This window comes from Elephas maximus, chromosome 18, assembly GCF_024166365.1.
Source record: "Elephas maximus indicus isolate mEleMax1 chromosome 18, mEleMax1 primary haplotype, whole genome shotgun sequence".
Lineage (NCBI taxonomy): Eukaryota > Metazoa > Chordata > Mammalia > Proboscidea > Elephantidae > Elephas > Elephas maximus.
Window position 1 is genome coordinate 16,980,946 of NC_064836.1, and position 288,358 is coordinate 17,269,303.

A 288,358-nucleotide genomic window follows, 5' to 3' on the forward strand; every position below is an offset into this window, starting at 1 on the left:
CAGACCCAGAGCTCTTTGGAAATAGAATCGTCTCTTTAATGTTTCAAGCACCAGGATCCAGACACTAAACAGCAGCTCACCAAAAGAGTTAGTAAATGTCACTCTTAACCAAATGATCAAGCAAAAAAACTGAGATTCTCCTTAATCAAACAACTGGCTTTCAAACAAATATTCCAAACAAAACTTAAAAACACATGAGAAAGAGAACAAAAAGAATAAGCGAAGGCTCATTTTCCGAGGGCACTTACCCTGTCAATGTCCATGGGACATGGAGTGAAAATGTGGGGTCCAGGAGATAGGATTTCTCTCTTTTTTTTTTTTTTTTTTTTGCTGACTTCTACTTTGCAGTCCAGGTCTCGTTGAAGTAAAATGGATTTGTGGTTTCAGAATCCCTGCAACTACACCATTAACTCTTGTTTCTTTCTTGTAGGAAGAAAACACCACAAAGTTTAGTAAAGCAAAAAGAAAGGTTTTGTTTGGCATATATTTAAAGAGGCAAAATAGTAAAGGGACAAGCACACTTCCAGAGCCATGTCTGTCTGAGTCTCTATTCCAAGTTCTTAAGGATGCATCTTAGTGGGCTGCATTCTGGGATCCCTTAAATGTTCCGCATTCGCTGGGTACACACTCACACAACCTAATCTGGTGTACCAACTTAACAGGTACCTGAGCCTTTTATGCCCTCAGCAGTCAATTCTTCCTGTTTCTTGGGGCTCTTCTAAGGCCTTACCTAGGAATCATCCTATTTTTACCAAATAACCTCAGATTTCTAATGCCTTCAACAGTCAATTTCTCCTGCTTCTTGGAACTCTTCTGAGGCCTTACTTAGGTACTTACCAAACCATCCAGGCACAATTCATGTCTTCCACAGAGCCATATTTTGGGTTCCAGGTGGACTGGCTTTCAGAACCCCTCCAAAGTCTCCAAGAGAAATTTCCTGGTGGCACCAGACATTGGGGGCCAGTCTGTTGTCTGATCTACCTCAAGAACTGAGCAGATGATGCCTGGCTGGCTTGCCAGAAATGTTACTGGGTGAAAACCCCAGGTTTTTACTTGGCATGACTCATATGAGCCAATAAACAAGAGACCGAGGTGGGAGAACAGGAAAGGCACTTTTATTTCATGGTACAAGGAAAAGGAGTCAGTCAGAGCTGCTATTGCCAAGACTGCTCCCCAGGGGTGAGCAGACAAGTTACTTTCAAGGAGGTTACAAGTAGAAAGCTCATACAAGTTATGTCAGCAACATTCTTAAACACACTACACGGGTACAGTGGGGTTTACATTATAACCTCCAAGCAAAAGCAGGATTCAAATGCAAAGCTGGGAGGAGGAAGCCAAAGAAAGGAAACAGGTTTTTAATACAACACTGTGGGGGCTCAAGCCAATCTCTTTTGAGATATAAAAGAGGGAAGCAAGAAGAGAGACATGGGAACCTCATACCACCAAGAAACAAGAGCCAAGGGAATAGTGCGTCATTTCGACCCAGGGCCCCTGTGCTGAGAAGCTCCTCGATCAGGGAAGATTGATAACAAGGACCTTCCTCCAAAGCCAACAGAGATAAAACCTTCCCCTGGAGGTGGTGCCCTGAATTTGGACTTCTAGCCTCCTAGACGGTGAGAGAATAAACTTCTGTTTGTTAAAGCCATCCACTTGTGGTATTTCTGTTATAATCACACTAGATGACTAAGACAGTAAATAATAGAGATGTTAAGAATTAGGTTGAAATGTTGGTTTCATTCTTTCTGAACCTAATTCCTTTTGCTGGCTAGAGACCTAGTCTCTTATATTAAATATACTAGTCTCTCTAATTGAAAAGTATCAAAGGGACAGAGGAGGTAGGAGCAGTGTTTTGACATTGTTGCTCCTTATTTTATTTAATTAACTTGGAAACAATATCCCGCAGGGAAACAGTCTCACTCTCTTAAAGTATCTTGAAGGCCTTTAGATACGAATCAAGGTAGACATCCCACTCGGGGTCCTTTGTTCTCTAAATTACTGTGCAGAAAAAAATACTAGTTTAGATAACTCAAAAGAAACCCAAAGTGGCCACTGATTTTCAAACTGTCCTTAGTAAGGTGATGCCAAACAGATAGGTATAAGCAGGCATGAGAGCCATAGCGCTCATCCATATACAGAGCAGATGTCCCAGAAGGGAATCCTGCATTGTCCCTAGGTATGGCATTTCCCATTTTCAAAGAAGGTTTGAGCTTGTTTAAAGTTTAGGACCCTCAGACTTCACAAAATCCTAATGGAAGTGCCACGGGGTTTGGACAGTGTATTGCTTAAACAAATTTGTGCCTTGTTGCATGAGATTTTGCTTGTAGCTGGTAGGTGATCTAAACCTTTGGCCTGTATCATGACCCTTCTTATCTTGTGGTGGGAGTCTTTAACTGTTCTGCAGCTGGCGACCACCTTAACGGCTTTTATTGGTTGTGCTCTTCATTTCTTTGTAGCTTATAGAGCCTGAGATTCCACAAACTCAAAAACTTTTAGGTCAATAATTTATCAGAGCCTCACACTACTGCCACTAGCAGAGGCAAACAAACTCTTGCAAGAAACAGATAAAAACAGATCTTTCAATAAATCTTGAAGAACTCAACGCAGTGGAGAGTGGAGTTTGATTTGAGACGTTATTTATCTGCTGGTGGCTTCCAAGGGGCCACAGAGTAGGGAGTCAATTGGTTCGCTGGTACCACGGCCCAGTTCCTTGGTTATTTGGGGGCAGCCACAGAAATTCACCTTTAAATCCCACAGTTCTGACACCACGAATGTTAAAGAGCACAACTTCAGTCTCTGTAAAAATAAAGACTTTTGTTGAAGGAACAGAAGTGATTCTAACTGGGAAAATGCAAAATCCACAGCATGAAACTAAGCACTCCACCTAAGCAAAGAATTTAAATACATGCATTTGAGGGATTAACAGCAAAATTCCCTGATTGGTTACATGTTACAAGGAACTAACAGCAAAATATTTGACTGGCTGTATGCAAAGCAGTTCCTAGGAAACCACAAAAGACTTTAAATAGATTGTTCTTTACATCTGATTGGTTGATATTTAACCTGATCAAGCAGTTGCAATTTTCAACATGAGTTTCCTGGAACAAACCTCATCATGTGATATCTGAGAACAGCCTACAGTGAGCAGCAAGCAACAAGATAGAGTTTGGCTTGCATTTTAGGCAGAAACCTTTCCTATGCCAAGCACCTAGATTTTGGCGCTCTTCCACAGTTTATTCTACAATGTTTCATGAACACCTTGATATTTTTAAAATTTATATTAGTTTTATTCTCCTATAATCCACATAAAGGCTACTTTTCTAGCCCAGATGTTTCTTGGTAAGGAACTCAAGAAATATCAAGAAAAATAATTGGAAGAACAATTTAATTTTTTTCTGAATTATTTTGACAAAGACCAAAGGGAATTCTCTTAGAATCTCATACACACCACAGTTGCCCCTGGTGTGACTTCCCACAACTCTTCCCCCAACCCAGGCATTGCTGACTTCTGTATTTCTATCCTCCCATCTCAGCTCCTGGTCCCTTCTACTAATTATTTTCTACTCATTCCATTGTAAAGCAATCAAACCAGTCTGAGTACAACTTACTCCTTCATGCCACCTATTGCCCTGTTCTCCAGGAAACAATCTGGAATAGTTTAAAATTTTCCTTAATGTTCAAGGGAGTAAAAGAGCCTGTGAATGCACAGTTGCTAATTTATCCAGCCAGGAACCCTTAAAATATATAAGCCCATGATGGCTTACTTGTAATTTCAAAATGCAAAAACCTTTCAAAACACTTCTCTCCTAACTCATTTGACAGCAAACAAACAAATAAACAAATAAAAACAAACCAACCCTGACACAGAGGAGGCAGGACCAAGATGGCGGAGTAGTCAGAAATTCTGATGAGCCCCCTTACAACAAAGACCCAAAAAAATAAGTGAAACTATTAATTTATGACAAGCTAGGAGCCCTGAACATCAAAGGTAAAGTTAGAAAATTGAGTGGCAGGGGCAGGGAGAAATGGTTCAGAAGCAGAGAGGAGTTGTCAGACCTGAATCGCCGGGAGCCCTCAGGCTGCAGCAGGCTGGTGGTAGCATCCAGGTGTAGTTTCCTCTGGAAGAAACAGCTGGCCAGTCAGCCTACTCACACCTTCAGAACCAGAGAAGAATGGTGCTCTCCGCAAAAGCCAAGCGCTTGTGTATATTTTACTGTGCCCCCAGCCCCTAAGCCGGCTTCAGTGACTGTTGATTCCCTTGGGCCTGAGATAGGTCCTGTTGCATGTCCTGAGCCATTCTCCCAGCCTTGGCAAAGGAATAAATTCACAATTGGGGAAAAGATAACCTGCAAGCTCCACAAAACTGGGGAGCTCAGGACAGAAGTGGTTCCTGTCCAGGCATAAATGATACATGGACTTTGAATACCTTTCCTCCCTGCATGTACTTGTGTGGGCCTATTCAAGAGAATAGGTCCTTGTTGGCAGACTGCAACTGTTTCAGCTGTGTGGTGGAGAGGCAGGTGTTTGATGTTTGACACCACTTTGCCTATTAAATAGGGTCCTCACCTACCCACATCAGGGGCATAAGGACTGGTGGCTCCACTCATGTCACCCAGCCACCTGTGGCAGGGGTCCAAGGATAACTGATACCTCCCAGTCCTTACAACCAAAAGCATTAGGTGCCTATGGTTCATCTGCAGAACCCACCCAACTGTGCACTCTAGGGAACAGGGAAGTGCTTTCCTCACAAACACTCAGGGGATGGTTGTCAGCTCCCTGCTTGTTCAGAGCGTGACTCCCTGCTGCAACCAGATATCTGAACCTACACCAATCACTCCCACCCCTCTAAGACTGTAGGACAGAACCTGTACCACACACTTGATGACCAGCTACCTGGACACCTGAGTTGAATCCATACAAGAAAAGTGAATGGACTGCTAAGCTCATATACCTGATAAAAGCTCTAGCCACCTGGTGGCAGGACGTTAGAGCTTCAAAGGTGAAAACAATCAAGCTAGCTCACTCAAGTAACCTATTTGGGCATATCAAAACAAAACAAAGCATGAAGCTAGGATACAGCAAGCAAACATAAAATAAATTAATACAATAACTTATAGATCACTTGGAGACAACAGTCAATACCAAATCACATAAAGAAGCAGACCATGATCACTTCAACAAGCTTTCAAAACAAAGAATCACGGGATCTTCTGGATGAAGGTGCCTTCCTGGAACTACTGGTTGCAGAATACAAAAGATTAATATACAGAACTCTTCAAGACATCAGGAAGCAGATCAGACAATATGCAGAACAAGCCAAGGAACACACAGATAAAGCAGTTGAAGAAACTAAAAAGGTTATTCAAGAACATAATGAAAAATTTAATAAGCTGCAAGAATCCGTAGAGAGACAGCAATCAGAAATTCAGGAGATTAAAAATAAAATTACAGAATTAGACAACTCAATGGAAAGTCAGAGGAGCAGAATTAAGCAAATGGAAGGCAGAATTGGTGACATTGAAGATAAAGCATTTGGCACCAATACGGTTGAAGAAAAATCAGTTAAAAGAATTTTAAAAAATGAGGAAACCCTAAGAATCATGCGGGACTGTATCAAGAGAAATAACCTACGAGTGATTGGAGTACCAGAACAGGGAGGTATAACAGAAAACACAGAGAGAATTGTTGAAGATTTGTTGGCAGAAAACTTCCCTGATATTGTGAGAAGATATCTATCCAAGATGCTCATCAAACACCACATAAGGTTCATATTAAAAGAATGTCACCACGACATATTATAATCAAACTTGCCAAAACCAAAGATAAAGAGAAAATTTTAAGAGCAGCTAGGGATAAACGAAAAGTCACCTACAAAGGAGAGTCAATGAGAATAAATTTGGACTACTCAGCAGAAACCGTGCAGGCAAGACAGCAATGGGATGACTTATACAAAGCATTGAAGAAAAAAAAATTGCCAGCCAAGTATCATATATCCAGCAAAACTGTCTCTCAAATATGAAGGTGAAGTTAGGACATTTCCAGATAAACAGAAGTTTAGGGAATTTGTAAAAACCAAACCAAAACTACAGGAAATACAAAAGGGAGTTCTCTGGTTAGAAAATCAATAATATCAGAGATCAACCCAAGACTAGAACACTGGACAGAGCAATCAGATGTCAACTCAAGGGAAATCACAAAAATAAATCATATAAAAAAATGCTCAAAACAGGGAAACAGCGATGTCATTAAATAAAAGATAAGATTAAAACAATAAAGAGGGACTAAGAAATGTAGTCATAGATCTTTCACATGGAGAGGAAGACAAGGTAATATGAAGAAATAAAAGTTAGGTTTAAACTTAGAAAAATAGGGGTAAATATTAAGGTAACCACAAAGGAGACTAACAATCCTACTCATCAAAATAAAATACAAGAAAAAAAATAGAGACTCAGCAGAAATAAAACCAACAACAATGAATAAGAGGGAAAGACAAGATGTAAAGATAAACTGCTCAGCCTGAAAAATTAAGAGCAAAAAAGAAACTGTCAACAACACACAAAACAAGACATCAAAAAATGACAGCACTAAACTCATACCTATCCATAATTATGCTGAATGTAAATGGACTAAACCCCCCCCAAGAAAATGCACTAATAAAGAGACACAGAGTGGCAGAATGGAAAAAAAATATGATCTGTTTCTATGTTGCGTACAAGAGACACACCTTAGACTTAGAGACACAAACTAAAACTCAAAGGATGGGAAAAAATATATCCAGCAAACAACAATCAAAAAAGAGCTGGAGTGGCAGTATTAATTTCTGACAAAACAAACTTTAAAGTTAAATCCACCACAAAAGTATGAGGAAGGACACTATATAATGATTAAAGGGACAATAAACCAGGAGAATATAACCATATTAAATATTTATGCACTGAATGACAGAGCTTCAAGATGTATCACTGAAAAGTGAAGTAGGCAGCTCCACAGTTACAGTAGGAGACTTCAACACGCCACTTTTGGTGAAGGACAAAACACCCAGAAAGAAGCTCAATAAAGACACGGGAGATCTAAATGCCACAGTCAACCAACTTGACCTCAGAGACACATGTAGGACACTCCACCCAACAGCAGCCAAGCATACTTTCTTTTCCAATGCACATGGAACATTCTCTAGAATAGACCACATTAGGTTATAAAACAAGCCTTAGCAGAATCCAAAACATCAAAATATTACAAAGCATCTTCTCTGACCATAAGGCCATAACAGTAGAAATCAATTACAGAAATAGCAGGGAAAAGAAATCAAACACTTGGAAACTGAACAAGACCCTGCTCAAAAACGTCTGGGTTATAGAAGACATCAAGGATGGAATAAAGAAATTCATAGAATCCAATGAGAATGAAAACACTTCCTATCAGAACCTTAGGGACACAGCTAAAGCAGTGCTCAGAGGTTAATTCATATCACAAATGCACACATGCAAAAAGAAGGGCCAAAATCAAATAATTCTCTACACAACTTGAACAAAGAAAGAGAGCAACAAAAAAAATGCACAGGCACCAGAAGAAAACAAATAATAAAAATTAGAGCAGAATTGAAAGAATTAGAGAAGACATAAACAATTGAAAGAGTTAACAAGCCCAAAAGCTGGTTCTTTGAAAAAATTAACAAAATTGATAAAACATCGGCCAGACTGACCAAAGAAACACAGGAAAGGAAACAAATAACCTGAATAAGAAATGAGAGGGGCCATATCACAACAGGCCCAACTGAAATTAAAAGATTCATATCAGATTACTATGAAAAATAGTACTCTAACAAATTTGAAAACCTAGAAGAAATGGATGAATTCCTAGAAACACACTACCTACCTAAACTAACACAAACAGAAGTATAACAAGTATATAGACCCATAACAAAAAAATAGATTGAAAAGGTAATCAAAAAACTCCCAGCAAAAGAAAGCCCTGGCCCGGATGGCTTCACTGCAAAGCTCTACCAAACTTTCAGAGAAGAGTTAACACCACTACTACTAAAGCTATTTCAAAGCATAGAAAAGGATGGAATACTCCCTAACTCATTCTATGAAGCCAGCATATCCCTGATACCAAAATCAGCTAAAGACAGCACAAAAAAAGAAAATTACACACCTATATCCCTCATGAACATAGATATAAAAATCCTCAACAAAATTCTAGCTGATAGAATTCAACAACATATCAAAAAAATAATCCACCATGACCAAGTGGGATGTACACCAGGTATGCAAGGATGGTTCAACATTAGAAAAACAATTAATGTAATCCACCATATAAATAAAGCAAAAGACAAGAACCACATGATTTTATCAATTGATGCAGAAAAGGCATTTCACAAAGTCCAACACCCATTCATGATAAAAACTCTCAGCAAAATAGGAATTGAAGGAAAATTCCTCAGCTTTTATATACAAAGCCAACAGCCAACATCATCCTAAAAGGAAAGAGCCTGAAAGCATTTCCCTTGAGAACGGGAACCAGACAAGGATGTCCTTTATCACTGCTCTTATTCAACATCGTACTGGCGGTCCTAGCCAGAGCAATTAGGCTAGACAAAGAAATAAAGGGCATCCAGATTGGCAAGGAAGAAGTAAAATTGTCTCTATTTGCAAATGACACGATCTTATATGCAAAACCCTAAGGAATCCTCAAGAAAACTACTGAAACTAATAGAGTTCAGCAGAGTATCAGGGTGTAAGATAAACATACGAAATCACTTGGATTCCTCTACATCAACAAAAAGGACATCGAAGAGGAAATCACCAACTCAATACCATTCACAATAGCCCCCAAGAAGATGAAATACTTAGGAATAAATTTAACCAGAGATGTAAAAAACCTATACAAAGAAAACTACAAGGTAGTACTGCAAGAAACCAAAAGGGACCTACGTAAGTGGAAAAACATACCTTGCTCATGGATAGGAAGACTTAACATTGTAAAAATGTCTATTCTACCAAAAGCCATCTATAGATACAATGCAATTCCAATCCAAATTCCAATGACATTTTTTAAAGTGATGGAGAAACAAATCACCAACTTCATATGGAAGGGAAAGAAGCCCCGGGTAAGTAAAGCATTACTGGAAAAGAAGAACAAAGTGTGACTCCTCACTCTACCTGATTTTAGAACCTATTATACTGCCACAGTAGTCAAAACAGCCTGGTACTGGTATGACAACAGGCACATAGGCCAGTGGCACAGAATTGAGAATCCAGATATGAATCCACATATGAGCGGCTGATATTTGACAAAGGCCCACTGTCAGTTATTTGGGGGAAAGATAGTCTTTTTAACAAGTGGTGCTGGCATAACTGGATATCCATCTGCAAAAAAAAAAGAAACAAGACCCATACCTCACACCGTGCACAAAAACTAACTCCAAATGGATCAAAGACCTAAACATAAAGTCTAAAACGATAAAGATCACGGAAGAAAAAATAAGGACAACATTAGAAGCCCTAACACATGGCATAAACAGAATACAAAACATTACTAAAAATGCTGAAAAGAAACCCAATAACTGAGAGCTCCTAAAAATCCAAGAGCTATGCTCATCTAAAGACTTCACCAAAAGAGTAAAAAGACCACCTACAGATTGGGAAAAAATTTTCAGCTACAACATCTTTGACCAGCGCCTGATCTCTAAAACCTACATGATTCTGCTAAAACTCAACCACAAAAAGACAAACAACCCAATTAAAAAATGGGCAAAGGGTATGAACAGGCACTTTACTAAAGAAGACATTCAGGCGACTAACAGATACATGAGGAAATGCCCACGATCATTAGCCATTACAGAAATGCAAATCAAAACTAAAACGAGATTCCATTTCACTCCAACAAGGCTGGCATCAATCCAAAAAACACAAAATAATAAATGTTGGAGAGGGTATGGAGAGACTAGAACAGTTATACACTGCTGGTTGGAATGTAAAATGATACAACCACTTTGGAAATCGGTTTAGTGCTTCCTTAAAAAGCTAGAAATAGAACTACCATATGATCCAGCAATCCCACTCCTTGGAATATATCCTAGAGAAATAAGAGCCTTTACATGAACAGATATATGCACACCCATGTTCAGCGCAGCACTGTTTACAGTAGCAAAAAGGTGAAGGTGCCCATCAACAGATGAATGGATAAATAAATTATGGTATATTCATACAATGGAATACTACGCAGCAATAAAGAACAATGATGAATCCATGAAACATTTCATAACATGGACGAATCTGAAAGGCATTATGTTGAGTGAAATTTGTCAGCTGTGAAAGGACAAATATTGTACAAGATCGCTATTACTAGAACTCGAAAAATAGTTTAAACAGAGAAGAAGATATTCTTTGATGGTTACGAGAGTGGGGAGGGAGGAAGAGGGGTTTTCATTAATTAAAAAAAAAAAAAAAACTGCTGTCGAGTCAATTCCCACTCATAGCGACCCTATAGGGCAGAGTAGAACTGCCCCATAGAGTTTCCAAGGAGCGCCTGGTGGATTTGAACTGCCAACCTCTTGGTTAGCAGCCATAGCACTTAACCACTATGCCACCAGGGTTTCCTTTTCACTAATTAGGTAGTAGATAAGAACTATTTTAGGTGAAGGGAAAGACACACAATACAAGGGCTCAGCACAGCTGGACTAAACCAAGAGCAAAGGAGTTTTTTGAATAAACTGAATGCTTCGAAGGCCAGCATAGCAGGGGCAGAGGTTTGGGGACTTTGGTTTCAGGGGACATCTAGGTCAATTGGCATAATAAAATCTATTAAGAAAACATTTCGCAGCCCACTTTGGAGAGTGGTGTCTGGGGTCTTAAATGCTAGCAAGCAGCCACCTAAGATGCATCAGTTGGCCTCAACCTACCTGTTACAAAGGAGAATGAAGAATACCGAAACACAAAATAATTATGAGCCCAAGAGACAGACAGGGCCGCATAAACCAAAAACTCCATCAGCCTGAGACCAGAAGAACTAGATGGTGCCTGGTTACAACTGATGACTGCCCTCACAGGGAACACAAGAAAGAACCCCTGAGGGAGCAGGAGAGCAGTGGGATGCAGACCTCAAATTCTCATAAAAAGACCAGGCTTAATGGTCTGACTGAGACTAGAAGGACCCCAGAAATCAAGGTCCCCCGACCTTCTATTAGGCCAAGACAGGAACCATTTCCAAAGCCAACTCTTCAGACAGGGGTTGGACTGGACTATGGATAGAAAATGATACTGGGGAAGAGTAAACTTCTTGCATCAAGTAGACACAGGGACTATGTGGGCAGCTCCTGTCTGGAGAGGAGATGAGAGGGCAGAGGGGGTCAGAAGCTGGCCTAATGGACAAAAAAATAGTGGAGGGAAGGAGTGTGCTGTCTCATTAGGGGTGAGCAACTAGGAGTATATGGCAAGGTGTATGTAAATTTTTGTATGAGAGACTGATGTGGTTTGTAAACTTTCACGTAAAGCACCACAAAAATTGAACAAAAAGAAACCTGTTGCTTTTAAGTCGATTCTGACTCATCATGACGCTATAGGACAGACTAGAACTGCCCCATAGGGTTTCCAAGGAGTGGCTGGTGGATTCGAACCGCTGACCTTTGGGCTAGCAGCTGAATGCTTAACCACTATGGCCCAGGGCTCATGACCTGAATAGATAAAGATATTAGTAATCTCTGTATATGGAGCCCTGGTGGTGCAACAGTTAAGTGCTCAACTGCCAACCAAAAGGTTGGCAGTTTGAACCCACCCAGCATCTTTGTGCAAGAAAAACCTGGCCATCTGCTCCCATAAAGATTACAGCCTAGAAAAACCTATGGACAGTTCTATTCTGTCATTTGGGGTTGCTAAGAGTCGAAAATCAACTCAACGGCACCCAACAATATATATTCTACTTACTGTGGTTATCTATATAATCATGGAGAAACATTAGTAAGACTACAGTATAAGCAACATAATATCTTTCTACATTCCTTATAACTCTGAATATCAGATAAACTATTGAGATGAAGAATTATTTGCAATAATTTCCTGCAATAAATTCTCAGTTTTATGTCTTTGTTTATGTAGTACTAAACTAAATTATCTTTCACTTTTTTAAATCAATTGTTCATTGTGCGAGCCTTATGTACATACCTCTATGTAAAGTACTGTAAAGAACAGGTGTTTCTGAAGAAGTAGAATATATGGTGTGTCAACAAAAATCATTCAAAATTTGGGATTAGGAGAAGAGATTACTGGAGTGATTTTTCAGTAGATTACTGAGCACTGTCTAGTAGATCCTCTGGGAATTATTGATTCCGTAGGGTGTGCAACTTTGATTGACTTTCTATTAAGCAGACTCCTTTAGAACTTTGTAGGAGTAGAAACTAATTGTATAAAACAGATAGGAATGCAAATGATTCTTACAGGAGGACAATAAAAATAAACTTCATCCATTAGAAATGCAATTAATTTCCATTAGATCAAAAAGCTAATTCCAAATGTTACAGTTTGTGGCTAAATGAATGATTCCTTTAATAAGAATCAACACGAAGCTGGTTCCTATGAGACAGAGGTTAAAGGTGTCCCAAATGTCCAACTTCTCCAAATTCCTTACCACTCCATCATCCGTAACACCAACTACTCCTCCCCTCAGTACTCTTCATCCCATCTTTGGGTTCAGTAAATCACTGCAATGTCTACAGAATTCATGAACTATATGAACTATACTTACAGTTAAGTGGTTTATTGGGGAGGCAACAGGTTACCAGAAAAGTCGGCAGTTCGGATCCACCAGCCACTCCTTGGAAACCTTGTGGGGCAGTTCTATTCTGCCCTATAAGGTTGAGATAAGTCAGAATCTCCTAGAAGGCAAGGAGTTTGGTTTGGTTTTGGTTTAACAGGTTACAGCTCGAGGTTAGGATCAACTTGGAAGTAAGAGGAATAACTCAGGTTTTGTCATTCAAGCTTCCAAACAAGACAGCTCTCATCTCCTTCTTGGCCATGCCCGAAGGCAGGCCTTCACTCCAGACTACTGCCAGCGGGCCTTGCTCATGCCTACTATGACTGGGCTCTACTATCTCTTGGCTACTTCTTGCCATCATGTGTCATTTCTTGCCATCTTCAGAGTTATAACTCCTTCTCTCTCTGTGTGTCTCTCTCTAAAAACCTCTATTGGGCAAGCTGCTTACATAGCAAGCTCCTTATTAATTTTGAGGTGTGCTCCTTCCCCAGCAAGACCATAAACTAAACAATCCCCTCAGTCACCCACTTTGCAGAGTAAGCAATGAATCCCTGCAAGATTTTTACATATCTTTCATAGTAAACTAATCAATTCCTTGCAAGATGGTGGCCCGGCCAATTATTTTGGCAGAATTATAAACCCAAGGTCAAAAGGCCATATATAAAGAGAAACCCACTGCACCCTAGTTGCTCTCTAGGATTACTAACTGGTTTTACATCTATTACCAAAGCCATTTAAGAATGCTGTTGACTGACAGGCTACATAAATCTCTGTTCTTCAAATTCTCCTTTGAACTGGCTGCTGTAGATTGAATTATGTCCCCCCAAAATGTGTGTATCAACTTGGTTAGGCTGTGCTTCCCAGTATTCTGTGGTTGTACTCCATTTTGTGATTGTAATTTTATGTTAAAGAAGTTTAGGGTGGGATTGTAACAGGTCACATTCCTCATCCAATTACAGGGAGTTTTCCTAAGGCGTGGCCTGCACCACCTTTTTATCTTAGAAGAGATAAAAGAAAAGGGAAGCAAGCAGAGATTGGGTACCTCACACCACTGAGAAAGCAGCACCAGGAGCAGAGTGCATCCTTTGGACCCGGGGTCCCTGAGCCTGAGAAGCTCCTCAACCAGGGCAAGATTGAGGACAAGGACCTTCCTCCAGAGCCGATAGAAAGAGAGAAATCCTTGCCCTGGAGCTGACACCCTGAATTTGGACTTTTAGCCCACTTTACTGTGAGGAAATAAATTTCTCTTTGTTAAAGCCATCCACTTGCGGTATTTCTGTTACAGCAACCCTAGATGACTAAGACACTGCTCCTAACATTTTAAATGTTCCTTCATTAATTAATGAGCTAAATAAAATCTTTGACACATTTTATATTTACATGAGTGTCATGTTTTTAACTTTTTGAAAATTATACTTTTGTACTCTAGGAATTCACGTATTAGTTAAATGAAGAAATGAAAAATATATAAGGCAGCATACAATATTTGATAAAGGATCACTATGTATTTTAAGGGATGTGATAGTTTCTGGTTGACTGTACTAATTTCGTTTATTCCTGCATTTCTTTTATTCATTTAGCAGACAACTCTGCCTTGCATTATGGGGTACAGAGGAAGGAAACACTAACACAAACGAGGCACAATCTCCTCCCTAGAGTTGAGTCTAATGTTCGAGAAAGACATAAATGAATTACAAGAAAGTAATGAGAAGGAGTGGACAATAGTATTTGAGACTTACTGTGTGCTTAGGTGCTTCGTATTTATTATTTTATTGAAATCTAAAATTGTGTAGGAATTGTTACCCCAAGTTTATAATTGAAGCACAGAGAATCAACCAATTGCCTTAAAAGTTATGAACAAGATTGGCACCTTCCCCTCCACCCCCAGTACTGGAGTTACAGAAGATGGACTGTAAACACTGGCAAACATTGACAGAGGTCAAGGTCATGGCAACACCATTTGGCCAAGTCTGTGTGGAAAGATAAGCCTGAAGTTCAAAGGGAACTGATCACCTGAATTTGCATTCCCAGCAACTGGGCAATTTCTGAAACTGAGTTTCCAAACTTAGCAGTTCTTTTTCCACTCCTTTGTGATTTTGCAAAGTCCCTCCCTGTACCAACTTCCTTCCAGCTGTTCTTAATTCCTGTAGTACTTTTTTTGTTTGTTTGTTTTTCATACACTCCAGGGAACGGAAACCAGTACAACCTCTTCTCTAGGTGGGAAGTGGCTGGTTTGGTCTTCAGCGGGGTCAGAAGATCTAGTTTGATTCAAACCAGGTGTCTGGGCTGGGTTAATTCCAGCCTGGGTCAAGTACTCGATCACCAGATGTTTTTTCGGTTTTTGTACTATCTTGTGGTTGTGTGGCTGGTTTCTGCCTCAGATGGTACGTATGCTTTTTCTTAAGCTTCATTTACTTTTACAAGGCACTTGATATCAGCTTGTGGGTTATGAAGCATTCTGTCTAGAGTTGTAATGAGATTATTTTTTTCCTTTATTGAAAAATCTCGAATTGCTCAGCCTAATGTTTTTTATTCGGTAGGGACTTAGTAAATATTTGATGATGATTCTGCCCTCTTAAGTGGGTGATTGCAGTTTAGCTTTCCCTTTTGTTCTGGGAGCAAAAAAAAAAAAGTTCCAATTTCAAAATCCTGAGAGGTCTCAGCTGTTATAAACTCCAGGACTGCTATTTGGGATGGGGATTGTTTCTTTAGGAGTGGATAACTTGTAGTTTAATTTGAGCGAAATTCTGTTATCTTTTTAGAAACAAAACTGGGGGCTTGGGGGAAAGGAGGTCCACGTATGTACCTGGAGTGAAAGAGCACAAGAAGGAATCAGAATCAATAATCCAGCAAAAAGAACCCTTGGATGGGGGAATCTAACAGGCTTCCTCACAGCACATGACATGCCAAGTCAATCTGTTTTCTTTTTCCTTCCAGCGAAGAACTGTTCAGAGCCTCCCTCAGTGGACAATAGCATTTTTGTTATGCAGGAGGTGGAAGGACAGGCTCTGGGAACTTACTTTTGTCTCCAGGGCTATCATCTGGTAGGAAAGAAAACCCTTTCTTGTAATGCCTTTCAGGATTGGGACACTCCCACTCCCACATGCCACTGTAAGTTTGATCTTCCTGCTTCTTTGCTCACCTTGTCATCCACTATATTCTATCACATCCTACCTCCAGTAGCTATGTTAACACTTTATAAGAAAAAATTACTTAGTTTCTAGGAATCCGTTTTTAAAGCACCTTAGTCATGGAACTTCTCTGAGAAGGTACATGGTCAGCTCTTGATCAGAGCTAACTGAATTGAATTAATAGAATCAATTATCCATACAGGAAGGAAAAGTTTTTTCCATAAATTAAAACTTTTTGTTGTTGTTGTAATTTAAGCTTATTTCAATTTGGTTGAATCTCATACAGTTTTAGAAATTTTTTATACTATGAGAAATTTCCACAATACAAAGTAGACATTGGAAGGGATATTATCTCTTAGAAGGGATATTATCAGCTCTTGAAAAAAAAAATTTTTTTTTTCTTTTCTTGATCACTATTAGTTTAATTGAATTAATGGCATCGATCATCCCTATGGGAAAGAAAGATTTTTTCCATATATTAAAACTTTTTTTTGCTATACTTCAAGGTTATTTCAATTTTGTTGAATCTCATACAACTTTAAAAGTTTTTAGATTACAGAAAATTTCAAACTTAGAAATGTAGACAGAAAAAATTTTTTTTTTTTTTTTAGACAAAAGGGCAACATTAATTCACATGTACTCATCACCCAGCTTCAACAATTATCAACACCTGACTAATCTTGTTTCATCTATACTCTCACTTATTATTTTGGAATAAATAAATCATTTTATTTCACCCATCATTTTTTTTTTTTATAAGTTTTCACCTGGGAAAAATTTATGTTCTCAATTTACGAACGTGATAACCAAGAACCAAGTGACTTGCTTAAGGTTGCAAAGCTCGTTTGTGGTATCCTCTGTAGAGGTGAAGAATAAGTAGTCTGTATTCTCTTTATCACGACTCTCTTTAAGAACAACTGGATTAGTTATCCTTTATACCTTCTTTTCTACAATAAAGCACGTGAATAGTTTTATTTTTTGTTCATCTAATCAAATTGAGATCTCTCTGAATGCTCTCCTGCTCTTCTACGTATCATGGGTAAAATAAAACAATCAACGCTTGAGCAAGGCTTCACATAACAGGATAATGAATATGCCATTGGTAATTTCCAGTTATATGCTTGATTACTTTCAGTAGATTCAATTGCCAATTCATGTGATGGTTGTGCATGACTAAGACCTTTTCTGCCGAACTTACGCCAACCCAGACTTTTCTCATCCTGCATTGATATGGTTTGGTACCATGACCTGTCCCTAATAAAACTGCGCTGCCTTTGGTCTCATTTCCTGTGCTCTTACTGAAGCCTGAGGAGGCCTGGCCTTTGCGGTAGCAGGCTTCAGCCTAGCATTTTCACATCACTGCCTGTTTTCTTCTTCAGTGGGCCACTGTCCTGACCCTGTGCTGTTTAATGGTGAATTCAACTCCTCGGGGCCTGTGAATGTGAACGACAAAGTCACATTTCAATGTGTTGACCACTACATCCTCAAGGGCAGCAGTTGGAGCCAGTGTCAAGAGAACCATACCTGGGTGCCTCCCTTTCCCATCTGCCAAAGTGGTAAGTGCTAGAGAAACCCTGGTGAACGCCACAGGTACTGATTGATAGTGACTTTCTAGGCATTGGCTACATCCCTGCAATTCTGTCTTAGTTTCTTAGTGCTTCTATAACAAAAAGACTGCAAGCAGGTGGCTTTAAGAAACAGAAATTTATTTTCTCACAGTTCCGGAAGCTAGAAGTCTGAATGTAGGCACCAGTCCTAGGGGAAGGCTTTCTCTGTCTGCTCTGAGGGAAAATGCTTGTCTAGCTTTTCTAGCATTCTTCTTGCCATTCCGTGTGGTGTCTATTTTTCCCCCATTCATACTTGCATGCTTCTGTGCCCAATCTGTTCTTATCATACTTCAAGGTGATTGGCTTAAGACACACCCTACACTGGTGCGGGCTCAGTAACACAACAAAAACCCTATTATCCAACGGAATTATATCTACAAGAACAGGGGTTAAGATTTACGACACATATTTTGGGGGGTACACAATTCAATCCATAACAGATGCTTTCCTCTTTTTTGCATCTGGGAAAGACTTAGGATCTGCAGGCAACCACAAAACAAGAGCTCAGAGGAAACAAATCTCAGCTCGGATGATACATTTCAGTGTATCCATTCTAACCAACACAAACCACACCTGTTTCTTTTCTCAGGTAGTATTCCTGTCCTACTAGGTCCAATGCAGGGTAGTTGGGCCATTAGATTTTTTTTTTTTTTTTTATTTCAAGATAATGATTTCAAGTTTTTATTTGAAAATACCCAAAAGAGGAAAGAACCCATAACTCATTCATTAAAAAAATACATAAAAGAGGTGGAAGTCCCTTTTCTACAATTCACATCTCTCAGTCATCAGTGTGATGTGTTTATTTAGTGATTTTTTTATTTATGCAGACATTTTTAATAAACACATGTGTATACCTACACACACACCCCTTCAAATATGAGACTTTATATATTTTTTAATGATTTTTTTAATATAACAATATAAATGGGCCTCTTTTCCAGACCAATGTATGTAGCTCTGTCTCCTGTTTTTAAATGACTGCATATGGGTATGCCATAAGTTATTCCACATTTCTCATATTGATGGCCATTTACTTTATTTCCATACTTTTGCAATTACATATAATGTTGAAGTGAATGTTATCATATAGGTATCTTTTTATCTATGCTATTGTTTTTATAGAATAGATTCTGAGAAGAATCATTGGGTCATAGAGTATATTAGTATTTACAAAATATACTTAAGAGATCCAAGAAATCCCACTAAAAATTTAATACATAGTTGGAGTCTTAGGCTGGTTCTCTAGAGTAGAAAATAGTGGAGCATATATAGAGAGAGAGAGAAAGAGAGATTTATCTCAAGGAAACCATGCACATAATTGTGGAGGCTGGCAAGTTCGAACTCAGTGAGTCAGTTGTCAGGCTGGAGGCTTCTCCCGATTCACGTGGTTGCAAGGGCTGACAACCTAAAATCGGCAGGTGAAGAAGAAGGTTGCTGGATCATATCCCAAGATCAGAGGATGACTAGTTGGATGCAGGACCCAGTGAGAGCTTTGTCAGAACATCCATATATATTGGATGCATTCCACACTCCCAAGAAAGCTGATTGGCTTTCAGCTGTTTGGCTGCTCATATCAGATCATGAAATGGAATATGATTACGTAATATCTGCCAAACCATTGAGAATCATGGCCTAGCCAAGTTGACACATAACCTTAACCTTCACGGTTGGATACGAAATAAATTTTTACTTTATATTAATAATTATTACCTGAATATTGAAATGTAAAAATAATCTCATTCATGAGAACTATGTGAACATTTACTGAAGGACATATAACAAGACTTGAATAAAAGAAAAGCTTTGCCAGGATTCTGAATGAACAGGCTTAGTGTTACAAATATATCAATGCAATCCTCATCAGAATCTGAAATTTAAAAAATAAGTGAAAAAATTAATTTTAAATCTTATTTGGAAGGATAAATTGTGAACATAGCAATTTTTTTTTTTTTTTTGCCAAATGATAAGTAACGTATATAGTTGGCTGGACCAAAAGTGAGGAAACCATAAAGCTACTATAAGCAAATTAGCACTAAAATGGCAAATTATAAGTTCTATTTTTTTTATATATAATTAACATATCATTAAAGCAGCAAAGTTGCTGTTGTTAGGCTTGAGTCAATTTACAAGCACAGAAAAGTGGAACAGTTCATTTTAAATTGGTAAAAAAAAGTCTGTAGTCAATAATCATGAGATAATTAGTTATCTATTAGGAAGAAAATGAAGTTAGAGCTCTAGCTCACACCATATGAAAAAATAAATTCCAAATGGATTTAAATATATAAATTTACAAAGCAGAATTATTAAATTAAGAAAATATAATATAAGAGAATATGTTTATTATTTTGAGGCAGAGAAGGCATTCCTAAGCAGTAACATAAAACTCAGAAGTTAAAAGGAAAAAATGGACAGGTTTAACTATATTATAAAATCAAAACTTCTGTATAGTAAAAGACATCATAAAAATTAAAAGATAATAACAGACTTGGAAAAAACAGTTGCAACATATTTGGCCAATAAAGAGTTAATGCTTCTAATATACAAAGACCCCCTAGAAATCACTAAGGGAAAGACAACCCAATAGAAAAATGGCAAAGTTGTGAGGATAGACAATTCCAAAACTATGTCCCCAAGTAGCCTTCATATTCTCAAAATTTATGAGAGGATGTTGAAGTTCATTAGTAACTATATAAATGGAAATTAAAATTAGATACAATTTTTTTAATTAATCAGGTGACCAAAAAATAAAAAGATTGATATCTAATGTCATTCAGGATATGAGCAAATAGCTATGTACGTTGGTGAGAGTATAAATGCTGTTACTCTTTGGATGTATTTTTTTGGCAGTAGCTATTAAAATATCAAAGGGACAGACAGTTTAAAAGCACAAACTACATATGCTCTTATACGAGAGAATTAAGGGTTACTTAAAATATATGTACATGATACATGCAGTTAAATGACAATCATATACAGTAAAACCCGTGAAAGCTGGAACCTGTAAGGTGTAAACCTTTCAGAAAAGGAAAACTAAAATATTTTCCACTAGAAAAGTGGTTAAGACTGCAACCTGTCAAAGGGAGAAAACTTGAGAGACCCGGAGAATCAAGGCAGGCCCGTCAAGTTCCGGCTCTTGCTTGTACGCCATTAGCTTGGCACAGATTTAAAGCATTTGTTCATTTCTTCCAGGACATTTCTGTTTTACTCTCATTTAGTAGTTTGTATTTATTCTAGCTCCCAACACAGGATCCCTGTCTTTTTGTGGTACTTCATCACTCAAATCTAGGAAGCTTCTTAAACAAAAACCAAACCTGTTGGTGTCTATTCACTTCAGGTCCCTGAAAAATTCAGGTTCTTTTCTGTTTAGACCCAAAATGTACATTTTCCACTTCGGCTCAAAATTGCCCTGTTAAAGTCGCCAGAATCTGTCTGATCCGGTATTCCTTAATCAACTCATAGAAATTCTTTTTCCTTTCCTCTATTCACCTTTTGAACTCAGTTTTTGACCTTTAAAAAATTATTTATTAACAGCTGAAGTAACACATGAGGAGTCCTGGTGGTGCAATGGTCAGCTGCTAACCAAAAGGTAGCGGATTCCAACCCACCAGTGGGTGCTGGAGAGAAGACCCGGCAATCTGCTCCCATAAAGATTACAGCCCAGAAAACCTTAGGGAGCAGTTCGACTTTGTCCTTTAGGGTTGCTATAAGTCTGAATAGACTGAAGGGCACGCAACAACAATGACAAAGTATAATAAGTCCCCGGCTTATGAACTTCTGACTTACAGACAACTCTTGCTTGCCCTTAAATGTTATGTAAATTTACCCTCATTTTGAAATGTTTGAACCAACCCCTACTCACAACAAATTCTTCATCACGATCACTTTCACTTGCTGCATGTGCAGATTTTAAATCACTGAAAAGCTTCGAGCCTTTTCTTGCGCTAAACTAAAGCTAAATAAGAACCTTAGGCACCTGTTCTGACTTACCTACACATTTGACTTAAAGACACAGAAATTGATCTCATTCATAACCTTTCGACTGCCTGTAATACATCTTTGTTGTAGAAAAATACAGAGAATAAGAAAACAATTACCCAACAACCTACTACCCAGGGAGAAGAAGGATGAGTGCTTTGACATACACTTTCCAAGCTTTTTTTGTTGTTGTTGTGGTTCATGTATGTGACTGTTTTAAAAAAAGAATATTACATTATTCATGGTCATTTATGATTTGCTCTTTTTGTTCAGCTAATTATTTTGAAGACCTTTATGTTACAATAAATGGTAACCATTCTTAATATAACCTTTCATCTCGATCGACATGTTTATACTCATATAGTCTCACAGCTGAAAGGTGCCTTAGAGATATTATTTAACCTGCTCATTTTATAGGCTAGGAAGAGAGATGAGAGGGATGAAATGGCTTCTTCAGTGCCACATAGTTAGTGGAAGAGCCAGAATCAAAACTCACAACTCCTAGTACCTTGCCCAACTCTCCATAACTCTGCATGGACTCATCCCCTTTCCTCCCAGCTCTGTTCTCCTTTTTATCTGAATGCTCCTGTTACATGATTCCGTTCCACAGGAGTGTCAACCTCTCTTCTGAGCTCACTTCCTTTATCTCTTGTCTCTGGGAATTACTTCTTCAGCCTCTACTTTTAATCTTTTTTTTTTTTCTTTTCTTTTCTGGTGCACTAGCAATTAGCATCTCTACAATTTAAACTTCCTTTCCTTGAGCTCCAGCCAGTCAGAAAGTACTCCCAAATTCCTAATGACTCAGAGGATGAACTAGGTGGGGAAGGGGTCTTTCGTGTAGACAAATATGATTTAGACCAGAAGGAAATGACTAGAGAACATGTCCCCGTGTTCCTTATGTGCCGGCAGAGACAGTTGCACTTAGGGGCACCGCTAATTGAGTTTAATTGGCCTTCACAACTTGGTCACTTCTGTACTTTTTTCTCTCAGAAGACTGTGGCCCTCCTGAGAATCCAACTCATGGCTATTTTGAAGGACATGATTTCAACTCAGGATCTAATATTACTTTCTACTGTGAAAAGAAGTAAGTGTATGAAGCCATTCAAATATGCTATCTTGCCGATTGGCTAGGAGCATTGTTTTTGAGAATAACCCAGTCTTTTTCAACCTAGCTTCTGGATTTCCTGCTGCTTGAGAATTCTGGGCTCACTCGGAGTTTGAAAGGTGTTATAGCCCACTACTAGCTCTCCCCAGGCATTAGGAGGCGTACCAATCCTCCTTTTTATCCTAATCTGTGTATTGGTTTTGTTTCCTTAGTTAAGACAAGATAAAGTAAGAAAAATGCATATTTTTCTTAAGAACCACAGACCAAAACACTTACAGAAAAACAGAACACACGGAAGTGCAGAAATAGAAAGATTGAGAGTGTGCATTTTTAAAGCATCCTGATTAAAGCCTTAATTTAGACTGTGTGGTCACCCAGCGGGAGTCCCTGGGTGGTACAAATGGTTAAGCCATCAGCTACTAACTTAAAAGTTGTCATTTCGAAACCAGCCAGAGGCCCTGCTGATCTGCTTCCAAAAGGTCACAGCCTTGAAAACGCTATTGAGCGCAGTTTTACTCTGCAACACATGGGGCTGCCATGAGTCAGAATTGACTTGATGGCCACTGGTTTGGTTTGGCCACCCAGCATACAGATAATCTAGCCTTTTCTTTCCTTTGACTTGATCTTATGACCTCAGAGGCATGTGGCGGCCTCATTCATCTGACAATCTCATTATACACGTCCAGCGGACTTTGCAGTCAATTTTCATTTTTCTGATTAAAAGCTACTGCTCCCTTTTAGCCTGTTCACTGAGATTCATTTGAGGAATAGCTCTAACTTTCTACTTCTTTTTAGAGCATAGGTGACAGATACTTTCTGAGGTTCTTGAATAATCAAGTGCCTCTTCTCTCACCGTTCCCACCCAAAAACACACACACACAGGTTCAGAATTTCCCAACTTTCTGTATTCTATGGGTTGATCATCACTTGGCTTCCCTACCCCTACCCCTGGAGAGTGGTTTTACTTTATAACTATCTTGTAATACTGAGATAACTTAAGCATGCATTAAGGTGGAGCATGTTTCTATCACAGTATGAAGTACAACTACATAAAACCAGGCTCAGTTGCCCAGTTCAGAAGGCGGGAAGGCTAAGCATAGTTGCACCCTAATTTCTGTTCAGGTACCACTTGGTGGGCACCCAGCACCAGCAGTGCGTCAACGGGGAGTGGAGCAGTGCCCTTCCAGTCTGCGAGCCAGCTCCTAAGACTGAGTTTGAGAAGGCCCTTGTAAGTAGAGGCGTCATGACTGTCTTGTTGCCTGCTGTCCCTCTGGGCCCGCCATCAATCTGGCACATTCTCAATAAATATCTCCTGTGTTTGGAATTATGTTTTTGAATGGGTTGGTTGGCCTTAATTTGACTGCAGAATGGAGCTAATGGACTACTACATTAATATACATTTTTATATAAGGAAGTTTCCATTTACCATCATCATCACAAATGCTTTGTAAGTCCTTATTGGTATTTTGGGTGCCTGTATAGAGAGAGAAAGGTGCATAAACTCAATGCCTAATACTTGGAAATACTCCTATAAAGAGTCTCTAAAATCCTTCTAGACTCCAAAAACACTGAGCAGATCAATGTTCACTGAGGCTTTTTTTTTTTTGGTTTATATTGTATACTGGGGTAGTATTAAATGCATCTATATTTAAGTCAGAAAATTCAAATGATTCACGGTATTGAAAACCCAAATCTCTACTTAAGCCCTTTTTCTGAGCCCACATTTCAGGTACCTAACTGCTATATACTCAAAGTATGTAACTGAGTATACAGCTGGGTCTCAGTTCTTAAACTGTAATTTTTCAAAATTTTCTTTCTTCAGCTTGCCTTCCAGGAAAATAAGAATCTTTGTCAAGCCACAGAGAGCTTTATGCAAAGATTAAAGGAAAGTGGCCTCATACTGGAGGAACTGAAATACTCTCTGGAAATGAAAAAAGCTGAGTTGGTAGCAAAAACGTTGCTTTAACATCGTAGCTGAACAGACGGGGTCATAGAAATATACCTGTGAATAAAGTTTCTTCTTGTTTCTGAAATTGGTGTCAGATTTCTCTCTCATCGTGTTGAAACAGAAACTCACATTAACCGAACGCAGTTGTATAATGCTCTCTGTGTGTGTTGATGTTGTTGTTGCACTCAGAATGGAGAAAGGCCAAGCGTTGTAGTTGTCTACTTGACTAGAACCAGATACACATTAATGAAGAGTGAAGGGTTTTATTTCCTGTCTGTAGGCAGAACAGAAAAGCTTGGATCTCAGCTCACAGTGTTCCTCTTATTTTAATATAAGACACCAATTATCAGGCAAAAATTAACTTCAAATTAACCAAAAATTATGAGGCAACAATTGATTTCTCATTTTGCGAAAATGCCATACAAGTTATATCCTTTAAATGACCCATTGAGACAGAAGAAGAGTTAGGAAACAAACTTTCTCCCGGGCGTCCCTTATATCCTGGGTATGAAACATGGTTTCCAAATCTTCTGCAGTAATATGACTGCCTTTTGAGTAAAAAACCTAGCCCTGCAATAGTAAACATGAGGTTGTACAGCACGTCTGAGTGTATTTCTTCTCCTCCTTCTTTTTTAGAGGGCCGAAGAAATAAGAATCCCAAGGCTTTCTGTTAATATGTCTGACTGAGCTGACATAGCAAGCTTCTTCCATTTCTCACCTCGACCTCACTTGAAACATGTAGGAATTCTGGATAAAATATAACCAAAATACATAGACAGCTTGAAAGAACAGGAAATCTCTGGGTGAACTACAAAGGAGAATAAGAAATTGACTGTGTTCTCAAGCAGCCCACAGTCTATTAGTAGACTTGAGACATATGTACATAGGACATTGTTTCAGGGTGGTTAAATGAAATACACACTCTTCCTCTGAAGAAGTGTGCTACAGGAGTTCAGATAAGAGTTCAGATAAGAGGGGGACCATTTCTTTGTGGGAGGAGGAGCCAGGAAAATCTTTAAGGAAGAGGTCATAGTTATTTGAGCCTTTAAAAGTGATTAGAATTTAGAGATAAGGGTTAGGGAGGAAGACATTCCTGGTAGAGAGAATGTCTGAGAAATGGAGTAAGAGGGTCATAAACTCTTTAACCAAGTAAATAAACCCTTAGGATTAATTTAATTGGAGTAAAGTGATTTTGACTTGATATTCTTCATTATATTATTGTCCATATTGTCTATAGGAGCTCTGGTGACACAGTGATTAAGTGCATGGCTGCTAACCTAAAGGTCAGTGGTTCAAATCCACCAGCTACTCCATGGGAGAAAGATGTGGCAGTCTGCTTCTATAAAGATTACAGCCTTGGAACCCCTCTGGGGGCAGCTCTACTCTGTCCTATAAGGTGGCTATAGGGTCGTTGTTGTCGGGTGAAAACCCCAGGTTTTGCTCGCTGTGACTTGTTACAGCCACTAAACAAGAGGCCAAGGTAGAAGATAGGAAAGATGCCTCTATTTCTTTGTACAAGGAAAGGAGCAATCGGAGGCTATTGCCTCCAGTACTGCTCACAGGCAGCTTGGGGAGATGGGCTTTATAGACAGCAGACAAGGAAATGTAAATTCATCATGAATATTCAGTATTGACCTTCACGCAGGTGCTCAGGGCTTGGGAATGACTACATATTTTCTCTGGACAAGGGTTCGATCCTCCAGGATGGAGGAAGAGGTTGATTTTCTTTCATTAGGATGTTAGGTCTCTACCCAGAGGAGGTTTGAGGCCATCTGTGGCCCATTCTGTGATTATCTTGTCAAAGATAATTTCAGAAGAAAGTGCATTTTATTCTGCTCTGTGTAGAAGGATAAGCCAGAGCAGATGTCTCTTAGAAAGGCTGGGCTCTGGGGCTGCCTGTCTCATCACCATGAGTTGGAATCAACTTGACGGCAGTGAGTTTGGTTTGGTTATACCAGCAAGACCTTATGAGCATTTGAAATGTTCAATCTTAGGAAATTTTAAAATAAATTATGGCATATCAGATATAATGTAGCCTTAAAAAAAAATTTTTTTATGGTGATAATTATGAAGAAACAGAAAAATATTAAAGATACAATCTTAAGTGAAAATAGAACACAGAATAACAAATACTTATAATTGCGTTTATGTAACACACTCTTGTAGAACAAAAATGATTTGCTCAGATGAAAACAGTTGTCTCAGGACGGTGAAATTATATATTTATTTTTTTTAATTTCTTTAATGTTTTCAAATGAATTTTAAATTAAAAAACAGCACTGAAATCCTGAGGAGATTTTATGAAAAGATAGAGATAGGATAACTGGGCATGTTTAGGGAATGGCACATTGCCTGCATTGGCTGGATGAAACATGGTAAGTGGAGGGAGAGAAGGCTGGAAAGATGAGTTAAAGCCAGTTTATGGAGAGTTTTGAATGGTATGTTAAAAGAATTTTAACTTTATTTAGTAGGCAGTGAGTTGACATGGAAGATTTTCAAGCAAGGGAGTGATAAGGACAGCTTATAAAGGAAGGTTTCTCCTATAACTGTTATGTAGTATAGGTTGGAATGTCCCTCGGTGGCGCAAATGGTTTGTCCTCCACTGCTAACCTAAAAGTTGGTGTTCGAACCCACCCAGTGGCTCCTGGAAGAAAGGTATGGTTAACTGCTTCTATAAAGATTATAGCCAAGAAAGCCCTATGGTGCAGTTCTACTCTGTAACATATGGGGTCACCATGACTCAGAATTGACTCCACGGTAATGAGTTTGGTTTGGTTAGTATAGGTTACAGTTTGGAAAGAATCAAGACAGAGAAACCAATGAAAGGGCTACTGCAGTACTCCACCCAAAAGACTGATTGGATGGCAGTGGAAATAGAAAAGAAGCAGCAGACATTGCAAAATTAAAATCAAAACAACTTGTCAACTGATTGAACACTGGAAGGTGAGAGAGTGGAGTAGTTCAAACATGAGTCTGAAATTCTATTCCTGAGAGGCTGGATTCATGTTGGGGTCAGAAGGTGAAGCTTCCAGGCAGGAAATGATATGAATTTGATGTGCTGAATGTGAGGTACTTGCAAGATGTCCAACGGACAAAATATATATATATGTCTTGAGTTTAGGACAGAATCAGAGCTAAAGACATAGTTACGGGAGTAGTCCTCTTGTTGTTGTGTTCTAGGAAGTTGATTCTAACTCATAGTCACCCTATATGACAAAACAGAACTGCCCCATAGTGTTTCCTAGGCTGTAATCTTTATGGGAGCAGATTACCAAAGTCTTTTCTCTCTCAGAGCAGCTGGTGGGTTCGAACAACCAACCTTTCAATTGGCAGCCAAGAGCTTACCAGTAAAGTCCTTGAATCTTCTTATATGGTGTAGTTAGTTCCATGAGAGTGAAAAAAAAAAATAATAAGATAATTAAAGATGGGAAGAGAAAAAATTTAACAAGGAGAATGAATGTGGGATGCATCTCTATCCTTGGAGATGAGAAAGATGAAGAAGAGGTAAAAACAACTAAGAAAGAACTATTAGTAAGATAGGTGAATCAGGAAAGTTTAGGGTAATGAAAGCCAAAGGAGAAAAAAGTTTTAGAAAGCAAATGATCAGCAGTGTCAAATGTGGCAGAGAAATAACAAAAGATGAATTAAAGAAATTTTATATTTGGAGATAAGGTCATGCCTCAGAGAGGTGTGTCAGAAGAGGGGTGGATAAAAGATTGCAGGATAACAAGGGCGAGTGACTCATGAGAAAGTGTATGCAGGAAATGTAGTCTATGTTTTTGAAAAGTTTGGCATCTTCAACTCTTCAGACAGGTATTGGACTGGACTATGAGCTAGAAAATGATACTGGTGAAGAGTGAGCTTCTTGAATCAAGTAGATGCATGAGACTATGTGCGCAGCTCCTGTCTGGAGAGGAGGTGAGAGGGCAGAGGGTATCAGAAGCTGGCCGAATGGACGTGAAAATAGAGAGTGGAAGGAAGGAGTGTGCTCTCTCATTAGAGGGAGAATAACTAGGAGTATATAGCAAGGTGTATATGAGTTTTTGTATGAGAGACTGATGTGGTTTCTAAACTTTCACTTAAAGCACAATAAAAAAAAGTTTGGCTTGTTACTGAAGGAGAAAAAAGGAACTCCAGGTTTTGGCAAGACTGCGGGAATATTTCAGGATAGGAAACACATTGAAAATGAGGTAGGAAAAGAAGAAAGAAATCTCCTCTGAGTCAGAAGTGAATATGGAAAGAATATTTGAGATGCATAGAAACTAATATAGAATGAGTTTTAGTAAAGTCAGAGGAAAGATCATCTACTGAGATTAAGACAGTTTGGTGACCTGAGAGAAAAGTTTGGAACAGTCACTGTGGAAGGCAAAGAAAAGGATACCAGTAGACTGGAAATTGTATTTTGAAGACTCGACTTTAAAGATGGTATTTCCTCCTGTTTAGCTCTCAAAACAGGAGTGCTTCCATATGCCCGTTGTAGTCAAATCAGTCTCTCACCTTTATGACCTGCCTCAAGTTCTATCTGCCTTTAATAATTTCTAATTCTCATTCAAAGCCCAGTCCAAATCACACATCTTCTGTCAAAACTTCCTTGACTATTTTGACCCTCTGTGGTTCAACTCTGTCCTTTCTAAAGTCTTTATGGGATTTGTAGTGTTTACTACAGAAAAAGTCAAGTAGTTCAGAAGAATTGCTTTTTAATAGCAATCTCCTAAGGATTAATAGCTTAATTGGAAAGTGTCAGGGATTGAAGTCTTTCCTAGATCTATGTGACAATAAATGTGGCCAGCCCTTCATTACGTTTTTCTGAGCGGTATTCATCAGTAGATCAACGTCTGGAGGTCGTTTGTTGCCTGCATATAGTAGCAGTGGTGGCGGCAGTCATAGTTAGTTGCCATCAAGTTGGATCCAACTTATAGTGACTCCATAGACAACAAAAGGAAATATTTCCCAGACATATGCCATCTTCAGAAACCCTAGTGGCATAGTGGTTAAGAGCTAACCAAAAGGTTGGCAGTTTGAGTCCACCAGGCACATCTTGGGAACTCTATGGGGCAGTTTTACTCTGTCCTACAGGGTCGCTATGAGTCGGAATTGGCTCGATGGCAATGGGGGATGCCATCTTCACAATTGGTATGCTGGAGTCCATTTTTGTAACCACTGTGTATTTTAAGTGCCTTCCAACCTAGGAGGCTCATTTTCCAGCCCTATACCAAATGATATTCTGCTGTGACCCATAAGTTTTTCAATGGCTAATTTGTGGAAGTAGATCTTCAGGTCTTTCTTCTGAGTCTGTCTGGAAGCTCCGCTGAAACATGTTCATCATGGGTGACCCTGTTAGTATTTGAAATACCAGTGCCATAGCTTCCACCATGATAGCAACACCCAAGCCACCACAGTAGGATAAACTGACAGATGAGTGGTGGGTGGTGGCAGTTAAAACAAACAAACAAACAACCCTTTGTCAATGAGTCAATGCCGATTCATAGTGAGCCTACAGGGCAGAGTAGAGCTTCCCCATTAGGGTTTCCAAGGAGCAGCTGGTGGATTCAAATTGCCGACCTTTTGGTTAGCAGTTGAGCTCTTAACCACTACAGCACCAAGGCTTCATGGTGATAGTAGTTAATATTTACTGAACTCTAAGTATGTTCCAGGCAGCTCAGCACATAGCAGGAACTCAATAGATGTTTCTTAAATTCCTTGTGTTTTGTACTTTTTTGGGGTAGGATAGAGACCAACATGGGGCAAGATCATCAGTACCTGAGCTCCAGGAAAGTCTTTTGGAACTAGCATCATAGAAAATGGTTCAGTTGTTGAACACTTCAAGTATCCAAAAGTTCCAGGCTAGCTGGATTACATTTTGTATAATCTTCTTGTGTTTATGAAAAGATAAAAAGAATCCTGGCATCAAATTGAAATTGCCTTTCCATTTAGGGGAAATAGTTGGCATAGGAGAAAATAAACTATTGCAACATGTTATGAAGAATGAGGAAAAGCAAAGAGGAAAGAAGAGATTAGGTAACCACTGCTGTTTTACGTCTGCAGTTAATCATTCACTAGGCCAATGGAGTATCACTGCTTATCCATTTCAATTCGGCCGTCCCTGACCAGCCAACCACAGGGCTGGAATTCCGGTACTTTTTGTGGGGCAATTTCAGGGTTTTCTGGTAAACTCTGTTCTGGGGAGGGACTAGTATTAGCAATCAAGGCACTTTTCTTCCTTGAGAAGAAACCCAAGGCACCTTGATAGAGTCTTCTATTTCTTCCTCATCAACTTGCAGGTCAGTGGATTACCCCAACACTTGGGGTATCTCTGGGGAAAGGCTGGGGTTTGGCCATTTAAGGAATGCAGGACTCAAAGAATAAGATAGAGACGAAAACTTCAGGGAGTTTTCAGCAGAAATCTTTTCAGGAGTACCTGGTTAAATCGTGGAAAGAATATGGGTGACGTGACTTGAAAAGTACTTTTTATCCCTTCTGAGCCTCAATTTTTCTTTTTAAATGGGGGAGTAATAATGGGTACTAATAAAATAAACTGAAGCAGAACTGAATATTTCAGTGCTCAGACACATAGAGGGGTTAAGACTGCTAAGTGCTTTTGTTACTGTAGGTGAAAGACCTGTGTTTTGGTTTGTTGATCCTTTACGGTCTCCCCACATAGGGCAGTTGAGGCAGGAAGTAAGTCAGACTTCCCAAAGGAGTTCACTGAGGAACAAGATGCAGCAGAACTGTTCTCAATGTCTACATTCTGCAAAACTGCTGCATTTTTTTTTTTTTTGAGATTTTATTAACCCCTTCACATCTCCTCCACCTTTAACAGCAAAGACCTTTAGATTTGATCATAAGGAGAACATTGGACAACTCTACCTGGTCTCTGAAGCTGGAAGCCTTGGTCATCTTCACCTCCTTTTTCTCTTCCACTTTCCAAATTTGGCACTGTTGATGATATTTCCTTCTTTAAACTCCCTTTTCCCGTGGTTGGGCGGGACATCGGTTCTTACTCTTTACTCCTCTACTTTGCTGACTCCTATTCTGCCCCTAAATATGGTAGTGCAAGGAAAATGAAAAGTATGGTATCCAGATAAGGCATAGGCAGCAAAGGCTTATATTAAGCTTAGAAATACATCTTTATGTAATATGAGCACAGAAGGAAAGGAGCTGTTAGAGAGATAGAAAGGGATTCTAATAAGGATTGCAGGCAAGTGTGCAGGGAAGTTCCTTCTGAAGTCTGTAAGTGATACAATTGACAGCGAGGTGTGAGGTAGGAGACATTCCACCTGAGGCTGGAGAAAAATGCAATCCTTTCCAAAGATATATGTGTATGAATTTTAGAAAGGGAGTTTAGACAAGAAAAATACGTTAGCCTAAATAAAAAGTAATCTGTGACGAGAAGTTCCAGGGTGGTGCAAATGGTTAACACACTCAGCTGCTAACCAAAAGGTAGGTGGTTGGAGTCTACTCAGAGGTGCATGGAAGAAAGGTCTGGCAATCAATTTCCAGAAAATCATCCATTGAAACCCCTATGGAGCACAGTTCTACTCTGACACTCATGGGGTCACCATGAGTCAGAATTGACTCTACGGCAACCGGTTGGAAAATCTCTAATGGAGGGAAGGATTTTGGAGTTGAGGATTTTCCCAGGGTCTTTCAGATTGTACTGCATTGGCAAGTGCTGACTATGTTTTCACAAGAGACCCACCCCGTTGGCATAGTTCTTGAGTTGGTTTAATTTCTATAGGAATTTAAAAGGTGATAATGCCATTGAAATATGTCATAGTCTTTCAGTGGGCAGTGACAGAGTTCCAGAGCTTGTAGAGAATAGAATTGTCGTCTGTCTTATTATCTAGCGCTGCTATAACAGAAACACCACAAATGGACAGCTTTTAGAAACAGAAATTCATTCTCTCACAGTTTAAAAAACAGGAGGCTAAAAAACCCAGAACCCTTTAGGAGGCTAGAAGTCTGAATTTAGGGCACCAGCTCCAGAGTAAGACTTTCTCTGTCTGTTGGCTCTGGGGAAAGGTCCTTGTCATCAATCTTCCCCTGGACTAGGAGCTTCTCGGTGCAGAGACCCCAGGTCCAATGGACAAGCTCTCCTCCTGGCTCTTCTCGCTTGGTGGTAATGAGGCTCCTCTCCTTTTTTCTTGCTTCTGTCTTTTATATCTCAAAAGACATTGACTAAAGATACAACCTAATCCTGTAGTTTGAGTTCTGCCTCATTAACATAACTGCTTCTAATCCTGCCTCATTAACATCATAGAGGTTAGGATTTACAACACATAGAAAAATTACATCATATCACAAAATGAAGGACAATTACACAATACTGGGAATCATGGCCTACCCAAGTTGACACATATTTTAGGAGGGGGCACAATTCAATACTTTGGCCCCCCCAAATTCATGTCCTTGCCACATGTAAAACTCTTTCACTCCGTCATATCATCCCCAAAGCCTTAAATCAACTCCAAGTGCAAATTTCATCTTGGGGCAAAACTCTTCATGTGTAAAATCTAGCATACATGTTATTTTCTTGCAAAGTACAATGGTGAGACAGGTACAAGGTAGACGTTTCCATTACAAAAGGGAGAAATTGGAGGGAAAGGAGGCATAACAGGCACCAAGCAAGTCCAAAACCCAGCAGAACACATTACATTAACTCTCAAGATTTGAAAATAACCCCCTGTACTCTGAGACCATTTAGTCAATGGCCCTGTCCTCCAGACTCTGAGTGTTGGCCACACTCTCTGGATTCTGGGTGGATGGCCCTCGGCCCTGGGCTTCAGCTTGCCTTCCAGGCCCAATGAGATGGCTACTCTGATCCCCTGGATTTGGGTGGATCCATTTTCCTAATCTGTCTGAGTGGCTATCCTACCCCCTCAGTACCAGCAGGTCCCATTCTTCTGCCCCTTGGGCGTGGCAGCCCCACCCCCTAAGCTTTGGGCAGTGGATTCAGCCCCATCCTCTGGCTGTCCTGAATGGTAGCCCCACACTCCAGAACTAAGCTGGTCAAGATCTGACTCTGAAACTTAAGAGGCCGTGGTTCCACTTTTTGAGATTCCAGAGGTCATGGCCTCACCCTTTGAGACTGAGGCAGCTCTGCTTCCTGTGCTCCTTGTCTCTTCAGCTTCTGTCTCCTGGTTCCTTGGCCCCTCAGCCTGAAGTTGCTTAGCTCTCACTCCATGGGTTGGCAAGCCTAGCTCCACTGATAAGTGCCTGGAGGCACCCCATTCCACCAGCAAGCCTCCTGCCTAAAGGCACTCAGCTCTCTCACTCCATGGGTTGGCGCCTGTGCAGCCTTGCACTGGTCTCCTGGTTCTGCTGCTGCCATTTCCCTGCTGCTGCCTCTCACCGTCTGCGCCATCTCTAGTGTTATAGCTCTCCTCACTTCATTCCGAACCCTCACCAAAATTGTCTTTAATGTCCATAATTCCAACAGCAGTCTCTTCAAGGCAACCTAGGCTTTTACTATTAGGTACATTAAAGCTCTTCTAGCCTGTACCCATTACTCAATTTCAAAACTGCTTCCACATTGTAGCTATCTGTTATAGCAGCACCCTACTCTTGGCACCAAATGTTATCGTTTAAGAGATGAGGAAACTGAGATCTAAGTAACTGATGTAAATACGTCAAGATTACAGAATTAGACTGTGGTGTTGCTAGGACTCAAACTGTGGTCTCCTCAGCCCTCAAGTCCTAGTCTCTATCCCCATAGTCTGTTGTCTGCTAAGTTTTAAGCAGTTCTGCTGAGGGACCACAAGGAGTAGATATGGTGAACTACAAATGCTACAACTGGCCCATTGAGCTGTCATGTATTTTGACAGGTCATGAGGGAAGTAGAAGGATTGCTGTATTATCTCTCTTCAAAATTTACAAAGCAACTTCACAGACATTATTTTAAGTAGTTATCAGTGAGACAGTATCCTCACTCTGAAGATGAAACCAAATTGAGGTCCATTCATTTCACACTTGTTGGATAACATTTACATGCCAAGGACACCACCAGGTTAGGGATAGAAAGTTGAATAAACACACCTTCCTTGCCTTCAGAACCAGTTTTTGTGAAGTTGACTCTGACTCATGGCGACCTCATGTGTATCAAGGGGAAAACTATGCCTCAGAGGGTCTTCAATGTTTATGGACTTTTGGAAGTTGATCACCAAGCTTCTGAGGCACCTCTGGGTAAATTTGAACTATTAAAGTTGATTAGTAGCCAAGCAATTAACCATTTGGGTCACCCAAGCCCACAGTTTATTTTAGGAGGCAAAAGTAAATAATTACAATATGATGTGGAGTTACAATCTAGGTATCAGCAAAGTACTAAGGGATCATAGAAGACATGACATTTCTTGATAGAATCAGGCAATTTTTCACCAAGGAGGTGACATTTGATCTGGATAGTGAGCCAAGGGGGAGGTTAGGGGTGTAAGCATTCATGCACAGAGGACATTATATACAAATGCTTACAGGTGTTAAAAGAATCCAGGGTGTGTTTTGGGAAAGGTAAGCATCTCTGTGAGGTTGAAGCACAGTGTTCTAAGTGAGGAGAGTCAGGGAGACAGCTGGGGAAAGTGTATGGAGACCTACAGGAACTGAGGAGCCTGGGGAGTTTTTGAGCTGAGAGACATGGTGTAAATTGATTTTCAGGAATATAATGGCATCAGCATGGAACCTGGCTTACAAATGTTTGGGGGCTTTTGCAGTAGTCTAGGGTGGAGTGAAGGGGGGATTATGAGAACCTAAACCTGGACTATGGAACTGGGATATAAGAGATAGTGGGAGATTCTAGTGTTGCTGCTAATTGACAGGATGTGGTGATTCTGACTGTGGAAGAGGGTTGGGGAGAGAGGAGATGAGGATGTCTCAAGAATCTAGTCTGGGAGCCTGGGTGGACACTGATGCTATTAGCCAAGACAGAAAGCACAGAGGTAAAGTACTGTTGGAAAGAAGGCAGTGGGTTTAGTTTGGGATATGCTGGATTTGAAGTGCCTAGAAGATATGAATGCACCAGTTGAAATAATGAACTGAATTGAGAATTATGACTCAAATTGTAAAAAAAAAAAAAAAAAATGCTTACGTAAGAAATCTAAAAGAATCAAAAGTTTTTTTTCAGGATTGCAGATAGAAGAATTAATAATCTGTTTTTGAATTTTCAAAGAAATACTACCACAAATACTTCTAATTTTCAGAAAACAGAGATGTTAATTTAGGTATTATTTCAGGCAAACAAATAACTCAGCAAGATAATCAGTGAACACTGCAGACTTTTGCATGGCTAAAGGTTACTTTCAAGTGGCAGAGCTACAATGTCTAAAGTCCAGAAACTACTGTTTTGTTAGTGTGTTAGGTTGGATTCTCTAGAGAAGCAAAACCAGTGATGTGTATACACACACACACACACACACGTATATACATAAAGAGAGAGATAGATAAAGATTTATATCAAGGAAATGGCTCACATGGTGGTAGAGGCTGGCAAGTCCAAGTCTGTGGGTCAGGTGGCAGGCTGGAGACTTCTGACTCATGTAGCTGCAGGGGCTGATGATCCCAAGATCAGCAGGTCAGACCGCAGGCTGCTGGCTTATGGGTTGTAAACCAGCTGTGGAGGCTGACAAATCCAAGATCAGTAGGTAAGACATCAGGCTGCTGAATCAAGTCCTAAGAACTGGAAGTCAGATGATGACAAGGTGAATGCAGGATTCAGGACAGAGCGAAAGCCAGCAAGTTTTGCTAGAAAGTCCATGTATATTGGATGTAGACCACATCCCAAAGGAAACTCCCTTTCTTTTTTTTTTTTTTTTTTTATAATAACTTTTATTAAGCTTCAAGTGAACGTTTACAAATCCAATCAGTCTGTCACATATAAGTTTACATACATCTCACTCCCTACTCCCACTTACTCTCCCCGTCTTGAGTCAGCCCTTTCAGTCTCTCCTTTCTTGACAATTTTGCCGGCTTCCCTCTCTCTCTATCCTCCCATCCCCCCTCCAGACAAGAGTTGCCAACACAATCTCAAGTGTACACCTGATATAATTAGCTCACTCTTCATCAGCGTCTCTCTCCCACCCGCTGACCAGTCCCTTTCATGTCTGATGAGTTGTCTTCAGGGATGGTTCCTGTCCTGTGTCAACAGAAGGTCTGGAGAGCATGACCGCCGGGATTCCTCCAGTCTCAGTCAGACCATTAAGTTTGGTCTTCATATGAGAATTTGGGGTCTGCATCCCACTGCTCTCCTGCTCCCTCAGGGGTCCTCTGCTGAGCTCCCTGTCAGGGCAGTCATCGATTGTGGCCGGGCACCAACTAGTTCTTCTGGTCTCAGGATGATGTAGGTCTCTGGTTCATGTAGCCCTTTCTGTCTCTTGGGCTCTTAGTTGTCATGTGGGCTTGGTGTTCTTCATTTTCCTTTGCTCCAGGTGGGTTGAGACCAATTGCTGCATCTTAGATGGCTGCTTGTTAGCATTTAAGACCCCAGACGCCACATTTCAAAGTGGGATGCAGAATGATTTCATAATAGAATTATTTTGCCAATTGACTTAGAAGTCCCCGCAAACCATGTTCCCCAGACCCCCGCGCTTGCTCCGCTGAGCTTTGAAGCATTCATTTTATCCCGGAAACTTCTTTGCTTTTGGTCCAGTCCAATTGAGCTGACCTTCCATGTATTGAGTGTTGTCTTTCCCTTCACCTAAAGCAGTTCTTATCTACTGATTAATCAATAAAAAAACCCTCTCCCACCCTCCCTCCCTCCCCCCCTCGTAACCACAAAAGTATGTGTTCTTCTCAGGTTTACTATTTCTCAAGATCTTATAATAGTGGTCTTATACAGTATTTGTCCTTTTGCCTCTGACTCAGTTCGCTCAGCATAATGCCTTCCAGGTTCCTCCATGTTATGAAATGTTTCAGAGATTCGTCACTGTTCTTTATCGATGCGTAGTATTCCATTGTGTGAATATACCACAATTTATTTACCCATTCATCCGTTGATGGACACCTTGGTTGCTTCCAACTTTTTGCTATTGTAAACAGAGCTGCAATAAACATGGGTGTGCATATATCTGTTTGTATGAAGGCTCTTGTATCTCTAGGGTATATTCCGAGGAGTGGGATTTCTGGGTTGTATGGTAGTTCTATTTCTAACTGTTTAAGATAACGCCAGATAGATTTCCAAAGTGGTTGTACCATTTTACATTCCCACCAGCAGTGTATGAGAGTTCCAATCTCTCCGCAGCCTCTCCAACATTTATTATTTTGTGTTTTTTGGATTAATGCCAGCCTTGCTGGTGTGAGATGGAATCTCATCGTAGTTTTAATTTGCATTTCTCTAATGGCTAATGATCGAGAGCATTTTCTCATGTATCTGTTGGCTGCCTGAATATCTTCTTTAGAGAAATGTGTGTTCATATCCTTTGCCCACTTCTTGATTGGGTTGTTTGTCTTTTTGTGGTTGAGTTTTGACAGAATCATGTAGATTTTAGAGATCAGGCGCTGGTCGGAGATGTCATAGCTGAAAATTCTTTCCCAATCTGTAGGTGGTCTTTTTACTCTTTTGGTGAAGTCTTTAGATGAGCATAGGTGTTTGATTTTTAGGAGCTCCCAGTTATCGGGTTTCTCTTCATCATTTTTGGTAATGTTTTGTATTCTGTTTATACCATGTATTAGGGCTCCTAGGGTTGTCCCAGTTTTTTCTTCCATGATCTTTATCGTTTTAGTCTTTATGTTTAGGTCTTTGATCCACTTGGAGTTAGTTTTTGTGCATGGTGTGAGGTATGGGTCCTGTTTCATTTTTTTGCAAATGGATATCCAGTTATGCCAGCACCATTTGTTAAAAAGGCTGTCTTTTCCCCAGTTAATTGACACTGGTCCTTTGTCAAATATCAGCTGCTCATACGTGGATGGATCTATGTCTGGGTTCTCAATTCTGTTCCATTGGTCTATGTGTCTGTTGTTGTACCAATACCAGGCTGTTTTGACTACTGTGGCTGTATAATAGGTTCTGAAGTCAGGTAAGGTGAGGCCTCCCACTTTCTTCTTCTTTTTCAGTAGTGCTTTGCTTATCCGGGGCTTCTTTCCCTTCCATATGAAATTGGTGATTTGTTTCTCTATCCCCTTAAAATATGACATTGGAATTTGGATCGGAAGTGCGTTAAATGTATAGATGGCTTTTGGTAGAATAGACATTTTTACTATGTTAAGTCTTCCTATCCATGAGCAAGGTATGTTTTTCCACTTAAGTATGTCCTTTTGAATTTCTTGTAGTAGAGCTTTGTAGTTTTCTTTGTATAGGTCTTTTACATCCTTGGTAAGATTTATTCCTAAGTATCTTATCTTCTTGGGGGCTACCGTGAATGGTATTGATTTGGTTATTTCCTCTTCAGTGTTCTTTTTGTTGATGTAGAGGAATCCAAGTGATTTTTGTATGTTTATTTTATAACCTGAGACTCTGCCAAACTCTTCTATTAGTTTCAGTAGTTTTCTGGAGGATTCCTTAGGGTTTTCTGTGTATATAATCATGTCATCTGCAAATAGTGATAACTTTACTTCTTCCTTGCCAATCCGGATACCTTTTATTTCTTTGTCTAGCCTGATTGCCCTGGCTAAGACTTCCAACACGATGTTGAATAAGAGCGGTGATAAAGGGCATCCTTGTCTGGTTCCCGTTCTCAAGGGAAATGCTTTCAGGTTCTCTCCATTTAGAGTGATATTGGCTGTTGGCTTTGCATAGATGCCCTTTATTATGTTGAGGAATTTTCCTTCAATTCCTATTTTGGTAAGAGTTTTTATCATAAATGGGTGTTGGACTTTGTCAAATGCCTTTTCTGCATCAATTGATAAGATCATGTGGTTTTTGTCTTTTGTTTTATTTATGTGATGGATTACATTAATGGTTTTTCTGATATTAAACCAGCCTTGCATACCTGGTATAAATCCCACTTGATCAGGGTGAATTATTTTTTTGATGTGTTGTTGGATTCTATTGGCTAGAATTTTGTTGAGGATTTTTGCATCAATGTTCATGAGGGATATAGGTCTATAATTTTCTTTTTTTGTAATGTCTTTACCTGGTTTTGGTATCAGGGAGATGGTGGCTTCATAGAATGAGTTGGGTAGTATTCCGTCATTTTCTATGCTTTGGAATACCTTTAGTAGTAGTGGTGTTAACTCTTCTCTGAAAATTTGGTAGAACTCTGCAGTGAAGCCATCCGGGCCAGGACTTTTTTTTGTTGGGAGTTTTTTGATTACCGTTTCAATCTCTTTTTTTGTTATGGGTCTATTTAGTTGTTCTGCTTCTGAATGTGTTAGTTTAGGTAGGTAGTGTTTTTCAAGGAATTCATCCATTTCTTCTAGGTTTTCAAATTTGTTAGAGTACAATTTTTCATAATAATCTGAAATGATTCTTTTAATTTCATTTGGTTCTGTTGTGATGTGGTCCTTCTCATTTCTTATTCGGGTTATTTGTTTCCTTTCCTGTATTTCTTTAGTCAGTCTAGCCAATGGTTTATCAATTTTGTTAATTTTTTCAAAGAACCAGCTTTTGGCTTTGTTAATTCTTTCAATTGTTTTTCTGTTCTCTAATTCATTTAGTTCAGCTCTAATTTTTATTATTTGTTTTCTTCTGGTGCCTGATGGATTCTTTTGTTGCTCACTTTCTATTTGTTCAAGTTGTAGGGACAGTTCTCTGATTTTGGCTCTTTCTTCTTTTTGTATGTGTGCATTTATTGATATAAATTGACCTCTGAGCACTGCTTTTGCTGTGTCCCAGAGGTTTTGATAGGAAGTATTTTCATTCTCGTTGCTTTCTATGAATTTCCTTATTCCCTCCTTGATGTCTTCTATAACCCAGTCTTTTTTCAGGAGGGTATTGTTCATTTTCCAAGTATTTGATTTCTTTTCCCTCGTTCTTCTGTTATTGATCTCTAGTTTTATTGCCTTGTGGTCTGAGAAGATGCTTTGTAATATTTCGATGTTTTGGACTCTGCAAAGGTTTGTTTTATGACCTAATATGTGGTCTATTCTAGAGAATGTTCCATGTGCGCTAGAAAAAAAAGTATATTTTGCAGCAGTTGGGTGGAGAGTTCTGTATAAGTCAATGAGGTCAAGTTGGTTGATTGTTGTAATTAGATCTTCCGTGTCTCTGTTGAGCTTCTTACTGGATGTCCTGTCCTTCTCCGAAAGGGGTGTGTTGAAGTCTCCTACTATAATTGTGGAGGTATCTATCTCGCTTTTCAGTTCTGTTAAAATTTGACTTATATATCTTGCAGCCCTGTCATTGGGTGCGTAAATATTTAATATGGTTATGTCTTCCTGATCAATTGTCCCTTTTATCATTATATAGTGTCCTTCTTTATCCTTTGTGGTGGATTTAAGTCTAAAGTCTATTTTGTCAGAAATTAATATTGCTACTCCTCTTCTTTTTTGCTTATTGTTTGCTTGATATACTTTTTTCCATCCTTTGAGTTTTAGTTTGTTTGTGTCTCTAAGTCTAAGGTGTGTCTCTTGTAGGCAGCATATAGATGGATCGTGTTTCTTTATCCAGTCTGTGACTCTCTGTCTCTTTATTGGTGCATTTAGTCCATTTACATTCAGGGTTATTATAGATAAATAAGTTTTTAGTGCTGTCATTTTGATGCCTTTTTATGTGTGTTGTTGACAATTTCATTTTTCCACATACTTTTTTGTGCTGAGGCGTTTTTCTTAGTAAATTGTGAGATCCTCACTTTCATAGTGTTTGACTTTATGTTAGTTGAGTCGTTACGTTTTTCTTGGTTTTTGTCTTGAGTTATAGAGTTGTTATACCTTTTTGTGGTTACCTCATTATATACCCCTATTTTTCTAAGTAAAAACCTAACTTGTATTGTTCTATATCGCCTTGTATCACTCTCCATATGGCAGTTCAATGCCTCCTGTATTTAGTCCCTCTTTTTGATTATTGTGATCTTTTACCTATTGACTTCCATGATTCCCTGTTATGTGTATTTTTTTTTTAATTAATCTTAATTTGTTTGTTTTTGTGATTTCCCTATTTGAGTTGATATCAGGACGTTCTGTTTTGTGACCTTGTGTTGTGCTGATATCTGGTATTATTGGTTCTCTGACCAAACAATATCCTTTAGTATTTCTTGTAGCTTTGGTTTGGTTTTTGCAAATTCTCTAAACTTGTGTTTGTCTGTAAATATCTTAATTTCACCTTCATATTTCAGAGAGAGTTTTGCTGGATATATGATCCTTGGTTGGCAGTTCTTCTCCTTCAGTGTTCTGTATATGTCGTCCCATTCCCTTCTTGCCTGCATGGTTTCTGCTGAGTAGTCAGAACATATTCTTATTGATTCTCCCTTGAAGGAAACCTTTCTTTTCTCCCTGGCTGCTTTTAAAATTTTCTGTTTATCTTTGGTTTTGGTGAGTTTGATGATAATATGTCTTGGTGTTTTTCTTTTTGGATCAATCTTAAATGGGGTTCGATGAGCATCTTGGATAGATATCCTTTCGTCTTTCATGATGTCAGGGAAGTTTTCTGTCAGAAGTTCTTCAACTATTTTCTCTGTGTTTTCTGTCCCCGCTCCCTGTTCTGGGACTCCAATCACCCGCAGGTTATCCTTCTTGATAGAGTCCCACATAATTCTTAGGGTTTCTTCATTTTTTTTAATTCTTTTATCTGATTTTTTTTCAGCTATGTTGGTGTTGATTCCCTGGTCCTCCAGATGTCCCAGTCTGCATTCTAATTGCTCGAGTCTGCTCCTCTGACTTCCTAGTGTGTTGTCTAATTCTGTTATTTTATTGTTAATCTTTTGGATTTCTACATGTTGTCTCTCTATGGATTCTTGCAACTTATTAATTTTTCCAGTATGTTCTTGAATAATCTTTTTGAGTTCTTCAACAGTTTTATCAGTGTGTTCCTTGGCTTTTTCTGCAGATATCCTAATTTCATTTGTGATATCATTAAGCATTCTGTAAATTAGTTTTTTATATTCTGTATCTGATAATTCCAAAATTGTATCTTCATTTGGGAAAGATTTTGATTCTTTTGTTTGGGGAGTTGGAGAAGCTGTCACGGTCTGCTTCTTTAAGTGGTTTGATATGGATTGTTGTCTCCGAGCCATCACTGGGAAACTAGTTTTTCCAGAAAATCCGCTAAAAAAAAACTGCAGTCAGATCCCTATCAGAGTTCTCCCTCTGGCTCAGGCTATTCAGATGTTAATGAAGCCGCCTGGGGAGGGTGGGGGAGGGAACAGAGAGATAGGAGAGTGGCACCTCAGAATATAGCCAGAGTTGCTTGTCTTGCTTGGAATGACTATTATATCTGAGATTCCCGCGGGCGCGTCGCCTATGTGTGCTGTCTGTGTGGAGATTGCCCCCGGGGGGTCTGGCCCGCTGGAGTCACGGTCAGATCCTCCGCTTCCAGCCCCACGCCCAGCGTCAAGGCTCCCCTACTGGGACGGTGCACTCTCGACTCCAAAATCAGTTGCTGCCTCCCGGGGACTTCTCGTCCCTCTAGCCGCGTGGCCGTGCCGCCCCCGTGAACCCGGTGGGCCCCCTCCCGGGGTTAGTTCAGATGGGTGGAGTAGCTCCCCGTGCTTGTGCCGCGACCGAGTGTCCCAGCTGGAACGCTGTTCTCCCCGCTCCAATACCAGTCGCTGCCTCCCGGGGACTTCTCCTACCGGCTGCGTCCCACGCCGCCCGCGCGACCCGGATGGTCACCTTCCCGGGGTTAGTTCAGGGGGTGGAGCAACTCTCCGTGTTTATGGCGTACCTGCGTGCAGTCCAAATCCCTGTGGGACGGTTCCCCGGCTCGGATGCTGCTCTTTCTGCTCCAAGATCAGTCACTGCCTCCCGGGGACTTCTCCTAACGGCTGCGTCCCACGCCGCCCGTGGAACCGGCTAGTCCCCCTCCCGGGGTTAGTTCAGGGGGGTGGAGCAGGTCTCTGTGCTTGTGCCGTACCTGACTGGTATGCTGGCTCCAGGCTCTGGAAACAATCGCTGCTTCCCCGTATTAGTTCGTTCTCCGTCTCTAAATCTGTGTTTGTTGTTCAGGGTTCGTAGAATGTTATGTATGTGATCGATTCACTTGTTTTTCCGTGTCTTTGTTGTAAGAGGGATCCGAGGTAGCGTCTGCCTAGTCCGCCATCTTGGCTCCGCCCCCCGGAAACTCCCTTTCAATTGATTAACTGCTCATAGCAGATCTCATTATGGAGGTGATTACATCATATTAGATCTCATCATGGAGGTGTTTACATTGTTACATAGCTGCCAAACTGCATCATAAAGGCCAAACCACTGAGAATCATGGCCCAGACAAGTTGACACACACCTTAACCATCACAGTCCATTCCTTGTCAACTTGGCGTCTGTACACATCTCCTTAAACCATACATAATATCTAAATTAAAAAAGGCAATTATAAAGTCATATTTGTGCCTAACATGATACAACTAACACGTGTACAACATACAATGCACTAGCACTGTTTGCATCTTATATTTTATAAGTGAAGAAACCAAAATATTTGATGCACACATACTAAGAAGAACACTCATCGCAATTACAGTCCTCATTTCCGCAATAGGTCACGCGGTTGTAGCTGGTATTTAGAACTTTTTTTCTCTTCCACCACCCATTCTGAATTCTTTTTCCCTCAGCAAACACTACAGCTGATGATGGTTCTTTGCCTCATGGGGTGACCCAAACCTTTGTTCCTGAAGGGTCTGGCCGTTAATAGTCATGTCCGAATTCTGTTGCTGTAGTTTTCAGTTGGAGCCCTGGTGGCACAGTGGTGAAGAACTTGGCTGCTAACCAAAAGGTCAGCAGTTTGAATCCACCAGCCACTCCTTAGAAACCCTGTGAGGACAGTTCTACCCTATCCTACAGGGTCTTTATGAGTCAGAATCGATTCGGCTACAATGTGTTTGGTTTTTGGTTTTTCAGTTTTCCATTGACTTTAATTACACAGCATGGTAGTACTACTAAGAGACGCCCTAAGAGATCTCCTGCATTCCAGGCATATTCTTCTGTAACTTCATTGTGTAATATCAATCCTATTTCCTCTTGGTGTTCAGGATCAATCACATCAGCCAATGTGGTAACTCCCTTCTTTGCTGTTGATCCAGAGGTATAAGGAACCCAAAGTGGCCGGCTGGCATTTGTAACTTTCAGTTCAATGGAATCAGTGATGTGTCTTCAAGGTGTGAGCATTCCTCCCTTTAGAACTAAGACCTCTAGACCTGCAGAGCATAGGGTCACAGGGACAGGAAGCAAAAATTTTACAAGTGGGTCACCAGGGGCAATAGTGAATGGCGCCATTTCCATTTCCACCCCTAATTCCTGGATCTATGAATCCTGGCTATGGGAGAAACAGCACCATGTATTGTATGCTGGTTTAGAGCATATACAGCCTCCTGGAGAAACTGCCCCAATCCTGCAAGGTATTTCTACCTAGCTGGCACTGTAACCGTGTCTTTAGGAGGCCATTCCTTGTTCTATCAAGCCAGCTGCTTCAGGATGATGGGGGAACATGGTGAGACCAGTGAATTCCATGAGTATGAGCCCATTGCCACAATTCATTTGCTGTGAAATGAGTCCCTTTATCTGAGGCTATGCTGCGTGGGATACCATGATGGTGGATAAGGCATTATGTAAGTCAACGGATTATAGTTTTGGCAGAAGCATTGCGTGGAGGGAAGACAAATCAATATCCAGAGTGTCTATGCCAGTAAGAACATAACAGTGCCATTTTCATGATGGAAGTTGTCCAATGTAATTAACCTGCCATCAGGTTGCTGGCTGATTACCTCGAGAAATGTGCCATATTGGAGACTCAGTGTTGGTCTGCGCTGCTGTCAGACTGGGCAGTCAGCAATGGCTGTAGACAAGTTAACGTTGGTGAGCAGAAGTCCATGTTGCTGAACCCATGCATAACCTACATCCATGCCACCATGGCTACTTTGTTAATGAGCCCATTGGGCCATGACAGAAGTGGTTGAGGAAAGAGGGTGACTGGTTTCCACAGGATTTTTCTCTCCCAAGATCATCCTTTTGTGATCATTCACATGAGACACAAATATCTTCACTTCTTTGACCCTTTCAGGGAGGCCTATCCGCATAGCTCTTCCCCATAAATCCTTGTCTCCAATTTTCCAATCATGTTCCTTCTATGTCCCTGACTATCCATCCAAACCATTGGCCACAGCTGATGAATCAGTATACCATCCCACATCTGACCATTTCTCCTTCCAAGCAAGTGAGCAACCGGGTGCAGTGCTGGAAGTTCTGCCTATTGGGAGGATTTCTTCTTACCACTGTCCTTCAGGAAAGTCCCAGAAAGGGCTGTAGTGATGCTGCTGTCCACTTTTGAGTGGTGCCTGCATATCACACAGAACTATCTGTAAACCAGGCATGAATTTTCTCTTCCTCAGTCAACTAATCATAAGAAACTTCCTATGAGGCCATAGGTTCAGACTTGGAAATGAAAGGTGATGTAACAGGAGTGGCCCATGGCCACTTCCTTATGCATCTTGTTTGTATCTTCAGGTCCTGCTCAAGTCTGATCTAGTATATATGAATTCCATTTAATGATAAAGTGCTGCTGTGCACACCTGGCTTCACGGCTCTGTGAGTCAGAAGCACTTAGTTCATGATGGGTAGCTCAAGCTGCACTGGTGGCCCATGCTTAAGTGTTCAGCTTCCACTAAGGTCCAGTAACAAGCCAATAGTCTTTCTCAAAAGGAGAGTGGTTATCTGCAGAGGATGGCAGGGCTTTGATCCTAAATCCTAAGGGTCTGCTCTGTGATTCACCAATAGAGACCTGTCAAAGGCTCCAAACAGTATGTCTATATGTCACTGACACTTCAGTACCATTGGATCAGCCAAATCATATGGCCCAAGTGGCAGAGCTGCTTGCATGACAGCCTGCATCTGTTGCAGAGCCTTATCTTGCTCTGGGCTCCATTCAAAACTAGCAGCTTTTCGAGTCACTTGATAAATAGTCCGAAGTAGCACACTCAAGTGAGGAATATGTTGCCTCCAAAATCCAAAGAGGCCCACCAGGTGTCATTCCTCTTTTTTAGTTGTGGGAGAGGCCAGATGCCATAACTTATCCTTCACTTTAGAAGGAATAGGTCAACAGGGCCCACATCACTATACCCCTAGAAATTTTACTGAGGTGGAAGGTGCCTAAATTTTTGTCGGGTTAATTTTCCACCCTATAGCATGCAAATGTTTACCAATAAGTCCATTGTCATTGACACTTCTTCCTTACTACATCCAATCAGTATAATGTCATCAATGTAATGGACCAGTGTGATGTCTTGTGGAAAGGAAAGGTCATTTAGTCCCTGTAGACTAAATTATGACAGAGTGCTGGCATGTTAATATACCTCTGAGGTAGGACAGTGAAAATGTATTGTTGGCCTTGCCAGCTGAAGGCAAACTGCTTCTGGTGTTCCTTGAAACAGCTGTATACCAGTTACCAGGAGATGTATTAATTTGCTCAAGCAATGAAACCACATCTGGAACAGCATTTGCAATTGGAGTCACCACCTGGTTTAGTTTTAATCTGCTGTCATTCCCCAAGACCCATCTGTATTTTGTACAGGCCAATTAGGCGAGTTGAATGGGAATGTGGTGAAATCACCACCTTTGTATCCTTCAGTTCCTTAATGGTGACAGTAATCTCAGCACTCCCTCTAGGACTGTGTTATTGCTTTTGATTTACTATTTTCCTAAGTAAGGGCAGCTCTAATGGCTTCCACTTGGCTTTTCCTACCGTAATAGTCCTTATTCCACTTGTCAGAAATCCAGTGTGAGAGTTTTGCCAGTTTCTGAGTACGTCTATTCCACTTACGCATTCTAGAGCTGGGGAAACCACTACAGGATGAGTTCTGGGACCCACTGTGACATGACCCTGAGCTAAGACTCCATTAATAATGACCTCCATATGCCATCAGTCTGACTGGTGGGCCACAGTGACATTTGTGTGTTCTGGAATTAGTGTCAGTTCATAGCCAGTATCCAGTAATCCCTGAAAAGTCTAATGAGCAGTCACTCTCATAAAAGGCCATAAATCCCTTTGGGGAAGGCTGGGAGAAAGATTAGCAGTATAATTTTTTGGCAGTGTAATAGGATCTTTCCTAAAGGAGACTCAGCCTCCCCTTCATTCAAGGGTTTGTGGGTCTATAAACAGGCTCAAGTCTGGGAATTGATTGAGGGACCCTGACTCTCTTCTGGTGATTTGAATTAGACTGCCCTTCGCTTGACCTAGAATTCTTCCACTTGTACAGATCAAGCAAATATTTAGTAGATTTCTCATCTATTTCTTAGGCACGCCATACGAGTCAGGCTATTCTGATTATTGCTTTGACTCTGCTGTCCGTTATGGTAACCATGCCCACCTTGTCTTTGTCATTTGAGTGCCGCCACTTGGCCCCACCACCACGGGGTCCAATCAACCCCACTGTAGTTAGGTGTCTTAATTTGGTTAGAGCAGCTCCCACAGTCGAATCTGACTTACATAAAATCACAGCAGGCTTCGAGGAGGCTGAGGCTCTGTTTACAAATTTGTTCATCACCACTGTGGTGAAAGATGTGTTCTCTGGGCACTCCACGGGTGGGTCTGTGGGTCCAACCTGATAAATCCACTCTAACATGCCAATTCCCCTAAGCCTTTGGATAGCTTCTTCTACAGTATACCAAGGCAGGCCTGGTACTTCAACTTAATTTAGTGCTGGCACTGCATAATTCATGCTTCAGTGACCCAACCAAATAAACTATCAGATCCTTTCCTAAACTCTCGAGTGGAAACACTGAATAATGAATCTGTGCTTAGTGGGCTGATATCAATAAACTCAGACTAATCCTTCTTTATATTCCTTGCACCATTATTCCACACCCTTAATAGCCATTCCAACACATATTCCCCAGGTTTCTGTTTGTACATATTAGAAAAGTCAAACAGTTCTTTTCCAGTGTAGCATATCTTCTCCTGAGTCACCCTTCATACTTGACCTTTTTGGGCTCCCTGAGACTTAAGTCTAATTATAGGTCTAGAAGCAAAAATGAGTGTAAGGATGTGTTTTGAGATCATTCCCCAATGTCTAGTAAGGCATCTGCCTTAGGGGATGCCTCAGGCAATGATTCAGTGTCTTCCCCAGGGGATGACTCAGATGCCACCTCAAGCAATATCTCAGACAAAGGCTTTTCAGACACACTGGGTTAATCTCATTGGGTGGGATTGGAGAGGCTAGTGTAGTTTTGTTTTGTTTTTGGCAGGAGTGATTCAACAAAATATAGGGGCTCAGTGTCCCTTGCTTCCTGATTATCTGTCCATATGTCCCCATCCCAATTTTCAAGATCCCATTTTTTCCCAAACAATGCCCTCATTTTAACTTTAGATACCATTCTATGTCGGGAATTCCACTGGTGTTGTAATTTAGCTACTCTTGCGATAAGAGTCTGGGTTTGGTTTTCGGCAACATCAGCACTGTTACTACATGAAATAAGGCTTTCTTTCAGGGCATAAGTGGAAACTCTGAGGTCATTTATCTGATTCTTGAGCTTTGACTCTGAAGCCCTGAGCTCATCTTTATTTCACCACTAGCAAAAGTAGGTCCAACCAGCTTCCTTACACTTCTCATTCTGACAAAATTGTAGAAAAATATCAAACATGCATTCACCCAGAGCCTCACCTCTCACCAATACCTGATCTATTGGTGGTGATATTTTGCACATATCTATTGTCACCTCATGCCATGGATTAGCAGTGCCCTCTTTACTGCTGAAAGTGGAGTCATCAACTTCTTTAAGACTAACCAGACTTGAGAAGCAATTTAGAAAGCTCATCCTTACAACTTTCTTTCTCTTCAACCACTCTCTAGAACCACTCTTGGTACCAAATGTCTTAGGCTGGATTCTCCTGAGAAGCAAAACCAGTGAAGTGTATATATATATATATATTAGAGAGAGAGAGAGAGATTTATATCAAGGAAATGGCTCATGTGGTCATAGAGACTGGCAAGTCCAAGTCTGTGGGTCAAGTATCAGGCTGGAGACTTCTCCTGACTCATATAGTCGTAGGGGCTGACAAACTCAAGATCAGCAGGTCATATGGTAGGCTGCTGGCTGCTGGCTCACAAACTGTGGGGGCTGACAAATTCAAGATTGCCAAGTAAGACAGCAGTCTGCTAGCTCAAGTCCCAAGAACTGGAGGTAAGATGATGAAGATCTGAATGCAGGACTCAGAGCAGAGCAAATGCCAATGAGGTTTGCCAGAAAGTCCATATATATTGGATATAGGTCACACCCCCAAGGAAATTCCATTTTGACTGAGTGGCTGCTCAAAACGGATCTCATCATGGAGATGATTACATCATTACCTAGCTGCTAAACTACTTCATAACTGTCAAACCACTAAGGATCATGGCCCAGCCAAGTTGACACATAACTTTAACCATCGCTGTTAGAAACAACATTTGTAGTGTCAGTTTTATCTGCTTTTTGCAGCTGCAGAAAAGAGAAAACACTTTCTTCTTCATATTTGGCTTAGATTTCTTTCACTGGCTTTTAGAAAAGTTTACAGTTTTAAGGCGAAATACTGGAATTCCACTAGGTAGCAAGGAGAGAATGAAAGATCTGAATGGTATAAAACTTACATGTGGGAAGGAATAGGGTAGAATAAGATTTAACAATTGAATTTATGGAGCACGCAGAGTTTTGCATCTACACGAGATAACTGGGCCTAGAGGTGTGCAAGTGATTCATGCATGATGGTTAAAGAAGGGTGAATGAAGAAGAAGGCTGAGGTTGGTCCCCATGGGTGCCAGTGCATCTCTCTGCTCCAAGTGTTGCCCTGGATCTCGCTACCAAGAGCCACAGTGGAGAACAGAACCAAGGGCTTCTGGCCCAGGCCCAGTGGGTTTTCCTATGAACTGGGGCTTATTGATTAAAGTCACCTCGTGATTCAACAATGCCCCTGGGTGGTGCATATGGTTTTGCCTTCAACTACTAACTGAAAGGTTTGGAGGTTCTAACATCCAGCAGCGCCATGGTAGAAAGCCCTGGTGATCTGTTTCTATGATGATTACAGCCAAGAAAACCCTATGGAGTAATTCTACTCTGTAACATGACGGGTTGCTATGAGTCAGAATAGGCTGGACAGCAATGGGTTTGGGTTTGTTTTTAGTGATTCAGCAATCCGTAATTATAATTTTAAATCATTATTACAGTGATGATGTTCTGACTTCTATAAGTTCTGCTCCTGGCAGAGTCACATTCCAACTCCCATTTGATCATTCCTTTCCCCAAAGTTTCTTTTGAATGTTTGCTATGTGCCATTCATGCACCATGACAAGTCTCTCAACAGTTCTGAGAGTCATGTACAATGATTATTATTATTTTATAAAAGAGGAAATTGAGGCTTAGACGGGCAGAGTAACTTGCCTGTGGGCACATTGTTCCCAAGTTGGGGAATCAGGATTGAGACCCACACTGTCTAATTCCAGAGCCCTTGCCTGGGGTCCTGGCCACACACCATCCTCCACTGTCCCCAGTGCTGTGGCTGTGGCCTCGGTATAAGGCTGAGGTACAGGGAGGGTATAAAGTCCTCACCACAGAGTATGGTATGAGTGTGTGGCTGCCTTTTCTCTATTGTCATAACCTGTGGGGGGGGGACTAGTTTTTTCGTTTATTCCTTCCCTCCTTTGCTGACTGATTGATGAGATAATGGTTTCAGGTTAAGGATGAGGAAAAGTCTAGAATTAAATCTCTGGGGTCAGGTCCCATTAAAACACAGATGTGTGTGCCTTGCTTTAAAACAAATTAAAATCGTGACAGAACAAACAATATATGGACACGAAACAGTAATATTTTTCCTTAAGACACATTTTATCTCTAGGTACTTTTCAATTTAAATACAACAAACTTTAATTGATCACTTCATCTGCGTGAGGCACAGTACTGGGTACTATGCTGAGAAAGAATAACAATCCACCCTCTTAATTCAAGGAGCTATGGTCTAGTGGTGAAGACAGACTTTGGATGTTAGTTATGAACAAAGTCAGAATTACTTATAAACATTTAATTGTAATTGGAATACGGACTCTGGCTGGGAGGATAGGAGAGGACATTGGAGATGGGACTGGCAGAATGAATAGGAATTAAAGAGGAAAGGGAGAGAAGGCAGATGATGTGGGCAGAGGTAAGGAGGTAGGAAAGTTTGGAACTTTCAGGGATCCAGGTTGTTCAGGGCAGCCAGAGTACGGGGCACAGGCCAAACTACAGAAAAGATATTCATCAAAGGCCAGTTTTTGAAGAATCAGTTCACAGAAATCAATTAGATAAATTTATCCAATGATCAATTTATCAAATCTTAAAACATTGTTTTAAGAAATATTCATTTTAATGTATTCAGTGATTATAAATATATTTTTTGAATATGGCTAGTGCATATATATTTTTAGCAGCATTTTAAATATTTTTGTTCCATTTCTTGAAGGATTTAATCCTCTTATGGCTAACTTCATGAATAAATTCATAACCATTTCCTGAGTATGCTCAATGTATATGTTTTTCTTATGACTATGATAAGAATTGCAATAATTCATACAGGGAATTTTCCCTTTATATTATTATTCTTTTAATTTTTTATAGTCAAATTCTCTTCTGTCAAATTACTGGCATTTTTAAATCTCTTTCCTCAGTTTCACTAAATGACAAATCCACTAAACGTAAGTACTTTTACTGACTTACCAAAAGTTAAGAAACTTATTCCTGTAGTTTTTATAGTTGTAACAGTGTTTATTGGGTGGGACAAAGTTTTTAAATTTCACGAATGATTCACTGGGCTAGTTTTCATTATGTGCATTGATGCCTTACCCATAGCTGTTTGCAGCTTCATTAGATTGTTAAGGCAAGAAGAGGAGAGACTAGAAGTAGAGAGGGGCACTAGGATAAGAGAGAAGGAAATGGAGGAGAAAATGGAAAATGTAAAGGCCCATGATTCTGGTCCTGTCTCCCCACAACCTCTGCTGTGGTTGTTGTTAGGTGCCATTGAGTTGGTTCCGACCCTATGTACACCAGAACGAAACACTTCCTGGTCCTGCGCCATCCTCACAATCATTTTTATACTTAAACCCATTGTCGCAGCTACCGTGTCAATCCATCTTCATTGAGGGTCTTCCTTTTTTTCACTGACTGAAAACCCTAGTGGTATTGTGGTTAAGTGCTACAGCTGCTAGCCAAAAGGTCGGCAGTTTGAATTCACCAGGTGCTCCTTGGAATCTCTGTGGGGCATTTCTACTCTGTCCTATAGGGTTGCTATGAGTGGGATCGACTTGACAGCAACAGTTTTTTTTTTTTTTTCCCTACTTTACCAAGCATGATGTCCTTCTCCAGGGAGTGATCCCTCTTGACAACATGTCCAAAGTATGTGAGATGTAGTCTCTCACCATCCTTGCTTCTAAGGAGCATTCTGGTTGTACTTCCTCCAAGACAAATTTGTTGGTTCTTTTCGCAGTCCATGGTATAGTCAATATTCTTCACCAACACCACACTTCAAAGGCATCGATTCTTCCTCGGTCTTCCTTATTCATCTTCTGGCTTTCACATGCTTATGAGGTAATCGAAAACACCATAGCTTTGGTCAGGTGCACTTTAGTCTTCAAGGTGACATCTTTGCTTCTCAACACTTTAAAGAGGTCTTTTGTAGCAGATTTGCCCAATGCAATGCATCTTTTGATTTCTTGACTGCTGTTTCCATGAGTGTTGACTGTGGATCCAAGTAAAATGAAATCCTTGACAACCTCAATCTTTTTTCCTGTTCATCATGATGTTGTTTATTGGTCCAGTTGTGAGGATTCTGGTTCTCTTTATGTTAAGATGCAATCCATACCGAAGCCTATGGTTTTTGATCTTTATCAGTAAGTGCTTCAAGTCCTTTTCACTTTCAGCAAGCAAGATTGTGTCCTCTGCATAACGCAGGTTGTTAACGAGTCTTCCTCTAATCCTGATGCCCCGTTCTTCTTCATGTAGTCAAGCTTCTCTGATTATTTGCTCAGCATACAGATTGAACAGGTATGGTGAAAGGATGCAACCCCGACACACACTTTTCCTGACCTCAAATGATGCAGTATCCCCTTGTTCTGCTCAAACGACTGCCTCTTGGTCTATCTACAGGTTCCTCATAGCACAATTAAGTGTTCTGGAATTCCCATTCTTTGCAATGTTATCCATAATTTGTTATGATCCACACAGTCAAATGCCTTTGCATAGTCAATAAAACATAGGTAAACATCTTTCTGGTATTCTCTGCTTTCAGCCAGGATCCATCTGACATTAGCAATGATATCCCTGATTCCATGTCCTCTTCTGTATCTGGCCTGAATTTCTGGCAGTTCCTTGTCGACATACTGTTGCAGCCACTTTTGAATGATCTTCAGCAAAATTTTACTTGTGTGTGATATTGATATTGTTCTATAATTTCTGCAATCGCTGAGAGCCCCTTTCTTGGGAATAGGCATAAATATAGATGTCTTCCAGTCAATTGGCTGTCTTTCAAATTTCTTGGCATAAATAAGTGAGTACTTTCAGCGCTGTATCCATTTGTTAAAACATGTCAATTGGTATTCTGTCAATTCCTGGAGCTTTGTTTTCTGCCAGTGCCTTCAGTGCAGCTCAGACTTCTTCTTTTAGTACCATTGGTTCCTGCTCATATGGTACCTCCTGAAATGGTGGAATGTTGACCAATCCTGTTTGGTATAGTGACTCTGTGTATTCCTTCCATCTTCTTTTGAGGCTTCCTGAGTCATTTAACATTTTCCCCGTGGAATCCTTCACTATTGCAACTCGAGGCTTCAATTTTTCCCTCAGTTCTTCTATCTTGAGAAATGCAGAAAGTGTTCTTCACTTTCGGTTTTCCATCTCCAGGTCTTTGCACATGTCATTATAATACTTTGTCTTCTCCAGCTGCCCTTTGAAATCTTCTGTTCAACTCTTTTATTTCATCATTTCTTCCTTTCACTTTAGCTACTCTGTGTTCAAGAGCAAGTTTCAGAGCCTCTTCTGACATCCATTTTGGTCTTTTCTTTCTTTCCTATCTTTTCAATGATCTCTTGCTTTTGTCATATATGATGTCTTTGATGTTCCACAACTTATCTCTTCTTCCGTCATTAGTGTTCATCACATTAAATCTATTCTTGAGATGGTCTCTAAAATTTAGGTGGAATATACTCAAGGTCATACTTTGGCTCTCTCCAACATGTTGTAATTTTCTTCCATTTCAACTTGAACTTGTGTATGAACAATTGATGATTGGTTCTGTAGCCAGCCCCTGACCTTGTTCTGACTGATGATATTGAGCTTTTCCATTGTCTCTTTCCACAGATGTAGTCGATTTGATTCTTGTGTATTCCATCTGGTGAGGTCCTTGTGTATAGCCGCTGTCTATATTGGTGAAAAAAAGGTATTTGCAATAAAGAAGTTGTTGGTCTTACAAAATTCTATCATGGGATTTCCAATTTTCCTAGATTCATACTTCGTACATTCCATATTCTGATTATTAATGGATGTTTGCAGCTGTTTCTTCTCATTTTGAGTCATGCCACATCAGCAAATGAAGGTCCTGAAAACTTGACTCCATCCACGTCATTAAGGTCAACTCTACTTTGAGGAGGCAGCTGTTCCCCAGTCATATTCTGAGTGCCTTCCAACCTGAGGGGTTCATCTTTCAGCACTATATCTAACTATGTTCCGCTGCTATTCATAAGGTTATAACTGGCTGGGTTCTTCTTGCTAGTCTGTCTCTTAGTCTGGAAACTCAGCTGAACCCTGTCAGCCTTGGGTGACCCTGCTGGTATTTGAATACCGTGGCATTGCTTCCAGCATCACGACAACACAAAACCCCCCACAGTACAACACACTGACAGACACATGGGGGCCACAACCTCTAGACAACCTCAATTCTTCCAGTACAAATTCTGTAAACACATTTTTAGTGAATTATTAATTTGGTGAATTATTCAATAGGTGAATTTATTTTTTGGCAGAATTGTCCTAGAGGCCATGCATAGTTTACCTTATAGGATGTATGTGGGGTGAAGGTACTCACACTGACAGTAGGTGTGAGTGTGGGAGTGGCTTCATCAGAACTGAGTTTTAGAAAGATAAGAAGCTTATATGAGTCTTTACTCAATGAAGAATTTGGGTCCCGTCATATGGTGTGAAGGGCCACTATAAACATACCCCCTTCCCCATAACGTGGGAAAGAAACAGCTTTGGGGGAAATACTGAGGAAACTGCCTTTACCTAATGGATATGGGTTTAGTATGAATTATGGAAAATGGGTAGTGTAGGGCCCATATGGATCCAACAGAGGTATCAAAATAAAAGATGACATTCAGTATTTCAAAGGAAGCTAACTTCATATAGTCCCTGGAGGACAAGGAGTATTTCTAATGTAAGCTTATCATATATTGTTTTTGCCAGTGAGAGTAGAGAGTGGTGATGAAGAGTAAAAATTAGTGATTTTGCTTTAAATAGTCTGATTAAAAAATGTACATCATTTGTCTTATATATTATACATTTCTAAAACTATTTTTTCAAAACGGCAAATTGCTTAATTCCTTGTTAACAGTTGCCATGAAGAACTCCCCATCACATACTACATATAGAATCCAACTCCTTTCCTCTCTCATCATTTTCTTTTTTTAATTATTTTTTGTCTGTCTTATTTATTTATTTATTTTATCGTGTTCTAGGTAAAATTTACAGGGCAAATTAGTTCCTCATTAAACAGTTAATGCACAAATTGTTTTGTGACACTGGTTGCCAAAACGGTCATATGTCCACACTCTTCTCTTCTCCGCCCTGGGTTCCCTGTTTCGATTTATCCAGTTCCCCTGCCCCTTCCTGTCTTCTCTTCTGTGTTTGCTGAATGCTTCTGCAGCAGCCAACACTCACTGTCTTGTGTTGTAACATTTGTGCACATATCTTTTCTTCCACTCTAGGTTATAATTTCCCATGCCACTTATCCTAGTTCTTTATGACAAATAGAAATTCAATGACTATTTACTAAACTGAGTTATCTCAGCAGAAAAATATCGAAGATGCATCAGGTCGTGCATCCCCCAAGAGCTCCAAATTGGACCCTTCATAGAAAGAGGAAAATGGCAACCTGGCCCTTCTCTAGGCTGTGGGAAGAATGTGAAGCAACTCTGGTCCAAATTATCTTGGTCGCAGCTCTCTTGGCTTCTGTTCTTGGTGAGTAGTGAGCAACTAGTTCAGACTGGCAACAATCAATTGAGATCATTCACACATTCACTTTTAAGACTAATAAGTAAGAGATGACCAAGCGTCTAGCGGAAACCCTGGGGGCATAGTGGTTAAGAGCTGCAGCAATTTCAATCTACCAAGCACTCCTTGGAAACCCTATTGGGCAGTTCTAGTCTATCATATAGGGTTCCTGTGAGTCGGAAACAACTCAACAGTAAAACATTTTGTTTTTTTTTCAAGTGTCCAGCAAAAATCCAGCTTCAGCAACAATGGGTTTATTTGACAAGTTGTAAATTCTGGAATTTGCTTTACACACAAAAGAGGCAGCTCCCCAGATATTTCCTTCTAGAATTTCTTCTCCAGGGATTTCCAAAGTAATCTGACTCTCATCTATGACTTGAAACAAATCTGTACTATCTATCAGTCTGACTGCAAACAATCACTGCTGTGTTCATCCTGAATGGGAAAGTGAGGTGTATACTTCTACTGGGGCTACTAAAAGGTAAATCAGTTTTATATTTAATTCTTGCAAGGGAAGTAAAATGAAGATTTTCATATTTCAAGGGCTCAATGCTTCCTTCTCCATATTATTCAAAATTCAGAAGCTATAAATTAAAAATGTCATTCTTACCTGTCTCCCAGGAGCCCAGATTCCCCTCCCTGAGGCAACTGATGTTATGTAGTTTGTTATTATTAATGAAACAATATTTTTCTGTTCAGGCAAAATTGTAGGGCTCCCTGGCATTGTGTGGATACATCTGAGTCAGCAGATGTATGTACGGAGTCTGATAGACTGATGAAATCCATGTCTGTCATCACTCTTAGATAAATTATCTCATATATAGTAGTGATGAAAAGTTACTGCCTATTATTATTATCATCTATAATTGTCTTTATCACTTGTCAGCAAACACATATTACTTATCGCTCACTGGCTCATTGAACAGTGGGGACAACAGGGGTTATGGCAGAGGCAGCATTGTCCCCATTCTAAAAATCGTACTACAGAAATATTGAGATACTGTGTCTGAAGTTATAACTTTTGGTGCTCCTTGTCATTTTGGTGTCCAGGTGATTGTGGTCCCCCACCCAATTTACTATTTGCTTCTCCAATGTATGAGGTGAAGGAGGAAAACTTCAGTACTGGAACTATTCTGAAATACACCTGCCGCCCTGGCTATAGTAAAGCCATTTCCAGTCAGACTGTTACCTGTGATGATGGAGGCTCATGGAGCTACAAAACCTTCTGTACCAGTAAGTACCAACTTTTTTTTTTTCTTCTCATTTGTGCTTTTTCCTTCTTTGGAAAGTTGTCTCAGGAACTAAATGGCTTCCTGATGCAAGTGAGAGTCTTTGATCACCAAGAAACTATTCAGTTTGTCGTTTACTATTTTCAGTGCACATATGTGTGCCACTCTTTGAAAAACAAAACAAACCAAAACAGAAAAATTAGGAGTTAATAACATTGAAATATACATCTATTGTTTACAAAATCATTCACCAAACACTTTTTTCAAGAGTTGAATCACAAATTCAATTTTATGATACTGAAAACCAGATTCACTTTACAAAAAGTTATAAAGCTCTGTGGCTAGAAAGTGGTAAGGTATCTTCCAAAGGAACCTCACCCAACATGCTTGCTGTGTTTGGAAGATGCTACGATTCATCTTCAGTTGGGAATGCATTCTGAGATGTTTTCCAATAGTAAGGGTATACAATCTATATCTTCTCTTTTTTGTCCCATTCGTGGCAAATTAAGGACGTCACATTTTTGAGTGGTCTGAATTTGAAGTATAGGCGGTGGACAGAGAATGAACAAAGCTTCCTGGTCGAAGTGTTAAACCCTGGACTATAGCACCATGGTTGTTGATGTTGTTAGCTTCTGTAGAATCAATTCCAACCCCAACTGTGCAGAGTAAAACTGCTCCATGGCATTTTCAAGTTCGTGACCTTTTGGATGCAGATTTCCAGGCCCATCTTCCAAGGTGGCTTTGGGTACATTCGAACTGCCAACCTTTGGCTAGTAGTCAAGTGTTTAACAGTTTGTACTACCCAGGGTCTCTCACTGAGCAATTAGATTGGGACACATTTTTTCTCTATTGGTAAAACGCACCTGAAAAAAAATGAGATCAAATTTTACATTCATTCTTCCTTCAAAATAAAATTTTGAGTAAGGTCCGAACATGTAGAAATAAGTTTGAATCTGAACCCCTGGGCCTCTTCTGGAAGCAGGGGTCGAAGCTCATCAGCTAAACCTCTTATTTAATGTCATATCTGTGAGTGCTTGAAATCACTAATCATCAAGTTAATTTCCCCCCCCAGAGAAACGGTGCAGAAACCCAGGAGATTTACCTAATGGGCATGTGGAAGTTAAGACGGATTTCTATTTTGGATCACAGATAGAATTCAGCTGTTTAGAAGGGTGAGTATGAGACAGTCTAGAAACAATATTTTTATTTTAAATTAATTTTTTAAAATAGCTATTTTTTTTTATTGTAGTCAGATATTTCAAAAAATTAACAGGCATATATACAGAATTTTCTCTTCCATCCTGTTGCCCGTCCACCCCATTCTTTCCTGTCCTCAGACAGGGATCTACTTTTATTGTTGTGTGTGTGTGTGTATTTTTAGTGCTTTCTTATACAAATGATAGGTAAGAAATTAGTATTTATTTTTATTTTCCCCCTTTCTAATAGTAAATGTTGTTTTGCATCTTCCTTATTTTTTATTTATCAATATATACCTGAGATCTTTCCATGTTTGTGCATAGAGAGATTCCTTATTAATTTTCTTGTATAACTCCATAGAATTTTATTATGTAGGTGTGTTGTAAGGAGGCCTGGTGGTGCAGCAGCTAAGCACTTGGCTACTAACCAAGATGTCAGTGGTTTGAACCTACCAACGGAGAAAGATGTGGCAATTTACTTCTATAAAGATTATAACCTTGGAAACCCTATTTTATAGTGCAGTTCTACTCTGTCCTGCAGGGTCATAGCAACCCTACAGGACAGAGTAGACTCAATGGCAATGGATTTAGAAGTGCCGTGGTTTAGCAATCCCTTTGATGGGTTGTTGGGTTTTTTAAATTGTGTCATTTTGTACAGTACATTATTTTTCTTCTGACTTGGCTATTGGCATACTTTTCTTCTCAAGCAGAAATTGTTTGTTCTTAAGTTGTCAAATTTATCAATCCTTCTTTTTTATATGGCATCTAGATTTTAGGTCTTAATTAAAAGATCTTTCCCGACACAAGGGTTTAAAATAACTGCCTATATTTCTTGTACTACTTTTATGGTTTCATATTTTTTAATGTTTAAAGCATTGATCCATTTGAAGTCAATATAATGTACATATAAGGTACAGATCCTAGTTTTTATTTTTCCATATGACTTTCCTGCTATCCCAACATCATTTATTAAAAAGCTCTTCTTCAATCCACTGATTTGAGAGTGCTTTTTAATACTGTTTTTTTTTTTTTATTTTTAATACTGTATTAAATTTTCATATGTATCTGGGTCTATTTCCAGACTTTCTGTTCAATGCTGTTGTTCTGTCTGTATATTCCTGTATGAGTTTCACAGTCATTTTGTTATTGTGGCTTTGTAATACAGTTTAATAGACAATATGAATAGTTCTACCTTGTTATACTTTTTCAGAGTTTTCCTGGCTATATTGTTTATTTTTCTGTATTTATAATTTAAAGTAGGGTAGATTTTAAGATTAGTGTTGGTTTCATTTTTAACTTAACTTAGGAAAATGTGTATATATATACATATATTTAAATAATTTAAATAATTTTTATTGTGCTTAAGTGAAAGTTTACAAATCCAGTCAGTCTGTCACATTTAAAACTTATATACACCTTATTACATACTCCCGTTTACTCTCCCCCTAATGAGTCAGCCCGCTCCCTCCTTCCAGTCTCTCCATTTGTGACCGTTTTGCCAGTTTCTAACCCTCTCTACCCTCCCATCTCCCCCCAGACAGGAGATGCCAACACAGTCTCAAGTGTCCACCTGATACAAGTAGCTCACTCTTCATCAGCATCTCTCTCCAAACCGTTGTCCAGTCCCTTCCATGTCTGATGAGTAGTCTTCGGGAATGGTTCCTGTCCTGGGCCAACAGAAGGTTTGGGGACCGTGACCGCCGGGATTCCTCTAGTCTCAGTCAGACCATTAAGCCTGGTCTTTTTATGGCAATTTGGGGTCTGCATCCCACTGTTCTGCTCCCTCAGGGGTTCTCTGTTGTGTTCTTTGTCAGGGCAGTCATCTGTTGTGGCCAGGCACCATCTAGTTCTTCTGGTCTCAGGATGATGTAAATCTATAGTTCATGTGGCCCTTTCTGTCTCTTGGGCTCATAGTTATCGTGTGACCCTGGTGTTCTTCATTCTCCTTTGATCCAGGTGGGTTGAGACCAATTGATGCATCTTAGATGGCCGCTTGTTAGCATTTAAGACCCCAGAGGCCACATTTCAAGGTGGGATGCAGAATGTTTTCTTGATAGAATTTATTTTGCCAATTGACTTAGAAGTCCGCTTAAGCCATAGTTCCCAAACCCCCGCCCTTGCTCCGCTGACCTTTCAAGCATTCAGTTTATCCTGGAAACTTCTTTGCTTTTGGTCCAGTCCAGTTGAGCTGACCTTCCGTGTATTGAGTATTGTCCTTCCCTTCACCTAAAGTAGATCTTATCTACTAGTTAATCAGTAAATAACCATCTCCCACCCTCCCTCCCTCCCCCCTCTCGAAACCACAAAAGAATGTGCTCTCAGTTTGTACTATTTCTCAAGATCTTATAATAGTGGTCTTATACAATATTTGTCCTTTTGCTTCTGATTAATTTCACTCAGCATAATGCCTTCCAGGTTCCTCCATGTTATGAAATGTTTCACAGATTCGTCACTGTCCTTTATCGATGCGTAGTATTCCATTGTGTGAATATACCATAATTTTTTTAACCATTCATCCATTGATGGACACCTTGGTTGCTTCCAGCTTTTTGCTATTGTAAACAGAGCTGCAATAAACATGGGTGTGCATGTATCTGTTCCTGTAAAGGCTCTTATTTCTCTAGGGTATATTCCGAGGAGTGGGATTTCTGGGTTGTATGGTAGTTCTATTTCTAACTGTTTAAGAAAACGCCACATAGATTTCCAAAGTGTTTGTACCATTTTACATTCCCACCAGCAGTGTGTAAGAGTTCCAATCTCTCCGCAGCCTCTCCAACATTGATTATTTTGTGTTTTTTCGATTAATGCCAGACTTGTTGCAATGAGATGGAATCTAATCGTGGTTTTAATTTGCATTTCTCTAATGGCTAATGATCGAGAGCATTTTCTCATGTATCTGTTAGCTGCCTGAATATCTTCTTTAGTGAAGTGCGTGTTCATATCCTTTGCCCACTTTTTAATTGGGTCATTTGTCTTTTTGTGGTTGAGTTTTAACAGAATCATACGGATTTTAGAGATCAGGCGCTGGTCGGGGATGTCATAGCTGAAATTTTTTTCCCAATCTGTAGGTGGTCTTTTTACTCTTTTGGTGAAGTCTTTAGATGAGCATAAGTGTTTGATTTTTAGGAGCTCCCAGTTATCTGGTTTCTCTTCATCATTTTTAGCAATGTTTTGTATTCTGTTTATACCTTGTATTAGGGCTCCTAATGTTGTCCCTATTTTTTCTTCCATGATCTTTATCGTTTTAGTCTTTATGTTTAGGTCTTTGATCCACTTGGAGTTAGTTTTTGTGCATGGTGTGAGGTATGGGTCCTGTTTCACTTTTTTGCAAATGGATATCCAGCTATGCCAGCACTATTTGTTAAAAAGACTATCTTTTCCCCAATTAACTGACACTGGGCCTTTGTCAAATATCAGCTGCTCATATGTGGATGGATTTATATCTGGGTTTTCAATTCTGTTCCATTGGTCTATGTGTCTGTTGTTGTACCAATACCAGGCTGTTTTGACTACTGTGGCTGTATAATATATTCTAAAATCAGGTAGAGTGAGGCCTCCCACTTTCTTCTTCTTTTTCAGTAATGCTTTACTTATCCAGGGCTTCTTTCCCTTCCATATGAAGTTGGTGATTTGTTTCTCCATCACTTTAAAAAATGTCATTGGAATTTGGATCAGAAGTGCATTGTATGTATAGACGGCTTTTGGTAGAATAGACATTTTTACTATGTTAAGTCTTCCTATCCATGAGCAAGGTATGTTTTTCCACTTATGTAGGTCCTTTTTAGTTTCTTGCACTAGTACTTTGTAGTTTTCTTTGTATAGGTCTTTTACATCTTTGGTAAGATTTATTCCTAAGTATTTTATCTTCTTGGGGGCTACTGTGAATGGTATTGATTTGGTGATTTCCTCTTCAATGTTCTTTTTGTTGGTGTAGAGGAATCCAAGTGATTTTTGTATGTTCACCTTGTAACCTGAGACTCTGCCAAACTCTTCTATTAGTTTCAGTAGTTTTCTGGAGGATTCCTTAGGGTTTTCTGTGTATAAGATCATGTCATCTGCAAATAGAGATAATTTTACTTCTTCCTTGCCAATCTGGATTCCCTTTATTTCTTTGTCTAGCCTAATTGCTCTGGCTAAGACCTCTACCACAATGCTGAATAAGAGCGGTGATAAAGGGCATCCTTGTCTGGTTCCCGTTCTCAAGGGAAATGCTTTCAGGTTCTCTCCATTTAGAATGATGTTGGCTGTTGGCTTTGTATATAAAAGCTGAGGAATTTTCCTTCAATTCCTATTTTGCTGAGAGTTTTTATCATGAATGGGTGTTGGACTTTGTGAAATGCCTTTTCTGCATCTTTTGATAAGTTCATGTGGTTTTTGTCTTTTGTTTTATTTATATGGTGGATTACATTAATGGTTTTTCTAATATTAAACCAACCTTGCATAAGTGGTATAAATCCCACTTGGTCATGGTGGATTATTTTTTTGATATGTTGTTGAATTCTATCAGCTAGAATTTTGTTGAGGATTTTTGCATCTATGTTCAAGAGGGATATAGGTCTGTAATTTTCTTTTTTTGTGGTTTTTGGTTTTGGTATCAGGGAGATGGTGGCTTCATAGAATGAGTTAGGTAGTATTCCATCATTTTCTATGCTTTGCAATACCTTTAGTAGTAGTGGTGTTAACTCTTCTCTGAAAGTTTGGTAGAACTCTGCGGTGAAGCCATCCAGGCCAGGGCTTTTGTTTGTTGGGAGTTTTTTGATTACCGTTTCAATGTCTTTTTTTTGTTATGGGTCTATTTAGTTGTTCTACTTCTGATTGTGTTAGTTTAGGTACGTAGTGTTTTTCTAGGAATTCATCCATTTCTTCTAGGTTTGCAAATTTGTTAGAGTACCGTTTTTCATAATAATCTGATATGATTCTTTTAATTTCAGTTGGGTCTGTTGTGATATGGCCCATCTCGTTTCTTATTCGGGTTATTTGTTTCCTTTCCTGTATATCTTTAGTCAGTCTAGCCAATGGTTTGTCAATTTTGTTAATTTTTTCAAAGAACCAGCTTTTGGCTTTGTTAATTCTTTCAATTGTTTTTCCGTTTTCTAATTCATTTCGTTCAGCTCTAATTTTTATTATTTGTTTTCTTCTGGTGCCTGATGGGTTCTTTTATTGCTCGCTTTCTATTTGTTCAAGTTCTAGGGACAGTTCTCTGATTTTGGCTGTTTCTTCTTTATGTATGTGTGCATTTATCGATATAAATTGACCTCTGAGCACTGCTTTTGCTGTGTCCCAGAGGTTTTGATAGGAAGTGTTTTCATTCTCGTTGCCTTCTATGAATTTCTTTATTCCCTCCTTAATGTCTTCTATAACCCAGTCTTTTTTGAGCAGGGTATTGTTCAGTTTCCAAGTATTTGATTTCTTTTCCCTGATTTTTCTGTTATTGATTTCCACTTTTATGGCCTTGTGGTCTGAGGAGATGCTTTGTAATATTTCGATGTTTTGGATTCTGCAAAGGTTTGTTTGACCTAATATGTAATCTATTGTAGAGAATGTACCATGTGCACTAGAAAAAAAAGTATAGTTTGCAGCTGTTGGGTGGAGTGTTCTGTATAAGTCTATGAGGTTAAGTTGGTTGATTATAGCAATTTGGTCTTCTGTGTCTCTATTGAGCTTCTTACCAGAAGTCCTATCCTTCTCCGAAAGTGGTGTGTTGAAGTCTTCTACTATAATTATGGAGGTGTCTATCTCACTTTTCAGTTCTGTTAAAGTTTGTTTTATGTATCTTGCAGCCCTGTCATCGGGTGCATAAATATTTAATATGGTTATAGCTTCCTGGTCAATTGTCCCTTTAATCATTATGTAGTGTCCTTCTTTATCCTTTGTGGTAAATTTAACTTGAAAGTCTATTTTGTCAGAAATTAATATTGCTACTCCTGCTCTTTTTTGATTGTTGTTTGCTTGATATATTTTTTCCCATCCTTTGAGTTTTAGTTTGTTTGTGTCTCTAAGTCTAAGGTGTGTCTCTTGTAGGCAGCATATAGATGGATCGTGTTTCTTTACCCAGTCTGAGACTCTCTGTCTCTTTATTGGTGCATTTAGTCCATTTACATTCAGCGTAATTATAGATAAGTATGTGTTAAGTGCTCTCATTTTGATGCCTTTTTGTGTGTGTTGTTGACAATTTCATTTTTCCACTTACTTTTTTGTGCTGAGACGTTTTTCTTTGTAAATTGTGTGTTCCTCATTTTCATAGTAGTTGAATTTATGTTTACTGAGTTGTTATGTTTCTCTTGGTTTTTATTTTGAGTTATGGAATTGTTAGACCTCTTTGTGGTTACCTTAATATTTACCCCTATTTTTCTAAGTAAAAACCTAACTTGTATCGTCGTATATTGCCTTGTTTTCCTCTCCATATGGCAGTTCTATGCCTCCTGTATTTAGTCCCTCTTTTTGATTATTGTGATCTTTTACATAATGACTTCAATGATTCCCTGTTTTGAGCATTTTTTTCTTTTTAAAATTAATCTTAATTTGTTTTTGTGATTTCCCTGTTTGAGTTGATATCAGGATGTTCTGTTCTGTGACCTTGTGTTGTGCTGGTATCTGATATTATTGGTTTTCTGACCAAACAATTTCCTTTATTATTTCTTATAGCTTTGGTTTGGTTTTTGCAAATTCTCTAAGCTTGTGTTTATCTGTAAATGTTTTAATTTCACCTTCATATTTGAGAGAGTTTTGCTGGATATATGATCCTTGGCTGGCAGTTTTTCTCCTTCAGTGCTCTATATATGTCATCCCATTGCCTTCTTGCCTACATGGTTTCTGCTGAGTAGTCTGAACTTATTCTTATTGATTCTCCTTTGTAGGAGACCTTTCTTTTATCCCTGGCTGCTTTTAAAATTTTCTCTTTATCTTTGGTTTTGGCAAGTTTGATGATAATATGTCTCAGTGATTTTCTTTTTGGATCAGTCTTATATGGGGTTCGATGAGCATCTTGGATAGATATCCTTTCGTCTTTCATGGTGTCAGGGAAGTGTTCTGCCAACAGATCTTCAACTATTCTCTCTGTATTTTCTGTTATCCCTCCCTGTTCTGGAACTCCAATCACCCGCAAGTTATTTTTCTTGATAGAGTCCCACAGGATTCTTAGGGTTTCTTCATTTTTTTAAATTCTTTTATCTGATTTTTCTTCAACTATATTGGTGTCAATTGCCTTATCCTCCCCCTCCCCCACTCTGCATTCCAATTGCTCGATTCTGCTCCTCTGACTTCCTACTGAGTTGTCTAATTCTGTAATTTTACTGTCAATCTTTTGGATTTCTGAATGCTGTCTCTCTACAGATTCTTGCAGCTTATTAATTTTTCCACTATGTTCTTGAATAATCTTTTTGATGTCTTCAACTGCTTTATCAGTGTGTTCCTTGGCTTTTTCTGTAGATTGCCTTATTTCATTTCTGAGGTCATCCCTGATGTCTTGAAGCATTCTGTAAATTAGTTTTTTATATTCTGCATCTGGCAATTCCAGGATCGTATCTTCATTTGGGAAAAATTTTGATTCTTTAATTTGGGGAGTTGTAGAAGCAATCATGGTCTGCTTCTTTATGTGGTTTGATATCGACTGCTGTCTCTGAGCCATCTATAAGATATTGTAATGATTTATTTTAAATTTGCTCACTGAGTCTTATCTTGTTTTGTTTTCTTTCAATATACGTAGATGGGCTACTTGATTGTGCTGTCTTGATGGTTGTAGCCTTTGAATCACTTATGTTCTATTACCAGCTTGTTTAGGCTGTTACCAGATATATAAGCCTGAGAGTCCATTCACTATTCTTGAGTAGAATCTGATTTTGGATCACCAAGTGTGTGGTGTAGACTGTCAGCTATTCACTTAGAGGAGTAGTGGTGATAGTTGTGTGCACCAGATTCTAGTAGCAGCAGAGGGTCACACTCCGGGGGGGCAGGATGCTGACAGGCTTCCCCCAAGTGCCAGTGAGGTAGGTGTGTCTCTATTCCTAAAGCACTTTGGTGAGTGGGCTCTGCAGCTTTACCTTAGGCACCCAATACAAGTACCTCTATAGATTGGTAGGTGTCACTATCCTCAGATCCCTATGGCAGAAGCCTAGGTAGTTTGGGTGGAGCTTCAGCCCTCATTTCCCTGTTGTGGGTCAGTGAGGGCTCTGTTTAATAGGTAGAGATATCAGACCTGGAGAACTTGTCTTTCCAGTAATCCACTAAAACAATTACAGTCAGATCACTATCAGAATTGCCTTTGCATTATAATAGCCACCTTGTTCCCTGTAGGGATGAAAGGCCAAGACTGTGGATCTCATATGCTTGGCTGGAGCTGGTTCTGTATTTTTATTCCAATTTCAGGAAGTCAGGGAAGGATTTTTGTTCCCTGGGTTTTTGTTTGTAGATGCTTCTCTCAGGCCAGGAGAATGGGTTAGGAAAAGACAAAACCAAACCAAAACAAAACAAAACAAAAAAACCACAGAGCACTTCACTCTCTGGCCCAGGAAATCCCAAAGTTAATGAAGGCACATGGGAAGGGAGGGGAGGGATCAGATAGATAGGAGAGAGTAACACCCAGGAATATAGACAAAGTCACTTATCTTGCTTGCTGATGACTGTTTTATCAGAGATTCCTGAGGGTCTTGTAGCCTGTGTGAGCTGGCTAGATCAAGATTACCCCTGAGGGTCAGGCCTGCGCCCTGTGCTTGTGCTGTCTCAGAAGCCATGGTCAGTTCCTCCGCTCCCAATCCAAAGCCCAGCGCCAAGGTTCCCCGGCTGGGACGCTGCACTCCAGGCTCCAAAACCAGTCACTGCCTCCTGGTGACTTCTCCTCCTATCAGCCGTGTTGCTGTGTTGCCTGCATGCCCTGGCTGGGCTTTCCCTGAGGTCACTTCAGGGGGCTAGGGCTGCTTGCCATGTTTGTGCCATCTCAGGAAGTCATGCTCAGCTGCCCTGCACCCAGTCCAAAGCCTGGCACCAAGGTTTTCTGACTGGGACGCTGGCTCCAGTCTCCGAAAACAGTCACTGCTTCCCCGTGGTTGCTCATTATTTCATTAGCTGCGTCAGTGTGCAGCCTGCTTGTGCTGGCTGAGTCTCTATGGAGGTTACGCCAGGGGGCTAGGGGTTAGGGATGTGTCCCATGCCTGCCCCACCTCAGCAAGCCGCAATCAGCCCCGCCACTCGGCGCCAGGGAACCTCGAGGGCTCAAGGCTGTGGTGCTGGATGCTGGCTCCAGAGGCAGTTGCTGCTTCAGGATGCAGCTTTTCACTCACCTGTCACTCAGGTCAACTCTTTAGGTCTGTGTTTGATGGTCAGGGTTCATAGATTGTCGTGTATGTGATCGATTCACTTGTTTCTCCAAGTCTTTGTTGCAAGAGGGATCTGAGGTAGCTTCCACCTAGTCAGCCATCTTGTCCCTGCCTCAGATGTGTATATTTTATGGTGTTGAACCTCCCTAGTCCAAAATATGTTAGTTTTTCCATTAATTTTTCTTGTTTCTTTTAAGAATGTTTAAATGTTTTGTTCACATAGATTTTGCATTTTTAAAGTGTTTAAACCTATGTATTTTATATTTGCTATTTTAAATTTTTTCCATTACATATTTTTTAACTGGTTGGGATCTCTCTCTATATATTTCTAAGAATATGGAAAAAATTGATTTCTGCATATTAACCTGATATCTCAGCTAATTTCCTGAATATTTTTTTTTTTATTATTTATGATAGTCCTTCCATTGAATTCTTCTGGGATTACAAGCTTGCAATGATATCATCTGAAAATAGTGATGCTTTTACCTTCTATTTTCTAATATTTATATTTCTAGTTTTTTTTCTCCCATGTGTCTGTCAGCTTGTTGTACTGTGGGGGTTTGCATGCTGCTGTGATGCTGGAAGCTATGCCCCTGGTATTCAGATACCAGCAGGGTCACCCACAGTGTATAGGGTTTAGCTGAGCTTCCAGACTAAGACAGACTAGGAAGAAGGGTCCAGCAGTCTACTTCTGAAAAGAATTAGCCAGTAAAAACTTTAAGAATAGCAGTGGAACATTGTCTGATAATATTGCTGGAAGATGAGCCCCCAGGTTGGAAGGCACTCAAAATAAAACTGGGAAAGAGCTGCCTCCTCAAAAATGGAGTCCACCTTAATGACACGGATGTAGTCAAGCTTTTGGGACCTTCATTTACTGATGTGGTATGACTCAAAATGAGAAGATACAGCTGCAAACATCCATTAATAATCAGAATGTGGAATGTACAAAGTATAAATCTAGGAAAATTGGAAAACATCAAAAATGAAAAGGAACACATAAACATCGATATCCCAGGCATTAGTGAGCTCAAATGTACCGGTATATGAATCAGACAATCGTATGGCTTACTATGCTGGGAATGACAACTTGAAGAGGAATGACGTTGCATTCATTGTCAGAAAAAACATTTCAATATCTATCCTGAAGTATAATGCTGTCAGTGATAGGATAATATTCATATGCCTACAAGGAAGACCAGTTAATATGACTGTTATTCAGATTTATGCACCAACCACTAAGGGCAAAGATAAAGAGATTAAAGATTTTTACCAACTTCTACAGTCAGAAATTGAACATGCAATCAGGATGCATTGATAATTACTGGAGATTGGAATGCATAAGTTGGAAACAAAGAAGAAGGATCAGTAATTGGAAAATATAGCCTTGGTGATAGAAATGATGTTAGAGACCATATGATAGAATTTTGCAAGACCAACGACTTCTGCATCAGAAATACCTTTTTTCAACAACATAAACGGTGACTACAGGGACCTCTCCAGATGGAATACACTATAATCAAATTGACTACATCTGTGGAAAGAGATGATGGAAAAGCTCACTATCATCAGTCAGAGCAAGGTCAGGGGCCAGCTGCAGAGCAGACCATCAATTGCTCATACGCAAGTTCAAGTTGAAACTGAAGAAAATCAGAACAAGTACACAAGAGCCAAAGTACAACCTTTGGAATATCCCACCTGAATTTAGAGACCATCTCAAGAATAGATTTGATGCATTGAGCACTAATAACTGAAGACCAGACTAGTTGTGGAATGACATCTAGGACATCATACACGAAGAAAGCAAAGTGGTGAAAAAAAAAAAAATTTTTTTTTTCAATGACTGAAGACCAGACTAGTTGTGGGAAGACATCTAGGACATCATACATGAAGAAAGCAAAAGGTCATTAAAAAGACAGGAAAGGAAGGAAAGAGCAAAATGGATGTCAGAAGAGACTCTGAAACCTGCTCTTGAACACAGAGTAGCTAAAGCAAAAGGAAAAAATGATGAACTAAAAGAACTGAACGGAAGATTTCAAATGGCAACTCAAGAAGACAAAGTAATATTATGATGACATGTGCAAAGACCTGGAGATAGAAAACCAAAAGGGAAGATCACATCCTGCATTTCTCAAGCTGAAAAAAACTGAAGAAAAAAAATTCAAGCCTCAAGTTGGAGTATTGAAGGATTATACAGGGAAAATATTAGATGACACAGGAAGCATCAAAAGAAGATGGAAGGAATACACAGAGTCATTATACCAAAAAGAATTGGTTGAGATTCAGTCATTTCAAGAGGTAGCATATGATCAGGAACTGATGGTACTGAAGGAAGAAGTCCAAGCTGCACTAAGGCACTGGTGAAAAACAAAGCTCCAGGAATTGACAGAATATCAATTGAGATGTTTCAACAAACGGATGCAGCACTGGAAGTGACCACTCACGTATTCCAAGAAATTTGGAAGGCAGCTACTTGGACAAAAGACTGGAAAAGAGCCATGTTTATGCCTATTTCCAGGAAAGGTGATCCAACCAAATATGGAAATTACCAAGCAATAGCATGAATATCACATGCAAGTAAAATTTTGCTGAAGATCATTCAAGATCAGCTGCAACAGTATATCGACAGGGAAGTGCCAGAAATTCAGGCTGGATGCAGAAGAGAAAGTGGAACCAAGAATATCGTTACTGATGTCAGATGGATATTGGCTGAAAGCAGAGAATACAAGAAAGATGTTTACCTGTATTTTATTGACTATGCAAAGGCATTTGACTGTGTAGATCATAACAAATTATGGGTAGCACTTCAAAGAACGGGAATTCCAAAACACTTAATAGTGCTCATGAGGAACCTGTACATAGATCAAGAGGCAGTTTTTAGGAAAGAACAAAGGGATGCTGCTTGGTTTAAAGTCAGAAAAGGTGGGCGACAGGGTTGTATCCTTTCACCATGCCTATTCAATCTGTATGCTGAGCAAATAATCAGAGAAACTGGACTCTATGAAGAAGAACGGGCATCAGGATTGGTGGAAGGCTCATTAACAACCTGTGTTATGCAGATGACACAACGTTGCTTGCTGAAAGTGAAGAGGATTTGAAGCACTTACTAATGAAAATCAAAGACCACAGCCTTCACCATGTGGATTGCATCTCAGCATAAAGAAAACCAGAATCCTCACAACTGGACCAATAAGGAGCATCATGATAAATGAGAAATGATTGAAATTTTCAAGGATCTCATTTTTCTTGGATCCACAATCAACACCCATGGATGCAGCAGTCAAGAAATCAAAAGGCACGCTGCATTGGGCAAATAATGCTGCAAAAGACCTTTTTAAAGTGTTGAAAAGCAAAGATGTCACCTTGAAGACTAAGGTGCGCCTGACCCAAGCTGTGGTATTTTCAAAAGCATCATATGCATGTGAAAGCTGGACAGTGAATAAGGAAGACCAAAGAAGAATTGACGCCTTTGAAGTGTGGTGTTGGTGAAGCATATTGAATATACCATGGACTGCCAAAAGAAACAACAAATCTGTCTTGAAGGAAGTACAACCAGAATGCTCCTTAGAAGCAAGGATGTGAGGCTATGTCTTACATACTTCAGACATATTTTCAGGAGAGATCAGTCCCTGGAGAAGGGCATCATGCTTGGTAAAGTACAGGTCAATGAAAAAGAGGAAGACCTTCAATATGATGGATTGACACAGTGGCTGCAACAATGGGCTCAAGCATAGCAATGATTGCGGGCATGGTGTAGGACTGTTTCGTTCTGTTGTACATAGGGTCGCTATGGGCTGGAACCAACTTGATGACACCTAACAACAACAATGACAGTTTCTTTTTCTCGTCTATATACGTTAGCTAATTTGTATCACAGAAGCCCTGGTGGCCCAGTGGTTAAAAGCACTCAGCTGCTAATGGGAAGGTTGGTGGTTCAAACACATCAGTCTCTCTTGCAGGAGAAAGATGTGGCAATCTGCTTCTATAAAGATTTACAGCCTTGGAAACTCTATGGGGACAGTTCTACTCTGTCCTATAGAGTCGCTATGAGTCTGAATTTACTGAATGGCAGTGTGTTTGTGGTTTAATTGTATCACTCGGGATCCACTCAGAGAAACAGGGTCACTCAGGTATATATATAAGAAGGGTTTTATTATAGGGACCTGGCTTGATGTGGGAGCTGGGATGGGAGCTGTGTAGAGGAGGCTGTTCCTTCCGTGCCTGGTGCTGTGGCCTGGTGAGCAGGGCAGGTAGTCAGGAAGGGAAGACGAACATGAAGTGTGTGATGCAAGGATAAACTGGAACTTGCAAGGACAAGTATAGGCTGGGATTTGCATTGTTCTTTCACTGTCTCTAAGCCTTCAGCTTGGAAGATGGGGATGTCCCGTAGGAGAAGTTGTTGTTCATCACAGTGCTAATGCATCTGGATCAGAGGTTGGAGTAGGTGAAGGAGGAGATCCACCAGGAGCTGGGGTTGCTGTGGGCCTGGCTACTGCCCTATGCCAACAAGGTGATAGAGCAGAGAAGCAACAATGTGCGTGAGCTGCAATCCGTATCTCTGCTCTTCCAAGCACATGAAGAATATGAATATTCATTCACTTTCATCTTCTCTTGTGGGTCACACTAAATTGGCATTATGCATGGAAGAGAATTCTGAAAAACATTGTTTCAGTTTAGCTAAATTGGCGCAATACAAGTCCACCACCTTATAAAATTCTGTATTCTTATGCACTTGTTTTAACCATACTTAGCTTAAGTTCCAAATAAAGGCAATGTTGAACTTATGTTCTCATCTTACGCAATGAAACTATTCTTCATACAACTGAAAACATGCTAACTCTCTTCCCAAAAGAGGATCCTCTTTGAGCTGAGTCATAACTCCCCTGTGATATCTGGTAACTGAAATACTGAGATAAAGATGAACTGTTATTAACACTTTTATGTTAGGATGGTAGAGGGATGAATAAGGTAAAAAGAAAAAAAAAAAAAAAACTACCGAATCTATTCATGTCAAAATAAGAAATAAGAATTCATAACTATTACGGTTCTTGATTCCACAACTGGTCATGTGTTTATAGCTAATATTTATAACTACCCACTTCTATTATTAATGCTTATTATTAATGCTTATTTGCTTTGCCCTTGGCAAGCACTTCATCACATTGTGGTTCCTTGCCTGATGGGGACAACCAAGCCTTCATTCCTGAAGGGTCAGAGCCATTAGCAGTCCTGCCTCTATTGGGTAGTTGTAGTTTTCCACTGGTTTTATTTATAGGGCATGGGAATACAAAGAGGTGCCCCATAGAATCTCCTGCATTCCAGGCATATTCATCCTTACCCCTATTGTTTAGTAGAAAGCCAATTTCCCCTTTATAATTAGGATTAACCACCCCAGGCATTAGGGTAACTCCCCTTCTTTGCCTGTTGATTGACTTGCATGAGGGTCCAAAGTTGACAGGTAGTTGGAGCCTCAACTTTAAGTGTAATTTAGGGTGCTTGTTGTGTGCCATCGAGTCAGTTCTGACTCATAGTGACCCTGTATGACAGAGTAGAAGTGTCCCATAGGGTTGCCAGATAAAATCCAGCATGTTCAGTTAAATTTAAATTTCATATAAATGACAAATAATTTTAGTATAAATATGCCCCATGCAATATTTGGGACACACTTGTGCCTCTGTATTTTTATTTGCTAATTCTGGCAACCCTAGTTTAATGCAACTATTGCTCTGTCCTATGGTGGAAGAATTTCTCCACCGGGAACTAAAACTTCTAGACCAACAAAGAATTTTATTTGTATTATTTCTACGTTTTAGAATTTATCAATGAATGTTCATGTCAATTTTCATGAATATTCCATGGGCACTTGAAATGAAGATATATTCTTTATTATCCGTGTATAGAGTTTGATATATGTACATCATACCAACTGTATTGATTAACTCTTTTGAACCTTTAATTATACTTCTGTTCTATGTCTTAAGGTTAAAGATAGAACTTTAATTAAATTAATAATTTCATAATTATTTAAAGTATAAAATAAAGTAACGATAAATAATTAGGCATGTGTCTTGACTATTTTTCTTCTGTCCCATGTATTTTTATTTTTTTAAAATTGCTGTTATATTATTTGGTACATGGAGATTCATAGCTCTTCATTGCAAATCAAAACCTTTAACATTATGAAGTGCCCTTCTTTTTGTATTTAACAACCTCGATTCTGAAGTCCAATTTATGGGATATTAAAATCATCACCCCTGCTTTTCTTTTTACTTGCGTTTAATTGATATAACTTTGTCCTTCCTTTTATTTTTAATCTGTCTGAAATACTTTTAGGTTTGTCTCCTGTAAACAAGATAGAGTTGAGCTGTCTTCCAATTAAAACATCTTTTCCTTTCGATGGGATACTTAAACCCAATCACATTTATTGATATGAGTGATATTTATAGGCTTGGTTTGTCCCATATTTTCTATTTGCTAATATCTATAGCTATGTCTTCTTAAATATAAAAAACATATAATTTTTAAAATAGCAAATATAACCATATATATTTAGCATATTTAGGAAGGTTTGAATTATTTTATTTTGTTTTATTTTTTTTTTTTTTCATTTATACCTTCTATTTCTCTTACTGTGCCTTTGGCACAGTATTCTTTAGATCTTAGCATTTTATTTTATCCTCTTCTTTCTTTTTCTCAAATGGTTTTGTCTTTTTCTGTTTATTTCCCAATTTCTGCCTTCTCTGCCAAGAATTCAGGGAAGAGAAGGTAGAAATTGGGAAACACATATGCTTATATTCTTCCTTTGTTTTAGTTATGTATATACATATTCTTCCCTTATTGCATCATGACTTTTGTTTAAAGTTTTGAAAATGGGTTTTTTTCAAACTTTTGTGAAAATACTATGTTGAAATATAAGTTGCAATTTTTATATGTGAAACTAATGGATTAAAGAATTAAGGAATAAAAGAATAAATGAAAATTTAATTCACTTGCAGGAAAGCTTTGCTGCTCTTTTAAAATAACATCTTTACTGGTCACCGTGATAATAGTTTTTCACTGCTCACACTTGGATGAGTTGTGTTGTCCTGTACTAATCATTAGCATGAGGTTTGTGGGGTAGATTAGTGAAGGGCAGGTAACCTTTCCAGTTTAGAAACTTTCTTTTGTTAGTATCTATAAGGTCTATTGTTTTTCTGACATTTTCTGAGGTTATCCAATACATTCTGGGGCACTTTGCACAGCTACTATCTTCACTCACCTGTCCTCGTGACTAAGCTTTCCTTTTAGGGTGGGTGCTCTCCTGGGGTGGTGGTTCCTGTGGTCTGCCCTGGTAGGCCCCCTCTTTCCTTCCCATTGCACCATTTCATTTCTCATGTGGGGTTTCCTGCCCAGTTCTGCAGGCCATAGTTTTTTTTAATAGAACTTTTCCCATAATTTTGAATGCTTGCTTGCTTTTTATTTCTTTCTGTCTCCTGTTTACACAGAAAATGGGTGGTTTTGTGGCAAATTATGTTATCATTGTTGTTCTTGCTGCTGTTTTTGGTGTTCTCCTTGCTGTATTGCATGACTCCTCAAGACCGAAAGTGAGAAGATTCAGAACTAAGAATAACCAGAAACAATACTTTTCTTTCTTTTTTTTTGGAGGCCCCACTGGGATTTGAACAGAAACAATACTTTTAATTTAGTCTCAGCTATGTTAGAAAAATTACATTTTTAAGAAAATTTAAAAAACAAAGAAATGCTTACTTCTACCTGCATTTTATCTTGTTAAGAGATGGATTTTCTTTAAGTTGTGAGAATTCAATAAATTGCAGAGGCTCTTAGACCACTGGAGGCAACAATTGCCTTAAAGTTCCTGTCGCATTGTAGGCTTATTCTTTGATGATGCTATATTTGAAATCGTGTTAGCAATTATTTTGTTTTTATCATAAGGGAAACCCTAGTGGCGTACAGGTTAAGAGCTACTATGTCTGCTAACCAAAAGATCAGCAGTTCGAATCTACCAGGTGCTCCCTGGAAACTCTATGGGGCAGTTCTACTCTGTCCTATAGGGTCGCTATGAGTCGGAATCGACTTGACGGCAGTGGGTTTGGCTTTTTTTTTTTTGGTTATCATAAGACCTTTAGGACAGTAAGATTAGAAAAACTTTCAGGACTAGCCAAGAGTGAGAAAAATGAGATGGTGAGCAGGGAGTTAATGGTTTATGGGAGTAAGCCAAGCATTTAGAAGTCAGAAGGGGGCTTTCATCCACAGCTCACGATAGTTTAGGGCCAATAATCTAGCTGGTACTCTCATCCAAAGAAAACTGCAGCACACACTCAAGTGAGCCTTTCACTCCACACTGTACTGCTTGAGCTCTGCATGAATTCCATGTCTGGCACCTAGTAGAGGCCCAATAATGTCTTAATAATAAAAGAACAAATGAACAAACACGCTCATTTCATGGCAGTGATGAAATTTAACTGGAAAACATTATTTCTTCATTTTTAATATTGAGTAAAAATTCTGTTTGTAAAGACTCCTTTATTCAATTTAATTTAGCATAGGAAGGACTCCATTAAAATATTTGATCCTATTCTTTTCAGATATATCTTACTAGGCTCAACTACTAGTTTCTGTGACATCCAAGATAAAGGAGTTGATTGGAGTGATCCTCTCCCACTCTGTGTAAGTAAGTATTTTTTTTTTTTCTGACTTGATCGTAAGCCATGTTATGTAATAAAACTGTGTGTCTTTGCTCCTTTGTACCTTCCAGTGGAATTTGAACCCATCATTCATTTTAGATTAATAATTATGCTTTTCCTGATGATTTCTTCCTCTTCTGTCATCTCAGTTGCCAACTGTATGCCTCCTCCATCCATCAGCAATGGGAAGCACAATGGTGGTGAAGAAGACGTGTACACATATGGCTCTTCTGTAACCTACAGCTGCGACCCCCACTTCTCACTCTTAGGCAAAGCCTCCATTTCCTGCATGGTGGAGAATAAAACAATAGGAGTCTGGAGCCCGAGCCCTCCTACCTGTAAAAGTAAGTCATAGAAAGAAATTCTGTTTTGGACCATTTGTTCTTTTTTGTTTAAAAGGAAAAAGGAAGGCAAATTTCTTGGGGAGATGGGACAACTCCAAGGCAAAATAATTACTGCAATAATGCAGTCATTTATTTGGGTAATTGAGCCTTATTTCATGTTGTGTCTGTATATAGTAGCGAAAAGCACCCATAGCTCACTGACTTTGTGAAGTAAGAGTTTATTTCTCACTTATACTAAGACTTATACTAAGTCGGCTACATTTCAGATAGGCTCTCCAGGGCAGCTCTTGTCTGTAAGTCAGCACCCTAGGTGGTTTGATCACGCGTCACCTCCATATCAAAACATGCTTTCATAGATATAACACCAAGAACAGGAGCAGGTGAAAAAAAAAAATTGGACTTCATCAAAATTAAAAACTTTTGTGCATCAAAGGAATTTATTAACAGGGTGAAGAGACAACCACAGATTAGGAGAAAATTTGGGGGAACCATGTATCTGATAAGGATTTAGTATCCAGAATATATAAAGAACTTCTACAACTTAACAACAAAAAGACAAACCACCCAGTCAAAAAATGGGCATAGGAAGTGGACAGGCATTTCACTAAAGAGAATATACAAATGGCCAATAAGCACATGAAAAAATGCACCATCTCATTAGTCATCGTCAGTACCCATTGCTGTCGAGTCAATTTGTACTCATGGCGACCCCATGCATGTCAGAGTAAAACTGTGCTCATAGGGTTTTCAGTGGCTGATTTTTCAGTAGAACGAGGCCTTTCTTCAAGGTGCTTCTGGGTGGACTCAAAGTTCTAACCCTTCACTTAGCACCCGAGTGTGTTAATCATTTGCACCATTTAATCAGTGTTGTGGTCAGTTGTCATTGAGTCAATTCTGACTTGTGGTGACCCAAAGTATGTGACAGTAGAACTGTGCTCCATAGAGTTTTCAAGGCTGTGACTTTCAGAAGCAGATAGCCAGACCTGACGTCCAACTGTGTGGGTTCCAACTGCCAGTCTTTTGGTTAGCCACCCAGGGACTCCACCATTAGCCACTTGGGATAGGCAAATCAGAACTACAATGAGATACTACTTCACCCGCACTATAGCCATTATTTTTTTTTATAATGGCTATGATTTAAAAAAAAAAAAAAAAAAATTCCTGCAAAACTGCAACAAAAACAAAAACCCAGAAAATAACAGGTGTTGGCGAAATTGACCCTCATCCATTGCTGGTGGGAATGCAAAATGGTACAGATGCTGTAGATAAAAGATAGCAGCTCCTTAAAAAATTAAATATAAAACTGCCATATAACCCAGCAATCCCAGTCCTAGGTATATACCCAAAAGTAAGGAAAGCAGGAATGCAAATAGAAACTTGCACACCAATGTTCATTGTAGCAATTTTCACAATAGACAAAGTGTGGAAACAACTTAAATGCCCCTCAACAGATGAGTGGATAAACAAAATGTGATCCATACATATAATGGAATATTACTTAGCTGTAGAGAGAAACGAAGTCATGATACGTGCTACAACATAGGTGAATCCTAAAAACATTGCGCTGAGTGAAATAAGTTAGTCACAAAAGGACAAATATTATATGTCCCACCTACATGAAATAGGCAAATGTATAGAAATTAAACTTTTTTAATGGTCACCAGGAGTGAGAGGAAGGAGCCCTAATGGCACAGTGATTAAGCACATAGCTGTTAACCTAAAGGTCAATGGTTCGAACCCACCAGCTGTGCCACAGGAGAAAGATGGGTCGGTCTGCTTCTGTAAACATTACAGACTTGGAAACCCTGTGGGGCAGTTCTGTCCTATAGGCTCACTATGAGTTGGAAAATGACTGAAAGGCAAAGGTAATGGAAGGGGTGGAGGGAACAAGGGAAGTCTTTGCTTTGGGGGCACTGAGTTTCTGTTATGGTAATGGAATAATCTGGAAGCAGATGGTGCTGATTGTTGGACAGCATGATGAACATAATCCATGTCACCGAATTATACATGCAAAAAAGTTGAATTGGCAAATGTTTTATTATATACATTTTTACCCCCCCCCCCAAAAGTGCTTTGATAAACTCTTCAGTAGAGAAAGTGTGTCCTGGCTATAGAGGCATTTGGTCTCCAAGTGGCCACCTATCGCTTTCCATTGCACCCTTTTGGCCAGAACTAGCAATGCGACCCTATCTACTTACCCTAACGGACTGGGGAGTATAGTATTTTGTCTATCCCAGCAGTGAAACTGGAAATATTGGTTGGCATTTTAATGTCAACCACATATGACTACAGGGCAAACTGAACAGAGGTCAGCAGTACAAGCAAGCAGTGAGGGAGCCAGAAGATACTATGTTGCTTCTGGTTTGCTGATCTGAGGCACCACCCTTTGCTACTAAGTGCGTACACAGTATCACTTACTGTTCTGACTCACCACAGGACTGCACCTCTGTTGGTAAGAGAACAGGATGCTCCGAAGAGTTCAAAATGCCTGGAGCCTATACCGTAAAAGGTGGAGGTGTCAGGAGCTGAGGCTGGAAATGTTGGTGAGGGCCAGGTTATGAAGGGCCTCACACTTTACTCTTGGGGGTTCAGAACAAAGGAGAAGGGGAGCCATTACAAAGCTTTAAGCAGGGGAATAAATGTGTTGCATTTTAAAAAGAAAACCCTGGATTCAGTGAGACGAGCTTAAGCCCAAGAGACTGAAAGGCACCTGTTACAACCATCCAGAGAAGACAGTGAAGGTGGTTTCAACTGCAGCTGAGGTAGTGGGCCTGGAGAGGAGTTGAAAGATTGTAGAGGTATTGATGGTCCCTGCGTGGTGCAAATGGTTTGTACTTGACTACTAACTGAAAAAATGGCTGTTTGAATCCATCCAGTGGTGCTGTGAAAGAAAGGCCTGGCAATCTATTTCTGTAAAGATTACAGCCAAAGAAACCCTATGGAACTGTTCTACTCTGTAACACCTGGGGTTGCCATAAGTCAGAAGCACCTAATTTTCCAAAGTAGAATGCCAGGCCTTTCTTCCTAGTCTGTCTTAGTTTGAGAGCTCCACTGAAATCTGTCCACCATGAGTGACCCTGCCGATATTTGAAATATTGGTGGTGTAGCTTCTAGCCTCATAGCAATATGCAAGTCACCACTGTACGACAAACTGATAGACACGTGGTGGAGATATATACATATCTACATATACATATTTGCTTTAAAATGGTTTCCATGTGTCTGCTTGGTAAATACCTGTATCAGGCCTTTGTGTTATACTTAGAACTGGATAAGCAGTACCATTCATATCCTTATTTTCATTTCTTTTTTTTATAACCCACTTGTCTTTTCTTATGATTTGTTAGAAATCACCTGTTTTCCGCCAGAGGTTCCAAATGGAACAATCATCTCCGGATTTGGACCCACCTACACTTACAAAGACTCTATTGTGTATAACTGCAAAGATGGTTTTATCCTCAGAGGCAACAGCGTAGTACATTGTGGAGATGATAACGACTGGCACCCTTCTCCCCCTGTTTGTGAGCTCAGTGAGTATGGACCGTGAGGTGTTCCAGTGCTTGGCAGATCATCTAAAGGTGCCAAGAAACATTAGTGGGGAGTGCATTTGTGTGCCTAGGCCCACTTTGAATCACAGTAGCCTTTAAAGTTAGATCAACAATTTTCTCCATTTTCTCTTGTTGGAGGGAAGAATGATTGCAGTACACTGTGCAAGGCCATGCATCACAAGAGCTGACAAATACATTTGTGCAAGTTGTGCACACCCCAACTCTAAGGGGCAGCATTCAGATCCTTCCTGGCTCTGGATTGTGAAATAACTACACCAAATGGTGGTGGCGGCCAGCTGGCAGTAGCAGTTCCTACCACCCCTCATACTTCCATACCCTCCAACGGTCTCCACAGCCCCCCCCCCAACAAGGTTCCTGACTGTTACTGTAAGGGTTCTGCCCAGGGGAGATTTGAAACAAGCCTCAGAGACTAGCAACTCCCTGCCTATGCCAAAGAGCTGAATTTTAGTTGAATCAGACTGTAGAGCAATTTATGCCTCAAGAAGTTGTCAAAAACAATAGAGCAATTAACTGCCAATTAGTTGTGGCTAACAGCTGTTCCATTAAAAATGTTTGAAGAGAAAATGTAATGAACACCCGCTTGGCAGTTGTTTGTATTCTATTTCCATGTCATGTGAACTAGGAACATCAGGACAGAGAAAAGAGGAGAAGACCCAAGGTCCAGTTTCAAAAGATGCTTGGAACTTGGTTTGTTCTTGCCAAGCCCTTAAATGATAAAGTTCCTGGTGTCCTTAGAGTGGGGGAAACAACTCTTGTCTATTTTCCCTAACCAGACCATGTGGCAGTGGCTTCAGTGACCCCCTCTGGTACTGTGCGCATTTGGGCTCTTGTCCATGTGTATTTTCTGTTGTGGCTGATTTTCACCAGTCACTGCAGCTAGTTCTTGGCTCAATGCACATGTGACACCCTTTGATACGACAGACTTATGGGTCACTGCGGCAGCCCTAGTAACAGTGTCCTTTACTCTCGTTCTTCCTTTATGAGCAGACAGTTGTATCAACTTACCAGATATCCCGCATGCTTCCTGGGAAACACGTTACAACTACAGGCCAAGAAAAGACAATATGTATAGTATTGGCACTGTGTTGAGGTACCACTGCAATGCTGGCTACAGACCCATTTCGAATGAGCCTACGACTGTGATGTGTCAGGAAGATTTGACGTGGACCCCATACAAAGGGTGTGAGAGTGAGTTTTTGTTTTTTAAATCTCTTTTTGTATATTAAATGTCCAGTAGATGCTAGGATTGTCTAATTGAATATAATTTTAATCCTCAAGATAAATTTAGAATTATATTAATTCAATAGAATGTTGTTAGGTGCCATAGAGTTGGCCCCAGCTCATGGTGACCCCGCAAAAGTCCCCGCAAAAAATGGATTGGGCATTGTTCTGTGCTGATCCATAAGGTTTCCATTGGCTGATTTTTGGAAGTAGATTTCCAAGTCTTTCTTCCTAGTCTATCTTTGTCTGGAAGTTCTGCAAAAACCTGTTCTGCATCATAGCATCACACAAGCCACCACTGACAAGTGAGTGGTGGCTGTGAATAGAAGAGTGAACTTTTACAGCCAGAAGGGATTGTAAAGGTCTTGGAGGAGCTGAAAAACTGCTACTTTGCTCAGAGTATCATCTCAATTGGAAACCCGGGTGGTGTAGTAGTTAAGTGGTAAGGCTGCTAACCAAAGGGTCAGCAGTTCGAATCCACCAGGGGCTCCTTGGAAACTCTATGGGGCTGTTCTACTCTGTCCTATAGGGTCGCTATGAGTTGGAATCGACTCGACAGCACTAGGTTTGGTTTGGTGTTATCATCCCAGTGTGAAATACCTACCTCTCCTTCACCAAGAGGCACTCAAGTGCTAAACACACTCTTCCCCACTTTCCTCGGATTTCAACAGCCCTATTTATTGACGTTCAGGATCAGCTACCCCTGGGAGGATAGTGACTTCTCTTGTCTTCTGGACAAGAAGCCCAAAGGAGCCCCAAAGTGAACAGGCATTAGTTGCAACTTATAAATCAACTGGACTCTATCCTGGTGAAAGTGTTCCCCTCTTCGAGAAGCAGGACCCCTAAACCCACAGCTTCCAGAGTTTTGGGGATGAGAAGCACAAATTTCCCAAATGGGACACTCAGAGTCATGATAAGTGGAGCCACTCATGCTTCCATCCCTTGGTTTCAGGATCCATGCATTTATTTTATTGAGGACCCAGTACCACATAGAAAATGATATTTGATTCAAAGTGAATGCTACTCTGGAAGGTAGTCTTCCATCATTGTAAAATATTGCTTCTTGGGGGCATTTCAATTTGACTTTAATAGGCCACTCCAAAGTCCTATAAGGGTGGCAGGTTCTGGGTGATGCAGTGTGTGATACAAGTGGTGGATCCCATGGCCGAGATCCCAATACCACACCTCTTGCTATCACACAAGTAGTAATTAGAGGTCTTTTATTGAACACAATGTTATGTGGGATCACTGTCAATCGGTCAAACAGTTCATAAGCCTTTAGATAGCAGTGCTGGCTGAGGTCCTTCAGGCAGGAAAGACAAGCCCATACTTGCAACGTGTGTCCATTTCTGTCAGAATAAATTGCTGGCCCTTCCAGGGTAGAAGAGTACAACATAGTCAACTTGCTACCAAGTGGATTTTTGGTTGCGTTTTTTTTTTGATGGATCGTATCATATCAGGCACTCAGTATCGCTGCTGGCAGGTTGTACATTCAGTGGCAGCAAGAGCCAGTCAGTCTTGTTAATTGAGAAGCCATGCTGTTGGGCACACGCTTATCCTCCAAACATGCCACAATGTCCTCTTGGCTCCTCTTCTTGTGCCAGCCCAGATAAGGCCAGCGACAGAGGGTGGCTGGTTTCAACAGACCAAGACTTTTTTTTCTCACTGGGTTGTTTAATGCTTCTTCAGTTTTGCAATATGCTCCGGCGGGTGGTAACATGCGAAATATAAAGCTTTCCATTTCCTGCCTCTCTCGTATGGCCACTCACCTGCTAATACCACAAATGTCCTTGTGCTCAATCTTCCAGTCTTTCTCCTTACAGAACCTTACCAGACAAACCTTCATTTCAGATCATGAATCCTAGTTTATTCCATCCTTGGGCCTCTTGTTCCAAAGCTCTGCCTATCAGTAGGATTCTCTCTTACTATTGTTTCTCTAGGTCACCCCCGTTTGGGAACTGCTGTCCGTTTTTGCTTGCTTACACACACCAAAGCTCAGGCTTTTTCTTGTTCTATTAGCTGGTTATAGTGGATAATCTATATAACCAGAAGTGTGAGCTAAGTACTAGTGAATAAGCATAAGGGGATTATGGAATTACGTTATTTTGCAACTTTCTTCGTATCAGAGTGATGTGGATTATTAAGGGAGAACTTGAAGTTAGGCCCCAGTATAACGTATGTTCATAAATTTATTCACTAGTATAAGGTTCTAGTGCAACAGTGGCTGGGCTCCCTGTTTGTGCAGCTTGCTCACACCATCTGGCCCTGCTCATGCTCAATCCCAGATGAACCACTTCCATCTTTTAATGGATTGTTCTTGAGTTTCCCAGGTCTTATAACTTAGTGGATCTGATATAACCCAGCTCATGATGGGTGATTCTGACTACATGGTCTCTTGATTTCCCAAGCTCAGGTGTTTTGTCTATATTCATGACCAAGTGACATGCCAGGAGTTATATCAAAAACATAATTTTCAGCTGTGGCACAAGTCCTTGCCTCAAAAATCTCAAGGGTATGTGATGTGATTGTCCCATTGACATATGTGTCTTTTCCTACTCCAGATGCACCTCCAATACTCTGCAAGAATGATTTTACTGCAGAGCGGACCTACCTCAGAGGCCTTTCCTACTTGTCTTAGTCATCTAGTGCTGCTGTAACAGAAATACCACAAGCGGATGGCTTTAACGATCAGAGATTGTTTAGGAGGCCAGAAATCCAAAATCAGGGTGGTGGCTCTAGGGAAGGCTTTCTGTCTCTGTTGGCTCTGGCAGAAGTTCCCTGTCTTCAGTCTTCCCCTGGTCCAGGAGCTTCTCAGTGCACGGACCCCTGCTCCAAAGGATGTGCTCTCCTCTGGCACTTGTTTCTTGGTGGTACAAGGTCCCTTTCCTCTCTGCTCAATTCTCTCTTTTATATCTCAAAAGAGATTAACTCAAGATACAACCTAATCCAGCATATTGAGTCCTGCCTCATTAACATAACTGCCTCTAATCCTGCCTTATTAACATCATAGAGGTTAGGATTACAACACACAGGAAAATCACATCAGATCACAAAATGGTAGACAACCACACAATGCTGGGAATCATGGCCTAGTCAAATTGACACACATTTTTCATGGTCTTAATTCAAACTGTAACACTAATACAGGCTCCACTCAAACCTGGCAGTGTTTTGTGCCACATAGCTTATAGGATGGTGCAGTACTCTCAAGTTAGGATCATGTAGCCTCTAGAAACCGAAGAGGCCTACTAGGAATTGTGAGTCTTCGCTCCTGAAGAGATACGCAAATTGAAATAATTTTTCTTTACTTTGAAAGAGATATGCTAGGATGCCCTGAACCCTGGAGCTCTCAAAATTTTTGACTGATGTGGCAAATCCCTGAATTTTCTCTCCTGTACCCTGGAGCATCATCATGCTAGCTCTTTCTTATTCATTCAGTAGAATTAACATGATGTCATTGGTACAGTGGATCAAAGTGATGTTCTGTGGGATATCCAGGTGGATATCTTCAGACTCTATCGAAATACAGCAGCAGAAATATATCCCAGGGCAAAACTGTAAATGTATCCTCTGGACCCTTCCATGTGAATGCAAACTCTTTCTGATACTCTTTTTTGATAGGGATAGAAAAGAAGGCCTTTGCTAAATCAGTGGCCTTGTTTATCTAAGGCTATATTAATCTTCTTTAGCAAAGATACCACGTCTGGTGCAGTGGCTGCAATAGGGTATAAAATGAGTATTCAACAGTCTACTGTCATTCTCCAGAATCCATCTCTTTATTTTAACGTACAGATTGGTGAATTAAACACAGATATGAAGGGGATCACCATGTCCGCATCTTGCCTTAGGCTTTAAAAGCAGCACTAAATTACCCCTCGCTCTCGATATATGATATTATTTTTGACTTACTTTCTTTGCTTGAGGAAGTGGGAGAGAGGCAGTATCAATGGCTTCTACTTAGTCTTCTCTGATGTGATAGCTCTTACCTTACAGGCCAAGGAACCAATATGGATGTTGTGCCAACTACCTATTAGATCTATTTCAATTACTTTTTCAGGAATCATGCAAATGACCACCAAACGTTCTAATGACTGAGCCATGATGTCTCCTGGTACCATTCTCAACTCAGACTCTACGTCTAATAGTCCTTAGATAATTTGCACCTTTCACCAGTGCATAGTTACCCACAAACATGGACAAAGATCCTCTTGAAGACTGAGGAACTCATTGCTATGCCTTCTTGCCAAGATGTGCTAGCATCTCTACTCCTGGGAACTGGCCTCTTCTACAGTTAATGATCTCTAGGTCTGGAAACTGGCCCAGGTTCAAACTCTGATTATGAATTTTTTGGAGCCAAGTGCTGTTAGTCTCCTGATCTTCCAACCTTAACTTCTTTTGGTTATGTAAATTGAGGAGCATCTTTGTTGGCTACTCATCCATTTTCGTCCTTATTTTCTATCAGCATCTTTTCATCTCCTAGGCACCCCTAGCTACCTGTCTGGCCTTGCCACTCATTATGATGATTCCATTCAGGAAGCATCTGAAGCATCTGAGCACCCCCTGCCTGCTATTACTATCAGTGAACCTAGTTCTTTATTGGCCTTTCCTATTATCAGCTTTGGCCTTTGATGCTGGTCCTCCTCTTGTGAGAGAATTCCTAAATGTCCTGCCCCCCAGACCTTCCCAGGGAACATAATCATCTGGTGGATTTTCCCCCTGACATAGCATATCCATTTCAGCATGATCACTTCCTTGATCACTTAATCCCTTCTTTATCCTTCTGCCGTGGCAATTCCAGCATTTCTGTCTCACCTACTGTGGGCCATCACTTTTTCCACGTTTTTAGGTGCTATCCTTGTACTGTACTTCTAACTAGTCCATCACTGTATGCCTCATCTGTCATTCCCAATGTTCAATTTAATTTCCATTTCTCATGCAGTGCTGGTGAACTCTGATAGTGCACTCTTTCAGAGAGGGCTTTCAGCCATGTCATGTTTTAGTAATTTTCAACATGCAAGTCATCATGTTATTTTTCTAAGACCTTCTTTCTGTAATTTTTCCAAATGCATTAGGTATATTCTTGGTGGGGATGGATGACCAGTTTTGACTGTGGGTGGGGTGGGGACTCAGAGATTGTGGATTTTCTGCCTTTGCAGTTCCTCACAGATGCACATCTCTCCATTCCGCCTGAACCCGCCTCTAGTACAACGGGACTTGGGGACTGAATCCGGCCTTCACACAAAAGTGACCCCTAAATAGTTTAAAGTTTAGTGAGCTTATCAAGAACATGGCAGAACTCCCTCACCCTCTTGGCTTTGAATTCAATTCGAGCATTCCTATAGTTCATTGGCCTCAGGGTTAGGAGACAGCAGGACAAGTACTTGGATTTACCAAGTAATCCTACGGGCAGAGACGAAAGGACAGAATGAAGCCTCTTACAGACCACATAGAGTCTAAGATGTCTTGTTTTATCAATTCTGGAAGCTCAAGCTCTCTCACTTTTCTCTCTCACCATCAAGGTTGCCATTTTCCTCCTAGCATTGCCCATGGACGTTATAAACGAATTTATTTTTATGGCAAAACTGAGTTTATGTATGAATGTGATACAGGATACACTCTGGTTGGACAGGCTAAATTCTCCTGCAGTTCTTCAGCCTTGTCACCTCCAGCTCCGCAGTGTAAAGGTAATTCCAGCTCCCTTTTCAGCTCAAGGCAAAGTGGGTGGAAATATCATGAGGACATTGTAAGCGAAGCTTCTTTCCAGCCTGAGGCAACACATATGCATTTTATTTTATTTTTAGCAATTAATATATGCACGTGGTGTCCAATGCAAAAAGTACAAAGAACTTACCGAAAAGGCAATCTTCCCCACTTTTTTTTCCCAGTCACACAATTGGTACCTTTAGAGGCAGTCTCTATGCCCAGTTTCTTGTATATATTTCCAAAAATATAGTAGTAGCAGTTGCATTTTATCTGAGAGTAGCTCAAGGCCTGAGCAAGATTTTTATGGAAAGTTGCTTAGAATAAATGTGGGCTCTTGTGGGCTAATCCCAGCCGTCATGAAGTGACAGGTAACTCCATCAGAGCCTCATGCAGGATACCACCTGCCCATTACATAGGTGGCGTGATGGGGGACTCTTGGTTTGCCAACCAGTTGTAGCGACAAGAGGAGTCAAAATTGGGTCTGATCTTTACATGCCTACAGCTATCTTATCTCTTTTCTAACAATAGTAACAGGAAATATTTGAAACCATTGTTTCATAGAAGGATAATGAGGCAAGAAGAGGAAAATTTTCATACCTAGTATCTTGCAGAAATCAAGACTGTGAGGGATAGTTGTTTTGAGAGTTGAGAATGTTATCATATTATTAAAACAAATTATGACCTTGGTAAGGTCCTCAACGTCTCTGCACGTGTCAGTTTTCTCCTGGGTAAAATGGATTAATAGCCATTTAATAGGACTGTTGTGAGACTTAGGAGACAATCACATAAAGTGCTCAGCCCAAAGTCTGAGATGTAGTCAACGCTCAAAAAAAAATGTTGACTAATATTATTGTTTTATCAAAATGAAAAAGTTAGTGCCCCTAAATATGGGTTATAGTTATTATCCTAGCCTATTATCATGTCTTTTTTCTTGGAATTACAGATTGCTTAAAATTGTCATGTAAGATTGCTTAAAATTGTCATGTCCTTTTTCTTGGAATTGCAGATTGCTTAAAATTGTGCTTCCATTACAGCTCTGTGTTTGAAACCACATATACAAAATGGAAAGCTGTTAGTGCATAAGGAAGAGTATACTGAAGGTGAAAATGTTATTGTGCAGTGCAGTCCAGGCTATAGGTTGGTCCGTTGGAAAGAAGCCGTTGCCGTCGATGGGCTGGTAGGCTCTCAAAATATCACTTGCTCAGAGAACAGATCCTGGTATCCAGAAGTGCCCAAGTGTGAGTGGGTAAGTGGCACAACTCAAGGAAGCTCCTGTCCTATCACACCCTAAAAGTCGTGGCTGCCTCTGAAGCACTGTCCCAGCCATCACTGGCGATATCTCTTTGTCAGGAGTCATTACTGAGTTCGTAAAGGTAGCTCAAAGGAGCCTACCTTCTCTTTCCACCTTGAAGTATCTAAAGAGTTAGGAGGGACAAGTTTTCCTGCTGTCACCTTAGAAAAGGAAAAACTGAGCCTCTTGTGGAGGGGCATCTCACAGACCCAGGAGTCCTGACTCTTTACTTTTCCTAGACCATATAATATCCTGTTGTTCTGTTTCTGGATGGTCAGCAGAAAGAGTATGGAGCCCTTCTGGGCTGATGCCTGTCCCTCTGGGAATGAGTATGGTGGGGCTCCAAGTGTTTTCTGGTTTTCCTTGCTCACCTTCCAGTTCTGAGTTTGGTCCTGGGCGATCCTGTAGTTGTCTCTTGTCAGTGATACACCACTCCTCACGATCAGAGATGAGCCACTCAACCATGTCCACCACTCTATCTCTTTTAGGAAGTCCCTGAAGGTTGTGAGCGAGTACTAGCAGGCAGGAACCTCATGCAGTGTCTCCCAAGCCCACAGGATGTGAAAATGGCTCTGGAGTTATATAAACTGTCATTGGAGATTGAACAACTGGAACGAGAGGGACAAAGAACCCACTCTGGAGCATCAAAGTAATTCTTCCTAAAAAAGGGAGGATAAGATGCCTTGCTGCCTTCAATTCTATACAGATAACTTCAGCAACTCTGCTGTCCCTTTGACATCATCATTTACAGTAATACTTATCTGGGTAGGAGAATTGGCCAATGTTCAGTGCTTTTAAGATTGTGAAATTATTGTTAGTCTGCCCTCTTGTGACTCATGTATTTGCTTTTCTGAATGCAAAGTGTAAATGCTTTCAATTAAAAATTTGCATATCAAAAACTATTTTGTTTTCATGGTCATTTGGGACTCCACGAAATGAGGGTCCTAAACAAACCCACTACTTAGAGTTAATACTCCTATTTTACTGTGTAGGTCTAGGAAATATGTACTTGAATTCTTAACAGTGTATTTTCCTGTAATGCCTTTACTTCACAGCTCACATGTCCAAATCATCCAGGTCCTTCAGGACCCTGAGTCGATGTCCACACACCCACAAAGTCTCGTCCATTCTCCCCACTTTGAATGGAGTTGCATTCTCCTCTGAACCCCATGCACATTGACTCTTCCTTGCCAAAGCCACATCCCAAGTTTTGCCTCACACAAAGGGCATTTATGTTTGTGCCTGTGTTCCTCCTTCCAACCTCAGAAAATGAACTCCGAAAGACTGACGAATGTTACCAAAGAAAAAATTGCACTACACAATGTTAAAAAGGCAAGGATGACTTTATTCAAAAGCATTGTGGCAAAGAGCTATAGTGTGGGAAGGTGAGAGGCAGGGACCATTGGAGGCAAGATGATTGTAATAGGGAGGAGGGAGATTATTATAATAGAGAGAGAGTAGAACAAATTCTGAGCTCTAATGAATTCTGAATCCAATTCAAACTGTTACTGTTCTGAAACAAAGAACTGCAAGGTTTTTTGTTTTAATAATATTGTATTTGTTTTCGGTGAAGGATTACACAGCTGTTTAGGTTCCCATTCAACAATTTCTACCCAAATGTTCTCATTGACATCAGTTAAATTGTTTACAGTGTGTGAACATTCTCATTATTTCCATTCTTGTTGCTCCATTTGCAAGGTTTTTAAAGGCTGAGGTGGGCTAGTGGAAAAATATTGAAGAAAGAAATTAAGGGGGGGTTGACATTGAGACAGGCAAGTGATATACTGCGTTCGCAATTAGAACCATTTGCCTTAGAATGCTTTCATTTTTCTGATAAGGTGCCTCGTTTCTGGGAGCCTCAGGAGGAAGAGGGAGACAGAAAGAAAAGGCTGTCTAAAGTGTATTCAAGCAGAGGAGCTCATTAAGCCCTTCTCGGTCAGTTCTTGCCAGTAAGCTGTTTTCCAGAACTAAAAAGGGTGGCAGGATTTCTCTAACCATCACTGTTCCCAGGCTCATAGGTGTAGGGTAAAATTTAACTTTCTCAATGTGAAACCCACCTATCAGCCACCTGAGTCTTCCCAAGTCTTCCATTCTATCTTGTGACCATTATTCCTAATACTACCTGAAAATGATGAGTGATGATCCCATACCCAAGAGGAAACCCAATATAAATCACCTTTTTATCTCTGATTCTCTTTGGAAGCTTTTATTCCTTTCAGTTATAACTTCCTCCAATTCCTGCCTCCTCTGAAATCTCTTTACACTCACACCTCAGCTCCTCTGGCTGTCTCATCTCTCTACTGTACATAGAACTCTGACAAATATGGTCTCTTTTGTTTAATTTCCCCAAACATACTCTGAGAAGGTACAGTGTACAGCACGGTTTCACTGAACATTAGGTGTGACAGAGAGACCTGAACTGTAAACTGTTAACGTGGAAATCTGTCTATCCCTGATCTTAAAAGCTATTTGCCTGCTCCTACTACCAGGAGTTTCTTTTATTGTCATCCTCCCTTCCCTGTGTACCTAGTGCAAAGGTTTGAACAGGGGAACTCTTTATTTATGTATATATGATTTATGGAGGTAAAATTCACATAACATAAAATCAACCAGTTTAAAGGGAACAATTCAGTGGCGTTTAGTGTATTCACTAGGTTGTATGACAACTACCTGTATGTAGTTCCAAAATCAGCCATCAACTCAAAACAAAATCCCGTATCCATTAAGCAGTTTCTCCCATCCCCTCTTGCCCCAACCCGTTTCAGCCATCAATCTGCATTCTGTCTCTGTATCTTTTCTGGATATTTCATATAAATGGAATCGTAGGGTATGTGTCCTCTTGTGTCTGGTTGCTTTCATTTAGCATAGCACTTGGAGGTTCATCCACATGGTAACATGTACAGTAATTAGTTCCTTTCATGGTTGAAGAAGGTTTCAAAATATGCATGCCCACCGTTTGTTTATGCATTCATCCACTGATGGACATTTGAGCTGTTTCTAGCTTTTGGCTATTATGAATAATGCTACCATGAAAATGCACAGACTTGTGCTTCCTTGGTACCTGTTTTCAGTTATTTTTGGAACATACCTAGGAGTGGGATTGCTTCTGGCATGGAGGTAACCTTCTCACTAATGCACAAGCCGTATTGATTTTCTTCCATCCCGTTTTCACACATCAATGTTCTTTTATTCTGTTTCTTTTTTCTTTTTTTAATTGTACTTTATTTAGTTGAAAGTTTACAGAACAAATAAGTTTCTCTTTAAATAACTAATACACATATTGTTTTGTGACATTGGTTGCCATCACCATGACATGTCAACACTCTCCTCTTCTTGACCTTGGTTTCAATGTTACCAGCTTTCCCGTCCCCTCCTGTCTTCTCGTTCTTGCCCCTGAGCTGGGATGCCTATTTAGTCTCGTTTTGTTTTACGGACCTGTCTAATCTTTGGCTGAAGAGTGAACCTCAGGAATGACTTCACTGCTGCATTAAAAGGGTCTTCAGGGCCATATTCTCAGGGTTTCTCCATTCCCTGTCTTTTTTTTTTTTTACAAATTAGAATTTTATTCTACATTTTTCTCCAGCTCTCTATGGGATCCTCTATTGTCATCACTGTCAGAGCAGTTGGTGATGGTAGCTGGGCACCATCGAGTTGTGCTGGACTCAATATGGCGGAGGCTTTGGTAGTCGTGGTTCATTAGTCCTTTGGACTAATCTTTCCCCGGCATCTTTGATTTTCTTCATTCTCCTTTGCTCCAGACTGAGTTGGACCAGTGGAGTATCTTAGATGGCCTCTCACAAGCTTTTAAGACCCCAGACACTAATCACCAACGTAGGATGTAGAACAATTTCTTTGTAAATTGTGTTATGCCAATTGAGCTAGATGCCCCCAGAGACCATGGTCCCCAGCCCTCATTCCAGTAATTTGGCCCCTCAGGGAGTTTGGATGTGTCTATGGAGCTTCCATGACCTTGTCTTTGTCAAGCTGTACTGACTACCTCAGTACTGTGTACTGTCTTACCATTCATTAAAGTTTCCATTAAACTATTGTCTAGTTAGTGTTTTTCTGTTTCCAACCTTCCCCTCCCTAGTAACCATCGAACATTGTTTCTTTCTGTGTGTAAACCTTTTCATGAGTTTTTATAGTAGTGGTCTCATACAGTATTTGTCCTTCTGTGATTGACTTATTTCACTCAGCATAATGTCTTCCAGGTTCATCCATGTTCTGAGATGTTTTGCAGATTCATCGTTCTTTATCACTGTGTAGTATTTCTTTGTGTATATGTACCATAGTTTATCCATTCATCTGTTGATGGGCACTCAGGTAGTTTCCATCTTTTTGCTATTGTGAATAATGTTAAAATGAACATGGGTGTGCATATGTTTATTCCTGTGATGGCTCTTATTTCTTTAGGATAAAGAATGAGATTGCTGGATCATACAGTATTTCTATTTCCAGCTTTTTAAAGAAGCGCCATATCGTTTTCCAAAATGGTTATACTATTTTATATTCCCACCGGCACTGCATAAGAGTTTCAATCTCGCAGCAGCCTTTCCAACATTTGTTATTTTCTGCTTTTTGGTTTGTACCAGTAACGTCAGGGTGAGATTGTATTTCATTGTAGTTTTGATTTGCATTTCTCTAAGGGCTAGTGATTGAGAGTATTTCCTCATATGTTTGTTATTGTTGAATGTCTTCCGTGTGAAATGTCTGTTCATATCTTTTGTCCGTCTTTTAACTGAATTATTTGTCTTTTTGTTGTAGAGGTGTTGGATTTTCCTGTAGATTTTAGAGATTAGACCTTTGTTGGATTTGTCATAGATAAAATTTTTTTCCCAGTCTGTAGGTTCTCTTTTTAGTCTTTTGATGGGCATAAATGTTTAATTTTCAGAAGATCCAGTTACCTAGCTTATCTTCTGGAGTTTGTGTATTGTTAGTGATTGTTTGTATCCTGTTAAGGCCATGTATTAGAGTCTCTAGCTTTGACCCTATTTTTTCTTCTATGATCTTTATTGCTTTTAGTTTTATGTTTAGGTATTTGATCCATTTTGAATTAGTTTTTGTGTGTGGTGTGAGGTGTGGGTTTTGTTTCACTTTTTGGAGGTGGACATCTAGTTTTGCCAGCACCATTTGTTAAAAGGATTGTCTTGAACACTTGAGACTGTGTTGGCATCTCCTGTCTGGAGGGGAGATGGGAGAGTAGAGAGGGTTAGAAACTGGCAAAACGGTCACAAAAGGAGAGACTGGAAGGAGGGAGCGGGCTGACTCATTAGGGGGAGAGTAAATGGGAGTATGTAGTAAGGTGTATATAAGTTTATATGTGACAGACTGACTTGATTTGTAAACTTTCACTTAAAGCACAATAAAAATTATTAAAAAAAAAAAAGCTAAACAGGTTTAATAAAAACTAATGTTCACATGCCAAAAAAAAAAAGATTGTCTTTTCCCTATTTGATGGACTTTGGGCCTTTGTTGAAGATCAGGTGACCATAGGTGGATGGATTTACATCTGGCTTCTCAATTGTTCCGTTGGTCAGTGTATCTGTCATTGCACCAGTACCAGCCTGTTTTGACTACCATGGCAGTATAGTAGGTTCTGAGGTCATGTAGTGGGAGTCCTCCTATTTTATTTTTCTTCTTCAATAGTGCTTTACTTATCCGGAGCATTTTTCTTTTCTTCATAAAGTTAATGATTAGTTTCCATCTCTTTAAAGAATGCTCTTGGTATTTGGATAGGGATTGCTTTGTATTTGTAGATTATTTTGGGTAGAACTGACGTTTTCACAAAGTTGAGTCTACCTATCCATGAGTATGGTATGTTTTTCCATTTATGTAGGCTTCTTGCAGTAATGTTTTATAGTTTTCTTTGTGTAGGCCTTTTACATCCCTGGTTAGATTTATTCCTAAGTATTTTATTTTTTTAGGGGCTATTGTAAATGGTATTGTTTTCCTGATTTTCTTCTCATCGTTCTTTTTATTGGTGTATAGGAATCCAACTGATTTTTGTATGTTTATCTTGCATCCTTCTAGTCTGCTGAATCTTTCTATTAGGGAGCTTGCAAAAAGGGATAGTTTTACTTCTTCCTTACCAATTAGGTTACCCTTTGTTTCTTTTTCTTGCCTTCTTGCTCTAGCTAGGACTGCTAGCACAATGTTAAATAGGAGTGGTGATAAAGGGCACCCTTGTCTTGTTCCTGTTCTCGGGGGGAATGTTTTCAGTCTCTAACCATTAAGATTGATGTTGGCTGTTTGTTTCGTATAGATGGCCTTTATTTTGTGGAGAAATTTCCCTTCCATAACTACTTTAGAAACCCTGGTGGTGTAGTGGTTAAGTGCTACAGCTGCGAACCAAAGGGTCAGCAGTTAGAATCTGCCAGGTGCTCCTGGGTTTTTTCTGGGTTAACCACTTTATTGAAGGTTTTTATGAGGAATGGCTGTTGGACTTTATAGAATGCCTTCTCTGCATCAATTGAGATGATCATATGATTCTTTTCTTTCATTTATGTGGTGGATTATGTTGATCGATTTTCTAATGATGAACCATCCTAGCATATCTGGTATGAATCTCACTGGGTTGTGGTATATCATTTTTTTATATGACACTGAATTCTATTGGCTAGAATTTTGTTGAGAATTTTTGCATCTATATTCATGAGAGATATTGGTCTATAATTCTCCTTTTTTGTGGTGTCTTTGCCTGGTTTTGGTATCAGGGTTATGTTAGCTTCATAAAATGAATTTGGAAGTATCCCTTCCTTTTCTATGTTCTGAAATATTTTGAGTAGTACTGGTGCAAACTCTTCTCTGAAATTTTGGTAGAATTCTCCAGTGAAGCCATCTAGACCTGGGCTTTTTTTTTTTTTTTTAACTTTTATTGAGCTTCAAGTGAACATTTACAAATCAAGTCAGACTGTCACATATAAGTTTATATACACCTTACTCCGTACTCCCACTTGCTCTCCCCCTAATGAGTCAGCCCTTCCAGTCTCTCCTTTTGTGACAATTTTACCAGCTTCCAACTCTCTCTATCCTCCCATCCGCCCTCCAGACAGGAGATGCCAACACAGTCTCAAGTGTCCACCTGATATAATTAGCTCACTCTTCATCAGCATCTCTCTCCTACCCACTGTCCAGTCCCTTTCATGTCTGATGAGTTGTCTTCGGGAATGGTTCCTGTCCTGGGCCAACAGAAGGTTTGGGGACCATGACGGCCGGGATTCTTCTAGTCTCAGTCAGACCATTAAGTATGGTCTTTTTGTGAGAATTTGGGATCTGCATCCCACTGATCTCCTGCTCCCTCAGGGGTTCTCTGTTGTGCTCCCTGTCAGGGCAGTCATCGGTTGTGGCCTGGCACCAACTAGTTCTTCTGGTCTCAGGATGATGTAGGTCTCTGGTTCATGTGGCCCTTTCTGTCTCTTGGGCTCTTAGTTATCGTGTGACCTTGGTGTTCTTCATTCTCCTTTGATCCAGGTGGGTTGAGACCAATTGATGCATCTTAGTTGGCCGCTTGTTAGCATTTAAGATGCCAGACACCACATTTCAAAGTGGGATGCAGAATGTTTTCATAATAGAATTATTTTGCCAATTGACTTAGAAGTCCCCTTAAACCATGGTCCCCAAACCCCCACCATTGCTCAGCTGACCTTTGAAACATTCAGTTTATCCCGGAAACTTCTTTGCTTTTGGTCCAGTTCAGTTGAGCTGACCTTCCATGTATTGAGTATTGTCCTTCCCTTCACCTAAAGCAGTTCTTATCAGCTAATTACTCAGTAAAAAACCCTCTCCCACCCTCCCTCCCTCCCTGCCTCGTAACCACAAAAGTATGTGTTCTTCTCAGTTTATGCTATTTCTCAAGATCTTATAATAGTGGTCTTATACAATATTTGTCCTTTTGCATCTGACTAATTTCACTCAGCATAATGCCTTCCAGGTTCCTCCATGTTATGAAATGTTTCACAGATTCATCACTGTTCTTTATCGATGTGTAGAATTCCATTGTGTGAATATACCACAATTTATTTAACCATTCATCCGTTGCTGGGCACCTTGGTTGCTTCCAGCTTTTTGCTATTGTAAACAGAGCTGCAATAAACATGGGTATGCATATATCTGTTTGTGTGAAGGCTCTTATTTCTCTAGGGTATATTCCGAGGAGTGGGATTTCTGGGTTGTACGGTAGTTCTATTTCTAACTGTTTAAGATAACGCCAGATAGATTTCCAAAGTGGTTGTACCATTTTACATTCCCACCAGCAGTGTATAAGAGTTCCAATCTCTTCGCAGCCTCTCCAACATTTATCATTTTGTGTTTTTTGGATTAATGCCAGCCTTGTTGGAGTGAGATGGGATCTTCTCGTAGTTTTAATTTGCATTTCTCTAATGGCTAATGATCGAGAGCATTTTCTCATGTATCTGTTAGCTGCCTGAATATCTTCTTTAGTGAAGCGTGTGTTCATATCCTTTGCCCAGTTCTTGACTGGGTTGTTTGTCTTTTTGTGGTTGAGTTTTGACAGAATCATATAGATTTTAGAGATCAGGCGCTGGTCGGAGATGTCATAGCTGAAAATTCTTTCCCAGTCTGTAGGTGGTCTTTTTACTCTTTTGGTGAAGTCTTTAGATGAGCATAGGTGTTTGATTTTTAGGAGCTCCCAGTTATCGGGTTTCTCTTCGTCATTTTTGGTAATGTTTTGTATTCTGTTTATGCCTTGTATTAGGGCTCCTAAGGTTTTCCCTATTTTTTCTTCCATGATCTTTATCATTTTAGTCTTTATGTTTATAGGCCTGGGCTTTTTTTGAGGGAGTTATTTTTTTACCTTTTCAATCTCTTCTCTTGTCATGTGTCTGTTCAGATTTTTAACCTCAGTTTGTGTTAGTTTAGGGAGGTACTGCGTTTCTAGAAATTTGTCCGTTTCCTCTAGGTTTTCAAATTTGTCCGAGTATAGTTTTTCATAGTACTCTGTTACGATCCTTTTTATTTCACTTGAGCCTGTTTTAAAGTCCCCCATTTCATTTCCTATTTGTGCTATATCTGTTCTCTCGTTTTTCTTTTGTCAATTTGACCAATGGTTTGTTGATTTTGTTAATTCTTTCAAAGAACCAACTTTTTGTTTTGTTGATTCTTTCTATTGTTTTTCTATTCTCTATTTCACTTATTTCTGCTCCGACATTTATTATTTCCTTTCTTCTGGTGGCTGTGGGCTTCTTTTGCTGTCCTCTTTCTACTTGTTTGAGTTGTATAGCTAATGTTTTCATTCTGTCCCTTTCTTCTTTTTTTAAATGTGTGCATCTATTGCTATAAAATGGCCTCTGAGCACTGCCTTTGCTGTGTACCAGAGGTTTTGGTATGATATGTTTTCATTCTTATTTGATTCTAGGAATTTTTTTGATTCCAGGAATTTTTTGATTCCATCTTTGATTTCTTTTATTACCCAGTGGTTTTTAAGCAAGGTGTTACTCAGTTTCCATGTATTTGATTTTATTTCCTTGCTCTTCCCGTTCTTAATTTCTACTTTTATGGCACTGCAACCGAAAAAGATGCTTTGTATCATCTCAATGTTTGGGGTTTTGTTGAGTGTTTCCTTGTGGCCTAAGATGTGGTCCATTCTGGAGAACTTTTTATGTGCATTGGAAAAGAAGTGCACTTTGTTGCTGTTGGGTAGAGTGTTCTAGATATGTGCATGAGGTCAAGTTGGTTGATTGTGGCCTTTAGATCTTCTGTATCTTTGTTGAGTTTCTTTCTAGATGTTCTGCCCTTTACTGGTAGCGGTGTGTTGAAGTCTCCTACTATTATTTTGGAACTATCAATTTCTCTTTTTAGTGTTGTTGGAGTTTGTTTTCTGTATTTTGGAGCCCTGTCATTGAATGATTCGATATTTATTATGGTTATGTCCTCATGGTGGATTGTACCTTTAATCATTATATAATGTCCTTCTATGTCTTTTATGGTAGATTGTGTTTTAAAGTCTATTTTATTTGTGATTAGTATTGCCACTTCTTCTCTTTTTGGTTGCTTTATGCTTGATAAGTATTTTCCCATCCTTTGATTTTTAGAATATTTATGTCTTTGTTTCTAAGGTGTGTCTCTTGTAGACAGCATATTGATAGTTCCTGCTTTTTAATCCATTCCGCCACTCTTTTCCTCTTTATGGGTGCATTTAAGCCATTTCTGTTCAGCGTGATTATTGATAGATGTGAGTTTATTGCTGTCATTCAGTAGTGCTTTTTTGGTGGTGCTGATGTTTTCTTTGGTCCTCTTACTGTTCTGTGCTGAATGCCTTTTGTTTCTGGATTTTTTTTTTTAATTCTTTCATTTTTGTAGATTTGTGTTTACTAAGACTTTATGTTTTTCTTCTTTAGCTTGATGAGTAAGTTTGTTAACTTTCTTTGAGGTTACTTTGAAATTTACCTTCATTTTCCTCAGTTTGAACCAGTCTTTTATTACTTGATATCACCTTGACTTCCTCTCCATTTGAAAGTTCTATACCTACACTATTTAACCCCTCTTTTATTGTTCTGATGTTGTTGTCATTTACAAATTGAACTCTTTGGTTCCCTTTTGTAAATCTTTTAGTTTTGTCTTATCCTTGAAAGTTCATTACCTGGGCTGGTATCTGGCTGATGCAGTCTTGCATCCTAGGTTCCAGTTGTTGTCTGATGTTGTTGGTTTTCTAACTGAAGGACTCCCTTTGATAATTCTTGTAAGTTTGGTTTGGCTTTTGCATTCTTTCAAAGTTTTATATATGTCATCCCACTTCCTTCTTGGCTACATGGTAATCAGCACTTAGTCATATTGTTTCTCCTTTGTGTGTGACTTTTCTTTTTTCTCAAGCCGATCTTGAGATCCTTTCTTTATCTTTGGAGTGATGAGTGTAATTATGACATGTCTTGGTGATTTTCTTTCGGGTTCTATACTATATGGAGTCTGTTGAGCTTCTTGGATGGTCAGCTTTTCATCTTTCATGATATTATGACGGTTTTCTGTCAGCAAATCTTTAATGATCCTCTCTGTGTTTTCTGTATTCTCCCCCTGTTCTGGAACTGTGATCACATGCAAAGTTTTGGTTTCAATTATATCCGACATCATTCTCAGGGTTTCTTAATTTTTCTTCATTCTTTTCTCTGATTTTTCCTCAAACAAAGTGGTACCCAAGGATTGGTCTTCAATTTCATTGATCCTGTCTTCCGTTGTTTAAATTTGCTCCTAAAACTTTTTATTGCACTGTCCATTTCTGAAATCTTGTTGTTTACCTTTTGGGTTTCTAGTTGCTGTTTCTGTATGATTTCTAGTTGTTTGTCTATTTTGATATTTTGTTACTTTATTATTTTCCTGAATTCTTCCATTCTTTTGTACTTCCCATGATTTCATCTGTATTTTCCGTGATTTTATCTATTTTTTCTTATTTTTGTTTGTGTTTTCCTTCATGTCTTGGAGATTCATGAATATTAGAGTTCTAAATTCACTATTAGGTAGTTCCATTGCCTTTCTCCTACTGGAATGTCGTCTGGTGTTTTATTTTGATCACTTTCTGAGCCATCCTTTCCTGTTTTTTCATATGTTTTGATATTGTCTGCTTTCTTCAGGACATTCAGGAATTATTTTATTTGTTTTCTCATTGTAGATTTGTTTCATCCTGCTTCTTTGTTTTATTTGGTTATGTTGGGGCAGGTGGGCTGGGTGTACTTTATTGCTTGTTTGCCTGTGGGCACTGTACTTCTAACCACGTTGTCCACTTGGTCAGGGCCAGTCGCTCAGCTGTAGTGCAGTAGAGCGGGTCCAGTGGGAGGGAGGGGTAGGGATGAGTCATTTGTGGCATGTTCTGAGGCTGAAGAAGCAGGGCCAGGGGACTTTACAGGGTAGGGTCCAGTTATCCGTGCCTGTGTGGTTTGGGGGTGCAGTGCTTGGTGCACGGTGCAGATAGGCAGGAGGGAAGGCAGAAAATGTGATTTGTGGAGCTAAGTGGATGAGAGAAAGAAAAGAAAACAGAGAGCAAAACAGAAACAAAAAAGCAGAAAAAAGGTGGAAAAAAGAATAAAAAGTAAATAAAATGGTGGTGCAGTAGGATTTGGTGGGTGGGGGCAGGGAGACCCAGTGAAGCTGTGTACCAGTGGCTCTGTAGCCAAGTGGTGCAGTTCAGCCTGTTGAGAAGGGGTGTGGGTGGTGCATTGGGCTAGGTGGGTAGCAGAAAGGAAAGGAAAGATGGGAAAAACAGACAAGAAAGAACAAACAAAAAAACCCAAAAAACAACAAAAATAAATATGGTGCTGGGGAGCCGGTCTTTGAGGGTAGAGAGGAATTGGAGTGGTGGTTAGCTGATGTCTCTCTTACTGGGCAGTGCAGCACAGCCTGTCAGAAAGGGGTGGAGGTAGTGCAGGGCCTAGATGGGAAGGAGAAGGAAAAGGGAGAAGGGGAAAGATAAAGATAAGTAAAAAATATGGCTCTGAGGGAGCCAGCCTGTGGGGTGGGGCAGACTCAAACAGGCCATGTTCCAGAGGTTCTCTAGCCAAGTGGTACAGTGCAGCCCAATGAGAAGGGGGGTGGCACATGGGGTTAGATGAGTGGGAGAAAAGAAAGGAAGGAAAGGAGAGAGAGAGAGGAAAAAAAAAAAGAAAAAAATGACACTAAGAGAGCCTGCCGGTGGGGTGGCATGGACCCGGTAAGGCTGTGTGCCGGTGGCTCTCTAAGCAGTGTGACACAGCCTATCAAGAAGGGGTGGGGATGGCACATGGGGCTAGCTGAGTGGGCAAAAGGAAAGAGAGAGAAGAAATAAACAAAAAAAGCCCCCTCCCCCAAAAACTTAAAAAAATGGTGCCAAAGGAGCAAGTCAGTTGTGGTGTGGTGGACCCGGGTGGCAGTGAGCTGCAGCCTCTCCATGACCATGGGCTGTTTGAAAGCAGTGGAGACCGTGTAGAGGGAAGAAGGTTGGTGGGCATGGGAAAGCGTGTAACCTTGGTTACTGGGTGCTCTGTCTCCTGCTGGGAGCTCTGTGAAGTTGCCTTCCCATACTCCCTGTCCACCGTTCTTGGTGACTGAGGTCCAAGATGGCAAATCTGTGCCATGTAGCTAGTAAAGAACCTGTGCTCTGTAGCTCTCTTTAATCACTGTCCTCTGTCAATTTCTTATACCACTGGTGTTTGATCAAGTTCTTTATCCCTTCATTTGACCCCTAGGGTTCCAGGATTGATGTTTGTATCTGTTTTACTTAGTTTTTCTGGTCTTTGCTGTAGAGGGATGGCACGGTGCTTCTGTCTATAGTGCCATGTTGGTTCTACACCTGTATTATTTTGTTTATCTCATCTACTCACCTGACTAATTTACTGTCAATGGCAATGATCAAATGAACAACCAATTTTAATTTTTGGGTTAAAAGAACTATTTATCCTCTACAAAAATTTCTCAATTTTTACTGATAGGCTAATGGGGATGTTGTGGCTGTTCATAAATCCTTTTTACTTGAGGGTGAAAATACAGTGATATCGATGTTCCCAAAACAAAGAAGTGAACATAACACACACACACACACACACATACAAACCAGACATATTTCTTCTTAGATGATTTTGATGATGCCAGAAGCTGTTGTAAGGCCTTTAGGTCAACACCATAAATCTGAATTAATATTGTGAGTGATAAACCAAAAGCTATCAATTGATATAGCACCCCAGATAGTGTAATGCTGGATAAAGCATTCCATTTATTTACGCTCACTGTCTATTCACCCATTCAATATACTTTTTGAGTTTCTATGAGTTACAGGCAGTGGGCTAGGTATTGTGGACACAAAGGTTCAAGTTGGGAACATAGACAATAAACAAATAAATAGGGTTGTCTTAGTCATCTAGTGCTGCTGTAACAGAAATACCACAAGTGGATGGCTTTAGCAAACAGATGTTTATTCCCTTACAGTCTAGTAGGTTAGAAGTTCAAATTCAGGGCCTCAGCTCCAGAGGAAGGCTTTCTTTCTCTGTCAGCTCTGGAGGAAGGTCCTTGTCATCAATCTTCCTCTGAACTAGGAGCTTCTCTGCGCAGGCTCTTTGGGTCCAAAGGATGAGCTCTGCTCCTAGAGCTGCTTTCTTGGTGGTATGAGGTCCCCTTGTCTCTCTGCTCCTTTCTCTCTTTTATATTTCAAAAGAGATTGGCTCAAGACACAATCCAACCTTGTAGATTGAGTCCTGCCTCATTTACATGACTGCTGCCTATCCCACCTCATTAACATCATAGAAGTAGGATTTACTACACATAGGAAAATCTCATCAGATGATAAAATGGTGGACAATCACACAATAATGCGAATCATGGTCTAGCCAAATTGATACACATATTTTTGGGGGACACAAGTCAATCTATGACAAGGATAATTGAAATTATGGTAAGGAGCTATTAGGGGAAAATCAAGGTAATATATTTGAAGTGAACTGGTGTATGTAGTCTTGGGAATTCTTTAGCTAAGGTAGTCAACTTTGAGAACTGAAGGAAAAGACAACTGTTGGAAGAATATTCTAGGCACATGGAACAGAAACTAAAGAGGACTTTCTAAAGCCATTTTAATTCCTTGGACTAATTAAGCTTAAGAGCAAAGCTATGTTATGCACCTGAGTTGGCTCATCAATGAGAGATCAGAAAAGGGAGTGTTGTTTCCTCTGTGGGAATAAGGTGAAGAAAGTATAGGTGGGACACTGACCAAGGCAGTCAGTCCGTCTATCCTCCTCTTTGGTTTCCCATTTCTCTGGAGCTAAGCCTTGGTCATGCACTCCCTGGGCACCACCACCATAATGTTTTCTAGATGCTGCTGCTTTTTTTGTTACAGGAATAGGCACCATTCAATAGTTTGGATAGTTCCATGAAAGAAGAGAAGGTGATGCTCCACCGGAAGGATGCGGTCATTTTATACAGCAGAACAAGTATACAAGGGCTTGCTGGAATTGTGGTTTGGACTGAATCTTTTATATCTCTGGGATCCTTGGAATGGCAAAGAATACAAGTTGTTAACACATATTTGTTGTCCATTTCTTCTATAATAAAATAATTTTTAGCTGAGCACATGGTGTCATGGATTGAACTGTGTCCCCTCAAAATACCTGTCAACTTGACTAGGTCATGATTCCCTTGTATGATTGTCTACCATCTTCTGGTGTGATTTCCCTATGTGTTGTGAATCCTATCACTATGATTTAATAAGATGGATTAGTGGCAGTTATACTGATGGGTAGTGTCTTAAGCCAATTTCTTTGAGATATAAAAGAAAGAAGCAAGCAAAGAGACAGGGGAACCTCATACCACCAAGAAACCAGCAGGAGGAGCAGAGCACATCCTTTGGATCTGAGGTTCCTGCACTGAGATGCCCCCAGACCAAAGGAAGACTGATGGCAAGGACCTTCCTCCAGAGCTGACAGAGAGAGAAAGCCTTCCCCTGAAGCTGGCACCCTGGATTCGGACTTCTAGCTTACTAGACTGTGAGAGAATAAAATTCTCTTTGTTAAAGCCATCCAGCTATGGTATTTCTGTTGCAACAGCACTAGATGACTAAGACACGTGACTACCCAGAATAATGACTACATTTTCTAGCCTCTCTTGCAGCTTGATGAGGCCACATAGTAGATTTCTAGCCAGTAAATTCAAGCAGGAAGGATGTGTGCAGTTTGTAGTCATCCCCTTAGAGGGAGGAGACATGTTTCCCTTTCCTCATTTTCCCAACTCTACTAGCTGTAATGAAAAGGTGATGAAACACTTTAGGCTCTTTAGATCAAGGAAAAATCTTAAGAGATGTTGTAGTAACAAGATGGGAGTCTGATCCCCAAACACCTTGCAAAGAAAAGCCACCACACTTGCTCATACTTTAACATAAAAGAGTGGTATGTTTCTATCTAACTTAAGCTATAACGCTATTAACCACAGCTTAATCTATAGCCTAATACACCTTGTCAGAATAGATTCAAAGGAAGAAAATGAGAAATGCCTGAATGAAGTTTTTGAGAAATCTTAGCCACTCACCTACAAGCAATGTTTGTAGAGTTTACATAAGGCTTTAGAAAGTTATAAATGCCACCAGTCTTTATAGAAGTTGTAGATATTCTACTTTAGAAGAGTGTGAAAAATCTCCATTATGGGCCAGAATTAAACTCGAGGAGCATATGGTCAAGGTTTGATTCAGCTCTGCTTCTGAAGCTCCGAAGAAAAGAAGATATTGGGGTCGGGTGGACAGACCTTAGTACAGCACCCCTTCCCCCCATGAAGCTGTTTCCCCATTATTCTTTAAAGAGATCTAAGAAGGAAAATGTAAGGCCTTGAATAAGGGCTATGCTTATAATCAGTAAATGTGCAGTAAGAAGTTGGATGGAGTGAACTCAGCAAACATAGAAGACATATGGCCTTAGCAACACCAAATAAATGGTTAAGGCTGAGGAAGTTCTGCTAAAAAAACGGTCTTTGAACTTCAAAAAAAATTATTCCCATGCACCCTCCCCACCCCATATGCACATACCGCATCCACTTATGACTAGGGAATAAGAAAAGTAAAACAATCACATTTACTTGGGAGTTTATTTTCCTCTTCCAATAACAACAACAAAAATACGGTGGTGAAGGCAGTGAAGTTACTTTTGGGCTGGCTTCTGGAGGGCATTTAAAGCTCGGGGCAGGTCTCATTTTTATATCCTATTATTTTCTTCAGGAATGCCAAATCATCCAAAATTCCTCTGTAGGAAAATCTTTAACACTTCCTTGGAAAATCTTTCTGCAAAGGCCAAAATGTGAAATTCCTAACAACTTGGTTATCACATAAGATGCCTGGGTCTCTTGAAAGCACCAGTGCTATAGGGTGAGATGAGGAAGAAATTGCTAAAATGGAAGAATGATAACTAGGATGAGGAGTGTACCAGACACAGTTTTCCCTACTTCACTCTTTTGTTGTTGTTTAAATAGATCTGTTTTGGGAAGATGGTGTTTTTCTTGCCAATCCACAAGAAAAATCAGACTGCGATGTCTTGAGAACCCTTCAAACCAAAAAGTAAACTTTCCTTCTGACCCCTTATCACCTTTTCTGCCCACGGAATATGCTCTAGGAAATATAGGGCTTTAAGTCATTCAAATAAACTTGGTCCAGAAGTGAGGGTGGGGAAGAGTTTTAGGAGAGCGTGGATAGTAAAGAGGCAATAAGGGGATTCATTTTTCTCTTTGAGAATAGAATGCACCTCTCCAGGAGGAGAAGAGATGAGTAGAGCCTCAGGGAACTTTCAGCCGTGTGTATAGGAACACTGAAAAAGAGTCTCAAGCCTGTCAGTTTGCTGAAAGTCATGTCTAGGTACACATTAACTTCTGGAGCGGAAACTTTCTATGCAATCACAGAGACGATCTTTATTATTAAAGTAAACGTTATAAAATACAATTGTAAATAAATTCCAAGTGCAATATTTTCACAGTATCTTATAGAAGTAAAAATAAAAAGGTGACATGAAAATTAAGTTGCATAAGAGTTCACTGATGCACTTCTTCAGACTAAGGTGGCATAGACCGTTGTTACTGGGGCAGATATCTCTTCTTCATGGAATTACTGGTTAATAGAATTAGCTGTTTTAACTAAATGACTATGAAAAGATTTAAACCATTTGAATATAGTAACAATAACAGTCATAACAATAACAACAACATGGAAATATAACTCCATATTCAACATCTCCCTTGTTGGAATAATTTTGTATTTTGCAATCAAAGCTCAAACAACTTTATATAAGAAATATGGGATTATTTATGTTAAATTATATATTGCAGTAGTTGAGGGTGTTTGTTCTTTGTATCCTAATTTCATGGAGCCCAGAAAGTGATAAATGGAAGGTCTGGAGAGGCGATTCCTCAAGGAAAGGAGAAGCTCAGGGAGGAGGCTACTAGTAATTTCCCCGGAAATCAGGTCTGGAATTGGAGAGGATAAAGTAAAAAAGAAAACAGGCAGAGATTGAGAAACTAATATCTATGCTTGTGGGTATATTCCTTAGAATTTAGCATCCTTTATGGTAAGCAACATAGGTGGTCATTTACTAGATGTAATCTGAAAGACACTGCTGCCAGACATACTTTATTCAAATATTTTCCCCCTCCATTCTGCCTTAATGCCTACAATTCCTTTCGTTTAACGTGGCCACTTTAGGTTAAGTCCTGGTCCTCTGTATGGAATTCAGGTATCTCTGGGTAATTTAATATTAAGCTAATATTAGTTGTTAGCACCTTAGTGTGAATGAGTTGATCAGATTACTGATTAGATGAACGAGGGAATAGAGCATAAAACAAAACATAATGATGGGGGGCAGGATGGATAAAATAATCAGATTCCTGAATACAAGCCTAGATGGGCAGCCCTGGGGAGAAAAAGGGACCCAAGCTAAGCACCATAAGAACACTGGATACTTGTCTTCTCCCCAAATGATGTAAATGAGTTGCAAGGACTCCTGGGATGCCTAACAAGGAATGGGCCCTATCCTCAACCCTTCTCCTAAGAAGGTCAATAATCTCCTGGAAATATTTCCCTTCCCCTTTAAAAAACAAAAAGGTATTTCTAAAGTGAAATCAATATTTTAATAAAATTAAATTACTGGTCTTCCAAAGCGACCCTAAGAAGTGTAATTCATGCTAATCTAGTAAATAGTGGACATACATTATATACACAAGACTCTTCCATTACAATAACCCACAGCTACACAAAAGTATTATTTGCAGCCACATTACAACATTAAATTATTCCCAAATACAAATCACTTTAAGGCAAACAGTGCAGACATATTTAGTTCCCCCTTATAAAACTCAATTTAACACTGTGTTGACACACTGAAACATGTACTTTACAGTGAATAATAAGGAAATACATAGATACACTATTACTAGCAGCACAGAATCAGTTTTCTTACAGGGTATTTTAATAACTAAGTACAAGCAAAATAAAAAATTTAGTAAAATTAAATTATTGGCCTGCCAAAGTGACCCTAAGAAGTTTAATTCATGCTAATCTAGTAAATAGTGGACACACAAAATATACACAAGACTCTTCCATTACAATAACCCACAGCTCCACAAAAGTATTATTTTTAACCGCATTACAACATTAAGTTATTCTCAAATACAAATCACTTTAGAGGAAACAGTGCAGACCTCAATGTCATTCTAGAAGCATGGTGGAAATCCTCTCTACTAGGCAGATCCATACATCTCTAGAGATGTTCTTTGGAAGTAGTTTAAGAGAGTCAGAGCTGTGAGAGTCACCTATCTGCTGTCTCTTGGGCCTATAGAAGCAATTTGTATCACACGTATGGACTTTGGCAAGCTACCTGGCCCGAATAGATTGAACGCTGCATCCTGTAGAGTCATAGAGAATTATCGTATATGAATATGAGTACTATTCTTAGTTCAAACAAACCGGAGGCTAGGGTTGAGATTTTCACTCCATGAGTGGATATGGCAGATGATGTTTCATATTGAAACTGAAATAAAAGAAGTAGCTATTTGAGTCTTCAAGCCCTGGAGTATAATTATACATGGAAGATAGAAATGGTCCCATATTTATAAGCACTGGGGTTTGGGGATTTATAACACTTCATTAACATAGAGTAATAAATAGTCCACCCCACTTAGAATATAACCAAAAATATGATATTAGAATATAAACTGTGGTTACTAGGATAAACAGACAACTAAATTGCCTTTGAATATGCTATGGTGCCGCAAGGCATGTCCAGCAGAGGGGGGAGGGGCTGGGAAGGGTCTTTTGTGGTGTAGCTCTACTTGTCGAGAAGGGGTGTGGGTGGTGCCTGGGGCCAGGTGGTGGAGGGGAGAGAAAGGAAAGGAAAGAGGGGAAAGAGGGAGAAGAAACCAACCAGCAAACAAATAACCAAAACAATAATAATAATGAAACAACAACAAAATATGTATGGTGAGAGGAGCCAGCCATTACGGGTGAGGCAGAATTGGGGTGGCAGGGAGTCGACCTCTCTTTGCCAGGTGGCAGGGCACAGCTTGCCAGGAAGGGGCGGAGGCAGCACAGGGCCCAGGCAGGAGGGAGAAAAAAAAAGGGAGAAGGGGAAAGATAAAGAAAAATTAAAAAATCTGGCACTGAGGGAGCTGACCTGTGGGCGGACACAGACCCAGGGAGGCTGCATGCCTGAGGCTCTCCAGCCAGTGGCACAGCACAGCCCGCCAAGAAGGGGGGGGGCGCATGGGGCTAGGTTAGTGGGAGAAAGAGAGAAGAAACAACAAGAAAAAAGGAAAACAAACAAAAAATAAATAAAATAGCACTGAGGGAGCCAGTCAGTGATGGCGGGACAGACCTCGGGAGACCACACGCAGTGACTCTCTAGCCGAGAGGTGCACCACAGCCCCTTGAGAAGGGGTGGGGTTGATGCACAGGGCTGGGTGGGTGGGAGAAAGGAAAGGGAAGAAAGGAGAAAGAGTGAAGAATCAAAAAAAAAAAAAAAGAACAAAGCAAACAAACCAAAAAAATCACAGCCTGTCAAGAAGGGGTGGGGATGGCACACAGGCTGGCTGGGTAGGAGAAAGGAAAGGAAGGAAGGGAGAGTGAGAGAAGCAACAAAAAAGTAAAAAAAAAATCAGCAAACAAACCAAAAAAAAAAAAAAATGGCACTGAAGGGGCTGGCTGTTGAGGGCAGGGCAGACCCAGGTGGCAGTGAGCTGTTGTCTCTCTGGCCAAGTGGCCATGGCCCATTGGAAAGCAGCAGAGGCCTCTTACAGGGAAGAAGTGTGAGGGGTGTGTGAAAGCTTGTATCCCTTCTTACCAGGTGCTCTGTCTCCTGTTGGGAGCTCTTTGAAGTTGTCTTCCTGTACTCCCTGTCCTAGGTCCTTGGTGGCTGAGGTCCAAGATGGTGAATCCAGGTGGCAGTGAGCTGGCAGGGGGCCTCCACTCTGTAGCTGTCCTCAACCTCTGTTTTCTCTCAGTTCCTTATTCCATTCGGTGCTAGATCGAGCTCTTTATTCCTTTTTTTGCTGCTTAGGGTTTCAGGATTGATGTTTGTATTTTTTTTTTTTAGGGTTTCAGGATTGATGTTTGTATCTGTTTTACTTAGTTTTTTGGGTCTTGTTGCAGAGGGACGGCGTGGTACTTCTGTCTATAGCACCATGTTGGCTCTGCCTCACATCTCCAATTAAAAAAAAAAATAATTAAAAATTTTTTTTATTAAACTTTAGATGAAGGTTTACAGAACAAACCAGTTTCTCATCAAACGGTGCACACATTGTTGTATGACATTGGTTAACAACCCACAACATGTTGACAGTCTCCCTTCTCAACCTTGGGTTCCCTATTACCAGTTTCCCTATTCTCTCCTACTTTCTAGTCTCTGTCCCAGGTTTGGTGCATTCCTTTAGTCTTGTTTTGTTCCACGGACCTGTTCAATCTTTGGCTGAAGGGTGAACCTCAGGAGTGGCCTCGTTACTGAGCCAAAAGGGTGTGTAGGGGCCATACTCTCAGGTTTCTCCAGTCTTTGTCAGGTCGGCAAGCCTGGCCTTTCTTTTTGAGTTAAAACTTTGTTCTACATTTTTCTCCCGTTCTGTCTGGGACCCTCTATTGTGATCTCTGTTAGAGCAGTCAGTGGTGGTAGCTGGGCACCATCTAGTTGTACTGGACTTTGTCTGGTGGAGGCCGTGGTAGATGTGGTCCATTAATCCTTTGGACTAACTTTTCCTTATGTCTTTAGTTTTCTTCATTCTTCCTTGCTCCCAAAGAGGTGATACCAGTGGAGTATCCTAGATGGTCGCTCACAAGCTTTTAAGAGCCCAGACACTACTCACCAAAGTAGAATGTAGAACGTATTCTATATAAACTCCGTTATACCAATTCAGCTAGATGTTCCCTGAGACCACGGGCCCCCATAGCCCTCGGCCTAGCAGTTTGGTCCCTCAGGGAGTTTGAATGTGTCTATGAAGCTACCATGGCCTTGCCTTGCACAGGTTGTGCTGGCTTCCCCAGTATTGCGTACTGTCTTACCCTTTGCCAAAGTTACTGCTTATCTATTGTCCATTAAGTGTTTTTACATCCCCACCTCTCCCCGCCTCTCCCCTCCCTCATAACCATCAAATATTGTTTCTTTTTGTATGTAAACTTTTTCATGAGTTTTTACAGTAGTGGTCTCGTACAATACTTGTCCTTTTGTGATTGACTTATTTCACTCAGCATAATGTCCTCCGGATGCATCCATTTTATGACATACTTCACAGATTCATTGTTATTCTTTAGCTTTGCATAATGCTGTATTGTGTGTTTGTACCACAGTTTGTTTATCCATTCATCTGTTGATGGGCATCTAGGTTGTTTCCATCTTTTTGCTACTGTGAACAACGCTGTAAAGAACATGGGTGTACATATATCTATTTGTGTGACAACGCTTATTTCTCTAGGATATATTCCTAGAAGTGGATTGCTGCATCAAAAGGTATTTCTATTTCTAGCTTTCTAAGGAAGTGCCATATCATTTTCCAAAAAAAGTTGTATCATTTTGCATTCCCACCAGCAGTGCTTAAGAGTTTCAATCTCCCCGCATCCTCTCCAGCAACTGTTATTTTCTGCTTATTGATTCGTGCCAGTAATGCCAGGGTGAGATAGTATCTTATTTTGGTTTTGATTGTCAGGTTAAAGCGAACAGCATGTTCTTATTCATTCACGTATTTTGTTCATGAAATAGATGTTGATGTGATCCTTCCATGGTGACTTGGGATCAGGGTATCATCCCTCAAGATTGTCTCTGGTGGCCTTATGTTCCTGCTTTTCTTTTCCTATTTTAAGGTAATAAATTCCTATTTTTTTCTTCACTTTTTTTTTCTTTTTGCCATTACCACACACACTAGAATTTCTGAACAGAAAATATCAGAGAACTTTGTAGTCCCAAATTCTTTAAACAGATGTGGAGACTGATGCTTGAGTTATGGAGTTTCATGGATAAGACACAGGGCTAATTCTTGATATTTGATCTCCTGACGGAGCAGGCAGTCTGGGGTCTTTTCCAGCATGGTAGAGGGTTCCCAGGCACACTCTCCAAAGTGACAGACTCAGGGTCCTGCACAAGAAAACTCTGTAGTCGTATTCCATTAAATGGAAATTAGTTTGGCACAGGGAAAGAGCTTGGAATCTGAATCAGGCTTGGATTCAAAATCTGACTTGGCTACAGATGAGATGAAATGTTTTGGGAAGTACACTTAGTCTTGCTGAATCAGTTTCCTCATTTGTAAAATGTGGCTATGATATCCATGTTATAGTTTTATGTTAAGGACTTAAATGTAACAATTTATGTAAAATTTGGAAACATGACTAATAACATCAAGCATTTTTTTTTCAATAGAGATAGATAGATAGCTACCATTGAGTCAACTCTGGCTTATAGTAACCTTAAGTGTAACAAAACCAAATGTTTCACAGTCTTGTGTCATTCTCATTATCACTGGCATTATGGAGTCCATCATTGCAACTTTTGTGCCAGTCAGTCTTACCAAGGGCCTCCTCAGCTTCACTGGCCTGCTGCTTCACCAAACACAAAGTCTTCCTCCAGCAACTGATCCCTCCTGATGAGGTGTCCAAAGCAAGCAAAATGGGCAACATTCTGTTGTGATTCATAAAGTTTTCATTGGTTAATTTTCAGTAGATTGCCAAACCTTTCTTCCTAGTTTGTTTAACTCTGGAAGCTCCACCAAAACCTATCCACCATGGTGGCCATGTTGAAATTTGAAATATTGGTGGCATAGCTTCCAGCATCACAGCAACAAGCAAGGCACCACAGTACGGCAAAGTGGCAGACTGGTGGAGGTGTTCAAAAATAGTCTTCGTTTAGTTATTTAAAATTACATCTTTTATCTGACATACTCACCCTTTTTGTTCCTATTTGTAACATCAAGAAACTAAAAATGGGGAGTTTATTTGCTTTTCTTTCTCTTTAGGAAGTTTGACATTTAATTGTGTAGTCATCAATATTAAACAAGAGTCCACTCATTTATATCTGGTGAATGTTCCTCTTTATTTTTGAGAGCTAGACACTTTGTTGAATGGTTATCACACTTACTCCAGAGAAGTTGGGTGGAGAAGGTCATTTTTGGACATTTTCTGGTGCTTCCCATCCTCTAAGGATGGATATTTATGTATCTTCAAGCAACCAACATTCACAGCTGGTCCAAAGCACAAAACATAAAGTCCAGGTTGGTAACTTTACCTGTCCCTTTGTGGAGACTAAAAGAAGTAATCTAGGTGAGGAACTCAGATGGCTATTAAGGGAAATCAAGCCTTGGGGTTAACAAATACAGCTTTCTACAACTTATCTTGTAGTGCTTTTCTCAGAGATCTGACTCTGGGCTAAAAGGCCCTTCACTGTGATCAGCACAGCTGAGAAATTCTGGAAGTTATGGTCTTTCTCCATTTATAAAGCTTCATTCTTTACCTTTTGATTTTCCGTGCATGCCTTATCTCTACTGTAAACACCACTCTGAGAAATTCCCTTTACTCTCCAACTAACGTAGCCCCAGAGTTGATTCCTTTGATGTCATAGATGCGTCAAGAAAACTACCAGTCTCTCACTTACATATTGTAGGAATAATTGTAGTTTGTATTTTGAGTCTTTGTACAATTTTAGGCTTGTATGTTTTCTCTATCCCAGTTAGGCTGTGGTGTGTTTAGAAAGAAAAACTATCTTTATAAATCTTCTTATTCTACTACCGTATTGGCAATTCACACAAGTACTGAAACTCAAGAGGTCCCCAAATTTGCACTCAACAGCTAACCTAGAGATAGGGGTTCAAACTCAACTCACTGCCCCACAGAAGAATGGCCTGGCCATCTGTTTATGTTAGACTACAGCCAAGAAAACCCTATGAAGCAGGTCTACTCTGTAATACATGGGGTTGACTTGACTCAAAGACAACTAAAAAACAAACTGAAACCCAACACTTCTGGAAATGCTGTAGAACATGCCTCAGTATCTCACCCTGAGCCCCAAAGAAACTGCCACACAGACTGCATTAAGAGAAGCTGAACTATTATCCTTTGTACCATTTTTGTTTATTCAGAGAGAAGTGATATGCAGGAATACCCCAGAGATTTTGGAGGTTCTGTTCCACAATAAAGCGAGCATAGCCATAAAGCAAGTCACATTAATGTTTTTGGTTTCCTAGTGCATACAAAAGTTATGTTTATACTATATGAATTCTGTTAAGTGTACAATAGCATTATGTCTAAAACAACAATGTGTGTACCTTAATTAAAAAAAAATTATTGCTAAAAAATTCGTACCATCATCTGAGACTTCAGCGAGTTGTAATCTTTTTGTTGGTGTAGGGTCTTGCCTCAATGTTGATGGCTGCTGACCAAGCAGGGTGGTAGTTGGATGAACGTTAAGGTGGCTGTGGCTAGACCAGTGGAGTATCTTCAATGACCACTCACAAGCTTTTAAGACCTCAGATGCTACTCACCAAAGTAGAATGTAGAACATTTTCTTTATAAATTTTGTTATGCCAAATGAGCTAGATGTTCCCCGAGATCATGGTCCCCACAGCCCTTAAGCCAGAATTGGTCCTTCAGGGAGTTTGGATGTATCCATGGAGCTTTCATGACTTTGCCTTGGACAAGCTGTGCTGGCTTCCCCAGTATTGTGTACTGTCTTACCCTTCACCATAGTTACCACTTATCTATTGTCTGTTTAGGCTTTTTCCATTCCCATGCCTCCCCTCCCTTGTAACCATGAAAGATTGTTTCATTTTATGTGTAAATTTTTCATGAGTTTTTATAGTAGTGGTCTCATACAATATTTGTCCTTTTGTGTTCTTATTTCATTCAGCATAATGCCTTCCAGATTCATCTTCTGAGATGCTTCAAAGATTCATCATTGTACTTTTTTTGTTGCTTAGTATTCCACTGAGTTTATGTACCACAGTTTATTTATTGATTCATCTGTTGATGGGCATCTACTTTGTTTCCATCTTTTTGCTATTGTGAACAATGCTGCAGTGAACATGGGTGTACATATGTCTATTTGTGTGACAGATCTTATTTCACTAGAATATATTCCTAGGAGTGGGATTGCTAGATCATATGGTAGTTCTATTTCTAGCTTTTAAGGAAGTGCCATATAGTTTTACAAAATGGTTGTGCCATTTTGCATTCCCACCAGCAGTGTATAAGAGTTCAAATCTTCCCTCAGTCTCTCTAACATTTGATATTTTATGTTTTTTAATTCATATCAGTAATGTCAGGGTGGGATGGTATCTCATTGTGGTTTTGATTTCAAGCCTCTGATGGCAAGCTATCTCAACCATTTCCTCACGTGTCTGTTAGCCACCTGAATGTCTTCTTTGGTGAAGTGTCTGTTCATATCCTTTGTCCATTTTTTTAATTGGATTATTTGTTTTTCTTTCTTTTGTAGAGGTGTTGGATTTTCCTGTAGATTTTAGAAATTAGACCTTTGTTGGATATGTCATAGATAAAACTTTTTTCTCAGTCTGTAGGTTCTCTTTTTACTCTTTTGGTGAAATCTTTAGATAGGCATAAATGTTTAATTTTTAGAAGATCCCAGTTATCTAGCTTATCTTCTGGACTTTGTGTATTGTTAGTTATGGTTTGTATTCTGTTAATACCCTGTTTTAGGGTCCCTAGAGCTGACCCTAAGGCTGACCCTAACTTTTCTTCTATGATCTTTATACCTTTTGGTTTTATATTTAGGTATTTGATCCATTTTCAACTAGTTTTTGTGTATTGTGTGAGGTATGGGTCATGTTCCATTTTTTGCAGATGGACATCCAGTTTTGCCAGCACCATTTGTTAGAAAGACTGTCTTTTCCCCATTTGATGGGCTTTGGGTCTTTGGTGAAGATCAGTTGACCGTAAGTTGATGGATTTACATCTGGGTTCTCAATTCTGTTCCAAGATTCAACGTATTTATCATTGTACCAGTACCAGGCTGTTTTGACTACCATAGCTGTATAGTAGGATCTGAGGTCAGGTTGTGTGAGTCCTCCTACTTTATTCTTCTTCTTCAATAGTGCTTTACTTATCCAGGGCCTCTTTCCTTTCCATATAAAGTTAATGATTAGTTTTTCTACCTCTTTAAATAATGCTGTTGGTAGTTGGATCAGGATTGCATTGAATTTGCAGATTGTTTTGGGTAGAATTGACATTCTCACAGTCCTGAGTCTACCTATCCATGTGCATGGAATGTTTTTCCACCTACGTAAGTTTCTTTTGTTTATCCCAGTAGTGTTTTGTAGTTTTCTTTGTATAGGTCTTTTACATCCCTGGTTAGATTTATTCCCAAGCATTTTATTTTTTTAGGGCCTATAGTGTTTCCTAGGCTGTAATCTTTATGCGAGCAGATTACCAAAGTCTTTTCTCTCTCAGAGCAGCTGGTGGGTTCGAACAACCAACCTTTCAATTGGCAGCCAAGAGCTTACCAGTAAAGACTCCTTGAATCTTCTTATACGGTGTAGTTAGTTCCATGAGAGTAGGTAAGATAATTAAAGATGGGAAGAGAAAAAATTTAACAAGGAGAATGAATGTGGGATGCATCTCTATCCTTGGAGATGAGAAAGATGAAGAAGAGGTAAAAACAACTAAGAAAGAACTATTAGTAAGATAGGTGAATCAGGAAAGTTTAGGACAATGAAAGCCAAAGGAGAAAAAAGTTTTAGAAAGCAAATGATCAGCAGTGTCAAATGTGGCAGAGAAATAACAAAAGATGAATTAAAGAAATTTTATATTTGGAGATAAGGTCATGCCTCAGAGAGGTAAGTCAGAAGGGAGGTGAATATAAGATTGCAGGACAACAAGGGTGAGTGACTCACGAGAAAGTGTATGCAGGAAATATAATCTATGCTTTTGAAAAGTTGGGCATCTTCAACTCTTCAGACAGGTATTGGACTGGACTATGAGCTAGAAAATGATACTGGTGAAGAGTGAGCTTCTTGAATCAAGTAGATGCATGAGACTATGTGCGCAGGTCCTGTCTGGAGAGGAGGTGAGAGGGCAGAGGGGGTCAGGAGCTGGCCGAAAGGACTTGAAAACAGAGAGTGGAAGGAAGGAGTGTGCTGTCTCATTAGAGGGAGAATAACTAGGAGTACATAGCAAGGTGTATATAAGTTTTTGTATGAGAGACTGAGTTGGTTTGTAAACTTTCACTTAAAGCACAATAAAAAAAGTTTGGCATGCTACTGAAGGAGAAAAAAGGAACTCCAGGTTTTGGCAAGACTGCGGGAATATTTCAGGATAGGAAACACATTGAAAATGAGGTAGGAAAAGAAGAAAGAAATCTCCTCTGAGCCAGAGTGAATAAGGAGAGAAAATCTGAGATGCATAGAAACTAATACAGAATGAGTTTTAGTAAAGTAAGGCACAAGATCATCTACTGAGATTCAGACAGTTTGGTGACCTGAGAGAAAAGTTTGGAACAGTCACTGTGGAAGGGAAAGAAAAGGACTCCAGTAGACTGGAAATGGTATTTTGAAGACCCATTTTAAAAGATGTTTCCTCCAGTTTAGCTCTCAAAACCAGAATGCTTCCCTACGCCCACTGTAGTCAAATCTGTCTCTCACCTCAAGTTCTATTTGCCTGTACTAATTTCTACTTCTCATTCAAAGCCCAGTCCAAATCACACATCTTCTGTCAAAACTTCCTTGTCTTTTTCAACCCTCTGTGGTTCAACTTTTTCCTTTCTAAAATCTTTATGGGTTTTGAGGTGTTTACTACAGAAAGAGTCAAGATGTCCAGAAGAATTACTTTATAATAGTAATCTCCTAAGGATTAATAGTTTAATTGTAAAATGTCAGGGATTGAAGTCTTTCCTTGTTGTCATCTAGTCGGCTCTAAATGCATTTTATACAACAAAAGCAAATATTTCCTAGTCCTATGTCATCTTCATAATTGTTGGTATGCTGGTGTCCATTGCTGCAGCTACTGTGCATTTTAAGTCCCTTCAAACCTAGGGGCTTATGTTCCAACACTATATCAAATGATAATCTCTGACCCATAATGTATTTTTTTTTGGCTATTTTTTGGAAGTAGATCTTCAGGCCTTTCTTCCTAGTCTGTCTTAGTCTGGAAGCTCTGCTGAAACATGTCCATCATGAATGACCCTGCTAGATTTTGAAATATTGGTGGCATAGCTTCCACCATGATAGCAAGACTCAAGCCACCAGAGTACGATAAACTGACATACCAATGGTGGGCGGTGGTAGTTAAAAAAACAAAACAAAACATTCTCATTGAGTTGATTCTGACTCATAGCGACCCTATACGACAAAGTAGAACTTCCCTTTGAGGGTTTCTGAGGAGCAGCTGGTGTATTCAAACCATCCACCTTTGGGTTAGCAGCTGAGCTCCTTACCACTGCACCACCAGGACTCCCTGGTGGTAGTAGTCAGTATTTATTGAGCACTGAAAAAAAAAAAAAAAAAAAAAAGTATGTTCCAGGCATCTCAGCACATTGCAAGACCTCAATAGATACTTGTTAAATTCCCTGTGTTCTGTACTATCTTGGGATAGGAGAGAGACCAACACAGTTCCTGAGCTCCAGGAAAGCCTGCTGGATCTAGCATCAAAAAATGGTTCACTTGTTGAACACTTCAAGTATCTAAGGGTTCTAGGCTAGCTGTATTACGTTTAGTATAACCTTTTTTTGTGTTTGTGAACAGACAAAAAAAAAAAAATTCTGGCATCAAATTGAAATTACCTTTCCATTTAGGGGAAATGGTTGGCAGAGGAGAAAATAAACTATTGCAACATGTTATCAGATGTTATCAGGAATGAAGTCTAGTGAAGGGGAAAGAAGAGATTAGGTAAACACTGCTGTTTTATGTCTGCAGTTAATCATTCATTGGGCCAATAGAGTATCTTTGCTTATCCATTTCAACTCAGCCATCCCTGACCAGCCAACCACAGGGCTGGAATTCTAGGACTTTGGGAGGGGCAATTTCAGGGTTTTCTGGTAAACTCTGTTCTGGGGAGGGACTAGTATTAGCAATCAAGGCACTTTTCTTCCTTGAGAAACTACCCAAGGCACCTTGAGAGAGTCTTCTACTTCTTCCTCATCAACCTGCAGGTCAGTGGATTACTCCAACACTTGGGGTATGTTTGGGGAAAGGCTGGGGTTTGGCCATTTAAGGAATGTAGGACTCAAAGAATAAGACAGAGACAAAAACTCGGGAGAGTTTTCAGCAGAAATATTTTCAGAGCACCTCATTATGTAGTGGAAAGAATATGGGTCGTGTGGCTTGAAGAAAACTTTTAATCACTTCTGAGCCTCAATTTTTCATTTTAAAGGAGGGAGTAATAGTGAATACTAATAAAATAAACTGAGGAACTGAATACGTCAGTGCTCAGACACATAGAAGGGTAAGGCAACTAAGTGCTTTTGTTACTGTATGTGAAAGATGTGTGTTTTGGTTTGTTGATCCTTCGACCTCTCCCCACATAGGGGAGTTGAGGCAGGAAGTAAGTCAGACTTCCCAAAATAATTCACTGAGAAACAGGATGCAGGAGAACTCATTTTCAGTGTGTACATTCTGCAAAATTGCTATATATTTGGGGGGAGGTTTTATTAACCCCTTCACATCTCCTCTACCTTTGACAGCAAAGACCTTTAGATTTGATCATAAGGAGAACATCGGACAACTCCACCTGATCTCCGGAGCTGGAAGCCATAGTCATCTTCACTTCTTTTTTCTCTCCCACTTTCCAAATTTGGCAATGTTGATGACCTTTTCTTCTTGAAACTCTCACCTCCCTTGGTTGGGCAGGACACTGGCCCTCATTCTTCAACTCTCCTTTGCTGAGTCCTGTTCTGCCCCTAAATATGGTAAATAATAATTTAAAAAATATGGTAGTGAAAGGAAAATGAAAAATACAGTATTCAGATGAGGCAGAGGTATCAAAAGTTTGTATTAAGCTTAGAGATAGATCTTTATGTAATATGAGCACAGAAGGAAAGGAGCTGATAGAGAGATATAAAGGGATTCTCTTTTTTAATTGTGCTTTAGGTGAAAGTTTACAGTTCAAGCTAATTTCTTGTACAAAAATTTATACACATACTGGTGTGTGACACTAGTAGCAATCCCTAAATGTGACAGCACACTCGCTGTTTCCACCCCAGGTTCCCCGTGTCCATCCAACCAGCTCCTGTCCATTTCCACCTTCCTTCTCATCCTATCTCCAGACAGTAGCCATTCATTTGGTCTCATTTATGAGCTTGAACTAAGGAGCACACTCTTCATGAGTATTATTTTATGTTTTATAGCCCATAATCTTTTATAATCTTTGTCTGAAGAGTGGGCTTTGGGAATGGTTTTAGTTCTGGGTTAACAGAGTGTCCAGGGGCTATGGCTTCAGGGGTTTCTCCAGTCTCAGTCAGACCATCGAAAACTCTGTGGAGCACAGTTCTACTCTGACACATATGGGGTAACCATGAGTCAGAATAGACTCTCTAGCAACTGGTTGGAAAATCTCTAACAGAAGGGGGTATTTTGGAGCTGAGGATTTTCCCAGTGTCTTTTTTTCTCAGATTGTACTGTATTGGCAAGTGGTGACTGTTTTTCACAAGATACCCACTCTGTAGGCATAGTTCTTGAGTTGATTTCATTTTTATAGGAATTTAAAAGGTAATGTCATTGACGGAGCCATGGTGGCGCAGCAGTTAAGATCTTGGCTGTTAACCAAAAGGTTAGCTGTTCAAATCCACCAGCTGCTCCTTGGAAACCTAAGAGGGCAGTTCTACTCTATACTATAGGGTTTCTATGAATCGGAAATCTACATGACAGCAGCGTGTTTTATTATTATTATTATTAATGTCATTGAAATATGAGGGCATTTGCTGGTGTAGTCATAAGTTTTCAGTGAACAGTCATAGAATTTCAGAGTTTGTAGAGAATAGAAACTTCGTGTGTCTTATTATCTAGTGATGGTTATAACAGAAATACCACAAGTGGATGGCTTTAAGTTAAGAAACAGAAATTTATTCTCTCACAGTTTAGGAGGATAGAAGTCCGGATTCAGGGCACCAGCTCCAGGGGAAGGCTTTCTCTCTCTGTTGGCTCTGGGGGAAGGTCCTTGTCATCAATCTTCTCTTGGTCCAGGAGCTTCTTAGAGCAGGGATCCTGGGTCCAATGGACGCACTCTGCTCCTGGCTTCTCTTGCTTGGTGGTAATGAGCACCTCTCTCCTTTTCTGGCTTCTCTCTTTTATTTCAAAAGACATTGACTCAAGATACAGCCTAATCCTGTAGAATGAGTTCTGCCTCATTAACTAACTGCCTCTAACCCTGTCTCATTAATATCATGGTGGTAGGATTTACAACACATAGGAAAATTACATCATATCACAAAATGGAGGATAATGACACAATACTGGGAATCATTGCCTACCCAAGTTAACACGCATTTTTTTTTTGGGGGGGGACACAATTCAATTCATAACATTCCACTCTTTGGTCCCTCCAAATTCATGTCCTTGCCACACGTAAAACACTTTCACCCCTTTACATCATCCTAAAAGTCTTAACTCCAAGAGTAAATTCCATTCTGGGGCAAAACTGTGAAATCTAGCATACTTGTTATCTTCTTGCAAAGTCCAATGGTGAAACAGGCACAAGGTAGACATTTCCACTACAAACAGGGGAAGTTGGAGGGAAAAGAGAGATAACAGGCACCAAACAAGTCCAAAACCCAGCAGAACACATTACATTAACTCTCAAGGTTTGAAAATAATCCTCTGTTCTCTGAGACCATTTAAGCTATGTCTCTGTCCTCCAGACTCTGGGTGTTGGCCACACTCTCCAGATTCTGGGTAGAGGCCCTTTGATGTTCGGTTTCAGCTCTGCCTTCCAGGCCCAATAGGACAGCAACTCTGCTCCCTTGGACTTGGGCCACCCATTCTCCTAGTCTGTCCGAGGGGTGATTCTACCCCCTCAGCCCTAGCAGTCTCTGTTCTTCTGTCCCTTGGGCATGGTAGCCCTGCCCCCTCAGCTTTGCACAGTGGATCCAGTCCCACTCCCCTGGTGCCCCTGAGTGGCAGCCCCACACTCTGGAACTGAGTTGGTGATGATCTCTTTGAAACTTAAGAAGCTGTGGCCCTACACTTTGAGACCCAGCTGGTGGTGGTTCCACCATTTGAGACCCCAGAGGTCATGGCCCCACCCTTTGAGACTGAGGCAGCTCTGTTTCCTGTGTTCCTTGTCTCTTCAGCTTCTGTTTCCTGGTCCCTTGGCCTCTCAGCTTGAAGGTGCTCATCTCACTCCCTCCATGGGCTGCCAGGCCTAGCTCTGCTGATAAGTGCCTGGAGACATCCCATTCTGCCAGCATGCCTCCTGCCCAAAGATACTCAGCTCTCTTGCTCCATGGGTTGGCTCCTGTGGGTTGGCTCCTGTGGGATGGCTCCTGTGCTCTCTCCCTTGTCTCCTGGTTTTGCTGCCATTTCCCTGCTGCTGCTTCTAGCAGTCTGTGCTGTATCCAGTGTTAAAGCTCTCTCACTTCCTTCTGAACCCTTATGAAAATTGTCTTTGATGTCCATAATTCCAGCAACAGTCTCTTCAAGGCAATACAGGCTTTTACTATTAGGTACATTAAAACTCTTCCAGCCTGTACCCATTACTCAATTCTAAAACCGCTTCTACGTTGCAGGTATCTGTTATAGCAGCACCTTACTCTTGGTACCAAATGTTATCATTTAAGAGATGAGGAAACTGAGATCTAAGTAACTGATGCAAATTCTTCAAGATTACAGAATTAGACTGTGGTGTTGCTAGGACTCAAACTGTGGTCTCCTTAGCCCTCAAGTCCTAGTCTCCATCCCCATAGTCTGTTGTCTGCTGAATTCTAAGCAGGTTCTGCTGAGGGACCACAAGGAGTAGATATGGTGAACTACAAATGCTACAACTGGCCCATTGAGCTGTCATGTATTTTGACAGCTCATGAGGGAAGTAGAAGGTTTGCTGTATTATCTCTCTTCAAAATTTACAAAGCACTTCACAGACATTATTTCAATCAGTTCTTGGTGAGGCAGTTAGCATCCTCACTCTGAAGATGAAACCAAATTGAGGTTCATTCAGTTCACTTATTGGATAACTTTTGCATGCCAGTGACACCACGAGGTTAGGGATAGAAGGTTGAATAAACACACTTCCCTTGTCTTCAGAACCAGCTGCTATGGAGTCAACTCTGACTCGTGGTGACCTCATGTGTATCAAAGGGAGAACTGTGGTCCATAGTGTTTTCAATGGCTGTGGTCTTTTAGAAGTTGATCATGAAGACTTTCTTCTGAGGCACCTCTGGGTAAATTTGAACTGCTAAGCTTTTGATTAGCAACCAAACACTTAACCTTTTGGACCACCCAAGCACACAATCTATTTTGGAAGGCAAAAGTAGTTACAATACAGTGTGTATCATTAAAGTACTAAGTGATCATAGAAGACACTGACATTTCTTGATGGAATCAAGCAATTTTTCACCAAGGAGGTGACATTTGATCTGGATAGTGAGCCAAGGGGGAGGCTGGGGATATAAGCATTCATGCACAGAGGACATTACACACAAATGCTCGCAGGTGTTAAAAGAATCCAGGATGTGTTTTGGGAAAGGTAAGCACCTCCATAAGGGGATTGGCATAGTGTTCTAAGTGAGGAAAGGCAGGGGGATGGCTGGGGAAGGTGTATGTAGACCTGTGGGAACTGAGGACCCATGGAAGCTTTTGAGTTGAGTGGCATGGTGTAAACTGGTTTTTAGGGATAGAATGGCATCAGCATGAAAGCTGGCTTACAAATGTTTGAGGGCTTTTGCAGTAGTCTAGGGTGGAATGAATGGGGGATTATAAGAACCTAAGCCTGGACTATGGAAGTGGGCTGTAAGAGATGGTAGAAGATTCAAGTGCTGCTGCTATGGTAAATTGACAGGACGTGGTGACTCTGACTGTGGGGAGGGGGAGGAGATGAGGTGAGGATGTCTCAACCATCTAGTCTGGGAGACTGGATGGACACTGATGCCATGAGCCAAGATAGAAAGTACAGAGGAGAAGTATTGTTGGAAGGAGGCTAGTTAGTTTAGTTTGGGATGTATTGAATTCGAGGGGCCTAGGAGATACGAATACAGCAGTTGGAATACTGATCTAAATTGAGAATTATAACTTAAATTTTTAAAGAATTGCTTAAGTAAGAAGTTTAAAGGAGTCAAAAGTTTTACTTTTCTTCCAGGATTGCAGATGAAGAGGAAAGTGTCAATAATCTATTTTTGAATTTTCAAAGAAATACTACTACAAACACTTGTAATATTTAGAAAACCAGAGAAGTTAAGTATTATTTCAGGAAAACAAATAATTCAGTAAGATAATCGGTCAGAATTGCAGACTTTTGCATGGCTAAAGTTTACTTTCAAGTGGCAGAGCAACAATTTCTAAAGTCTAGAAAGTGACTGCTTTGTTAGTGTGTTAGTTTAGGCTCTCTAGGAAGCAAAATAAGTGATGTGTGTATGTGTACATAAAGAGAGATTTATATCAAGTGAATAGCTTGCACGGTTGTAGAGGTTGGTAAGTCCAAGTTTGTCGGTCAAGTGTCAGGCTGGAGACTTCTGACTCATGTAGCTGCAGGAGCTGATGAATCCAAGATCAGCAGGTCAGAGAGCAGGCTGCTGGCTCATGGGTTGTGGAGGCTGACAAATCCAAGATCAGCAGGTAAGACTTCTGGGTGCTGGCTGAAGTCCCAAGAACCAGAAGTCAGATGTTGACAAGATGAATGCAGAATTCAAAGCAGAGCAAAAGCCAGCAAGGTTTGACAGAAAGTCCATATATATTGGATGCAGGGTACATTCCAAAGGAAACTCCCTTTCAGTTGATTGACTGTTCATAGCAGATCTCATCATGGAGGTGATTACATTAAATCAGGTCTCATCATGGAGGTGATTACAGTATATCAGATTTCATCATGGAGGTGTTTATATTATTACATAGCTGCCAAAAAAAAAAAAAAATCATAAATTCCAAGCCAATGAGAATCATGGCCCAGCCAAGTTGACACACATCCTTGACCATCACAGTCCACCCCTAGTCAACTTGGGACCTGTACACAGTTCCTTAAACCCTACGTAATCTCTAAATAAATACAATTATAAAGTCATACTTATGCTTAACAAGATACAACTAACACATGTGCAGCATAAAACACACTAGCACTGTTTGCATCTCAAATTTATATGTGAAAAAAACAAAAATATTTGATGCACACACACAAGGAAGAAATACTCATAACATTTACAGTCCTCATTTCTGCAGCTGATCGTGTAGTCATAGACGGTATTTAGAACTACCTTCTTCCACCCCCCATTGTGTATTCTTTTTATCCTCACCAAGCCCCACAGCTGGTCATGGTTCTTTGCCTCATGGGGTAACCCAAACCTTCATTCCTGAAGGGTCTGGGCCATTAATAGTAATGTCAGAATCGGATTGCCGTGGTTTTCCATTGAAGCTTGTGGCACAATAGTTAAGAGCTTGGTTTCTGTCATGGACTGAATTGTGTCCCCTCAAAACTTGTGTCAACTTGGTTAGGGCATGATTCCCAGTATCACGTGGTTGTCCTCCATTTTGTGGTTGATGTAATTTTCCTGTGTGTTGTAAATCTTAATCTTTGCTTCTGGTTAATCAGGCAAGGTTAGATTATGTTAAAGAGCAAAAGCCAGCAAGGTTTGACAGAAAGTCCATACATATTTTTTCTTTATTTTTGTCTGCTTTTTCTGTCATCACTTGGATAGCCATGGGATGTAACACCCTTATGCTGGTCACATTCCTGATCCAACGTAAATGGAGTTTCCCTGGGGTGTGGCCTCAAGAGATAAAAGGAAAGGGAAGTGAGCAGAGAGTTGGGGACATCATATCACCAAGAAACAAGAGCCAGGAGAAGAGCATGTCCTTTGGACTTGAAGTCCCTGTTCTGAGAAACTCCTATTCCGGGGGAAGATTGATGACAAGGACCTCCCTCCAGAACCAACAGAGAAAGAAAGCCTTCCCTTGGAGATGATGCCCTGAATTTGGGCTTCTAGCCTACTAGACTGTGAAAGAATAAACTTCTGTTTGTTGAAGGCATCAACTTATGATATTTCTGTTATAACAGCACTAGATAACTAAGACTGCTTCTAACCAAGGCTTAGGATGGTCCTCTTTTAGTCTTTCATGATATTAGGGAAGTTTTCTGTCAGCAATTCTTCAGTGATCCTCTCTGTGTTTTCCATTTTCTCCCTCAATTCTGAAACTCCAATCACTCAAAAATTTTTGCTTTTGATTGTATACAAATTGTTCTTAGAATTTCTTCATTTTTCTTTGTTCTTTTCTTTGATTTTTCCTCAAAGTGGTAGCCAAGGGTTTGTCTTCAATTTCACTGATCCTGTCTTCCTTTATTTTAAACTTGCTCCAGTCCACTGTCCATTTCTGAAATCTTATTTTTTATCATTTGGATTTCTAATTTTTGTTTTTGTGTGATTTCTAGTTGTGTGTTTATTTTGTTCCTGTATTATTTTCCTGAATTCTTCCATTATTTTGTCTGTCTTTTCTGTGATTTTGTCTATTTTTTCCTTATTTTTGTCTGCTTTTTCTGTCATCACTTGGATAGTCATGAATATTAGAGTTTTGAATTCCCTATCAAGTAGTTCCAGTGTCTTTTCTTCCACTAGAAAGTCATCTGGTGTTTTATTTTGTACCCCTACTGGAACCATCCTGTCCTGTTTTTAATATGTTTTAATATTGTCTCCTGTGTTAGGGACATTCAGTAATTATTTTCTTCATTTATTGGTTGTAGATTTGTTTGTTTCATCCTGCTTTTTTTTGTTTTATTTTGTTATGTCTGGGCAGGCAGGCTGAGCATTGTTTGTTGTTTGCATGTCTGTGGGCACGATACTTCTCACCTCCTTGTCCAATGGGCAGGGCCAATTGCTCAGCTATGGTGCAGCAGGACAGGTCCAGCAGAGGGAGAGGGGTGGGGATGGGTCATTTGTGACACATACTGGGGCCGACAGAGCAGGGCTGGGGGTAGTGCAGGGCAGGGTCCGGTAGTCCACGCCTTTGCCACTCGGGGATGTGGTACTCAGCACGCATTGAAGATAAGCAGGAGAGAATGGGAGGATGTTATGTTTGGAGCTAAGTGGGTGTGAGGAACAGAGAAAGGAGAGAGAGAGAAACGGAAGCCACACAAAAAAAAAAAAGCAAAAATTGCTGTGGGAGCCTGCCATTGGAGTGGCACAGACCCATGGAAGCTGTGTGCCAGTGACTTTCTAGCCAGACTGTGTTGCACAGCCCATCAAGAAGCAGTAGAGTTGGCACACATGGCTACATAGGCAAGAAAAGGAAAGGAAGGAAGGGAGAGATGGATAAAAAACTGGAAAAAAAAGAAAGAGAGAAAGGTGCATGCAGCCAGGTGGTCTGGAGAAAGGAAAGGAAAGAAGGTAGAGGGAGACAAGAAACTGAGAAAGAAAGAAAAGAAGGAAGGAAAGAAGGAAGCAAGGAAGCAAGGAAGGAAGGAGGAAAAAAAATTGCACCAAGGGAACCCACTGAAAGTGCCTCCCCAGCTGGGCAGTAGTGTACAGCCCGTCAAGAAGGAGCAGAAAAGGCACACGACTCCAGGTATTTGGGAGAAAGGAAAGGAAGGAAGGAAAGAATAGAGAGACAAGAAACCAAGAAATGAAAAAAAATTAAAAAAAAAAACAAACAAAAACAAAACTCCCTGAGGGAGCCCACTGGTGTGGTGGTGTGGATTGGAGAAGGGCTCCCCAGCTAAGTGGTGCTATACAGCCCATCTCGAAGGAGTGCAAATGGCACACAGAACCAGGTATTTGGGAGAAAAGAAGTGAGGGAAGGTAGAGATAGACAAGAAACCAAGAAAAGAAAAAAAAATGCCCCCAGGGAGCCCACTGGTGTGGTAATGCAGACTGGAGAAGTGGCTCCCCAGTCTAGCAGCACTGCACAGCCTGTCAAGAAGGAGCAGAGATGGCACTCGGTGCCAGGTGTTCAGGAGAATGGAAAGAAAGGAAGGTAGAGAGAGAAAAGAAACCAAGAAAAGAAAAAAAGAAAGAAAAAGAATTGAAAAAAAAAAATGCCATAAAAGAGCACACTAATGTGGTGGTGCGGACCCAGGAAGGGACTCCCAGGCCAAGCAGAACGGCACAGCCCACCTAGAAGGGGTGGAGATGGCACACACTGCCAGGTTTTCAGGAGAAAAGAAAGAAAGGAAGGTAGAGAGAGAGAAGAAATCGAGAAAAGAGAAAACAGGAAAAAAAAGCCGTGAGGGAGCCCACCAACTTGTCGCTGCTCAGCCCATCAAGAGGAGCAGAGGTGGCAGATGGTGCCAGCTGTTTGTGAGAAAGGAAAGGAAGGAGGTGAGAGAGAGAGAGAGAGAAGAAACCAAAAGAAGCCCAAAAAAGCAATAGTAACAAAAAAAATGGCACTGAAGGAGCCAGCTGGTGGGGGTGGGGTGGGCCTGAGCAGCAAGGAGCTGGCGTCTCCCTGGCAGAGGGATTGTGGCCTCCCAGAAAGCAGTGAGGGCAGGGGTGGGAAAGTTGTATCTTTGTCTACCCGGTGCTCTGTCTCCTGCTGGGAGCTCCATGAAGCTGCCTTCCGGTAGTCCTGTCCACCATTCTTGGTGACTAAGGGGTCCAATATGACAAATCCATACCATGTTAGCTGATAGGGCACCTCCAGTCTGTAGCTCTCCCCGTTCTCTGTTCTCTGTCAATTTCTTAATCCATTTGGTGCTTGGACTAGTTCTTTATCCCTTTATTTGATGCTTAGGGTTCCAGGATTGATGTTTGTATCCGTTTTACTTAGTCTTTTGGGTCTTTGCTGTGGAGGGACAGTGTGGTGCTTCTGTCTATAGCGCCATGCTTACTCCATCTCACAAAATGTATTTCTTAAATAATAAGACTAGAAAGTCAAAATTACTCTTCAGTCCATATGGTGAGGTCCTTGATAATGGGAAGAAGGGGATATAGATTTTTTTTTTAATAATATATTTATTTTTGTTGTTGCTGAGAATATACACAGCAGGAGATACACCAACTCAACAATTTCTACATACAATTCAGTAACATTGATTACATTCTTTGAGTTGTGCAACCATTGTCACCCAACTTTTCTCAGTGTTCCCCCCCCATTAACATAAACTCACTGCCCAAGTGGCAGTTTTACACCAAGGTATGGAGAAGAATTCCATATTAAAAATTAGTTAAGTATAATTAAAAAAAAATTTTTTTTTGTCAATAATTCAGCATGATTTTGTAGAATTACAATGAATTATTCTATTACTATACATATTTAAACAAATTGCTTTAGTCTGTTTGGATATAGGCTCTTATTACTTGAAAAGCAAAATATTACAAATCCTTGAGAAGCCAATTAGCAAAAAAAAAAACTTTAATTTTTCATTAATTTATTATATTTAAGTGGATTCTCCTAAATACTTAAAAATTTATTCTTCTTTTGGCTAATTATTTTTCTGTTGGATTAATGATTGATTTAGCAAAATTTTGTCATCAGAGAAAAATCACATTATTACAAATAATGAGTGAATTTACTAGAATAAAATTATATAGCATTGTATAAACTGAAAAGGAGCCCTGGTGACACAGTGGTAAAGCACTTGACTGATAACCAAATGATCAGCAGTTTGAACCCACCAGCTGTTCCTTGGTTGAAAGATGTGACAGTCTTCTGTAAAAATTACAGCCTTGGGAAATCCTATGGGGCAGTTCTACTCTGTCCTATAGGGCTGCTATGAGTCAGAATCAACTCAACGATAATGGATTTGGAAATGTACTGCAATTCAGGCAACACTTGTCTCTAACCAATAAGCACTGAAAGGAATTGTGAGTACCTGTTGAGCCCATTAGGTCAACCTGTATATGACATGTTTGGCATGTTCAATTTATGCTGGTTATAAACGCTGATGTGTGGAATAAGGTATTATATTAGTATATAAATGGAAATGTACAAATAAAAATTAGTATTTCTTATTCTTATGTCAATACAATTTTACGATTTCTTCTTTAAGGAAAAAAATTTCTAAGAATTAAAAAAAAATCTATCTATATACACTTATAACCTATATCCACCACTCATCTGTCAGTTTGTCATACTGCGGTGTCTTGCATGTTGCTGTGATGCTGGAAGCTATCACTGGCATTTCAAATGCCAGCAGGGTCATTCATGGTGGACAGTTTCAGCAGAGCTTCCCAACTAAGCCAGACTAGGAAGAAAGACCTGGCAGTCTACTTATAAATAAAATTGGCCAGTGAAATCTTTATGAATAGCAGTGGAACCCTGTCAGATATAGTGCCAAAAGATGAGCCCCCCAGGTGGGAAGACACTCAAAATACGACCGGGAAAGAGCTGCCTCCTCCAAGTAGAGTCAACCTTAATGACATAGATGGAGTCAAGCTTTCAGGACCTTCATTTTCTGATATGACATGACTCAAAATGAGAAGAAACAGCTGTAAACATCCCTTAATAATCAGAATGTGGAATGTATGAAGTATGAATCTAGGAAAATTGAAGTCATCAAAAATGAAAAGGAACACATAAAGATCAATATCTTAGGCATTAGTGAGTTGAAATAGACTGGTATGGCCCATTTGAATCAGACAATCATATGGTCTACTATGCCAGGAATGACAAATTGAAGAAAAATAATGTGTTCATTGTCAAAAGGAACATTCCAAGATCTATTTATCTTGAGAAAGCAAAGGAAAATGTTATAATGAAATATGCAAACACCTGGAATTAGAAAGCCAAGAGGGAAGAACGTGCTCAGCATATCTCAGGCTGAAAGAACTGAAGTAAAATTCAAGCCATGAATTGCAATTTTGAAGGATTCTATGGGCAAAATAGTGAATAATGAAGGAAGCATCAAAAGTAGATGGAAGTAATACGCAGAATCACTGTGCCAAAAAGAATTGGCCAATGTTCAAACATTTCAGGAGGTAACATATGATCAAGAGCCGATGGTATTGAAGAAAGAAATCCAAGCTGCACTGGAGCCATTGTCAAAAAACAAGGCTCCAGGAACTGATGGAATGCCAGTTGACATGTTTCAGCAAAGGGATGCAGCACAGGAGGTGCTCACTAGTCTATGCCATGAAATTTGGAAGACAGCTACTTGGCCAACCAACTCAAAGAGATTCATATTTGTGCCCATTTCAAAGAATGGTGATCCAACAGAATACAGAAATTATTGGACAATATCATTAATATCACTGGCATGGCTTGAATTATGTCCCCCCAAAAATGTGTGTATCAGCTTGGTTAGGCCATGATTCCCAGTATTGTGTGGTTGTCCTCCATTTTGTGATTGTAATTTATATTAAGAGGATTAGGGTGGGATTATAACACCACCCTTACTCAGTTCACCTGATCTAATGTGGAGGGAGTTCCTTGGGGTGTGGCCTGCACCACTTCTATCTCTCAAGGGATAAAAAGAAAAGGAAACAAGCAGAGAGTGGGGGACCTCATACCACCAAGAAAGCAGCACCAGGAGCAAAACATGTCCTTTGGACACAGAGTCCTAGCTCCTGAGAAACTCCTTAACCAGGGGAAGATTAAGGACAAGGACCTTCCTCCAGAGCCAACACAGAGAGAAAGCCTTCCCCTGGAGCTGATGCCCTGAATTTGGACTTGTAACCTGTGACCGTGAGAAAGTAAATAACTTCCTCTTTGTTAAAGCCATCCACTTATGGTAATTCTGTTACAGCAGCACTAGATGACTAAGACAATCACAAACAAGAAAAATTTTGCTGAAGATCATTCAAAAGTGGTTACAGCAGTATATTGACAGAGAACTGCCAAAGATTCAACCGGATTCAGAAGAAGATATGGAATGAGGGATATCATTGTTGATATCAGATGGATCTTGGCTGAAAGCAGAGAATACCAGAAAGATGTTTACCTGTGTTTTATTGACTATGCAAAGGCATTCGACTGTATAGATCGTAACAAATTATGGATAACATTGCAAAGGATGGGAATTCCAGAACACTTAATTGTGCTCATGAGGATCTTGTACATAGACCAAGGGCAGTCGTTTGAACAGAGCAAGGGCTACTGCATGGCTTAAAATCAAGAAAGCTGTGTGTCAGGAGTGTATTGTTTCACCATTCTTATTCAATCTGTATGCTGAGCAAATACACTAAGAAGCTGGACTACATGATGACAAACATGGCATCAGGATTGGTAGAATACTTATTAATAACCTGTGATATGCAGATAACACAACCTTACATGCTACAGTTGAAGAGGACTTGAAGCACTTAATGATGAAGATCAAAGACTACAGCCTTCAGCATGGATTACATTTCAACATAAAGAAAACCATGTTCTGTTGTACATAGGGCCACTATGAGTCAGAACTGACTCAATAGCACCTAACAGCAACAACAGAATGATCCTTTGTAAGTCACTTCATGAACTTTTAATATCACGAGGTGATTTCTGAATTGTTTTTCTAAGTTTGGTGTGAAAATATTTTACTTTGAAAGTTTTGGCATCAAAATGAGGGATGTTCTAAGAGAAAGATTAAAAAAAAAAAAGATTAAGGTTAGGTAAAATCTATCCTATATCCTGGAGTGATTTTGTTCTGTTGGAAACTGAAATGGCTACAACAGTATTTTCCTAAAGTCCTACCCAACCCAACATTCTCATTGTCCTCCCTGAGCACTGGTACCTTGACCTTCCAGGTCTCCTCTTCCTTTCAGAGGCGGTGAAGGTAGACCATGTCTAACAGGTCACAGAGACCTGCCAATCCTTTCTGGTTTCTTTGTATTTATCCCTTGTTCTTCCATTTCCTCAAAATACCCCCTTACCCTGCAGTATAAGATCTGCCCAAATCTGTCTCAGCCTGCTTTCTGAGTTTGCCCCTTTATTCAAAACCAACTTACAACTGCTTCGAAACCTTTGCTCAAACCATCACTCCAACATAAAGTGCCTCCCCACATCTCATTTACCTAAGCAATTTTTATCCAAACTTCAAAATATACTTCCAGTCTCCTCTAGGAGGTGTTATCTTAACCCTTTCTTCTTTGGTTCTCTCTTTTTTTATTGCCTTCTCACTGTCTTCACTTGTCTTGGGACACTTTATCACACACTACCAGATATTGTGGTTTTGCTATTCATGTGTTTGTGTCTTTATCTTCCTTACAGTATTGCAAGAATTCACCTTAGTGTCTGCTAATTAGCCTTACAGGGATCAACTTGCATACATATTTGTGGTGTTAATTCATAAAAAGCATTTCCTAATTATATGTTTGATCTGAGGCTTAGAAAGTTCTATGTTTGAACTCTAGACTTATCTATAAAAAATAGGTGAACATTTATTTTGAAACTACAATGTCAAGAGCAATATGCTGGATGCTGGAGACACAGAGACGCTCGAGAGATGTTACTTGCTGTCAAGATGAAGAGAATTGGATATACGCGTAGTGCAAGTCAGCTGTGAAATGATTGCTAGAAAATGTAGACTGAAGTCATAGAGAATACGGACTATTGAGCAAGGCAGAGCCCAGTTCTAAGTCTGCCTCTATCACTCAGTAGCTGTCTCACCTTGAGCAAGACACATAACCTCTCCAAGGTTCTGTTTTCTTTTATAAACTTTGGGGAAGATGCTAATATGTTTCTCTTATGGTTGTTGTGATAAGACTGGATGAGATTATGTATACAAATTGCCTAATGTTGCAATAAGAGCTCTACAACTAGTTGGATGTAATGTATAATCTGCTCCTAATAAGTGCTGTGGAATCGACTCGACGACACTGGGTTTAATAAGTGCTGCAAAAGCTCACAGAAATAAGTAACAGCTGTGCTAGGCACTAGAAGCCCTATGGAAAAGTGGTACTTGAGCAGCAAGCAGAGAGAGAGAATAGCATTCTAGGTAGGAGGGACAATATGAGCACTGGTATAACCATGAGACTGTGCATGGCATATTTGGGGACCAAAGCTACAAGGGTTAACTTGCTAATACAAGAAGACTCATAAGAGAATAGTGAAGTTCAAGAGAGAAAAACCATTAGAGGGTCTTCTAAACACGGTTTGATAGCTGTTTTAATGTTTTTATTTCTAGTGAATAAAAATCCTGATGCTATCATTACTTGGTTTTAACACTAAGAGGAAATTGTACATTAGCATAGTTCTTCATCTGACATTCTTTTTTTTTTTTTAATTTTATTAACTTTTATTGAGCTTCAAGTGAACGTTTACAAATCAAGTCAGACTGTCACATATAAGTTTATATACACCTTACTCCGTACTCCCACTTGCTCTCCCCCTAATGAGTCAGCCCTTCCAGTCTCTCCTTTCGTGACAATTTTGCCAGCTTCCAACTCTCTCTATCCTCCCATCCCCCCTCCAGACAGGAGATGCTAACACAGTCTCAAGTGTCCACCTGATATAATTAGCTCCCTCTTCATCAGCATCTCTCTCCTACCCACTGTCCAGTCCCTTTCATGTCTGATGAGTTGTCTTCGGGAATGGTTCCTGTCCTGTGCCAACAGAAGGTTTGGGGACCATGACCACCGGGATTCCTCTAGTCTCAGTCAGACCATTAAGTATGGTCTTTTTGTGAGAATTTGGGCTCTGCATCCCACTGATCTCCTGCTCCCTCAGGGGTTCTCTGTTGTGCTCCCTGTCAGGGCAGTCATCGATTGTGGCCGGGCACCAACTAGTTCTTCTGGTCTCAGGATGATGTAGGTCTCTGGTTCATGTGGCCCTTTCTGTCTCTTGGGCTCTTAGTTATCGTGTGACCTTGGTGTTCTTCATTCTCCTTTGATCCAGGTGGGTTGAGACCAATTGTTCATCTGACATTCTTGAAGCTGTATTTTATTTCATTTCTCATGCAGTTCTTGCAAACCCTGTATGGTGCTAGTAGCATCAAATCTCATCTAACTGCAGCTGGAGGAGACAGAATAATCACCATCAGCCCAAAGCTGATTCCTATGAGGTGGAGGTAGAACATACCTTCACTCTCCAATCTTTTAACCAATTCAGACACCAGCTGTGATTGTTAACATTCTGTGTTAACTTGGTCAGAGCTTGATTCTCAGTGTTATGTAATTGTCCTCCATTTTGGGATCTGATGTAAGGGGAGTTTCCTTGGTGGTGTGGCCAGTTGTTGTTGTTATGTGCCTTCGAATTGGTTCTGACTCAAAGTGACCCTATGTACAACAGAACAAAACACTGGTCCTGCAACATCCTCATAATCCTTGTTATTCTTGAGCCTATTGCTGTAGGCACTGTGTCAAACCATCTCGTTAAGGGTCTTCTTCTTTTTCGCTGACCTTCTACCAAGCACGATGTCTTTCTTCAGAGACTGGTCCCTCCTGATAATATGTCCAAAGTCTGGCAAAGCTTGGTCGGTCTGGATTCTACATCTGACTCATCATCCTCTGATCTTTGGTTCTTGATGCTGGAGCCAGCAACCTTCTGCGAGACCTGCCAATTTTGGGTTCTTCAGCTCATGCAACCACATGAGTCAGGAAAAGCCTCCAGCCTGTTGGCTGACCCCTGGATTTCGGACTTGCCAGTCTCCACAATTGCATGAACCTTCACTGGTTTTGCTCCTCTAGAGAATTCAGCCTAAGACGTTTGGTACCAAGAGTGGTTCTAGACGAACAAAATCTTAAGGATGAGTTTTCTGAATTGGTTCTCAAGTCTGGCCAGGCCTAAATACACTGATAATTCTAATTCTAGTAGGGAAGGGGGCTGTGCTAATCCATGGTGTAAGGTGGGAGTAGAAATACGTAAAATATCACCACCATTGGATCAAATATTTTTGAGACACAAGGCTCTGGCTAATTGTGTATTTGAAGCCCTTCAGCATTTTTGTCAAACTGATAAGTATAGGGAGGTTGGTTTGTTGGTCCTGCTTTCACTAGATGAAGTGTTGAAAGAAGGAGATGAGCTCAGGTCTTTGGCGTCACAGCTCAAGTGCCGCACAAAAGACCTCAAAGCTGTCACTTATGCTCTGAAAGAAAGCTTATTTCTTGTACTAAGAGAGCTAATATTGCTAAAAACAAAACCCCAAGTCTTATCATAAGAGTGGCGGAATTGTGACACCAATGAGTTCCCAACCTTGAATGATGTCTGAAGTTACAGTGAGGCCATTGATTGAGATGGGGACATATGGGCACTGAGCCTCTAAATTCCATTGGATAACTCTTGCCGACAGAACCAGGCCTCTTACTCCCATCTGAAGAATTTATTCCATTTTTGTCTGCTAAGCCGCCCTCTCCAGTAAAACCATTATTCCTTCTACCCCCATCTGATGAGATTAACCCAACTGTGTCTGAACTGCGTTTGTCTGAGATACAGCCTGTGGCAACAACTGGGGCATTACCTGGGGCATCGCCTGAGGCAGGTGCCTTACAAGACATTGCTGAATGTCCCCAGGACACACCCCCACTACCCGTTTTTCTTTTAAGTCCTAGCAAACCCCAAGAGGTAAAGTACAAAGTGTGACCCAGGGGAAGGTACACTATACTCCATAAGAACTGCTTGATTTTTCTAATACATACAAACAGAAACCTGGGGAATATGTGTGGGAATTGCTACTAGTGGTGTGGGAAAATGGTGCGAGGAACATAATGCTGGATTAGTCTGAGTATATTGATATGGGAACTCTAAGCACAGATTCTTCATTCAGTGTTTCAGCTCGAGAGGTTAATAAAGGATCTAATAGCTTATCGGGTTGGTTCATTGAAGCTGGAATTAAGCGGTGGCCTATACTAAATCAAGATGAAATGCTAGGCATGCCTTGGTATACTTTACAAGAAGGTCCCCAAAGGATTAGGGAAACAGGCATGTTAGAGTGGATTTATCAGGTTAAACCCACAGACCCACTCATGGAGTGCCCAGAGAACACACCTTTCACCACAACATTGAGGAACAAATTTGTGAAGGGAACCCCAGCTTCCTTGAAGACTGCTGTGATTGCTATTTTATGTAAGTAAGATTTGACAGTGAGAACTGTCCTAACTGAATTAAGACACCTGACTGCAATGGGGCTGATTGAACCTTGTGGTATTAGGGGCTAAGTGGCAGCACTTCACTGCTAAAGACAAAGTGGGCGTGGTTATCATAACGGACAGCAGAGTTAAAGCAGTAATCAAAACAGTCTGGCTCTGGCTACTAAGTCATGCTGTCCCTAGGAGTGAAATAGTTGGGAAATCTACTAAATATTTACTTCAACTGTACAAACAGAAGAGTTGCCCAATGGGCTCAAGAACAAATGGCCGTGGTGGTAATGATGGAGGTTATGCACGGGCTTAGCAGTATGGACTTCCACTCACCAAGGCCGGCTTGGCTACAGCCACTGCTGGGTGCCCAATCTGGGAGCAGCAGAGACCAACACGGAGTTCCCTATATGGCATCATTGCTCAGGGCAATCAGTCAGCAACCTGGTGGCAGACTGATTATATTGGACAGCTTCCATCATGAAAAGTGAAGTGTTCTTACTGGGATAGACAAGTACTCTGGATACATATTTCCTTCCCTGCATGCAATGCTTCTGCCAAAACTACCATTCATGGACTTACAGGATGCCTTATCTACCATCGGGGTGTTCCATACAGCATCAACTTGGATCAAGGGACTCACTTCACAGCAAATGAAGTGTGGCAATGGGCCCAGGCTTATGGAATTCACTGTTCTTACCATATTCCCCATCATCCTGAGGCAGCTGGCTTGATAGAACAATGGAATGGCCTTCTAAAGACATAATTACAGTGCCAGCCAAGTGGCAATATCTTGCAGGGTTGGGGCAGTCTTCTCCAGGAGGCTGTATATACTCTAAACCAGTATTCAATATATGGTGCTTTTTCTCCCATAGCCAGGACTCATGGGTCCAGGAATCAAAGGTTGGAAATGGGAGTGGCGGTACCCACTGTTACCCCTAGTGACTCACTCATAAAATTTTTGGCTCCTCTTCCTGTGAACCTATGCTCTATGGGTCTAGAGGTCTTAGTTCCAAAGGGAGGAATGCTTCCACCTGGATACACATCACTGATTCCACTGAAGTGGAAGTTAAGAATGCCACTTGACCACTCTGGGTTCCTCATGCCTCCAGATCAACAGGCCAAGAAGGGAGTTACCATATTGGTTTGTGTGATTGATCCTGATTATCAATGGAAAATCAAATTGCTATTACATAATGGAGGTAAAGAAGAGTATGTCTGGAATACGGGAGATCCCTTAGGGTGTCTCCTAGTACTACTATGCCCTGTGATTAAAGTCAATGGAAAACTACAGCAACCCAATTCTGACATGGTTACTTATAGCCCAGAAACTTCAGGAATGAAAGTTTGGGTCACCCTGCTCAGTGAAGAACCATGACCAGCCGAGATGGTTGCTGAAGGCAAAGAGAATATGGAATGGGTGGTAGAAGAAGGTAGCTCTAAATACTAGCTATGACCACGTGACCAGTTGCAGAAACCAGGATTGTAAATGTTGTGAGTATATCTTCCTTGTTTTGTTATATATGTATACATGTGTGTATGTATCAAATATTTTTGTTTTCTTCCCTCTATTCCATTAAAAAAAAAAATGCCATTACTCACTATAAAATATAAGATGTAAATGGGGCTAGTACATTTTCAGTTGTGCGCATGTTAGTTGTATTATTTTAGGCCAAATGTGGCTTTATAATTGTCTTTATTTAGAGATTATGTATAGTTTAAGGAGATGTGTACAGGTGCCAAGTTGACGAGTGGTAGACTGTGATGTTAATGTTATGTGTCACCTTGGCTAGGCCATAATTCTCAGCATTATGTAATTATCCCCCATTTTGTGATCTCATGTAAGGGGAGTTTTCTTGGGGATGTGTCCTGCATCCAATATATATGGACGTTCTGGCAAAACTCACTCACTCTGGGCCCTGAATCTGACTTCTAGATCTTGGGATATGAGCCAGCCTGCCGCCTGACCTTCAGATTTTGGACTTCGCCAGCTCCTGCAATCTCGTGAGCCAGAAACCTTCTGTCTGACCTGCCAATTTTGGGTTCTTCAGCTCCTGCAACCATGTGAGTCAGGAAAAGTCTCCAGCCTGACACCTGACCCACAGATTTGGGACTTTCCAGCCTCTGCAACTACCTGAGCCATTGGCTTAAAATAAATCTCTCTATGTATATTTATATATACACCCTTCACTGATTTAGCTCTTCTAGAGAACCCAGCCTAAGACAGCAGCTTACCCCCGCTACAGTACTCTACTTCTCTGCTGGGTGCAATAATGCTTTGCAGTGGCCACACAGAACTCACAGGTCATACTCACAGTTATGGGGTTTATTACCAAAATAAAAGTTTACAACTTGGGATCAGGATCAACTTGGAAGTAACAGGAACAACTCAGGAGACAGGATAGAGTTTGTCAATCAGGACAGCTTACAGCCAAGACAGCCTTCAGCCCTTACTGCCTTCTGGCCCTTCCATTTTGGTCTACTTTCCTGCTCAGGCAGGTGTTGCAACTCTTTAGTTCCACCAGTAAGTGTCTGGAGGTACCCTACTCTGCCAGGAACCCTCCTGCCCAAAGGTTTTCAGCAATTTTGCTCCATGGGTCAGGAAGCCCACCGCACTGCCTCACTCAGTGGGCTGGGAAGCCTACCACAGCCAGCTCGTGCCAGTCTCCTGGTTCCCACCACTCGTGCTATCTTGTACTGTCTCTTGTCGTCTTGTGCCGTCTGTCTTCAGTGTTCAGCTGTCTCTGTCTCCTGGGTCTAGGAGGCTCTTAGCACAAGGACCGTGGGTTCAAATGATGTACTCTGCTCAAGGTTCTTCTTCCTGAAGCTAGTGAGGTCCTCCTCAACCTCTGGGGGATTGGGTCTTTTAAGCCTAGCAGAATGGCAAAACTGACCAATCCCTTTGGTTGGCCACAGGTACCTTATTTGCACAATCGCTGTCCAATTCCTGCAAGGGTGTGATTGCTAAGGTTGTGGGTCAACTTGGCTGGTCATTATTCTCAGGGGTTTGGCAGTTATGATGTAATTTGGCAGTAGTATAATGATGTGATCGCCTCCATGATAAGATTTTATATAATGTGATCACCTCCATGATGGGATCTGCTCTGAGTAGCCAATCAGTTGAAAGGGAGCTTCCTTTGGTGTGTGGCTTGCTTCCAATATAGGAAGACTTTCTGGCAAGGCTTGTGGGCTTTTGGTCACTCTGGATCCTGCACCAGGTTCCTGTTCATCTGACCTCCAGTTCTTGGGACTTGAGCTAGGAGCTTAACTACCATCTTGCCTGCCAATCTTGGGATTCGTCAGTCTTCAAAGCCTGTGAACCAGAGCCCAACTATCTGGCTTGCCAATCTTGGGTTTGCCAGCCCCTGAAGCTATGTGAATCAGGAGATGCCTCCAATCTGACCCATGGACTTGTGACGTTCCAGCCTCTGCAATTGTGTGAACCATTTCCTTAATATAAATCTCTTTCTATATATTTATATGTTTTACTGATTTTGCTGCTCTAGAGAACCCAGCCTAAGACAAAGGGTTTTACATACCTGATTTGCATAGTTCCAGTCAATCATTTTGTGAGAGTTACAAGACTGTGGCTAAAAAGCCCATATAAAAGAAATTCTCTGCACTGCAAACTCTAAGAGTGTTTGCTTTCAGAGAGAACTCTGAACCTGTCATGTTTATTATTTCAACATGCAAGTCAGCATTTTTATTGTCCCTAACATCTCCTTTCTAAACCATTTCAAAATGTATTAAGTATATTCTTGGTGGGTATTGGATGGTCAGTATTTGTCAGAGGGATGGGACTCAGAGACTGCAGATTTATTTGTCTTTGCAGTTTCTCAGTTGCACATCTCTGCTTTTAGCCTGAAATAGGTTGAGTGTGCCTCTAGTACAATGTGACTTTGAGGCTTAATCCAGCTTTCATGCCAAATGGTCCTTAAACAGTTTAAAGTATAGTGAACCTACCACAAAAATGGGAGAAATTCCTTGACCTCAGAGCTTTGAATTCATCTCAATACTGTCTACAGTTCCTACACCTGAGGACTGCAAGACAAAGTGCTTGTGTTTAGCCAAGCATTTCCTCGGGCAGAGACAAAATGACTGAAGCCTTCTACAAACCACCCAGAGTCTGGATGTCTTATTTTATAAATTCTACAAGATCACTTTCACTTTTCTCTCTCACTATCAAGGTTGAGATTATTTTCCTGCTAGCAGTACCCATGGATGTCATAAAGAAATTAATTCAATTTTCAAATCTGAGATTATATATGAATGTGATGTAGGATACACCCTGGTTGGCAGGCTAAAATCTCCTGCAGTTCTTCAGTCTGGTCATCTCTAGCTCCTCAGCATAAAGGTAACTCCAGCTTCCTTTTCAGCTCATGGCAAAGTAGGTGGAAATATCATGACAGGATTTACAGCAAAGCTTCTCTCTTGCCTGAGACAACGCATAAACATCTGATTTGATTTGATTTATTTCAAGTAATTAGTACATCCTGGTGGTACTCAGTGCAAAAACAGTATAAAGGACTTACAGGAAAATTATCTCTCTCATTTCCCTCATTTCCACAATTCCGCCCCCTTGAGAAAGCTCCCACCCCATTTCCAGAAATATTCTAGAGGAGTCACATTTTATCTGAGGCTTGTGTGGACCTATAGCAAAATTTTCATGGAAACTTGCTTTGGTATGAACGTAGACTCTCATTGGCTAATTCCAAACATCATAAAGAGACAGGTGTCCCATCAAAGCCTCATGCAGGACACCACCTGCCCATGTGTCTTGGTTATCTAGTACTGCTATAACAGAAATACCACAAAAACCAAAAAACCAACACCGTTGCTGTCAAGTTGATTCTGACTCATAGTGACCCTGTAGAACAGAGTTGAACTGTCCTATAGGGTTTCCAAGGAGCAGCTGGTGGATTTGAGCTGCTGAACTTTTGGCTGGCAGCAGACCACTTATCCACTGTGCCATGACAAGTGGATGGCTTTAACAAAGAGGAAATTATTCTGTCACAGTCTAAGAGGCTAGAAGTCCGAATTCAGGGTGTCAGCTCTAGGGGAAGGGTTTCTTCCTCTGTTCCATCTGGGAGAAGGTCCTTGTCATCAAACTTCCCCAGTTATGAAGCTTCTCAGTGCAGGGACCCCAGGTCCAAAGGATGTGCTGTTCTCCTGGCTCTCGTTTCTTAGTGGTATGAGGTCCCCTATGTCTCCCTGCTCAATTCTCTTTTATATTTCAGTAGAGATTGCCTTAAGACACAACCTAATCTTGTAGACTGAGTCCTGCCTCATTAACAAAACTGCCACTAATCCCATCTCATTAACATCATAGAGGTTGGATTTACAATACTTAGCAAAATCACATCAGCTGACAAAATGGTGGACAATCACACAATACTGGGAATCATGGACTAGCCAAGTTGACACACAATTTTGGGGGACACAATTCAATCCATAACATCACGATATAGGTGGTGTGGTGGGGACTCCTTGTTTGTCAACTGGTTGTGGTGAAAGAATGAGTCAAGACTGGATTTGATGTTTACAGGCTGTCTTAGTTATCTAGTGTTGCTATAACAGAAATACCATAAGTTGGTGGCTTTAACAAACAGATATTTACTTTGTCACAATTTAGGAGGCTAGAAGTCTGAATTCAGGGTATGGGCTCTAGGGGAAGGCTTTTTATCTCTGTTGGCTCTGATAAAAAGTCTTTGTCTCCTTGAGCTTCTGCTCCTGGGCGATCTTCATGTGGCTTCGTATCTCTCTTCCGCCATCTCTGCTTCTCTTGCTTACTTGTTTAAACTCTTTTATATTTCAAAAGAGATTGATTTAAGACACTCCCTACACTAATTCTGTCTCATTAACATAAAAAAGACAACCCATATTGACATAACAAAGGCAACCCACTCCCAAATGAGAGTATAACCACAGACATAGAGTTTAGGATTTACAAGACATATTTTGGAGGGACACAATTCAATTTATAACACTTGCATACAGCTGTCTTATCTCTTTGCTAACAACAACTCCAGGGATTACTTGCCACCATTGTCTCTATTAAACACAGGAGGATAATGAGGCAAGAAGAAGAAAAATTTCATACCTACTATCTTGTAGAGATCAAGACTGAGGGGTAATTATTTTGAAAGCTGAGAATCTGAGGTCACATACCTTTTTTTTTTTTTTAAATATCCTGTCATGTTATTTAAAAACTTTATGATCTTGAGTAAGTTCTAAGCCTCTGTGTATTCCAATTTTCTTGTAGGTGATATGGGACTAATTACAGTAGTCACTTCATAGGGCTGTTGTGAAATTTAAATGAAATAATCACATAAAGTGCTTACCGAAGTCTGAAACATAGTGTTCAATGAAAAGTTTAACTAACATTATTGTTATTATCAAAATGAAAAAAAAGATAGAACAATTAGCAGTACTTAAATGTAGTTCATTCTTATCATCACACACTGTTATAGGATTACAGATTGCTTAAAATTGTGTTTCCATTATAGCTCTGTGTCTAAAACCAGAAATAGCCAATATGAAGCTCTCTGTAGATAAGCTTCAGTATGTTCAGCCTGAAAATGTTACCATCCAGTGCGATCCTGGCTATGGTGTGGTAGATTCTCAAAAAAATTGTTGCTTAGAGAACAGAACCTGGTACCAAGACGTACCCAAGTGTGAGTGGGTAAGTGGCACAATTCAAGGAAGTTCATGTCCTAAAATGGTGGTCACCTCTGAAGCACTGTCCCAGCCATCACTGGTGAGATCTCTCGTCAGGAGTCATTACTGAGTTCTTAAACGTCGCTCAAAGGGACCTTCTCTTTCCACCTCAAAGCATCTAAAGAGTTAGGAGGGAAAAGTTTTCCTGCTGTCACCTTAGAACAGGAAAAATTGAGCCCCTTAGGGAAGGCCATCTCATAGACCCAGGAGCCCTGACTCTTTATTTTCCTGGACTATATAATGTACTGTTGTTCCATTTCTAGATGGTCAGCAGAAAGAGCATGGAGGTCTTCTGGGGAGCTGTCTCAGAACTGATGCCTCTCCCTCTGGGAATGAGTATGGTGGGGCTCAAAGTCTTTTCTGGTTCTCCCTGCTTGCCCCCCAGTTCTGGGGTTGGTCTTGATTCTGTAGTCATCCCTTATCAGTGATACAACCTCCTTCATGATCAGACATGAGCCCCTCAACCATGCCCATCACTCTATCTCTTTTAGGAAATCCCTAAAGGTTGTGAACAAGTGCTAGTGGGCAGACACCTCATGCAGTGTCTCCCAAATCTGAAGGATGTGAAAATGGCCCTGGACCTGTATAAACTGTCATTGGAGATTAAACAACTGGAACAAGAGAGAGATAAGGGAAAGAAACCTACTCTGGAGCATCAGTGTAATCTTTTCTAAAAGAGGTTAAGGTACTTTCTGCCTTCAATTCTATAGAGATAATTTCAGTTTAGCAACTCTACTGTCCCTTTGGCACCACCACTTATGGTAACATGTATCTGGGTAGGAGAATTAGCTAACATTTGGTGCTTTTGAGATTGTGAAATCATTGATCATCTGCCCCCTTGTGGCTCAAGTATTTGCTTTTCTGAATGCAAAGTGTAAATTTTTTCAATTAAAAATTCTCGTATCAAGAAATTTTGTCTTCATGGTCATTGGGGCTCCATGAAATGAGGGTCCTAAACAAACCCATTACTTATAGTGAATATTTTTATGTTACTGTGTTGTAGTTAGGTGCCGTTGAGTCAGTTCCAACTCATAGTGACCTTATGTACAACAGAACAAAACACTGCCTGGTCCTGTGCCATGCCCACAATCATTGTAATGCTTGAGTGCATTGCTGCAACCACTGTGTCAATCCATCTCATTGATGGTCTTCCTCCCTATACTTCACCAAGCATGATGTCCTCCTCCAGGGACTGATCTCTCTCGACAACATGTCCAAGGTATGTAAGATGTAATTTCACCATCCTCGCTTATAAGGAGCATTCTGGTTGCACTTCCTCCAAGACAGATTTGTTCATTTGGCAGCCCGTGGTATGGTCAATATTCTTTGCCAACACCACAATTCAAAGGCATCAATTCTTCTGTCTTCCTTATTCATTGTTCAGATTTCCCATGCATATAATGCTACTGAAAATACCATGGCTTGGGTCAGGCGCACCTTAGCCTTCAAGGTGACATCTTTGCCTTTCAACACTTTAAAGAAGTCTTTTACAGCAGGTTTGCCCAATGCAATGTGTCTTTTGATTTCTTGACTGCTGCTTCCATGAGTGTTGATTATGGATCCAAGTAAAATGAAATCTTTGACAACTTCAATCTTTTCTCCGTTTATCATGTTGTTGCTTATTGGTCCAGTCATGAGGATTTTTGTTTTCTTATGTTGAGGTGTAATCCATACTAAAGGCTATGGTCTTTGATCTTCATCAGTAAGTGTTTTAAGTTTTCTTCACTTTCAGCAAGCAAGGTTGTGTCATCTGCATAACGCAGGTTGTTAATGAGTCTTCCTCCAATCTTGATGCCCTGTCCTTCGTATAGTGCAGCTTTTTGGATTATTTGCTCAGCATACAGATTGAATAAGTATGGTGAAAGAATACAACCCTGATGTATACCTTTCCTGACTTTAAACCATGCAGTATCCCCTTGTTCTGTCTGAACAACTGCATCTTGATCTATATACAGGTTCCTCACGAGCACAATTAAGTGTTCTGGAATTCCCATTCTTCGAAATGCTATCCATAATTTGTTACGATCCACACAGTCGAATGCCTTTACATAGTCAATAAAGCACATGTAAACATCTTTCTGGTATTCTCTGCTTTCAGCCAAGATCCATCTGACATCAGCATCAATATCCCTGGCTCCACATCCTTTTCTGAATCTGGCCTGAATTTCTGGCAGTTCCCTGTTGATATACCGCTGCAGCCGCTTTTGGATGATCTTCAGCAAAATTTTACTTGCATGTGATATTAATAATATTGCTCTATAATTTCCACATTCAGTTGGATCACCTTTCTTGGGAATAGGCATAAATATGATCTCTTCCAGTCGATTGGCCAGGTAGCTATCTTCCAAATTTCTTGGCATAAATGAGTGAGCACTTCCAGCACTGCATCCATTTGTTGAAACATCTCCATTGATATTCCAAGAATTTCCGGAGCCTTGTTTTTTTGCCAATGCCTTCAGTGCAGCTTGGACTTCTTCCTTCAGTACCATCGGTTCCTGATCATATGCCACCTCTTGAAATGGTTGAACATTGACCAATTCCTTTTGGTATAATGACTGCATATTCCTTCTATCTTCTTTTGATGCTTCCTGCATCGTTTAATATTTTCCTTAGAATCTTTCACTATTGCAGTTCTTTCAGCTTGAGAAATGCTAAGCATGCTCTTCTCTTTTGGTTTTCTATCTCCAGCTCTTTGCACATATTATTATAATACCTTACTTTGTCTTCTCGAGCTGCCCTTTGAAAACTTCTGTTCAGTTCTTTTACTTCGTCATTTCTTCCTTTTGCTTTAGCTACTCTGTGTTCAAGAGCAAGTTTCGGAGTCTCTTCTGATATCCATTTTGGTCTTTTCTTTCTTTCCTGTCTTTTTAATGACCTCTTGCTTTCTTCATGTATGATGTTCTTGATGTCATTCCACAACTTGCCTGGTCTTCTGTCATTAGTGTTCAGCGTGTCAAATCTATTCTTGAGATGGCCTCTAAATTCAGAAGGGGTATACTCAAGGTCATACTTTGGCTCTCATGGACTTGTTCTAGTTTTCTTCAGTTTCAACTTGAACTTGCAAATGAGTAATTGATGTTCTGATCTGCGATTGGCCCCTGGCCTTGTTCTGACTGATGAAGTTGAGCTTTTCTATCATCTCTTTCCCCAGATGTAGTCAATTTGATTACTGTGTATTCCATCTGGTGAGGTTCAGGCGTATAGTCACTGTTTATGGTGTTGAAAAGAGATATTTGCAATATAAAAGTCATTGGTCTTCCAAAATTCTATCCTGTGACCTCCGGCTTCTTTTCTATCACCAATGCCATATTTTCCAACTACGCATCCTTCTTCGTTTCCAACCTTTGCATTCCAATCACCAGTAATTATCAATGCATCCTGACTGCATGTTTGATCAATTTCGGGCTGCAGAAGTTGTTAAAAGTCTTCAATTTCTTCATATTTGGCCTTAGTGGTTGGTGCGTAAATTTGAATAATAGTTGTATTAACTGGTCTTCCTTGTAAGCATATGGATATTATCCTATCACTGACACCATTATACTTCAGGATAGATCTTGAAATGTTCTTTTTGATGACGAATGCAACACCATTCCTCTTCAAGTTGTCATTACCAGCATACTGTGTTACTATATAGGTCTTGGAAATATGTACTTGAATTCTTACCAGTGTCTTTTCCTGGAATGCCTTCACTTCACAGCTCACATGTCCAAATCATCCAGGTCCTTCAGGACCCTGAGTCGATGTCCACATTCCCACAAAGTCTCGTCCATTCTCCCCACTTTGAATGGAGTTGCGTTCTCCTCTGAGCTCCATGCACATTGACGCTTCCTTGCCAAAGCCGCATTCCAAGTTTTGCCTCACACAAAGGGCATTTATGTTTGTGCCTGACTTCCTCTTTCCAGCTTCAGAAAATGAAGACTGTATTGATATTGACAAGACATTGACAGTGTCTGCTGCACTTCAACATGCAATGAATGCTCTCCAGTCTGTGGACTTGCTTCCTGCTCTCTCATTATTTCTTGGATACGTGTTTTTTTCTTTCTTGATTTATTTCCTCATTTTACTGAAGCACATCCATCAGGAGCTGCCTATGAGATAAAGCATCAGAGAAAAATGTTGAGCTTTTGCAAATATGCAACTGTCTTTTTCCTTACCCTTGAATGATACTTTGGCTGGGTATTGAAAGTTGGGTTAAAAATAATTTTCTCTTAGAACTTCTAAAGAATTTCTCCCTCATATTATAGTTCCTCATATTGCTGTTGAGAAGTCAGATGCCATTTTAACTCCTGACTATATAGGTTATTTTCTTTGTATCTATTTTTCTAGAAGTAAACTCATATATATGTGTGTGTGTATATATATATATATACATATGTATTTTTTTTTTTCTGAGAAATTTTCTTGGTATTGTTTCTTCAATAATTTTCTTTTCTCTCTTTTTCTCTTTTATCTTTATGGAAATCATACTAGTCTGACATTGAACCTCCTTGTTAATCCTCTAGGTTATTTGGTTTGTTTGTTTTGTCTTTCTCTTCTCTTTCCCATACCTTCATCTGTTCCAGTCTTCCCTTACATCTTCTGGATTATTTCTTTGACTATGTATTCTAATGATTTTGTTACTTAAAAAAGTATTTCTTTTATTTTTAAAAAGTATTCTGTCTTTAAAAAAAAAAGTCTATTCATATGTCTCAGAAAATATTAATAACTGTTTATTTAGAAGCTCTTTTCTATTCTTTGTAAACTTCTACTGATGATAATTCTAGGTCTATATGTTTATTTTCAACAGTGAGGTCCACATAAATGGATTAAGTTTTGTGTACAGGGGGAGATTGGGTAGTGAGCTATTTTTTTCTTATTGGGAGTTACAGTGGAGAGTGCTACTTTTTCTCAGTATTATTTTAAGTTATAGAACCACCCTCACCCCTTTAAATATCAGCAGGGCACATGGCTGCTCAGCTAGAGCCTCCCTAGGAGTAACCTCCCAATGTGTGCAACCTCCTGGTCACTTTCTTAAGAAGGAAGTCTCTTGCTCTCCACTTCCTCTTTCCCCCTGCCTGGGGCTGAAATGCTGACAGGGTGCCAGTGAGCCAGCTTCTGCCATGCTGATAAGGACAACACCCTGGGGGGTATTGGGGCAACAAAGAAGGAGGGGCCTGACCCCTCAATGACCTAGTTGGGCAGAACTGCCAACCATCCACTTTTGCTTCTTGGCTGTAACATAAGAGTAAGTAATAAATTTCTTCCTCGTTTGAGGTACTGTGGTTTTGGCTGTCTTCATTACATTACTACAGCTTAGCCTAACAATACAAAACCTGTTGCCAAGGAGTTGATTCCAAATCATAGCAACCCTATGGGACAGAGTAGAACTACCTCATAGGATTTCCAAGGAGTGGCTGGTGAATTTGAACTGCCCACCTTTTGATTAGCAGCCAGGCTTTTAAAGATCTCCAAGTATCAGTGTTTTGTTTGTTGCCCAGTTTCTCCAGAGTCTAGCTTCTTCCCTGCTAATTTGTTAACTTGAATTTCTACCCTGCAAGATGAGATCACTGCTGCTATATTCTTATTGAACTTTGCTTCTCCCTCCACTCCTCAGCCTCTATCTATCACATTACTTTTCAATTGAAAGCATTGACATTCTCTCCTGAAATGATTGTTTCCGTCATTAGAAAGTACAACAGTTGTATTATCCTCCTTCTTTTAAGTGGAATGTTTTCTCTTCTGCTGTGACTAGTTTGTTTTTGTATTTCCCACAGATCTATGCGCACACCGTGTGCTAAAGAATTGTGTCATTAGTAAAGAGTGTATAAGTGATATGAGATGTTAACTTGATGCTAAAGTGATGCTAAAGTGTAATATAGCCAGGATAAAATCAATTTCAAATTTTCTGCTGGCAAATAATGTTTTTTGGTTACAGAGAAACAAACTACAAGTATACAATTCACCCAATTTCTGGGTTTAATGAGAGAGCTTGGCAAGGGAGATGGTGAATCAGAGACTCAGATGCAAAAGTATAAATGAATGGAGACTATGGGCTGAGCTGCCATTTTGTGAAGAGGGAAGCTGAAGTTCAGAAAAGGAATGTGATTGCCCTAAAATTCCTATGATCCAGCAATACTCCTGTGAAAATCTCCTAGCACAGTGCTCTTATCATTTTGAGCAAATTAGCAGCTTTCTGATGTTGATATTTTTAGTTTTCAAAATATTTTAATTATTACTCCTGGTGAATATTTACACATAATGGATGATAATATAAGTCAAACGATTCTCCCTAAAGAGTTTTCTTAAAACACTTTTTATGTCTAACTCAGTACCCAGTAGTAGCTCAATAACTACAGTTTTAGAATATATCAATTTATAGTATATAGGTATAACAAACAGATGCAGTGCTGGAGATGCTCACTCTTCTATGCCAAGAAATATGGAAGACAGCTTCCTGGCCAACTGACTGGAAGAGATCTATATTTATGCCTATTCCCAAGAAAGGTGATCCAACCAATTGTGGGAATTATAGAACAATATCATTCATATCACACGCAAGCAAAATTTTGCTGAAGATCATTCAAAAACGGCTGCAGCAGTATATTGACAGGGAACTGCCAGAAATTCAGGCTGGTTTCAGAAGAGGAGGTGGAGCCAGGGATATCATTGCTGATGTCAGATGGATCCTGGCTGAAAGCAGAGAATACCAGAAGGATGTTTACCTGTGTGTTATTTACTATGCAAAGGCATTCGACTGTGTGGATCGTAACAAGTTATGGATAACATTGCAAAGAATAGGAATTCCAGAACACTTAATTGTGCTCCTGAGGGACATTTACATAGATCAAGAGGCAGTTGTTCGGACAGAAAAAGGGGATACTGATTGGTTTAAAGTCAGGAAAGGTGCGCGTCAGGGTTGTATTCTTTCACCATACCTATTCAATCTGTAGGTTGAGCAAATAATCCGGGAAGCTGGACTATATGAAAAAAAAACAGGGCATCAGGATTGGAGGAAGGTTACGCAGATGACACAACCTTGATTACTCAAAGTGAAGAGATCTTGAAGCACTTACTAATGAAGCTCAAAGACCACAGCCTTCAGTATGGATTGCACCTCAACATAAAGAAAACAAAAATCCTCACAACTGGACCAATAAGCAACATCATGATAAACGGAGAAAAGATTGAAGTTGTCAAAGATTTCATTTTACTTGGATCCACAATCAACAGCCATGGAAGCAGCAGTCAAGAAATCAAAAGACGCATTGCATTGGGTAAATCTGCTGCAAAAGACCTCTTTAAAGTGTTGAAGAGCAAAGATGTCACCTTGAAGACTAAGATGCGCCTGACCCAAGCCATGGTATTTTCAATCGCATCATATGCATGTGAAAGCTGGACAAAGAATAAGGAAGACCAAAGAAGAATCGACGCCTTTGAATTGTGGTGTTGGCGAAGAATGTTGAATATACCACGGACTGCCAAAAGAACAAACAACTCTGTCTTAGAAGAAGTACAACCTCAGAATGCTCCTTAGAGGCAAGGACGACGATACTGCATCTTACATACTTTGGACATGTTGTCGGGAGGGATCAGTCCCTGGAGAAGAACATCATGCTTGGCAGAGTACAGGGTCAGCGGAAAAGAGAAAGACCCTCAACAAGGTGGACTGACACAGTGGCTGCAACAATGAGCTGAGCATAACGATTGTTAGGATGGTTCAGGACCAGGCAATGTTTAGTTCTGTTGTGCATAGGGTCCTTATAAGTTGGAACCGACTTGATGGCACCTAACAACAACAACGACAGGCATAACTTAAAACCAAAACCCAAACACATTGTTATAGAGTCAATTTTGACTCTTAGTGACCCCATATGACAGAGCAGAACTTCCCCATAAGGTTTCCAAGGAGCAGCTGGTGGATTCGAACTGCTGACCTTTTGGTTAGCAATCAAGCTCTTAACCACTGCGCCTTCAGGGCTCCATGCATAACTTGGACTTGCTAAAATAAAAATGGAAAATCAAAATCATGGAAAAGGTAATTATGATTGAGTTTATTTTCAGTCAAATAAGATGGGAAGTATAAGGGATCAAATATATTGTTTGATAAAAATAAGCATATCAGTTCTACGGGAGAAGCTTTTTTTTTTTTCTTCACTGTTACGAAAATAGAAAAGGAATTTATTGCATGGATTATTCTACAAGAACAGTGAATGGATAATGCCTCTAACCTCAATTGAAGAGTTCTTCAAAAAGCCAAATATAGCATCCTTCTATAAAAACTGAGGTGATACAGTGAAACATAAGTTAGTGTTGATGTTTTTGCAAGAAGTTAAGCTACTAAGATTCAGGTACATAAGCACTGAACATCTAATTTTATATCAAAGATGGATCTTAGAATACATACCTTTCTAGGTACAGTATATAAGAGTGAGGTGGCTCCCGTCAGCTGAGTACAAGTCCCTGGAGAAGATCACAGGTGTAAGCCCTTAGCTGCAGCAGCAGCATGGAGGGGTTGGGGTGGTGGTGGGGTGTGGGTGCACTCCTGGGTAAAAGATCAACAGAGTTAATTTACTCCCAAATGGTTAGTTCAGTGTCCTGCACAGGAAATTGTTATTGCCCAATAAATGGAAATTGTTTTGATATAAAGGAAAAGTTTGGGTTTTAGAATGGGTCTGGGGTTCAGAATTTGGCTTAACTACAAATTAGTAAAGAGATTTAGGGCAGTTTACTTAATCTATCTGAAGCCATTTCCTCATCTGTGAAATGGAGAAGAGCCATGTGGTACGGTTTTTTGAGGATTAATTAACTAGTTAAAAACAGGTTACTATAGTTTTCTGGTAAGTCATTTAAATGACTTGTTTTTATTGTGGTTCCTCTTTCTAAAGGAAGCAGCCACTTAGTGGGTTTATTTGTTTTCCTTTCTCTGTAGGGAGTTGAAATTTCATTGTGCTTTTATCAATATTACAAAGAAATTCATCCAGTTATATTTGGTAATTCTTCCTGCTTATTTTTGAGAGCTCAGCATTTTGGCTGTTGTTGGTCTGCTGTTAGCTGGGTGGTGAAGATCAGTTTGGGACATTTTCCAGAACTTAGTCTGTGTTTTGGACAAGTATCTTTGTACCTTTTAGAAACAGATAATTGTAACTGGTGGGCAAGATAGAGAACCCAGGTTGGGGGTTTCACTTGTCCCATTTAAGGAAACTAAATTCAGGAAATTTTCTGAATGAATAAGTCCCAGATAGTAAGATAAACTTGGTCTTGTCTTGGGGCTAACTATCCATTAAGGATAACAAATGTGCCTCTCTACAACTTGTCTTTCAGTGCTCAGAGACAAAATGCTGAGCTTCACTCTGATCCAACACCATTCAGATATTCTGAGAGTCATAATAAATCTTCCCTTCTTTTTCATTCATCACCATCAACCCTTTAGCTTTCACTGCACGCTTTTTCAGTGCTGTAAACACAGGACTAGAATAGTTTCCCAACTAGAATAGCTCCTCACAGTAAATCATTTGGTGTCTTATCCACGTATCTGTCGGTTTGGCGAACTGTGGTGGCTTACATGTTGCTGTGATGCTGGAAACTATGCCACCAGTATTTCAAATACCAGCAGGGTCCCCCATGGTGGACAGATGTCAGCAGACCTTCCAGACTAAGACAGGTTCGAAGAAAGGCCTGATGATCTACTTCTGAAAATTAGCCAATGCAAACTTTATGGATCGCAACAGAATAGTGTCCACTATGCTGCTGGAAGATAAGCCTCCTTGGTTGGAAGGCACTACACAGTAGCCACAACAATGGACTAGGTTACACCAATGATCAGGAAGATGGAGCAGGACTGAGCAATGCTTTACTCTGTTGTACATGGGGCCACCATGAGTCAGAGCCAACTTGACGGCAACTAATAAAAGCATACATCAGAAAACCCAGGAATTAGGGGAAAAAAATTCCCACTTCAGTATTATAAGAATAATTCTTGTTTGCCCTGGATTCTTGAGTGTTTTCACACTTAGAAACTTGTATTACTCTATTCTGGTTAGGCGGTAGGCAGTCTAGAAAATATATTTAACTTAAAAAAAAAAAAAAATCCATTCCTTTGTAAGCAATTCATACCCTGGCTGCTGGCACCACCCCCTGGAGAAGTACTGCTTCTCATTCAGGGCTTTTTCTTTTGCCATGCTTCTAATCCACGCAGAGCCTACCATGGGCAATGTTCTAAGTGTATCATGAACTACAGTGCCTTTTGCCTATTGCTCTTGTTTACTCAGAGAAAAATTATGCATATGTCCAGAAAGGAACTCATCACATGTCCCATTCGAACAGTGAGAAAGTCTTACCTTAACAATTGTAAAGATACAGAAGACTCAAACACTCTCCTACCAAGTTTCAGACTCTTCTCCCCAATAGGGAGGCCTTATCAGCTTGCCCCTGTCAGAGAAGTGTCCAGCATTTGGTATTCCAGACACCTCCTGCCCCTCCTCTTTAGTGACACAGAACTGGGAACTTGCCAAGGCTTAGCTCCTTGGCTCAGGCACCACCTCAGCTGTTTCTTAGAAGACTTTGTTCATCTTAATTCCAGGTATTTGAGAATGCCGAGCCCCAGGGCTGAATCTCTGAGACTCTATGCCATGACCCAAATGTTGCAGAGCAGTTTCCCAGCACTGTACCTTGTTGGGGCCTTGATCCTACTGCAGTGCCCTTTGGCCCTGTGTGGTGAGTACAGTGGTTATGAGGAAAATGGGACAGTTTCTCCAAGGTATGGAGAAAAATTCGCATTGAAGAATTAGTCAAAGGTAGTCAAATGGTGGTAGTTCAGAACAATTCTGAGAGAATACAGTCAACTTTGTTATGAATGAAAATAAAGCATTTAAAAATATTAAAGAAATTATTCTAATTCTTTCAAATACAAAAATCCTTGCTAGGCTGTTTTAGCAAGGAATAGCCTTTAATTTTCAAATCTAGTTATTATATTTAAATTGTAAAACACAGTTATTTTCTGATTAGGTTAATTATAACATCTACAATCTTAGTCACTGATTAATTAGAAAAAAATTCATCTATAAATCAAAAAATATCATCTAAGATCACAAACACTGAGTAAATTTTCTAGAGTAACAAGAAGGCACTTTGTAAACTGTAAACTTATGTAAAGCAAGACATTGTTATTGAAATTGTGAGGAAACTTTTACAAATCAATGAGAAATGAGTTTGAGCTATTGCTGTGGAAATTAGAATAATTTATGTTATTTAAATGGAAATGTGCTTTTATCGAAGTGATATTTTCCTCTTTCATTAGGCAACATTGTTTCTTGTCTGAGAGAATAATTTTTATAATATATTTTATTAAAAGTATTTATAAGCATATCCCCTGAGATAGCTATTAAGGTATCAAAAAGCAGGATTTGGGACAGCTTAGGGGAAACATCCTAAACCTAAAAAAATAGGATGTTCCCCCTTGAAAGCTAGCAGATTAATAAAAAGTATGGACGTCACACTTCATTCATCACTGAGAGTGGGGACCGGGGAAACTGTGGGCATATTCAGGAAGCATTTTTATTTGGAAGATGATTCTTCACAACAAAAGGATGACAATTGTTGAGGGATTGTTATTGTTAGTTGCCTAGCTGCTGTGGAGTCAATTCTGATTCATGGCGACCATATGTGTACACGGTAGAACTGCTCCATGGGGTTTTTAAGGCAGTGACCTTTCAGAAGTAGATCACCAGGCCTGTCTTCCAAGATGCTTCTGGATAGGTCTGAACTGCCAACCTTTCAGCTAATAGCCGAGTGCTTAATTGTTTGCTGCACCCAGGGATGTTGTTGAGTGCCTTCAAGTTGATTTTCGACTCACAGCGACCCCATGTGACAAAGGAGAACTGCCCCGTAGGATTTTCTAGGGTGTAATCTTTATGGGATCAGATCGCTTGGTTTCTTCCCCAGCGGAGCAGTTGGTGAGCTCCAACTGCCGGCCTTTCACTTAGCATTTGAGAACTTAACTGTTGCACCACCAGGGTTCCTTTTATAACGTCTATAAAATGCTTAATATAGTGTCTAGCAAGTGGTCACAAACTCAATAAATCATTCTTTATGATCTATTGCTAATAAGTGTCATAGGCAACCCAAGGTAGAGATAATCACCGTTTGCTAGAGTAGCATGTAGAAGACTGTAGGCAGCACTCTACAATGGGAGATGGTAGGACCAAAGGTATAGAAGTGAGAATGCACAGGCCTTAGGTTTGCCTAAGAGCAGTGCTAACTCACACAGAGGAGCAGTTGTTGATGAGGGTGAAGCCTCCATGGGAAAGGCCAGAAGAGGTTTGTCTTAATGCTCATGGGTTGATAAATGTTTTAAATAGTTTGCTTTTAGCAAATGGGTAGTTTAGACACAACTCTTAACTTAGATTCAGTCTTAAAAGGAAATCATCTTTTAGTGCTTTATCTGATATGCCCAATGCTCTAAATTTATTAAGCTGCACGAAAATTTCTCACAAAAAAATTTTTGGAACCTGAGACAATTCCTTTTCTAACCCAACCTTTCATATTTCTTATTTTAAACTATAATTCATTGTTTGGCCTCATTCTGATGAGCTTCTTTCCAAAATATCGTAAAATGCACAAAACATGTTCTTTGTAGTGGGTGTAGTGGTTGGGAGAGGTGGGGATTACATAGAGATTCCGGATTCACTCAGTCTTCACAAATTTTCAAAGATAAGCAACTCTTCTTTAAAACACTTATTGGAATACAACACACACAGAGAACAGTGTACACAACGAACATGTACAGCTCAATGATTTATCAAAAAACAAACACTTGTGAAAACCTCACTCCGGTTTATTACTAGCCCCCAGAAGTCCCATGGGGCACCTCCCATTTATTACTCCACCCCTCTTCAAAGGTAACCATTATTCTGATTTTCATGGTAATTATTTCCTCCATTTTACTGATAGTTGTACTATAGCTTAGTTTCACATTTTTAAAAACTTTTAAAGTGGAATCATACATTCATGGTGTCTGTCTACTTTTGCTAAACATTTTGTTTGTGAGATTCATCTATAGTGTCGTGAGTAGTATTACGTTCATTTTTATGACTGCACAGTATTCCAGGAGATGAATGTACCACAATTTACTAACCTGTTCCACTGCTGATGGATATTTAGGTTGTTTAATGTTTAGATCAATTACAAATAATTCTGCGATAAATATTTTTGATCTTTTTTCTTGGTGCACACTTTCATATATCTCTGCTGATAAAATACTCATGAATGTAATTGCCAGGCTCTGGGATATTATTATTTTCACCTTTAGGAAATAATATCACAATGGTTTTTTAAGTGAATATATCAGTTTTCATTCTTACCAGAAGTACCTTAGAGCTCCAATGAGTAACAATCTTGCCAACGTTGGTAATGTCATGGGCTTTAATTTTAGACACTCTTTTTTTTTTTCATGGATATGTAGTAGTTACTCATTGTAGTTTTTAATTTCAATTCTTGATGATTGATGAGGTTGAAATGAGCCTTTGTGGCGCAGTGGTTAAATGATCAACTGTTAACTGAAAGGTCTACAGTTTGAAACCACCAGCTGCCCAATGGGAGAAAGATATGGCAGTTGGCTTTCTTAAGGATTTATAGCCTTGGAAACCCTATGGGGCAGTTCTACTCTGTCCTATAAGGTCACTATGAGTCAGAAATTGACTCAATGGCAATTGGTGGTGGAGGTGGTGCGAAGAGGCTGAAGGAGCCTGAGCAGCTCAAGCAGTTTACCATGGGCTGCTAACCTAAAGGTTTGTGGTTCAAACCCACCCAGCAGCCCCTCGGAAGAAAGCCCTGGTGAATTGTGTCCATAAAAATTAACCAATACCAAGCCTGTTGCCAATGAGTTCATTCTGACTCATAGCAACCCTATAAGATAGAGTAGAACTGCCTCATAGGGTTTCCAAGGCTGCAATCTTTATGGAACCAGACTGCCACATCTTTCTTCTGTGGAGCGGCTGGTGGGTTTGAACCACTGACTTTGGTTAGAAGCTGAAGGCTTAACCACTGTGCAACCAGGACTCCTTCAATAAGGATTACTATCAAGAAAACCCTATGGAACAGTTCTACTCTGTAACATACCGGGTCACCGTGAGTCACAATCAACTTAACAGCAACAGGCTTGATTTTTTAGTTTAACAAGGTTGAGCATCTACTCATATGTTTGTTGCCCGTTAGTGTAGCTGCTTTAGATAAGTGTCTGGTCAAGTCCTTTGGCCATTTTTCTATTAGTTTCTCTGCTTTTTAAAAACTAATTTGTAAGCATTCTTTTCATTTTGCCTCATGATTATAGGATAAAATTCTGTTTCAGAGTGACTCCTTGTGGCTACATTATGCATTTGCACCAAAAAGTCCATGAACAGTGTAAAAGTTCAGTGGTCATGTCAAGAAAATGAAACATACCTCACTAGTGTAATAATGTAATGACCTAGTTCTGTAAAACAGTGTCATGGGTTGAATTGTGTCCCCCCAAAATATGTGTCAACTTGGCTAGGCCAGGATTCCCAGTAGTGTGTGATTGTCCACCATTTTGTCATCTGATGAGATTTTCCTATGTGTTATAAATCCTACCTCTATGATGTTAATAAGGCAGGATTAGAGGCAATTATATTAATGAGGCAGGACTCAATTTACAAGGTTAGGCTTTGTCTTAAGTCAATCTCTTTTGAGATATAAAAGAGAGAAGTGAGTAGAGAGGCATGGAAACCTCATACTACCAAGAAACAAGAGCCAGAAGAACAACACATCCTTTGGACCCAGGGTCCTGCACTAAGAATCTCCTCAACCAGGGAAGATTGATGATAAGGACATTCTCCCAGACCCAACAGAGAGAGAAAGCCTTTTCCTGGAGCTAGGGCCCTGAATTTGGACTTCTAGCCTCTTAGACTGTGAGAGAATAAATTTCTCTTTGTTAAAGTCATTCACTTGTGGGTTTTCTATTATAGTAGCACTAGACGACTAAGACAAATGGGAAGGGCCCCTCACTCTGTACTGTTAATTAAATGAAACTGGCTCACTCTTTTTCACTCTTCTCTCACCATTCAAGGTTGCAAAATACCTCCAAGCATTGCTCATGGATCCTATAAATATGTGAACACAATTCTATTCTTTCCTACTGAGGTGGAATATAAATGTGATGAAGGATATGTTCTGGTTGGAAAGGCTAAAATCACCTGCACATTTTCAAGTTGGTCGTCTCCAGCTCCTCAATGTAAAGGTAACTCCAGCTTCACTGATAGCCCTTCCAAGAAGGTAGAACACCTATGAAAGTTCTGACAGTACAGTCTTCCCCCAACAGAGGGAGTGCTTAGAAATTTGTATTTTAAGTGTATTTATTAATTTGTGTCATTAATATATGCACATGGGACAACATTTACGAAGTGTGAACAATCACACAGTTTATCACCCTTTAAGTAATCACTGTTACCAATGCATGTCTTTTCAGGGTATTTAAAGGGCCACTTTTTGTTTTATTTTTTAAAAAGTTTAAATTTAATTATAACATACAACAGAGCTGTGTACAAATCTTAGGTGTCAATGAGTTATCACAAAATGAACCAACCCATGTAACTACCATTGAAGTCAAGAAGCATTACTACTACCAGCATCCTAGAAGCATTCTACATGTCCCCTCCCAGTTACACCCTGACTCTACTTCCCGGAGGGGTCATTATTCTGAATTCTAAAACCGTAGAATAGCTTTGCCTATTTTTGGACTTTGTGTAAAGGAAATCATGTATGTACTATTTTGTGCCTGGCTTGTTTACTCAATGTCATGTTTTTGAAAAACATCTATCTTCTTGCAAGTAGTGATAGTTTATTCTTTTTTATTGTGGTACGACTCAAAATGAGAAGAAACAGCTGTAAACATTCATTAATAATCAGAGCATGGAATATACAAAGTATGAAACTGGGAAAATTGGAAATCATCAAAAATAAAATGGAACACATAAAGATCGATACCCTAGGCATTAGTGAGCTGAAATGGGCCGGCATTGGCCATTTTGAATCAGATAATCATATGGTCTACTATGCCGGGAATTACAAATTAAAGAGAAATGGCATCTCATTTATTGTCAAAAAGAACATTTCAAGATCTATCCTGAAGTACAATGCTGTAAGTGATAGGATAATATCAATATGCCTACAAGGAGATCAGTTAATACGACCATTATTCAAAATTTACGCACCAACCACTAATGCCAAAAAAAAAAAAAATGATGAGGAAATTGAAGATTTTTACCAATTTCTGCAGTGTGAAATTGATCAAACATGGAATCAGGATGCATTGATAATTACTGGTGACTGGAATGCAAAAGTTGGAAACAAAGAAGGATCTGTGGTTGGTGATAGGAATGACACCAAGAGACCATATGATAGAATTTTGCAAGACCAACGACTTATTCATTGCAAATACCTTTTTTCAACAACATAAATGGCGACTATACACGTGGATCTCACCAGATGGAAAACACAGGAATCAAATCAACTACATCTGCAGAAAGAGATGATGGAAAAGCTCAATATCATCAGTCAGAACAAGGCCAGCAGCTGACTGTGGAACAGACCATCAATTGCTCATATGCAAGTTTAAATTGAAGCTGAAAAGAATTAAAACAAGTCCATCAGAACCAAAATACAACCTTGAGTATATCCCACCTAAATTTAGAGACCATCTAAAGAATAGATTTGACTAATTGAACACTAATAACCAAAGACCGGACAAGTTGTGGGATGACATCAAAGACATCATACTCAAGGAAGCAAAAGATGGTTAAAAAGACAGAAGAGAGAGAAAAGACCAAATAGATGTCAGAAGAGACTCTGAAACTTGCTCTTGAATGTAGAGTAACTAAAGTGAGTGGAAGAAATAACGAGGTAAAAGAGCCAAACAGAAGATTTCAAAGTGTGGCTAAAGAAGACAAAGTAAATTATTATGAAATGTGCAAAGACCTGGAGTTAGAAAATCAAAAGGGAAGAACCCACTCAGCATTTCTCAATCTGAAAGAACTGAAAAAAAAATTCAATTCTAGAATTGCAATACTGAGGGATTCTATGGACAAAATATTGAATGAGGCAGGAAGCATCAGAAGAAGATGGAAGAAATGCACAGTCACTGTATCAAAAAGAATTGGTTTAAGTTCAACCATTTTAGGAGGTAGCATATGATCAAGAACCAATGGTATTGAAGGAAGAAGTCAAAGCTGCACTGAAGGCATTGGCAAAAAAAAAAAAAAAAAAGGCTCCAGGAATTGATGGAACACCAACTGAGATATTTCCACAAATGGATGGAGGTACTCATCAATGCCAAGAAATTTAGAAGACAGCTACTTGGCCAACCAATTGAAAGAGATCCATATTTATGCTCATTCCAAAGAATGGTGATCCAAAAGAATGCAGAAATTATAGAATAATATCATTAATATCAGACACAAAATTTCATTGAAGATAATTAAAGACATTTGCAGCAGTGCCTCCACAGGGAACTGCCAAAGTTCAAGCCAGATTCAGAAGAGATCATGGAATGAGAGGTATCATTGCTGATGTCAGATGGATCCTGGCTGAAAGCAGAGAATACCAGAAAGATGTTTACCTGTGTTTTATTGACTATGCAAATGCATTCAACTGTGTGGAGCATAAATCATGGACAACATTGTTAAGAATGGGAATTCTAGAACACTTAATTGTGCTCATGTGGAACCTGTACATAGACCAAGAGTTAGTCATTTGAACAGAACAAAGGAAGACTGAGTGGTTTAAAGTCAGGAAAGATATGTGTCGTGGTGGTATCTTTTCACAACAAAGGAATACTGGGTGGTTTAAACAAAAAAGAACAGAACAGACCAAAGGAATACTGGGTGGTTTAAAATCAGGAAAGATGTGTGTCGTGGTGATATATTTTCACCATACTTATTCAGTCTGCAGGCCTAGCAGGTAATCCGAGAAGCTGGACTGTATGAGGAAGAATGTGGGATCAGGATTGGTGGAAGACTCATTAACAACCTGAGATATGCAGATGACACAACCTTGCTTGCTGAAAATGAAGAGATCTTGAAGCACTGATGAAGATCAAAGACCACAGCCTTCAGTATGGATTACGGCTCAACATAAAGAAAACAAAAGTCTTCATAACTGGACCAATAAGCAGCATCATGATAAACAGAAAAGATTGAAGTTGTCAAGGATTTAATTTTACTTGGATCCACAATCAACAGCCATGGAAGCAGCAGTCGAGAAATGCCGTGTTCTACTGGGCAAATCTGTTGCAAAGGACCTCTTTAAAGTGTTGAAAAGCAAAGATGTCACCTTGAGGACTAAGGTGTGCCTGATCTAAGCCATGATATTTTCAGTCACCTCATATGTATGTGAAAGCTGGACAATGAATAAGGGAGACCAAAGAAGAATTGATGCCGAATTATTGCATTAGTGAAGAATATCGAATATACCACGTACTGCCAGAAGAACAAACAAGTGTATTGGAAGAAGTACAGTCATAGTGCTCCTTGGAAGTGAGGATGGGGAAGCTTTGTCTCACGTACTTTGGACATATTATCAGGAGGGACCAGTCCTTGGAGAAGGACATCATGGTTGGTAAGGTAGAAGGTCAGTAAAAAAGAAGACCCTCAATGAGATGAATTGACACAACGGGCTCAAATATAGCAACCACTGTGAGGATGGTACAGGACTGGGCAGTGCTTCATTTTGTCGTACATAGAGTCGCTATGAGTTGGAACTGACATGACTGCCCATAACAACAACGATGTTCCATTGAATGAATATACCTTGTTTATGTATCCATTTTAATACTGTATAAACATTGTATAGGTAAAGTTTGGGTTTTTTGTGTTGCAGACTATTAGGAATAATGCTGGGACACATCTCTTGATACAAATATGCATGTGTTTCTGTTGAGAATAAATTTAGGAGTGGAGTTGCTGTTGCATAGGGTTTATACATATTCACCTTTAGTGGATAATGACAAATTTTATTCAAAAGTAGTTGTAACAATTTACCAGTAATGTGTGAGTGTCCTAGTTTTGACAAGCAGAAGTTCTTCAATTTATCAATCTTTTCCTTGATGGTTGGAGCTTTTTTGTCCTATTTAAGCTATATTTGCCTACAACGAGGTCACACAAATATTCTCCTATGTTACTTTCCAGAAGTTTTATTTTTTTATCTTTAATGTTGATATCTTCAGTCCGCCTAGAATCACTATTTGTTTATGGTATAAAGTACGGATCAAATTTTGTTTTCCTCCCAGTGGATATCTGTTTAACCCTGCACCATTTATGAATTAGAACATAGTTTCCTCACTGCTGTGCAGTGCTACCTTTGTAATAAATCAAGTGTATGTGTATATGTGGTTCTGATTCTGGACCTAGAGATAACAACTGTTAATTTGACAGTATCAATGGAGACTTAGCAAGATCTTAGTGAATACCTGCTTAAGTTTGAATGTGTAAATTCTAAACATCCTTGAAGTATCTGATATCTTCACTACAGCCTCATACAGGTTGATCTGGTAAGAGATTTCTGGTTGACCACCACGCTGGGGTGACAAATATGAGGTCAGGTTTGAGTCTGCCTTTCGATTCCACATGGCATTTTTATCACTCTGCTAACAGCAACTTGAGGAGATAATTTCCCACTATTATCTCTATTTAACACAGGATATTAAGAGGAGAATAAAAATGATATGCTTAGGGCCGTGTAAAGAACAAGGTTTTGAGTTATAGTAGTTTTGAAAACTCAGATTCTGAGATCACAATACTTAGGCTTATAACATAATCATACAACCTAAAAGCTATGTGACCTTGGGAAAATTATATAAACCCTCTGTAGCTTGTTTTCCTTTCTAGCCTAATGAAGAAAGTAATATTTGTTTGCAATAGTATTTACCTTGACATGTAGTATGTGTATAAAAACATTATTATTATTAATTTTATTATTATCATAAAATAAACAGAGGCAAAGAGCAACTCTCAATTTGAGTATAATTTGTTATCAGTGTTTCTCACCTTTCAATAGTCTGTACTATTATACAATCTTTTCCTGAGAATCAAGGATGATCAAAATTGTATTTCCATTACAGCTCTGTGTTTGAAACCGGAGATAGAAAATGGGAAGCTGTATGTGGATAAGGATCAGTATGTTGAGACTGAAAATGTCATCATTAAGTGTGATCCCGGCTATGGTGTAGTTGGTCTCCAGAGTATCACTTGCTCAGAGAACAGAACCTGGTACCCACGGGTGCCCAAGTGTGAGTGGGTAAGTAGCTGTCTTAGTCATCTACTGCTGCTATAACAGAAATACCACAAGTGGATGGCTTTAACAAACAGAAATTTATTCTTTCACAGTCTAGGAGGCTAGAAGTCCGAATTCATGGCACCAGTTCTAGGGGAAGTCTTTCTCTCTCTGTAGGTTCTGGGGGAAGGTCCTTGTCATTAATCTTCCCCTGGCCTAAGAACTTCTCAGTGTAGGTACTCCAGGTCCAAAGGACACGCTATGCTCCTGATGCTTCTTTCTTGGTGGTATGAGGTTCCTCTGCTTTCTGCTCCATTCTCTCTTTTATATCTCAAAAGAAATTGACTCAAGATAAACCTAATTCTGTAGATTGAGCCCTGCCTCATTAACATAACTGCCTCTAACCCGGTACCATTAACATCATAGTGGTTAGGATTTACAACACTTAGGATAATCACATCAGATCACAAAATGCTGGACAACATAATACTGGGAATCATGGCCTAGGCGAGATAACACATATTTCAGGGGGAAACAATTCAACTCACAACAGTGGCACACATTTCAGGGTGTCCCATCACACCCTAAAAATGGCAACCTCCTTCAAAGCACCATCGCAGCCAATGTCAATGAATCAGACTTTTGTCAGGATTCATTTCTGAGTTGTTTGAATCACCTATGGGAATTAGCAGTTTTAACCTTGAAGTACTGTGGTGAGTTCGTTGAGGCATGTTCTAATTCTCTCATTTTATAGCAAGAAGGACCAAGATCCTTAGATAGGAGGGCCTCATCAATCCAAGTGACTTGGCCACCAGGCCTATATTTTTAACAATAAATGCTATGCTTTTGCTCCGTTTTGGATGGGTCCTCAGAACTCTCCTTCCAGTTGTCCCTGAAGAGCCCTCTGGGTGTCCTCTGCAGCGTGTCCTTTCCCTGCTTCAGCAGCTATTCATTGTTACCTGTCTTAGTTACTTAGAGCTACCGTAGCAAAAAATACCACAAGTGGTTGCTTTAAAGGACAGAAATTTATTTTCTCATAGTTCTGGAGGCTAAAAGTGCAAATCGGGGTCTTGGCCATGTTGATTCTCTCTGTGGGCCTCTCTCCTAGTTTCTGGTGTCTGCAGCAATACTTGGTGTTCCTTTGCTTGTAGACAGGTCCTCACATGGCATCTATCTTCGCCCTGTGTGTGTCTCTGTGTCTATTCTGCTCTATTTATAAGATATTACTCAGAAGTAATTAGGTTTAGTACTCACCCTGCTCTGGTATGATGTCATTAACCTAACAAAAGAAAACTCCTATTTCCAAATAGGGTCATATTTACAGGTGCAGGGGTTAGGATTTCCACCTTTATTTTGGGGGGACACAATCTAATCCATAACTCTGCCCTAAGGTGAACACTTTGCTGAGACAGAATATCTTTTGGAGGGTATAATACTCCAATTTGCTGTCAATGGTGAGGAATCCTGAAAGAATCTTACACTGTCAGTTTAAAAAGAAGCTTTTTAAAAAGAAGCTTTTGTCTATCTCTTTTAGGAAGCCCCTGAAGGCTGCAAACAAGTGCTATCAGGCAGATGCCTCATGCAGTGTCTCCCAAGGCCGCAGGATGTGAAAATGGCCCTGGAAGTATATAAACTGTCGTTGGAGATTGAACAACTGGCACGAAGAGTTGGACTTGAAGAGGAACACTAGTTAGAAATCAGCACATCTACTCCATCCCTCTTCCCCTAAAGAAAATAGAGAAATTAGGTCCTCTTCCTATATAGTAACGCTAAGAAGCCAGACCCAAACTCTACTGTTTCTTAAATATTATCATTCACTAGAAAAATATTCCTGTGTTGGAAGAATTAGTTAATATTCTTAGTGCCACTGATGATGTGGAACTATTTATTGATTTATGTCCTCACAGCTCATCTTACGCTTCTGCTTTCCTGGATTTGGTGGGCTGTCTAAAATAAATGATCACCTGTCGAAAATCAAATTTTCCTTGTTTTCACTTAGATTTCTGTGTAATGAAAACTTAGGGCCCTTTACAAATCACTTCCTAATGTTTCTTTGAAAATATAGACTTACACCCACGTTGCTACCTTTGTCTGAATTGTCTTTATGCTACATCATCACTTCCTACTCACCTTTCAGTGCTCAGGTCAAACATCACATCTTCCTCCAAGTCTCTCTTCTCTCCCTATTTGACCAGTATTTATCTGGAGTCATTTATCATCTTCCACATTTAAGATATATTTGGTTTTGTCCAACATCCCGTCCATCCCGTAATGACAAGCTATAAGTTCTTCAAAACCTGATCTATGTATAACCCAAGTATCAACCTCTCGGGCATATACAATCTTCTAATTTAATGTCATCGCTCTTTTCCTTAATACTGTATTTAAATTAAAATGGCTTCAATGTCCCTCTTAGATCAGATTCCACAGAAGCAGACCCTGAGAAGAGGATTCGTATGCAAGTAATTATTACAGAAGTGGTCCCAGAAGAAACAAGAAAGGAAGTAGGGTGAGCAGGGCAGGGAAGAGAAGGAACCTAGCAGACTTTCAGACAAAGTTCTGTGGAGAGTTGCTGTGTTCTTAGCTGCTGTCCAGTCAGCCCCCAACTCCTGATGATGGAATTAATGTTTATATCAACACTATTTGCAGTAATCTCAAATTAAAAACTACCAAACTGCTCATGAGCAGCACAGGATATAAATTAATTGTGGCATTTATCACATCATGAAATATACCACAACAATGGAATGAATGGATAGTATATACTGCTTCATTTCTTTTATGTAAAGTACAAAAGCAGGCAAAATTAATCCATGACATTAGAAGTCCAAATAGCAATCCCCCTTGGAAAGGGAACATAAGGAGGGGCCTCAAGGTGCTGGTAATGCTCTGTTTCTTGATCTGAGTGATGTTACGTGGGTGTGTTCAGTTTGCAAAAATTCAGCTAGCTTTACTCTTAAGATATTGTACTTTTTTTATTAGTGGTTGCCAGGAGTGGGAGGGGGAAGAAAGAGAGGGAATCATTCTCTGGGAAGTAGTGAGTTTATGTCTATGGTGATGGGGAAATTGGCATTGATTAAGGGCAATGGTTACACAACTTGAGTAATGTAACTATCACTAAGAAGTACACCAGAAAAAGGGCAAAAAGGCAAATGTTGTGTTATACATAATTTTACAGCAACAACAACAAAAAAGGAGAGGGGTGCAGCTGTTGATACCACTTAGGTACAACCAAACACCACATGGGATTAGTTTTCTTGGTTTGATGGCTTAGGGTCATGGATTCATGGGGCCATCCAGTCAATTGGCCTATTGTTGATTTTAGAGTTTCTGTTCTACCTCCTAGTTTGGTGAGTAGTGCCTGGTATCTTAAAACTTGTGAGCGACATCCAAGATACAATTGGTCTTTATTCGCCTGGAACAACAGAGAAGGCAGGAGATCCAGGAATCAGAGAAATAACTGTACTGCAGATCTAATTGCCTCCATGAACGACTGCCTCTTTTACCATGAGACCAGAAGAACTGAATGGTGCCTGAATACCATTGCTACATGTTTCAGTAAAGGACTCAGTATCTGGATCCTGATCAAAAGGGGGAAAAATGTGGAACAGAATGTCCTATTTCAATGGAATGCAGAGTTACTGGGCCCACTGAGATTGGAGGAATCCCTGAGTCTATTGCTCTGAGATAATATTTAAACCTTAAACAGAAATTATTCCCTGAAGTCATCTTTAAACCACACAACAGTTCAAGCTCAATTAGTAAAAAATGTTTACATTGAGCATTGTGTTCTTTTAAGGAATTATCTACATGAGATCAAATTGGCAACAGTAACTCTAAAGCATAGATGAAAAATTTAGGGGACAGTGGGTTTAAGTTAATGCGGGTGTAATAATTTAGGTAGAGAAGGTGATAATGATGATATAACATGAAGAATGTAAACAATGTCACTGAATTGTACATGTAGAAATTACTGAATGGGTGCATGTTTTGCTATATATGTATTTTCATCAAAAAAATTTAAAACATATTGCAATATTTTATATGTACATAATACTTCAACAAAAATTACATGGAAAAAAATTAGAAAGAGAGTGGCTCTCCTATAGCCTAGTTATCTGAGGTATAACACCAGTTTTCCCATTTACTTAGAATACCTTTACCTTATGCATTCAGACAGGAGAATTATCATTGCGTCAGGACAGAATTCATATTTTCAATGTTTATATTGGCTGTCACTTTTTCCCCTTTACAACTGCATCTGCTATTCCCTAAGGTTGCTATGCCAGGAGTTACAAGGGACATTGCGACAAATCCCAGTATCCAGAGGTTTTATCTATGCTGTTTTGGCTCCCTCTGTTGGTTCACTGGTTTTTCACCAATACAGTGGACAACAGTCAGGGTATTAGATTTTGATGTTGCTGTTCTTTATATTATTCCACTGGACCAGATCCTCGGGAATTAAGGGTATGGTTTTTATGCTTCCTTGGTAAGTTTTGCCTCCTATTGTACAACACAAGGCTTTAGTTTGTACATCACAAACACTAATGGTAAGAAGATCACCTTGGCTTCACAATATCATGTTTCTCCTCTTTATTGGCCCAACTTTTTCCTCACAGAGACTTAGACATAGTGGGTGTGGGTCTTTGCATCAACTCACTGTTATCAATTATCTTCCCAACTATAGTATTGAAAGTATTGACAAATGTTAACAGGAAGCTTAGATTGATGGGAAGATCTGATGCTTGAGTAAATAATATCATTTGCTTGTCTAAAAGATACAGAAATACAGAAGGAAGTCGTCAAGATCTGGATACAGGGCAGAGAAATCCATCACAATTTCCAGGTTAGGTAGAGGTTAAGTTTCCAGACTTCAAAATCTTTACAGCAGATGCACAGCTAAGATGATTTCATCTGAACGAGTGAGAGCCTCATCAGAACTTCTGGAAGTTCAAATGTTCCCTTCTAAGCACTGCTCTGTAAGGTTGGAGCAGGTCTACACACTGGCTGTTTCTGCTATGTGGTAGGCCCACTCATCTTGGCCAGTTTATTTATCAATACACAAAATGACTACAGGTATAATGATAATGACTCACCTTCCTTTGGCTAACTCCAACTTGTGGCAACCTTTTTTCCTTCAAGGCTTTATGTATGTCATTCCATTGCCTTCTTGCCTGCATGGTTTCTGCTGAATAGTCAGACCTCAGTCTTATTGACTCTCCTTTGTAGGTGACTTTTCATTTATCCCTAGCCACTCTCAAGGGTCTATTTTTGGTTTTGGCAAGTTTGATTATAACATGTCTTGGTGACTTTCTTTTGGAGTCTACCCTGTGTAGGTTTCGTTGAGCTTCTTGGATAGATACCGCCACATCTTTCACGATCTCAGGGAAGTTTTCCACCAGCAAATCTACAACAATTCTCTCTGTGTTTTCTGTTATTCCCCGCCCCTGTTCTGGTACTCCAATCACTTGTAGGTTTTCCTTCTTGATAGTGTCCCACATGATTCTTAGGGTTTTTTCATTTTTTTTTAATTCTTTTATCTGATTTTTCCTCAAATAAATTGTCGTCAAGGGATTTACCTTCAATCTCACTAATTCCAACTTTCATTGCCTCAGTTCTTCTCCTATGACCTTCTATTGAGTTATCTAATTCTGAAATTTTGTTGTTAATCTTTTGAATTTCTAATTGTTGTCTCTCTATGGTTCCTAGCAGCCTGTTAAATTTGCCATTCAGTTGTATTGTTTTCCTAAATTCTCCTGTTGCTTAGTCTGTGTGTTCCTTGGCTTGGTCTGGGTTCTGCTTGATCTCCTTCCTGATCTCTTGAAGAGCTCTGTATAGTAATCTTTTGAAATCTAACTGTAGTAATTCCAAGATCTTATCTTCCTCTGGAAGGTTTCCTGGTTCTTTGTTTTGGTCACTTGCTGGAGTCTTCTTGACCTGCTTCTCTATGCGATTTGATGTTGACTGTTGTCTCTGAGCCATCAATAAGTTATTATATTTATTTATTGTATGTGTTTGTTTATTCCATCCTAGCTTTTTGTTTTGTTTTGATATGCCCAAGTAGGCTGGGCATGTGAGCTACTTTGGTTGTTCGTGTCTTTGAAGCTGTCACGTCCTGCTGCCGGGTGGTAAGAACTGCTACTAGGTGTATGAGCCCAGGATTCTGTTCACTTTTCTTATGCAGATTCAGCTCAAGTGTCCAGGTTGTTGGTCACCAAGCATTGGTACAGACTCTCACCTAGAGTCCTAGATGGGAAGGGCTGTACAGGGGTGTTTGGAGAAGGCACAGGTATCTGGCTGCAGTAGGGGGCTATGTGCTAAACATGACAGGGGACTGACAGCTATTCCTGAGTGGAAGGCGTGTTCTCGTTCCCTAGAGCATGTAGATGGGTGGGTTTTGCAGCTGGACTTTGGGCACTCAATGCTGTTGGCTGTAGGACAACAGGGAGACACCACTTATCCTTGGACCCCTGTCGTGGGTGGCTAGATGGAATGGCTGATACTGCCAGTCCTCAGGCCCCTGGTGTGAGTGGGTGAGGACTTTGCTTAACGGCCAGGGTAGTGTCAAATGTCACTAATCTGCAACTCCTCTTGGATGAGTTGTCGTTCTATGCTAATGAAGGCCTATGCTGTTGAATCGGTCTACACAGGTCTAGACGGGGTGAAGGGCACTAAAAGTCCATGGACCCCTTAAGCTAGTACCTAGGCAAAGGGGCAGTGCCTGCCCTGAGTTCCTGGCTTAGGGGGCATAGCAATTTTTTTAAGCCAGAGGCTGGTTTAGGCATAAATAGTCCTGAGTTCCTGGCTTGGGAGCTTGGCAAGTTTTTTAAGACTGGTTTGGCACAGATAGGCCTTAGTTCTGGCTTAGAGAGTGTGGCATATGTTGAATACTGCTGGAATGGTGTCAGAGTGGAGCGGGGTTGAGGGTGGGTGAGGGGAAAGAGGCACTTTTCCACAGTGAAAGTCCCAGAGGGGGAGGGGTTATTTTGGCCACATGTGGTAGGTTATATTCTTGCACTTAACTTTTGCAGGTCCAGCACCACTTCCTCCCAGCTCCGGAGGCTTGTGCAGACTCTCTGTCACCTGGTCTCTCCTGACGTGGTGAAACACCTCCCGAATGCTACTGCTCACCTCAGTTTACATGTGCTGGCCGACCCAGCCCACAGGGTGCCGGCTACCTCACAAATGGCACTTCTTCACTACCTCTGAACTGTCTCTCCTTCCCCCTGCCACTCAGTCCGACTCCTCAACTTTGCCTTTGATGATCAGGGCTCCTAGGTTGCCGTATGTAAGCAATACACTTGTTTTTTTTCAGGTATTTTTTTGTAAGAGGGACCACAGAAAGTGTCTGACTATTCCACCATCTCAGCCTCACCTCCTGAACTCAATAGTTTTTAATTATTTGCAGATTCTTTTAGGTTTTCAATTTAGACACATTATCTTGGCATGGTACTGTCCTCCCCAACACTCTGTCTTTGGTTTTCTTCATTCTCCCTTGCTCCAGATGGGGTGAGACCAGTGGAGTATCTTAGATGGTCGTTCACAAGCTTTTAAGACCTCAAATGCTACTCACCAAAGCAGGATGTAGAATATTTTCTTTATAAACCATGTTATGCCATTTGAGCTATATGTCCCCCAAGACCATGGTCCTCAGCCTAGTGATTACAGCCAGGTAATTTGGTCACTCAGGGAGTTTGGATGTGTCTATGAAATGTCCATGACATTGCCTCGGCCAAGTTGTGTTGAATTCTCAAGTGTTGTGTATTGTCTTACCCTTCACCAAAGTTACCACTTATTTATTGTCTATTTAGTGTTTTTCCCTCTCCACCCCTCCCCTCCCTTGCAACCACCAAAGATTGTTTCTTTCTGTGTGCAAACCTTTTCATGAGTTTTTATAATAGTGGTCTGTTACGGTAATCCTCCTTTCGTGATTGACTTATTTCACTCAGCATAATACCCTCTAGATTCATTCACCTTGTGGGATGTTTTGCAGATTCATCATTGCTCTTTATAGCTGTGTAGTATTCCACTGTGTGTATGTACCATAGTTTGTTTATCCCTTCATCCGATGATGGGTAGTTAGGTTGTTTCCATCTTTTTGCTATTGTGAATAATACTGCATGCAGTGAACATGGGTGTGCGTGTGTCTGTTCGTGTGACAGCTCTTATTTCTTTAGTATATTCTTAGGAGTGGGATAGCTGGGTTGTATGCTATTTCTATTGCTAGCATTTTAAGTACATACCATGTCATTTTTAAAAATGCTTGTAATATTTTGTATTTCTACTGGCAGTGCATAAGAGTTTCAGGCTCCCTGCAGCCTCTTCAACATTTGTTTTGTTATTATTATTATTTTAATTTGTGCCAGTAATGTTGGGTTGAAATGGTATCTCGCTGTAGTTTTGATTTACACTTCTCTAATGGCTATCGATTGCGAGAATTTCCTCACGTGTCTGTCAGCCACCTGAATGTCTTCTTTGGTGAAATATCTGTTCATATATCCTTTGCCCATTTTTTAATGGGATTATTTGTCTTTTTGTTGTAAAGGTGTTGGGTTTTCCTATAGATTTTAGAGATTAGGCCTTTGTCAGATTTGTCGTAGCCAACATTTTTTCCCAGTCTGAAAGTTTCTCTTTTTACTATTTTGATGAGCGTGTTTACTTTTTAGAAGATCCCAGCTATCTAGTTTATCTCCTGGTGTTTGTGTATTGTCAGTTATGGTTCGTATTCTATTTATGCCATGTATCAGTGCCTCTAGTGCTGACCCTATTTTTTCTTCCATGATCTTTATAGTTTTTGGTTTTATTTTAAGTCTTTGATCCATTTTGAATTAGTTTTTGTGTGTGATGTGAGTTACGGGTCCTGTTTCTTTCTTTCTTTCTTTTTTTTTTTTTTTTACAGGTGGACATCCAGTTTTGCCACCACTATGCACTGGGTTTCTTTTTTGTTGTTGTTGTTAAAAAGACTGTCTTTTCCCCATTTAATGGACTTTGGGCCTTTGTTGAGGATCAGGTGACCGTAGGTGGATAGATTTACATCTGGGTTCTCAATTCTGTTCCATTGGCCAATGTGTCTGTCATTGTGCCAGTACCAGGCTGTTTTGACTACTGTAGCTGTATAGTAGGTTCTGAAGTTAGGTAGTGTGAGTCCTCCTACTTTATTCTTTCTCTTCAATAGTGCTATAATTATCTGGGGCCTCTTTCTGTTCCATATAAAGTTAATGATTAGTTTTTTCATCTTGGGGCGTGTGCAGTGCTTGGGGCTAGGTGGGCAGGATAAAGGAAAGGAAAGATGGGAAAGAGAGAAGAAACAACAATAACAACAAAACAAAAACAAACAAAAAATAAATAAATACGGTGCTGGCAGAGCTGGCCTTTGGGCGCAGGGTGGAATTGGGGTGGTGGTGAGCTGATGTCTCTCTCACTGGGCGGCAAGGCCCAGTCTGTCAGGAAGGGGCAGAGACAGCACAGGGCCTAAATTGAAGAGAGAAGAAAAAGGGAGAAGGGGAGAGATAAAGAAAAATTAAAAAATGGCACTGTGGGAGCCAGCCCGTGGGGGTGACACAGGCCCAGCGAGATCATGTGCCAGAGGCTTTCTAGCCAACTGGTAAAACACATCCCGTCAAGAAGGGGGGTGTGGTGCATGGGACTAGGTGGGTGGGAGAAAGGAAGGAAGGGAGAGAGAAGAAGAAATAATAAAAAAAAAAAAAGGAAAGAAAGAAAAAGCAAAACCATACAAACAAACAAAAAAATGGTGCCGAAGTAGCCTGACAGTGGAGGCAGCGTGGACTAGGGTGGCTGTGTGCTGGTGGATCTCTAGCCAAGTGGTGTGGCACAGCCTGTCAAGAAAGGACTGGGATGGCACATGGTGCTAGCTGGGTGGGAGTAAGGAAAGGAAGGGAAAGATAAGAAATGGAAAAAAAATGGCATTGAGGGAGCCCACAGGTGGGGCGGAGTGGACCTGGGGTGGTCACGTGCCAGTAGCTATCTAGCTGAGCGTTGTGGCCAACACGTGGGGCTAGGTGGGTAGGAGAAAGAAAAGGAAGGAAGAGAAAGAGAGAAAAGAAACAAACAAAAAAGCCAAAAAAAAAAAAATGGCACTGAAGGAGTTGGCCAGTGGGGGCAGGGCAGGCCTGGGTGGAAGTGAGCTGGCATCTCTCCAACTGCGTGACTGTGGCCCTTTGGAAAGTGGTGGAGGCCAAGTAGAAGGAAGAAAGGTGAGGGCTAGGAGGTGTGTATCCCTGGTTACGAGGTGTTCTGTCTCCTATTGGGGCTTTGTGAAGTTACCTTCCCATACTTCCTGTCCACTATTCTTGGTGGCTATAGTCCAAGATGGCGAATCTGTGTCGTGTTAGCTGGTAGGGGACCTCCATTCCATAGCTCTCCTCATTCTCTGTTCTCTGTCAGTTTCTTTTTCAGTTAGGTGCTTGATCGAATTCTTTATTCCTTCATTTGACGCTTAGGGTTCCAGGACCGACGTTTGTATCTGTTTAACTTAGCTTTTTGGATCTTTGCTGTAGAGGGGTGGCATGGTGTTTCTGTCTATAGCACCATGTTGTTAGTTGAACCCAAACTGCAAACTCTGTCTCTTGTTTAGCAACTCAAATCTCAGTTCAGTTCTTTTATCCTTGTTTTTGTTGCTGTTAGGAGTCGTTGAGTCTGTTCCAACTCATAGCCACCCTGCATACAACAGAATGAAACACTCTCTGGTCCTGTGCCATTCTCGTGATTGTTGTTACGCTTGAGCTCATTGTTGCAGCCACTGTGTCAACCCATCTCGTTGAGCGTCTTCTTTTTTGCTGCCCTTCTATCTTACTAAGCATAATGTCCTTCTCCAGGGACTGGTCTCTCCTGATAATATGTCCAAAGTATGTGAGTCAAAGTCTCACCACCCTCATTTCCAAGGAGCACTATGACTGTACTCCTTCCAATACACTTGTTTGTTCTTCTGACAGTCCATGGGATATTAAATATTCTTCACCAACACAGTAATTCAAATGCATCAATTCTTCTTTGGTCTTCCTTATTCATTGTTCAGCTTTCACATGCATATGAGCTGATTGAAAAGATCATGGCTTGGGTCAGGCACACATTAGTCCTCAAGGTGACGTCTTTGCTTTTCAACACTTTAAAGAGGTCTTTTGCAGCAGATTTGCCCAATGGAAGATGGCATTTGATTTCTTGACTGCTACTTCCATGGGTGTTGATTGTGGATCCAAGTAATATGAAATCCTTGACAACTTCAATCTATTTTCTGTTTATCATGATGTTGCTTATTGGTCCTGTTGTGAGGATTTTTGTTTTCTTTATGTTGAGGTGCAGTCCATACTGAAGGCTGTAGGCTTTGATCTTCATCAGTAAGTGCTTCAAGTTCTCTTCGCTTTCGGCAAGCAAGGTTGTGTCATCTACATATCTCAGGTTGTTAATGAGTCTTTCACCAATCCTCGATGCCCCATTCTTCTTCACTTAGTCCACCTTCTCAGATTATTTGCTCAGCACGCAGATTGATTAAGTATGGTGGAAGATAAAACCCTGATGCATACCTTTCCTGACTTTAAACCACACTGTATCCTTTTTATCCATTCTAACGCTGCCCCTGGATCTATGTACAGGTTCCTCATGAACACAAGTGTTCTGGAATTCTCATTTTTTGCAATGTTGTCCATAATTTGTTATGATCCTCACAGTTAAATGCCTTTGCACAGGCAATAAAACACAGGTAAACATCTTTCTGGTGTTCTCTGCTTTCAGCCAGGATCCGTGTGACATCAGCAATGATATCCCTTGTTCCATATCCTCTTCTGAATCCAGCTTGAATTTCTGGTAGTTCCATGTTGATTACAGCTGCAGAAGTTTTGAAAGATCTTCAGCAAAATTTTACTTGCATGTGATATTAATGATATCGTTCGATAATTTCCATATTCAGTTGGATCAGAATAGGCATTAACATGGATCTCTTTCAGTTGGTTGGCCAGGTAGCTGCCTTCCAAATTTCTTGGCATAGATGAGTGAGCACTTCTAGTGCTGCATCCATTTGTTGAAACATGTCAATTGGTATTCCGTCAATTTCTGAAGCCTTGTTTTTTCACTAATGCCTTCAGTGCAACTTGGACCTCTTCCTTCAGTACCATCAGTTCCTGATCATATGCTACTCCTGAAATGGTTGAACATTGACCAATTCTTTTTGGTAATTTTTCTTTTATCCTTAGCTGGTCTATTTTCAGTCTGTTCTTCTCCTGAGTGATTCAGAGATTATCAGCCAGAGATTTGAGTAAGTCTTGCAGTGGTTAAGAGCTCGGCTGCTAACCAAAAGGTCAGCAGTTCAAATTCATGAGCCTCTCCTTGGAAACCCTAAGGGGTAGTTCTACTCTGTCCTACAGGGTTGCTATCAGGCAGAATCGACTCAACGGCAACAGGAATACTACTTAGTATGAGCTCCCCCTCTCCCAGTCACCCTTTATTTTCCAGTGACTCCTGTTGCCTCAAAATCTGTTTTCTGTTTCTTCAGGTCAGAAAGACTGCTGGTTTTCCATTTGAGTTTTGGCCATTCTACACCATGCTGACTGTGATTTTCCCTCAGACTAAAAGTCATAACAATTGGAAAAAACCCAATACTATTGCCTTCTTCTAAGAGTTATCAGTCCTCTAGAATGCATCTACTTTGGTTCACTCTCTGGCCTTTTCAGGTAGTTCTATATTATTTTATTTGTATTTTGTTCAAAGTTTATAATTGTTATCTGTGGGAGGGTAAGACCAGTAGGAACTTACATAATCATACTGAAAATGGAACTCTTTATGCTGTTATTCACAGTCTTTTAAGCTTGCATAGAACAGGTTGGCCCCTCTTCAGGGAAAATTTTTTCCCCCTGGATATCTGCATGGCTCATGACTTAATTCACATCTCTGCTCAATTCTCACATATTCAAGCAGGGCTTTATTGACCATATTATCTAACATATATTGCCCATCCCATCTCATGCATTACTACTTACCACTTTACTCCGCTTTATTTTTCCTTATAGGACTTCTCTGTCGCTTGTCAGCATTTAAGACCCCAGATGCCACACTTCAAAGTGGAATGCAGAACGTTTTCATAATAGAATTATTTTGCCAGTTGACTTAGAAGTCCCCTTAAGCCATAGTCCCCAAACCCCCGCCCTTGCTCCACTGACCTTTGAACCATTCAGTTTATCCCGGAAACTTCTTTGCTTTTGGTCCAGTCCACTTGAGCTGACCTTCCCTGTATTGAGTATTATCCTTCACTTCACCTAAAGTAGTTCTTATCTACTAACTAATCAGTAAATAATCCTCTCCCACCCTCCCTCCCTCCCCGCCTCGTAACCACAAAAGTGTGTGTTCTTCTCAGTTTATACTATTTCTCAAGATCTTATAATAGTGGTCTTATACAATATTTGTCCTTTTGCATCTGACTAATTTCGCTCAGCATAATGCCTTCCAGGTTCCTCCATGTTATGAAATGTTTCACAGATTCCTCACTGTTCTTTATCGATGCGTAGTATTCCATTGTGTGAATATACCATAATTTATTTAACCATTCATCCATTGATGGACACCTTGGTTGCTTCCAGCTTTCTAAGCACTTTTTATGAAAGTGATTTTCCTTTTTCAAAAATCGTTAAGTAACACTTCCCCAGGAAATCCTGGTAGTGTAGTGGGGAAGAGCTATGGCTGCTAATCAAAAGGTCAGCAGTTCAAATCCACCAGGCACTCCTTGGAAACTCTGCGGGGCAGTTTTACTCTGTCCTATAGGGTCGCTATGAGTCAGAATTGACTTGGCAATGGGTTTGGTTTTTTAACACTTGCACAAAACTTTATAAATAATAAATGGCTGAGCCAGGACCTGAACCAAATTTGCCTGGTTCCACAAAATATGCACCTTCCACTATAATCTACTTTTTAAACAATGTAAATAGCTATCAACAAAAAATAGATAATGGGTAGAGACAAGAAAGATACGGATATGAGGTTAAGATCTAGAAAGCAGAACAGCTGTCTCCTTTCTCTAAGTCACCGTGAAAAGACAAAATCAAGAGTTACTGAGTGAATGAATAAATGGACATTGAAGGAGCATTATGTTAGCTACTTAGGGAGATAGTTGGCTCAGAAAACTTGGTGATGCTCTTTAAGCTTTTGTAATCTAGAGGGAGCTTAGTTACTGTTGTTAGTTATTGTCGAGTAGATTCCAACTGATGATGACCCCTTGCAGTATGTGACAAATGCTAGAATAATGCAACAATCGCTGTGGCATTGAAGTTTAAAGAAGCAAGAGGAATGATCTGGTGTCTTTTGGAGGTAGATCTAAAAGACGAGCGTGATTTCAAAAGAAAAACTTGGAAGTTTAGATAGATGATAAGGAGTCCTTGGGTGGCACAGATGGTTAAGTGCTGGCCTACTAACCTAAAAGTTGGCAGTTCGAACCCACGCATAGGCATCTTGGAAGAAATACTGGTGATCTGCTTCTGAAAAGTAACAACCGTGAAAATCTTACAGAACATAGTTCTACTCTGAAACAACAGGGTCACCATGAGCTAGAATTGAATCGTCAGAAACTGGTAAGTGATAACCATGACATGAGCAAGAGCTTAGAGATGAAAGAGAATTAGTTTAATTTAGGAAACAGTGGATAGTTTATTTAGCTGAAGTTTAGGGTACCTGAATCAGAGCAGTTGAATAAAATACGGGAGAAGTCCATTAGGAGCTTTCTGAATACTAGGGCTACTGGTTTCACTTCATAAGCAGTGGTAAAAGGTTGAAAACTTCTAGGCATAATACACGTTTAGAATGGTTGGCATAGAAGATAGAAAATTTTTATTGAGATATTTGTAGATTCACATGTAGGCATAAGAAATAATACACAAAGATTCCCTTTTTTTTTTTTTTTACCTAGTTTTCCCCAGTGATAACATCTTGAAAGCTGTAATACAATATCACAAGTAGGGTATTGACATTTGCACAACTCACAGATTTTTATAAAATATGTCACTTTACTAATTTGTGTTTGTATGCACATGTGTGTATATAGTCAGTTCTATATGATTTTCTCACATATGTAGTTTCATGTATCCACCACCATAGTCAAGAAACAGAACATTTCCATTACCACAAGGATCCTTTGCCTTGACCTTTTATAAACACACCCATTTCCTTTCTCCTCCTCCTCCCATCCCTAACCCCTGGCAGCCACTAATCTCTTCTCCATTTCTAAAATTTTTTCAGTTCAACTAAAAATTACATGCAGGAGTGCAATTAGTGGATCATATGGTAGTTTCAAATTTAGTTTTTCAGGAAACTGCCAAACTGTTTTCCAGATAGGCAATGCCATTTTGCATTTCCACCAGCAATGTATGAACAATCTGGTGTCTCTCATCCTTACCAGCATTTGGTGTTGTCACTATTTTAATTTATCCATTCTTGTAGGTGTGTAGTGATATCTCACTGTGGTTTTAATTTGTATTTCCCTAGTGGATAATGCAAACAGACTATCAAAAGAACCACAAAAAGAATGAACAAATCAGTCTTAGAAGATCCAGAATGTTCCTTAGAAGTGAGGATGGCAAGACTTTGACTTGCTTACTTTGGACGTGCCATCAGGAAAGAAGAATCACTAGAAAAGGACATAACGTTTGTTAAAGTAGAACACCAACAACAACAAGGGGAGCCCTCCATGAGATGGATTGACACTGTAGCCATGTTAATGAACTCAAAAAAAAAAAAAATTTTTTTTTTAAACGTACCAAAAATCATGAAGATGGTGCGTTTTGATCTGTTATACATAAAGTCACTGTGCATCGGAGCCAGCTCAATGGGAACTAACAACAGTGAGTAATGATATTAAACATCTTGTCATGTGCGTACTTACTATTTTGTATATCTTTTTCAGAGACGTGCCTATTTATGATTTTTGCCCATATTCCAGTGGGATAGTTTGTTTTCTTACTGTTGATTTTGAGAGTTCCTTGTATATTTAAAAAAATAATCTTTTGTCAGACATGTGGTTTGAAAATATTTTCTCCCAGTCTATAGCTTATCTTTTCATCCTTTCCACATGATACTTTGTAGAGCAAAATTTTTTTAATTCTGACAAGGTCTAATTTATCAATTTTTTGTGCAGTATGCTTTTGATGTCAAGTCTAAGAGTTCTTTGTCTAGCCCTACGTCCTAAACATGTTATCTTATTTTTTTTTTTCTAAAAGTGTTATGGTTTTATGTGTTACATTTAAGTCCATGATTCAGTTTTAGATAATTTTTGTGGAAGATGTAAAGTTTAGGTCAAAGTTTATTTATTTATTTTTGCCTGTAGATGCCCATTTTTTCTAGCACTATTTTGTTAAAGAGGGTATCTACACTTTTTTCATTGATTTGCTTTTACATCTTTTTCAAAATCAATTGAACCTCTTCATATATACGTAACTTTTAAGTGTCTAGCATGAGCTCTTTATTCAGCAAATACTTATCGAAGTCCTACTGTGTGCCAGATATGTGTACACTGTTCTAAGCTTTGGGATGCAGCACTGCAAAATCAGATAAAAAACAAAAACAAAAACACCCCACTGTCATGGAGCTTACATTCTAGTGAGGAAGATAAATTGATGTATTATTTTTAAAATCTTCTCTCTCACTGCTCCCCAATGTGATCCTCTAGCCAAATTAGTCTACTAACTTCCCATGAATAACTCCATGCACCACCCACAGCTTTGCCCATAGAATTCTTCCTAAATATAAAGTGCCCACCACCAATGCAGCTATTTTCCAGTTCCAATCCCTGCCTCTAGGAAGCATTTCCTGACATATTTGACTCATGGTTTTCTTTTTCTATCCTCCTATAGTACATATTTCCTGTTTTCTTGTGGCATTTATCATATTTTGCCTGGATATGGGACTTAACTATTCATGTGTTGTGTCTTATCCCAATGAGATGCAAGCATGCTCCTTAATATCCTCCATGGAGCTTAGTGCAACAATCTACAGAAAGTGTATGCCTATCAATGTCCATTGGGTTAATAGAGTTGCACTTAATGGGAAGCTCAGGAAAGGCCATATTTAAGCCCTGGCTTAGCTACTCTTTCCAGAGGAACATGTTCAGTGCTTGTGCTATGAGAGGTATGAAGTGTGCTCCCTCCTCTCAGAGTGAGGACATTAGAATAAAGATCTGTCCCTCTGTCTGTTTATCCACATAGACCCAGACCAGTTGCTGTTAACATGATTCTGACTCATGGAAACCCCATGTGCAACAAAGTAGAACTGTCTTCCATAGGGTTTCCAATGGCTGGACCTTTCTTCCAAGGCACCTCTGGGTGGACTCAAATCTTCAGCCTTTCAGTTAGCTGAATGTGTTAACTGTTTGTACCACCCAGAGACTCCCATAGATTCACATAGTCATGTCATAATACAACTGTCAAATGAGTGGACAGAGAATAGAATGTAACTAAGTTTTTAAGAGCACAGCTTTTGGAGGCAAGCAGACCTGGATTGGACTTCTGGTATCTTCATTCATTGCATGACCTCATGGGATTTATTAGTCTCCTTTTTTATTTTGATTTATTTATTTTCTCAATCTGTTTCCTCATATGTAAATGAGGATGATAATAACAACTACATAATAAAGTTGTTCTGAGAATTAAATGAGACATTGTACGTGAAGTATTAGCAGGGTGGTTGGCGCATAATTAGATGCTCTCATTTTTACTAACAAGTGCTATGGGTGTTCAAAGAAACCAGATTGTTGTGCCGGGGCAGTCAGGGAGGGCTCACAGGGAAGGTAGCAATTGAATTAGATGAGTGGAGAGGAGGACGGAGGGACTGTCAAGGAGAAGGGGTACATAACAAAAAGTGAGATGGGAAACCTGCTGCACGACTGGAAAAGGCTCTCTGAGAGTAAGTTTTCACTGAGAAAAACCAGGAAACGTTTTTCTAAATACCCACAGGTTGCTATAAAGTTTTAATATTTTATGTATAGAAAACTTTTTCAACCCTAATAAGAAATCTTTCCTAAAATTTCTTTAAAATTATCTGTATCACCAATGTATTAAAATTTTTATTAAATTCTCAAACAAGGGTTTATGAATCCTGATATAATGTCTTTCAATACAGGCTAATTCTACTTATTATTTGAGTCATTGTTTCTTCTGTTTCCCTAAGATTCTTTTCTATAAAAGAGTCAAAGCACATATGGTATTCTTGGGGTTGAGGGTGGGGAGGTGCTTAGGAATTCTGGATTTGCACAAAGCCCTTACTAGTTTTCACAGAGAAATATCTGTTTATCACAAATGCTTCTTGAGTAACTTCTGTCAAAAAAACCCCTCTATTGCTGACTCCAAACTTTATTACCAAAGGTCCTACAGTGTCCCCAAGTAGCATGTACTTTTAGCTGAGACAGCATGTTTCTAGTACCATAGACTGCATCAAGCAAGGCTACATAGGTTCAAATCCTGACTCCGCTCCTCACCAGTTGTGTGACCTTGGGCAAGTTACTTAACCTCTCTGTGCTTCTTTCCTCATTTTTAAATAAAAAAAAAATAGGGATAATAATAATGCTTACCTCATAGAGCTGTTTGGGGGGGTTTAATGAGTTAATATTTGTAAAGTGCTTCAGATAATACCTAACACACTAATAAGCACTACGCAGCCTCCGTGCCCGGGCACACACACATATTTGTTGAATATATGAAATTATTTAAAAAAAATTGTTCTACACAAGGCGAGGAGTTGATTCCCCTTCCCCCAAATACACATACACACACCCACTTTCCTTAATTCTCAGCTGCAGAGTAGTGCCTGGGGCACCTCCATTTTGTGAATTATGCAAGTTATTTTACAAGCTGTGGAGTTGATTAGAAGGATAAAAGCCTTGCAATAAGTCCTCTTAGTTCTATGCTAATTTCCTTAATTAGTCAGAAAAAAGTCAAATCTTTCTCTCTCACTACCCAAGGTTGAGGTTCACCTCCCAAAATTACACACAGAAGCTATAAATATATTAAGAAATCTGCATTCACTCCTGAAGTGAAGTATGAACGTGAGGAAGGATATGTCTGGTTGGAGTGGCTAAAATCTCCTGCAGATTTGTAAGATGGTCAGCTCCACCTCCTCAATGTAAAGGTAATTCAATCTCCCAGGGCAGAATATTGGTAAACAGTTAGACCTACTGTAGATGGGCTCGGAAGTGACTCAGAGAGCAAATGTCCCCCGGAGTGGCAGAGTTGCCATGTGTCATAGATAGAATTGTGCCCCCAAAAATATGTGCATCAATTTAGCTAGGTCATGATTCCCCCAGTATTGTGTCATTGTCCACCACTTTGTCATCTGAAGTTATTCTCCTACATGTTATAAATCCATCTCTATGATGTTGATGAGGCAGGATTAGTGACAGTCATGTTAATCAGGCAGGTCTCAATCTACAAGATTGGATTGCGTCTTAAACCAATCCCTTTTGAGATACAAAAGAGAGAAGCGAGCAGAGAGACAGGGAGACCTCGTACCACCAAGAAAGCAGTGCCAAGAGCAGAGTACATCCTTTGGACCCAGAGTTCCTGTGCAGAGAAGCTCCTAGACCAGGGAAAGATGAATGATAAGGATCTTGCTCCAGAGCCGACAGAGAGAGAAAGCCTTCTCCTGGAGCTGGCACCCTGATTTCAATGGCAGTGGGTTAAACTGTGAGAGAATAAATTTATTTTTGTTAAAGCCATCCACTTGAGGTTTTTCTGTTATAGCAGCACTAGATGACTAAGACAGCATGGGTACATTCTTGAGCCTGAGTGGGGTCAGTCATGGTTTAATTCCAAATATCCAAGAAAAAGAGAACCGTTGGATCTTATGCAGGCCAGAGCCTTTCTTGAGAAAGTTGACCTATGGGGCTGACCTTCCTAGTGGTCAAACTGCTGTTATGGTAGAGTAAGTAAAATATTCCTAAGCAGACTATTTACATCATTTTACTCATAACAATTCCAGTAGCTAAGCTGCTCTCACTGTTTTTGTTTTACACAGGAGAAAACTGATGTAAGGAGAGAGGTCCTGGAATGCAGAAATAAAGAGCTCAGAATCTGGAATTAGACACCCCTGAGTTCATACCTGGCTCTGCTACTTAAAGGCTGTGTGATTTGGGACAATATATTTTGCCTATGTTCCTCAGTTTCCTCATCTTTGCAATGGGGATAACCATGGACCTCCCTCACAGGGTTGTTGAAGGCTTCCAAGAAACAATGCATGTAATGTGCTTAGCACATAGGCTGACACATAGCAAGTGCCCAGTGAATATCGGCCAGTGGTAGTGCTGGCAGAGGTGGTAGTCACGATGGCAGTAACATGGGCAGCAGTACTGTGGGGAAAAAAAGGTAGATACAACAATGTTTCTTGTCCCTTTTATGACTTAATAATGTCAAAATGCACTTTCTCTGAGATACATAGGATGCTGAGAACATGTGTCTTGATTACAGCTCTGTGCCTCAAGCCAGAAATACCCAATGGAAGGGTATCTGTGGAGAAGGATCAGTATGTCCACCCTGAGACTGTCATCATCCAGTGTGACCCTGGCAATAGGATGGTTGGCTCCCCGAGTATCTCTTGCTCAGAGAACAAATCTTGGAGCCTGAATGTACCCAAGTGTGAGAGGGTGAATAACACTCATTCAGTGCATTTGGGCCATATGTTGTCTCAGTGCAAATCACAGGGAAATGGACTGGCCCATGAGACAGAAATAGTAACTCTGTGTCCTGCCTCTGAAGGGTAGACTTGTTGGAGTTCATGTACAAGGTCTTCACAGGTACTGGTTCTTTCCATCTTGAAGCATTGTGGGGAGTCTATGGCAGTGGAAAAGTTTATTGCAGCTATTTTACGGCAGGTTAACCCGGTCCGTGGACAGTGGAGTCTCTTTTTTCCAGTTGCTGTCCAGTTGGTTCCACATCATGGAGGCCCCATGTGCATTAGAGTACAAGTGAGCTCCATAGGGTTTTCAGTGGTTGATTTCTTGGAAGTAGATCACCAGGCCTTTCTTCTGAAGCACCTCTGGGTAGACTTGAATCACCAACCTTTTGGGTAGCAGCCAAGCACTAACCATTTGCATCACACAAGGACTCCATCCTCACCCTAGCCCTCCCTACTTTCTCCAATATGTGATGCACTTTTGCTCCATTTCTGGTTGGTCAGCAGAGCTAATAAGTCAGTTGTTCTTTAAGAAGGTTTTTGGGATCCTCTTGCAGGTTTCCTCCCTCTCTGCTGCAGCTGATACTCATTATTACCTAAGAACAGATACGGATTCAACTCTCAAGAAAATACATAGCTAAGATTCTAAGCATTTTTCTGAAGTTTCCTGCCTACTTATCTTCAGTCTTATCTATCATCAGGCTTCCTGAAAGACAGCTCTTCACAAGATAGAGGGCACTTTCAGAAACCACCCTCTTGATTTTCTCTTTCAGGAAGTCCCTGACGGTCGTGAGATACCCCCGGCAGGCCAAAATCTCTTCCATTGCCTCCCAATTCCCCAGGATTCAAAAGTGGCCCTGATATTACAAAAACTCTCTCTGGAGATTGAAAAACTGGAGAAAGAGAGAGCCAAGGAGAAAAGCATTTAAGGCACTGCATCTCTTCTCCCAGATGGAAAACAGATTCCCTTGTCTGGGCAGCTTCCCAGAGAAAGCCTCAGTTCATCAACTCCACTTAAGCATCATCACTAATTGCAATAAATAACTTTGGCAAAACTTGCTCATATGCGTAGTGACCATGGGAATGCAGAAATATTTTTTTTTAGTACCATTTATCACTCAGCTTAAGTTCTTACTTTTCTGGGCTTAGCAGGTTGGCTAAAATAAATAATTATTAAAAATCAGATTGTCCTTATTTTCATTTGAGTTTTTGTCATATGAGTGCCCCACACAAGTCCACTTCTGAAGTTAGTTCAGTTTCTTTTCCATTTTATTATAACCATGACAATGGACTCAAACATAGGAGCAGTGACTTACAGCTGGCAGTGTTCATGTAATGACTTCTCTTTCATTTTGGACCTCAGGTGCAGAGTTTAGTAAATCATATTCCTTAGTTTGTGATAGGGAGCCCTGATGGCACAGCAGTTAAGCACTCAGCTGCTAACCAAAAGGTTGGTGGTTTGAACCCACCAGCTGTTCCATGGAAGAAAAGATCTGATGGTACACTCCCATAAAGATTTCAGCCTAGAAAACCCTATGGGGCAGCTCTACCCTGTCCTATAGGCTCACTGTGAGTTGGAACTGACTCAAAGCCTCACAACAATAACTATAACAATCTTTGGTAAATGTAAAACCCCCTCCATTTTCTCTCCTTTCCCCTTGATTCCGCATTTTTCTCTCTCCATCCTCCAGGAGCCCACTCTAGTGTGCGTGGTACCAAAAAAAAAAAAAAAACAGTTGCCAATGAGTCGACTCCAATTCAAGGTGACCCCATGTGTGTCAGATTGTTGTTAGTTGCGTCAAGTCGGCTCTGACACATTGTCGTTGTCAGCTGCAGTCAAGTCGATTCTGACTCATGGCAAACCCACATGTACAGAGTAGAACTGACCATAGAGTTTTCACGGCCAGGACGTTTCAGAGTAGCAGACTGCCAGGCCTGTCTTCCAAGGTGGGATCTAACTACTGACCTTTTTGGCTAGTAGTCGAGCACTTAACTGTTTGTGCCACCCAGGGATGCCTCTTACGCATAGCAACCTTATATATAACAACAAAACCATGCCCAGTCCTGTACCATATTCACGATTACTGCGATGTTTGAGTTCACTTTTGTGGCTATTGTGTCAATTCATCTCATTGAGGGTTTCCCTCTTTTTCACTGACCCTCTACGTTACCAACATGGTGGCATAGTGGTTTAGAGCTACAGCTGCTAACCAAAAGACCAGCATAGGAAACCCTATGGGGCAGTTCTATTCTGTCCTATAGGGTCACTATGAGTCAAAATCTACTTGATGGCAACGGGTTTGGTTTTTGGTTTTGGTCCTTTTCTATCAATTGGTCTTTCCTTATGATGTGTCCAAAGTAAGGGAGCCAAAGTCTCACCATCCTCACTTCTAAGGAGCATACTGGTTGTATTTCTTCTTAGGCTGATTTGTTTGTTCTTCTGGCTGTCCATAATATATTCAATATTCTTTGCCAACACCACAATTCAAATGCAGTATAGATGTCCTTCAGTAAGAACACATCTTATAGTAGGTGGGTTTGGGATGTGTACACATTCATCAAGTTCCTTGATCCCGAGTATTACATAGTTGTTGTTAAGTGCTCTCGAATTGATTCTGACTCATAGCAACTGTCTTAGGCTGGGTTCTCCAGAGAAGCAAAACCAGTGAAGTGACTATAGATAGAGAGAGAGAGAGGTTTATCTCAAGGAAATGGCTCACATGGTTATAGAGGCTGGCAAGTCTAAAGTGTGTGAATCAGGCATCAGACCAGAGGCTCCTTCTGACTGACGAGGCTGCAGGGGCTGATGAACACAAGATACACAGGTAAGACGGGAGGCTGCTGGCCCAAGTCCCAAGAACCAGAGATCAGTTGCTGACAAGCCAAAGGAAGGATCCAGAGCAGAGTAAAAGCCAGAAAGCTTTGCCAGAAAGTCTACATGTATTGGATGCAGGCCACACTCCTAATGAAACTCCCTTAGACCTCATCATGGTAGTGATTACATTTTATAGCAGATCTCATCATGGAAGTGATTGCATTATACCAGATCTCATCATGGAAGTGATTCCATTATTATACGACTGCCAAACTACATAACTGCCAAACCACTGAGAATCATGGCCCACCCAAGTTGACACATAACCTTAAAAAGCACAGCGACCCTATGTACAACAGAAAAAAACACTGCACGGTCCTACGCCATCCTCACAATCATTGCTATGTTTGAGCCTATTATTGCAGCCACTGTGTCACTCCATGTCATTGAAGGTTTTTCTCTTTTTCACTGATCCTCTAATTCACCAAGCGTGATGCCCTTCTCCAGGAACTGATCTGTCCTGATAACATGTCTAAAGTACATGAGACAAAGTCTCGCCATTCTCACTTCTAAGGGGCATTCTGGTGATACTTTTTCTAAGACAGTTTTATTAATTCTTCCGGCAGTCCATGGTATATTCAATAATGTTCGCCAATACCATAATTCGAAGGCATCAATTCTTCGGTCTTCTTTATTCATTGTCCAGCTTTTCTGCATTCATATGAGACGATTGAAAATACCATGGCTTGGGTCAGGCTCACAATAGTTCTCAAAGTGATATCTTTGCTTTAAAACACTTTAAAGAGGTCTTCTGAAACAGATTTGCCCAATGCAATTTGTCCTTTGATTTCTTGACTGTTGTTTCCATGGGGGTTGATTGTGGATCCAGGTGAAATGAAATCCTTGACAAGTTCAATCTTTTCTCCATTTATCACGATGTTGCTTACTGGTCCAGTTGTGAAGATTTTTGTTTTCTTTATGTTGAGGTGTAATCTATACTAAATAAAGACTGTAGGCTTTGATCTTCATCAGTACGTGATTCAAGTCTTCACTTTCAGCAGTGGAAGTCCTGGTGGTGTAGTAGCTAAGCGCTACAGCTGCTAACCAAAGGGCTGACAGTTTGAACCCACCAGGTGCTCCTTGGAAACTCTATGGGGCAGCTCTATTCTGTCCTATAGGGTTGCTGAGTTGGAATCGGCTCGATGGCAACAGGTTTTGTTTTTTTCACTTTCAGCAAGCAAGGCTGTGTCATTTGCATATCACAGGTTGTTAATGAGTCTTCTGCTAATCCTGATGCCTCATTCTTCTTCATATAGTCCAGTTTCTTGGATTATTTTCTCAGCATATAGATATAGATTGAAAAAGTATGTTGAAAGATACAACCCTGATGCACACCTTTCCTGACTTTAAACCATGCAGTATCCCCTTGTTCTGTTCAAATGACTGCCTTTTGGTCTACCTACAGGTTCCTCATGAGCACAATTAAGTTTTCTGGAATATCCATTCTTCACAAAGTTATTCATAATTTTTTATAATCTACACTGTCCAAAGCCTTTGCATAGTCAATAAAACACAGATAGACATCTTTCTGGTATTCTCTTGCTTTCAGCCAAAATCCATCTGACATCAGCAATGATATCCTTCATTCTACATCCTCTTATGAATCCACCTGTAATTTCTGGCAGTTCCCTATTGATGTACTGCTGCAACTGCCTTTGAATTATCTTCAGCAAAATTTTACTTGTGTGTGATATTGTTCAACAATTTTCAGATTCCGTTGGATCACCTTTCTTTGGAATGGGCACAAATATGGGTCTCTTCCAGTTGGTTGGCCAGGTAGCTGTCTTCCAAATTTCTTGGCATAGAAGAGTGAGTGCTTCCAGCACTGTTTCCATTTGTTGAAACATCTCAGTTGGTATTCGGCCAATTCTTGGGGCTCGTTTTTTTTTTTTTTTTGGCCAACATTTCAGTGCAGCTTGGACTTCTTCCTTCAATACCATCGGTTATTGATCATATGTTACCTCCTGAAATGGTTGAACTTCAACCATTTCTTTTTGGTATAGTGACTCTGTATTACTTCCATCCTCTTTTGATGCTTCCTGCATCTTTCAACACTTTGCCTGTAAAACCCTTCACTATTGCAACTCAAGGCTTGAATTTTTTGTTCAGTTTTTTCAGCTTGAGAAATGCCAAGTGTGTTGTTCCCTTTTGGTTTTCTAACTCCAGGAGTTTGCACATGTCATTGTAACACTTTACGTTGTCTTTGCAAGCTGCCCTTTGAAATCTTCTGTTCAGCTCTTTTACTTTATCATTTCTTCCATTCACTTTAGCTACTCTATGGTCAAGAGCAAGTTTCAAAGTCTCTTCTGACACCCATTTTGGTCTTTTATTTCTTTCCTTTTTTTTTAATGACCTCTTGGTTTCTTCATGTATGATGTCCTTTATGTCATCCCACAACTTGTTTGGTCTTTGGTGATTAGTGTTCACTATGTCAAATCTATTTTCAAAATAGTCTCTAAATTCAGGTGGGATATAATCAAGGTTGTATTTTGTCTCTCATGGACTTATTTCAATTTTCTTCAGCCTCAGCTTGAACTTGTGTATGAGCAATTGATGGTCTGTTCCAGTCTGTCCCTGGCCTTGTTCTGATTGATAATACTGAGCTTCTCGATCATCTCTTTTCACAGACATAGTCAATTTTATTCCTTCGTGTTCCATCCAGTGAGGCCTGTATGTATAGTCGCCATTTGTTTTGCTGAAAACAGGTAATTGCAACGAAGAAGTCTTTGGTCTTGCAAAATTCTATCATGGGCTTTCCAGCATAGTTTCCATCACCAATGCCATATTTTCCAAGTACCAACCCTTTGTTTCCAACTTTGCATTACAACCACCAGTAATTGTCAATGCATCTTGATTGCATGTTTGATCAATTTCAGACTGTAGAAGTTGGTAAAAATCTTCAATTTCTTCATCATTAGCATTAGTGCTTGGTGAGTAAATTTGAATAATAGTCATATTAACTGGTTTTCTTTGCAGGCGAATGGCTATTGTATCATTGACAGTGTTGTACTTCAGGATAGATCTAGAAATGTTCTTTTTGACAATGAATGCAACACCATGCCTCTTCAATTTGTCATTCCTGGCATAGTAGACGATGTGATTGTCCAAATCAAAGTGGCTAATACCACTCCTTTTCAGCTCATTAATGCCTAGGATATTAATCTTTATGTGTTCCATTTCATTTTAGTGACTTCCAGTTTTCCTAGATTCATACTTCGTACATTCCACTTTCTAATTATTAATGGATATTTGCAGATGTTTCTTCTTATTTTGAGTGGTGCCACACCAGCAAATGAAGGCCCTGAAAGCTTGACTCCATCCACATCATTAAGGTCAACTCTACTTTGGGGAGGCAGCTCTTCCCCAGTCATAATTTGAGCGTCTTCTAACCTGAGAGGGCTCATCTTCCAGCATGATGTCAAACAATGTTCTCTTATTCATAAAGTTTCCAATTTGTTTTAAAAGTAGTCTGCCAGGTCCTTCTTCCTAGTCTGTCTTAGTCTGGAAGCTTCACTGAAACCTACCCACCATGGATGACCCTGCTGGCATTTGAAATACTGGCGGCATAGCTTCCAGAATTACAGCAACATGCAAAACACCACAGTACAAGAAACTGATATATGATTGGTGGTTACAGAATTGTCTTAGTCATCTAGAGCTGTTCTAACAGAATTATCACAAGTGAATGGCTTCAACAAACAGAGGTTTATTCTCTCACAGTTTAGTAGGCTACAAGTCCAAATTCTGGGCATCAGCTCCAGGGGAAACCTTTCTCTCTCTGTTGGCTCTGGAGGAAGGTCTTTGTCATCAATCTTCTCCTGGACTAGCAGCTGTCATAGATTGAATCGTGTCCCCTCAAAATACCTGTCAACTTGGCTAGGTCATAATTCCCTTGTATGATTATCTACCATTTTATCTTCTGATGTGATTTCCCTGTGTGTTATAAATCCTAGAACTATGATGAAATGAGATGGATTGGCAGCAGTTACATTGATGTAAGGTCTACAGGATTAGGTAGTGTCTTAAGCCAATCTGTTGTGAAATATAAAAGAGAGAAGCAAGCAGAGGGACATGGGAACTTCATACCACCAAGAAAACAGCGTCAGAAGAGGAGCTCGTCCTTTGGACCTGAGGTTCCTGTGCCAAGATGCTCCCAGACCAAAGGAAGACTGATGACAAGGACCTTCCTCCAGATATGACAGAGAGATAAAGCCTTCCCTGGAGCTGGTGCCGTGAATTCGGACTTCTAGTCTTCTGGACTGTGAGAATAAACTTCTCTTTGTTAAAGCCATCTATGTGTGGTATTTCTGTTACAACAGCACTAGATGACTAAGACATCAGCATAGGTACCCCAGGTCCAAAGGAGGTGCTATTCTCCTGGCTTTGTTTTTTGGTGGTATGAGGTCCCCATTTCTCTTTGCTCTTGTCTCTCTTTTATATCTCAAAAGAGATTGCCTTAAGACACAAATGTCGTGGATTGAATTATGTCCCCCCAAAATATGAGTCAACTTGGTTAGGCCATGATTCCCAGTATTGTGTGGTTGTCCTCCATTTTGTGGTTGTAATTTTATGTTAAAGAGGATTAGGGTGGGATTGTAACACCTTTACCAGGCCACATCCCTGATCCAATGTAAAGGAAGTTTCCCTGGGGTGTGGCCTGTACCACCTCATATGTCTCAAGAGATGAAAAGGAAGGGAAGCAAGCAGAGAGCTGGGGACCTCATACCACGAAGAAAGTACTGCTGAGAGCACAGTGCGTCCTTTGGACCTGAGATTCCTGCGCTGAGATGCTCCCAGGCCAAGGGCTGATGATGAGGACCTTTCTCCAGAGCTAACAGGGAGAGAAAGCCTTTCCTGAATTCCCTGAATTTGGACTTCTAGCTTCCTGGACTGTGAGAGAATAAACTTCTTTGTTAAAGCCATCCACTTGTGGTATTTCTGTTATAGCAGCACTAGATGACTAAGACAACAACCTAACATTGTAGATCAAGTCCTGCTTCATTAAAATAAATACCTCTAATTCTGCCTCATTAACACATCACAGAGGTAGGATTTACAACACATAGGAAACTCACATCAGATGACAAAATGGTGGACAATCACACAATACTGGGAATCATGGCCAAGCCAAGTTGGAACACATTTTGGTGGGATACAATTTAATCCATAACATTACACACGTTGGGCCCTCCAAATTCATGTCCTTGCCATGTGTAAAGCCCATTTGCCCCATCACATCATAGCAAAAGTCTTAATTCAACTCCAAGTCCAAAATCTAAAAATTCCTCTTCATCTGTGAAATCGAGAATACAAGTTATCTGCTTCCAAGGTACAATGGTGGAACAGGCACAAGCTAGACATTTCCATTACAAATGGGAGAAATTGGAGGGAAAGAAGGCATAACAGGCACCAAGCAAGTCAGCAGAACACGTTACATTAGTTCTCCAGGTTTGAATATAATCCTCTTGTCTCTGAGACCATTTAGATCACGGCCCTGGCCTCCAGACTCTAGGTGTTCACCACACTCTCCAGAATCTGGGTGGAGGCCCCTCCAGCTTGGGCTTCAGCTCCGCCTTCCAGGCCCACTGGAACAGTAACTCTGCTCCCTTGGCTTTGGGTGGCCCCATTTTCCTAGTCCATCTGAGTAGCAATTCTGTCTTTTGATACCCCAGGTGTCATGGTCCTACCCTTTGAGACTGAGGGATTGCTGTTTCCTGTGTTCCTTGCCTCTTCAGCTTCTGCTTCCTGGTTCTTTGGTCTCTTGGCCCCTTGAGCCTCACTGCCCACATCTACCTGCTGGGGTAAGTGTTCCAAAGCACCACTGATAAGTGCCTGGAGGCACCCCACTCTACCAGTAAACTCAGCCAGAAGGTACTCAGCTCTCTTGCTCTGTGGGTTGGCAAGCCTAGATCCACTGAAAAGTGCTCTGAGGCACCCCATTCTACCAGGAAGCTTCGTGTACAAAGGCATTCAGCTCTGTCCTTCCACAGGCTGGCTCCAGCACTGTCTTGTGATGGTCTTCTGGTTCTGCTGCTGCTTCTTGCTGTCTACGCTGTCTCCAGTTTAATAGCTCTCCTTACTTCCTTTTGAGTTCTCACCAGAATTGTCTTTGATGTCCATAATTCCACCAACAGTCTTTTCAAGGTAATCTACACCTTTACTATTAGGCACTTTAAAACCCTTCCAGCCTCTATCCATTTACAGTTTCAAAACAGCTTCCATCTACGTTTTAGATGTCTGTAAGAAAGCAGCACCCCACTCTCTTGGTCCCAAACTCTGTCTTAGTCATCTAGTTCTGCTCTAACAGAAATATCACAAATGGATGGCTTCAACAAACAGAATTTTATTCTCTTACATTCTAGTAGGCTAGAGGTCCAAATCCAGGGGAAGCCTTTCTCTCTCAGCTCTAGAGGAATGTCCTTGTCATCAGTCTTCCCCAGGACTAGGAGTTTCTCAGTGCAGGGACTTTGGGTCCAAAGGATGTACTGTTCTCTTGGCTCTAGTTTCTCGGTGGTATGAACCCCCCCCACCCCCGTCTCCCTGCTAGCTTCTCTCTTTTGTATTTCAAAAGAGATTACCTTAAGATACAGCCTAATCTTATAGATTGAGTCCTGCCTCATTAACATAACTGCCTCTAATTCTGCCTCATTTACCTCATACAGGTAGAATTTACGACACATAGGAAAATCACATCAGATGATAAAATGGTGCACAATCACACAATACTGGGAATCATGGCCTAGCCAAGTTGATACACATTTTGGGGGGACACAATTCAATGCTTAACAATAATATTCCATAATATATGTTCCCCACATTTTACTTATCCATTCATTTTGTGGTGGACATCTAGGTTACCTGTAACTCCCTTTTACCACAACTACTCTGTGATGAATATCCTTACACATGTCATTTTACAAATATGCACAAATGTTTTTCTTGGGTATATTCTCAGGAATGGAAGTTCAGTATCAGTTTCCTTCATTGTGCAGGAAAGTTCTTTTCTCCTAAATGCAGTCTTATTCAACTTAGTAATATTTGCCATTTTGATTTGTTTATTATCCTTTTAATATCTATAGAATTTGTAAAGGTGTAACGTCTTCCATTCCTGATATTGGTATTTTGTGTCTTATCTCTCTCTCTCACTTTTTTTCCCTTGATTAGCCTAGCTATGCATTTATCAGTTAGACTGATCTTCTCCAAGATCCAGCTTTTGATTTCATTGATTCTCCTGTTTCTAATTTATTGAGTTTGTTTCATTTCTTCTGCTTACTTTGGGTTTAATTGTCTCTTCTGTTTCTAGTTTCTTAAAGTAGAAACAGAGGTCCCTGACTTGAGACTTCTTACTAATATAAGCATTTAGTGCTACACATTTCTGTCCAAGAATTGTTATAGGGGCATTTCACAAATTTTAACTTGTTGCACTTTAATTTTGTCCAGTTAAAATACTTTCTAACTTCCTTTTCGATTTCTTCATTGACCTATGAGTCATCGAAAAGTGTGTTATTTCATTTCAAATATTTAGGGGTTTTCCAGCTATAGATTTCTAATTTAGTTGCACTGTAGACAAACAACATACTTTGTATGATTTAAGTTCTTTTAGTTTATTGATAGTTGTTTTATGACCCAGAATGTAGTCTATCTTGGTAAATGTTCTGTGTACACTTGAAAAGATTGCGTATTCTGCTATTATTGGAATATTCTTATAAATATCAATTAGGTCAAGTTGATTGTTAGTCTTCTCTGAGTTTCCGTCTACTTGTTCTATCAATTATTGAGAGATTTGTTAACCTTGCAGTTCTGTTTTTCTTCTTGTATTTTGAAGTTCTATTATTAGGGGCATAAATGTTTAGAATTGTTTATGACTTCTTGATGAACTGGCCCTTTTATCATTATGTAAAATGATTTTCTTTATCTCTGATAATATTCCTTGTTTTCAAGTCTACTTCATCTGATATTAACAAAACCACTGCAGTTATCTTTTGGGATATCTTTTTCCATAAATGGCTAGAGTAAATAATGAAAGCCAAAAATGTGAGCCACATTTTGTAATTCTGTAGGAGTCATGTTAAGAAAAGTGAAATTAGTTTTAATAATATATTTTATTTAACCCAATATTTGCAAAATAGTCTCTTTTCAACATGCAATCAATATAAATTTTTTAATGCAATATTCAATATATCTTTTTTTTTATACCAAGTCTTCAACATTCAGTGTGGTGTAGTTTCAGCACATCTCAGTTTGAACTAGCTATATATCGAGTGCTCAATATTCACATGTGTCTATTGAGGCTAGTGGCTACCATATTGTATAGTACAATCCTAGATTTTTTAAAATGTAAATGTTAACCAATGTGATGGCTAGGATTGTGTGTCAACTTGGCTGGGCATGATTCTCAGTGTTTTGGCAGTTGTATGATGTTGTAATCATTTCCCTGTTGAAATTGATATGTGATCACCCCCAAGATGGAATCTGCTGAGTGGTACCAGTGGAGACAGGGCCTGTGGTGGCTCACTGCCCTCTCAAACCTCATCTTTCCACCCTCCACTGCCTAATTCCTTCCTGCTCACCTTGCCAAGGCTTTTGGCTGGTTCTAGATCCTGCAGCTGCCTCTCGTTCGTCTGACCTGGCTCTTGGGACTTGACCTAGCAGCTCACCTGCCGATCTTGGGATTCTTTGATCTTCACAGCCTGTGAGCAAAAGTTCTGCTCTCTGACCTGCTGTTCTTGGGTGCACCAGCCCCTGCAGCTATGTGAATCAGGAGCAGCCTTGAGGTCTCGCCTGCCAGTCTTGGAATTCATCAGTCTTTACAGCCTGTGAGCAAGAACCCTGCTTTCTGACCTGCTGATCTTGCAATTGCCAGCCCCTGTGGCTATTTGAATCAGGAGAAACCTCTATCTTGATGTATGGATTTGGGACTTTCCAGCCTGTACAATCATGTGAGCTGTTGCCTTGATATGAATCTCTCTTTATATGCTCTTTATATGCTTTACTGGTTTTGCTTCTCTAGAGAACCCAGCCTAAGACACCAATATTCAAATAAAATATGTGCTGATGTTTTCATAATCCTGTGGATTAGACCTTTTAATTGCCGTATAGCTGAGAAACTAGGAGCCATAAAGGAGGCCTGTGCAGAAAATGTAATGCCAGGTACAAGAGAAAAGCGTAGTTAACTATGGGTAGGATGTGAAATTATGACAAGAATGCCAGTAATTGAGCTGAAGAAGTAATGGAGATTAAAAGAACTCAAAGCTCTAATTCTTCCAGCTCTTCAAAATGTGACTAGATGGCAACGAACAACAATGGTGAGTTGCCAGAATTTAAAAATTGATTTTTTGACTTGGAAGCTCATTCTGCAATTGTGTGAAAACATGACAGACTTTTATCCCAAGCTGTACAGAACAGCTGTTCAGGTCTGTAGACACCAGTGCCAATTTGGAGAGCTGTAGTAAATGCAGAAGTGACTTAGATTTCTGAAGGGTCTTGGTGGGGTTGGGATGAGTAGATTTGCCACCTCTGATCAGAAGTCTATTCAGAGGAAGCCTGAGTCCTGGATTAGAGACTAATCCCCTAGTGATGATGGCGAAAAAATGACCACAGATTCTTCATGTCTTTGTACTTACACCCTTGATACTTCCTCCCAGTCGAGGTAGAGTCTTTCTTAATACCTTCAGTTTGGCCTGTGTTTTAACTTGCTTTGGCCAGTGGGTCAATGAGGGAAGTGATGGTTCAGTGGTAGAACTCTCACCTTCCATGTGGAAGACTTGGCCAGTGCACCTCATGCACAGCCATCACCCAGCTGTCAATGGAGGCTTGCATTTTGCTCTGATGCTGAACAGGTTTCAACAGCACTTCCAGACTAAGATGGACTATGAGGAAAGGCCCAGAAATCTGCTTCCAAAAATCAACAAATAGTGGCAGAGCCAATGTGGTGCTACAGACAGAAGAACCATGCCATCCCTGTACAGCAAAGATCTGAAAAACTAAGTAAAACAGATATAAACATCAATCCTGGAACCCTAAGAGTCAAATGAAGGGATAAAGAACTTGATCAAGTACTGAATGGAATAAGAAACTGATGGAGAACAGAGAATGAAGAGAGCTACAGAGTGGAGGTCCACTACCAGCTAATGTGGCAGGGAATCGCTCTCTTGGACCACAGCCACCAAGGACCACAGACAGGGAGTACAGGAAGGCAACTTCATAGACCTCTCAACAGGAGACAGCGCACCCAATAAACAGGGATACATGCTTTCCCACGCCCCACCATTCTTCCTTCTGCGTGGCCTTCACTGCTTTCTAATAAGCCATGGTTGCTTGGCTGGGGAGACACCAGTTCACTGCTGTTTGGGTCCACCTCACCTCCAACAGCTAGTTCCCCCAGCACCATGTTTTGGTTTTTTTCTTTTTAAAAATTTCTTCCCTCTCTCTACCTTCCTTCCTTTCCTTTCTCCCTCCCATCTAGCTCTGTGCCCTGTCCCCACTCTTTCTTAATGAGCTATGTTACACTGCTTGGCTAGAAAGCCACTATCACAAGGCCTCCTCAGGTCCATGCATCTGTCAGCCAGCTCCTTCAGCACCATGTATATAATTTTTATTTATTTATTGCTTGTTTCTTCTCTATCTCTTCCTTCTTTTTCTTTCTTTCATCTACCTAGCCCCATGTGCTGTCTTTTACGCTTCTCAATGGGCCATGCTGCACCACTTGGCTAGAAAGCCACTGGCACACAGTCTCCCAAGGTCTGTGCCACACCCACCAGCCAGCTACCTCAGCACCATAGTTTGTTGTTGTTTGTTTGTTTCTTCTCTCTCTCTCCCTTCCTTCCTTTCTTGTCTCTTGCACACATAGCCTTGTGTGCTGTCCTCGTCCCTTCTTGAAGGGCTGTGCTGCATTGCTCGGCTACAGAGTCACCGGCACATGGCCTCACCAACTCTGCACTGCCTCCACTGGTTGACTCCCTCAGTGCCATATTTTTTTAGTTTGTTTGCTTTGTGTATTTTTTTTCTGTTTTTTCTGTCTCCCTCCCTTCCTTTCCTTTCTCCTGCCCACCTAACCCTGTGCACCACTTCTCCCCCTTATCAACAGGACATGCTGCACCACTCAGGTAGAAAGCCATTGGCACACAGATTCCCCTGGTCTGTGCTGCCTCCACAGGCTAGATGCCTCAGTGCCATATATATATATATATATATATATATATATATATATATATATATATATATATATATATATATATATTTATCATCTTTCCCTTTCTGACTTTTCCTTTTCAATCCAACTCAGGCCCTGTGCTGCCTGCACACTGTCCTGAGGGGCCATGCCACACTGCCCAGTGAGAGAGACACCAGCTCACTGCCATCCAGATTCTGCCCTGCACCCAACAGCTGAGCTCCATCAGCACCATATTTATTTGTGTTGTTGTTGGTTTTCCCTCTCTCTCTTTCCCTTCATTCCTCTCCTTTCTCCCACCCACTTAGCACTGTGTGCCACCCACACCCCTTCTCAACAGGCCAGGCCTCACCACTTGGCTACAGAGCTACCAGCACACAGCCTCTCCAGGTCTGCCCCGCTCCCACCTGACAGACCCCACCATAAACTGCTATTTTATTTAACTTGGGGGGATTTTTTTTTTTTTGCTTCTGTTTCTGTCTCCTTTCTCTTACCCACTTGGCTCCGCACATTATATCCTATCCCTTCCCTCCTGCTGATCTGCACAACTCGCTGAGAACCATGCCCCTGAGTGGCACCAGTGTGGACCCCTGGATCTCTGAAACACCCCCTCACACTGGTCCCCAGGCCTGTCCTGCTGACCCTAGTTTGTGCTGCAAATACCACCCTACTCTTCCCTCAACCTGCTGGGCCTGTCCTTTGCACCATAGCTGAGTGACCTGCCCTAGCCACCTGGACAAGTTGGTGAGAAGAAACATGCCCAGAGATGAGCAAGAAACAAAACGCATCCAGCCCACCTGCACAGACATAATCTAATGAAACAAAAAAGCAGGATGAAACAAACAAATCTACAATCAATAAACAAAGAAAATAATTCTTGAATGTCCTGGAGACAGCAGACAGTATGAAAACTTATAAAAAAAAACCAACAAGACGGCTCCAGTAAATGACCAAAATAAAACACCAGATGAAATTCTGGTAGAAGGAAAGGTATTGGAACTATCTGATAGGGAATTCAGAACTCTAATATTCAGGGCTCTCCAAAACATTAGGAAAAAGATGAATGAAAACGCAAACAAAAATAAAGAAAAAAGATAAAAACCATGGAAAATACAGGCAAAATCAGGGAAAACACAGACAAAGCAGTGGAAGAATTCAGGAAACTAATACAGAAAAAAAAAAAACATCAAAAACAAATAAACAACTAGAAATCATACAAAAACAGCAATGAGAAATCCAAAAATTAAACAAAATTTCATAAATAGTGCAAAAGAAAATTTTAGGAACAAATGTGAAACAATGGAAGACAAGAACAGCAAAATTGAAGACAAATCTTTGGTTATTGCTTTGAGGAAAAATCAGAGAAGAGAATGAAGAAAACCTGAGAACAATGTGCGATACAATGAAGTGCAAAAATTTGTGTGTGATTGGAGTTCCAGAACAGGGGAGAAAACAGAAAAGACAGAGAGGAATATTGAAGCTTGGCTGAAAGAAAGCTTCCCTAATATCGTGAAAGATGAAAAGCTGACCATCCAAAAAACTCAGTGAATCCCATATAGGATAGAACCGAAAGGAAAGTCACAAGACATATTATACTCACACTTGCCAAAACCAAAGATAAAGAAAGAATCCTGAGAGTAGCTCAAGAAAAACAAAAAGTCACATACAAAGCGGAAACAATAAGACTAAGCTCTGATTACTCAACAGAAACCATGCAGGCAAGAAGGAAATGAGATGACATATATAAAGCCTTGAAAGAAAAAAACTGTCAACCAGGAAGAATATACCCTGCAAAACTTTTGCTGAAATATAATGGCAAAATTAGGACATTTCCAGATAAACAGAAATCAAGAGAATACATAAAAGCCAAACCAAATTTACAAGAATTACCAAAGGCTGTCCTTCAGTTAGAGAACAAACAAAAGTGGACAACTACACAGGACAGCATCAGTGAGATACCAACGTAGGTAATGAACCCTAAAGGATAAAGCAAAATTAAAAGGTTTACAGCAGGGAACTAGAAATGTCAATCTGTAAATGACAACAAAGTCAGAACAATAAAAGAGGGAATAAACGGTATAGGTATAGAACTTTCAAATGGTGTGGAAGTCAAGGTGATATCAAGTAACAAAATACTGGTTTAAACTTAGGAAGATAGGGATAAATTTCAAGGTAACCACAAAGAAAGTTAACAAACCTGCAATCAAATAAAGAAGAAAGCTATAAAGTCTCAGTAATCACAAATCTACAAAAAATAAAGAAAGAAACAAAAAATCCACAGACAAAAGGAATTCGGCACAGGAGAGTAAGCGGAACAAAGAAAATGTCAGCATGAAAAAAAAATGCACTACAAAATGACAGCAATAAAACTCACGCCTATTGATATTCACACTGAATGTAAATGGCTTAAATCTATCCATAAAGAGACAGAGAGTGAAAGAATGCATAAAAAAACTGGACTTATCAATATGCTGTCTACAAGAGATATACCTCAGACACAAAGACATAAAAAAAAAAACAGAGCCGTTGAGTCAATTCCGACTCATAGCGACCCTATACGACAGAGTAGAACTGCCCTGTAGAGTTTCCAAGGAGTGCCTGGCGGATTCAAACTGCCGACCCTTGGATTCACAGCTGTAGCACTCATGTCTCACAAAGACATAGATACATTAAAAATTAAAGGATAGAAAAAAAATGTCAAGCAAACAATGACCAAAAAGGAGCAGAAGTGGCTATACTAATCTCAGATAAAATAGACTTTTAAACAAAATCCACCATAAAGGACAAAAAAGGACATTTTATAATAGTTAAAAGGACAACCCACCATGAGGACATAACTATAATAAATGTCTGCACACCCAATGACAGGGCTCCAAAGCACATAAACTCCAACATCACTGAAAAGAGGAATTGGCAGTTCTACAATAATAGAGGATACACACCACTCTCAGTAAAGGACAGAACATCTAGAAAGAAACTCAACAAATATACAGAAGACCTAAAGGCCAAAATCAACCAACTTGACCTCATAGACATATATAGAACACCCCACCCAATGACAGCAAAGTATACATTCTTTTCCAACACACACAGGACGTTCTCCAGAATAGAATACATCTTAGGCCTTAAAGCAGCCCTCAACAAAATCCAAAAACCAACATAATAGAAAGCATCTTCTCTGATCCCAGCACCATAAAAGTAGAAATTAATAGTAGCAACTGCAAAGAAAAAAAATCATATAAATGGAAACTGAATAACACCTTGCTTAAAAACCACTGAGTAAGAGAATAAATCAAAGATAGAATAAATAATTCCTAGAATCAAATGAGAATGAAAACACATTACACAAAAAACTTTGGGACAAAGCAAAGGCAATGCTCAAAAGTCAATTATAACAATAAACGCACACATCCAAAAAGAAGACAGGGCCAAAATACAAACGTTAACCCTACAACTCAAACAAATAGAGGACAATGAAAGAAGCCCACAGCCACCAGAAGCAAGGAAATAATAAAGATCAGAGGAAAAATTAATGAAATAGAGAATAGAAAAACAACAGAAGGAATCAACAAAAGTTGATTCTTTGAAAAGATCAACAAATCAACAAACCACTGGCCAAACTGACAAAAGAAAAACAGAAGAGGAAGCAAATAACCGAAATAAGAAATGAAGCAGGGGTTATTACATCAGACCTAACTGAACTAAAAAGGATCAAAACAGAATACTATGAAAAACTATACTCCAACAAATTTGAAAGCCTAGAGGAAATGGACAAATTTCTAGAAACACACCACCTATCTAAACTAGCATAAACTGAGGTAGAAAATATGAATAGACCCATAAAAAAGGGATTAAAAAAGTAATTAAAAAAAACTCCCAATGAAAAAAAGTCCTAGCTCAGATGGCTTCACCGCAGAATTCTACCAAATATTCAGAAAGGAGTTCTCCCCAGTACTCAAACTATTTCAGAACATAGAAAAGGAAGGGATACTTCCAAATTCATTCTATAAAGTCAGCATAAACTGGATACCAAAACCAGGCAAAGATACTACAAAAAAAAGAAAATTACAGACCAATATCCCTCTTGAGTAGAGATACAAAACTTCTCGACAGAATTCTAGCCAATAGAATTCAGCATCATATAAAAAAAAAAATACACCTCAACTAAGTGGTATTCATACCAGATATGCAATATTAGAAAATCAATCAACATAAACCACCACATAAATAAAACAAAAGAATCACATGGCCATCTCAATCCACACAGAAAAGGCATTCGATAAAAATTCCTGATAAAAACTTTCAATGAAACAGGAATAGGAGGGAAACTCCTCAACATAATAAAGGGCATCTATACAAAACCAACAGCCAACATCATTTTCATCAGAGAGGGGCTAAAAATATTCCCCCTGAGAACAGGAACAAGACAAAGGTGACTTCTATAACCACTCCTATTTAACATTGTGCTGGAAGTCCTAGCTAGAGCAATAAAGCAAGAAAAAGAAATGACATCGAAATTCATAAGGAAGAATTCAAACTATCCTTTTTATTTGTGAGTGTTGTGACTGTACACATAGGGAACCCAAAAGACTCCAGGAGAAAAAACTGGAATTAATAGAAAGATTCAGTCGAGTAGCAGGATACAAAATAAACATAAGAAAACATACATAAATCAGTTGGACTCCTATATACCAGGAAAGCAATACTGTTTATAATAGCCCCTAGAGATATAAAATACTTAGGAATGAATCTAACCCGGGACGTAAAAGACCTATACAAAGAAAACTACAAAACGCTACTGCAAGAAACCAAGAGACCTACATAAATGGAAAAACATACCATGCTCATCCATAGGTGGACTTAATATGTGAAAATGTCAATTATACCCAAATCAGTCTACAAATACAATGCAATCCCAATCCAAATACCAACAGCATTTTTAACAATATGGAAAAACTAGTCATTAGCTTCATATGGAAAGGGAAGAGGCCCTGGATGAGTAAAGCACTATTGAAGAAGAATAAAGTAGGAGGACTCACACTACCTAACCTCAGAACCTACCATACAGCTACAGAAGTCAAAAAAGCCTGGTACTAGTAAACCGACAGACACATTGACCGATGGAACAGATTCAAGAACCCAGGTGTAAATCTATCCACCTATAGTCATCTGATCTTCAACAAAGACCCAAAACCCATTAAATGGGGAAAAGACAGTCTTTTTAACAAACGGTGCTGGCAAAACTGGATGTCCATCTGTAAAAAAGGGAAACAGGACCCGTAACCCACACCATATACAAAAACTAACTCAAAATAGATCTAAGACCTAATTACAAAACCAAAAACTATAAAGATCATGAAGAAAAAATAGGGTCAATGCTAAAGGTCCTAATACATGGCATAAATAGGATACAAACCATAACTAACAGTACACAAACACCAGAAGATAAGCTAATTAACAGGAGTCTTTTAAAAATTAAACACTTATGCTCATCAAAAGACTTCACCAAAAGAGTAAAACAAGAACCTACAGACTGGGGAAAAAAAAAAAAATTGGCTATGACATATTGGACAAAGGTCTAATCTCTAAAATCTGTACGAAAATCCAACACCTCTACAACAAAAAGACAATCTCCTCAAAAAAAATTAGCAAAGGATATGAATAGACGCTTCACCAAAGAAGACACTGAGGCAGCTAACGACACTTGAGAAAATGCTCACAATCACTAGCCTTTGTTGTTGTTGTTAAGTACCATTGAGTGGGTTCCAAATGATAGAGACATTATATACAGCAGAACAAAACACTGCCGGGCTCTTCACCATCCCCACAATCTTTGTTATGCTTGAGTTCATTGTTGTAGCCACTGTGTCAATCCATCTCGTTGAGGGTCTTCCTCTTTTCCACTGACCCTCTACTCTACCAAATATCATGTCCTTCTCCAGGGACTGATCTCTCCTGAAAACATGTCCAAAGTATGTGAGACATAGTCTTGCTATCCTTGCTTCCGAGGAGCATTCTTGTTGCACTTCCTCCAAGACAGATTTGTTGATTCTTTTGGCAGTGTATGGTATATTCAATGTTCTTCACTAACACCACAATTCAAAGGCATCAATTGTTCTTCAGTCTTCGTTATTCATTGTCCAGCTTTTGCATGCCTATGAGGTGATTGAAGATACCACAGCTTGGGTCAAATGCACCTTAGTCTTCAAGGTGACATCTTTGCTGCTATTCATAAGGTTTTCACTGGCTAATTCTTTTCAGAAGTAGACCTCCGGGTCCTTTTCCTAGGCTGTCTTAGCCTGGAAGCACAGCTGAAACCTATCCACTGAGGGTGACCCTGATGGTATTTGAATACCAGTGGCATAGCTTCCAGCATCACAGCAACATGTAAGCTCCCAGGGTACAACAAACTGACAGGCATGTGGGCACTAACCATTAGAGAAATGCAAATCAATACTACGATGAGATACCATCTTACCCCAGCATTACCAGCAGGAACCAAAAAAAACAGAAAATAGCCAATGTTGCAGGGACTGCAGGGAGACTGTAACTCTTATGCACTGCTGGCAGGAATGCAGAATAGTACAACCATTTTGGAAAATGATGTGGCACTTCCTTAAAAAGCTGGAAATAGAAATACTATATGATTCAGTTATCCCACTCCTAGGAATATATCCTAGAGAAATAAGAGCTGTCACATGAATAGACATATCCACATCCATGTTTATTACAGCATTATTCACAATGGCAAAAGATGGAAACAACCTAGGTGCCCATCAATAGATGAGTGGATAAACCAACTATGGTACATACACACAATGGAAGAACAATAAAGAATAATGATGAATCTGTGAAACACCTCAGGACATGGATGAATCTGGAGGGTGTTACTCTGAGTGAAATAAGTGAATCACAAAAAGACAAACATTGTATGAGATCACTACTACAACAACTCATGAAAAGTTTTACACACGGAAAGAAACAATCTTTGGTGTTTACAAGGGAGGACAGGGGTAGGGAGGGAAAAACACTAACTAGAAAATAGGTAAGTTTTAACTTTGGTGAAGGATAAGACAGTACACAATACTAGGGAAGTAAGCACAACTTGACCAAGGTAAAGTCATAGAAGATCCACAACCTCCCTGAGGGACCAAATTGCTGGGCCGAGGTGGGGACCATGGTCCCGGTGGACATCTAGCCCAATTAGCATAAGATAGTTTCACATCCTACTTGGGCAAGTAGCACCTGGGGTCTTAAAAGCCTGTGAGCAGCCATCTAAGATACTGCACTGGTTCCACCCCATCTGGCACAAGGGAGAATGAAGAAAACCAAAGACACAAGGAAAAGATTAGTCCAAAGGACTAATGGACCACAGCTATCACAGCCTCCACCAGACTGAGTCCAGCACAACTAGATGGTGCCTGGCTGACAGGCAGGTAATTGCCAAACATGTGAGTGAGGCCATTGGGACTAGCCAGTCCCCTGCCAACCCACTAACCAGAGACACATAAGTGAGCCTAACCAAGATCAGCTGAGCCTGGGCTATATTAGAAAAAAATCACTCAGCAGAATTGTCCAAATGAATAGTTGTTTTAGATCACCAAATTTGGGGATTATTTGTAGCAAAAGCTAACCAAAACACTCTTCTAATTTTTGTTTGTAGTTTGTTAAGCTAAGGCACAGGAAGGATTGCAGTGACATCCAAACAAGTTACAAACTCCAGGCATCTTGCAGGGCTCATTATATGAGGAAGAGATTTGGTTACAGAGAACCAATTTAGGCTTTAACACATGAAATAACACTTCTTTTATTGGGCTATGGTGGTAGGTATCAGAGCCCTGGTTGCGCCAGTGAGTTTGGCTGCTAACCAAGAGGTCAGCATTTTGAATCCACCAGCCGCTCCTTGGAAACCCTTTGGGGCAGTTCTACTCTGTCCTATAGGGTCAGTATGAGTCAGAATTGACTTGATGGCAACAGGTGTTTTTTTTTTTTTTCGGTTTTACTGGGTTGTGGTGGTAGGTGTGCCCTTTGTGTTAGGCTGTTCTCAAGTGAAAAAAACAACAGAGACCCTGGAGGAAGAGGCTGAAAGAGGCAAGGTACTCACCCACTGCCATGTTTTACAGAGAGTGGGAGTCAGCAACATGGGGGCAGACCTTGACTCAGGATTTGAGCAAGTGTGACAGAGGCGTGTTCTCCTAGTGTGCCTACAGAGCCTCTGACACAAAGGAGCTTCTCTCAGTGAGGGTGTGAGGGCTGCAAAGAGAGTGTGGATTTTCCCGTGTTCTAACAAGTCAGACCAAGCAAGGAAGCAGGAAGCCAGAGGGAGATTCAGAGACTTACGTGCAGTGCCATAAGAGAAAAATGATTCCGGGTGGAGGTGATGAGGGAAAGGAGGGTGTGTCTCCCAAATCACTATTGTATCTTGTCTTGTCCCGGTTCCTCTAAGAGAGAATTGTGTAACAGATTTAATGGGGTAACAACTAATTTCTTAGAGGAAGGTAGCAGGGGGTGGAGAAAACATTTATAAGATAAAGCCAGAGGGGACTTGGCCTGCACTTTCAACAGTCATATACAAGCCTGTCCTAGGGGAGGATAAGAACTTGTGAGCCCACAGGATGCCTTCAGAAGCTGAGCAGCAAGTGATGTGGTCCTTTCCTGTGTGTATTAGTTGGGAGGCAAGTTTACTGCCACACCAAACACTCCCCAAATCTCAGGGGCTTTAAAAACAAAGGCTTGTTTACTGCTAACACTACATTCCCATCTTTGGTTGTGGGGCTGGGGCTGGGCTCTGCACACGGACCCATGAGTAGGGAGCCTCTTGGGCAGTGGAGGGAGCATGAGAAACCACAGTCTGCTCTTGCATGTTTTGCATTTTACTGGCAGAAGCACTTCTCTTCAAATACATGGGAGGAAAAATCCTACCTAATGACTACGTGCCTGAATAACTGGTGAACAACATAATCACTATCACACTGGGACGACAGAAATTTTCAGCACAACTTCAGCCAAGGGTGGGGCCAAGATGGCAGAATAGACAGACACTTCCGTTGAGCCCTCTTTACAACAAAGACCCGAAAAAACAAGTGAAATGAGTATATTTGTGACAAGCTGGGAGCCCTGAGCATCAAAGGCAAGCTTAGACAACGAACTGAGGGGTAGGAAGAGGAAGAGACCGTTGAGAAGCGGAGAGGACTTACCAGACCTGAATCATGGGGAGCCTTCAGGCACCGTTCCTGGAGTGGTGGCGGCGGCGGGCAGGTCCTAGCATTGGGCGGCAGTTTCCTCAGGGAGAAGCAGCCAGCCACACAGCCCACTCACACCTCCGGAACCTGAGGAGAAGGGCACTCTCAGCAAAAGCTAAGTACTTGTGTATATTTTACCCCACCCCCACCCCCAAGCCGGCTTCAGCGGCTGAATCCCTAGGCCTGAGATAGACCCTGGTGAGCACCTAGAGCCATCCTTCTGGCCTTGGGGAAGGAAAAAATTTGCAACTGGGGGGAAAAGATAATTTGCTATCTCCATTAACTGGGGGAGCTCAGGAAAGAAGTGACTCCTGTCCAGGCATAAACCGTCTGTGGACCTTGAGCACCTTTCCCTTCTGCATGGACCTGTGTGGGCCTATGTCTGGAGAATAGGCCCTTGTTCGCAAACTCCAACCATTTCAGCTGTGTGGCAGAGAGATGGGTGTTTGATGTTTGACATTGCTTTGCCTATTAAACAAGGTCCTCACCTACCCACAACAGGGACCTAAGGAATGGTAGCTGCACTCAGGTCACCCAGCCACCCATGACAGGGATCCAGAGATCTCTCCCAGTCCTTACAACAAAAACTTTGGGTGCCCATGGTCCCTCTGCGGGACCCTCCCACCAACACGCTCTAGGGAACAGAGAAGAGTTTTCCTCAGAGATACTTGGGGGTTGATTCTCAGCCCCTTGCCTTGTTCAGAGTGTGACCCCCTGCTGCAATCAGATACCAGTATATATGCCACTCACCCCTGCCCCTCTAATACTGTAGGACAGAGCCTGTATCACACACTTGATATCAGTTACCTGGAAACCTGAGCTGAATTCATACAAGAAAACTGAATGGACTCCTAGACTGATATACCTGATAACAACTCTAGCCAGCCGGGGACAGGACACCAGAGTGCGAAAGGTGAAAATAATCAAGCTAGCTCACTCAAGCAACCCATAGGGGTATACCAAAACAATACAAAGCAAGCAGTTACGACACAGTAAGCAAGCATAAACTAATACAATAACTTATAGATGGCTCAGAGACAACAGTCAATATCAAGTCACATAAAGAAACAGGCCATGATCACCTCAACAGGCTCTCAAAACAAAGAATCCAGGGATCTTTTAGATGAAAGTGCATTCCTGGAATTACCAGATGCAGAATACAAAAGTTTAATGTGCAGAACCCTTCAAGACATCAGGAAGGAAATGAGACAATACACAGAACAAGCCAAGGAACACACAGATAAAGCAACTGAAGAAATTAGAAAGATTATTCAGGAACATAATGAAAAGTTTAGTAAGCTGGAAAAATCCGTAGACAGACAGCAATCAGAAATTCAGAAGATTAACAATAAAATTACAGAATTAGATAACTCTATACAAAGTCAGAGGAGCATAATTGAGCAAGTAGAAGCTAGAATTTCTGAACTCGAAAAACTTCAGCCAACATATGCTCATTCCTTTTGGGTTTCTTCTGCATATCAATCAAGGGCAGTTTCTCAGCTGATCAGCACAGGGAGCAGAGCCTGTTTTAGCAAATATGGACTCAGGGGACACACAGAGGGAGTCATGAGGTTAAAAGAGCCCCACGTTTGTGAGTAGAGGACTGGTCTAAAATATGATGTACATTCAACATTGAAATTGATTCATTTGCTCCTTCACCAAATATTCGTAGAGTGCCCACTATGTACCAAGCATTGTTCTAGGCATTGAGGAGAGAGCAGTGAACATTTAAAAAGTTGTTAAAATTAAATGCAGCATTTAAAAAGAATGAGGTGCATCTATGTGCACCAATGGGGAAAGGTATCAAAAATACATTAAATGAGAAAAACATGTCACAGAAAAGTATGTATCATATCATTCTATTTGTGTAAGAAATTCATGTATATATACACTTTTATACACATATATATAGATATATATAAAAAAAATTTTTTTTTTATACATATATACACATACATGCCTATATATGAGTGTGTGTGTGCGTGCGTGCACATGAGTGTCTGTGCCCATAAATCACTTCTGGGAGGACACGCAATAATATCGAAGTAGGGAGGTTTTCAATTCAAGGAAGGCAGTGAGGGTTGAAAATGCTGCAGAAAACGTTGTTGGTGGTTACAGTCGAGTTGGCTCTGACTCATGATGACCCCATATACAACAGAATGAAATGTTGACCAGCCTGTACCCTCTTCAAGATCAATTGTTGTGGCCACTGTGTATTTGGACTGCCTTCCAACCAAAGGGATTCATCTTCCAACACTATATCAGATGCTATTCCATTATGATCCACAACGTTTTTATTGGCTATTTTTGGAAGTAGATCCCCAGACCTTTCTTCCTAGACTGTCTTAGTCTGAAAGCTGTCCACCATGGGAGACCTTGCTGGTATTTGAAATACTGCTGACATAGCTTCCAGCATCACAGCAACGTGTAAGCCAGCACAGTATGACAAACTGACAGATGGACTTAAAAAAAAAAAAAAAAAAAAAAACAAACCTGTTGCTGCTGAGTCGATTCCAACTCATAGTGACCCTATAGGACAGAGTAGAACTGCCACATAAGGTTTCCAAGGAGCGGCTGGTGGGTTCAAACTACTGACCTTTTTGGTTAGCAGCCAATCTCTTAACCACTGTGTCATAGTGCCAGAAAATGTAAAAGCAAGCTTATTAAAAATTCCAAAGAATTTAGAAATTTAGATATATAAGTTCCAGAGAGTTGGCACTGAGAGCCCAGGTGAAGTTGGTAACCATAAATTCATAATGGTGCTTATCTGCTTAACTTTACTTTTTTTTCCATTTCTCTGATGGCATGAAACAGCAGATCTCTGATTCACTTAGGATTGGGATTTTGTTAGATGCATATGATGAGACAAAGGAGTAAAGTGGTTTAGGATATTGATAAAAGTGGTCGAAATAGTAAACCACTGAATCTTAGTTGGAGAGGGGAGGAAGAAAATAAAAAGAAGGGCTGGTGGATGGTGATGTTGAGGGAAATGTGTAGTGGCAAGGGCCTATTAGAAATGAACAAACTGGAAAAGTGGTTAGAGAGCAGGGCTTCTGAATTTTATATTCTGCAGGTGGAATAGTTCTAGGTGATGGCAAATCCTAGGATGGCTGTAGAAGTGGGTGCAAAGTGAGGAAGAGAATGTCTCTGGAGATGTGGCACTCAAGAGCTGAGGGGCCAGCCCTTTCTTAACCATATTCTGTGTCTCCCAGCTAGGTCTCTAGACCAAGGGAGCAAGAATGGGAAGAGGGTGGTAGTAGGGAAGGTGAGGTGTATTTGGCAGGTCATAATTTAGGGATTCCTGAGTCCTCTGGGCATAAAGCTATTTATTGCCATCCAAATCCCCGTGTAGTGTCTAATAATAAGCTGTATGATCCTCTGGAGATCAGGACTCCATTCCTTAGCTCCTGTCTACTGGGACCTGAAATTCCATCACTGGTCTGATTGGTCAGTGTTCCAGGTCCCCAAAGGGGAGGGCAAGATATTTTGCTGTAAACCTACATTTCTTTTAGCATGCCATTTGCTAGACCTAGTTTATGGCCACGGTCTATTCACTGACCCTGGAAAATTAGGTACCAAGAGAGGGTCAAGTCTACCTCCTCCAGGAGGTAGCAGCCCTTGAGGGTTAATTAACAGAGGTTCTGCTGGAGATGTTTTCTCTCTCTCATAGTCCTTGCTTTTCTCAGCCTTCCCAACCCTCTGTGCTGACATCTACCCCCCAGGGCTGCCCCTATTCCAAACTGGAGAACTTGTTTGGAAGAGTAGCCCACAGTAATTGTAAGGCTTATTATGAAATTTCTGTATTTTATGAATAATATGGGTTCTTGGGACTATTGGAAGAAATGCTATTTCTAGTATACTGCTGGACATGGAAGGTGGAAGGGATAAGTGGTCATCCATGCAAAACCCAACACCCTGTCCCAGGGACCACAGAACTGTTCTGAACACTATTTGGGGGCATGTCTAAGCTGAGATCTTGGCTAATGCTGTCATTTTTTATTTCTACCAAAGTTAAGAAAATCTTGGTAGCCTGTAGGATCCAACTACTCACACAGAACATGTCTAGGAGTATCTTAGTCATCTAGTCCTGCCATGAGAGAAATAGCACCAGTGGATGGCTTTAACAAAGAAAAATTTATTTGAATGGCTTTAACAAAGAAAAATTTATTTTCTCACAGTCTAGTAGGTTACAAGCCCAAATTCAGGGTGTTGGCTCCAGGGGAAGGCTTTCTCTCTCTCTGTTGACTCTGGAGGAAGGCTTCCCCTGGTAGAGGAGATTCTCAGGTGCAGGGAGCCCATGTCCAAAAGATGTGCTCTGCTTTTGGTGCTGCTTTCTTGGTGGTATGAGGTTCCCAACTCTCTGCTTGCTTCCCTTTCCTTTTATCTCTTGAGAGATAAAAGGTGGTACAGGCCACACCTCAGGGAAACTCCCTTTACCTTGGATCAGGGAGGTGATCTGAGTAAGGCTGGTGTTACAATAGCACCCTAAATCCTCTCAACATAAAATTACAATCACAAAATGGAGGACAACCACACAATACTGGGAATCATAGCCTAATCAAGTTGATACACATATTTTTGGAGGGACATAATTCAATCCATGACAAAGAGTAACTAAAACATTTAGGGTGCACTTCCAGAATGTTGTGTGTGGGCCACTAGGCCTCTGGAAATGTGTCTGCAACTGCCATCACTCATTCACTACCATCTGTGACACATGTACCCAGGTCAGAAAGTATGCACCTACCCCTGTCCCATTGTCCCAGGAAATGTATCACACTACATTGCATAATAGAGCAATCCCCTCCCCTTCCAGCCCTATAATATCATTTTAGTGGTGTGGACATCAGGGATGCACTTAGTGGCCTCAGTTTTTTATCATAATTTTCTATTCAGCTTTGACTTTGTCATGTGGAAGACCCAATAACTAACTGCTGCCTGCAATGCAATTTTCTCCAACACAGATGCCGTATCTAACGACATCTAATCAGAGCAATAAAGTTAATAATGTACAAAAAGAATGTCAATGCAATTTTCTCCAACACAGATGCCGTATCTAACGACATCTAATCAGAGCAATAAAGTTAATAATGTACAAAAAGAATGTCATTGAGATTTAGACTCAGTACAGAACGTTCTTTCTTAAATATAGGTAGGTATTAAGGTTATAACTCAGGGTGAAACTCTCCCTACGTGCTTTGTATTAAAAGTCTATCGGTTAGTTGAAGAAAAAATATACTACACTTGTATTCCTACAAATATACCCTATATGCATGTTGCTGTTAGGTACCATCAATTTGGTCCCCAACTCGTGGTGACTCATGCACTTGAAACACTGCCTGGTCCTGCACCATTCTCATGATTGGTTGTGGACTGGACTGTCATGGTTCATAGGAGTCTTAGGCTGCATTCTCTAGAGAAGCAAAAGCAGTAAAGCGTATAGATATCTATATAGAGAGAGTTATACAGCTCCAGCAATTGTAGGGGCTGGAACATTCCAAGTCCATGGATGTAGGGGCTGGAACATTCCAAGTCCATGGATTGAGATAGAGGGTTCTCTCAATTCACATATCTGCAGGGGCTGGCAAACCCAAGATTAGTAGGTTGGAGAGCAGGGCTGTCACTCACAGGCTGTGAAGATTGACAGGTCCCAAGACTGGCAGGCAACATCACTAGGCTTCTCCTGATTCACGTAGCTGTATGGGCTGGCACAACCAAGACTGGCATGTTGGAGGGCAAGGCTTCAGTTCACAGGCAGTGAAGTTGGACGAATCCCAACATCAACAGATAAACTGATAGCTCAAGTCCCAAGAATCAAAGGTCAGGCAAACAGGAGGCAGCTGCAGGATCCAGAGTGAGCAAAAAGCCAGAACGTCTGCTTATATTTGGATGCAGGCCTTACCCCCAAGGAAACTCCCCTTCAACTGATTGGCTACTCACAGCAGATTCTATCATGGGAGTAATCACATATAAACACTGAGAATCTTGGCCCAGCCAACTTGACACACAATCTCAACCATCACAGTCCACCCCTTGTCAACTGGGCTCATGTGCACATCTCCTTAAAACATACATAATCTCTGTGTAAAAGACGTATACGAAGAAAACTACAAAACACTTCTGCAAGAAACCAAATAGACCTATGTAAGTGGAAAAACACCTTGCTCATGAATAGGAAGACTTAACATTATAAAAATGTCCATTCTACCAAATGCTATCTATAGATTTAATGCAATTCCAATCCAAATTCCTACAACAATTTTAATGAGATGGAGAAACAAATCACCAACTTAATACGGAAGGGCAAGAGGCACCAGATAAGTAAAGCATTACTAAAAAAGAAGAACAAAGTGGGAGGCCTCACTCTACCTGATTTTAGAACCTATCATACTGCCATAGTAGTCAAAACAGCCCACTACTGGTACAATAACAGATACATAGACCAATGGAACAGAATCGAGACTCCAGACATAAATACAACCACATATGAGCAGCTGATATTTGACAAAGGCCCCAAAGCAGTTAAATGGGGAAAAGACAGTCTTTTTAACAAATGGTGCTGGCATAACTGGATATCCATCTGCAAAAAACGAAACAAGACCCATACCTCACTCCATGCACAAAAACGAACTCAAAATGGATCAAAGACCTAAATATAAAATCTAAAATGACAAATATCATGAAAGAAAAAATAGGAGCCCTGATACACGGCTTAAACAGTATACAAAACATTACTAACAATGCAGAAGAAAAACTAGATAACTGGGAGCTCCTAAAAATCAAACACCTATGCTCATCCAAAGACTTCACCAAAAGAGTAAAAAGATTACCTACAGGCTCGGAAAAAAATTTTAGCTATGACATTTCCTATCAGCACCTGATCTCTAAAATCTACATGATACTGCAAAAACTCAGCAACAAAAAGACAAATAATCCAATTAAAAAAATGGGCAAAGGCTATGAACAGGCACTTCACTAAAGCAGACTTTCAGGCCACTAACAGATACATGAGGAAATGCTCACGATCATTAGCCATTAGAGAAATGTAAATCGAAACTACAATGAGATTCCATCTCACTCCAATAAGGCTGGCATTAATCCAAAAAACACAAAAAAAATAAATGGTGGAGAGGCTGTGAAGAGATTGGAACACTTACACACTGCTGGTGTACAACCACTTTGGAAATCGATCTGGCACTTTCTTAAAAAGCTAGAAATAGAATTACCATATGATCCAGGAATCTCGCTCCTTGGAATATATCCTAGAGGAAAAAGAGCCTTTACACGAACAGATATATGCACACCTATGTTCATTGCAGCACTGTTTACAATAGCAAAGAGATGGAAGCAACCAAGGTGCCCAGCAATGGATGAATGGATAAATTATGGTATATTCACACAATGGAATACTATGCATCGATAAAGAACAATGATGAATCCATGAAATATTTCATAACATGGAGGAATCTGGAAGGCATTATGCTGAGTGAAATCAGTCAGTTTGAAAAGGACAAATATTGTTTAAGACCACTGTTATAAGAACTCGAGAAATAGTTTAAACAGAGAATAAACTATTCTTTGATGGTTATGAGGGGGGGAGGGAGGGAGGGTAGGAGAGGGGTATTCACTAATTAGATAGTAGATAAGAACTACTTTAGGTGACGGGAAAGACAACACACAATACAGGCGAGGTCAGCACGACTGGACTAAACCAAAAGCAAAGAAGTTTCCTGAATACACGGAATGCTTCGAATGCCAGTGTAGCAGGGGTGGGGGCTTGGGGACCATGGTTTCAGGGGACATCTAAGTCAATTGGCATAATAAAATCTATTAAGAAAACATTCTGCATCCCACTTTTGAGAGTGGCGTCTGGGGTCTTAGACGCTAGCAAGTGGCCATCTAAGATGCATCAATTGGTCTTGACCCCCCGTACCAAAGGAGAATGAAGAATACCAAGGACACAAGGTAATTACGAGCCCAAGAGACAGAAAGGACCACATAAACCAGAGACTATATCATCCTGAGACCAGAAGAACTAGATAGTGCCCAGCTACAACCGATGACTGCCCTGACAGGGAACACAAGAGAACTCCTGAGGGAGAAGGAGAGCAATGGGATGCAGACCCCAAATTCTTGTAAAAAGACCAGACTTAATGGTCTGACTGAGACTAGAAGGACCCCGGCGGTCATGGCCCCCAGACCTTCTGTTGGCCCAGGACAGGAACCATTCCCAAAGCCAACTCTTCAGACAGGGATTGGACTGGACAATGGGATGGAGAGGGATACTGATGAGGAGTGAGCTTCCTGGATCAGGTGGACATTTGAGACTATGTTGGCATCTCCTGTCTGGAGGGGAGATGAGAGGGTAGAGGGGGTTAGAAACTGGCAAAATGGACACAAAAAGAGAGTGGAGGGAGGGAGCGGGCTGTCTCATTAGGGGGAGAGCAAATGGGAGTATGTAGCAAGGTGTATATAAGTTTTTGTGTGAGAGGCTGACCTGATTTGTAAACTTTCACTTAAAGCACAACAAAAATTAAAAAAAAGAAAAGAGAGGTTATGGAAACATAGCAGTTATGTATTGAATTGTGTCCCAAAACATATGTGTTGTAAATTCTAACCTCTGTGCCTGTGGTTGTAATCTCATTTGGGAGTGGGCTTTCTTCATTATGTTACTGAGGCAGGATTACTGTAGAGTGTGTCTCGAGTTAATCTCTTCTGAGATATGAAAAGAGCACGTTGAACAAGCAACCAAGCAAGCAAGAAGAGAGGACAAGCCACATGAAGATTTCCAAGGAGCCAAGGAATGGAAGATGGAAAGAGGCAAGGACCTTCCCCTGAACAGATGGAGAGAGAGACTTTCCCTAGAGCCAGCTCCTTAAATTCAGACTTCCAGCCTCCTAAACTGAGAAAATAAATTTCTGTTTTTTAACATTAAAAAAAAAAAAACTCTGTATAAAGATAATTATGAAGTCATACTTGTGCCTAACATGATACAACTAACATACAACCGACAATGCCCTAGGTCCATTTACATCCTATATTTTATAAGTGAAGAAAATGAAAATATTTGATGCACACAGACAAAACAGAAATATAACAATTACAGTCCTCATTTCTGCAACTGATCATATGGCTGTAATTGGTATCTAGAACTACCTTCTTCCACCACCCCTTCCATATTTCCTTTGCCTTCAGCAAGCAGGTGGTTGTGGTTCTTCGCCTGGTGGGGTGCCCCAAACCTTCATTCCTGAAGGGCCTGGGTCATTAGTAGTCATGTCAGAATTGGATTGCTGTAGTTTCCCATTGACTTTAATCACAGGGAATGGCTAGATACCCTAAGGGATCTCCTGCATTCCGGACATACTGTTCTTTACCTCCATTGTGTAACATCAATACCATTTCCTCTTGGTAATCAGGATCAATCACACCAGCCAGTGTTGTAACTCCCTTCTTAGCCTGTTGATCCAGAGGTATAAGGAGCCCAAAGAGGCCAGGTGGCATTTTAACTTCCAGTTCATTGAGCAATGATGGCAGTAGCTAGGGAAAGAGGATGACTGGTTTCCACAGAACATGTCATCTTATCCACTTGTTAAAATTACCCTCTGCTGAGGTCACCCTTGGCTGAGCATTCACATGAGACGTGAATATCTTCACTTCTTTGGCCCATTTTGAGAGGTCTATCCACATACTTCTTCCCCATAAATCCTTGTCTCCAATTTTCCAATCATTTTCCTTCCAACTCCCTGATCTTCCAGCCAATGGTTTATCTGACCCAACACAGAGCTCATGATGGGTAGTTCAGTTTCATGGCAACTTGGTGTCCCATAGTTAAGTGTTCAGTCTCTATTAAGGCCCAGTAGCAAGCCAAAAGATGTTTCTCAAAAGGAGAGTAGTTATCTGCAGAGGATGGCAGGGCTTTACTCCAAAATCCTAATGGTCTTCACTGTGATTTACCAATAGGTGCCTGCCAAAGACTCCAAAGAGCGTCTCTATCTGCCACTGACACTTGAAGCACCGTTGCACCAGCTAGATCGTATGGCCCAAGTGGCAGGGCAGCTTGCACAACAGCCTGGCAGAGCCTTGTCTTATTCTAGGCCCCACTCAAAACTGGTAGCTTTTCAAGTTACTTGATAAACAGGCCTTGGTAGCACACCCAAATAAGGAATATGTTGCCTCCAAAATCCAAAAAGGCCCACTTGGCATTGTGCTTCCTTTTTAGTTGTGTAAGAAGCCAGATGCAGTAACTTATCCTTCACTTTAGAAGGAATATTTTGACATGCCACACACCACTGGATCCTTAGAAATTTCACTGAGGTGGAAGGTGCCTGAATTTTTGTGGGATTAATTTCCCATTCTCTAGCATGCAAATGTTTTACTAATAAATCCAGTCATTGACACATCTTCCTTACTAGGTCCTCTCAGCATAATGTCATTAATGTAACGGACCAGTGTGACATCTTGTGGAAGGGAAAGGCAGTCGAGTTCTTTGCAGCCTAAATTATGACATAGGACTGGAGAGTTGATGTACCTCTGAGGTAGGCAAGTGAAGGTATATTGCTGGCCTTGCTAGTTGAAGACAAACTGTTTCTGATGGTCTTCCTAAAAAGGAGTGGAGAAAAAGGCAGTAGCCAGATCAATAGCTGTAAACCAGGTACCAGGAGATGTGTTAATTTGCTCAAGCAATGAAACTAAATCTGTAATACTAGCTGCAATTGTAGTCACCACCTCATTAAGGTTTTGATAATCTGCTGTCACTCTCCAAGACTCATCTGTTTTTTGCACAGGTCAAATAGGTGAGTTGAATGGGGATGTTGTGGGAATCACTACCCCTGCAAACTTTAAGTTCTTGATGGTGGCAGTAATCTCTCTAATCCTCCAGGAATGTGGTATGGCTTTTGGTTTACTATTTTCCTAGGTAGGCTTCCACTTGGCTTTTCCTACCATAAAAGCCCTTACTCTGTTTGTCAAAGATCCAACGTGGGGGTTCTGCCAGTTGCTGAGTATACCTATGCCAATTATGCATTCTGGAACTGGGGAAATCACTACAGGATGGGTTCAGGGACCCACTGGACCTACTGTGAGATGGACACGAGCCAAAGTTCCATTAATAACCTGACCTCTATATGCCCCACTCTACCTCATGGGACACAGTGATGTTTTGGATTTCCTGGAATTAGTGTCAGTTCAAAGCCAGTATCCAGTAATTCCCAAAAAGTCTGATTATTTTCTTTTTCCCAGTGAACAGTCACTCTCATAAAGGCCATAGATCCCTTTGGGGAAGGCCGGGAGAAAGATTAACAGTAAAAATTTTTGGCACTGTGTTGGAGTCCTTCCTCAAGGGGACCTGGTCTACCCTTCATTCAAGGGGTTGTGGGTCTTTCAACTCGCTCAAATCTGGGAATCCATTGAGGGACCATAACTCTATTCCAGGGATTCGAGCTAGACTGCTGTTTACCTGACCGAGAATTCATCCGTTTGTACAGATCAAGTAAATATTTAGTAGATTTCCTGTCTATTTCACTCCTAAGGACACCATGACTAAGTATCCAATGCCATAAGTCCGTATGAGTCAGATTATTCTGATTACTGCTTTGACTTCTCTGTTCCTTACTTAACCACACCCACCTTGTCTTTGTCAACTGAGTGCTGCCACTGGCACCAACTACCACTAGGTCCAATCAGCCCCATCGTAGCTAGGTGTCTTAATTCAGTTAGGGCAGTTCCCACTGTCAAATCCGATTTACATAAAAAAGCAATCAGAGCAGCCTTCAAGGATGCTGGAGCTCCCCTTACAAGTTTGTTCCTCACAGTTGTGATAAAAGGTGTGTTCTCTGGGCACTCCATGTGTGGGTCTGTGGATCTAACCTGGTAAAACCACTCTAGCGTGCCAATTTCCATAAACCTGTGGATACCTTCTTCTACAGTATTCCAAGGCAGGTCTGGTACTTCAACCTGATTTAGTGTAGGCCACCTGGTAATCCATGCTTCAGCAACCCAACCAAATAAGCTATTAGATCTTTTCCTAACTCCTCAAGCTGGAACACTGAATGAAGAATCTGTGCTTAGTGGATCCATATCAATAAACTCAGGCTGATCCATCTTTATGTTCCTTGCACCATTATCCCACACCCTTAATAGCCATTCTCACACATTTTCCCCAGGTTTCTGTTTGTACATATTAGAAAAGTCAAGCAGTTGTTTTGGGATGTAGTGAACCTTCTCTTGGGTCACATTTTGTACTTCACCTTTTGGGGCTCGCTGGAACTTTGGGGCTAGTTATAGGTCTAGAAGCCAGAATCAGTAACGTGGAATTGTTTTGAGAATATTAAGCATTGTCTTGTAAATCATCTGCCTCAGGCGATGCCCCAGGAGATGACTCAGGCAACAGCTCTTTAGAGCAGCTGGGCTAGGGCTAATCTCATTAGATGGGAGTGGAAGGGCTAATGATTTTTCTGGGCAGGGTGGTTTAGCAGACAAATATGAAGTAATCTCTTCAGATGGGAGTGGTTCTGCTGGCAGGAGTGATTCAATGGAATTTAGGGGCTCAGTGTCCCCAGCTTCCTGATTATCTGCCCATATGCCCCCAGCCCAAGTTTCAGGATCCCATTTCTTCCCAATCAATGCCCTTACTTTAATTTCAGACACCTCTCGAGGTTAGTAATTGAGCTGGAGTTGGAATTCAATGACTCTTACAATAAGTATCTGGGTTTGGTTTTCAGCAATTTCAGCTCTGTTACTACAAGAAATAAGACTTTCTTTCAAACCACGAGTGGAAGCCTTGAGGTCGTTTCTACAGCATTTGAGCTTTGACTCTGAAGCCCTGAGTGCATTTCTTTCTTTCACTGGTTTGTCTGGCAAAAGTAGGACCAAACAACCAGCTTCCTTATGCTTCTCATTCTGACAAAACCGTAGAAAGATATTGCACATGTGTTCACCCAGAGCTTCGCCTTTCACCAGTTCCTGATCTACTGGTGGTGATATTTTGCATATTTGCATCCTTACCTCATGCCACGGATTAGCAGTGCCCTCTTTACTGCCAGATGCAGAGTCATCAACATCTTTAAGAGTAACCATAGTTGAGAACCAATTTAGAAAACTTATTCTTACAATTTTGTATCTCTAGAACCATGCTTGGTACCAAATGTCTTAGGCTGGGTTCTCTAGAGAAGCAAAACAAGTAAAGTGTATAAAATAATTATGCAGAGAGATTTATATGAAGGAAACAGCTCACACAATGGTAGAGGCTAGAACATCCCAAGTCCATGGATCAGGATAGAGGCTTCTCTCAATTCAAGTAATCACATGGGCTGATGAACCCAAGATTGGCAAGTCAAAGAGCAGAGCTCTTGCTCACAGGCTGTGAAGATTGGCAAATTCCAAGACTGGCAGGCAACACCACAAGGCTTTTCCTGATTCACGTAGCTGCAGGGGCTGGCACGCCCAAGACTGGCAGGTTGGAGGGCAGGGTTTCTGTTCACAGGCTATGAAGATCAACGAATTCCATGATTGACAGATACTCTGATAGCTCAAGTCCTAAGAATCAGAGGTCAGACAAACAGGTGGCAGCCGCAGGATCCAGAGAGAGCAAAAAGCCAGAACTTCTGCTTATATTTGGATGCAGGCCATACCCCCAAGGAAACTCCCCTTCAACTGATTGGCTACTCACAGCAGATTCCAGCATGGGAGTGGTCATATATAAACACTGAGAATCACGGCCCAGCCAAGATGAAGCACAATCTTAACCATCTCAATAGGGTTTTCATTGTCTGGGTTTCAGAAGTAGATCACAGGCCTTTATCCTAGGCTTTCTTAGCCTGGAAGCTCCATTGAAACCTGTTCAGCATCCTAGCAACACACACACCTCAACTGACAGATGGGTGGTGGCTGCATACAAGGTGCAATGGCTGGGACTTGAACCTGGATCTCCAGCATAGAAGGCAATAATTCTACCACTGAACTACCACTGTTAATTCTGCCACTTCAAAATTTTACAAAGAAAACATTTCTAAATCATGCACGATATTTATGATAAATATCTGATAGATATTTCTGGAAAATCTCTAGGGCATTCTCCAAAAAGCCAAAAAATAATACAAAGCACATTGATTTAGTCACTGAGAATCCGAAGGACAGAAACCAAGTCAGAAAACTTATCTACTCTCCTCTTTGTATATGCAAAATACAACACTGGTGAATCCAAAATAGTTGACTCTACTACTTCTGTTCTTGCAGAACCCTGAGCCACAGGCTGGGACTAGCATGAGGTGTGTGAAGCATTAGCCTTGGGCATAAAATGTTATGGGGTACCAAAAACTTGGTAATTAAGATGAATGGTATTTTAGTGCAACATTTTTAAAAATCAAAATTACTGCAAAAAAATTTATGATGAACAAAATGTCAACATTTTAAACAAAGACATGATCTGACATGGCCAGGATTAGAGTGAAGCAAGGGAGGTGACCTGTGCAAATGCAAGGTCAGATCCTGTCTTTACTTAAAATGTTGATATTTTGTTCATTATGAATTTTTACATTAGTTCTGATATTTTAAAACATTGCACTAAAGTATTATTTATCTTTATTACTGAGTTTTTGGTGCAGCCTTAAAATCTGCACCCAAAGTGAGTGCCTCACCCTGGCCCTGGCCTTGCTGAGCCAGATTAAGGAGTGGCCTGGATGGGAAGCTGTTGAAAATACAAAATTCAAAAGGGACACTAAAACATTGTTGAAATAAATTCATCGTCTGGTGACAGTTATGTGGAAAATAAGAAATTAGTCTCAATCATGCTCAAATAGATGGTATCATCTAGAAGAAAATGAATTCACTGCCCCTTGCTGCCTGTGTCATGTCTCTGCTCTGTTACTTGGCCAGATGTGAATGCATGCTACTACCAGCAGTGGCACCAACCACCAGAAAGAACCAGCTGGGTGACAACCCTTTGTCTAACAGCCAACTGGCCATTAGAATTCTGAAACTATATAAAGCTTTATGTAACACAGTTACCAGAAACAAGTGATTTAATTTACAGTCTAAATTTAAACATCCTGTATATATAGTCAAATAAATTTCATGGTTTGAAATACAACAAAAACTTAAAAAGAGGACATGAAAGAAGGAAACACTTTTCAGAACATGAAAGCCACATTTTTTTCCTTTTTTTAAAATTGTGCTTTAAGTGAAAGTTTACAATGCAAGTCAGCTTCTATACAAAAACTTATACACACATTGCTATGTGACCCTAGCTGCTCTCCCTACAATGTGACAGCATACCCATCTCTACCCTGTATTTCCCGTGTCCATTAAACTCACTCCTGTCCCCCTCTGCCAGCTCATTTCACCTCCAGACAGGAGCTGCCGGCATAGTCTCACGTGTCTACTTAAGCTAAGAAGCACATTCCTCACCAATATCATTTTATGTCTTATAGTCCAGTCTAATCTTTGTCTGAAGAGTTGACTTTGGGAGTGGTTTTAGTTTTGGGCTAATAGAGAATCCAGGGCCATGACCTCTGGGGTCCCTCTAGTCTCAGTCAGCCCATTAAGTATGATCTTTTCACTAGAATTTGAAGTCTACATCCCACTTTTCTCCTGCTCCATCAGGGATTCTCCTTTGTGTTCCCTGTCAGGGCAGTCTTGGGTGGTTGCTAAGCACCATCTAGTTCTTCCGGTCTCAGGCTGATGGAGTCTGTTGTTTTTGTGGCCCTTTCTTTCTCTCGGGCTCATACTTTCCTTGTGTGTTAGGTGTTCTTCACACAATTAAAAAAAAAAATCTCCTAAAATATTTCAAACAATATTTGTAACTATATCCATAAAAGTGACCACTATTCTTTAAGAGCATGACTGATGATAATTTTTAAATGAAAATTCATTACAAATAAATCGTTATGTGATATTTGATTTAGTGTTAAGGGTGCAAACTTCAGAATTGACTTAGTTAGAATTCTGGGTCTCCCACCTACCTGCTGTGTGTCCTAACTTCTTTGTGTCTTGGTTTTCTTGTAAAATGAGGATTTTCTATATTATCTACCTCAAAGGATTGTGGCTATTCAAGAAACAAATATTTATTGATCACCTGCTACATGCTTCTATAATGAGGTCAAAAACAAAGATTACTACCTTGTGCATCTTAAATTCTGTAGAGAAAAGAGAGGGAATGAACCAGAAACACAATAGATAATCAAGATGTATAGTACATTAGAAAGTGAAAGTTTCAGGGGAGAAGACAAGATGGAGGCTGAGTCACACCATAACATCCCCTTACACCAAAGACCAAAGGAAAAAAAAAAAAAAAAAAAACAAGCAAAACAGAAGCAGATAAAAATCCAGGAATCCTGAACATCAACAACACCAAAAAAAAGTCTAAGAACTGAATCAAACACTGATTGGAAAGAAAAAGTGAGTGAACAAGGCATAACACAGGACAGAGGAGATCAGCCAATTGTCCTGGCCCCATGCGACCATCTTAGGATAAAGCCAGTAGTGACCCTGGATGAAGACAACAGCAAGGCAACTTCACAACTTTCCCAAAAGGGACAGAGAAACTCTATAGACATACATGGAAAGAAACAGAGGCAAGGAAGGAGCCAGGATCCAGAATCAGAGATACTCAGGAGTGACAACCCCTGACTTTGCAGGTGAGTGACGTGCATGAGGTGGTGGACCCACAGAGTGTTGATGGGAGATCTCCTGCCCAACCATCCCTAGGTACCTCTTCTCACACTTGACGGGGGACAGTTCCCACTTACTGGCTGCAGGAGACATAGATACTCTGCATCCGCGTATCCTATCCAGAGGGACATGTTCTCCCTCATCCCATCCTCCTGATCAGAAACAGCTGAGGGTCCTATATCCTGACTGCCTCGCCTGCATGGGGGACAACAACATGAGCCTCTCTCCTCTTCCCCCCATCTCACCTAGCCCCATACACTACCCCCTTTGACTACCTGGTGAGCAAGACTAGGTGCACCTCCATGCATGCACCTACCTGCCACCTACACACCCCAAGGGCCTGATGGGGGTCAGCAGTGACAAGACAGCAAGACAGCCTGCCTGCTGCTTCCTCCTCTTTTCCTCTGCCCAGTGAGGCTCAGAGATGTGCCTGTGTGCACACCCCTCTGCCACCCCTTCCTCCCTCCCCCACCTAGCACAAGGCAGAGGCTGAATCACTGTGCATGCATCCACCCAGTGCACCTGCCTCCCTTAATCCTCCCAGAGCCCCTTCCTCCTTCCTCCCACAGGCATGAGGAAGAGATGGTATGCCTCGCCTCCTCTAACCCACACAACAAGGGGCAGAGAAGCAGTGACTGTGCATGCATCCCTACTGAGGCCCTTTCCTCTCTTCCCCTACCCAATGTGAGGTGGAAGTGGAGCAACTGTGTGCACACCAGCCTGATGCACCTTCCTCCCTCTTCCTGCCTGCCCACTGACAGGCAGATGATAGTGTGCCAGAGGTAGTGTGACCGTGGAATGATCTGTCCACTGCCCCTCCTTTACCACCCACAGCCCCCTAAACTGATGAGAGGTGATGACTATCCCTCTACTTAACCACCACACCCACCACACTGGCCACTCTACCTGCAAGGAGAGAACCACCCCCTACTCCTGTGCCACCAAACAGAAGACAGAGGCTAAAGCCTGACCAACCCACCCTCAGACACCCCACAAGATCAGTATACAGAACTCTGAGCTCCCACACATACCCACTGCCCCACTCACCTGGAGAAAAGTAGGAAGCACTCCAGCATGGCCATTTCAGTGACCAGAGCACCAGACCAGCCAGTCCTGCCAAGAATCACCAAAACAAAAAAACAGAACCCAGCAAACAATTACACAATTAAAAAATAAATACAATAACCCCTAAAAGTCCCAGAGACAATAGGCAATAGCAAAACACTTAAAAAAGCAGGGCAAGATAGCCCCAGCAAATGATCAAAATAAAGAACCAGGAAACTTCCCTGGGGAAGAAAAGGTAATGGAGCTTCCTGATAAAGAATTCAAAAGACTTATTTATAGGGTCCTCAAAGGAGTCAAGGAAAACAGACAAAACTAGGGCAAGCAGAGAGAAAACTAAGGGAAGCACAGACAAAACTAAGAAAAGCACAGACAAAATGCTAGAAGAATTCAGGAAAACAATACAAGAACAAAATGACAAAATAAATAGAAAATTAGAAACCAGACAAAAACAAACAACAACTAGAAATTCAGCTTAACAATAAAATTTCAGAAATAGACAACTCAATGGGAAGTCATAGAAATAGAATCAAAACAGTGGAAGACAGGATCAGCAGAATATAAGACAAATCCCCTGACAGTAATCTCCTCCAGGAATTAAAAAAAAAAAAAAAAAGAAGAAAAATGGAGAGCCCAGGAATTATGTGCGACTCTATCAAGAGGAATAACTTACGTGTGACAGGAACCCCAGAGGGGAGGAGGCAACAAAAAGCACAGAGAGAATGGTTGAAGATTTGCTGACAGAAAAACTCCCAAATAGCATGAAAGATGAAAAGATAACCATCTAAGAAGCACAACAAAGGCCATACAGAATAGATCCAAAAAGAAGAACACTGAGACATATCATAATCAAACTTCCAAAACCCAAGAAAAAGAAAGAATCCTGAAAGCAGCTAGGGAAAAATAAAATACCACCTGCAGGGGCATCAATAAGCCTAAGCTCTGATTACTCTGCAGAAACCACACAGGCATGAAGGCAACAGAATGACATATGTAAAACCTTGAAAGAAAGAAAGAAAAAAAAGCTGGCAACAAAGAACTTTATATTCAGAAAAATTATTCCTCAAATATGATGGCAAAATTAGGACATTTCCAGATAAACATAAATTAAGGGAGTTTTAAAAACCAGAATTATTTTACAAGAAATGTTAGAGGGAGTCCTTAGGACAGAAAACTAACAAGACCACACAACAAATTGAGATTAAAACACATGACAACATCACCCAAATATCAACCCAGATAAACCAAAATCAAACCAAACCCATTGCTGTCGACTCTATTCTGACTCATAGTGACCCTATGGGACAGAGTAGAACTGCTCCATAGGGTCTCCAAAGAGCAGCTGGTGGATTCGAACTGCTGACCTTTTGGTTAGCAGCCCAATGCTTAACCACTACAATACCAGGGCTTCCAACTCAGGTGAAGAACTCTCAAAAATGAAATAAAGCTAAAAAGTGGAAAGCAGGGAACCAGAGATGTCAATCTGTAACTGACAACCACTTCAAAACATAAAGGGGGAATAAAGGGTATAGACTTAGAACTTCCATATGGAGAAGTCTAGGTGATATCAAGAAATAAATAACTGCTTTAAATTTGGGAAGATAAAGGTAAATTTCAGGATAACCACAAAGAAAACTAACAAACCTACACATTGAAATATAAAAGAAGAAAATCATAAAGACTCAATACACACAAAACAAACAACAACAAAGGAAATGAAAAGAAAAGCCACAATCAAAAGAACTCAGTATAGAAAATTAAGGGAAACAAAGAAACCGTCAACACCACAAAAATAAATAAATAAATAACAAAATGAACAGCACTAAACTCATAAACCCATTGCCATTGAGTCGATTCTGACTCATAGCAACCCTATAGGACAGAGTAGAACTGCCCGATAGAGTTTCCAAGGAGCACCTGGTGGATGCAAACTGCCAGCCTCTTGGTTAGCAGCTGTGGCACTTAACCACAATGCCACCAGGGTTTCCAATAAACTCATACCTATCAATAATCGCACTCAGCGTAAATGGCCTAAGTGTGCCAGTTAAAAGACGAAGAGTAGCAGATGAATTAAGAACACATCTTAGACACAAAGATAAAAAAAACTAAAACTTAAAGAATGGAAAAAGATACACCAAACAAACAATAACCAAAACAGAGTAGGGGTGGCAATATTAATCTCTGATAAAACAGACTTTAAGGCAAAATACACAATAAAAGACTAGGAAAAAAGGACATTATATAATGATTAAAGGGTCAATCCACCCAATGACAGAGTTCCAAAATACATAAAATAAACTCTAACAGCACTAAAAAGAGAAATAGGCCCTTCTGTGATAATTGTAGGAGACTTCAACACACCACTCTTGGTGAAGGGCAGAACAACAAAGAGAAACTTAACAAAGACGCAGAAGATCTAAATATCACAATCAACCAACTTGACCTCATAGACATATACAGAACACTTCACCCAACAGTGGCAAAGTACACATTCTTCTCCAATGCTCATGGATCATTCTTCAGAATAGACCACATTTTAGGCCAGAAAGCAAGCCTCAACAAATAAAAAAACATCAAAAAAAAAAAAAAAAAAGAAAAGCATCTTTTCTGATCACAATACTATAAAAGTAGAAACCACTACCAAGAGGAGCAAGGTAAAAAAAAAAAATAGAAACTGAATAACACCCTTCCAAAAAGCTACTGGGAAATAGAAGAACTCAAAGATGAATTCAAATAGGATGAAAACCCAACATACCAAAACCTTTGGGACACAGCAAAAGCAGCGCTCAGAGGTCTATTTGTAATAATAACTGCACACATCAAAAGCAGAAAGGGCAAAAATCAAAACATTAACCCTGCAACTGGAAAAATTTGAAAGAGAGCAGCAAAAGAATTCCACAGTTTTCAGAAGAAATGCAATAAAAATTAGAGCAGAAATAAATGAAACAAAGAACAGAAAAACAATAGAAAAAATCAACAAGACTAAAAGACAGTTCTTTGAAAGGATCAATAAAATCGACGAACCATTGGCCAAACTGAAAAAAGAAAAACAGGAGAAGATGCAAGTGATGGGAATTAGAAATGAGATGGGTAACATTACAACAGAAGCAACTTAAATAAAAAGGATTATAACACAATACTACGAAAAGCTGTACTCCAATAAATTTGAAAACCTAGTAGAAATGGACAAATTCTTAGAAATGCATTGTCTTAGGCTGGGTTCTCTAGAGAAGCAAAACCAATAAAGTGTATAAATGTATATCCCCACCCCACCCCAGTGCCATTGAGTTAGTTCCGACTCATAGTGGCCCTATAGGACAGAGTAGAACTGCACCATAGAATTTCCAAGGAGCGCCTGGCGGATTCGAACTGCCAACCCTTTGGTTAGCAGCTGTAGCTTTATATCAAGGGAATGGCTCACACAATTGTAGAGGCTGGAATGTCCCAAGTCCGTGGGTAACGATAGAGGCTCCTCCTGACTGATGTAGCCACATGGGCTGGCAAACCCAAGATCGGCAGGTCAGAGAGCAGGGCTCTTGCTCAGAGGCTGTGAAGATTGATGAATCCAAAGACCACAGACAAGACCACAGGGAAGCTGCTAGCTCAAATCCCACAAGCCAGTGGTCAGAAAACGGAGCCAGCTGCAGGCTCCAGCATGAGCAAAAAGCCTACAAGCCTTGTTGGAATGTCCACTTATATTCAATGCAGGCCACATGTCCAAGGAACTCAGTTTCAACTGATTGGCTACTCACAGCATATCCCATGGTGGAAGAGATCACAACATCATATGATTGCAAAAACACTGAGAATCATGGCCCAGCCAAGTTGACACACAATCCTAACCATCATACACACTATCTACCTAAACTAACACAAGGTGAGGTAGAAAATTTGAACAGACCCATAACAAAAGAAGAAATTGAAGGGGTCACAGAAAAACTTCCAACAACTACAACAAAAAAGCCCCTGCCCAGATTGGCTTCCCTGGAGACGTCTACCAAATATTCAGAGAACAATTGATACCATTTCTACTCAAACTATTCTAGAGCATAGAAATGGAAGGAAAACTTTGAAATTCATTCTTTGAAGCCAGCATAACCCTGATACCAAAGCCAGGCAAAGACATCACCAAAAAAGAAAACCATAGGCCAATATCCCTCATGAATACAGACAAAAAATTCTCAACAAAATCCTAGCCAGTAAAATTCAAGAGCATATCAAAAAAATAATATATCACAACAAAGTGGGATTCATACCAGGCATGCAAGGATGGTTCAACATTAGAAAATCGATCAACATAACCCACCACATAAATTAAACAAAGGAAAAGAATCACATAATCATCTCAACTGATGCAGAAAAGGCATTTGATAAAGTCCAACACCCATTCTTGATCAAAACTCCCAGCAAAATAGGAATAGAAAGGAAATTCCTCAACTTAGTGAAGGAAATTTATACAAAACCAACAGCCAACACTGTCTGCAAAGGAGAGAACCTGAAAACACTTCTGCTGAGAATGGGAACCAGACAAGGATGCCCTTTATCACCGCTCTTATTCAACATTGTGCTGGAAGTCCTAGATAGAGCAATAAGGCAAGAAAAGGAAATATAGTGCATCCAAATTGGTAAGGAAGAAGTAAAACTATTTGTATTTGCAGATGATATGATCCTATACATAGGAAATCCCAAAGATTCCACAAGAAAGCTACTGGGACTGATAGAAGGATTCAGCAAAGCAGCAGGATACAAGGTCAACATACAAAAATCAGTTGAATTCCTCTACATCAACAAAGAGAACTTTAAAAAGGCAATCAGGAAAAGAATTCCATTTACAGTAGCCCCTAAAAGATAAAACTGGGATAAATCTAACCAGGGACTTAAAACACTTATACGAAGAAAACTACCAATCATTGCTGCAATAAACCAAAAGAGACTACATAAATGGAAAAACATACCATTCTTTCGGAAGGTCTAATATTGTGAAAATGTCAATACCAAACAAAGCAACATATAGATATAATGAAATCCCTATCCAAATCCCAACAGCATTCTTCAATGAGATGGAAAAACTAATCATGAACTTTATATGCCTCCGCATGTCTGTCAGTTCATCATACTGTGGGGGCTTGTGTGTTGTGGTATTCAAATACAAGTAGGGTCACCCATGGTGAACAGGATTCAGCTGAACTTCCAGACTAAGACAGACTAGGAAGAAGGACCCAGCAGTATACTTCTGAAACAAATTAGCCAGTGAAATCCTTATGAATAGCATTGGAACATTGTCTGATACAGCGCCAGAAGATGAGCCTCTCGGATTGGAAGACACTCAAAATACGGCTGGGGAAGAGCTGCCTCCTTGAAGTAGAGTTGTTCTTAATGACGTGGATGGAGTCAAGCTTTCAGGACCTTCATTTCCTGATATGGCACGACTCAGAATGAGACGAAACAGCTGCAAACACCCATTAATAACCAGAACCTGGAATGTACGAAGTGTGAATCTAGGAAAATTGGAAATTGCCAGAAATGAAATGGAATGCATAAAGATTGATATTCTAGGCATTAGTGATATGGACTGGTATTGGTCATTTTGAATCAGACAATCGTGTGGTCTACTATGCCGGGAATGACAACTTGAAGAGGAATGGAGTTACATTCATCATCAAAAAGAACATTTCAAGATCCACCTTGAAGTACAATGCTGTCAGTGCTGGGAAAATATACATACACCTACAAGGAAGACCAGTTAATATGACTATTATTCAATTTTATGCACCAACCACTAAAGCCGAAGATGAAGAAGTTGAAGATTTTTACCAACTTCTACAGTCTGAAACTGATCAAACATGCAGTCAGGATGCGCTGATAATTACTGGTGATTGGAATGCAAAAGCTGGAAACAAAGAAGAAGTTGGAAAATACGGCTTTTGTGATAGAAACGATGCCGGACATTATGATTGAATTTTGCAAGGCCAGTGACTTCTTCATTGCAAATACCTTTTTTCACCAACATAAATGGCGACTATACACATGGACCTCGCCAGATGGAATACACAGGAATCAAATTGACTACATCTGTGGAAAGAGACAATGGAAAAGCTCAATATCATCAATCAGAACGAGGCCAGAGGCCGAATTCAGATCAGGCCATCAATTACTCATATGCAAGTTCAAGTTGAGCCTGAAGAAAATTAGAACAAGTTCATGAGAGCCAAAGTATGACTTTGAGTATAAACCACCTGAATTTAGAGACCATCTCCAGAATAGATTTGATGCATTGAAGAAGACCAGACGAGCTGTGGAATGGCACCAAGGACATCATACTTGAAGAAAGCAAGAGATCATTAAAAAACAAGGGAGAAAGAAAAGACCTAAATGTATGTCAGAAGAGACCCTGAAATTTGTTCTTGAATGCCAAATAGCTAAAGCAAAAGAAAAAAAATGAAGTGAAAGAGCGGAACAGAAGATTTCAAAGGGCAGCTCGAAAAGACAAAGTATTATAATGACATGTGCAAAGACCTAGAGATAGAAAATCAAAAAGGAAGAACATGCTCGGCATTTCTCAAGCTTGAAAGAACTGAAAAAAAAAAGAATTCAAGCCTCAAGTTGCAATACTAAAAGATTCTACAGGGAAAATATCAAACGACTCAGGAAGCATCAAAAGAAGATGGAAAGAATACACAGTCACTAAGAATTGGTGGAAGTTCAACCATTTCAGGAGGTAACATATGATCAGGAACTGATGGTACTGAAGGAAGAAGTCTAAGCTGCCCTGAAGGTATTGGGGAAAAATAAGACTCCAGGAATTGATGGAATACCAATTGAGATGTTTCAACAAATGGATACAGTGCTGGAAATACTCACTCATCTATGCCAAGAAATTCAGAAGAGAGCCACCTGACTAACCTTTACTGGAAGAGATTCATATTTATACCTGTTCCCAAGAAAAGTGATCCCATCCAATGTGGAAATTATCAAACTTTTTTATCATTAATATCATATGCAAGTAAAATTTTGCTGAAGATCATTCAAAAGTGAGTGCAGTGGTTCATCAACAAGGAGCTGCCAGAAATTCAAGCTGGATTTATAAGAGGATGTGGAACCAGGGTTATCACTGCTGATGCCAGGTGGATCCTGGTTGAAAGCAGAGAATACCAGAAAGATGTTTACCTGTGTTTTATTGACTATGCCAAGGCATTCAACTGTGTGGATCATAACAAATTATGGATAATGTTGTGGAGAATGGGAATTCTGGAACTCTTAATTGTACTCATGAGGAATCTGTACATGCATCAAGAGGCAGTTGTTCTAACAGAACAAGGGGACACCACGTGGTTTAAAGTCAGGAAAGGTGTGTGTCAGGGTTGTATCCTTTGACCATACCTATTCAATCTGTATGCTAAGCAAATTATCTGAGAAGCTGGGCTGTACGAAGAACAGGGCATCAGGATTGGAGGAAGACTCATTAACAACCTGTGTTATGCAGATTACACAACCTTGCTTGCTGAAAGAGAAGAGGACTTGAAGCACTTACTGATGAAGATCAAAGACCACAGCCTTCAGTATGGATTACATCTCAACATAAAGAAAACAAAAATCCTCACAACTGGACCAATAAGCAACATCATGATAAACGGAGAAAAGATTGAGGTGGTCTAGCAAGCATTTCATTTTACTTGGATCCACAATCAACAGCCATGGAAGCAGCAGTCAAGAAATCAAAAGACGCACTGCATTGGGAAAGCCTGCTGCAAAAGACCTCTTTAAGTCCTTGAAATGCAAAGATGTCACCTTGAGGGCTAAGGTGCGCCTGACCCAAGCCATCTGTTTTCAATAGCCTCATATGCACACGAAAGCTGGACAATGATTAAGGAAGACTGAAGAATTGATGCCTTTGAATTGTGCTGTTGGCAAGAATATCAAATATACCGTGAACTCTCAAAAGAACAAACACATCTGTCTTGGAAGACGTACAGCCAGAATGCTCTTTAGAAGCGAGGATGGCGAGACTACGTCTCACATACTTTGGACACGTTATCAGGACTGATCAGTCCCCGGAGAAGGACATCATTCTTAGTAAAGTGTCAGCGAAAAAGAGGAAGATCCTCAACAAGATGGATTGATACAGTGGCTGCAAGAATGAGCTCAAGCATAGCAACAATTGTGAGGATGGCACAGGATCAGGCAGTGTTTTGTTCTATTGTGCATAGGGTCACTATGAGTTAGAACCAACTAGACAGCATCTAACAGCAACAACTTTATATGGAAGGGAAAGTGGCCCCAAATAAGTAAAGCATTATTAAAGAAGAAGAACAAAGTAGGAGACCCCACACTACCTGATCTCAGAATCTATTATGCAACCATGGGAGTCAAAACAGACTGGTACTGGTACAAAAACAGACACATAGACCAATGGAATAGAAATGAGAACACAAATTTAAATCCATCCACCTATGGACAGCTGATCTTTGACAAAGGACCAAAGTCCATTAAATGGGGGAGAGACAATCTCTTCAACAACTGGTGTTGACAAAACTGACTATCTGTACAAAAATGAAACAGCACCTATACCTCACACCATATACAAAAACTAACTCAAAATGGATCAAAATCCTAAAGATAAAACCTAAAACTATAAAGATCATGGAGGAAAAAACAGGAACAATGCTTGGGGCCTTAATATACAGCATAAAGAGAATATCAAACATAACTAAAAATGCACTTGGCAAAAGGTGAACTAGATAAATGGGACCACCTAAAAATTAAACACTTGTGCTCAACAAAAGACTTCTCCAAAAAAGTAAAAAGAAAATTTACAGATTGGGAAAAAAAAAATGGCAACAACATACTGGACAAGGAGCTAACCTCTAAAATTTATAGAAAACTTCAACAACAACAACAACAAAAGGCAAACAATTCAATTAAAAAATGGGCAAAGGATGTGAACAGATGCTTCACCAAAGAAGACATTCAGGCTGCTAATAAACAGTTGAAGAAATGTATGTAATCATTAGCCATTGTTGCTGTTTTTAGGTGCTGTCAAGTTGGTTCCAACTCATAGCAACCCTGTATACAATAGAACGAAACACTGCCTTGGTCCTGTGATATAATTGTTGTTATGCTTGAGCCCATTGCTGCAGCCACGGTGTCAATCCGTCTTGTTGAGGGTCTTCCACTCTTTTGCTCACCCTCTACTTTACCAAGCATGATGTCCTTCTCCAGGGACTGGTCCTTCCTGATAACATGTCCAGAATATATGAGATGAAGTCTCGCCATCCTTGCCTCTAAGGAGCATTCTGGCTGTACTTCTTCCAAGACAGATTCTTTTATTCTTTTGTCGGCTCATGGTATATTCGATATTCTTCATCAACACAATAATGCAAAGGCATCAATCCTTCTTTGGTCTTCCTTATTCATTTTTCAGCTTTAGCATGCATATGAGGTGATTGAAAACATCATGGTTTGGGTCAGGTGCACCTTAGTCCTTAAGGTGACACCTTTGCCTTTCAACACTTCAAAGAGGTCTTTTGCAGCAGATTTTCCCAATGCAATGCGCCATTTGATTTCCTGACTGCTGCAACCACGGTCGTTGATTGTGGATCCAAGTAAAATGAAATCCTTGACAACTTCAGCCTTTTCTCCATTTATTGGTCCAGTTGTAAGGATTTTTGTTTTCTTTATGTTGAGGCGTCATCCATACTGAAGGCTGTGGTCCTTGATCTTCATCAGTAAGTGCTTCAAGTCCTCTTCGCTTTCAGCAAGCAAGGTTGTGTCATCTGCATAACGCAGGTTGTTCATGAGTCTTCCTCCAATCATGACGCCCCATTCTTCTCCATAGAATGCAGCTTCTCAGATTATTTGCTCAGCATATAGACTGAATTAAGTATGGTGAAATAATACCACCCTGACGCACACCTTTCCTGACTTCAAACCACGCAGTATTCCCTTGTTCTGCCTGAACAACTGACTTTTGGTCTGTGTACAGGTTCCTCAGGAGCGCAGTTAAGTGTTCTGGAATTCCCATTCTTCACAATGTTATCTATAATTTGTTGTGGCACAACATAGTTTATAAAGACAACGATTCGCATCCTACTTTGGTGAGTAGCATCTGGGGTCTTAAAAGCTTTTCAGCAGCCATCTAAGATACAACTATTGGTCTCTTCTCATCTAGAGTAAATGATAGTGAAGAAAACCAAAATATCAAGGGAGCAGTTAGTCCACAGTCTACACCACCCTGAACTAGATGATGTCCAGCTATGACTACTGACTGCTCTGACTGTGATTTCAAAAACAGGTTCCAGACAGAGCTGGAGAAAAAAGTGGAACAAAAAATCAAATTGGCAAAAAGAGACTAGAGTTACTGATCTGACAGATGTTGGAGGAACCCCAGACTATGGCCCTAAGGCACCCTTCTGACCTGCAAGCCATTCCCAGAGACCTCCTTCCAGCCAAACAATAGACGAGCCGATAAGGTAAAAAATAACACCCGAGAGGAACGTGCTCCTTAGAACAATCAGTTATATGAGATTCAAAGGGCAATATTTGTCCAAAAGCAAAGACGAGAAGGCAGGAAAGGGTAGAAAATCAGGACAAAAGGAACAGGGAACCTAGGACCGAAATGTGGACAGTGCTGACACATTGTGGGGAATGAAGCCAAGGCCATGAAATGCTTTATGTACAAACTATCAAATGGTAATCTAATTTTGTCTAGATTGAACTGTGTCCCCCCAAAAATATGTGTCAACTTGGTTAGGCCCTGACTCCCAGTATTGTGTGGTTGTCCTCCATCCTGTAATTTTATGTTAAAGAGGATGAGGGTGGGATTGTATCTCTCAAGAGATAAAAAGAGATAAAAGGAAAGGGAAGCAAGCATAGAGTTAGGGACCTCATATCACCAACAAAGCAGCATCAGTAGCAGAACACGTCCTTTGGACTCAGGGTCCCTGAGCCTGAGAAGCTCCTCGACCATGGGAAGATTGAGGACAAGGGCCTTCCTCCAGAGCCAACAGAGGAAGAAAGCCTTTTCCTGGAGCCGATGCCCTGAATTTGGACTTGTAACCTACTAGAATGTGAGAAAATAAATTTCTCTTTGTTAAAGCCATCCACTCATGGATTTTCTGTTATGGCAGCACTAGATAACTAAGACACATTTGCTCTCTAAACTTTCATCTAACACGCAATAAAACAAACAAAACAAAAAAAGAAAATGAAAGTTACTATGGAAAAGAAGAGAAAGCATAGCTGGTAGGGATGATGGGAATGGGGGGAGTGGGTTTTAACTTTAAAGAGTAAATTAAATCAAATGGTAATGGTAGAATTAAACACTGTGAGGATTAAATGATACAATAGATATATTTATCACAGTGTGTGATATACTCTAAACACTAAATATCAGCTATGATGATAATGAGAATGCTGCTATGATGTCATGAATCCTGTATTGTAAATTTTAATATAACTTTAATATACAATTTTGTTACTAGAAGTCATCTTCTGTCCGATTTACTAAATAAGCATTGAACCAGAATTTAAATAATAACAATTTAAAGTGGTACCAATTATTAAAGCATTCATGTATTTCACTCTTGTCCAGTATGCTCAGAGAACCCGTGATTCTGAGAGGTCAAGCCACCCCGGGGTCAGATTTAATACCCAGTGCACTGGAAAGGAGTCCCTGGGCATCACAAATGGCTAAGCGCTTGACTACTAGCCAAAAAGTTGGTGCTTGAAACTCACCCAAAGGCACCTTGGAAGACAGGCCTGGTGATCTGTTTCCAAAAGGCCATAGCCTTGAAAACCCTGTAGAGCAGTTCTACTCTGCACACATGGGGCCACCATAGTTGGAATGAATTCTATGGCAGCTAACAACAACAGCAGCACAGTGGAAAGGTGGTGCCGATGTGTGCTCCAGTGTTGCCACAACCTGTCGCTGTCTAGTCAATTCCAACTCATAGAGACCCTATAGGACAGAGTGGAACTGCCCCATAGGGTTTCCAAGGAGAGGATGGTGGATTTGAACTGACGAGCTTTTTGGTTAGCAGCCAGATGCTTAACCATTGTGCCACCAGGGCTCCAGGCATACTGGATATTAGTTGTGTTTCTTCTACACATAGTAGGAAATAGCTAATGCATTCTAATAGTGAGTAACAGGCTTTCTGGATGTATCTACGGATATGTATATGTAGGGTTTTGTCAATTACCCTGGAAGGAGGTGGGCAGAGGAGGGCATCCCACCAAGAGAGCACAACAAGCACAAAGGAACAAAGACGAGAAAGGGGGTCCATAGTATGTGTGTAAATGTATAGGCAGCTTGGCGTGGTGGAAGTGAGAGACGGAAAGTTTTACGAAGAGGCGAAGACATGTTAGAAAATGAAATTGGAAAGATGCCATAACAAAGGACATGTGAGAAGCTTGGCATTTACCTACAGATTACAGGGAATGATTAAACAATTTAAAAAGGGAAAATATGATCAGATATGCCGTTTAGAAAGATTGTTCTAGCTTCTACCTGAAAGACGAAGTCTTTGAGGCAAGATGGGGATCAAGGAAACTACTTACAAAGCTATTCCAACAGTCCATGAAAGAAATGGTGAGATGGATAACCAGGATTAGATATAAATAAACATGAATTTATAATCAATTTAGTAACAAATTTGGGGTATTAAAACAAACAAACGAAAAAACCTGTTGCTGTCGAGTCAATTCTGACTCATAGCAAACGTATGTGACAGAGTTTTCTTGGCTATAATCTTTCCGGAAGCAGGGCCTGTCCTCCGACATCCCACTGGGATGGTTCGAACCCCCAACATTTTGATTGGTAGTCAAGTGAAAACAGTTTGCACAGGGGTCCTATTTATGGGATTAATGACTTTATATTGTGAATTGTGGGGAGCGGATGGAAAAGAGGGACCAAAAAGAGAAAAAAGAGCCTGCCTAAAGACAGCCTTATTATCAAGAGAATGCATAGCTGGTTCGGGAATTAATGGTTCATTTCTAGACCTACATATAGGAAAACAAAAGTCATGCTTAAAGAATTTTATATTGAAAGGAAGAAAAGAAAAGAAAAAAGAAAGAATGATAGATGAGTGGAAACCAGGGTATGGAATATTTTGAAGTCAAGAAGAGGCAGGTAGTGATAGATTAAAATGGAAGGACAAGGTCCAAGAGGAAGCAGGAGAGAAAGGATATGAGAGAGAGTTCATCACATGAGCTAAGAGTGACATACTTGGATATGCATGTAGACACATAAACAATTAGAGGAAGGAATGTGGGTGGGGTCACAGTGAATGTATCCCACCTCCCTGGAGTAGACCATGAGATTACCTAAGAGTGGGAACTGAGAAGGGGTGGAGTTACAGCTTAAGCTCAGCAAGAAGTGATAAAAGGGCTGCTGTGGAAAGGACCATAGGGAATAAACAGATGATTTAAGATACTACAGGGGAAAAAAGAAAAAGATAAAGAAACAACAGGGAGCATGCATTTATTGTTGTTATTTGCCCTTGAGTTGTCTCCAACTCCTGGCAGCAACCGTATATCTAATAGAACTAAACGTTTTTGTATTATGATAGCAGAAAAAAATTGGCCAAATATTTATATTTTTGTCCCTTGGATTCTCTTTCAATGAAAGTTGTTTTCTGCCTGCCTCTTCCTCTTCCCTCTTCCATTGGTTCCAACTCTTTCTTATGAGGGACGGTATGATTGCAGTCCACCACCCGTCTGTCAGTTTGTTGTACTATGAGGGCTTTCGTGTTGCTATGATGCTGGAAGCTACGCCACCAGTATTTCAAATACCAGCAGGGTCACCCATGGTGGACAGATGACAGTGGAGCATCCAGGCTAAGACAGATTCAAAAAACAGGCCTGGCAACATACTTCTGAAAATTAGCCAATGAAAACCCTGTAGATCACAGCAGAATATAGTCCAATACAGTGCCGGAGGATGAGCCCTCTAGGTTGGAAGGCACTCATATCACATTGATGGCAACAATGACTCAAGCATATGCCAATGATCAGGAAGATGGCGCAGGTCTGGGCAAAGTTTCCTTCTGTTGTAAATGGGGTAGCTATGAGTCAGAGCTGACTCAACAGCAGTAACAACAACAATGATTGCAGTCAGACCAGGAGAGACAGCATATGCTAGGGGCTCTGGGTTACTTGCCCTGCTGTTCCTGTTTTCCTTGGCCCTGCTGTTCTGTTGCTAGGTGCTGACCACTACCCAACTAGTGCTGGCTGATTTCTCTCCTGGGTGGCCACTATTAACCTTGTTGATTCTGCTACAACACTGCTGCGGTCATGGCTCCCACAGTTACCACTCTCTGAGAGGCTTCTGTTCTGTACAGTTGCTTACCAGTAACCCCTACATCAAGACCTGTAATTCTCTCCACTCCAAGTGGGTAAATATTCCCCCAATTTAGATAATGCAACCTCTAAGCTATCATGTCTCTTTTGATCCCTAAAATGTAGGCTTGCACTTTTAAAGACCTAGCCTCTTGTGTCTATGATCAGATTTCCTAGTGGATGGACTGGAGGAATATTTGTGGTATAAAAAACACCCTGTGAAACAACTTGAGCTTTCCTCACTGCCTGTAAGCAACGTTCAGGGCAGCCTTCATCTTTTTGTGTAGGTTTTAAATCCAGGCATCTGGGAGACTTTCTCTAAGTTTCCATCAGTCTTTATTGGCATTTACCTTAGGGGATTGTTATGGATTGAATTGTGCCCCCTAAAATGATGTGCTGAGGTCAGCTCGGAAATAGAGTCTTTACAGATGTTTTCAGTCAAGTTAATGTGAGGGCATGCTGGAGTAGGGCATGCCCTAATCCAGTCTGAGTGGTGTCCATATGAAAGAGGAGACACGGCACAGAGGGAAGATGGCCATGTGAAGACAAAGACAGAAATTGGAACACAAAGGATCGCAGACCATCACCAGAAGCTAGGAGAGAGACAGGGAACAGATTCTTCTCAAAGCCTTCAGAAGGAGTCAACACGGCTGACAACCTAATTTCAGACATCTAGGGTCACTATGATTTGAAATTGACTCTACAGCAGTGGGTTTTGGGTTAGCCTCTAGCACTGTAAGACCACATATTTCTAGTCTTACAAGTCACCCTTTCTGTGATTCTTTTTTATGGCAGCCCTAGGAAATGAATACAGGGACTAAATGGTCTGCCTGGATGTCCCAAAGTTCCCCAAAATATGCAAATCAAGTCTCACTACAACATCTGACATGAGATTTTTAAGCAGCAACCAAAGTTCAATGGAAACTGTATTAATGATATATAAGTTAAGGTACGTAGTCTCAGGGCCATAACATGATGGATGTTTCTTTCTTGCTTTTGTAAAGTGCAGAACTGTGTTCCTAATCAGCTCTCCTCCAGGCAGTGGTTCTGGGACTCAGGTTCCTGCTCTTGTGATGCCATTGTTTTCTTCACATGGCTTCTAAAGTTATCATACTTACAGGCATCAAGCTGTCAGAGGGGGAAAGAGTGTAAAGAAGGTAGATCCATTTCTTACCCACCTTACACGGGACGTAGCAGTCCTCACCTATGCTCACATTCCCTTGTAAGAACTAGTCCTATGGCTCCTCGTAGATGCAAAAGGAGTTGAAAAATGTAGTTCCTGGCTGAGCAGTTGCCTCACAGTTGAAACAGTGCTCTAGGGAAGGGGACTCCAGGTCTTTGGCGGAGAGCTAGCCATCTCTGCCACACATCAAGTTTGCCAGATCGCATGATTTCGTGTCTTTCTTCAGGAGTAGGACAGCCTTCATCTTTTTGTGTGGGTTTTAAAGTTCAGCATGCATAAATACTATGGGCAACACAGAGTTGGAAAATGGAAAGGCAGATATGGCAGGGGGTGGGCACAACTTCTTACTTGACATCTCATCTCCACTTGGATGTCTCACAGGTATCTCAAATTTGTTATTGTTAGTTGCCATTGAGTTGATTCCAACTAATGGCAACTCATGTGGTATAGAGTAGAGCTGCTCCATGGTATTTTCTTGGCTGTAATCTTTACAGAAGCCAGGCTTATCATCCATGGTCCTGCTGGGTGGATAGAAACACCAACCTTTAAGTTAGCAGTCAAGCATAAACCTTTTGTGCCACCTAGGGACTTCTTTCTCAAGTTTAACACGTCCCAAATAGAGCTTCTTACCTACTCTGTCTGCCCTGCCTGACCCATAGCCACTAGCTCTCTCCTCTGCCCATCAGCACCATGTTAATAGTAATACCATCAGCAAGCCAGTGCCCAAGTGAGAATCCTAGGAATCTATTTGATTTCTCTCCTTGCTCAGATCCCCAATTCATTCCTAAATTCTTTAACTTTACCTCCAAAATATATTTCAAATTCTTCCACTCTTTCCATCATTTTTGCCATTTCTCTAGTCCAAGTCACCCAATTGTCCTCCTTGTTTCTGCTCTTGCCCCATTTATTTTCCACTGAACAGACAGATGGATCTTTTAAAACTGAAAATTCAATCATGTTAATTTGCTACTTAAAACTGCTAATGACCTTCCACTGCACCCAGAACAAATCCCAAACACTTTTGCACGGTCCACAAGGCCTTCGCAATCCAGATCCCATCTGACTCTCTGATAATTCAGTTGCAGCTATTTGCTCACTTGCTCCAGCCACATTGGCCTCCTTTCCTTTCCTCAAATGCAGCCACAGCTTTTCCATCTCAGGCCCTGCACACATGCTGTAGCATACATTTCCTCTTGCTCAGTATGCATTTCCCCCTCTCTTCATCTGGATAATTCCTATCCACCCCTCACATCTCAGTTTAAATGCCACTTCCTCAGACAGTACTTCCATAACCCTCTCAATCTAAGGTGGGTCCCCTATTATTCTCTCTTAGTATCCTTTAAGATCTTAATTTGTAATTTGTTATTTTGTGGTTACTTAGGTTGATAGAAAGTTCATGGGTGGCAATATGGTTTGTGTTCAGCTGCTAACTGAAAGGTTGGTGGTTCAAACCCATGCATGAGTACTGTGGAAAAAAGGCCTGGTTATCTGCTCGCATAAAGATTACAGCCAAGAAAACCCGAATGGAGAAGTTCTACTCTAGAACACATGGGGTCACCATGAGTTGGAATTGACTCAATTGCAAAAGGTTAGTTTTCAGTATATATCTATACATATGTATATAAATATATAGATATATACCAAAAAGAAAACAAAACCCATTGCCATTGAGTCAATTCCAACTCATAACGACCCTATAGGACAGAGTAGAACTACTCCATAGGGTTTCCAAGGAGCAGTTGGTGGATTCGAACTGCCAACCTTTTGGTTAGCATCCAAATGCTTAACGTCTGCACCACCAGGGCTTCACACACACACACACACACACACACACACACACACACACACGTACGTTTACCATTACACTGTAAATTCTCTGAGGGCAGAGGTCTTACTGTTTTCTTTCTCAGCCATATCCTGGCACTCAGCACAATACCTGACACACTGTAAAAATATAAATATTTTTTGGAAGAAGTAATAAATGGGTGGGTTATAAGTAAGTATTGAAATACCTGCACTCAGGATTAAGTTGGGAATTGTGGAACTATAACAGATTTAGTGAAAAAAAGATTGATTGAGACACCAGATATCCTGGTGACGGTTGAGTTGTTCAGTGGTTGTGGGGAAATGGAGCATGTACCAGTAAAGACAGAAAGAAGCAAGGGTGCGATTCAATAGTAGAATATGAAGATGGAGCTCAAGGGTTTTGAGATTATTACGTTCAGAAAGTAAATGTGCTGGCAGGCAGTGCAGGGCAGGTGAGGACGGGCTGAGCTGAGACACAGGGATTTGGACCTTAAGGTGTCAAAGAGGGCCAACACAGTGCATACATATAGTGCCCAGCACATAGAAGGTGTTTTAAAAGGTTATTCCATGAAACTAATGATAATATCAGGAATCTGGATAGAGAAGAAAATGTCATGGATAAAAGCCAAAAGGGAGGCAGATTTGCATTCTGGAAGTCAGTAGATGTAGAGATCAAAAATTGGAAAGACTTTAATAAAAATAGATTGGTGGGCTAAAAGGGACAAGAGGATAGAAGCTTCTCTTCCATCATAAAACAAGTGGGAGAAGGAAGTGGGGATTTACAGGAAAAGGCAGCTTGGCATGAAGTATCATCAAGATAGCCAGTTTCTGTTAAGATTAGTAGGTGTAAAGAGGTAAGAAGGAATAAAGGCAGGTGTGTTCTGCAGGGCCAGGTGTGGGTGTGGGCCTAGTAGCAGTCTGAAGGTGGAGAACAGGGATGGATGGGGCGACTTGGACTGTATTGAAGGGTAAGCAGGGGTGATGGCTTGGTTTGTTTTTTTTAAGGTACTATGAGCACCTTCGTTATGTGTGAATCATAACAAATTATGGATAATTTTGTGAAGAATGGGAATTCTGGAATGCTTCATCGTGCTCATGCGGAACCTGTATGTAGACCAAGAGGCAGTTGTTTGAACAGAACAAGTGGATACTGTGTGGTTTAAAATCAGGAAAGGCATGCGTCAGGGCTGTATCCTTTTTCCACACTTAATCTGTATGCTAGCGAACAATCTGAGAAGCTGGACTATGTGAAGAAAAATGGGGCATCAGGATTGGAGGAAGACTCACTAACAACCTGAGATATGCAGATGACACAGACTTGCTTCTGAAAGTGAAGAGGGCTTGAAGCACTTATTGATGAAGATCAAAGACCACAGCCTTCAGTATGGGTTATACTTCAGCATAAAGAAAACAAAAATTCTCACAACTGGTCCAATAAGCAATATCATGATAAACGGAAAAAAGATTGAAGTTGTCAAGGATCTCATCTCACTTGGATCCACAGTCAATACCTATGGAATTAGCAGTCAAACGATGTATCACGAATCTGCTGCAAAAGACCTTTTAAAGTGTACAAAAGCAAAGATGTCACTTCGAGCACTTATGTGTGCCTGATTCAAACCATGATGTTTTCAATCACCTCATATGCATGGGAAAGCTGGACAGTGAATAAGGAAGACAAAATAAGAATTGATGCCTTTAAATTATGGTGTTGGTGAAGAATACTGAATATACCGTAGACTTCCAGAAGAACAAATAAATCTGTCTTGGAAGAAGTACAGCCAGAATGCTCCTTAGAAGCAAGGATGGCTAGGCTTTATCTCACGTACTTTGGACATGTTATTAGAAGGGACCAGTCCCTGGAGAAGGATATCATGCTTGGTAACGTAGAGGTCAACAAAAAAGAGGAAGACAGTTAATGAGATGGATTGACACAGTGGCTGCAACATTGGGCTCAAGCATAGCAATGATTGTGGGGATAGTGCAGGACTGGGCAGTGTTTTATTCTGTTCTTCATAGGGCCTCTATGAGTTGGACAGTACCTAACAAAAACAACAGGAGTAGATAGCAGTGATAAAGGAAACTGTGAGTTTGTGTAACAGGCTGAGAAGAAAATTTATCAGTAAGTGCCAGGAAGAACAAGCTAGAACAAGTCCTATTGTTTAAGGGAATTTGAGGTCGGTGGCAGGGAGATTCCAAGTTAACAGATTTATTTATGTTGACAAAGCTCATTCCCAATAAACACTTCTGAATTTGACTAGATACTCAAAGACTAAGCAATTAATGTTTTCTGGAGTTGTTTTCCTTTTTCAATGGATAGAAAATACTTTCTTTTTGTCTGAATTCATGTTTAGGAGCTAGGTGAGGCCAATTGGTCAGAAGACCACATCCTGCTTTTCTCAGACTTCGGCAATAAGAAGTAGAGGCTTTTATTAGAGTTCTTCCCCATTGTTTTTAAAGAAGAGAAAGCACTTGCTGTAATCGAATAGGTTCCTTTTCCTACTCATTAGCTTCCTGTCATTTGTCATGCAGTTGGAATGACTGAACTTAAAATGATAAACACAACATCCTCAATAATGACCAAAATATCAAATCCTCAATTTTAGGAACTCAAGGGTCTCCAATTGTCTTAGTCATTTAGTGCTGCTGTAACAGAAATACCACAAGTGGATGGCTTTAACAAAGAGAAATTTATTCTCTCACAGTCCAGTAGGCTATAAGTCCAAATTCAGGGCTTAAGCTCCAAAGAAAGGCTATCTCTCTCTGTCAGCTCTGGAGGAAGGTCCTCGCCATCAATCTTCCCTTGGTCTGGGAGCATCTCAGCACAAGAATCTCAGGTCCAAAGGACGTGCCCTGCTCCAGCGCTACTTTGTTGGTGGTATGAGACTCCCATGTCTCTCTGCTCACTTCTCTCTTTTATATCTCAAAAGAGATTGGCTTAAGACACTATCTTGTAGATCTCTTCAATATAACTGCTGTTAATCCAGCTTACTACTTCATAGTGATAGGATTTATAGTACATATAGACGTCACATAAAATGGTGGACAATCACACAATACTGGGTCTCGTGGCCCAGCTAAGTTGACAGATATTTTTGGGGGACATAACTCAATCCATGACACTGTAAGTCCAATTTCTCCTGGCTGCATGTGTCTTCTTCTTCCAAAACCAAACTAAAACCAAACCCATTGCCATTGAGTCAATTCCCATTCATAGCGATCCTGGTGGCATAGTGGTTAAGTGCTATGGCTGCTAACCAAAAGGTTGATGGTTCTAATCCACCATGTTCTCCTTGGAAACTCTATGGGGCAGTTCTACTCTGTCCTGTGGGGTTCCTATGAGTTTTCTTCCACAGGCCATCCAACATTATCAAATAAATTCAGGATTGTGTGTAGGTTTGGGCAAACGGATCTTGTGAGAACAGAGAAAAGGAAAGACTTTAGTGGTGGAAATCTTACGCAAATAAATTATTGTCATTTTATATAAAAATAATAATGAGTAGAAATGTCATCAAGCCTCAATAAGCATTCCTTACATAAGCCCACAGATGAACTACTAGGAAAGATTACGTAGTTTCCAATATTCATCCAAGAGTGGGAGGTAGTTTATCCTAATTGTTAGGAGGGAAGGTACAGTTCTTGAGTTACCCCCATCTCCTCAGGCACTCTCACTGTATAGCCATGAGAATGTTATGTTAATCATTCATGGTATTTTGTATTACTGAACCTCAGGATGAAGGCATCTTCTGGAGTGCAGAAGTGGAGGACTCTTAACAAAGGAGCAGAATCATTGATGGCATGAATCACTTGGCTAAAATATGTATTTCTTGGGCTAGACATAGAAGGAGACTGTTGATGCTGGTGGAAATCTGTCTGTGTTGATCTTGACCACGTGTAGCCAAGATGTCTAGAAATAGTTTTAGAATGTTCACATAATTTCCTCCATAGAAAGCTGAGCTAGAACTTCGGAAGTAACACACAGGATAAAAAAAAAAAAATTTGTTATCAAGTTCATTCAAACTCACAGCGATCCCATGTGTTACAAAGTAGAACTGCTCCGTAGGGTTTTCTTGGCTGTAATCTTTACAAAACCAGATCTGGTGAGCTGGTATTTCTTCCATAGCACCACTGGGTAGGCTTGAACAACCAACCTTTAGGTTAATAGTTGAGCACAAACCGTTTGTACCAGCCAGGACCGAAGAACGCAGGTACTCATTGCCTTTGAGTCAATTTCAACTCATAGCAACCCTATAGGACAGAGCAGAACAGCCCCATACGGTTTCTAAGGCTATAATCATTACAGAAGCAGACTGCCACACCTCCCTCCCACAGAGTGATTGCTAGGTTCGAACCACCAACCTTTCGGTTAGCAGCCGAGCACTTAACCGCTGCCACCAGGGCTCCTTAGAACACAGGTAGCAGGATGTAAATTTCTCTCGGCCATTTCAGGTTAAGTAGAGGCAGTCCCTGGGTTACCAACAAGATGTTTCTAAGTCTGTCTTTAAGTAGAATTTGTAGGTAAGTCAGAACAAGTACTTATGGTTCTTATTTAGCGTCAGTTAGGCAAAAGTTTGTCTTAGTTTATAGTATATATTTTACCTTTCTATGCATATAAAGGAGCCCTGGTGGCACAGTTGTTACAAGCTCAGGCTGTTAACCAAAAGGTTGGCAGTTAGAATCTACCAGCTGCTCGCTGGAAACCCTACAGAGCAGTCTTACTCTGTCCTATAAGGTCGCTGTGAGTCAGAATCAACTCTACAGCAACAGGTTTTTTTTAAGTTATGCATATAAAACACTCAAGAAACACGTCCAGACCACCCAAATATTTTCATGGGCATCACAAAATGCTGTGTGTTCATTATTATGAACCATTGTGTTTAACTCAAATTTTTAATATAATAGTTTTTATGGAAATCTGTTCTTAAGTAAGAGTTGTCCATAAGTCAGGTGTTTGTAACCTGCGGACTGCCTGTAAAAATCATCTCAAATGTTGTTGTTGTTGTTGTTAGGTGCCGTCGAGTCAGTTCCTACCCATAGCGACACCATGCACAACAGAACAAAACACCGCCCGGTCCTGTGCAATCCTTACAATTGTTGTTATGCTTGAGCTTATTGTTGCAGCCACTGTGTCAATCCACCTCGTTGAGGGTTGTCCTCTTTTCCGCTGAACCTGTACTTTGCCAACCATGATGTCCTTCTCTAGGAGCTGATCCCTCCTGACATGTCCAAAGTATGTAAGACACAGTCTTGCCATCCTTGCTTCTAAGGAGCATTCTGGTTGTACTTCTTCTAAGACAGATTTGTCTGTTCTTTTGGCAGTCCATGGTATAGTCAATATTCTTTGCCAACACCACAACTCAAAGGCGTCAATTCTTCTTTGGTCTTCCTTATTCATTGTCCAGCTTTCACATGCATATGATGCGATTGAAAATACCATGGCTTGAGTCAGGTGTACCTTAGTCTTCAAGATGACACCTTTGCTCTTCAACACCTTAAAGAGGTCCTTTGCAGCAGATTTACCCAATGCAACATGTCTTTTGATTTCTTGACTGCTGCTTCCATGGCTGTTGATTGTGGATCCAAGTAAAATGAAATCCTTTACAACCTCAATCTTTTCTCCATTTATCATGATGTTGCTCACTGGTCCAGTTGTTTTTTTTTTTTCTTTAAGTTGAGGTGTAATCTATACTGAAGGCTGTGGTCTTTTACCTTCATTAGTAAGTGCTTCAAGTCCTTTTCACTTTCAGTAAGCAAGGTTTGTGATCTGCATAACACAGGTTGTTAATGAGTCTTCCTCCAATCTTGAAGCCCCATTCTTCTTCATATAGTCCACCTTCTCATATTATTAGCTCAGCATACAGGAAAGAAAGAAAAGACCAAGGTGGATGTCAGAGGAGACTGAAGCTTGCTCTTGAATTTCAAGCCTCCAAAACAAAAGGAAGGATTGATGAAGTAAAAGAACTGAAGATTTCAAAGAGCGGCTTGAGAAGACATAGTAAAGTATTATAATGACATATGCAAAGAGCTGGAGATGGGAAACCAAAAGGGAAGAACATGCTCAGCATTTCTCAAGCTGAAAGAACTGAAGAAAAAATTCAAGCCTCGAGTTGCAATAGTGAAGGATTCTATGAGGAAAATATCAAACGATGCAGGAAGCATCAAAAGAAGATGGAAGGAATACACAGAGTCATTATACCAAAAAGAATTAGTCGATGTTCAACCATTTCAAGAGGTAGCGTATGACCAGAAACCGATAGTACTGAAGAAAGAAGTCCAAGCTGCTCTGAAGGCATTGGCGAAAAACAAGGCTCCAGGAATTGATGGAGTATCAACTGAGATGTTTCAACATAGAGATGCAGCGCTGGAGGTGCTCACCTGTCTATGCCAAGAAATATGGAAGACAGCTTCCTGGCGAACTGACTGGAAGAGATCCATATTTATGCCTTTTCCCAAGAAAGGTGATCCAACCGAATGTGGAAATTATAGAACAATATCATTAATATCACATGCTAGGAAACCCTGGTGGTTAAGTGCTACGGCTGCTAACCAAAGGGCCAGCAGTTCAAGTCCACCAGGCACTCCTTGGAAACACTATGGGGCAGTTCTACTCTGTCTTATAGGGTCGATGTGAGTTGGAATCGACTCGACAGCACTGGGTTTTTTTTTTTTTTTATCACATGCAAGCATAATTTTGCTGGCGATCATTCAAAAATGGCTGTGCAGTATATCAACAGGGAACTGCCAGAAATTCAGGCCAGTTTCAGAAGAGGACGTGGAACCAGGGATATCATTGCTGATGTCATATGGATCCTGGCTGAAAGCAGAGAATACCAGAAGGATGTTTACCTGTTTTTTATTGACTATGCAAAGGTCTTCGACTGTGTGGATCATAACAAATTATGGATAACATTGCAAAGAATGGGAATTCCGGAACACTTAATTGTGCTCATGAGGAACGTTTACCTAGATCAAGAGGCAATTGTTCAGACAGAACAAGGGGATACTGATTGGTTTAAAGTCAGGAAAGGTGTGTGTCATTATAATACTTTGTCTTCTCGAGCTGCCCTTTGAAACCTTCTGTTCAGTTCTTTTACCTCATCAATGCTTTCCTTTGCTTTGGCTGCTCGATGCTCGAGAGCAAGTTTCAGAGTCTCCTCTGACATCCATCTTGGTTTTTTCTTTCTTTCCTGTCTTTTCAATGACCTCTTGTTTTCTTCATGTATGATGTCCTCGATGTCTGGTCTTCGGTCACTAGTGTTCAATGAGTCAAATCTATTCTGCAGATGATCTCTAAATTCAGGTGGGATATACTCAAGGTCATATTTTGGCTCTCGTGGACTTGCTCTGATTTTCTTCAGTTTCAGCTTGAACTTGCATATGAGCAGTTGATGATCTGTTCCACAGTCGGCCCCTGGCCTTGTTCTGACTAATGATATTAAGCTTTTCCATCATCTCTTTCCACAGATGTAGTCAATTCGATTTCTGTGTGTTCCACCTGGCGAGGTCCACGTGTATAGTCGCCGTTTATGTCGGTGAAAGAAGGTATTTGCAATGAAGAAGTTGTTGGTCTTGCAAAATTCTATCATTTGATCTCCGGCATTGCTTTTATCACCAAGGCCATATTTTCCAACTACTGATCCTTTTTTGTTTCCAGCTTTCGCATTCCAATCACCAGTAATTATCAATGCATCTCGATTGCATGTTCAATCAATTTCAGACTGCAGCAGCTAATAAAAATCTCTTTCTCCATCTTTGGCCCTGGTGGTTGGTGTGTAAATTTGAATAATAGTCGTATTAACTGGTCTTCCTTGTAGGCATATGGATATTATCCTATCACTGCAGCTTTGTACTTCAGGATAGGTCTTGAAACGTTCTTTTTGACGATGAATGCAACACCATTCCTCTTCAAGTTGTCATTCCCAGTATAGTAGAGTATACGATCGTCTGATTCAAAATGGCCAATACCAGTCCATTTCAGCTCACTAATGTCTAGGATATCGATGTTTATGCATTCCATTTCATTTTTGACGATTTCCAATTTTCCTAGATTCATACTTCGTACATTCCAGGTTCTGATTATTAATGGATGTTTTCAGCTGTTTCTTCTCATTTTGAGTAGTACCACATCAGCAAATGAAGGTCCCGAAAGCTTTACTCCATCCACGTCAATAAGGTCGACTCTACTTTGAGGAGGCAGCTCTTCCCCAGTCATCTTTTGAATGCCTTCCAATCTGGGGGACTCATCTACCAGCACTATATCAGACAATGTTCTGCTGCTATCCATAAGATTTTCATCGGCTAATGCTTTTCAGTAGACTGCTGGGTCCTTCTTCCTAGTCTGTCCTAGTCTGGAGGCTCAGCTGAAACCTGTCCTCCATGGGTGACCCTGCTTGTATCTGAATACTGGTGGCATAGCTTCCAGTATCACAGCAACACGCAAGCCCCCACAGTACTACAAACTGTCTGTCCATCTCAAATAGAGTGTTGAAAAGAACAAAGTCTGTAAGTCGTGGGTACATACCAGCATATATACAGTCAGAAAGTTATAGTTTATGTGCCAGAGAGTTTTCATATATTTTATATTTCTTTCCTTTTTTTGTTTTACTTGATACTTAGAAAAGATTTTGTGAAAGTCCCAATCTGTGTTAGTGGTGCTAAGAGAGAAAAAAGAAATTAGTTTGTGTTCACACAGTGGTCAAAGTTAAAGGACAGAGTTCACCTACAGGTCTGTACTGGGGGACAGCATGTGAGAGTCTCGAGGAGAAGGTGGAGTTGGAGGAGCAGAGCCACTTGGCTAGCTGCTGGGCCTCACTTGATGATCCTCTTACTAAGTAAATGCTTGGAGGGGCTGAATTTCCTTTTACTAAGGGGTTTGGCCTTCCCTTTCCAGGCAAACCCAAGCTTTAAAGCTAAAGTATCCACAGCCTCAGGAAAGATTCATTGCTGACCTTTAGCTGTTTTTATCCCAGGATACTAAATCACTAAACAGCTGGGTGTGGTGGCCTCTCCCTTTTAAAATAAAACAAATCTAGTGATTGGGGAGGCAATACCTTATTTCTGTAAGAAACACTTAGTACAGTTAGAGCTGATCTCATTAATGCTCACTGTTTGTTAGTAATTGCTTATATACATAAAACAGTTGCTTTTTTCATCTGGACTGGGCTACTGCTTGAATTTCTGTCATTAACAATGCGTTTGTGCTAATCATCACTCTTTCTACATCTTCTTAAAAGAATTTTTCCTTACAGGGGGAAAGTTATCAAGCCCCATTTTTTGGAAACAGATGTTTTTCTGAGTCAGGAATAATGTTAGAAAGCTGGCCAATCTGGTGGAAAAGGTAATGGAATTGGGGGTAGGATATGGAGTCCCTAGGTAACACAAATGTTTAAGCCCTCAGCTACTAGCCCAGAGGCTGGCAGTTTGAACCCACCCAGAGGCACCTCAGAAGACAGGCCTGGCAACCTGCTTCCAAAAGGTCACACCTTGAAAACTCTATGAAGCAGTTCTGCGCTGTACGTATGGAGTTGCCGTGAGTTGAAGCCAACTCAACAGCAGCTAACAACACGGAAAAATGAAGAAACGAAGTACACGTAAGACAAATTTCACCTACTTCTTGTCTGCCTAGAATTGGCCATACTCGTTTTTTGACCAGATTTCTTTTCAGTTTGTAAATGGGAACAGCCTTTGGGAAGAGTATCACTTAACATGTTTTTAATCTCAGTTTTGGAGTCCCTGGTTAACTGGCTCAACTGTTGACAGAAAAGTTGGTGGTTCAAGTCCTCCCAGAGGCACCTTGGAAGAAAGGCCTGGCAATCTACTTAAAAAAAAAAAAAACCCTGTCATTGAAAAACCTTATGGAGCACTGTTCTACTCTGACACACATGAGGTCTCCATGAGCTGGAATCTACTCAATGGCAGCTGGTTTTCATTCCAATTTTAATCATAACTTACACAACTTCACCAAATTATCTGTTTTATCTTTACTTTGTTTTCAATGTCACTGTAGTTGGAAAATAAACTATGTCCCTTTCCTTCCTCCAAAGGTTGTTGCCAGGTGGAAGAATAAGAGTGTTCCAGAATATTATGGCTTACTCCTCCCAGACGGTGTCTGTTTGATTTCACTGCAGTTGGTCTTGTGAAGCCAGAACAGCAAAAAGTTTCCTAGTTGGACTCTAGAGTGTTAAACATTGAGGGAATCAATTTAGTCTGATGGGACTGACAGCAGTGGAGAAGGGGAGGAAGGGCTGTTCATTAATTAGCAAGTATTTAATGAGCACTGACTAAGGGCTTATTGAGGAACGTGTTACTAGGACAGAAATGGAGAGCCAACCAAAATCTACTCGGGGAGACAAAACAACAACAGCAAAAGCATTCAGAGCTGTTTTGATTAAATGCCAGTGCCGTGTATAGGAATTCAGGCCCAAGACAGACCAAAGTACCTGGAAGGTTTTGGGGAAGAGGTAAGATTTGATACAGAACTTTATGGTTAATAATGACCTCTTTCTCTTGGGCATGTCTAAGTATTTTGGGTATTGTCATTTTCAAGACCCCTTTTAGCCCAACTAAGCATGGGGGCAGGAGGCCTTGGCTGGCACAAATGGTTAGTGCTCAACTACTAGCCGAAATGTTGGAGGTTCAAACCTACTCAGAGGTGCTTTGGAAGACAGGCCTGGTGATCTGCTTCCAGAAAATCACAGCCTTGAAAACCATGTGGTGCAGTTCTGCTCTGCACAAGTGGGGTTGCCATAAGTCCGAATCTTCTCGATGGCAACCGGCAACAACAACAAGAAGCGTGGGGGCTGTGGTGGTTTGGTGGTGGAGTTCTTGCCTTTCCACGGCCAGTATACCTCATGCTCAGCCACCACCCACCTGTCACCGGTGGATTGTGTGCTGTTATGATGCAGAACAGATTTCAGCAGAGCTTCCATGACTAAGACAGACTAGGAAGAAAGGCCTTGCAATGTACTTCCAAAAATCAGCTAATGAAACTCGGGACCACAGTGGTTTGATCTCCAACTGATCATGGGATGGCGCAGTGCCAGGCAGCATTTTTTTCCATTGAGCATGGGGTCGCTATGAGTCAGGGACCAACTCACGGACAGATAACAACAAGAGCGGAACAGTAGCACATGGCATTCATGTAGGTAAATGGGCCTGCTGGGAAATTACCTGTAACTGACTTGATGACTTCACATTTACTGAGCTCTCTTCTGAGCCTTGGTGATGTAATGGTTAAGAGCTCAGCTGCTAACCAAAAGGTAGGCAGTTCAAATCCAACAGTTGCTCCTTGTGAATCCTGTGGGGCAGTTCTACTCTGTCCTATAGGGTCGCTATGAGTTGGAATCAACAGCAATGGGTTTGGTTTTTGGGTTTGGAGCTCTGTTTGTGCTCAAATTTCAGGAGAAAAACGGATTTTTTCTTCTGAGGAGGATGCAGAAAAAAGCAAAAATCTGTCTTTGTGACCCTGGGAATGGAATGATGTACAGCTAAGCTGTCCCATCTCAGCTGCACACAGCTTTGCCTTATGCTCAGCCAAGGGTATTTTAAGACGTCCAACAATGGCTCTTTCCATAGCTGAGAATCAAGACCAGACACTTCTCTCCATTCTCCACAGGAATCTATTCCTGTGTGAAGCTGTGGCAGGACTGAGCCTGCTGCAAGTTATGCTCTCCAGATGTTGAAAACAAACATGCAGGAAAGGAACAGTTCAACTGTATGAGTATTGACTATACTGTGGACTGCCAGGAGAACGAACAAATCAATCTTAGAATACAACCAGAATGCTTCTTGGAAGTGAGATGGCAAGACTTTGACTCACTTTGTTTCTTTTTTATTGTGCTTTAGATGAAAGTTTACAGCTCAAGTTAATTTCTCATTCAAAAATTCTGCACATACTATTTTGTGACATTGGTTGCAATCCTCACAATGTGACAACACACTCCCCCTTTCACCCTGGATTCCCTGTGTCCATTCATTCAGTTCCTGTCACTTCCTGTCTTCTCACCCTGCTTTTGGACAGGGGCTGCCCATTTGGTTTTGTATATTTGCTTGAACTAAGGAGCACATTCTTCACATGTGTTACTGTTTGTTTTATAGGCCTGTCTAATCTTTGTAGGAGGCCTGGTGGTACAGTGGTTAAGAGCTGCAGCTGCTAACAAAAAGATGAGCAGTTCAAATCCACCAGCTGCTCCTTGAAGCCTTATGGGGCAGTTCTACTCTGTAGTATAGGGTCGCTGTGAGTCAGAATTGACTTGATGGCAATGGGTTTGGTTTTTTAATCTTTGTATGAAAAGTGGGCTTAGGGAATGGTTTCAGTTCTGGGTTAGCAGAGCTTCCAGGGTTCAGCTCACTTACTTTGGACATATCATCAGGAAAGACCCATCGTTAGAAAATGACTTCATGTTTGGTAAAGCAGAGGGTCAGAGGAAATGAGGGAAACCCTTAATGAAATGGATTGACACAACAGCCACAACAATGGGTTCAGACCTATCAAGCATCATGCAGATGGTGCAGAACCAGGCAATGCTTCGTTCTGTTACAAAGTCACCACGAGTTGACAGCAACTAACAAGAACAGCCGTGTGACGTTCTAAAATGTGGTGGGCACAGGAAATGGGAATTCTAAAGGATGTACAGAATGAACAAAATACGGAAAAACAGAACGACGACTTGTCCAACATAGGGAAGGAATGCCCGTGAGTTACCCCTTGCACCTAGAATGATGACTGTTATTTGGCAGGTAATGGTCTCAGTGGTGTCTTAGCCCTTAGCTGTGCACTTATCTTTCGTCTTCCCGTGTGGTTTTCTCTCTAGCTCTAATAAGGAAACCAAGTAGAGACTTGAGTTATTCAGATGGGTGTACCATGCATCCAGCTTGGTAAACTTAGAGTAGTGTTTCTCTAAGCAATAGGCAGCTTTTGTACCTCCCTCCTGGCATTTACCAGCAACTAATATGTCTTTCCTGTAATATTGTTGGCAGACCCAGAGGACTGTGTGCCAGGATCTCACCAAGTTTGGCATTGACTAAGCCACTGTGAAAATTATCAAACCATATCATTAATATCAAGTAAAATTTTGTTGAAGATAATTAAAAAATGGCTGTAATACATCAAGAGGGAACTGCCAGAAATTCAAGCTGCATTCAGAAGAGGAATATACTATCAACTTTTTTTTTCTAAAAGAATGAGCAAATCTGTCTTGGAAGAAGTACAGCCAGAATGATTCTTAGAAGCAAGGATGGTGAGACTTCGTCTCACATACTTTGGACATGTTATCAGGAGGGGTCAGTCTTTGGAGAAGGACATCATGCTTGGTAAAGTAAACGGTCAGCAAAAAAGAGGAAGACCCTCAACAAGATTGACACAGTGGTTATAACAATGGGCTCAAGCACAGCAACAATTGTGAGGATGGCACAGGACTGGGCAGTGTTTCGTTCTGTTGTATATAGCGTTGCTGTGAGTCAGAACCAACTCAACAGCACGTAACAACAACAAGCCACTGTGATATGCTTGGTTTAAAGGGACATGGCTGGTCAGGCCAGAATCTACCCTCCCCAGCCTATACTTCCTGCTTGAAATACTTGTGGTTAGGGGCTTCTCAGGCAGGCAGTAAGACATTTCCAGTTGAGAGACTAATGTTAACTGAGTCAGCAAAACAAAAGGATGTGGCCTTTGGTCAGTGATTTCTCGGTGGCTCATAGTCAATAGTAACCAAAATCTCAGCTTTTCCTGTTTGGCAACAAGACCACAGGTTCTGAAATACAGCTTCAGGGAGTATTTATGCAGATGTAATATGAGTGTGTGGCTCTCTCTTTAAATGGCCTCCTACATGGTACTCATTTTTCCTTACTCATCTTCTTTTGAATTTCAGTGTATTTACTTTAAATAAAACAAAACACTCACCATGAATTAGCAATGAAAGTCACAGAATTTTTGTTTTTGATGGGAAACATTTTTTTTTCCCTCAGATTTTCATCTGGCTTACAAGTTAAAAGGGATTTGCTCAGCAAAATTCTCTTTGTGTGGGCTGCTTACATTCAGAAACTCTAGAGACAAGAGGAGAATGCTATTTCTGCTCCGAAAAATTTAGTAGTATTCTCAAGTACTCTAACTTTGTATCAGATTTGTTTAAAATAAAAGGAAAATTAATGTTTCAGTGTTTTTAGCATCTAAGGCTTCCTTTCTGCTCTAAACTAATAATGCTCCCAGGCTTTGCTACAAAATTCATCTGGAAGGCAGACAGTTTGTTGCAGAGTGGGGGGAGGCTTCACAGTCGTGTGGTGCTAAGAGCATGGACAAATGGCTGACACTTGCCATTAGCATAAATTGCATGACTCTCCTAGATACTGTCTAGACAGATTTGGGTATTTAGAGATGATATAACCATCACATTATATTATAGCCTAGATTAATAGGTAATTTAACAATGGTCCTTCCTCCCAGCAGACTCCTCCCCCAAAAATGTTCCCTGCCATCTTTCCAGGAATGCTTTTTGGGAAAAAATTCTATAAACCAACAAACAGCTTATACATCTTGATGTATCCAAAGATTTTTTTTAGAAGCTGTTAGTTAATATTGGCCTTACATCTTTCAGTGATCTGTATTGTTCTTATTATTGTTAGTTGCTGTTCAGTCAGCTCTAACTCATGGAAATCTCATGTACAACAGAATGAAACATTGCCCGATCTTGATTCATCTTCATGATTGTTGGTATGCTCGAGTCTATTGTTGTGGCCACCGTGAATATTTAGTGCCTTCTAACCTAGCACTATATCAGACAATATTCTGTTGTGATCCATAAAATTTTCATTGACTATTTTTCAGAAATAGATCACCAGGCCTTTCTTCCTAGTCAATCTTAATCTGGAAGCTCTGCTGAAACCTATCTACCATTGGTGACCTTGCTGGTATTTGAAATACCAGTGGCAAAGCATCCGGCACCATAGCAACATGCAAACTACCACACTACAATGAACAAGTAATCTATATTACCCACTAAAGGTAGGTCACTAATTCAATGCAAAGATGTTGATGGTTCAAACCAAACTAAAATGCATTGCCATCAAGTCAAATCCGACTTATAGTGACCCTATAGCGGTTCAGGGGATCCTCAAATTTGTAATGTCAACACTTGAAATTGATGATTGAATTAACCTTTGTGCATCTGAGTCCATGATAGGAGTTTGAATCCATGTGTTAGCTTCAGATTAATTGAAGACAAAAAAGTGCTTCTCTTTACCTTAAATCTTCCACTCAGGCTGCTGCTGAGCAACCTTCAGGGATCCCGAGGGCTGAGGTGGCCAGCTGGTTAGGCACGCCATTTGGTACGTACCCCTTGGGGACTCTGCTGAGCAGTGCAGCCTCTAATTCCCAAAGTGAGAGTCCAAGAGGGAAAGGGGAAATAAATAGATCTCACCTGAAGTATATTCTAACCAGCTACAGCTCCCCTTGGAAGAAACCAGCTCAAAATGTCCTTGGGAGTTATGAAAGTTCAAGGAGTGCAGAGATTACCCCAGAAGGAACAACAAGAGGTAAGGTAAAACTGGCGGGAAACCCTTCACACAGCCAAGATCTTTGCCCATTTCAGCAATCATCGAGAAGAAGGTTTCACAAGTCTGGTCTGTGCAAATGGGGCATTTAAAAGTTTAGCCTTAAAAAAAAAACTGTTCCCAGTGGTGACCATCTCAGGAGCTAGAAGGAGAGTTGCCTAGCAACAAGAGAAACAAAGGCAAGTTCCAAGAAGTTCACAGCTGCTAGGCTTTCCCCTATTGTTCTCCGCCCCAGTGAAAAGGCAGATCCAGTCAGAACTGCTCTCTCTCTGTCTCTCTGTCTGTCTCTGTCTCTCTCTCCCTCTCACACACACCACACATACCTCACTCCTCTGAGCTCCCTCAGCTCTGTCTACACCATTAATCTCAGCACAGAATACTTTTTGCCTTGTACCATGGCTTTTAGGCTGCTAGACCGGTGAGGTAGGAACTAACTCTTGTCTTCTTACTGGCCTAGCACCTAGTACAATATTTTCTTATACATAATAGGTGTACAGTAAATAAGAGATTAACTGCATATTTACATCTCAGCCTAATGAAGTTCTGGTTGTTAGGTGCAGTTGAGTTGACTCTGACTCATAGTGACCCTATAGGAGAGAGCAGAACTGCCCCATAGGGTTTTCTGGGCTGTAATCCTTACGGGAACAACTCACCAGGTCTTTCTCCCATGGAACAGCCGGATGGGCTTGAACCACCAAACTCTGGCTTAGCCGTTTGCACCACCAGGGCTCTAGTCATCCTTTAAGCCCATCTCAGATGTTTCCTCTTTCAAGAAGCCTTTCCTTACTCTTGCTGTACTGCCACTTCCCTAGGAATTCCTACAGAAGTTTTCAAACCTCTTTTATGAACCTGATTTTTCCTCCTATTATAGGCCATTCTAGTTTGGTCTCAACTGTACGCTCCTTCAGAATAGGTCCCATGTCTTACTGGGCTTTGTATCCTTGGACACAAAGACTGGCACACAGATTTGCTCATTCATTTGCTCATTCATTCCACAAATATAATTGAGCATCAACTATATGACTTCTGTCCCAGGGCTGGAGATATAAACTGAGTAAAATGAGTGAAAGTCTGCTATGTTTAAGGGCCTGAAAGAAGTTCAAATTGGCTCAAGTGAAGAATGCTTTAAAGTTGCATAATACTTTTCCCTCTAGAAAACTCAAATCTGTGAGGATAAGACATGGCAAACGGATCCCGTAAAAACTCACTGGTTGCCGTGGAGTTGATTCTGACTCATACTGATTCTATAGGACAGAGTAGAACTGCCCCCATAGGGTGTCCAAGGCTGTAAATCTTTACTTATGGAAGCAGATTGCCACATCTTTCTCCCTTGGAGCGGCTGGTCGGTTCAAACTGCAACCTTTCGATTAGCAACTTTATAAACATACGGCTAAAATAGCAAGGAACTCACCTTTTCTGCCTCCCAGATCAGTTCTTTCCATTAAATATTTCCTTCTATTTCTGCATTTCTTTCTGTGTCAGGCCTCTCTCTTCTCATCACACAGAAACCTGTTGATGCAGAAAATACATACAAGCATTTGGTGTAGTTTATTTTTCCTTAAGTCACTCATATATTTCTAGGTTCTAGTTAAACACTGTTCTTTCTGGTTGTTCATCCATAAGTAAGAGACAAACAGAAGCCCAAGAATGGTGCCTGGAACTTTGCCACAAGCAAGTTGACTCTCATTCTGGGGGGACAATTTCCTAGTCTGTGACCACTTAGATCCGGATGTGACTTGGGCAGAGCTGGTCTCAGGAAACCAGTGTCCAGAAAGCTTTCATTTTGCCCATCTATAAAATTTCAATGGGAAAGGAAGAAATTGGACTACAAAAAGTCTGACCGTATAATTTATCATCCAAACTGGTATGCTTTTGAGAATGAAAGGGAGAACTCAATAATTATGCCGAGAAAACAGTTACAAATTGAGACTACCCAGGTAAATTGGTACATATACTCATTCTAACTATAAAAGACTCCCAGATTTAGACATCTAATGTTCAGAGTTTATTTTACCTTTGCCTTTATTCTAGATCACTTTTTACCAAAGACACTCTGCATATAGGTGTTGTTCAAAGAATGTTGCTAACTAAACACTAGAAAACAGGAGGACCACCTCCCATTGGATCTATCACGCCTAGTTACAAAATCTCTAAATGCTGGCCAACTGCACAGCCAAATTATGTGAGTCTACAGAAGTATCTAACACCTTGATCAACTCTAATAGAACTTTGTGTGATGATGGAACATTCTGTATCTGTGCTGTCCGGTATGAAAGCCACCAGCCACGTGGTCTACTGAGCAGGTGAAATATGGCTAGTGTAACTGAGGAACCTAATTTTTTATTTAATTTCAATTAATTTCAATTTAAACAGTTAATCATGGCTAGTGGCTACCATAGATCACTAGGAGTAAAAAGGATGACAAGTGAATGACAATAAAATAAAACCAGAATGCCTTTCACTTTCTTGTCCAGGGTATATAAGGTCTCAGCCTTTCTTTTCACTTGATTTCACCTCGAGAAAAAGTTTCATCTCTGTTAAATATAGGGAAAAAGAAGGATCTTAAAAATTATAGGCATCAACAATATTTGCAAACCAGAGCCTTTATTTGTTTATCCTTTCTGCCTAAAACACTATGGAAGGTGTTTATCCTAGGGGAAATGACAAGCAACATAATCACAGGCTTCTTCGTCCCATTATACATAATGCTTTAAAGAAATACAACATTTCAAAAGAAAGCCCACTGGAGCCTTCTGTAAAGGGATCCTAGGGTCCCAAAGATCTATCCGCAGCATTTATTCCTCCTAATGCAAAAAGGACAAGGCTAAAAGCAGTGACAATTAGATCCCCCATTTCATCAAGTGTTACTCTCTGTTCTGTTCTTTCATTAAACTCTTTGTACCTTCCTCGTGGCTATTACTTTCTGTTTTGTATTAGTTACTGTCATTGCTGTTATTTTCCTTCGAGTAGATTCCAACTCATGGTGACCCCATGTGTACAGAGTATACCTGCTCCATAGGACTTTCAAGGCTGTGACCTTTCAGAGGAAGGTTGCCAGGCCTGTCTTCCCAGGCACCTCTAGGTGGGTTTGAACCATCAACCTTCTAGCTCGTAGTCAAGCACTTAACTGTATATACCACCTAAGAACTCCCAGTTATGTAACTAACACAAACTAATTAATACAAAACGGCAAGAAGTGAGTGCCATGGAAGAGTGCACCAGTGGGTGCCTCCTGGGCAGTAAGTGCTTTGAAGTCAAGGGCTGTCTTCCACAGCGCGGTTCTTTACGCATAGTAGGTGCCCGAGAAATGTTCATTAGTTCATCTGTAAATGTTTTGTATAGATGACGCACATTCTGTAAAAATTAAGTTTCATGAACATGAAATGGGAATAAAGCAAATTCTTAACTTTGACAAGTCTGTTTTCAGAGTCATGGGAACTCAGCAGTGCTGCCCAGGACAGTGACTCACAGATAGTGATGCAGATATCATCATTAAATTTGCATTCGAGGGTGTGGTAACAGACGTTTCTTTTTCTTTTTGAATTGCAAGCTGGTACAATTCTTTTCAAAAACAATATGGAAATTCATATCAAAAGTCACTGATTTATTTATTTTGTATTCAAGGCTTCATTGCAATGAAATAACTTAAATACCAGGAAAATGTATATACAAGATGTTCATCTCTACCTTATTTACGGCAGTGAAAAACTGGAAACAACTTTAGCATGCAAAAATAGGAGAATCATTAATACATTACTGACGAGTTACAAAGAGATGATTATGTAACTATTATTATAGAAGACTTTTTAATCATGTGAGAATATTCACAATATACTACTAAGTAAGAACATAAAAGAAAAATGTTGGTTAAGAATATGCTGAGATATTGAGTGATGACTTGATGATGCATTTTAGAAGTGGCTTTTTTCCTCTTTTATAGATTTGAAACTTCTAGAAAGCCAAACACTCCTAGGAGGCTTTTGTTTGCTTGCTTTTTCTTTTTGGCAGGGAGTGAAGGGTAGATGGTTTACCATGTACCCCGTTAAGCATCTTGACTTTGACCAATAGGCTTAAATATTCAACACTTTTGGGGGCTGGAGAAATGAGAACTGGTCAGTGGTGAGCTCCTAATTTAAAAGTTCTAAAGCTGTTAATGCAAAAATGTATTTTAATTTTTGTATGTATTTTTTTTAAGTTTTGTAAAATAATAAATATTAGCCCTTTTAGGGAAGCTACAATTAATATAAGCAATGGGATTAGGCCATGGGTGTATTTATGTATCATTCATGGATATATTTATATCATTATGTGGAATCTTATGATTCAGTGTAAATCCTGCATCTTCATACCATCCCGTGACAGAACTTTGATTTCCTTCTGCCAAGCAGATTTTAAACGTGGTCAGTTTTTGTGTAGGGCATATGGGAGAAGAAAAAGGAAAGAGCAAGTGGGAGAAAGAGAAGTTTGGGAAAGTCGAGAGATAGTTAGCTGTATAGGTGATGTTGTCATTGTTGTAACAGTCTGAGAATCCAAATTCCAGTCAATGTGAAGTTGGCTGCATAAAGCTTTGCACTTAGTACATGACCAATAAGTATTTAATGAATTAAACTTACAGGGAGCTCGTATTTCACTACTCAGAATATGTGTCCTTCAGAGTTTTTCTTCAAAAGGAACTTGCCTTTTATAACAAGGGGTGATTTCAAGAGTAGCTAGTGAAAAGGAGTTAAAGGGTATAGAAAAAGTCTGAGAAAGGTATAAACAGTCTTTTCCTGGAGGATTTGCCACTTAAAACCACAACTGTTTTTAATGCCAGGTATCCTTGGTGGCCAGCGCCCCATGAAAGCATAGAAGCTGTAAAGAGCAGGGTTCAAATGCTCCCTGAGGGCACGATTTGTAGCTTTCCACTCATTATGGAATCAAGCCATGATTCCATGTCTGAGCCCAATGCAAGGCTCTGCCAGAGGGAAGAGGGAAGAAGACCTGAAGGGTATAAATGGAAGACACTCGGACAGTGATTACATTTAAAGGATCTAAAATTTTCTTAACATCTGCCTCATTTGCATATGAAGAGAGGAGCTGGGGAACATACTGTAGGCCAGAAACTAGGCTGAAGGAAAGTGTAGAAGACAGGCAGGGTTGCATGAAATTTCGGGTGTGGTATTTGTGAAGATACGAAAAAAAAAAAAAAAATTTTTTTTTTTTTTATCTGTGAAGATATGAAACCTATGAGAGTTTTCTAGCTCTCTCACAGTTGATTTGCATAATGTCTACAAGAGCTTTCTTCCTTTGCTTCCTCCTGATTTCTCCTGCACCCATCTGCTAGGTGGCAAATGCGATGGTTATCACAACTATGTATAACATTTCAAAATCATTTCTACTTAATGGAGCATGTTTGTGTGGACAACATAGGGGCTTTGGAACCTGAGAAATTTGAGTCTGGTCCCTACTCCACTGCTTCCTAATTGTGTGTTCTGGGAGGGCCACTTCACCTCTCTGGTCTGCAGCTTCCCTGCGTCAGTCAGTGCTGCTCACATCTAAGGATTGTTGAACACAGTACCCAAGTACCTGGAGCACGGTAGCCATTTGTTGGATTTCAATTGTTAAAATATGCTCAACAAATGGTATGCTTCAGGCTTTTTATTCACTACTTAATGTGGGTCTTTGCCTTCAAAATCGAGATAAGACTAAAAGGTGTACAAATGCAGTGTAACAAATAAGCATAGGAAATGAAAAAAAAAGGTTAGGTGACAGGAATAACAAGAAATAGCTCAGAAATCCAGGGATGAACAAAGCCACATGTGAGCCGCTCTCAAACCTTCAGTTAATTTCAGCCCCATGACAGTTTTGTGATGGACTAGAAAAACCGAAGCACAGAGGGGGCCCAGCTCCACGTCTGCCACTGAAAAGTGAAATGCCAGAATTAAGTCAACTCTGGAGTTTCTTTCAAGTCTGTAATTTGTCATTCTTTGGCTTTCCTAAAGTAAGCCCTCAAATTAATGTGGGATTTGATACTAGGGCTCAGATTTCCTGATTCTCAGTCTGGGACTTTGTACCTGGGCCAGAAGTGGCTTGGGAAGTAGGAGAATCTTGATTTAAAAGAAAATGAAAATCCCAGCTGTGCTGAATGTCCCCCTTACTTTCCTACTGACACCGTTTGCACACAGGCTTAAAATCTCAACACAAAGGCTTTGGCAAGTGTGCTCAGACATCAAAGCACTTCCACTTTGTTATAATTGCACCCAGTTCCTATACTCTCGTTGTTGTTGTTGTTAGGTGCTGTCGAGTCATATCCACAGAATGAAACCCTGCCCGATCGTGCACCATCCTTACAGCCTTTGCTATGCTTGAGCCCTGTTGCATACTGGAATTTACTCAATTCTCCACATAGAAGCTTTTCCCCAAGCCAGAAGAAACAGCTTTCCATCTCTTGATCTGACAACTTCTCTTTTTAGTTGTTTACTCTTAAAATAAGTCAACTTTGCTTTCTACTCTTCTGTCAAGAGACAAAATAGACACCTTAGCAGAAAGGCAAATTACACACTTAGATACTAATGAGGGAAACCAAGCATTTGTGTTATGGGTGTGTCTGTAAGCACACGCTATGCCTCTGGTGAACTTTATGGTTGGCTTCTTTAAACTCCAATATGATCTGAAGTCCAAAGTGGCCTCACTCCCCAAAGGCCTCAGGGACTTATTCTGTTCCAAGAGACAATGCCATAGCAATGTCATGTTTGCCTGGTTACAAGGACTTCCACAGAGGCCAACATTCCTGGCAAGGTTTTAGCAGGCACTGAATTTGCAATAACTATAGCATCTTTATAATTTGATTCTAGCTGTTTTTATTAAATGAATTTTTCAACAATGATGTATGTAGTAAATCCCTATTATGTCAATAAGGAGGAAATATACTTGACTTTTTAATATGTTGAAAGAATTACATTTGCATTTAAGGTAAAAGATATAAGGCAATTGCTTCTGATATACTAAGTCATCTTTTTAAAAAATCCACTGCTTTATTATGTTTATCAGATTATAGGAACCTTGTTCATATAGCCCCCATCCTGGATCTAGTAGAGAAATTGGTAAACAAAGATGCTCCATGATATATAAGCCACACAGTTGTTGAGAGCAATATGACATATCATAATAGATACCATACAGGAAAAGACTAGAAACCTTGAAGATGGATTTGGAATTTATGTTCTTTCAATTAAAATTTTTTATAAAGTGATAAAATAGTGACATCCTTAAAGTGTTAATATGAAGGCTCATTGTGAAGATTAAGTGTAATTATGCATGGATGGGCTTAGCACAGTACTTGGCACATAATAGGCGGTCGATAAAATTAATTAGAGCTTTACCTGTTGAATTTAAAAGAATATACTGAAGAATGGACTGAATAGATCCCCCCCTTGGGGGAAAAAAAAAAACAAAACTCATGTTCACCTAGAACCTGTGAACGTGGCCTTGTTTGGAAATAGAGGTTTCGCAGACATCATCAAGTTAAATGAGGTCGTATTGGATTAGGGATGGGCCCTAAATCCAATATGATTCATGTTCTTATAAGAAGAAGGAACTTCTTATAAGAGACCTGACACACAGGGAAGAACGTCATGTGAAGACAGAGGCAGAGACTGGTGTGGTGAGTCTACAAGCCAAGCAATGCCAAGGATGGCCAACAAATGGCCAACAACCATCTAACTAGAAGCTAGCAAAGAGGCATGGAATCTATTCTTCCTCAGAGCCTCCCGAAGGAACCAACATCGCCAACACCTGGATTTCAGACTTGTAGCCTCCAGAGTCCTGTTGTTTTAAGCCACACAGTTTGTGGTACTTGGTTACAGTAGTCCCAGGAAGCCCATGCAAGTGCAATTGTGATTAATAAACCAAGTGAATTTACTAGGATTTATGATTCATGATCACATTTATCTTTTTATACTTTTTAAATCAAAGGATACTAAAAATTAAAACTACTATTTATACAGGGATCCAGGTAACGTTTTTGACATTCAAAAGGGCTGGAAACCACTTGTTCAGATTTACACCCGCCAAGGAACTGTAAAACCTAGACTACGACAAGAAAGTTCTTGATTCAAGTTATGACAGTCTGTGTCCAAACTCCACTGCTGTCAACTTGATTCCAACTCTTAGTGATCCCATTGGCTTTCCAAGGCTATAAATCTCTACAGAAGCAGACTGCCACATTTTTCTCCCATGGATGCCGTTGGTGGTTTTGAACCCCTGACCTTTCTGTTAGCAGTTGATCACTTTAGCCACTGTGCCACCAGGCTCCTTATAGTCTGTGTGCTTCCCCATAAATCTAAAAACACAGTTTCATAATAGCATGCACAAATTGTATGTTAATTTTACATATTTATATATGAAATTTAAAATTCCTTCATACCAGTGGATGTGAAAATAGTGTAAAATCAATTATTACGACATACAGTGATGACTGACATACAGGGCCACATACAGAGCTGAGGTTAAAAATGACCTTAGAGACAGAGGGATGACAGTTCCCTTAAACTCCAAATACACTCTGGTCTGAGAGAGTAAGATGATCAAAAAATAGAGATGTTAAGAAGCCCAGCCTCCTGGAGGGAAATCTCTCCTCACAGAGGAGGACTCTCAGAGCCTCTGCTGAGATCTCTCACTGAGCTGGGACCAGCTGGTTCCTCTGAACTGGGAATTTGTTTATTTTGCAAAAAGGGAGTTTCTGGTTTTGCAGTTAGAGTGGGCAGTAGGGAGTCAACAGCTCTGGGTTGTCAACTGTAAAGAAGTTATCGACTCCTTCTCTCCCTTCCCTGCCAGCATATGTTCCTCAGCTTACTTATTAGTAAAATATGGATTAGTGCCTCTCAAAGTTTTAAGATTCGTTAATTAGGATGCATTTGTACATAATATTAGGGAGGGGGCAAACTATATAGAGTATATGGGATGTTAACCTTAATTTAGTTCCTTTGTTTAAAATATGCATTCATTTGCCATTAAATTTAGGTTCTTCAGTAAATGTCAGGAAAGTAAAATAGCTCACACTTATTCTGCAAGCCCAAGGTGGACTAAAAACTTCAGGACCAAAAGTAAGTGGACACTGTATGAAGTCCACTTGAACTCCAAAGTACGAGATGAAAGGCTAAGAAACAAGAGGATTCAAGGATTGCCTGCAATTGTTAGAAGAAAATAAGAAATATACCCAATACACAACTTGGGCAAAGCCAACATCTAGACAGTCTCAGGTTGCATCTTTTCGTCTCTTCTCTCCTCTGTTGCTTCAAATATTTACTGAAATTTTACTGTCTCCAAAGCTCTGTGCTCAGACTAGGATTGTGAGAGTGATCAAAACAGACACGATCCCCTCTGTCTTGGAGCTGATAATGCTCTTTCTAGTCCTTTCCACGCATGGGTTTCCTGGGGTTACGGACTGGATCCCATGGCCAGACCAAACCCTGAAGGTGGAAGGTAGAGCCTCCTTAAACTGAGGTGCATATTCACACTGGGGAGGTTTGAAGAAGCATGAGTTTCATGAAATCAGGGGTGACCTGCAGCCCTGCAGGACAGGGGACCAATGCTATTAAATATGATCTGTCCCTGAGGGTTCCTCTTGTGAATAATTTTTTCTTTGTAAATTTTCTAGTGTTTTGTGTGAAAGTTTATGGTGCAAGTTAGTTTTTCATTCAAAAACTTATATGCAAATTGTTTTGTGACATTGGTTGCAATCCCTGCAACGTGTCAGCACTCTCCACCTTTCACTGTACACCTCGGGGTTGCTGGATCCGTTCATCCAGTTTTGCTGTCCCTTCCTAAATTCTCGTTATTCCTTTTGGGCAGGAATTGCCTATTTGGTCTTGTATATTTGATTGCAGTAAGAAGCACATCCCTCACATGCATTATTGTTCTTTTTATAGGCCTGTCTAACCTTTGGCTGAAAGGTAAACCTTGGGAGTGGCTTCTGAGTTAGCAGAGTGTCTGGGGACCATAGTCTCAGGGGTTCCTCCAGACTCTGTCAGACCAGTAAGTCTGTTCTTTTTTTGTAAATTTGAATTTTGTTCTACATTTTTCTCTTGTTATGTCTGGAACACTCTATTTTGATCCCTGTCAGAGCAGTTGGTAGCCAGGCACCATCTAGTCCTTCAGGGCTCAGGCTTGTGGAAGCTGTGGTTCACGTGGTCTACTAGTCCTTTGGACTAATATCCTCCTTGTGTCTTTGGTTTTCTTCATTGTCCTTTGCTCCAAACGTGGTGGGACCAATAGATTCATTTTAGGTGGCCATTCACAAGATTTAAGACCCTAGATGCTACTCACCAAAGTAGGATGTAGGATATTTTCTCTATGAGCTATGCTATGCCAATTGACCTAGATGTACCCTGAGATCATGGTCTCCAGCCCTCAGCCCCAGTAACTCGGTCCCTCAAGGTGTTTGGATGTGTCTAGGAAGCTTCTATGACTTGACCTTCGTCAGTTTGTGCTGTCTTTCCATATATTGTGTGTTGTCTTTTCCTTCACCAAAGTTAATACTGGTCTACTATCTAGTCAGTGATTTCCCTTCCTCACCATACCCCTCCCTCATAACAATCAAACATTGTTTTTTTTTTGTGTGTAAATCTTTTCCTGGGTTTTTATAATAGTGGTCTCGTACAATGCTTGTCCTTTTGTGAATGACATATGTCACTCAGCATAATGCCCTACAGATTTATCCATGTCATGAGATGTTTTGCATATTCGTCATTATTCTTTATCGTTTCATAGTATTCCATTGTGCGTATGTACCATAATTTGTTTATCCATTCATCTGCTGATGGGCCCTGTCATGGATTGAATTGTGTCCCCCAGAAAGATCTGTCAACTTGGCTAGGCCATTATTCCCAGTACTGTGTGATTGTTCAGCATTTTGTCATTTGATGTGATTTTCCTATGTGTTGTAAATCCTATTTCTAGGACTTTAATGAGATGGGACTAGCAGCAGTTATGTTAATGAAGCAGGACTCAATCTACAAGATTAGACTGTGTCTTAAATTAATCTCTTTTGAGATATAAAAGAGAAGCAAGCAGAAAGACAAAGGGACCTCATACAACCAGAAAGGAGGGCCAGGAGAACAGCTTGTCCTTTGGACCTGGGGTCCCTAAGCTCAGAAGCTCCTAGTTCAGGAGAAGATTGATGACAAGGACCTTCCTCCAGACCCAACAGAGAGAGAAACCCTTCCCCTGGATGTGATGCCCTGAATTAGGAATACAAGCCTACTAGACTGTGAGAGAATAAATTTCTCTTTGTTAAAACCATCCACTTGTATTTCTGTTATAGCAGCATTAGAAAACTAAGAGGGGTACTTAGGTTGTTTCCATCTTTTTGCTTTTGTGAATAATGCTGCAGTGAATATGGTATGCGTATGTCTATTCATGTGACAGCTCTTATTTCTCTAGGATATATTTCTAGGAGTGGAACTGCTAGATAATATGGTATTTCTATTTCTAGCTTTTTAAGGAGGTGCCATATCATTTTCCACAGTAGTTGCATCATTTTACATTCTCACCAGTAGTGCATAAGAGTTCTAATCTCCTCACAACTTCTCCAATATTTTTATTTTCTGTTCTTTTGATTTGTGCCAGTAATTTTGGCATGAGATGGTATCTCATTGTAGTTTGGCACAATGCTTAAGAGCTCAGCTGCTAACCAAAAGCTGGGCAGTTCAAATTCACCAGCCATTTCTTGGAAACCCTATAGGGCACTTCTACTCTGCCCTACAGGGTTGCTATGAGTTGGGATCCACTCGACTTTTTTGGTTTTAATGGCTAATGATCACATCAAGCATTTCTCATGCATGTCTTCTTTGGTGAAGTGTCTGTTTATATCCTTTGCCCAAGTTTTAATTGGATTATATGTCTATTTTTTGTTGAGATATCGAAATATTCTACAGATTTTAGAGAGTAGACCCTTGTCCAATATGTTGTAGCCAAAAATGATTTCCTAGTTTTTAGGTTCTCTTTTTAGTCTTTTGGTGAAGTCTTTTGATGAGCATAAGTGTTTAATTTTTACAAGCTCCTAGTTATCTAGTTTTTCTTCTGGTGTTTGTGCATTGTTAGTTATAGTTTGGATTGTATTCATGCCATGTATTAGGGTGCCTAGCATTGTCCCTATTTTTTTCTTCCATGATCTTTACTGTTTTTGACTTCAGGTCTTTGACCCATCTTGAATTAGGTTTTATGTATGGTGTGAGTTACACATCCTGTTTCATTGTTTTTACAGATGAACGTCCAGTTTTGCCAGCACCATTTGTTAAAAAGACTGTCTTTTCCCCATTTAATGAGCTTTGGTGCTTTGTCAAAAATCAGCTGACCATATAGGTGGATGGGTTTACATCTGGGTTCTTTACTCTGTTCAATTGGTCTATGTGTCTGTCATTGTACTAGCACCAGGCTATTTTGACTACCATGGCTGTATGGTAGGTTCTGAGATCAGGTAGTGTGAGTCCTCCTACTGTATTCTTTTTCTTCATTAATACTTTGCTTATCCCAGGCCTCTTTCCTGTCCATATAAAGTTGGTGATTAGTTTTTCTATCTCATTAAATAATGCTGTTGGTATTTGGATCAGAATTGCATCATTCCTGTAGATTGTTTGGGTAGAATTGACATTTTCACAATTTTGAGTCTTACTATCCATGAGCATTGTATGTTTTTCCACTTGCCTAGGTCTCTTTTGGTTTCTTGTAGTAATAATATTTTGTAGTTTTCTTTCCATAGGTCTTTTATGTTCCTGGTTACAATTATTCCTAAGTATTCTATCTTTTTTTTATTCTATCTTTTTAGGGGCTATTATAAATGGAATTGTTTTCCTGATTTCCTTTTCAAAGTTTTCTTTGTTAGTGTATAGGAATTCAACGACTTTTGTGTGTTGATCTTGTATCCTGCTACTTGCCGAATGTTTCTATTAGTTCCAGTAGTTTTCTCGTAAAATCTTAGGGTTTCTCTATGTATAGGATCATATCATATGAGAATAGGGATAGATTTATTCCTCCTTTGCAATTTGGATGCCCTTTATTTCTTTTTCTTGCCTTATTGCTCTAGTTAGGACTTCTGTCACAGTGTTAAATAGGAGTGGTGATAGAAGGCGCCCTTGTTTTGTTCCTGTCCACAGGGAAGATGCTTTCAGCCTCTCTCCATTGAGAATGAGGTTGGCTGTTGGTTTTGTGTAGATGCCCTTTATTATGGTGAGTAATTTCCCTTCTATTCTCATTTTATTGAGAGTTTTTATTAGCAATGGGTGTCGGACTTTGTCAAATGCCTTTTCTGGGTTGATTGAGATGATCATGTGATTATTTCCTTTTGTTCTGTTTGTGTGGTGGATTACGTTGACAGATTTTCTAATGTTGAACCATACTTGCATACCTGGTATGAATCCCACTTGGTCATGCTGTATTTTTTTTTATATGATGCTGAGTTCTATTGGCTAGAATTTTTTTTTTAGTTGTGCTTTAGGTGAAAGCTTACAGCTCAAGTTAATTTCTCATACAAAAATTTATATGCATATTGTTATGTGACCCTAGTTGCAATCTCTATAATGTGACAGTACAGTCTCCCTTTCCACCCCAGTTTTCCTGTGTCCATTCAACCAGCTCCTATCCCTTTCTGCCTTCTCATCCTGCCTCCAGACAGGAGTGGCCCAATTTAGTCTCATGTATCTACTTGAACTAAGAAGCACACTCTGCACGAGTATTATTTTATGTTTTATAGTGCAGTCTAATCTTTGTTTGAAGAGTTGGCTTTGGGAAGGGTTTTAGTTCTGGGTTAACAGAGAGTCCTGGGGCCATGTCTTTGGGGGTTCCTCTAGTCTCACTCAGACCATTTAAGTCTGATCTTTTTACATGAATTTGAGTTCTGCACCACACTTTTCTCCTGCTCTGTTGTGTTCCCTGTCAGGGCAGTCATTGGTGGTAGGTGGGCATCCTCTAGTTCCTCTGGTCTCGGGCTGATGGAATCTCTGGTTTATGTGACCGTTTTGTCTCTTGGGCTAATATTTTCCTTGTGTGTTCGGTGTTCTTCATTCTCCTTTGCTACAGATGGGTTGAGACCAATTGATGCATCTTAGATGGCCGCTTGCTAGCTTTTAAGACCCCAAATGCCACTCACCCAAGTGAGACGCGGAACATTTTCTTAATAAACTTTGCTATGCCAATTGACCTAGATGTCCCATGAAACCATGATCCCTAGATCCCTGCCTCTGCTACCGTCCCTGAAAGTGTTTGGTTGTATTCAGGAAACTTCTTAGCTTTTGGATTAGTCCAATTGTGCTGACTTCCCCTATATTGTCTGTTGTCCTTCCCTTCGCCGAAAAAATTCTTGTCTAATATCTAGTTCGTGAATCCCCTTGTCCCTCCCTCCCCACCCTCATAACCATCAAAGAATGTTTCCTTGGCTAGAGTTTTGTTGAGACTTTTTGCATCTATATTCATGAGAGACATGAATAAAGAAGACCGAAGAAGAATTGATGCCTTTTAATTATCGTATTGGTGAAGAATATTGAATATACCATGGACTTCCAGAAGAACAAACAAGTCTGTCTTGAAAGAAGTACAGCCAGGATGCTCCTTAGAAGCAAGGATGGCAAGGCTTCATCTCACATACTTTGGACATGTTATCAAGAGGGACCAGTCCCTGGAGAAGGACATCATGCTTGCTAAAGTGGAGGGTCAGCAAAAAAGAGGAAGACCCTCAACAAGATGAACTGACACAGCGGTTGGAAGAATAGACTGAAGTACAACAACAGTTGTAAGGATGGCACAGGACCAGGCAGAATTTTGTTCTGTTGGACATAGGGTCGCTATGAGTTGGAACTGACTGAACAGCACCTAACAGCAACAACAATAATTTTCTTTTTTTGTGGTATCTTTGCCTGGCTTTGGTATCAATGTTATGCTGGCTTCATAGGATGAATTTGGGAGTATTCCTTCCTTTTCTATGCCCTCAAATAGTTTGAGTAGTATTGATGTGAGCTCTTCTCTGTATGTTTGGTAGAATTCTCCAGTGATATCATCTGGGCCAGGACCTTTTTGTTGTTGGGATTTTTTATTACCTCGTCAATCTCTTCTCTTGTTATGAGCCTGTTCAGATTTTCTATCTCAGTTTGTATTAGTTTAGGTAGGTGGTGTGTTTCTACGTATTTGTCCATTTCCTCTAGGTTCTCAAATTTGTTGGAGGGTGATTTTTCATAGTATTCTGTTATGGTCCTTTTTATTTCAGTTTTATCTTGTAATGTCTCTCATCTTAGGTCTTATGGGAGTTATTTGTTTTTCTCCTCTTTTTCTTTTGTCAGTTTGGCCAATGGATTGTAAATTTCACTTATCTTTTCAAAGAAGCAACTTTTGTCATGTTGATTCTTTCCATTGATTTTCTGTTCTCTGTTTCTTTTATTTCTGCTCTAATTTTTACTATCTCCTTCCTTTCGGTGCCTGTGGGCTTCTTTTGCTGTTCTCTTTCTACTGGTTCAAGTTGTAGGGCTAATACTTTTATTTTGGTTTGTTCTTTTTTGATGTGCACATTTATTGATATAAATTGACCCGCGAGCACAGATTTTGCTGTGTCCCAAAGGTTTTTGATACGATGTGTTTTCATTCTCATTTGACTCCAGGAATTTTTTTATTACCTCTTTTACGCAGTTATTTTTAAGCAAGGTGTTATGCAGTTTTCATGTAATTAATATTTTTCTTTGCTCTTTCTGGTGTTAATTTCCTTTTATGGTGTTGTGATAAAAGAGAATGCTTTGTATTATCTCAACGTTTGGATTTTATTGAGTGTTGCTTTGTAGTTTAAAATGTGGTCTCTTCTGGAGAATGTTCCATGTGCACTGGAAAAAAATGTATACCTTGCTGCTGTTGGGTGGAGTGTTCCGTATATATCTATGAGGTCAAGTTGGTTGATTGTGTCCTTTAGGTCTTCTGTGTCTTTGCTGAGTTTTTCTGTAGGTGTCCTGTCGTTTACTGAGAGTGGTGTATTGAAGTCTCCTACTATTATTGTGGAACTGTCAATTTCTCTTTTCAGTGCTATTAGAGCTTGTTTTATGTATTTTGGAGCCCTGTCTTTGAGTGCATAGATATTTCTTAAGGTTATGTCTTCTTGGTAGATGGTCCCTTTAATTATTATATAATGTCTTTCATGGTAGATTTTGCTTTAAACTCTATTTTTTCTGAGATTAGTATCGCCACTCTTGTTCTTTTTTGGTTGCTGTTTCCTTGATATATTTTTTCCATCCTTTGATTTTTAATATATTTATGTCTTTGTGTCTAAGGTGCATCTCTTGTAGACAGCATATTGATGGGTCACTTTTTTTTAATCCATTCTACCACTCTCTTTCTCTTTAAGGGTATGTTTAAGCCATTTACATTCAGCGTGATTATCTATATGGATGAGTTTATTTCTGTCATATTGTTGTGTTTGTTTGTTTGTTTTTGTGGTGGTGACATTTTCTTTGTTCCTCTTACCTTCCTGTGCTGAGTTCCTTTTGTTTGTGGATTTTCTTTTCTTTCTTTTTTTTGTTATTATAGATTTTGTATTTACTGAGTCTATATAGTTTTTCTTCTTTTTTGTTCTGATGAGTAGGTTTGTTAACTTTCTTTGTGGTTGCTTGAAAATTTACCCTTATCTTCTTATGTTCCAACCAGTCTTTTATTACTTGATATCATCTTGACTTCCTCTCCATTTCAAAGTTCTCTACCTACACTGTTTATTTCCCTTTTATTGTTTTGGAGTTTCATCATTTACAGATTGGCATCTTTGTTTCCATGTTTTAAGTCTTTTAGCTTTGTTTTATTATTGAGAGTTCTTTACCTGGGTTGGTATCTGGCCGATGCTGTCCTGTGTCCTAGACTCTGGTTGTTGTCTGATGTTGGTTCTCTAACTGAAGGACTCCTTTAATATTTCTTGTAAGTTTGGTTTGGTTTTTATGAATTCCCTTAATTTCTGTTTATCTGGCAATGTCCTAATCTCACCATCATAATTGAGCAAGAGTTTTGCAGGATATATTATTCTTGGTTGGCAGTTTTTCTTCTTTTAAGTTTTTACATATATCATCCCATTGCTTTCTTACCTGCATAGTTTCTGCCAAGTAATCATAGCTTAGTTTTATTGTTTCCCCCTTTGTAAGTGACTTTTCATTTTTCTTGAGGTACTCTTAGTTTTCTTTCTTTGTCATTTGTTTTGGCAAGTGTGATTACGGTATGTCTTGATGGCTTTCTTTTGAGGTCCACCCTATATGGGGTTTGTAGAGCTTCTTATATGGTCAGCTTTTTGTTTTTTATGATATTTGGGAAGTTTTCTGCCAGCAAATCTTCAACAATCTTCTCTGTGCTTTCCATTTTCTCCATCTGTTCTGGAAATACAATCACACACAAATTTTTACTCTCAATTGTGTCCCATACAGTCTTAGGTTTTCATCATTCTTTTCTCCAATTTTCCTGCAAATAAAGTAGTCTTCAATCTTGCTGATTCTGTCTTCTATTGTTTCAAATTTGCTCCTAAGATCTTTGATTGAATTATCCATTTCTGAAATTTTGTTGTTTACCTTTTGGATTTCTAGTTGCTCTTTCTGATGATTTCTAATTGTTTACTTATTATGATTTTTTCTTCTTGTATTCTTTTCTTCAATTCTTCTATTGCTTTGTCTGTTTTCCTTGAATTTGGCTATGTTTTCATTGGTTTTGTCTGTGTTTTCCATGATTTTGTTAATTTTTTCCTTGATTTTTTCTGTGCTTCCTTGATCTCTTTTCTAATCTCTTGAAGAGCCCTAAATATTAGTTTTTTGAATTCCATATCAGGTAGTCCCATTGCCTTTTCTTCTACTGGAAGGTCATCTAATTCTTTATTTTGGTCACTTGCTGGAACCATCTTGTCCTGCTTTTTCATATATTTTGATATTGTCTGCTGTCTCTGAAACATTAAGGTATTATTTTCTTTATTTATTGATTGCATCTTCATTTGTTTAGCCTACTTTTTTGTTTTGTTTTGATATGTCAGGTTGAGTGGGCCAGGTGTGCTTTGCTGCTTCCTTATCTGTTGGCATGATAGCTCTCAGCACCTTGTCAGGGCAAGCAGAGAAGTAGCAGGCAGGGCAAGACTGCTTTGTTGTACAGTGGTTTGGTGACGTAGCTGAGGGTGAACTGGGTAGGTGCTATCTGCCTCCTGATATTGGTCTAGAAGTATTGGATCATTCACAGCCCCTTCCCAGATAGGTGGAGGTGTTGGAAAAGGAATAGTACAGGCTCACTTCCAACACTTCAGCAGATGGTGTGGCAGCAGTCTTGAATGCTGGGGATACTCTAGCCATGGCAACATGGCAGGGTCTGGTGGGATGGAAGGGTGGCTTATCAGGCTAGATGAGGGGAAAAAAAGTGAAGAAACAAAAAAGGCAACATGGTGGGGGCCAGTGGGGGCAGGGTATACCCAGGTTCCAGCAGGAAGGGGGGGGCGGTGACATACTAAGCTAGGTGGGAGGAAAAAAGGAAAGGAAGAGAGGATATTAAATTAAAAAAAAAAAAAAACTAGCTGTGCAGTGGGGGCTTGTGACTGCAGGCAGGACAGACCTAAGGGCCAGTGGTAAGGGAAGGGAGGTGGCTTACAGGGCTAGGTGGGAGGAGGAAAGAAAAGAAAGAAAACAAAGAGAAAAAATGGCAGCTTTGTGAGAGCTGGCAGGTGGGGATGATACAGACCTGTGGTGTGGCAGGCCAGTGGCTGTCTAGCCATGGCGGTGCTGCATGGCGTGGTGGGAACGTGGGAGGTGGCATATAAGGCTAGATGGGAGGGAGGAAGAAAGGGGGAAAATGGCATGGTGGGAGCCAGCAGGGGCGGGCACAGTGGTCCTGGGGTGGTGGAAGCCTGGTGGCTCTCTAGCTGAGTGCCAAGGTGTGGCCCATCAGGAAGGGTGGATGTGTTGTACAGGGCTAGGTGAGAGGGAGAAAGAAGAGGAAGAAAGTGGGAAAAAATGGCACAGCAGGAGCTTATGGGTGGGGTTGGGGTGGAGCTGGAGTGGTGGCAGGCCAGTGGCTCTCTAGCTGAGCAGCCTAGCATGGCCTGTCAGGGAAGGGGTGGAAGTGGCATATGGGGCAGAAGGGTGAGGGGTGGAAAAGCATGTTTCTCTGTTTATTGGGTGCTCTGTCTCCTGTTGGGAGCTCTGTGATGTTGTCTTCCTGTACTCTCTCTTTCTGGGGTCATTGGTGGCTATATTTCAAGATGGTGATGCTGTGTGGTGTTAGTTGGCATGGTACCTCCACTCTGTATCTCTCCTCATTCTCTGTATTCAATCAGTTTCTTCTTTCATTCAGTGTTTGATCAGTTCTTTATCCTTCATTTGATGCTTAGAGTTCCAGGGTTGATGTTTTTATCTGTTTTACTTAGTTTTTGGGGCCTTTGCTGTGGAGGGTTGGCATGGTACATCTGTCCATGGCACCATGTTGGCTCCACCTCCTCCTTTTTCTTGTTTTCCCTTGGCCTGTGGTAGCAGTTATGTTTAGTTGAGGGTTTTTTTTTCTTGCTGTTGTTTTGTTTTTAAATTTCCCTTTACACAATGAAATCTCTTTATTTACCAGCAATCCTTGAGAAAAATCTGATATATCAGAATACCGTTGCATGAGATTATTGTGAGGAATAACTGAATGGAGAAATTAAAAAACAAAAAATGCGGGCTGCCCCACATATGCCCCTCTGCTGAAAAATATGCATGGCTTTGAGGAGGCTGTGTCCATTTGTTCTAGGAGATGACCAGCAGGAAAGAAAACATTTCTGTTTTGAAGAGATGGGAAAGGTTCTTCACCTTTCCCAGAAGCTGGCAATGCAAAGAAGCAGCTGCCAGAGGAATGAGAAACAAAACCTTCCTTCTCCTAAAACACTAGTGATATGAATGAACCTTGAAGCATTTATGGAAGAAATGCTAACACTTATATCAGCAAATTAAGAGAGACGATCTTCTACCAAGGGTAAGGGAAAGGTATGTGGAGGGGTGGAGATTTGAGAGAAGTGGAATACGCATGAAGTACATGGGAAGGAAGGTAACAGAAAGAGTTGATTAAAATACACAGTCAGTGTTAAAAGCCCAATTCAGATGGTTTGGTGTCCATTTGTTGTCATATTTTTTCCAGCAGATCATCTGCTGATGAAGAAATGGGTAATAGGAGGATACATCCAGCTTTGGTGTTTTTCCAGGTAGGTACAATGAAATAACAGAAAGTTAAGGGTATTGGAAAGAAAGAGAGAAGTGATGGGCCATAGAATTTCAATCTGGAGAGTAAAAAAGGTAGGGAGAGATATACTAAGTAATCTATGAATTGGCGGTCTCAATGAGGACAAGGAATGGTAGATTGAGAGTAATTGATTAGAAGTTAGGTTCAGAGAGTCTGATATCCAAATAAATATTTTCAGAGCTGTAGTAATTCCAGATGGCAAGCTCCAGGGTGTGTCTATGGGAATGAGTGGCTGAAGTAGAGAAGTTGAGGAGGTCACCGGAAATGAATATGTCAAAAAAAAAAAAAGTGTCCAGGGTGTCAAATATAGAAATAATGTCATCCTGGAAAATGGATGGATATAGATGGAAAGAAATACTGTGAGGGTGGCAAAGTCTTCAAAGAATCAAGGGCAGTAGTGAAGAGAGGTCAGCAGCTAACAGCAAACAAAAGATGTAGAGGAGAATCGCTAAATAGAACAGTCCCCGTAGGAGCAGTAGGGTGGAAGAGAAATGATCAGAAATCGACATTTTGGAAAAAACTTAGAGAAATAGTTTTTAATTCAGTAATAGAAACCACAGAATTGGTGAGGTTGGGTTGGCATTTTTAACTTTTTCTTTTAGAAAATTTTAAATAGAAACATGAATTAGTTAGCATCTTGTAGATGGGGTGTGTTTTGTTTTCTGGCTTAAACAAAAACATATACTTCCTTTAAGTCTTACTCTCTGTCTTTTCAGTTTACCCTAATTTTAGGCTCTCCATGGTTTTGTTCTGTGCCTGGTAGAATACCTTTCTTGTTTCATAGCCCTATCATATATTTAACATTATGACAGAACATGTAATGCACCACATGCAGATCCTTGTGATTCATAATTCTTGGGAAAGATTGAGAGACATTAACTTACTCATTTATAGTTAAGTGATCTTGTATTTTATTATTACAAGCTCAAGAAATGATGGCTATTATGTACACAGGCCCTGAGACGAGAGTTCTGATGAAAGGAAAGAGAGTTGAACCAAATCTCTGCCCTTGACAGCTTCACTCACTTATCTGTTTATTCAATATGTTTATTGTGTGCATCTTACATGTCACATACTGCATTAGTTGTTAGATACATAAAGGTGATTAATTCCTAATCTTTGTCCTTGAGAGGCCATGGTCTAGGGGCATAAACAAATCGGTCCAGATCTTTGTTAAGTGTTGTGATAGAATTTTGCATAGGAAGATCAGGGGAGACTTCATGAAGCTGAAAATAATTAACCTGCATCCTGAAATAAGAGGAGTTAGACAGATGCGTATGAGAAAAGCATCTTTTTGTATGTGTTTGGCTTAAAATACCTATTAGAGCTTCAAGTGGAGTTGTCAGTTAGGCAACTGGGTGTATATGTTTGGAATTTTGAGAAGTAATTAGACTGGACATATACTTTTGGGAATCAAGGCATGAAACAGATGACTGGGTGTTATCAGGAAAGTAAGTGTAGATAGAGATGAGAACGGGTCAAAGGGCTGAGCATGAGGACACTCTATTTAGAGTTTAGGGAAATGAGGAGCCAGCACAGTCAACTGAGAAGACATGGCCAGTGAAATAAAGAAAAACTAGACATTTGATGCTGCCAGGTCAACTGGTGAGTCCCAAGAAAATACCACTAATGAGAGGATCATTAGTAACCTTCATTAGAACAGTTTTAGTGGAGTGATGGAGTGAAAGCCTGATTAAAATGGGTTCAAGAGTGAACAGGAAAATGAAGAACACCAAGGCCACACGACAACTAAGAGCCCAAGAGACAGAAAGGGCCACATGAACCAGAGAAAAAAAAAAAAAAAGAGTGAACAGGAGGAAAGAATTAGACCCAGTAAGGATATATAAATCCTTCAAAGAGTTCTATGGGAAGGAGAAAGGGGGAAGTGGGTTAAGAGAGGATTTTTGTTTTTTGAAGATTAGAGAAATAACAGTATATGTCTTTAGGAAATAGCCAATAAGGAGAAAAAAACTGATGATGCAAGTGAGAGGAGTGACAGTTGCTGGAAGAATGACTTACAGTAGGAGACATGGATGGTGTTATGGATTGAATTGTATCCTGTAAAAATGTGTGTCAACTTAGCTAAGCCATGATTCCCAGTATTTCGTGATTGTCTACCATTTTGTCATCTGATGTGATTTTCTTACTTGTTGTAAATCTGACCTCTACGATGTTAATGTGGCAGGATTAGAGGCAGTTATGTTAATGAAGCAAGACTCAATCTATAAGATTAGATAGTATCTTGAGTCAACCTTTTTGAGATATAAAAGAGAGAAGTGAACAGAGAGACTCAGGGACCTCATACCATCAAGAAAGCAGCGCTGGGAGCAGAGTGTGTCCGTTGGACCTGAGGTTCCTGCACAGAGAAGCTCCTAGACCAGGGGAGGATTGATGACAAGGACCTTCCCCCAGAACTGACAGGGAGAGAAAGCCTTTCCCTGGAGCCGACGCCCTGAATTAGGATTTCTAGCCTCTTAGACTGTGAGAGAATAAATTTCTCTTTGTTAAAGTCATCCACGAGTGGTATTTCTGTTACAGCAGCACTAGATAACTAAGACAGTTGCGATCAGGGCACAAGTGGAGGCTACAGCAGTACACACCCTGTCCTGGATCCGGCCGCAGGCTGCCAGTGCACAGCCTCTGTACCTTATACCTGCCCATCTTGAAAATACGCTAGACATTGTGGACCCTTCACAACAGAAGGCTTCATTTGGAAACACAGGGTCACTGCCAAGATTTGAACTTTCCTCAACATAAACAATCCCATCTAAAGATGCTACCCATAATTGGTGGAACTTTGAGGAAATCGCTTGTTCTGGAAATAATCGGTAGGTAGGCTTTTGGTTTGGAATGAAGAAATAAAGGTAAAATCTAAATTGGCTTCAGAATTGCATCATTCACACAAGAACTGCTTGCAGCTTCTTTCCCCCGCCCCCTTCTATTGTCCAACCTGCTTCAGTGTCTGTAGCCTATGGGCAAGGAGGACAGGCAATGGTTTGGGGTTACAGTTTGCTCCGGCGTGGGGCACTCTGAGAGGCCCACAGGGATGGCCCGCCATAAATCCAAACCCATGCATACATTTCTTTTTAATATTTTGAAGTTAGTCTATGAGGAGTAGCTACCTACGTCATTTCAGCTACTAGATGAAAATTATTGACATTTCTCAAAGCAGCTAATATGTCTGTTAAGCACGTGGTGGTGTCATCACAGAAAAATTCTTATTTTGGGAGCCTTTATGAAAACTTAAGACTCCGGTAACATATTTGAAATAGTGAAAACTTTGTTTGTCAAGTAATACATCAACTGGAAATGAAGACATTAGTTCTGTGTGCACTGACTGAGTGCTTGTGGTCCTTGGCAACCCTGCTGGGTTTGCTGCTTGAGAGAAGGAAGAATCCCCCTGGTTATCATGCCCCTGCTCTATCCACAGGAAGCACTGTGGTCAAAAAGTCCAAGTTCCAGCACAGAGTAAGGGCACGAAAAACAGTTGCTAAAGTAATAAATGAAGATCATTTCAGTCTGTTACTGGAGCATTGCTACCTCCATCAGACCCTGTGCCTTGCATTACCATTTTATCAAGGGATTTTACTGAAAAATCTGAGTAGACTCTGAAGATTTTTTTTTGTAGCTCACAAGTTAATTGACTTTTTAGAACAAATACTGATACACGTTAATGCATTTTAAGTAGCATTTTTGATGAAAAAAAAAAGGAGCCCATTCTTAAAGCCATTTAAACGAAAAAAGCTGATTCACAGTTTGGTTTAATTGCTGGATACTCCTGTCCTAGGGAAAAAAGGAATTTTCAATCTATGCCTTTGTTCCCTAATTTTCATTGATGTGTCCCCAGCTCTTTCAAAGCTCCTGGCCAAATGCTAAATAAATATGGTTGATACAGGAGTCTCTGCTCTTTAGGTGATGATAGAGAGCAACACATGAAATGGTTAAGCAGTAAAGTCATTAAAATTACATATGGTTACTTCTGATTAAAAATGGTGAAATAAATATTCATGCTTATTTCTACTCTTTCCCAAAATGCCACTAAAATGACAATAAAGGATTTTTTTTTAAGGGCATAAAAACACAAGAGAATGATAATGGGTGAGAAGATGCTGACAGGCGGCTAAAAGGCTACTGATTAAGAGAGAGTAAAAAAAAAAAAGAGTAGAAAGCTAAAAAGAGCCCTGGTGGCACAGTGGTTAAGTGCTTGGCTGCTAATCGAAAAGTCAGCGGTTTAAACTCACCAGTCTCTCCATGGGAGACAGATGTGGTAGTCTGCTTCCATAAAGATTACAGCCTGGGAAACCCTGTGGGCAGTTCTACTCTGTCCTATAGGGTTGCTATGAGTCAGAATTGGGTTAGAAATCTAAAACCTAACTGCCTGCAGAGGGAGAAGCCAGTCTGTTTGTGCTGCAGAATTAATGGCAACTGGTAATGACAAGTAATCTTATAAGAGTTAAGAAACAGTGCAGTATAATGCTAGAAGAGATGTCAAAAACTAATACGGAAAGTAAATGTATTACTCTACGAGTTCAGAAGAGAGTAAGAACCCTTCAGGCTGACGGCCGAGAAGAATCTACTTGAACCAGGCAGGGTGGGGAGGGCATTCCCTGGGAATGAGTCAAGATGCAGAGGTGGTACAACATAGCATTGCTAGAGGTCAGCCAGGAAAAGTAATTTGGCCAGGGCATAACAGGATATGCTGATCCCTAAATAAGACTAGTGAGAGCAAGGCAAGAATGGTCTGATATTAACTTACAAAGTGCCTTGAAGGCAGGCTAGGAAGCTTAAACTTCAGGGTGTGGAAATGGAAAGCAATTGTTGAGCATGCGAAACTTCATCTGGACATTGCACACATAATCAACTGACAGGAGATGAAGAGATGGGAAGAACAGGTAAGGAGTTATAGTGACAGTCTGGATGAGTTATCAAGATCTAGAACTAGACTGGGGTTAGTGAGGGTGGAAAGAAATGGCTGGATCCTGGATAGGAAGAACTACCAGGACCTACAAATACAATATGGATTTTATCTTCTCTACGAAGGACAAAAATTTTCAAACTGGAAAGGTTAGAAGAGGTGTGATTAAAATGAAATTAAATTGCAAAAAGTTCAAGTAGAGCATCTGCTTTTGAAAAATAAGTTCAAGTCTCTAGGTTCAAACAAGTTACAACCCAGAATAATAAAACATTTTGCTATGATGATCATGAATCAGCAGATAGGATATCTTTTAAACTGAAAGTAAAGTTTCTAGATATAATAATAATACATATTCATATGGGAAATAAAAGTAGATGTAAGAAAAAATCAGTAAGCTTACTGCCCAAGATATGTCCTTAGTTAACATTTTATTTTTTTCAATCTTTTCCATTTCAATACATACTTAAAATTATCACATTATATATAGAATAATATATATCTTGTTTGAATTAATGACATTTTAATGAATCATTTCATATTCCATTAAAAATCTCTTTTCATATATAATTCTTAATAATTATAACATTAAGTAATGAGAATATTCCCCATGTGTCTGTCAGTTTGTCGTACCATGGGGGCTTGCGTGTTGCTGTGAAACTGGAAGTTATGCCACTGGTATTCACATACCAGCAGGGTCACCTACTGCGGACAGGTTTCAGCCGAGCTTCCAAACTAAGACAGACTAGGAAAAAGGACCCAGCTATTTACTCTTGAAGAGAATTAGCCAGCGAAGACCCTATGAATAGCAGTCAAACATTGTCTGATATAGTGCTGGAAGATGAAACCCCCACCTTGGAAGGCACTCAGAATTCAACTGTGGAAGAGCTGCCTCCTCAAAGTAGAGTTGGCCTTAATGACCCGGATGGAGTCGAGATTTCAGGAACTTCATTTGCTGATGTGGCATGACTCAAAATGAGAAGAAGCAGCTGCAAATATCCATTAATAATCGGAACATGGAACATAAGAAGTATGAATCTAGGAAAATTGGGAATCTTCAAAAATGAAATGGAACACATAAACATCAATATTCTAGGCATTAGTGAGCTGAAATGGACTGGTGTTGGCCATTTTGAATCAGACAAGCATATGGTCTACTATGCCAGGAATGGCAACTTGAAGAGGAATGGCTTGCATTCCTCATCAGAAAGAACATTTCAAGATTTATCCTGAAGTAAAACGCTGTCAGGGATAGGATAATATCCATATGCCTATAAGGAAGACCAGTTAATACAACTATTATTCAAATTATGTACCAATCACTAAGGTCAAAGATGAAGACATTTAAGATTTTTACCAGTTTCTGCAGTCTGAAATTGATCAAATATGCAATCAGGACACATTGATAATTACTGGCGATTGGAATGCAAAAGTTGGAAATAAAGAAGGATGGGTAGTTGGAAAATATGGCCTTGGTGTTAGAAACGATGCTGGAGATCACATGATATAATTTTTCAAGACCAATGACTTCTTCATTGCAAGTACCTTTTTTCACCAACATAAACGGCGATTATACACATGGACCTTGCCAGATGGAACACAAAGGAATCAAATCGACTACATCTGTGGAAAGAGATGAAGGAAAAGCCAGGGGCCGACTGCAGAACAGATCATCAGTTGTTCATACGCAATTGTTCAAGATGAAACTGAAGAAAATTAGAACAAGTCCAGTAGAGCCAAAGTACAACCTTGAGTATAAAAAAAAAAAAAATTTTTTTTGAGTATATCCCACCTAAATTTAGAGAACATCTCAGGAATAGATTTGTCACATTCCACACTAATGACTGAAGACCAAACGAGCTGAGAAATGACATCAAGGACATCATACATGAAGAAAGCAAGAGGTCATTAAAAAGACAGGAAAGAAAAAAAAGATCAAAACGGATGTCAGGAGAGACTCTGAAACTTACTCTTGAACATCAAGCAGCTAAAGCAAAAGGAAGAAATGATGAAGTAAAAGTGCTGAACAGAAGATTTCAAAGGGCATCTCGAGAAGACAAAGTATTATAATGACTTGTGCAAAGAGCTGGAGATAGAAAACCAAAAGGGAAGAACATGCTTGGCATTTCTCAAGCTGAAAGAACTGAAGAAAAAATTCAAGCCTTAAGTTGTAATCATGAAGGATTCTACAGGGAAAATATTAAACGACACAGGAAACATCAAAAGAAGATGGAAGGAAGACACAGTCATTATGCCAAAAAGAATTGGTGGATGTTCAACCATTTCAAGAGGTAGCATATGATCAGGAACTGACGGTACTGACGGAAGAAGTCCAAGCTGCACTGAAGGCATTGGTGAAAAACAAGGCTCTAGGAATTGATGGAATATCAATTGAGATGTTTCAACAAACAGATGCAGTGCTGGAAGTGCTCATTTGTCTATGCCAAGAAGTTTGTAAGGCTACTACCTGGCCAACCGACTGGAAGAGATCTATATTTATGCCTATTCCCAAGAAAGGTGACCCAACCGGATGTGGAAATTATTGAACAATATCATTAATATCACAAAAAAGCAAAATTTTGCTAAATATCATTCATAAGTGATTGCAGCAGTATTTTGACAGGCAACTGCCAGAAATTCAGGCTGGATTCAGAAGAGGACATGGAACCAGGGTATCATTGCTGATGTCAGATGGATCCTAGCTGAAAGCAGAGAATACCAGAAAGATGTTTACCTCTGTTTTATTGACTATGCAAAGGCATTCAACTGTGTGGATCATAAGGAATTATGGATAACATTGCAAAGAATGGGAATTCCAGAACACTTAGTTGTGCTCATGAGGAACCTCTGCATAGACCAAGAGGCAATTGTTCGAACAGTTTTAAAGTCAGGAAAGGTGTGAGTCAGGGTTCTATCCTTTCACCATACCTATTCATTCTGTATGCTGAGAAATAATCTGAGAAGCTGGACTATATGAAGAAGAATGGGGTATCAGGATTGGGGGAAGACTCATTAACAATCTGCGTTATGCAGATGACAGACCTTGCTTTCTGAAAATGAAGAGGGACTTGAAGCACTTGCTGATGACGATCAAAGACCACAGCCTTCAGTATGGATTACACCTCAACATAAAGAAAACAAAAATCTTCACAACTGGACCAATAAGCAACATCATAATAAATGCAGAAAAGATTGAAGTTGTCAAGGATTTCATTTTACTTGGATCCACAACCAACACTCATAGGAGCAGCAGTCAAGAAATCAAAAGACGCTTTGCATTGGGCAAATCGGCTGCAAAGGACCTCTTTAAAGTGTTGAAAAGCAAATATGTCACCTTGAAGACTAAGACGCACAATCGCATCATATGCGTGCGAAAGATAGACAATGAGTAAGGAAGACCTAAGAAGAATTATGGTGTTGGTAAAGAATATTTAATGTACAGTGGACTGCCAAAAGAACGAACAAATCCATCTACAAAGAAGTATAACCAGAATGCTCCTTAGAAGAAAGGATGGTGAGAATGAGTCTTACATACTTTGAACGTGTTGTCAGGAGGAATCAGTCCCTGGAGAAGGACATCATGCTTGGTAAAGTAGAGGGTCAGTGAAAAAGAGGAAGACCCTAGACAAAAAGGATTGACACAGTGGCTGAAACAATGGGCTCAAACGTAACTATTGTAAGCATGGCGCAAGGCTAGGGAGTGTTTCGTTCTGTGGTACCTAGGTACTCGACGGCACCTAACAACAGTGGGAATATATGCACTAAAATGTATTTAACCATTCCTCTACAGTTGTATATTTAAGTACTTTCCTAAATTTTCACTCAAATGTATTACCTTTTTCTTAAAATCTATTTTCTGTATTGTGGGTTACCTCCTTAAGCTAGTTTTCTAGATAAAAATTTTTAAGGAAAAATGGAGACTGAAAGAGGTAACCTGTTTGATTATAATTTACTTCTATTTAAATGGGGATGAAAGAGTTAAACTATAAAACCTTTAGTCAGACACCAAAATGACTGTTTTTAACCACCTCTGCTGCCACTGAAGAACAACTGATAATGATACATGAGAAGTTATCACAGTGTAGAAAACATCTAAGGAGACACAGCTAGGGTTTGATAATTAAGGTCAGAACTACCCTATAGTTGTATCTATATTCATGTATTTTTATTTTGCATTTAAATTTATTGCACATATTTATATTTAACTGGTGAAATGGGTATAGTGCATACTGAAGTATGGGTATAATTATTCTTTTAATTCATTTTATTGTCTTATGCTTTAAAATTCTAATCAATGGAATTGGTAGACATTATTAAAAAGAGGCATCTAAATCCAAGAGACCTGAAAGCAGTGAGGCAAAAAGGCACATGTTGTAAAAAATGGCATGGTGGGGGCATCTGATCTCCTCTGACTTCATGCGGGCCATAG

The 288,358-nt window shown here is 40.3% G+C and overlaps 3 protein-coding genes and 1 non-coding gene across 9 annotated transcripts; 3 read left to right on the plus strand and 1 right to left on the minus strand.

Moving 5' to 3' along the window:
• The first annotated feature begins 14,942 nt into the window (after positions 1-14,942).
• Positions 14,943-24,891, plus strand: C4BPB (complement component 4 binding protein beta). Its single transcript, XM_049858566.1, has 6 exons — positions 14,943-15,131; positions 15,685-15,858; positions 17,258-17,434; positions 22,451-22,544; positions 23,688-23,793; positions 24,388-24,891. Exons 1-6 carry the CDS (start codon positions 15,074-15,076, stop codon positions 24,529-24,531), a joined length of 753 nt encoding a protein of 250 aa, XP_049714523.1. The 5' UTR covers positions 14,943-15,073; the 3' UTR covers positions 24,532-24,891.
• A 5,784-nt stretch (positions 24,892-30,675) lies between these two features.
• On the plus strand, positions 30,676-144,692 carry C4BPA (complement component 4 binding protein alpha). 4 transcript variants are annotated; one of them, XM_049858556.1, is made up of 11 exons: positions 30,676-30,794; positions 56,579-56,745; positions 57,829-58,011; positions 59,080-59,179; positions 77,097-77,182; positions 77,345-77,539; positions 80,887-81,069; positions 82,096-82,296; positions 87,849-88,013; positions 143,793-143,968; positions 144,495-144,692. In XM_049858556.1, exons 2-11 carry the CDS (start codon positions 56,592-56,594, stop codon positions 144,675-144,677), a joined length of 1,626 nt encoding a protein of 541 aa, XP_049714513.1. In that variant the 5' UTR covers positions 30,676-30,794; positions 56,579-56,591; the 3' UTR covers positions 144,678-144,692. The 4 variants fall into 4 exon arrangements, with proteins under 4 accessions (XP_049714513.1, XP_049714511.1, XP_049714510.1 ...); XM_049858554.1 differs by lacking the exons at positions 143,793-143,968; positions 144,495-144,692 and adding exons at positions 89,067-89,278; positions 89,812-90,214 and having other exon boundaries at positions 30,681-30,794; positions 56,576-56,745; XM_049858553.1 differs by lacking the exons at positions 143,793-143,968; positions 144,495-144,692 and adding exons at positions 89,067-89,278; positions 89,812-90,214 and having other exon boundaries at positions 30,681-30,794.
• On the plus strand, positions 119,303-166,330 carry LOC126061787 (C4b-binding protein alpha chain-like). Of its 3 annotated transcripts, none has more exons than XM_049858567.1 (5): positions 119,303-119,376; positions 154,562-154,695; positions 159,062-159,232; positions 164,108-164,283; positions 165,794-166,330. In XM_049858567.1, the coding sequence occupies exons 2-5, from the start codon at positions 154,572-154,574 to the stop codon at positions 165,947-165,949; spliced, it is 627 nt and encodes a 208-aa protein (XP_049714524.1). In that variant the 5' UTR covers positions 119,303-119,376; positions 154,562-154,571; the 3' UTR covers positions 165,950-166,330. The 3 variants fall into 3 exon arrangements, with proteins under 3 accessions (XP_049714524.1, XP_049714526.1, XP_049714525.1); XM_049858569.1 differs by lacking the exon at positions 119,303-119,376 and adding an exon at positions 144,615-144,688; XM_049858568.1 differs by lacking the exon at positions 119,303-119,376 and adding an exon at positions 149,065-149,227.
• A 115,626-nt stretch (positions 166,331-281,956) lies between these two features.
• On the minus strand, positions 281,957-282,091 carry LOC126061862 (small nucleolar RNA SNORA42/SNORA80 family). Its single transcript, XR_007513911.1, has one exon. It is a non-coding gene; the product is annotated as a small nucleolar RNA SNORA42/SNORA80 family (small nucleolar RNA).
• Positions 282,092-288,358: the final 6,267 nt, after the last annotated feature.

Coding starts and splice junctions, on each gene's coding strand:
- LOC126061787 (XM_049858567.1), top strand. CDS start 154,572: ATGCCGAGCCCCAGGGCTGAATCTCTGAGACTCTATGCCATGACCCAA. Junction 159,233..164,107: donor TCCAGCTCCTCAATGTAAAG/GTAACTCCAGCT, acceptor TTTCCATTACAG/CTCTGTGTTTGAAACCGGAG. Junction 164,284..165,793: donor GGGTGCCCAAGTGTGAGTGG/GTAAGTAGCTGT, acceptor TATCTCTTTTAG/GAAGCCCCTGAAGGCTGCAA.
- C4BPA (XM_049858554.1), top strand. CDS start 56,592: ATGCATCAGGTCGTGCATCCCCCAAGAGCTCCAAATTGGACCCTTCAT. Junction 56,746..57,828: donor TCTCTTGGCTTCTGTTCTTG/GTGAGTAGTGAG, acceptor TTTGGTGTCCAG/GTGATTGTGGTCCCCCACCC. Junction 88,014..89,066: donor TCCAGCTCCGCAGTGTAAAG/GTAATTCCAGCT, acceptor CTTCCATTACAG/CTCTGTGTTTGAAACCACAT.
- C4BPB (XM_049858566.1), top strand. CDS start 15,074: ATGTTTTTTCGGTTTTTGTACTATCTTGTGGTTGTGTGGCTGGTTTCT. Junction 15,132..15,684: donor GCTGGTTTCTGCCTCAGATG/GTACGTATGCTT, acceptor TTTTCCTTCCAG/CGAAGAACTGTTCAGAGCCT. Junction 23,794..24,387: donor CTGAGTTTGAGAAGGCCCTT/GTAAGTAGAGGC, acceptor TTCTTTCTTCAG/CTTGCCTTCCAGGAAAATAA.